General features: G+C 34.7%; 2 protein-coding genes across 6 annotated transcripts; both read right to left on the bottom strand.

Annotated features, from left to right (window-relative positions):
• Positions 1–296: 296 nt before the first annotated feature.
• LOC149080091 (alpha-mannosidase 2x-like) lies at positions 297–142,117 on the bottom strand. Of its 3 annotated transcripts, XM_089239075.1 has the most exons (23): positions 141,825–142,117; positions 133,446–133,679; positions 130,050–130,197; positions 126,565–126,736; positions 118,578–118,705; positions 104,871–105,044; positions 99,932–100,118; positions 96,299–96,476; positions 90,874–91,076; positions 89,896–90,081; positions 86,964–87,075; positions 79,397–79,470; positions 69,726–69,888; positions 66,804–66,934; positions 59,558–59,654; positions 52,147–52,269; positions 46,418–46,529; positions 36,737–36,873; positions 22,298–22,439; positions 16,888–17,021; positions 13,547–13,876; positions 11,971–12,119; positions 297–1,232 (listed from the first exon to the last, which is right to left on the bottom strand). In XM_089239075.1, the coding sequence occupies exons 1-23, from the start codon at positions 141,987–141,989 to the stop codon at positions 1,175–1,177; spliced, it is 3,537 nt and encodes a 1,178-aa protein (XP_089095201.1). In that variant the 5' UTR covers positions 141,990–142,117; the 3' UTR covers positions 297–1,174. The 3 variants fall into 3 exon arrangements, with proteins under 3 accessions (XP_089095201.1, XP_089095202.1, XP_089095203.1); XM_089239076.1 differs by having other exon boundaries at positions 297–12,119; XM_089239077.1 differs by lacking the exons at positions 297–1,232; positions 11,971–12,119; positions 13,547–13,876; positions 16,888–17,021 and adding an exon at positions 17,036–20,383.
• A 14,186-nt stretch (positions 142,118–156,303) lies between these two features.
• Positions 156,304–200,478, bottom strand: LOC149080090 (acidic amino acid decarboxylase GADL1-like). Of its 3 annotated transcripts, none has more exons than XM_089239071.1 (14): positions 200,317–200,478; positions 172,062–172,195; positions 170,672–170,765; positions 170,411–170,501; positions 167,438–167,544; positions 167,158–167,273; positions 166,708–166,842; positions 166,478–166,594; positions 163,416–163,480; positions 162,107–162,185; positions 159,892–160,091; positions 159,502–159,556; positions 158,657–158,746; positions 156,304–158,545 (listed from the first exon to the last, which is right to left on the bottom strand). In XM_089239071.1, exons 1-14 carry the CDS (start codon positions 200,339–200,341, stop codon positions 158,363–158,365), a joined length of 1,491 nt encoding a protein of 496 aa, XP_089095197.1. In that variant the 5' UTR covers positions 200,342–200,478; the 3' UTR covers positions 156,304–158,362. The 3 variants fall into 3 exon arrangements, with proteins under 3 accessions (XP_089095197.1, XP_089095198.1, XP_089095199.1); XM_089239072.1 differs by lacking the exon at positions 200,317–200,478 and adding an exon at positions 188,077–188,242; XM_089239073.1 differs by lacking the exon at positions 200,317–200,478 and adding an exon at positions 183,837–183,957.
• Between the last annotated feature and the right edge of the window lie 15,356 nt (positions 200,479–215,834).

Here is a 215,834-nt window from a genome sequence, read left to right as displayed (position 1 = left end):
TGGGACTATTTAATTCTGTTTTAGTTGGATGTTGCATTTCAGAAGTGAGTGGATCAAGATATTTGTATATATGATTAGTGGTGCAGCTGTCTATCTATCAAGTTATCAATGAGAGAATGATGAAATGTATTCTTGGAATGTAATGGGTCTGTATGTATGTCGAGAAAACAGACTAAAGGATAGAGTGATAATTCAAGATATACGGAAGACTGGATGTTGTGAAGATATTTATTATTTGAGATGTTAATTTTTTAAGGAAGGAAAAAACTCATCTCTGCCTCTACCGGGAGAGATGAGTTTTTTCCTTCCTTAAAAAATTAACATTTCAAATAATAAATATCTTCACAACATCCAGTCTTCCGTATATCTTGTATTAACAAGTGGAGAGCGACATTCATGTCATAGAGTGATAATTAACTGAACTAGCAATCATAGAGCCTAATTTGAATCTTACTGAGCACCTCTGGGAAGAATTAGATTGCATGTCACGTCACAAATACCCAATGCAGTACAGACCTCATTAAAGAAATTTATTGCCAACATGTTCCAAAACCTAGTGGAAAGACAGATGAGCTGGAAAGGATCAATGTACAAATGGGACCCTGACAACCCAGCAATGCTGAGCAATTTTTGAAGAAATTAGTAAACATAGAGGTTAGACTCTTCTTAGTAGAGGTTAGACAACTACTTGGAAGGAAGTTGCTAATTAGTGTAACCTTATGTGTATGGTTAAACGAAAAACAAGGAATTTCTTTCTACACTGTAATTTTTCCTTTCACTTCTCTGCTAGTGTAAATTCTAAAATGATGTAGGAATGTATATTCTCACAGATAATAATTAGTGATAATGATGGCATTGTGTGTGATACTGTAGGCTCTACTTTTGGCTACTTTTTCATTTTGGTGTATCCCCATTTCCCCTGAATATTGTCATTGCATTCAACCATCATTTAAGAGATATGACTCTCTGGGAAAACATGATGATGTCTGGATACTTTTGACCATATTGTATATAATCTAAAGTTATTATAGATGCAGTTATGTATCAAGTGGTATCCACATCTTCATAAGTTAATCTCAAAAAATTATGATAAGAATTCATAGTATAATGAGTAAATTATTAACTTTGCATACTTACCAAAATTTTGTAAGGATAACGTCATGGAATGTGTACCTTATTTTGAGATAATAAAACCAAAGAGTTCGTAGAGGATCATGTTAATTATTAAGACACTGAAAAAGATCAAAAGATAAACGGGTATGTGTCTTCTATTTGCTAGTGAATAGAAAAAAAATTACTGAGAATGAGCTTCCTGAAATGTTCTTTAAAAAACTAAAATGTCTCCTGCAAAGTATAAGTTTGGGGATGTGTCTTTATTTTTAGCAATGATACGATTAATGTTTGTTAAAATATAATAAAAAAGCTGCTTTGACTAGATTTCATTATATGAGCAATGTTTCTGCAAACAGAAAATTGATCAACTGATTATTTTATAGCACACAATAAATGTCCATATATTTTTCACATATCTTACTGCTTGAAGTGGCATCATATTTTTAAAGATAAGTTAGTTTTTGTTTTTTAAAGTTTGAACAATACCAATCAATCAAAATATATAATGTATGAAGTAAAAAATAGCTACCATATTATAATCCATCTACTTTCAACTTTGGTGATGAACCATTAAAAAAATATAGGTGATAAATTTAATCCTTTTGAAGTACACTGCTACTCCCAACACATACACAATTACAAATACATATAAACTAACCACCAGGATCAGTTGACTAGAATAAACCTGATGATTTTTATCCGGAGTTATTGTTTTAAAAGTCTAATGATATAACAATATCAAAATTAAAACAAAACAAAAAAAAATCTGACAGGTGACTAGAAATCAAAAATACGTAATTACATCTTGTGAAAATTGTAACACCAAGAAAGAATTAAAATAATCAAATCAAATTTTAATGTACATTATATATTTTGAACAGACTATCGGATTTCTTTTTCACACATGCGTTTCAGTTAGAAAGTTTTTAAATAAAGCTATAACAAGTAGCAATATAAAAAAAATCAATAAGAGTTATGCATGCAAGAATATCATCCCAGCCTTTGTAGCATAAGGCATGTTGCTTTCTTTATGTGATTTCCTCAGTTTTCATTCAATTATGAATCTAATATTGATATCATGCCGCTGTATTATTATGAAACCATATCATTTGATTTGACATCTTCCTCAAAATTCAGCTGCTATTTCTGTAGTTCATGCAAAATGCATGGCTAACAACAACACAAAGACAAAAATGCTTAAGAACTTATTCCATTTACCAATTTCTTAACTCTTGGGGACAGTCACGAAAGGGAGCATGCTTTCTTGTGCTGCCCAGTTTCCACGATAATCATACATACATCCAGTCATAGTGTAATAACTATTTATTTGAAAGTTGTTCAGAGGCTAAAGTATGAGCCTCTGTTCAAAGAATTTTGGCAACCAGCAATCATTACACAGCTTACTCACTATGCCACAATGCAAGAATATTTTGATTTGTGAAAAACAGGTATCGGGACCTTCAAAATTGTTTCCAGCCTTTGATGACACCAAAAACTTGAAAACTCATACAAAAATTAAGAACAGATAAAATTCCTGTTGAAGAAAATTGCTGCTATGACTTCTAAATGGTCAAAAATAAGGTTAAAAGTTACTGTTTTTCTTTCACAATATAAAAGCTACTTTTTAGTAACCCTTGTGACTTCCTTTTTTTAACCAGAATGGTGTCATCTAGCATGCTATTCCTGATTTGTCATACATGAAAACAAGTTTAAAGGGAAAAAAATAGAGAAGCAACAACCTCAATTGAACCTGACGAGATATTATAAAGTGTCCACTCATATCATATAGTCCAAAAACTAATTCCTTAACTTCCTAATCTTAGAGGAAATTTCCAATTATAAAAAGTGTTTTAAATGTTGTTAGACATCATCCTAGAAGTTGTTTAAGCAAAAAAAAATTATTTCTTAAAACTAAACCACCCTTGGAGGCCTATAGGTTATGGTTAGTAAAAATATTTTTGTGCACACACGAAAAAAAACATAATTTTAGATAAAAATAGACATTTATGAAACATTGAATTTTAGGCACATTCCTAGTCAGAAAATACATTCCAGCCAAGCTTAAAGGGATTGTATAAAAAATTCTATTAACCTATATGATTTTATTGAGATTTCATTCAATGACAGTTATAAAGTTTTATGGCACTACTGATAAATAAATTAAAATTATTTTTTTAAGAAATAATTTTGCCTATGATCCCCTAGATTGCTTCAGGAAGAAAAAAAAAAGCTTCAACTTTAACAAACCAGTTTTTTAGCCAGCCAACTTAAACTCTGCCAGTTTTTTGTTATAAAGAAGTATAGACTTCTTTTTGTTTGTTCAACATGTCAGTGAATGAAAAATATTTTACTGAATATGATTTTAAAACCAAAGGACAGTATAAAAGAAAATTAAATTTTGTAACTATTTGAAAATATATTTTTTTCACTCACATGGTTTGTAGAATGAGTGAGTGACAACATTTATTTTTTGCAATAGGAATTTAAGACTAATAGTCAATGAATCAGCTATTGAACAAATATAAGAGTGTATAGGCCTAAGATAACATTTTGTTAAATAATAGAAATTTTTGCCAACACAATTAAGAAGCAACAAATGAAATGTAAATGTTATTCGCCTTTATTATTGGTTTTTTTTTATTGCGTTAATATCAGGCAAATATTATTCCTCCTCTGAAAATTCTCATGCTTTATCATATTCTTGTTGTGAGCAAAATAACATTATAATCTAAGTAATCAAATATGACTGATGAAATTGATTGACATGCACATGACCTCTTCTTATAGCCTGTGCAGCAATTTTTTTTAGACAACATATATCAAATCAAAACTAGCACATATCACTATGATTTTTGATAAATTTTTTTGAGCTGATTAGATTGCAAATTCCATCTTACTATATCAATAGCAACTGGAATTTAATTTAAGGCACAGAATGAAAATTTACAATTACTTCTGAAGTGTATAAAATTCAAGTTACTATATACGCTCCATACAAGAAAAAAAAAGGTTTAATTTTACATTAATTCAGTGAGATATTTTTCTTCTGCTGGCAATCAATGCCATTGTTTCACTAATGTTACACTAATTAGATAATGAACATATTGTTATTATTACAGTTTTTTAGGATAAGAGACACACAACATTAAATGAAATTTTTCTGTCCCTAGGAAAAAACATATTTTTAATAAAATTATATCATACCATTAAATACATACATCCCATTAAATACTTTTTTTAAGGCACTCTGATTAAAAAGAAATTTTACAGCTATTTCCTGCTTTTAGATTTCCCAAACATTGACATCTGACCATCAAAATGTTACATCAGAGCATACTGCAGTTTCATAAAATAACAGAAGCACATTCAATGTAACATTATATTCTCAGTGATAATTTGGAATAAGGCTTGCAGCACAAGAACATGCATCTCACACACACCTTGCTAGACTTAATCTATTGAAACTCTGACATTATTATATTCTTTTGGAGTAAAATAGAAATAAATCGTGAATGGTGACAGGACTGGGGTTTCGTTCAGCCCAGGAAAAGACCATGGAAAAATCAATCCAGGAAAAACCTCATGAAAAATTCTTAATCCTTTTTCTACTCTTACCATAAGAGTTATTATATAGATCCAGTTTACCTACTCTTAGATGGTTCTATTGAACTGCAAAGTATATATTGGCTTTGATTTTGCATGCTGTGGTTTTTATATACATAAAAAGTACCAGAACTTTGACTTACTTCAGTCATGATACAAGAAGTTTATGAATAATCCATATTGCTTTGAGACATGATGAAGAGACAAAGTTATTGAGAAAGTTTATAGGTATTATTATGAAAATGAATATTCTTATTAGGATTTTGATCAATTTGCACTTCCTAACTGATGAAAAAAACATATTCTATTAATTTTGAACTATAAACAGCCACATAACGGTAGCTCTTCATGATGTGGCAATTTTCACAAATATTACAGTTAAAATAACCCAAGTATGTTTTCAAATATTCATTTGCTAATTTTTTCAAATAAAAAAAATATTTTGCTTACAGGACATCCTTTTATGATCATGAATAATGATGGCTATAAAAAATTACGTGATTTTATAATTATAAAATGCAGTGAAATTTTTTCAGTGCTAGTGCTATAGATATGTAAGGAACTTTGATGTTTTTGAGCCATAAAATTGTACATATATATGGAGATAGACTGATGAACTTTGGTCATCTCAAAAGCAGTATTTTTTAAAACTAAAATACTAAAAGAGAGAGAGTAGGAACTTATTTTAATGAAACTACAAAACTTTGAAAAAACTGGAATTTTATACTGTCAACAAGGAATTTTGTTTTAACATAAGATAATGTTTACTGATTATTGCTACCTCTGTCTGTTCTTCACCTCCATTTAATCATTATTGTTGCACTACAATCATTTTAGGCAATCAAGGGCTAATTAGACTAGTTCCAAAATTTTACAGTCAACACTGAACAGCTCTTTCTTTCATGCCTTTTACTGATAGGTGGTGTGCTAATAGTGTTTTATAGACATTTTATGGTAGCTACAGTGCTTGTGCTGTCACCTTGGCACCATCTCTCCACCACAAGAAACAGCATAACCTCTGGTCATTAAAGATCCTGAAAATGACTGAGCTGGTTTCAAACTCACAAAACTGCAGAATGCTTTTTGGTATATTAGAAAGATGTCTGACCAACCAGTAGGTTGTGTGCCTAATTCTTATCAAAACATATAATTAATAATGATTAAATTTATAGTTTTTAGAAGGTGCAATGGACTATTTGAAATGTGTGATCAATAATTCATAACTTTACCAGCAACCTTTTAAAAATGTTTCCAAAATTTACAAAAAAAAAAAAAAATCACAGAAATAAGTGTAGTCCAAGTTCGATATTTTATTGTGAAATCAAACAGGAAGAGTGAGTGAAAACCATGAAATAAGATTTACTATATTATGGTGATTATAATAACAATGTAAAGTAATATTATTACTTTGCATATACTCGTGTAATGCCAGATCATAATAGCGCATTAGTAGAACGGTTGCTCTTCACGCCGGGTGACAAGTAGATTTTGCCAGTTCAGACCAACTTGGTGAATATAAAAGAGGAACCACTATTATATACAACAAACATACTTCTTTTAGAGGGTATATGATCACAGCAGAAGTATGTGAAAGTGTATATATATCAATGGAGTCACAGTAACATGATCATTTGACAGAATCGCTTCATGCAAAAAGAGCACAAGTTAATTTTTCTGAAAAATCTACTTTTCAGCACTTTACATTTCAGAATAGACTTTTACATGTTTTATGCTAGAAGAGCAGCATTCTTTAAAGTCAAGTAAAAGTACCTAAGTAATACTTAGGAGTATGAAAACTGCCAGATTATGTCACTCTCAATAGAAATTAGTTTAATATATTTCTCACACAAGCTAAGATTCCACTAGTGCTCTCACCCTTACATTTGAAAATAAAAAATGTGAATGAAGATGATTTAGTGTTTGCATTAAGTCAAATTCACTTAGATAAAAAAACTATCAACTTGGTGTGTTTAAGGTAGTTGTAACTTTAGTCACTTGTAATGTTTAATGAAAAGGGTCATTATATCATTACCTAGACAGAATGATTCATAGATTGACCAGAAGTGACATGGCATAGTGCCAGTCTCTATTGTGCATATTATATGGAGTGCAAAGATGGTCACTGAATGGCAAAAAAGGAAAAAATTGAATTTGGCCAATGTAAAATGTAGAAGGAAACAGTATGATTTTTGCAGGTGTAATTGATAGGTATGAAAATGTAACGATCACTTCTTTTGGAAAAAACTGTTGCAGAATGTCAACATGTGTTTGTCAAAACATTTGCAGGGCTCCCACTCCAAAAATTAAGCAGCAGGAGAAAGTTAGAATGAAAAGTAGGACGTGGGGAAAGTACTCTTTTTTTATCTCTCCCCACTATATACATTGCATTATTTTTTGGAGTCTGTCAACTCTCTTCGACAATGCACAGCAAATTATGAAGGCATGTAAAATTTTAAGATTGACGTTCTTTTGAGACCACTTTCAAAGCACTGTGAAAAATGTGTAAATTACAAGATCCGATGTAAATAAGTCAAGGTTAACTGGTTTTACTGCATTGTTTTACTACTTTTTTTTAAAGGGATTTTTTTATATTTTACTGTTCAATGCCAGTGTCATCATTTTTGACAAATGAAGCACTTTCATTTCTAGCTCTTTACTGAGCAATACAAATATTGTTTATGCCTCTTCATGCAGAAGAAAATTGAATGCTATTGAGTAGCATCAGAATCACCAAGCCTAGAATGGGCCTATTTATCCATGTGCTTGGTTATGCAAACTGTTGTTTCACCTATACACACAAAATGTAGAACATAATTTTGAATGATGAATGCTAGTTACTGTACAAGACCATGAAGTAGTAAATACAAAATTATTTTTCCATCCAGACATAAGTTTATAATGGCTAGTCCACTTGTTGAATACTCAAACTAAGCAAAAGAAAAATTAATAAACTAAATGGTCCACATACACCCCCAAATAATCTGAAAAATGATACAATTTTTGTTTTAGCAGAAATAATTAATTTCAATCTACTACATTTGTATTATTTGGCAATATAGCTATGATTCCTTCTTCGATTAAAATCAATTACACAAATTTTGTTGATAGGATTTGCTAAAAAAGTATGAAAAATAGGACAAAACCTAAAAAGTAGGAAATTTTACGAAAAAGTAAGACGAGTGGGAGCCCTGCATTTGTAATGATAACATTCCATAAGGAACTGCATGGTATGAGCATATGGAACACAGTACATTAAAAAGGCCTTTATTCATTTCTGCTAAAAAAAGTAGTTAGATAACATGAAGTAAAAAAAATGCAAACACTGTCTGGGAAAATTTATCAAGCGGCACAGTTTTAAGAAATATTTCAAAGCCAATCTTCCTGTGTAACATTTCCAACATAGCAATCACCTAGCTAAAATTTTATTGACTGACTTAATGAGCATTTAGAAACAACAGCAAATCTGGCCTGCAAAATTGAATAATTTGAAACCAATTGAAATTTTGCGGAATACTTTGAGACCAACACCCCTCCCCCCCCCCGCATTCCAGATTAGGGGTGTGTGTAATTCTATGACACAAAATAGCAGCTGAAAAATGATATATTATACATCCAGAGGTTTGCTTGATCCATACTAAGTCAACTTGCAGCTGTTATCAAACTGATGAGAACATGGATGCATTTGTTTCTTCAGGTTTTGAGAAATTACATCATTAAGTTCATTCACATCTGACTTAATTTTTTGTCCAGGGAGTATATTTCACATTCTTTTTTGTTCTTTCTATTAAGGGGCAAGGGACGTTCAAATGAAAATTTCTTATTACTATATATTTCTTCTAAAATGCTTTAATAACATTTCAGAATCAACATAATAACAATTTCAGGTATCTTAGTTTAAAAAAAATGTGTTTTCAACAAGCTTGGTACTTTATTTAGACATCAAACTGGAAGTCAGTTTTTGTCCCCTGCATCTCAAGTTTCACTGAAAAGCATCAATTCTTTTTATTTTGCTCTGTAGGCATATATCAATGATATGTAGTATCAATTTTACTGTGTGATTTTATTTTCGTGATAATTTTAGGAAAAAAGTTGAAAATGATGAAAACTTAGCCACAAAAACAAGTTTATATTTTTTTATTCTTTAATGGTTTCTCATAATACAAAATGCATACTACAAATCATCGATATATGCCTAAAGAGCAAAATAAAAAAAATGATGCTTTTCAGTGAAATTTGAGATGCGGGGATAAAACAATCACCAAAAAATGACTGTTCCAGTTTGGTGCCTTTTGGTGTAAATAAGGCGCCAAGCTTGTAAGGTGTAAATAAGGCGCCAAGCTTGTAAGATGTTAATAAGTCGCCAAGCTTGTTGAAACACAAATTTTTTGAACACTAAGAGACCTTAAATTGTTATTATATTGATACTGGAATGTCATTAAAGTCTTTTTAGCAAGAAAAATACAGTAATAAGAAATTTTCATTTAAGCATCCCTTGTCCCCTTAAATGAACAATATGTTTTATCAGGTTATGCTCAAACTGATTTTTAATTGCTATTTAAATTTAAAAATGAACAAAATTCTTTAAACAAAAAAACTGATGCAAACAGGGCTGAACTAGTAAACACGAGTTGCACTACCCTGTGTTATTGCGATTTTGGTATTGTAACAAGAAATATATATACAATATGAATTAGACCATGTATTTTTTCAGATCAAAATAAAAACATTAAAATTTATCAATAACACCCAAAATGGCAAAACATTAAATATTTCCCCAAAAGACTGTAATTAAATAATAGACATTGTTTTTTTTTTGAAGAACATTAAACATTTTCTGCACAATGTAAACATACTTTATCTATACATCTTACCCAACTTTTTAAGGAGGAATGTGAAAAAAATATCAGTACACAAATACTGTTTTTATATTCATACTACAATGAAAAATCAATATCAATAAACTTAACAACAGATAAAATATTTTGTATCATTATGATTGCCAACATAGCACCACATACTTGAAGAGAAAATACACAACAACTATTTCCAAACAAATAAGCATATATATGAAAATTTTGTTATTGTGAGTGCATTATGTACAATATGAAATTGCTACACAAAAAAGACATAATTTTACCACAATAAAATCTCTGGTAGTCATGTAGTTTTCTAATACCACAAATTAGATTGAACGAAAAAAATAGGCACTACATAATTGCAGTTAAACATTAATATGAAACCCTTAAAAAACTTACAAAATACTAACTTAATTGTATAAATAAAAAAAAACAACTGGCTGTTCGTCAGATTTTAAATACAAATAACTACACACATAATGTATATGAAAAGAGAATAATATTCACTTTAAAGAATTGTTTTACAATATATGATTTCACACATACACAATTCATGTATACTAAAGTGTCAAAAAGACTGGCACAAATAATTTCACGGAAACATAATTGCCACGTCACCTATGCTAGGTTGACATGGTTATTGGTTGTCTTCACAAGTGCCTATAACAATGGTTCTCAACCCGTTACCACCTGAAGGTGCCTTGACACCGGCCAGGGGTTTCTTTGATACCTATGAATGATTAACACACTGCTAAGTAACAATAGTAAAAACTATGTTAAAGTTAATTGAATACTGTTTTAATAATAAATGCTAACATTTGAGAGTGTCTCTCTGCCTACAGCATGTGATAACCATCTGTGGAACCTTTTTGAGCTGTTTCTGCCATGGAAATGTCAACTTAGTTTGCGAGCAGTTCTGTGAATTCGAGAACAGCTTCCAACTGAATTCAGGTAAAGCTTATGAGATAAGGAAAAGTTTTGAATTTTCAACTATGGTCATTTCAAAGGTGTAACTAAAGTTCTAGAAAAACATCAAAATTTCAACAAATGTGTGTTCATTAAAAAAAAACTCTCTACAGGATACACACACGAGTCTACTGGCTAGGATCTTATCACTCAATAAGCTTGCAATGCTGCTCCAAATTATGTCAAATTCCAACACTGGAGTCTTAACAAACATCAATATAAAATGTTCCCTTGTTGAATATGCAAAACAGTCTTTACATGTCATCAAAGTTCAATGGCAACCATTGTTAGACGCATGATGATTAGAAATTAATAGTATTTTCCTACAAGTCATGTTTCAATTAAATCAAGCAAATGAAAGAACCCATGAGCAGAGAGAATTGTATCAAATCAATGGATTCTAAAAATGCAGGCTTAGTAATGGTATGGGGTGAATTCAATGTGACCTTTGCTAACCTAAAAACATCTGTGGCTGGTAAAGGCTATGTTAACGTCATTTGGTACAAATTAAACTCATTAATGTCCTACACTCATTAATGAATATCCTGTATTCATTCTTTGGGATTTCACTTCGGTCAAAGAAACAATGTGCCACTATAAAGGTCTTATGTCCCCAATCATATATATAGCTTGAGAAACACACTTCTGAGTTTTAAGGTCATGAGGTCATGGCTTAGTAACTGAATTTAATAGACTTCAATGCATGGACATTAAGACATCCAATAACACTCTAAGTAACAGAAAAATATCCAAAACTTCAGAATACAATAGAGGTATGAATGAAACCACACAATTCATGAAGAAAACCATATAAAATACTTCTGTAAGCTCATGCAGTTCATGCCCTGTTGTACTTCTGCAGTTTTGTATATTTGTGGGGAAGGGCGAGAGGTTTCTAAGTATTAGGCTAGTGTGCCAGTATTTCTGTGTACTATACTTGAAAGCAAAACATAGTAGACAGTAAATTATTGAATTTTAGTAAAGCAAAAATTTTTCGTCTAGCGTTTCATTAATACATAACAATCAAAAGAAAGTTCACCTTTTGTAATACGTATATGGCCCGATAATTTTAAAAGTAATAATTGATGATAGGATCCTTCAAGTTGTAATAGTTTTCAGCATTGGATTACATTGTTTTATCTAATTTCTTAGGTATCAGAACTCTCACACACTCGTTCAAGTTTTTAATAATGAAATTAAACATTGCTTAGATTGCTACATTCTTGGGGACTACATTTTTGAAATCTCAGACAAAATTATTAATTTTTCTTACATCAATAATGCCGAGTTAAAAAAAAATATACACATTTTTCAGATAAATACACAATGACTGACAGGCACATTATTTTGAGAGAAAAAAGTGGTGCTATGTTGGGGACTAGCCATCACAGATATTTTTCAACATAAAATCTAGTAACCAATCAAACGTCACCTTGTACTCAACCTAATTGTCACTATTTCCATAGATGGTAGTTGTATACGAGCATTCCTGGAAAATTTTTTACCAGTGTACATAAGTGACAAGGATGCTTCTTCAACTGATGATCCAAATAGTTTTGGAAACAAAGTATCAATAGAAACCTGAAATAGGCATTAAAATATTAAGGTAAAGTAAACAACACTTTTGAAAAAAAAATATATAATGAAACCTCCATAGATATTGGAGGTGTTGCCACAAGAGAGGTATACCTTCATTTAGAAGACACCAACAAATAAGGCAAATACACAAAAATAATGGGTATCAAAAAAATCACTTAATACACGATAAATTGAGGACTCTTTATTTTCGTGTATTTGCCTTATTCGTTGGTGTCTTCTTAATATTCTTGGGAAAAGTTGATCAACTCTTCTAGGTATACCTTTGTTTGGTGTGGCCAACTTTCATTAATTTTTTCCGACAACAATCAATATAGACTTAATACGTTTTACTCATCTCCATTCCGAGATGACTTCTGTGGGTGGTTGGCTGCCATTTTTTTTTCCCACATAAGCATTTAGAAAAAAAAATCATTTCCCATATCTGATCTGTAATCTGTATTTTTTCAGAGAGAAGTGACTCAAAGTTTCTATCACTGGTGGAACAGCTGAAGAAGTAAGAGATTTCAATGATAACCAAAATGAAGAATGTAAGACAGTTTCGTACAAGAAACTTTGCAGAAATTTTTTTTGCACAAGTTCCTTCTGCAAATGTTTTAATGCATAGGAATGGTCGATAAACTGAAAAGTCTATTCTGAAAATTGATGGCTTTAACTTTTTTCTTCGTATTCATTTAGTAGGGAAATTCAGCTAAAAAAAATTACACAAGAAACTTCAAAACAATAAGCAACCAAAAAAAATCATGATTTCCTGAGATGAAATTTATTGTGCATACATTAATTATTAAAATTTTAAAATTAGATTGTACAAAAAAAAATCCCTATCATTATTGGTGGCTTATTAAAAAAAAAGGTTGTTTGAGCTTGAAATGCCCCGTTAAAATTTTTATCTTTTTCTTCAGTCTACCATACAGGGGAAGTTTTAGGCTGTGTGACACATGCGGTCATAACTGGCAACACTACAAGAGGGGTGCCAAATCAAAATAAGGAAAAAATTATAAATGCAGAAAAATTCCAAAAAAAAAAAACTGTTTTGTCTAAAATTCAGACTGAATGTATTGGGGATGAATTAATTTTTTCAGCGAAAACTAACTTTTGATGCATAAGCATGACATACAAATCTGGGAGTTTTCTAGGTCATTTTACTGGTTCCAGCTTATACACCAGAGGGTCACCAAGAAGATGACTTGCACTGGTGAAAATTTTCTCGAGTCACCCCTGCTACCTTCAAAAGGAGATCATACGCAAGAACAGCCACATTTCCACAGAACCCCAAGTGGCCTCTCTAATGTATTCTTATTGTGTGGAAATTGATCAGTCAACAATATATAAAATTTAAAACATCACAATAGCCAAACATGCCTTTTTCCTCACAGAGATATTTAAAATCATAAATATGCTTAAAAACTCACTGTTCCATTTTTCAAGGAGCAGTTAACATCCCATACTTTGAATCTGCAGTCAAAACCAAGTCTATGAAGAAATAAGGATGTGCTATTTGATGGAATACTTGTAGAGCTTCCCACAGAAAATGATGAGACTAGTGTTCGAAGATTCAAGAGATGTATATCACATGGAAGTTCTGTACCAACAGGTGAGTGCTTTTGCTGGAAAGGTGTAGGCAATTTACTAACTTCAACATCAACTTGAGGGTCCATGTAAACTAAAGTGAATAATGGATGTAGCAGTGACAGCGAAGCATGATGAGAAAGAAGTGATGGATAATTTGATGTATAGCCCTCCTGTGTAAAGAAAATTATATGAAGTAAACAAAAATCAATTTTTTTTGCTCATGTGGAAATTAAATTTTGATTTTTAAACTTAAATCAAATACTCATAAAATTGATTATACAGAGTAATTTGCTATCACATGTATAAACTTCTGGAAGGAGTAGGTGAAATCAAAGATGAATTGGAACCACATAGCAATGCAGAATCGAAAATGTATTCATCACAAGATTGTGTACAGAAAACACAAGAAAAGAAAAAATGAAAAAACAAAACATAAGTCAAGAAAGTTATTTTATTCACCAAAATGTAACAACGCAATATTAAGAGGTCACAAGCGGTGTTTGAAGTATCTGCAACCAGCTGCAACACACAAGCCTGACAAATTTAAAAACACCTCGGCAGTGCATGCACTCACAGACATTTTGAAATACACCAGGTGTCTCTCAGACGGCCACAGCAGCTATAGAGATGTGTGCAACAAGATCTCCCGCAATGTCCATAGATATCCTGTATAACAGACTCAGGGCTCCCACTCAAAAAATTGGAAAAGTAGGAAAAAGCAGGACTAAAAACTAGAACGGGGAGAGTAACCCCTCAGACAGCATAATAAAAAAATCCCTAAATTTTTTTTTATTTAAAAAAAAAAAAAAAATTTTTAATTATTTTTTCCCCTTCATAGCACTATTTCAGTATCCTATAAGACTAACTTAAGCCAAAGCAGAATGAAAGAAAACACTTTGTTATGAAAATAATTATTATTAATTTGGCCAAAAATTAATAATTTTTAGCCACAGCAGTGTACTAGCAACCACAGATAAATCTTTTGTCTCTCCTCACAATATATATTCTTTTTTTGAAGTCTTCCAAAGTGCAGTCTATCAACTCTCTTAAACAATGCACAAATGCACAGAAAATTATGAAAACATGTAAGTTCTTTAAGAATGATGCTCCTTCGAGACCAATTTCAAAAGCACAGTGCAAAATGTGTAAATTACGAGATCCGATGTGAATAAGTCAAGGTGAACCGGATGGTTTTACCAAATTTTGTCCATCCTTTTTAAAGGGATTTGTTTGCATTTGTTTACTGTTCAATACCATTGTATTCTTTTTGACAAATGAAGCACTTTCATTTCTCACACTTTGCTTAGCATTGTAAATATTGTTTATGCCTCTGCATGCCCTAAAAATACAGAAAACAATTGAATGTTACAAACCTAGAATAGGCCTATGTATCCAACTTCTTTGTAACACAAAGTGTGCACCATAATTTTGAATATGATGAATGTTAGTTACTGTCCAGGACCACGAAGTAGTAAATACAAAATTATTTTTTTCATCCAGACAGAAGTTTTTAATGACTACTCTACTTGTTTAACTCTCAAATTAACCAAATTAAAAATTAATAAACCAAAAATAGTCCACATACATCCCCCAAACACAAATAACCTTAAAAACGATACAATTTCTGCTTTGGCAGAATCATTAATTGCAATCCACGACATTTGTAATATTTGGCAATATATCAATGATTCCCTGCTCAATTAAAATCAATTACCTGAATTTTATTGATAGGATTTGGTAAAAAACTAGGAAAAATAGGCCAAAAACTAGAAAGTAGGACATTTTACCAAAACGTAGGAAAGTAGGACGAGTGGGAGCCCTGCAGACTTTATAAGTGATTGCAGAAAAAATATCCAAGGAGGAAACATTCGGCAACTGTGCTGGCCAATCTACTGTTGCCCATACGTTTTACCAGTTCCCTAACAATGCCCTCTATCATGTGACTAATGAATTTCTGAGCCTGCATAGCTTTGTTGTTCTGATTCATCTTTGAATCACCTACTCCTCCCTAAAGATTGTACACACAGAAGCAAATCACCCTGTAAATATAATTTGATTATCTCTATAAATATATATATAAATATAAATCATTACTTTTACAAAAAAATTCAAACAATGGTATTGCATTGAATTTGAGAGTGTGGCTACTATTAGAGTGCATAAAAACACCTTGTACACATTCCTCTTCAGAATTTCTAATGAACTGGAATGCAGAAAATATCACCTGTTATTTCTATAGATCTGAAAGTGCAGTATTTATTGGCAATTTAATTACTGGAAAATTTATAGTTAATATAACCCTCTATGGTCTCGTATATATGAATATACATGGCAAATACATGGTCAAATAGTGAACTCATTATGTCTATTTTTTTGTTTTGGTATTTTAGAATCTTCCAGTGTCATTTCAGCTGAAAATACACAGCTATATGAATATAATACTTTTTTTTTAATCTAGAAAGAGTTGATTCCTTGTTGGTGTGATTTTTTGAGCTGCTGAAATATCACCTGTTCAGAGATTTATAAAACTTATCAAAACTAGGGGGTTGAAAATAAAAAAAAATAATAAAAAAAATTCAAGGTAAAAACTATTCAACTTCGCTAAGCACAATGTTATTGGTTTACAAATAATGCATTAAAATTAAGGCAAACTGCACATTTTCATTGCAATCAACCATTTCAGTTAATTAAAAATTCCACTCAAATTAGTTAAATTGCTGAGCTGATGTATTGTTTCAATTAAAAATATGCTAAAAGCACCCATTTACATCCGTATTTTCTAAAAATTTTTTTCACTACATTTTTATGGGGGTGAACCATAAAGAGGGTTAAGACTGTCTACATCACACACATTGTAAAACATGCTTTAATTTTCAAATAAAAATGGAAATTGTTATGATGGTAACAATATAAACATGGAAAAAAAAAATGAAGATAGAATGCTAGATCCTCTAGACCAGGGATGCACAACTTTTTGGTTCATGGGGCATAATGTGGCAAACCAAGAGGTTTCAACCAGCCAAGACAGATGTTCCTAAAAAAGCATGAATCCACACAATACAACAAGCACACCAGTTAGTGTTGTACTAACTGGTGCGCAAGAGGTAGCCATGTTGCATATCTGGCCTGCACACTGAAGGAGATGTATGTTTATCAGAGCAAGAGATTTAGAAAACTCAACTGTTAATATTTTGGAGAAACGCTCTAAAAGAACCCTCAGATGGATAGGTGTTCTTTTATTGTCTGTGACACCTTGTTGCAAACCCCTATTGTCATCCTGATTGAGTCGTCTGTCTAAAAATATGTCCAGTATACCTTCAAATAGATAAAAAAAATATTTATCAAATCAAAAAATTTGAAAAAACTATCACAAATGTTGTGAACATAGAGACAGACCTACACATACTGAAAATAATATACACAGAACTTTTATCATTAATAATCACAATCCAGGAATTCAAATATCAGAAGCATAACAAAGAAAACTATCTTACTTAACTTATAAAAGCAATTTAAGCCCCGTTTTTTCCTTACAGGGAAAAAAAGGAGACAGATCCGTCAAAAGAGGCCCATCTTTCTTGTGGAATAATGGTGAGTGACTCTGACCTCCTCTCCTATAATCCTTTGTGGCGCAAAAACTACTGTTAGCTCCTTTGTCAGCCATCTTGTGCCAACCACTTCCGTTTAACCCACGTGACCAGTGACGACTTCCGAAAAGATGGGGATACCAGAATAAACTAAGCGGGTCATAGCAAAAAGCCCTGTTAATGGTAACTTCCCAGGAAATTTTATTTCCCATGTAAACGGGGCTTTAATCTAATCTTATAATTAAACCAAACTACAGCCAATCTTAGATGAAATTTGCTGTTTCATTTTTTTGCAAGTGTTTATCAACTGTATCTTGCACAGTGGACATACAATACTAAACAGTCAATGCTTGTTATAACGGCCCTGATCTTTCCAGGGAAAGCAGACAAAATATTGGAGGGGCCATTATCGAAAGTTTGACACAAAAGTTAGCTTCTTAAACCTTTAATGATCAGGGACAAGATATCTCGGCTCAACACATATGGAATAAATTGATTCTATAGCTCTGTTTTCTTTACTACTTTTCCCATGAAGCTTTATTATAACACAAAGAATGAATGTTTTTTTACCTTATCTTTTGCTACTCCTTTCAGTAATCCTCTGCGCATACAGTGTATCTTTCTACAGAATATATATTAGCAGAGAAAAAGAATATATAGGGAAGGTGAAGGATGGGGTTGATCAAGAAAGAAATCTACTGTATACATTTTCCCCTTCTATTTCTAACATGTGACCAAGGAAACCAGTTTTTGAGATTTATCACTGACACTTCAAACACAGATTGTCCAAATTTGTTGCCAAAAGCCTGTATGTGAAGAGGTTAAGAAAATTCCATCTTTAAGAAAAATAAAAAAATACATTATTCATTTTGTTATAATGTAAATCAGAGAATACCAAACTTTTCATTCTATCACCCCTTCTTCAACATTTTTTTTTCATATCAAACCTCCCCCAACTCAACCAATCCATAGGACCCTTTGTTATACCTATAGCTGCTACTGCTTTCCTAGACCATTCCATAGACTTCCCAGAGACAATATTACCCAGTTTCGACCCACTGATATAAACAGTCACAACGAAATTTTTTTTTTAATAACGTGATCCTCACGTATTCCCAAGGGATCAAATGTATCAAATTGTTGGCTCGTAGGTTGGGTATATTAAATTTATTTACAGGAAAGAAATAGAAATTTGCATCATTGAGGTAAATCGTGTCTACAAAGCAACACACCAAACGGATGACATTGCAACTACTTCTTAGTTCAAACAACTCTCGAACTCTACTCGCTACAAGAGCGGATCTCTAGTGCTACCTACATTTATGTAGGCGTCTGCCTTGAACGGCTCTCCCTCGGGTTTTGTGATACCATCTCGGTATGAAACCAGGAACAATTTGGTGCATAATACAATTATGAAAATACTATGCATAAACAATAATCAAATATCTGACAAACACATTTCAATAATAGAATGCAATAAACCGATAGGAAGATTCACACGTATTCACACAAAATAAAACAAAACAAAAAGAAAATTTTGTTCATTCTTCACGAGAATGATGATTCATAGACTGGTTAATCTATGACTTTTTCGGAGGACATCCTCTCTGATGCATAGGCATCACTAGTGTCTCTGCAATGTTGATGCAAGGTCGAAATGCTGATGTATGATAGACTCCAAACGGTACTTCAGGTTGGGATAGATTAGCCACCTCATATGTACATGGGGATCTTTTGACTTTTGGAGCTTCGGTAATGAGCATCTATTGCTTTTATCTTTTTCTTTCATCTTGCAGAACTCTACGTGCTTCCAGAAGATGAATTCATCCTTGAAGGTCATCTCACAGTACTGACAGATGATCAACCAGATGCGAATCGGCTGCCACAACTCTGGTAATGACAGTGACAAAGTTTTTTCCTCGGCATAAGCCTCGTTCGTGTGGGTCATGATGTGCTTTATCATCTGCAATTTCCAATGACATGTGGACTGCCAGATTCCGCAAGCGTAGGCAGCCTGCGAGCAACTGGCGGACATGACCATGCTGCTGCTTGAAGATTGTGAATTTGTGGATATGGAATGGCTCCTTGAGTGTTGTTCATCAACGTGTCTCTGAAGCTGACTCTTCTGGGCAAACACGACTTTGCAGATGTGGCATCTGAATGAGTTTCTGGCATCGAGTGGAGGATTCCTTTCCTACTGACTGGTGTCGAGTGTTTAAGCATGTGACTCACCTGATGCTGCTTATCTGAGACCATCTTGTTGCAGACGTTGCATTCAAAGAACATTTTCCCATCTTCATTTTACTTGAAAGACTCCTGGTCAACCGTGGCAAAGTACCTCGTCTGAGTTCCGAGACTTCCTTTGATCTGTGCGTCTTCATGTAGTCAACAAAGGTGAGCATCATTGACAAGAGGGTGTAATGCTCATCGCAATCAAAGTTCTGGACGAACTCTTTTGATGACCGCCTGCCACTTTTCCTCTTTGCAGCATTGGCACGTCTCTCTTCATCGGTGCTCTAGTCGAAGAGATTCATCCGCGAGCTGCACATGACCCTTCAAGACTTCCTGTCCTTCGCAAGATTTGGTGCAAACTTGTTCTGGAGTAAGTCCATGTTCAACAGAGGTTTAGGGCTGGACTCTTGTTTCTTTGCATCATCTTTCTTGGGTATACCTGCCCTTTCCATCATGGTCTTTTTGCGTCCCCTTACTCTTTGGTTTCGGACATCCGTGAGTCCTGCTAGGACAAACTTGTGACCCTTCTTGGTTTTTGATGGAGACATTCAATATGGAGACATAGTTGTGTGTGAACTATTACCAGTATTGATATGATGTTGAACGAATGAAGTAGGCTTTCCTTTTGGTTTGAAAACATCCCGATGTTTGCTTAGCAGGGTGATAAGTTGACACTATTGTTCGTGAGGCAGATCTCTTCTCTTATCAGCACGAAATTGATATGAATACATGAGGTCCACTGGCTTCGATACTAAGCTCAACTAAATGAACCGAGCACGACCAGGCTCTGTTGCACCAGCGATATAAGCTCTGTACCCCAGAGGGAGCAGTCGTGCTGGAAAGACTCCAGCTGGTAGTCTGGCCAGGTAGGAGAAAAATAAGAAGAAAAAGAGAGAGAAAAAAATCATAAAAAAGAGAATAAAATGATAATTATAAGAAAAAGAAATAAATGATAGAAAGAAAATTATAATAAAAAAAACCAAATAATAATAAAATAATAAGTATAAATAAAACTAATAAGAAAATATTAATGTTGGGCAAGCTGTGAGCTCTTGGACTTTTTTTCTCATGCAACTAGTGGGCTTTTAGTCTTTTTTCCCTTTTCACCATTGTGGCATAAACTCATCATGGGCTCTCTGCCTCTTTTGATGTTCATACCATGTGGGCACCATGCCTCTTTTCCCCACTAACTCAGAGACAACTGAGAAAACTTGGTTTTCTTGTTTGAAAACATGGTTATTTGCACAAAAGAACATTTAAAACATGTAAATATTTAAATCTATGTGTGTGTGGGTGGAAATATAATGCAAATTGTGACTGACATAAATGATTATGAACTGACACATATGTACTGATATTGTACTGATACATAATAATAGAGCTTGGAGAACACTCAAAACAGGCAGGTATTAAAAACGTCAAAAACTTACTGTCAATGATGTCAAATAGTTTTTGTTAACCTGATAGATGTTAAATAACAAAACACTTACTTTTATGTAGATTCAAGGGTTTTATATTGGGAATTATAATTACTGAGGAAAAATACATATTTTGATATTTTCAATTTTCTGATCTGCCTGAAATTTTATTCCATATAAAAATTCTCACGCAGCCTGTGTTAATACACTAATTAAACTCATCAATTTTCCCGTAAAAATTTCTTAGCTCAGTGTGTATAAATTCACAGAGTTTTAAAGAGTATTTTCAACCAAAGCAGAGCTGATGGGACTTGATACCCAAAGCATATTTTTTTGCATGTTTGAATACAGCTTCGATTGGAAAACCATTGCATTATAAATGCTAGTAAATACGCCATATCATAGTGCAAAAGTAAGAATAACTAAGTTTGACTAAGGATAAGTTACAGGAGTTTCTTAAGCATCATATACATGATAGCATTGTCAAATTAAATGGCATTTTAGTCCTACAATTTAGTATTTTGATCTCTAGATATACTTCAATGTTATGCACAATAAGACCATCGTTTTAAGAATCTCAGTGATTATCTAGATAATTTAATAACAACAGAAATCAACATAACATATATGATATAATACATAATCTGTTATAACACTTATCTGTTCTAAAAAGAGTACAGCAGATGGTTTATATCAACGCACTCATATATAAGCAGTTGAAGAAATTTTGGAATGTCAAGAATCATCTTGAATCAGAGAATGTCAAATCATTCCATAGTTTCCCTTCAGTGTTTATGCTACGCTTTATTCAAATTGTATATATTATATAAAAGCCATATATATTTCATGCAAAATAATTCTGTATAAATTATTTTACAATCACATTAAATATTTATTCTTTGTATAACATAGTCACTTTAAATATTACATACAATTAATGTGTGTATTTCCAATGGGAATTTTTATATTGAAAAGCAATATTTGAGGTTTTTGACGTGACGGTTTAAACCGTCAAAAACCTGCCAACCTTGACAGCAACATCAAGTTTTCTATCCTCAGGCACTTGCACCTATTCTCGTTTGAATGAGGCAAGAGAGGGCTTTCTGATAAAATAATTACTACTACGAGAGATTTTAAATAACTCAAGTCTTTTGAAGTTCTACATGGTCAAAATATTAGTTCTACAGAATATGGCCTCTGAAATTCACAACCTCAAAGCAATGTTAAGATAGGTATTTATGGCAGGAAAAATTAAAAAAAAAAATTGTACAAAAAAAAATTGAAAATAGACATTTATGGCATTTGGCCTGTATTTTCAGGCTCTAATGATAAAAAAAACAGAAAAAAAAGGTACCAGATGCCAAGCTAGCAACACCAAGAGAATGTCCAGTAAGAAGAGAAAAACGTATTTCATTGTCTTCAAAGTAAGCCATGGTAGTCACAGGATATACATTTGCTTGAATGGGAAGTTTTTCAAATGTGTGCCTTTTGATCATCTAAAAATACACCAACTCATATTAAAATGATTAAATGGACAATGTATATAGTATAATATAATTAATAACTGTATATAGAGATTCACAAATCAACTACTATCATAAAAAAATATTTAATTTAAAGAATTTCCTCCAAAAAATTTTGCTTATGTGTGTGATGTTCTTTTCTTATACTTAAAAAAAATTTATGTAGAATGTGAGAGGAATTTTCAAACTGCTTGTAGATCTTGTGAAGTTTTTGTTACTTACAACAGGAAGATAATATTCACAATATACAGTAATTTAAGTAATTTTCTTCATATAATGCATGGATTATACATCAGAAAAAAAACCAAACTTTTCTTTGCACAGGTAATAGGCTGCTGCATTTTTTTCTGCCCCCTTTTTTTCTGAGAAGTTTAAAGAAAAAAAATATTTTTCAAAGTAAAGAGAAGTTTTATGGTAGCTTATGTGACCAACAACCATTTCTACACAGTTAGTCCTTTGTCTTTTTACTTTCTTTTGTCGTATTTGCTTAGTCCTCTGTCAGGAATAATATGAATTTTAAAACCATTTGGTGCTACTTATTTTTTAGACAAGCACAAAACAACTTGACAAAAATGACTCAAAACATTCAAACTTATTTAAATTTTGTACTAGAAACTCTGAATCAAGATCAAGAAATAAATTTCTTGCTCCGATCATTTCACCACTCACAGAATCAAATATTCAGTCAAGAATTCGTCTTCTTTTGCTAAACTTATCTGTGATATTCAACCTGCCAATCAGAACATGATCTTGTTTGATGTTGTGTCATGTTCACAAATATTCCTGCACCTGGTTCAATACAGTGTCTAAAAAGCATCTGAAGCTTTCCATTTCTCTCAGACGGAGGTTGATGAAATTTGTCACCTCACTTTTACTTGCGTATCCCAAACAACTTTCTCTTTCTGCAATAAGTTCTTTTCACAGAAGGTCTAGCAATGGATAATCCTCTCGCCAATATTGAGCGACATCGATATGGATGAGTTTGAGGTCAAGTTACGAGACATTGTTCTGTTCTGTTTCTACAAAAGATATGTGGACGACTTTTTTGCTCCTTGGGAGTGGTCAAGAGAGAAATTGGATGAACTGTTGCAAGTCATCAATGAAATAGATTCCACATTCAATTTACAGCTGAATATGAAAACAACAAAACTCTTCTGTTTCTAGATGTCTTGGTGACCAAAAATGAAGAAAATTTTCAAACATCGGTGTACAGAAAACCATTTTTCGTTTCATTATCTCCACATCAATACTGTCACCCATACAAACAAAAAAGTTTAGCTTTTTGATCGTATGTACATACAGTTTTTGAAATCTGCTCCAACAGCGACTCATTAAATCAAGAACTCAGCTTCATTCTTGCTATTGCCATAAATAGGGGTTTTAACACAGAAATGGTCAATAACATCACCAGAAAAACAATGAGACCAAAAACCGAGTCCACTCTCAATTAACAATACAGATTTTTTTGGTAAAGATACAGCTGCCATACCTTTCAATCAATTTCTCTCTATGAAACTCAAAGACTTCGTCGTTCTCAAATGCAGGTCATCGACTAGCCACAAAGGAATTTTCACCTTAGCCCCCCCCCCCCCCACCGAAAGACTCCATCACACCAACTAAACAATGGGGCATTTATTATATTCCATGAACAGATTGTCCCCAAGGCTACATCGGTCAAACCAAATGCTCTCTGAAATGTAGATTAAGTGAACATAAGAGGTACGTTAAAAATCAAGAGGTCCATAAGTCCACAATAGCTCTAGACGCTGGTGTGAAGATCACAAATTCAATTTTCCAGAGGCTAAGGCAGGGTTGGTAGAAAAAACCAAAAAAACTGGGTTTTTTTGGTTTTTTCTACCAACCCTGCCTTAGCCTCTGGAAAATTGAATTAAACCAGTTTTTCTGTTTTAAATAGTATTAACATTAAAAACAATAAAATTTCTGAAAAATCATTCAAACTTCTAATAATTAAAATAAAATGTTTATTAATGTAATTAACACTATTCCCATATTAATTAATCAATAAATATTTCTTACATTTTAACAAAAACCAACTTTTGCAATTTAATTATATTTTGCTTAACTCAATGGATTACTGTGTGTTTGAAAATTCTTTTAATGTTATTATTTATCATAGAATATAAAGATGTTTTCTACAGTTACTTTTAGTATGCTTAATTAGAAAGCTATTTTGCAAAACTATAATAAAAATTAGGTGAATATAATGTATTTAATGAAGCATAAATAATGCAGATTAATTAGCAAAGATTTACGATACACAGGGTGATCATAACTAAGGTTCTGATTTCAAAACACTGTAAAAAAAAGAATGATTGTAAGAATGACTTGAATATTGACATGAATATTCCTGAAGAAATGGAATTTTATTAAGAGGAAAAAAACACTTTAAAATGTAAAATTAATGACATAATCGAACATGTGGGAAATTTGCTTGCAGAATGGAAACGATAGCCAGTCATGGCAAAATGATAACTTAATTATAGTATTGCATGATTTCATAATTAATGGAAACATCACAAAAAAGTAATAAACAAATAACTATAACTTACACAAGAAATGATAAATATGTTATCCACCGTGATCTGGCTATGAGGTGAAAGCACAAAAATTCTTGTTGACAACAGATCAGAGTATGCCATGGTCATGATGTGGATGAGCTTGCAATTCACCTTTATTAAACCAAATGTGCCCCCACATTAATATTCCTGAGGAACTTCTAACATATAGGGGATGCGCTGAAGCTTGCAATTCCCCAAAGTTTGCAATCCGACCACCGTTCATAATATTTTGAGGTCCCCCCCCCTCCCAGCCAGAAGTTACAAGGGTTAAGGTGTGAACTGATGGCCGGCCAGGTGTCGTGCCATCCTGTTATTGTCAAAATGGGTCTTCAGCAGCTGCTTTGCTGGTATTGCAATGTGCATCTTGATAGAAGTTGTTCTATCCACACACTGATGCTGTGGAAGTGCCGAAATAATGTGGTTGCACAAAATAGATTATACTGCTGGCCAAGTACAGCATCATCTACTTGCACATTTTGTACTTTTTTTCTTTTGCGAAAGAAATTCCCATTGCTTCAGGAGTATCCATGTAAATTTTCAAGTCATTCTAACCAGTACTTGTAGTTTTGGAATCAAAACTTTAATTATAATCGCTATATCCATAAGCTTTAATCCATGTATATAGCTGATTATTTTTCATAAATCTGTTACTACTATACAGTAGAACCTTGATTAACCATGCTTAACAGTGAAAGTATAAAAAAAAACTATTGAATATTAAGACTGGGAGATATACAGTAGGAGATGTGCTACTTCTTTTGGGAAAGAAAATTAAAATGTCTGTGAAGTAATGTAACTACTAGTACACTAGTATTTGTCCTTTAAGGACAGCTGGTGTCTTTATTGGATTATAGGACCACCTGCCCCTAGCATGATGGTATCACTACTGTTGCTGCTTCTTTGTGAAGGGAAAAAGAAACCATGTGAGATAATATACCACTACATTTAGATGTATGATGCAATCCTTATTCATGAGTTCACTTAAGATGGAGCATCAGAATGTAGCCAAAGGTTAGAAAATGTGGTAAGAATGAGAAATTTTGGCTTCTGTATATAACTTTAAATAACTAAGATACTTCATATGAAAAAAAAAATATATATATTCAGGCCACTTTTATGAGACTTTTTGAAAAAAAACACACTTATACCATCTAAAGATATACCATCAAAATGTATCCCAAGAATATAAAATGTAGTAAAAATGAAAAATTTTGGCTAATATAAATTTTGACAACCAATATGATATTTTTCAAGGAAAAAATGATATTTAGAAAACTTTTATTTGATTTTTTTTTTAAAAACCACTTGGTTTAAACCTTAACCCTGGGCTAAGGTGATCCAAAACGTTTGATCACCATTTCTTTCAGACTTCTTTAGGGTACTTAAATAAAGGCTTTTCAAGAACAACTAGTTAATGACACAAAATCAACGTCCTCTATTCCATTGCCGTACCACATTTTCATATTGAAAAACATTTGAAGAATATTCAAAGGCACCAAGCTGAACATATGCCGTCACTAACAACAGAAGGCAATGACTATGACGTCAAAACTGATAATAAAAATACTGAAGTGAAGGAAGCAAACATATGTTGGTGTGTTATAAAACATCATTTGTCATCATCACCATGCTGTGAATATTTTCTATAGTTTTGGGCAAAGTGATTATTTTGATTAACAGAGAAGGGTTTTGTTAGTTTCTTTGCAAAATAGAGGAAGGGCAGAACTGAGTGCAGATATTGTGTTGGATTGAGTGGTCAAGTCAGAAATCAATTATTGCAAATCATTATATTGGATGGAAAATCTATATAAAATGACTGATTTATCATCGTTGAAGATATAGATAGGAAATTTGGTCAGTAGTTTTACTTCATGATGTGGAGATTCACTAAGAAGGAATTTTTCAGAATTTGATCCCTAAGGGGGTCATAAAGAGGGTTAAAAGTTCCTATAGAAATCATCACCGACCCAGAACTGCTGAAACTATATGTAATTTGGTCAGTAGTTTTATTTTATGCTTTAGAAACTTTTTTTCAGGGTGTCTACCAAATGAAAAATTCAGAGACTTTTTGGTGACTTTTCTGTGACCTTTTCTCATTCGAAAAATTGAACCATGCTGGACTGATTTCTTATATCAGTGGTTCCTGAACTATGAGTAGCGACTGTTGTGATCTGGCAACACTCCTGACTGATTTGCATATCAACAATGAGCGTAAGCGGCTAGTGCCATGCCCACTTTAAAGCATATATATTGTCGAAAGTCTAATGTGATCACTACTGCTACTATTTTTGCTTAACTATGTAGCCTAACTATACATTTGTTATCGTTCTCATTTAATGATTTAATGTTAATCATACAATAAATTATAGTCAGTTACCAGCATGGTCATGCTGTTTCGATCTTTCCCCCACTACAGCAACCACCTGGGAAGGGGGGTTAATGAAATAGGGGTCTTAATGAAAGGGGGAACACGAGTGAATTTACAAAATAAAAACATCTGATAAGAAATAAATTATTTTAATCCTGCAAAACTTTCCACAGAGCATAATGAAGATATCAATGCATATAACACATATATTTTGATCAACTGTACAAATCTTTGATGTAGGAGTAGGGGGGAGCTGCAACTCTTTCATGCTCTAATATGTCTCCGTCCGTGGGAAGCACTGTCTCACAGCATTTTTTTTTCTCTTCGTTCTCGTGAGTTTTATTTACAGTGTTGTTTATTTTGGGTCATATTCTGCTGTTTCTTTTATTTTATTGCTCTCAATTTTTTTAATTTTCGTTGTGTATTTTCGATCGACTTAAATTTATTTTTCTCCTTCGCATTTCATTTTTATTGTATTTTCGCCAGGTTTGTGTTTTCTCACTTCTTTTATATAAATTTGTAGGTTTTTTTTGGACGTTAGGGTTAGCAAACCCCAGGTACTCTCAATAACTTTGTTTTTCCTTCCACTTGGGCCTATTGTTGTAGTGTTAGTGATTTCAGATAGTTAGAGTTAGCTAATTCTAATAAGTATAAATTGTACTTTGTAGCTTAATACTTTTTTTAGAGTGTGTTGTATTCTTTATATACATATATATTTTCTTCTTCGTGATTAGTGCTGAGCATTCTATTTTACATATTTTTTTCGTACAATCTCTTACGTATATTTCGCATAGTAATGTATTTTACATTACTTTAATTTCCTGTTAACATTTCTCATTTTCCTATTTTTAATTATTATTTTTATCTAGCTTTAGCAATAGTGTTAGTATGCCTCGATCTCGACTAGTGTTGTGTAGAGCTTGCGACGGGAGGTTTCCCTGGTCTAGGGGTATAGTAGCTGATAGTTTCAATTGTAAAGGGTGCTTGGATAGGGCAAGGTTGGAACTCAAGGTTAAAGCTTTACGGGAAAAAGTTAGGGTACTAGAGGTTCCGGTTATAACGGAGCCACTGGTTGTCGAGCTACCTGTTGATGAAGAAGCAATCTCCACGAACAACGACAGTTTAGAGGGCGAATGGGTGGTCGTGGATGAGGCAGAGGAGGATAGTGATAGGGGTTTAATCATTGACGATTCCATGGTTAGGGAACTTGGCAACAGAGTGTGTAGGGATTTTCGGGGTTTCGAGCGCTGTTGTCTTCCTGGAGGGAAGATTTGCAACGTTCGAGCCGTTTTTCATCGCCGAAAGTTGCCCTTGCAGGTGATTCTGTGGGTGGGAACAAATCAGGTAGGACCGAATATTAGTGAGTCTCTGTCAGAGTACTGGGATTTACTATTATCCACTAGGGAGGGGGGTTCAGATGTGACAGTGATTCCAGTGCTACCAAGGGGTAGTAGGGTGTATAGGAATAGGATCCACCAATTCAATATAGGCCTGAAGGACATTTGCTCCTCACTTGGGGTAACGTTCTTAGAGCTTCCCGTATTTACCGATAGGTGGCTTCGTTCAGATGGAATCCATCTAAATAAGAGGGGGGTTTGGGAGGTTTAAGATAGTCTTAGGTCAGGTTTTTTACTCCCAGACCACGTAGTCGGGAATGCAGGTTAGTTAATGATAATCACAACAGTACTGAAGGGGAATTACCCAACTCTGACTTGGATGGCTTCTCGATTGACACTAAATCACCGGGCAAATTAAAATGTGTGCTAATAAATGCCAGGAGCTTGGGTAATAAGAAAGATTTTTTAGGAACTATGATAGTTGTGGAGGGCCTGGATCTCATAGCCATTACAGAATCTTGGGCAAACGATGGGGATGAATCTTTCTTACACATCTCAGGATACGATACTTTTTTGAGAAATAGATCTGATAGGAAAGGGGGTGGAGTATTGATATACGTGAAATCATGTATGAAGACTAGAGAGTGTAACGTGAAGAGAAGTGATATTGAAACTATATGAGTTGAGCTTGAAAACAGAAGACATCATAAACTTATTGTTGGGGTTTGTTACAATCCACCGAATAGAGATCCAAACTACATCACCAAATTTCATTATGAAATCTTCTACATGTGTAAGCGTAAGAGGATTATCATACTTGGGGATTTCAATTACCCAGGTATTGATTGGGAGAACCGTTCATCTAGAGATCAGTATGAAAGAGACTTTCTTATGTTGGTGCTTGAAAATTTTTTGTATCAGCATGTATCAGAAGTCACTAGGGGTACTGCTATTTTGGATTTAGTTCTTACTAGTTCTGAGGATCTTGTTGAACATGTTTCTGTGGGGGAAGAGTTTTCTTCCAGTGCTCATCGTATAGTCAGATTTCACTGTAACTTTTCCTTGGTAAGGTTGATAACAAAAGACTGGTTCCTTGTTTAACTAACTTTGATGTTTTGAGAGGAAGGTTAGTGAAAGTTTTCAAAGACCGGTTGGAATCAGTAGGGGTGGTAAGTCAATGGGATGAATTTAGTACGAAGCTGTCCTCTGTTTATCACGACGTCTCATACCCTTTGTTCAAAAAAAGCGTGTTTGTACACCGTACCCTCTATGGTTCACAGATAGCGTGTGTAACATTTACCTTGAAAAGAAAAGAGCATTCAGAGAGTAATTCCTAACCTATTTAATTGTTAAAGAATTAATAAATTTACTTTTGTTAAAAACTAGAAATTTCTTTGAAATCATTTGTCTCTCTCCTTTGTGTATCGATTGCACCGATTTCGCCAGACCAGAATCATGGGTAGTTAGGCTGGGATGTCGCACACGACGTCATACCCTTTGTTCAAAAAAAGCGTATTTGTACATCGCACCCTCCAAGGTTCATGGTGCGCAACCATTATAACCAAGATAGCATGCGTAACCTTTATCTTGAAAAGAAAAGAGCATTCAGAGAGTATAAAAGTGGATGAGGTGACCTATCATTGTTTACTGATAAAAGAAGAGTGTTGAAGAAAGCGATAAGGGGTAGTAAAAAGGAAGTTGAATCTAGGTTGGCAGAGAACATTGGCTCTGACAGAAAATAATTTTTTCGATACGTCAATAATGGATGCAAGGGTACAGTTGGCCTCCTCTTAATAGGAAGGTCTAGGTTAGAGAGCAATGTAGACATGTGTAGTGCTTTCAACGACTTTTCGTCAGTTTTTAATAACATAGATAATAATATTCAATATTCAGGGTGTTGCTTGGGGTAATAAAATCCTGAACGATATTCATGTGGAAGACGTGGAGGTCCTGAATCTTCTAAAAAATGTATGTGCAAGCAAGGCACCAGGACCAGATGATATCTATCCCAGGGTCCTGAGGGAATGTGTAATGAATTGTGGGGGCCAGTCGCACAGATATATAGGAGCAGTGTTGCTGAGGGTATCGTCCAAAGGGATTGAAAACTTGCTAATGTTGTTCCGATATTTAAGAAGGGTAGTAGAGAAGCTGTGTCCAATTATCGTCCAGTGAGTTTGACGAGCTCTATTTTGAAAATTATCATCAAAAGGCAGTTTGTGAAGTGGATAGACGAGAATAATGTATTGTCGGATAATCAGCATAGGTTCAGGAAGGGGAAGTCATGTGTAACTAACCTTTTTTGTTTCTATGATCACGTGACTAAGGCTTTGGGTAAGAGCAAAAATGTAGATGTTGTTTACCTTGATTTCCAGAAGGCATTCGATCGGGTCCAACATGGTAAACTCTTGAAGCGTTTACACAAGATTGGAATTGCAGGCAACTTGCTGAATTGTATAGAATAGTGGTTAAGAGGTAGGTCGCAACAAGTTATGGGGAATTCTCTGGTTGGACAGGCGTCACAAGTGGAGTTCCTCAAGGAAGTGTCCTTCGGTCCATACTTTTTTCACTTTTTATCGATAAACTTGATCAGGGTATCGATGGGATTACTAGCAAATTCGCAGATGATGTGAAGTTATTGGGGGTAATCGGGAATCAAAGCGATAGGGAGTTGCTCCAGACCAACTTAAACAGGATTGCAGCATAGGCAAATGAATGTGAGCATGACGTTTAGCGTTGATAAGTGCATGGTCGCTCATTTTGGTTCGAACAACCCACGGTTCTCTTACGAGTTGAATGGTGTCTCTATCGCAGATGCAACTAGGGTCACCGATTTGGGAATTCTCATTGACGAGCGGCTTAGGTTTTCTGAACATTGTTCAGCGGTGGTCAAAAAAGCGAATAGAATGCTTGGTCTCATTTTCAGAAAGGTCTCTTCGCGTTCTCCTAAAGTCATTCTTCCACTTTTTTGAGGCTTAGTTTGTCCTGGACTGGAGTATGCTGTAAGGTTTTGGAGACCATACTTACAGAGGGACATAGACTTGGTTGAAGGGGTGCAGAGAAGAGCTACGCGTGTCCTTATTGGCACACGGGGCTTGAGTTATGAAGAGAGACTTCATTTTTTGAATATGTTTACATTGGATGAACGCAGGCGTCGAGGAGATATGATCAAAGTGTTCAAAATTTTCAATGGGATGGATAGGGTGGACCATGAAATTTTAGTACACTGCCAATCGACTGCTTTTACAAGGGGACACCAGTATCGATTGGTGAGGGACAATGCAAGGTTATGGTGTCGCAGGGAATTTTTCTCTAATAGGGTTGTTAATAAATGAAATAGCTTACCCGCGGAGGTAGTAAATTGTAACACAATTGACATGTTTAAAAAGTAATACGATAATCATGTTGGGGTAAATTGAGAAGCTATCCATACTTAGAATAAAACAACCATAAGTATTCTTTATGGGCATTGTATAATTTTTATCTCGTGTATATATTGTTTATAATTTTTATTAATTGCATTTTTAATTGGGTTGCTGTATTTTTGAAATATATGGCATCCATATTTTTATGGGCATCTTTTTCTCAGCCACCTCGCTGGGCATTTTGCCTGTTGTGGCATTGTATTTGAATTTGTATAAACAGCAAGCAAATTTCTCTATCAGAGTCAAACCTTGTTACTGGGAAAATAAAAGGGACTGAGGAAATTATTTCACTTAGACAAAATATCTTGTCATCAGATAAAATTTTACTTAAAAGTTTACTTTTAATGAAACAAAACACACATTTTATGCAAAGCGGTAAAATGTGTTAAGCTACTCCATTTAATGATGTTCAACTTTGTTTATTTGCAATTTGTTCATTTTTGCAGCCCAATGGTCATTTTTGTGCTCACAATTGTTCATTTAGATGAGATCTAGTAAAGCCAATTGCAAATGAGAAGTAGAAACCAGTCCTCAGTGGCATAGAAACAAGGGGTGCTGTGCATGCTCAAGCACCCATAGTAATTTGTGACATGGGTCTCAGCACCCCCAGAATTTATTCAGAAATTGAAATTTCCTTTATATAAAGCTCAAGATGAGCACTCACAGGTCCGAAACACTTCTGATGCCCCTGCCAGTCCAGTTGAACTGAACATATTTATATATATAATAACCACCTCAGCTGTCAGATGGTCATTATATAATGCATATTAATCAATAAAATAGATCTGGTGGCAACGAGCTAGTACACAGTGTGATTTGTCACTTCTCTGGCCCTCTTTCTTTGAAGAAAAGAAATTACCACTTCTTAACTTTTTTTTTTTTTTTTTTAATTTTTTGTGATTGAGTTAGTTAACTAATTTCAATTTTTTTATACACATATATGCTTTGGTTCCATATCTGAAATCATGTCTGATGAAGTTGTGTGCTTTTGTTGTGAAAAGATTTAGTATTAGTTCCCAGTGACACAATGTATTACACAGATTGTAAAAATTCATTCCACTATCAATGTGCGGGATTTTCTGAAAAATCCTTAGAAAAAGTACTTTGGAAAAAAATTGAACTGGAAATGCATAGCGTGTCAACCAACACGGGAAAGTCACGAAGTCCCGGAAAAGTCACTGAATCAGAAAAAGGTCACGAAAGTTCCGAAAAAGTCACAAAATTTGAGTGAGAGTCACAGATTTTTTTCGATTTTTTCTCTAAAATCTAGGCTTGGGAGAAGCTGTGCCATTCAATATTTCTTTTCTTCTCTCTCAGGTTTTATTCATTCTTTTTTTTTTTTTGCCCCAGAGAGATGGATAGGTGAGTAGCAACAGAAAAGAACAATGCCAATATGTAGCCACCCAACATTGGGGCATATGGCACACCATTATATGAGTGGGGCAAAAAAACTATTTAGATGAACAAAAAATAACTTTTCTTTCTTTGCTTGTCCTGACCTTCCAACATCTGTAATATTCCCCCTAAAGCAGTGTTCTCAGGATCACGTGATAATTCCTAGGGGGGGGGGGGAGACTGTAGTAGACCATGGCAGTAGGGAGAGTCCTCTTGGAAATAATATTGGTTTTCGTAGAAAGGACGTGATCTTCCTCACACATCATGGAGCAGGGCTGTTGGATCTTTGGCAGGTCCGCAAGCAAGAGTTTTCACTGAGGGGGCTCTGTAGTAAATTTATAGCATGAAAAAACAATGATGGTGATTGTCCCGGGAATTAGGGCTGCAGCCCTGTCAGCCCTATCCTTGTGGGGGACAGGTGAAAGAGCACCAATTTTTGCTCCACGAAAGAATTTTTTTTAAAATTATCATCCATTTTTTTATTTTGATCGTGTCGATCTTTACCGACTAGCTATAGGGAATAACGAAATCGTACAATATATGCATGCCAAGACGTTTCTTTTCTTTCTAGGTTCCAAGCAGATACCCAAGTAGCTGATTCTCCCTCAGAGGAAATGGACTTTTTTCAAATTTCTCATTTAAGGTCCAGTGACATTGCCACGATAACTGAAAATCCAGAAATAAATTTTTCCGAGGAAATCGCAGACCTGCTGACAGTACAAGCTGAATCGATAATATCGATTACAGAAAACAACCCACCAGCCATTATCGATTCTACAACATCGAATCCTATTGACCCAGAGACTGCTACTGACCAATCACAGGGCACGACGGAAAAGCTGTCACTTCGAATAGCCACCAATGGCAACTGGTTCCACATTGACAACCAACTCTCTCGCCTCTGCTTGCATCATTTCCAAGCGGAACTTCAAGGGCGAGAGACAGAAATTTCTTTCCAGACCAGAGCTGATCTCGACACTGCGAGAGAATGGCTGAAAGAGGAAAAGCCAATCCAAGAGCCAAAAACCAAGAAAAATACCTTTTTCGCCGTGCTCCTGAGGGGCCTGGACAAGAGAACTCCCAGCGCTTACATACATACATCAAGCCCTAGAAAAACTGAGGTTTTCAATCAAAAAAATTGAAATCTTCAGGAAAGCAAGCTCACTTGACACCAAAACCTGGAGAATCACTCTTCCTAATAGTGACTTAAATTTCAGAATTTTCAAGCTGGACCAAATCCATCATCTAAAGATTTATGTCGAGAAATTTGTATGAAACTTTCACGCCTTTCAATGCCGTCGCTGTCTTAGATTCGCGCACTTTGCTCATTTCTGCATCAAATGTACGGACCACCATGAGCCCGGAGAATGTAGTAAGGTGCGCGGAAAGGACACTCTGACTTGCATACTGTTTGCATACCACATCCAGTGAACTACAAAAAATGTCCAGAATAGATCAAAATTTTCAAAGGGAACTTAAAAAGATTTCCGGCTCTCAAGAGAAAAAGACTAGCAACATCCAGTCTCAAGTTTACGTTCCCAAATCGACTTCTTCTCAAACATCTTTCCTACCAAAATCTGTCACACTAAAATACAAAAAGTTTCTCGAGAAAAAAATCTAGCTCCCAGCCGGCTCTGCCAACGGTCTCACCAGCCACATCAAAAGCGGCAACCTCGATGGCAAGTGCTCCGACACCAAGCAAGCAACCCCTCGATAAAAGTTAAACTTCGCAGAGACGGCCTAGAAACTGAGTGATTATCTGAGAAAGCGATCACCGATCTCCATTCCATCATTTCTCTCATGGCAGGACATTTAATGGACGGTGTTTCTCTTGAAATTTAACGTGATTTTGTGTATCACGCTGAAAAGCTATGTGAAAGATGGACTTGATTTCTACTAGGCCTGGCCTAGTACTCTAACGTCTACTTTTCTTTTCTTGATTTTCCAGGTATCTCTTTAGAAAAAACGAAAAATCATTCTTCAAAAAAACTTTAAAACTCTTTAAAAAAAAGTATTTTATTTTATTTTAATTAACATTTTGACTATTTTCTAACTTTAACTCTACCGTCTAGGAACTATTTTTCCAAGATTTTCATTATAGGTCATCCTACGCTGTAGAGACAGAATCAGCCAATCCCAGGGCTTCACAGAGATGGACTAATAACAGAGGGCTAGTCTTTTCCTGCTTTCTTCACATGCGATATCGCTTCTTCATAACGGTACTAACCCTCGTGGGGTTGTGACGGCATTTTCCAGCTCATCTCCTCTCTTAGTTATAAAATTTTCTTAACTCTGAGACGACATCAGTTATTCAAAATTTCACATATTTACCGGCCTCCTTTTAACGAGCGAAAAATTTACAAATTTGTTTAAAATATTGCGGATTTTCCCGACTTTGTCTGGCTTTTGAGAATTTTATTCTGTCATTAGCCTGCCTGGCCTTCTGTAAGCCGTTGTAATAGTCCTGAGGGCAGATCTCGGCAAAAATTCTTGCATTCCGCCGTTACGTAATTCTTGAAAATGTTCACCACCCGTGTGAACCAAATGTCTAAAGACAAAAACTATACATCACATCGGCTAAAAAACCTGAAAACTTTTTATTTTTATTTTCAATTCAAAACACCAATTTTATTTATAATTGTGATGAATTTTCTAAAAACAGATATTCAGTATTAGGCCAAAACATTAACCGAATATTCGGTATTCAGCCAAATCAATATTTGTCCCATCAAAAATTTTAAAGTATAGTATTTTTTTTTACAGAAATAGTTATAAACAAATACTCAACCCCTTATCTATTCATTCTATTTCTTTCTATGAGACATAGATGACTATAACCTTCATAATTATTTTAGAGCTTAAAATTTAACATGTGTTTCTATGAATAAATCCAATTAACCCCGATTTCTTCTCATTTAACAAATAAAACTGTTAGTTTTGCAAGATTTATTTGATTGGGAGTGTGACTGTATTTTTTCTCTAAATGCGCAAACATCACAATTTGTATGAACAATGCTTCTTGAAAGCACTGATTAATTTAATTAATAATTTAAATGCAGTTTGATTAATTCTTTTGTGATTGAAAGTGAGTGCAGTGAAAAAAAGGGTAAAATATCTAAAGTGATCAGTGGGTAAATAGACAGATAGAAAGAGATGAAGAGAAGCATACCTGTAAACCATTGAGATCCGTAAAAAAATCTTGATTCTTATTTGTAATATTGGTTGCAAAACGCATAAGCAATTCTTTATTCATATCCTTCGCCATATCTACCACATTATATATGTCAATGCCAATGCCATCCAAACCTTTAAAAATGAATTTTCAAATGAGTTGGATGTTTTTAATATAAGAGAGCAATTGCTTAAATAATTTATTGCTAAATTTTAAGTCATCATAAACAACTGATTCATGGTATTAAGGATACGCATTACTCATAAGTAGAACCCGGATTATATGCATTTGCATATTTTGGCCTTTTTTTAGCAATAATGCATATAAATGCATAAAATCAAAGTATTTTCAGTATAAGTGCATATTTTTGAAGGTTTGTTTCATGGGCGGAAATATAGGGGGGCGTGGGGCCCCCCCCCCCAGCGTCAAAGGTGGAGTCGACTGATCTAATGTATATATGTATATATGAATTGACATCATCATCGTGCCCTCCCAGACTTCCAAGTTTATCTCCGTCTATGGTTTGTTTAAAAGCTCACTAAATTTTTTTTTATAATTTTTCAAATAAATATTATTCATAATATTTTCATAACATAGACTTTTCTACTCGCAGGTGAAAAATTTAGTGAATTAATACACATTTATAAAGTATTTTATGAATATTGACCATTTTATTTTAAGGCTATTTATAGAGATATGTGAAAGTGTTAAATTTGTATAGAAATAGTGGTGAAATTCTTTTGTTACTGGTATTTTCGTTACTGAGCAGCTAAAACAAACTGAAAAGTAAAAAATGCCTGAATAAAAATATGTAGAAGTTATTTGCATATATGCGGTATATATATATATATATAAAAGGGGATATTTTTTTTGTAAATGAAATACATATGCATGAAAAAAAGAAAGAAAATATGCATTTTAAAAACACATTTTTTTTTGTGGATGGTGATTTTATTAATGCATATTTTCTTATTTTTTGCACATATTTTGGACTTTTCGACTTCTTCAAGATTTCTAGTGCATATTCTGGGGTGTTTAATGCATATTTCGGAATTTTCAGTGCTTATTTTTGCATTTTTAAGTATATATTTGCATATTTTTAGAGCATATTTGCATATTTTTAGAGCATATTTGCATATTTTTAGAGCATATTTGCATATTTTACCACTTTTTTAGTGCATATAATCCGGGCTCTACTCATATTTTCATAACATTTTTATTTTTTCAGCAGGTGGGATTTAGTGAATTGATAGAGATGTTTGTATATATTACAGTACTGTATTTTCCAAATATCAACAATTTTACAAAACTTGAAAAAAAAGCAACCAATAATAATAGTTACATTCGCTTGTATGCAATGATACGTTTATTGGTTGCATTTTTCAAGTTTTATAAAAGTACTTTTATCAAGCTTTTATAGTGCAAACCTTGCCTAAGGCTATTCCTAGAGATATGTCAAAAAGTGTTAAATTTTTTCAGAAAAATTGTCAAAATTGTTTTGTCACTAACCAGCTACAGCATAGAAGAAATTAAAAATGTGTAAATAAAAATATGTAGAGTTATTTGCATATGCAGTATATACTATACATATGTAGGTATATATTTTTTAAATGAATGTGCACTAAGAAATAGAAAATATTCATTTTTAAAAACATATATCCTTTTTTGCCTGATTTTTTTAATGTATATTTTCTCAGTTTTGATACATATCCTGGAATTTTTTTAAAAAGTTTCCAGATATGCTTTTTATACACATTTTGGGTGTTTTTTGCATTTTTTGCGGTTTTCATTGCATATTTTGGCATTTTTAATTGCATATTTTGGCATTTTTAATATCATATTCTGGCATTTTTAGTGCATATTTCAACATTTTTAGTGCATATTTTGACAGTTTTAAGTGCATATTTCAACATTTTTTAGTGCATATTTTGACAATTTTAAGTGCATATTTTTAGAGCATATTTTGCCACTTTTTTAGTGCATATAATCCGGGCTCTACTCATAAGATAACAAATGAATAAATACGAAATACACTGAATAAAATGACTTCGTGATAATCTATATGAAATTTGCTGTCATCATACTATGTGTGTGAATATATCTTTACAAAACTATTATTATAAGAATGACAAAAAATGTACATTAGTTGCTTTACTCCTATTTATGCACATAGGGTCTGACAGAGCATTCCATCAACTCCTTAACGATCAGGGATGAGATAGCTGTGTCCTGTGTAAATGGAAGAAATACATTTGGACTCTCCCTTCCTTCAAGACTTAATTGGTAACCCTGTAAAACAAAATTGCCTTTTTTTTTTGTTTTCTTTTACTTGAGCATTATCTTTCTATCTTTTCTCCCTTGTTATGGCCTGAATATTAAAAAAAAACTATAGTACAAGAAACATAGGGAAAGGGGTACCCAGAATATAAACAAAGGGAAGAATATAGAAACAATCGAAACCTCTGCTCTCCTCTCATCATTTTTCCTTCATTTCCTATGTGTAAGCAATGATACTTGTTTTCAAGATTGATCTCTGCTAGTTCAACTGTGTGTGGTCCGAATTTGTAGCCAAAAGCCTATATTTAAAGGGGTCAGACAAGCAGAAATCTTTTAAGTAAACAAAAAAAAAATGTTTTGATTCTATGTACTGCATTGTTTGATTTTTCATTCCAGTGCTCCTGCCAGCAAACGAGAACTTCTCCTGTAACTGAGAAATGATTGGTAGCAGAGACAAAGTGTTTTCAAGCTGTTGCCCAGTGTTCAAGCTGCGGTTTCTGCTTTTACTTCGCTTCAGATGCCAAATTAACTTGGGGGGGGGGGGTATCCTATCTTTAAAAATTCTTCATAGGAATATTTAGTAGGTACATGTATGGTTATGTAGTAGTAGTAGTAGCATTTATATTCTACAGAAATTTTAAGAAAAATAGAACAATAAAACCTGTTTTAACCAACATAACTGGAACTGAGAGTCAGAAGTTTGAAGGTCAAACAGCTCTCATACAATTTTTTTCACTATTACATTAATCACTTCTAATTTGTAAAACAGGTGGCAGCAACAACATAAGGTAAAAGCTACATATGAACATGAAAGCTAGTGGCTCGATACCTCCTATATAGTGACTTTGATGAGCTCCTTCTTGAAAATTTTGGAAATTATTATCAAAAGGCAATTGAAGTGGATAGATGAAAATAATGTGATGTCGGAAAACCAGCATAGGTTCAGGAAGGGGGAAGTCATGTGTAATCAACCTCCTTTACTTTTATGATCATGTGATTAAGGCTTTGGGAAGAGACGAAAATGTTGATGTTTATTTTGATTTCTAGAAGCCATTCATAATAAACTCTTGAAGTACTTACATGAGATTGGGAGAAACTGGTTGAATTGGGTAGATTCGTAGTTGCAAGATAGGTCACAGCAGATTGTGAGGAACAGCGAATTTTCTGATTGGACAGGTGTTAAAAGTGGAGTCCCTCAAGGAAGTGTCATCCTTCGTTTCATTCCTTTCTCACTTTTTATAGATAAGCTCGATCAGGGTATCGATGGGATTGTGAGAAAATTTGTAGATGATGTGAAGCTTATGGGGGAGGGTAGTCAAGAATCAAAGCAAAAAGGAGAGGCTCCAGACAAACTTTAATATGATTGCGACATGGGATTCTTCCACTTTTCCAGAGCATAGTTTGCCCTGGATTGGAGTGCCCCGTTATGTTTCGGAGTCCATACTTACATAGGGACATTGAGTTGGATGGTGGGGGGGGGGGGGGCAGAGAAGAGCCCTGCATACTCTTGACTATTGACTGCACACGAGAATTAAGCTATGAAGAGACACTTGATTTTTTGAAAATGCTTACATTGGAAGAGTGCAGGTGTCAGGGGGAATATGAAGTGTTTACAATTTTCAACAGGATGGATAAAATGAACCATGAGTTATTAATACATTGTTAATCAACTGCTTTGACAAGGGAACACTAGTATTAATTGGTAAGGGACAATTCTGGGTTGTGGTGTCACAGCAAGTTTTTCTCTAATAGGGTTGTAAATAAATAGAATAGTTCACCTCCGGGGGTCGTGAATTCTAACACAATTGACATGTTTAAAAATAAATATCATAAACATATTGGGATAAATTGAGAAGCTATCCATACTTAGATGCGACAACCATAATTTTTTATGGGCAGTATGTATATTTATATTTTATCACAATTATTAATTTTTTATTGCTCTTACTGGGTTGATGCAGTTTTGATACATATTCTACAACCATATTTTTATGAGCATTTTTTTCAGCCACCTCAGGAATTTTATCTGTTGTGGCATTTGTATTTGTCTAAGATTTTACATTAAGAAGCAGAGGCGCAAAAGTCATATGTTTTTTTTTTGGCTCATGCTCATCTCCATAGATTCAGGCTTTGTAAGTGCCATACACATTTTTTTTCCTCTGAAAAGAAAGTGGAACCATTAATTTTAAGTGTTTTATATTTAATTATCTGAATAGTTGGTTTAGTTACACCTGGTATCCAACTTCATTTTTAACTGACAGGTTTGTTAAAGTGTTTATTGCATTTTCAAAGGGTTTCCTCAAGTCATACATCAGACTGATTTATGAACATGGAGGGTTCTAATTCTAATTCAACTAAAATGGATGTAGATGAAAGTTGAAACAAGTTTTGAAACTTTACAATATGTTCATAAGACAGGATTGGATAAGTTTAATACTATCACTGAATCAAAAGGCAGAAGATGAGAATTTCTCTAAAACTAAATCATGTGACAACAGCAATTTCATAACAAAAAAAGTTAAAAATTCTATGTAACATTGAATGCATGTAACATTGATGCATTTTACTTAAAAAAAGCACTGTCACTGAGACTGAAAACACTGATACATCATGTGAAATATGTACAAAGTATTCTCTTGAAGTTAGATATTCTTTGTCTCCAAGAGGCATTTGATGAATGTAAAGAAACTTTCAAAAGTATTTTAAATTGGTAATGAAGGTATATTGTCCATTTTTATACCTAAGTACATTTCTGCAGCAAACATTTATTTAGCAGATAGATCACAGCTGTGATCAATAATTTCTGAAAAATTCCTAAGATTTCATCTTCTTTTTTAATTATCAAAGATTATAACTGCACTAATTTTACTGGAGTTCATCCCAAACTGACACTAAAGATCGAGAGTATGTATATATAGTATGTTTATTATCTTTATAGCTTCAATAAAACCTGGTACGTTTGATCTAGTCCAACTTGCTACTCAAGCAACTAATCAACTAAAATATATTAGCTTCACAAATTTGACAGACAAACACCAACACAAATTGGTGTTTCAATTATTTTCCATCGTTTCATTATTTCTTTCAGTTTGTTCATTTTGGCAATATATACCAGGGTCCATACAAAATTTTCAAAACAAAAAGTAAGGAATTTTTAAGGAGTTTTTCAGGTGTCAGGGGCTGAACCCCCCCCCCACTTGCCCGTAAAAAAATTGCATTACCAGACTAAAAATAAAAGAATTCCCCCACCGTATGAGGATTGATTTTCTTTTAAATGTCCTTTTTTTAAAATTTCTAGGCCAATGATTCTAAGATTTCAACTTTCAGAATTAAAAGTATGATGCGTAAGAATTTACTGAACAGCTGCTGAAAAGGAAGAGGCATACCATGATCGCATGCATGAGTAATAAGCTACTGTTTGAGAACACAAATTTGAACAGTAACACAGCATTATGATGAGGATTAGGGATTGAGAAGTTCAGTAGGAAAGAAGAGAGTGTGAGTTGCGGTAGTAGTATGGAAGTGATTCAAATAAGACGAAAGTGAAGTACTGAGTTTTCAATCAATTTCATTTTTATCTGGAGCTCATTGCTTTAGCTGCGGCTATTCCTGCGAGATAAAGATATCAGATTTAAACCAAATGAGAGTTAAATCACTGTAAACTGTTTAAGAAAATATGCTAATAAGCTGCAAAATAACTAACTTCATTTTTCATTCAAATCCTTACATACATTGTTTTTTTTTACGGAGCCACAAAATGTATTTTGAAATCATGACAACTTCACATAATATGCATTTGTGAATAAGTCAAAAAATTTTTATTAAAAATTAAATATCATAGAAAAGTTTATGAATATAGCTATACTGGGGGAAGGGGGCACAGCCCTCCTGCACCCTTCAGCAGCCAATCCCCTTTTCTCTTCACATCATATCTTGTTTATTTTGCCCTACTTTGTCAGAGTGCTATGAAAAGTGGCACGTGAAAGTATCAGCTTACTGACAAATTTTGTAATCTTAAAGCAACAAAAAACCAATGAGATGCATCAAGCAAACCCCACCCAAAATGAGTCAACTTCCGATGGGGTTCTCCAGACTGGAGCCCTGTTACGCCCCCCGATGATCAAGAAAAATTTCTATTAATATTCATTTTGCCAAGGAATAAAATCCAAGTGCCACCAACCAAAGAGCGAGAATCCAATAATTTAATTTGTATTCATTTATATGAAATCCAGGACCCAATTTGCAGATTTTTAGTGAGGCCCCAGACTGGATTTATCCTGGAATTCTGCTATTGCAAATTTCACAATGTTAAACAAAAAAAAAAAAGATTCATCCAGGACCCACTCGAAATGATTGGATTGTTAATGACCCGCCAACACACACAACCAGATCTGCCAACCTCATGAACAAAAAGATCCTACTCTATCCATAAAAAGCATAACACGATCCATTTTCTTATTCATGAAAAAAAGGTGGGTTAAAAAATAAAAAGCTATATAACTCATGAAAGCATAAAGGGTTGGGGTGGCATGCAAATTTTGGAAAAATGTTGATCCATCAAATGGATGCTAAAGGATTGAGGCACCACTCAGTATACTGCATAATACAGACAGAGGCGGGTTGAGACATTGTTTTACCGCATAAGTCGTACCAGTAAAACTACTGGGAAAACTCCCAATGGTGTTCCAATTTTTCTCACCGCTGGGCGTGGGAGAATATTCGGCTACTGGTTCCACGGATTGATGTCAATCACTGGAACTGACCAGTTTGCGACACAGGCAGAAAACTTCAATATTAGCGATTTGGTAAAAAATCATATTTTTTATCAGAAGCAAAAGCGTATAATCATATTAATTTGCTAAAATTGTTCTAAACATGATTAAAATCGGTTGGCAGGTATGCACAACCATTCGATGTTCTAATCCCCTCCCCCCTGCTTTCATGTTTCCTATTAGGGGCCATTCAAGTATTACGTCAGCATCGATGGGGAGGGGTTTCTGATTTGCTGACTTTTTATGATGGGGAGGAGGGAGGAGGTTTTGGATAATGCCTATGTCATCAACCACCCTTTATGAAAATATGAAATTTTTTTACTGGTATCTTACTCGGTGCGCCAAAAACGAGAAAAACCTTTTGATAGTTTGTGGGCACTTTAAGTAACATGCCTCTACGTGCTCCCTATCTTACATGGGGGGCATTACGTTTCTGATTCCACCAATATGCGTTAGGATTCAGAGGGGCAGAGCTGATGACGAAGTTTTGCTGACAAGGGGGGAGGGGTTCAAAAATGGCTAAAAATTTGCTTATGTAATACTTCCTCTATACTTGGGAGAAGCTTCCTCTTATTTTCCTGGGCAATGCTATTCATCATCATGGGGCAATGCCTATTCTAAGAAGGATTATCCCTTCAGAGAAAAAAATAAGGACTTTTTCAGGAGTGGGTGTAAAAAGTGAAGAGTAGGGCCCTTTCAGAGGGAAATGAAAAGTTAGGACTTTTTACGGAGTTTGTGAGGATGTACGAACCCAGTATATTCGTGCTCAAGAACTTCTCGCATATAGCATCAAACATGTGTCTTCTCTCTGAAGCATAATGCTGTAGGCTTACTCTTGAAATAATCAAATGACAGAAATTAATCGAAGCACCAATTTGTGGAAAATCCCTCATCATCTAGCTCCTTTCAGCAAGTAATTTAAATTATGGCGAGATTACAGTATGAAAGTGTGATAAAAGATCTTTTATAGCTTGAAAAACAACCAATAAGTCTATTTGTTACATTTGCTTGAATGTACCAATGCACATGTTGATTAAATTTTTCACATTTGATAAAAGAACTTTTACAATGTAATCTCGACCTTAATGCTCATTATATCGCAGACATTTTTACAAATTTTCTCCACATTGAAGTTGCCCTATACAAGGTGCATAGCTAATTCTTTGACTCACAAATTGCTGACGAATCGTTGATCCTAGAGGCATACTTTCAATTAGAAAAAGTATCCAAATATTGTGTGGACCTCAGATGAGTAATTCATATTGCAAAGGGTTGTATAGTCAATAAAATAAAAAAATTAAATTTTATATTGACACCCTATGCTCAAAAACTCAATTAGAAAGTTGTTGCCCTGTCTCTCCTGAGGCCACCAAAAGAAATTCTACATTTCTAAGTGCAATATTTGCTGAGATATTTGAATTCAAAAAAGAGAGAAACATTGGGGGTAAAACAGCACAAACTAATATAAAATGCTTTCCCCCATTTTTTTTTAAATATCTCAGCGAATATTGGAGTTAGAAATGTGGAATTTCTTTTGCTGGTCTCAGGAGAGACAGAGCAACAATTTTCTAATTTGGCATTTGAGCACAGGGAGTACATATAAAAAGTTTTATTTTATTTTAATGACTATAAAACCCCTTTGCAATATGAATGACGCATCTGAAGCTCTCGTGTTATTTGGATACTTTTTCTAATTGGAAGTATTCCTCTAGGATCAATGGTTTGCCAGTAATTTGTGGGTCGAGGAGTTAGCTGTGCTCCCTGTATATGACAACTAATGTGAAATTTATTAACTTAAAAACAGTTTTGAAAAAAAAATCTGGCAACCAAATTATAAGAAAAAAATTAACATTGTTTGTGCATGCATGCTTACAAAATAATCTTCTAAAAATGCTCATTTCTCATCAAATATTCAATTGTTTCATCTCAAATTTCATTATAATTTGTTTTCTATGAATTCTCAAATTTCTTGTAAGTTTTGTAAAATGTGATTGGAACTCAGCATGTCATAAGCGAAAATCATGCGATGAAATTGGAGTTTTTAGAATGCGATGTGAATTTGAGTGTTATTTTCAGGAAAATGCATATGGATATTGCGCAAAGCTAATATAAAACATTTTGTGAAAATTTCAAATCATTTGCAGCTATTTATGATACTGGGTTGATCAAAAATATCTTCTTATTTAATTTCTTGTTGGTCCTCTAAATGCACTGGTAACTGAATCTTCACTGGAAAGTGTGAGTATAAATATTAGGTTTACATGGCCGAAATTTCAAAACAGTTCATCAAGTATTTTCCTAGAAATTCTTGAAAATGTCAAACTCCAACGTGAACACTGACTTATGACTATGTAGTGTATATATCTATTATTTCAAGCTTTTTTTAAATTTAAAAAAAAAATGTGTTCTTCAAACAATTTTTTCTCAGTGACATCTTATTTCTTGATTTAGAGCAAAACTGCTCCCTCCTGTCATAGGGAATTCCTATCAATATAACTAACTTTTGATGCAATGAAAAAACACAGCTTTAAGAGATATGGTAGAATACACATTTGAACTCAATCTTGTAAATAATATAAATGATTTTGCACATAAAAAATGCATAGCTTAAAAAAATGGGAGTATAAACCTGCTGAATTCTTCAGGCGAAAATGATGCTCTATTTCTGGAAGAAACACTACTACTTCTGACATGAGTGGACCCTCTAGAACCCTTATTTGTGGGTTTTCAATTTTCACTTCCTAAAAGAATAAATATACACAAAGAATCAAGAATTTTTATTGAATCAAATAATGATACAAAATCTATAAACAGTATATATTTTTAAATCCCATCAAAAACATTTCATGTAAAAAATGTAGCCAACTCTTTATATTTTTTACCTGTAAAAAATTGTGATATTTGATGTAGAACCAAGTTTAATGCTGTTTGATAATCATTCATACTATCATAGTTAACAATGTCATTTATATAATTAAATAATTAATCTCCCTTTAACCATATTTCTGTCAGGCATATAATATCTATACATTGTGGCAACGACCTCAAGAATACCAGAAAATTATCAAAACTGGACTTTAAACTTTATATATTCAAGATAAGCATATTTATGTTCTTGTTGCTTTTTAGAGAATACTTAAAAAATTATTTACATCACATATTCCCTCCAGAAGAGGTTGATGTTGGTACAAGTTTATTATATCATTTTCATTGTTCATCACTCTTCCTCATCCCTTATTCTTATAATTCTAGTCATCAAGTCTTCAGAAGAAAACTGTTTCATCTTCTGTCCAAGCATATTTGAAGTCGCTGCCCTTTCTAAATTCTCTGGCGAGAAAAAACAAGTGTTTGCTCTCCTGTGAAAGATGTTCATTTATATATATTCTATTGGATGCAAAGTTGGGGTTTATTGTATCAGCTGTCAATTCTTGAGACTTCGCTTTTTGTATCCACGGTTCTTTTGAGTGTTCACTTGCAAATCTTACTATTATAGGTTTGGTTTTATTTGCATTTCTTGTGGGTACTCTATGCAAGTTCTCTATTTCTGTGTTTTATTGTATCACTATTTCTTGCTTTATTGCATTTACAATTTCTATGACATTCTCTGAAAGCATCTCTGGAACTCCATTTATTTCAATTTTGTTTTTCCTGCTCTTGTTTTCTATTTTCTATGTCATTTATTCTAATTTTGAACCCCTTCACTTCTTTTTCAGGCTTAAATTTTCCGATTTAATTTCCTTATCAATAGATTCAATGTATGATTCCATTTCACATATCTTTTTCCAGAGATCTTCAACAAACGATGAATTAAAAGTTATTGCCTTTGCAGACGTGCCAACTTTTGAAATCCAGAAATCCGGAGATTCTCCCCCCCCCCCCGACACTCGTAGAATCGATCAAAAAAAAATTCATTAAAAATTTTCGAAAAAATAGAAATTTTTTTAATCAATTAAGAAAAAGAGTTACATTCCCCCCCCCCACCCCCTCCCAAGGCAGGTTCTGGATTGCCCCTGAGCAGAATATAATTCCATGTCTTTCTTTCAATGCAGAATAGAGAAATCACATCTACATACTGTTCATAATGTATAACATAAGTGTTTCCTTTCGTGGATGCTATCAGTGATTGATAATCTTGGGTATATGAACTCTTAAAAGTTTTATATATTTAGCTTTATATAGCTTAAAGTTTTATATTTTCTTTCTGAAGATGTTTAATCGGAAGAAACAATTAAAAAAAATTCAAATTACAAAGCTGCCGATGAAAAAAACGTGTTTACCGAACGGCTGTTAATGGAATACAATAATGATTATACAGGAATTTCGGCAACCAAGGTCATGCCCCTGATAAATGGTTGCCGATAAACGCTACGAAAACGAAGTCGCGTCTTTGCCAGTTGCTTAAATGCGGTCACAGAGACTTTTTTAAGGCTGTTCGATGGAAATGACTACGGCTGTCCTCTTTAGGTGTTTTCCCTAACGACGACGGTAATCATTGACGCCCTGACAACGTGAAAGCTCACGTAAAATCTAATTTTCTGCCAAAATCCGGAGAAATTTTAACAAATCCGGAGAGCGGGAGGAAGCATGAAAAATCCGGAGTCTCCCGCCTAAATTGGGAGAGTTGACAGGTCTGCCTTTGCTACGTTAACTGTTTTACTGTTCAGCTCCTCTTGTATTGTATGTTTTTTGACACAAAATAAAGTGTTCCGGACTCTGCCACGAAGCTGGGCTGGAAGAGATCTTGGCAACAGGATAAGTCCAGTGGCAAAATTCTGCCGTTCATTCATTGAGCTCCTCTTGTTTTGTCAGTTTTCTGATTGCCACAGTAAAATCATTTCTCATCTCCTGTCAAAGCTTCTCAATGATTTTTTCCAGTTTATCAAGTTTCTCGTCAAAGCCTGCTTTCATTTTTTTGATTTCCTCTGCATTTTCACACTTGGAGCACAAATAAGCATCTTTTTTTACTTTAGCCATTCTATCTAAAAGCATGCTCACTTGTTCCTACACAAACAGGGTGTAGCATCACTGCAAATTTTTTGCATTGAAAAACTTCACCCCTGTCCACAATGGCACCTTTATAATTTTCACATTCCATATTCACCCCCAATTTTTTTATTTTCTGAATTGTTTCAGTTTTTGTCTCACAGATGCCACTACGATTGTTCTCTTGATGTGCAAATTTGATACACGTGCTTTTTAAGTTTACATTATATATTTTAATAAATTCACGTAAATTTTATCATTTTCAGGTACTTGGTACTTACATTTTTCAGAATATGATCCCTATCAGGCAATATTTTGTTAAGATTTGTCTAATAAACAAAAAAATTAGAGAGCTCTCGTACGTACGTGTTTGTAAACAAAGGCGGTGTTGCCATTCATTTGATACATTTTGATACATATTTAGTATTCAATTAAATGGGCCAGAGCTGTCCTCAGGGATGTGTGATGGATGCAGCCACACTGTGCCCTGTGCTTGAAGGAGTCCCGCATATATGATAATATGAATGGAAAAAAATGAGTTCATTTTTTTATACTAATTAAAACAGGGTAGCTGTGTTTCTACCACAGAAATGATAATAAATAATAATACAACAATAATAAATACAGACCAAATAATGCAACATACAAGTGAGAATCATTCGTAAGTTGGAGCACTGCAATTATTTTCTTTGATGATGCAAGTAGTGGTTTTTTGAGAAAACTTTATCATCCTATGAAAATTTGCTCACAAATTTTTCCACAAGTTAATTATTCATCCTAATTAGACAGATATTACCTATCCAATGTAGTGATGATTAAGAACCTGCTATCATCAAAAGCAACGACAAATTTTAAGGTGCAACATTTTCAAAAAAATTGAAATGAATTAAAAAAAAATAGTGACAATAATAAGAAATATGGTGACAGAAAATGAAAGGAAAAAAATAATTGGGTCTGAAATCTTTGAATGACGAAATGATTGGTTAGTTTTCAATTATGTACAGACTCTTAAAGGCAATGGCTTCCACCAGTTATAATAAAGAATAAAATTTATTCCAAAAGGAAAAGACTGAGAAACTCTTCCCAGTATGTTAGTGTTGCAACATGCTATTGTTGCATTAAAAAGAAAGGATAAAATACTCTCACCACAGAGGCTTGAATTTCCCTACTTAAGAATTGCTTATAAACTCTATTCAGGTGTAGTTTGCTACTTCATAGGAGCAAAACCAGCTGCCTGGCAGTTGAGTGGTTAGGGAACTAGCTTCTCACTGTGCAGGTCTGGGTTCGAATCCCGGTTCGGGCATGGATGTCTACTAACACTAACAAATTCCCTGGATGGATCATGCTGATCCCTTGGGAATACGTGAAGATCACGTTATTATTATTATATCAGGGGTTGATAACCAAATCAACTGGTAAGCTATTTAATGACTTTTTTACATATAAAAATTTAACTATAATGTATGAAGAGTAATCCCGCTATTTCATGTTCTTATACACTCATGTCCATAAATTAAGGATAACGCCAGCTCCGGCAAATAAAGGTTCAGAAACAAAACAAATGTTACTTATTCATAAAGCCCATTTATTAAACAAAAGATAAAGAACAAAAACGATGGTGTATGTATGATACCATTCATAAAAACGACGATTTTTGCTCCCTGGACAATTGTAAAAAATATCTCCTTTACAAAAACTTACTATTACATGGTTGGTATGATGGTTAATACATTGTATGTCTCCCATGCGATGAAATACAGTCCGTACAACGCCTAGGCATGCTGAGTATCAAATAATCGATCTGATCTTGGGGAAGATCACTCCACTCAGCAAGCAATGCTCTCCGAAGTTCCGGTACACATGTAGGAGGTCGTTGACGGGCTGCAACTCGTCGACCAAGCATGTCCCACACATGCTCTATCGGATTAAAGTCAGGTGAGAATGCTGGCCATTCCATACGGGTTATATCCTCAGATTCAAGGCATTCGTTTACAATGTTTGCTCAGTGAGGACGGGCGTTGTCAGCCATAAACACAAATTCTGCACCCATGGCACCCCTAAACAAACGTACATGTTGTTCCAGAATGATGTCCCTATAAATTTGGGCTTTCATGGTTCCAGTTTGAACATGCAGATCTGTTCTGGAACCCAGTATAGTTCCACCCCAAACGAGTAATGCTGCACCACTGTAACAGTGTCGTTCAATGATGTTGTCTTGATGGTAATGGGTACCTGGCGTTCTCCATGTGAAAGTCTGACGTGAATCAGACTGCAAGCTAAACCTGGACTCGTCGGAAAACATCACACAAGCCCACTGTGACGATGCCCACATTGCATGTTCTCTACTCCAGGCTAATCGCTGCCGACAGCGAGTTGCCATGAGCGTAACACATCTGACAGGCCTGCGAGCATATAGACCAATATCTCCCAAACGTCTGTACATGGTTTGCCTTGAAACTGTGGTACCCGTGGCTGCAGATAGCTGATGAGACAGGTCGGATGCTGTGCTCCGTCTGCTTCTTTTGGTAGTTACTGCCAAATACTGGTCTTCATTCGGCGTTGTAACTCGGGGGGCGACCTGTACTGTAACATCTACTGACATTTCCGTTATCTTGGAATCGTTGCCAAAGCCTAGAGATGACACTTTGGGCAATTCCAAGTTCCTCGGATACTTCCATCTGAGTATGCCCACATTCCAGGCGGCCGATAATTCTACCACGTAAAAAATCATCCATATGCATCCTCTGTGTCATAACTATTCGCTTATGGCACTGAGCGCCTGACAGAACTCTTGTGAACAATTTTACTTCTTTGCCACCATTCCTTATATACCCCTCTCTTACACTCTCGTCATTGTAACGTACTATCGGCAACATCTGGTGGCTTCCTGAAATTTGCATATCATTCTTGCAGATGTGTGTGATAATTCTACAGGTGAAATTTTTACTTCAGATTTCGATTTCCGTGAGATTCTGGATTATCCTTAATTTATGGACATGAGTGTATATTACTGCCAAGTCTACCAAAAAAATATTTTTCATTTTGTCTTTTACAAAATTGTAATCATTTGAGTACAATCACAAATATCTTACAATATGTATGATATTGATGATTGTATATGAATGTTTATGATTGATGAATGTTTCATGATGATTTTATTTCAAATATTTTCATAGAATAATTGTATAAATAAAGATTTCACAATGAATTGAAATTAAGTAACTATCTACTGGTACATGATCTATGCATTGTCAAACGCTGCCTTATACTACATCATTTTGAACAATAAAAATTAAAAATGGAAGAAACAAACAATATTATTAAGTTAAGGTAAGTTATATAGCATGCAGTGTTTTTGAAAGTCTTGAATCATACCTGAGCTTCCGCGTCAGGAAGAAATATGTAAGCACCACTTTTATCTTTTCCTTTACTGCGAGTTCCATATTTAAGAAACTGAATCTTCATATCAACAGAAAATTCTTCATTTACATTAACTTGCTGAAATATTTAAGAAAATATGATCATCATTTAATGGATTGAAATGTATTACAAAATGTATGAAATTCATTTAACTAGGATGAACTCATAACTTATTGAGCTTATCAGTTTTTTCACAAGAAAAAAAAAGTATCATGAAAAACCTCTACTTAGAAAAGTTAGTTTTCTTTCGTCAATTACAATCATACTAAACCTTACTGAATTTTTTTCATGATGAATGCAATTAAAAAAACAATTGTGTATTTGAATGGAAACACCCAACTTATATAAAAGAAAAGTATTATACCTGAAAACAATGTTATGGTAAAATGTTGACTTGAGATAATTTACCACTGACATGACATACCATAAATACCAGAACTCTGCGGCCGTATTTATACTGTTGCCAAGATCTTTTCTAGTTTGGCCTTATGGCAGAGTCTTGAGTACTCCTATGTTTATTGAATATCAACAGTCCCCCTCCCCTTTCCTATCAGATCTATTTCTCAAAAAAGTATGTCCTGAGATGTGTAAGAAAGATTTATCCCCCGATCGTTTGCCCAAGATTCTGTAATGGCTATAAGATCCAGGCCCTCCACAACCATCATACTTTCTAAAAAACCGTTCTTATTACCCAAGCTCCTGGTATTAATTAGCACACATTTTAATATGTCCTGTGATTTAGTGCCAATCGAGAAACCATGAAAGTCAGAGGTGGGTAATTCCCCATCAATACTGTTGCTATTATCATTAATTAACCCACATTCCCATCTATGTGGTCTGGGAGTAAAAAACCCAACATAAGCCTATCATAAACCTCCCAGACCCCCTCCTATTCAGATGAATCCCATCTCAACAAAGCCATGTATCGGTAAATGCAGGAAGCTCCAAGAACATAACCCCAAGTGAGGAGCAAATGTCCTTCAGGCCCAAGTTGAAATGGTGGATCCTACTCCTACCCCTTGGCAGTACTGGAATCACTGCCACATATGAACCCTCCTCCCGAGCAGATAATAGTAAGTCCCGGTACTCTCACAGAGCCCCACTAATATCGGCTCCTACCTGATTCGTTCCCACCCATAGGATTACTCGCCCAGGGAGCTTTTGACGATGAAAAATGTCTTGAACATTGCTAATCTTCCCCTAACACTAATCTTCCTTCTTTATTTATTTATTCATATCTCAACAGACAAGGATAATAATACTTAAAAAAATAGGAGAAAGAAAAATGTTAACAGGAAATAAAAATAACGTAAAATACATTACAATGCAAAATATATTTAAAAGATTGTACGAAAAAATTAAGTACAATAAAATGCTCAACACTGAATCACGAAGAAAATACACAGTAAAACCTCGTTAAGTTGTCACCCTGATAAGTCGTCACTCCGGTTAAGTCATAATTTTTCTTCAGACCCTTCCAGCTCTCAAAGACCACAATGTTATTAAATCCTCGTTTACTCGTCGCAAATTTCAGTTAAGTCGTCACTATGAAAAAGTTTGAGAAAGAGGAACAGACTACTTTTATTTCTCCCATTAAAAAAAAGAGCTTGTTAACAGCATTGCCATATGCTTAAAAGTCACCATAAAATCCTATATACCCAAACGAAACAGTTTAAGTAACGAAAGTTACACTGGGGAAGTTCATTTGCCGATAAGGTTTTTGGAATGTTGGGGACTGTTCAAGCTAGATCTCATTTCTGCCTGGGCTCCATTGGAGAAACTGGACAAACAGCGAGACACCCAAGCTCTGTCGCAAGAAGCAACGTAAGCTATTCGCCCCCCCCCCCAATTTATTGATATGTGAAAGATTACATATAGTGCAGGGAAATACAAAAATTATGCAAATCGAAGAATCAAATTAATCAAGTTAAAGTCAAAGTGCAATGGGAACGGATAATAAATAATCATAGAAAGCATGGACTCTACTAATTTAGGGCTTGAAATTTAAACAAAATGTCTTTGTTGAAAAAAATTAGACATTCTTTCCCAAGCTGAGGTCTTCTGTTTACTTTTCCCTGCCCAGGGACCTTCCACCAAGTCAAAAGTGTTCGAGATTACTTTGTAGTTGCATCATGAACTACTGATGAAAAATTCAAACACTAAAATTAAATTTGATGTATATGTGTAAAAATAATGTGCAATAGAGAGTTCTGTTATGAAGAAAAGCTACCTATTCTAACAGTTGCTCTGTTAGTCTAAATTAAAAATTACTAGTATAAATCAAAGTGTACAGTACATTTCACCACAATAATTTAAGTAATAAGAGATAAGAAAGATAAAAAATTGCTATTATTTTTTATTTCGTAATCTATAAATTTTATTAATATATTGTTATTTTGATTCACACTTTAATAAATGTCATATTACTTTAAATTTACACGATTTTCATAACATTGCACATTAAAACTGACGGAACTCTGCTTAAGCAGTCATAATTTTTTGATAACTTGAGGTGACAACTTATCGAGGTTTTACTGTATATGTACATAAAGAATACAACACACCCCAAAAAAAGCATTAAGCTACAAAGTGTACTTATTAGTATTAGCTAATTATCTCTATTTAAGGAACAAAAAATTACAGAGTGTACATGGGAAAAAGTATACAGTGTTCGCTAACACTAACATCCAAAAAACCCACAAATTTATATGAAAGAAGCGGAAAAAACACCAATCTAGAAAAATAAAGAAAACACTGCAGAGTATGACCCAAAAAAAAAAACACCAAATAAAACTCACAAGAACAAAGAAAAGCACAAGAAAGACACAAAATGGCACACCGACGTGACTTCAGTAATCTATCGGCAATGGTTCCGTATAAAACGACTGCTATTGGTCGGTGAGAAGAGCATGATAAAAGTAACTGCACATCATTTGAAAACTTTTTGTAACTGAAAGTATGTGTCGAAAGTCAACGGTTACAGATATATCCGCTGTGCAAACAATTTGGGACAGTCTGTATAATGAATAGTCCAATACCATGAGGTAGTAAACACAAAATGATTTTTTTTTTATCCAGATAAAAGTTTTTAACTACTCAAACATTGATACAAAATGAGTTTTTGAACCCTCAAAGTAAGCAAAAGAAAAATTAATAAACCACACATGACCCCACCTACACCCCCAAATAACCAAAAAAAAAAAAAAAAACAATTTCTGCTTACTAAATTTGTATTACTTGGCAATATTTCGATATGATCCCCTTTTCATTAAAAGAGAGTTACACAAATTTTGTTGACAAGATTTGGTAAAAAAGTAGAAAAAAGTAAGACAAAACCGAAAAATTGGACAAAAGGGGGAGGGGAATTTTTACGAAAGTAGAAAAAGTTAGAAACTGTCTACTATATACAGGGCTCAGCATGACTCATGGCCTCAAAACTAGTGAAAATAGTGACCAAAATGTTTCAAAAAGTGACCAAATAGTGACCTAAATATTTTTAAAAAGTGGCCATATAATGACCTAAATAGTTGTAAAAAGTGTCCAAATTTTGACAATCTGCAATCGTACGAACAGTTTTCACTAAACTTTGCATTTCAATAGAACTCTTACAAATTGAGTATTTTTACATTATAAGAAATAATTAAATCAACTAACCATTTTACTAAACAGGAGTTTTGAATACCTTAGCAAATTTATTAACAGCAAGAGAGAGTATTACATTACGCCAATTGTAGGCACCAGTTGTAATGCCTTTCCTCATGCTGCTTTCCACAACTCATCTCAAAATTAATTTAAACAGTAGAAAGTTTTCACGTTTAAAGAAACAAAACAAAGAAATAACACAAAGTTTGAAGGAGAGGATTTTTTTCCATCCACACACTAGTGGATTTTTTATTCATGTTATGCTAAGAATGGCAGCACACAAAATACAATTTTCTTTTACCTAGTACAAATTTTATTTACAAAGTCTGTATAATCTGTTCAGATGTGTTTTTCACCTCGTCTGAGTCATTACAAGTGCAATTAAAAACAGCAAGTGCAACAAATAATTTAAGTCGTATATTCACTGTTTGCTGTAGAAAATGGTGCAGCCTGAATTTTGCTAGCACATGTTCGGGATTCACTATTATTTGTTCTTCTCATGTATCGGCTGAGGGATATTTTCAATTCTATATCCCAAATTGATAATACGTTCAACAATGACATTAGAATCTTGTGATGAATTCTTCAGACATAATCTACAAAAAATATTTCATGATTTGAAGTGTTTCAATTTAGACTATCGCTACTAAACAATCTTTAGAAAATGTGTCGTTTTCAAGACAAAGTGGTAGAAATACTTCGCTGCTTAACCATCTTTCAAAAATGCAGCGTTTTCAAGACAAAGTAGTAGAAATACATTGATTTTGTTAAGCAAAGTTTATTGTATCTATGTTAAGCATTCCAAAAGTAACAAAGCTTGAAATTCTCAGCACAACAGATGTTTTCAATACTTATTAGCCATCTCCTGTTCAACATCAAGAATATTTTCTTAAGAGCTACATGAATGACAACAATCCCATTTTTTTTTTCTTATTGACCTATATACAAATCTACTCTATAATATAAAATCACAAACTCAAAAAGAGCCTGTTTCTAAGCAACTGAAACTAGTGACGATTTTATGTAATGGAAGTCAGTGACGTTTTTGTGTTAAGAAAATCTGTTACATTTTTGTGCTACGGAAATCTGTTACATTTTTGTGCTACGTAAATCTGTTACGTTTTTGTGTTACAGAAATTGGTTACAATTTCGGGTCAAGTTTTCATTTAACTCTTGTTGATTCATTTAACTCTCTTGATGTTTGATAAAACTTACATCCACTTGTAAGAACGTAAAACTTAGTCATAATCCAAGTTTACAAATCAAACAAATAAGCATACGTTAAAAAAACCTCATGACATTTTGTTGACTCACGTCACGCTGTTTTCCTCTAATTTCTCAAAAACCCTAGACATTTTTTCTTTCAGTGTTTTCAGACGAACTTGCCCACTTTCGATGTCTACAAAGTTTTTTCTCTTTATCCCCACTTCTATCATTTTCTCTGCAGTGTTCAGCATAATTTTTGATGATGACAACTGAATTTCCAACTCCCTTTCTTCTGCTTTTAGTCTTTGATTCTCACCTGGTCGTGAAACTTTCTTATCAAAAGTTTTTGGTGCTGAAGTCTGTCTTGGTACTTTTGATGCGAGCAGTGCCGTCTTAACGCATGGGCCCAACTGGGCACGGCCCGGGGGCCTCAAGAGAAGAGGGGCCTCACAAAAATGAGACCCGGTTGAAATTTTCTAGGATTTACAAGGAAGGGCCTCCGAAAAACTACTTGGCCCAGGGGCCCATGATACTCTTAAGACGGCCCTGGATGCGAGCTGTGAACAGCTTTCAGAAGGATTGGCATCGAGATCAATATCTTTAGCATTTTGAGAATGACTCCACTCCTTACTTCTGAATCAATGCTGAATTATCTCTTTCATTAATTCTGGAATTATTTCCTTTATTAATTCTGGAATTTTCTTCAAATTTTTCTTTCATTAATTCTGGAAGTCTTTCTTTCATTAATTCTGGAAGTCTTTCTTTTATTAATTCTGGAAGTCTTTCTTTCATTAATTCTGGAAGTCTTTCTTTCATTAATTCTGGAAGTCTTTCTTTCATTAATTCTGGAAGTCTTTCTTTCATCAATGTTGAATTATCTTTCATTAAAACTAGAATTTTTCTTTCATTAACTCTGGAATTCTTTCTTTCATCAGTGTTGAATTATCTCTTTCATTTATTTTGGATTTTTCTTTCATTAATTCTGGAATAGTCTTTTGTTAATGCTAAAATTAGCACTTTCATTAATTTTGGAATTTTCTTAATGCTGGAATTATCTTCCATTAATACTGAAATTATCTCTTCCATTAATACTGAAATTATCTCTTCCATTAATACTGAAATTATCTCTTCCATTAATACTGAAATTATCTTTCATTGATTTTGGAATTATCTCACCAATGCTGAAATTATTTTTTTCATTTATTGTTGTAAACTCCTATTTATGCCATAAGAAAATAATGGGGGATTGTGTGTGTTTTCACTGACTCACGTGATCTTCCGACGAATGATGTTGCGGATGACGTTCTCAGCACTGCCAAGGCGAAGACCGCTGATGCCATACTACCTCCAGCTCGATGGTGCAAACAGTGCGTCCGTATTCCAAGATTCCGAAAACCCGCGTCGTCTCCAATTGGTTAAAAAACCCAAACTTTTTTTAGCTTGAAATTCAGTTTTTTAATCAATCGGAGACGACACTGGTTTTCGGAATCTGAAATACGGGCACACCATGTTCACACCCAAATGCAGGAAACCTTGGCAGAACCGGCATCTTGATGAATTCTACAAAAAAAAATTGGAACATACACAAAGGTTTTCTATAAGTTACAATAGCAACGCCGAGGTTGATGTCACAGCAAATGACTCAAATGACGTCATCGAAAGCGAAAGTTGAAGAGGGAAATTTCAGAGAACCCCGATTGGCGCAGAAGCACCAAATTTTCTCGGAAAATCAACGTTATGGCACAGTATGTAGCAAGAAATTGCTAATGGCGCAATTGGCGCAGCAATCCCATCCCAGCTTATAGCTTCTGCTGCCCCTCTCCCCCGGACCATTAAATCATCCATGGAGGAGGGGTGATATTGGCCATATGGTAGGGTGGGAAACTAACCTACAGCTGTTTGGAAATAGTGGAGGTGTAGACACTGTTTTGGGAGAGGCGAGGCAAAGGCATTGTGGTTGAATGTTCTGACCCCCCCAATGCCCCCCTTCCACCTTGTCAGGAAAAAAAAACATGGTGGGGACTGAAGTGAAAAAGAAGAACTTCTTTGCTCACAAGCAAAGAAAAATAGGGAGAAATTCACCATGAACACAATTTTGGAAAACAGCCACCTGCCAAAGACAAAAATTTCCCGCTGAACTGTTTTCAAACCAGCCCAATTTGGCAGGAAAACCGCCAATCTGGCAACTCTGATAGGGGATGTTGCTTTAGCTGTATGAAGAGAGGAAGAAAATAGGTGACCTTGAACCTATAACCTTCTTCCTAGAATAAAAGAGAAACATAGCTACACCAGAAATACGTGAGAGACAGAGGTCGCGTTTTCTTTTCGCTAAAAAAGTGGGAAAAGTGACCTGGGCTCGAAAATTACGTAAAAAAAGTGACCCGTGCCGAGCCCTGCTGTATATTAACATAATGAGATTTTCTAAATTTAATTATTTATAAAACAACACACACAGGAATTATAAAAAGAGCTTATATTTTATATATATAAGAGCTACTTCTCAACAAGAAAGACATACCCTGAGTAAGCCATCATAACCTGAGAAAGTTGCAGTGATAGAATTTGACTTGACACTAAACTCATCAGGTGGCTTCACAAGCTGAACTATAAAACCACTAGATAAAAATAGCAAAAAAAACAAAATCTTACTTGATAATAAAATAATATGTACAGAAGTGCCTCACCATCTGACACCATTCTGTCACCAAACTTATGTCTAATAAGGGTAAATTAATATAGGTAAATATACAATATTATTCAATTTAAGTTTTTTACCATATTGTATAATAGATTAAATTACAGAATGCATTACTGTTATATGCATACATATGATTTGTTGTACAAATACATATGATTTGTTGGGCCTTAGATGTTGGAAAGGATTTCTCTTCATATTTCCTACCTCTTCTCCTCATTACTTTTACAGCAATGATTCTCAAACTGTGTGTCGCTGTGAGCTGTCGAAATTTATATGTGCTGGTTTGGTGCTTCAAAGACTATTGTTCTTTTTCTTAGTTTGACTATTGTGGGGAGCAGCGGATAGACATTGACCAGAGCAAGGGAGCCATTTGTGACAAAGGTTTGAGAACCACTGCTCTACACGGATGAGAAACTATCAGGAGGTACTATGAGAAGGTAACCCGTCTCAACACATCTATTTTTGATCCCTCGTAAATCTGAAACTGGATTTGTGAATGCAGCTTAGGTGATTGCATTTATACAGTAACTTGTAGAGTTGTTTTAGCTTCATTTCACAATGAGCAAAGCAACAAGTTTTTTTCAAGTTTGCAGTTCTAATGGACTGGAATGTGAATGTAGTTCATTCAAACTAAGTAGAAAATATTGGGTGGGCAGTTCTTGGCTCAGCCGTTGTGTGGTCATAGTGACAGACTCACATTGCAAGAACCCGGGTTCAAACTCCACTGGCGACACAGTGGATCGGCTTAAGTTGGTTTTCTGTGGTTTCAACTTCAAAGTTAAAAAGTCTCACCAGAGAGCAACAGACCTACTATAAATATTCAATAATTATACTTCACTCATACTTTGAAAAATAGATGGCAGCACTAACAATTCATGCACAACACTAAGATAGACAATTGTACAGTTAGGTACACATGCACACTTCCTGCACAAATCATTTGGTAGTAAATTGCCCATGGCAATAGACTGGAATTGTGTTCAATTCGAAAGAAAGAGTTTAGCTCAATGCAAAATGAAAGAACAGATGCCAAAGATCAAGGGAGCATGGCATACAAATATCAAAGAGCACAGAGGTGTTGCAAGAGATAAGAAAATTAACCCCTTTTAGCAACAAATTTGGATGATATATAGTTGAAGTACCACTCTGATATATCTTAGAAACTACTACTTCTTCACTGCACACTAACTCTGGTTTTATCACCATACAGCAATTTAGTACCGTTTGAGTTGGGTTGGAAATGTAGTTCAGTAGGGAAGGAAATCTGTATTTATGTCCTTTTTCTCCCCAAGATGGAATTCTGACTTGATGACAGCTTTCATGGTGGTAGACGTAGCGAGCATCTAACCACGGCGCCACTCAGGTGCTCTATCGCAGAAATTGTATCTTTGTTAACATTTAGAAAATGAAGAAAACAAGATTATTGGAGCAGGTGCTTCATTCTCCATTCCTTGCAACTACCCTTCCCTATTTATTTAATATACAAAACTTTTTTTTTACTCATCAATCCGAGCAAGAGAGTCATGACAGCAAGAGTCTTTTATTGTCATGCTGACAGTAAAGGAAAAAAAAAATCCTGCTCATAGGGCAGGGTTCTTAAAAATTTTGACTGAACGATTTCCCTGGTCAGCAAGTAACTGAATATTTTCTAAAACATTAAATTGATACAGTATTATCCCTACCAAAAATTGCACATTATACAATACCTATTTTAAAAAAAAACATATCCAGATTTACATTTGATTAGGACAACAAATGTTATCTCTTCTATCCAAAAAAAATGAATGATAGTATGATTGAATGTGCAACTGTTTAATTTTGAGATTAAATTTTTTTGATTACTACTTTAGCCAGCACGCCAGGAAACAAGAGTTACAGATTCCGAGTGATTCTTAAATATCCAGACTCTTCAATTTATGAAATAAGTGTAAATGTTTGATTTTTAAAGATCTGGTAAAGTTGATTTTTCAATCTGGTAAAGTATGTTCAAAATGTAAAAAAAATTAATTTGCTTGAAAAATTTGCTTATTTTATATTATTTAATATTAATACATTAAATGTATTCAGTGAATTTGGTGAATGTGGCCAGCTTGTGAACCATGTTTGTTTCTCTGCATCTTAGGGTCCTATCTGTTTTATTAACTTCATTCAGATAGGTCAAGCTTCATTTTTATTTTTATTTTTCTACTGCAATCTTGATTTCATATATTCATTCTCATAGATATACTATATCTTCCAAATTAGAAACACTTACACAATTTGATGAGATAAACTGAGATACACATAGAACATGTGCAAGATTAGATTGAGCAGTGAGATTTTTGAGCATGCAAAAAATGCTGTGAAATATTCTAATGGAAAATTTTTTAGTCGATTAGACAAAGAAAGAAAACAAATAAAACTGAAGACTAATGAAATTCCAAGAACGCTGAGGAAATGGACGGAATAGCTTGCAAATGATATAGATTTCATGAAATCTAGAAAACACCAACCTGCTCCATAGCTTGTGATAGTTAAATAGGTACAACGGATGCTTAGGGGAGTTATTTTGCTGACCCTGTGAGGTGGAAAAAAAAAGGTAAAAGATGATAACATTAACTATAATGACAAATCTAGCCTTACTAGTGAAGAAAACAAATTAAGTGAAATTAATTACCTCAATGTATCTCGTATCAGCATGATTTCTGAATGTGTGATTTTTATCAAATTTCTGGTGAAGTATAATCAAAATGTAAAAAAAATTAATTCATTTAAAAAAACTCACTTATTTTATATTACTTGATACGAATATATTGAATGTATTCAGTGATCCTCGATAAAGCTCACTTTTCCACCAACATGCTCCACCATTTAAAAATCTGGTTCCAAATTTACAAAAATAAGCAAGAGTGAATGAAAAAACAGCTTGAAGAAATAATCAAGTGTTTAGAAATTTCCCTGACTTTTAATGACTTTCCTGTCTGATCCCTGACCACAAATATTTTCCCTGACTTTTCAGGTTGTAGGAACCCTATGGGACTATCAACAAAACATTAAGATGATGGCAGAAACTTTTAATTACCCATTTCATTCATGCCTAAAAGCAATGCCATGCAATCTTTATTCTTCTTGAACCCATTAATCCTTTTTTTAACAACAGCCGTATTTGGCATAACTCTGTAAACCAGAGCTTTTTTGTTACAATTTAAAAATGTCCTTTGGATTGTACTCTAACAATTGGGTCTAAAATATTCTGAAGTCATTCGTCATACACTGTACTGTCAAGGGAAACATGGTTCTCATTGCAGTGTCTCAAACATTCAATTGTTAATGGGATCAAAACTTTAGTTTTTCATATGCACTTTGATAAAAACAATTTGCACTCATAAAAAATATATTGCATGAAAAAAAAATTCACTATATTTAAATTTCTTGAACATGAAAAAAAATATTTAAACATGAAAAAAAATGATGAATCCAAGAAAAAATATTATCACTTGTATTGATTACTTCCCACTATAAAACGGGTACTTTTTTTGCACTTGAAAACGGATATTCTACTAAGTATTCATTTCATAGTGGAATACTAAATCCAATAGAGCTTTTGCAATGATTAATTATTGTTATTACAAATTGTTAATTAATTATGACATAACAAAAGTAAAATTGTTAATTAACTATTATACTAAAAGCAATGGAGTTTTTGCAACAATTAATTATTGTTAATCATGACGACAAACAGTGAAATAATTAATTGATTACACTAAATCCAAGTTTTTGCAATGTTTAATTATCATTATCACTAATTGTTCATTAATTTTTGACCTGATGTAAGTGAAATTGTTAATTAATTAACAATTTCATTTTTATTTTGCCATGCTAGCTCGCAGATCACGCAGGGACATTGGGCTCTTGTCAATATAAAGATTATCACTATAAAAGAACTGTGACTGCTCCTTACAGAGACTACCCCATATACCCCCATCTTGCCACGTTCATGATTGGGAGACAACCCGACTAAACTCCTCCAACTAGTAGGCTGATAGTACGTTTTACAGAACAAAAAAGAATTGATATTTAAAAGTGAAATATGCAATCAGTTAATTATTAATGAATTATGGTTATTAATTAACAAGTTTCAGGAACAAATAATTTCTTGATGGTTAATTGATTCCATAAAAACTGGCTTTTACTGCTCAAAGTAAATTAATGCATTATAGTTGTTAATTATTAAATAATTGTGTGTGTATATATATATATATATATATATATATAACTAGCAGTGGTATATTATATATATTATATAATTGTTAAATAATCATAACTAGCAGATACGTAAACTGGTTAAGTGCAAAGTTATTGAATTTCATGTCCAAAATATTCAAATTGAATTGCACATATATTTCCCATTATTTACATAGTGCGATCTCCCAAACTGGTAAAATCATGTGCTATAACACATCACATACCCAAAATTTCAGAAAGGAATGTATATTAATTCATGGGATGCTTTTACTTGGTAAGGATACAGGTTTTTCAATCCTGTTGGAATCCCAGGAAACCATTCAAATATGAGCATAAAACCATTCAAATTAAGCTTGGTCCACATAACTGAAATTGGATCTTCTCTTTGTACAAGCTGCCATTATTTTGCCATATTACTTGAATTTTATAAACATTTATTTTTAATGTTTGACAACTGAGCTAGAAAAATTGTGCACACTTTTGTAATTTTAGATTGTTTTTAAAACATTTTTATAGCATTCTAATTTTATAAATTGTCACACTCAATCATCGTTCTACTTTTCAGGACATATCAGGTAATTTTCTGTTAAAACGGCTGCAGTTTCAACAGTTGAATATTAGTGAGCAAAAGTGCTAAGTATGGTAACCCATGACAATGCATCACGTTTCTAGGCTATGATGTTATAGATGGGTTAGCAGAAAAAAAAAAAAGAACATTGCTTATAAGAGAGTTTTGATTGTTATTTAACAGAACAAGCTATATATATTACAAAGTTATGGTTTGCTAAATTCTTTGAATTAGTTTCATAGAGTAAAAAAAAAGTAATAAAAAATGGAGATATTATATAGCCGTGATGAGGATAACTTTCATTAAGCTTAGCTGTGAACCGGGCGTCCATCTTTGTTGATATCTGGAAGCATGGTTGGCTTTGACCAACAAAAACTTTTACAACCTGAGGTAAAGCATTATAATTGATCAAGTAATTTACTCTGAATGGTAAAAGCCCCTTCTTAATGAATAAATTTACTATCATGAACTTATTACTCCCCAACACTTATTAATTAATAATCATAGTTCATTAATAATAAACTAATCATATATTATGTTGTTCCTTAAGAACAACTTTTATACGTGTGTACTATCAGCTACTTGTCTGAGATGCTTAGGGGGCCATCCCCCAACAACGAACATGATGAGACAGGGGTAAGGAGGCTTCACACCCCTGGAACATGACCACAGAGAGCGGTCACAACTCTCACTATAGTGATTATCTTGAAAGTGATTCACATAAGGGATAGCTGTTCCAGTGCGACAGCGTGAGCAATGAGCCATCATGGAGAATAAAATAAAAATAGTTAATTAAAAAAACAAATTCATAAATTAATTAATAAAAATTAACCATTTCTCTTTAATTTTGTCATGACAGCTCGTTGCTCATGCTGTCGTGTGGGGGGGGGGACGACGACGATCTATTGAGTGAATCAATTTCAAGATAATCACTACAGTAAGAGCAGTGGCTGCTCCATTTCATGGGGTGATTGTTACAACTAAATTGGTGAGTTTCAGATAAGTACAAAAATTGAAGTGCTCAGCATATGCTTCAATATGTTTGTTCATATATGTTAAACTAAGCAATTTACAACCTCTCCTCTGAGAGCAATGTTATTTTTGTGATTTCGATAGATAATGAAGGATATAAACTTTTTTAAATGTTAAAATATGTTTTTTTTCCAAACATCTACAAATTGTGTTACATATCTAATTGTGTAGCATTCACTCCAATGATTTGTAACTGAATCTGGTTTCTTTTTCGTTCATAGGCATGAATATTAAATATAACTGCTTTTTATTTTTACTCAATCTCTATTCAAGAGGTGCATGCGTAAAGTACAGGAGTTTGTGGAGAAAAATAACCTAGACAAAGCTGTTGCAGGCCGTGTCTGCAAGTTGTTCAATGATAATGTCTTGCCCCATTTCAGGTAAATCTTGAGGTGGCAGAAACCTCTTTGGACAGCTTTTTTGTGCGACATGGGTCCACTAACTCAGAAGCTGGTCCTAGTGCCAAAGACCAAGAAGGGAAGTGACCACAAATAATGCCTTGATACCTTAGGTCCTTATGGAGGGGGATTCCCCTTTCCAAACAATAATACCTGTACCACTCTCTCCCCATTTCGCCGTCTTCCATAGGCCAAGAAGAGTCTTCAGAAAGGTATGAAAATGTAAATGCCATGTTAAATGTTCATTTATTCTTTACATTAATTTTTTATATTCATTTTGTTAAATTCTTATTGTTTTTAGTATTAAACACTATATTTATATTCTTTATAAAATGTGTTTTTGGTATTATTTTAGTGTCTAGAACGAACTAATTGGATTTACATTTATTCATATGAAAATAATTGCCTCGTGATTGTCAGTTTTGGATTTCACCGGTTGTTTTTGCACAGATTATCGGCAAAAACAGAGGTATCACCATACAGGTAAAGAGAGGAATAATTCAGGATAGAATCACAATTAGCTGAGCGCAGAAAAGAAACAGGAAATGTAAGTAAAGTACAGAATTATAGACCAATTGCAGCTGCAGCTTGAAAGTAGTGTGTTCTTAGAGCAACTGTGGGCATTTTGTGGCCAATAGATTTAAAGGTACTAATATGTCTGCTGAAGCAATGCAGATTTCTAACAAGAATATATCTTTGATTAGTGAAGGGATGGGAAAGACACACACAAATCACTTATATGATAAAAAAACAAATGAGCCATCTCTCTCTCCAATAACTAATGATGGTGCAAATATGGGGCTCATGGCTTCACAAAGCAATTATATGATAATTACAGACTTACTCAATCAAAGGAGCAGATTCTATATTGAAAAATGTCAGAGCCGACCGATAAGCAGCTGCATCATCATCAAGTATGAGTTTTATATGGTAAGTTGCAAAACCTAATGGAGGCACTTCACTTAGGAACCATAACTGTAATGTACAAAAAGTAAAATAAATAGTAATGAAAAAAAAAAGTCCTCAATCCTATATTTCAAAAAGAAATACATTTAGTTTTTATACCTTCATCTATTTCTTCTTAAATTTTCTTCATTCATTTCAGTCAGTTAAGAATTTATTTGGAATTTTTAGCTTTATTAATTTTATAGACTGCATATAGATAAATATGAAATATAATTTTGAATCATTTGTCATACTAATATCATTTGATGTACCCAAGGCAGTAGCTCTGAAACATAAGTTGACAGCATGCTTTATGTATCAAAATGGTTTCTCTAGTGCCCCAAATCAGAACATAGGTCAACCTAACGATTACAATGTGGATAAAAAACAATAATTTGAATTTAAATAAATTTATACACAACAAAAGTAATAAGTACACGTTTTAATTAACTATTCATCCCATTGAATTGAATTAGTAAATCTACTTAGAGACGTTGTAACAATGTTCTGAGTAGCTAATAATGGTGTCCCAGGATGCAGCTGTGAACTCTATTTGGGAACTACTGACTCAATTGGACTGTGACTCGCAGGACAGGTCTACAACAATACAATTATTCAATAATTACACTTCACTCATAGTTAGGAAAGTTTATGACAGATGAAAGCACTACACACAATAAACATTACACAGAAACAAACTTCACGTCAGGTTCACTACATATACGCACACATTCCAACATGTACCAATTCGTTAGAAGTTCTGCAGAGGAATATGGATGAGGTGCATGTCAGGTTCAGTAGTAATAGTGTTAAGTTGAATCTCACAATAAAAAAATCAATGACGAAGGGAAATAAAAACTACAAATTTCCTGATGTGTTTTGATTCATAGGTGCCATTTTCAGATCATATATATATAACTACACCATCATATTGATCAGAGAGCTTACTCAAGTTGATTACGAAATCTTAATTCCTGGTTGCTCAACAGAAATTACTATGTTTGTACAAGTTGGATGCTATGGTCAGAATGAATTATATATAAATGTCCTCTGAAGACAGCACCCATAGGGTGGCAAAACACATTAGAAAATTTGTCGTTTTTCCATATTATTTGTTTTTATAGTATCTTCATTGTGTTAGCATTGGGTGAAGGATAACTACTTCTTCACAAAGTTGAATCTGAATAGATATGCTTGAGCTTGGATAATATCCAAAAATATTGAACTGAAGGTTGGTGTGTCAACCTTTTAGCTGCCAGGAAAATAATAATATGAAGTTACTTTAATCAACTCAACAACTGGTCATACTCAATTGGCACAAGCAACAGGATGACTTTTTTGCTTACCTACAACAATTTTCTCAAACAACTCCAATATCACCAAGTTTACCCAAAAACTACTTTGTTTCATATTTTATGTGATTGTTAGCATTTGAGTGCAACTGCAAATGCATTTACAATTTATGTTTTTATAAATGTTCATTGTGAGGATTTCGAAAGAACAATTCAATAAAAATAGCCGTGATCATTAAGGATTTACAATCAATAGGTTATAATGTATGGAAGAGTAGATAACTTTGCATAATACTAAAAAAATCACCAACGAAATTGGTTATTTTAAACAACGAGTTTTTTAGTATTTCCTGGTATTTGCCTCATTTTGATTTTTTGAGAATAGGTTGCATGTATGTATGTATGTATACACACAACTTGTCATTAATCATGCATATTTGAATTTAATTTGTATATGAAACATGCTTTTTCTGCTCAACACTAAATTTTAAAAAAGATGTTGAGATTTTCATGTATAAGTCTGGAAACATTCATCACCCTTTTGTAGTACAAGATTTTTTTTAACTCTTTTATTTTTCACTTTTGCATAAAAAAATTTCTATTCTTTTTCAATTTCAGTCTAACTTTTTCATTTTCACGTATCTTGCCAATATTTTTTATTCTACTCATTACAATCATATTCATCAAACAATCATATCTGAAAGACCATATTAAATTACTTCATGAAAAAAAAACTATTCCAATTTTAATAAAGACATTCCTAATTGAAGGAAAGACAATTTTTTCTAGATATTATGCTGAGGTGAACTCTGGAAGAAAGGCCAACTTGTCTTTGCCGAAAATCTTACCCAGTCCTCTTGCAAACCGGGCAAGCACACTATCCATATATATCACTAAAGATGTTTCCAATCCTTCCTTATTTATGCACTGTGGCTTAAGGTGGTGAAATAGAGATGTAGTAGCCCTCCTTAACTTTAGCAAATGGTTCCCATGTGGCCATTTGCTGAAGTTAAGGGGGGGGGGGACGTCCCCTTAGTCTTTCCTTCATCTGTTGTTTATAATTTTTATTAATTGCATTTTTAATTGGGTTGATGTATTTTTGAAATATATGACATCCATATTTTTATGGGCATCTTTTTTTCAGCCACCTCGTTGGGCATTTTGCCTGTTGTGGCGTTGTATTTGTATTTGAGAAACATCATATCCCTCTCACAGTCCTAACTGTTGGCAATTCAGCCAAGTACAAAAATGCTAGCTCTATATCACAAGATTTTTTTCATTACTTACCAACAGAACTTCTGAAGCAGAAAAAAGGAAGCTTCCAAAGGTTTGCAAGGATGCTAACCAAAAATTTTAATTCATTTTAAGAGAGATTTTTTATCCTCAGTGAAATATAGATTTTTTTTAGCTGATTTGCAATATTTTTTCAAGAAGTATCACAGTAAACTCATCAAATTGTAAACAAAATCTATCACTAAACATATCAAGTTATTAAATGTACTATTTTTTTAAATGACAGATCCGTATACCTCAAATTCATCCACCATGACATCATTTCTTTGGAATACTGGATCGATTTGACATAGAATTTGTCTTCCGCTACTGTCAACAACTTCAACAGATGGTTCATTTATGCGAAAGCGGACAATTTCTTTTCTTGTGTGACCGAGAGAATTATATAAAACAATATGCCTGAAAATTAAAGACAAAAAGATACGAGGGCTGACAAAAAATACTCAATACTTGATTACAAAAACGAGTGTGTTTTAGATAATATATGGGAGATTAGTATATTTATCATATAGGCCTACAGTGTGTTTCAGCTAGACATGTCAAACTTCAGGGAGAGATAGGCTGTCGGAGTGACATAGATAGATATCAAGCATGTTTAACAGCTCATGAATGCTACTTTGAACAACTTCTGCGGCAATGACACTGATGCAATATACAGCACATCGAATACCCAAAATGCCAGAAATGTTGATGCATCCTGTGAGATCCTTTTTCACATGACAGAATTTTTTTTCTGCTCCCCATATTATTTTTTTATTTCCCACCATCTACCATAATCATGTCATCCAGTGACCTTTGAAAGAGAGAGAGAGAGTATTAGTACAACTTAAATACATAGTAAGTACCGTGAGTGTCAACTATCGGTGTATAACGTAGAGGCTATATCAAAGAAAAAGATTTCTTAGGATCTACAGTAATGATGAAAGTAACACAAAAATATTTTCTAAGCTTCAAAACGGGTTTAGATCATCATTATCTGTATTGACTGAATAAGCCCCTTTTTATATAGCCTATGATTTATCTGATAGTATTGACAAAAACCTGCTGATATCCTATACTTGGATTTTTCTAAAGCATTTGTCTATAATAAACTTTTACTCAAACTCCAAAACCTTGGCCTATTTACTGAACCACTCAATGAGTGAAAGCCTTCCTTACTAGCCACAGTAAGTTTGTGTCTGTTTCGAGGTTCAAAACCCTTCATTCCTCCAGGTTAAGTCCGGCATGCCTCAGGGTTCGTTCCTCTCACCATTATTATTTCTAATTTATATACCTAACTCCATCAATTGTGACATCACGCTCTTCGCAGCGTGTGTCATTTATCAAACAGTACACAACAGATCCGACCAAGAATCTCTTCAACACAACCTAAAAACTATATACGAATGGTGTTCTTCCTGGGAATTTGCCTCTAAACACCTCAAAAACTGTCTTTATGAAACTTACAAACAAAAAAATTTTCTCTTGAATTCCCTTAATCAATAATCATGAAGGTTTCACATTACAAATACCTGGACATAATAATTTAATTTCTGCAGACCTTCCTTAGAACCTCCATGTGGATTACATCTTTTAAAAATGTCTCAAAAAAACTTTGTTGAAACCTAAAAAATTCCACTCATCTTCTTTGACATCTGTTTCAAAATTTATGTCCTTCCAGTCCTCTTCTATGCTTGTGAAATATGGGACCTCCATACGCTCTCCAATATAGACAAGCTACTCGTTCACTGCGCACCAACTTTGGTCGTATATCACCAAATACCAATTTACTACTGATTGAGTTGGGTCAATAATGAAGGCTCCATCTATTGGTAGTCATCTCAGGCTCAGTAAGGAAAGAACTTGTTACCTATGTTTTCCCTTTGGGATCGAGCCTGCAGACCTGACAGTAGGCGAGCATCCTACCACTGCACCACTTAGGCCCAATATAGAAAAAATACAACTCGTTTAAAATAAATACACCCACTTCATTTTAAACTGCCGGTTTTCCTTTATCTCCATTACTGAGCTCAAGCGTCAACTCTATTTCGTACCGCTTACCTCTCATAGACATGTTGCTTGATTAATACTACTTTTAAAATTCTTTCATGGCCTTTTTAATATAAAAATTTCTGACATACTAATCGAATCTTCATACTTTTGCTGATAGACTTGACCATTTCTAAAAATAGAAACCCTTCTTTGTATACACCAACTGTTTCGAAAATTTTAGTTTCTTTCTTCGAACAATAACTGATTGGAACAACCTCTCATAAAACATTACTCATTATACCAGATCTGATTTTATTAAAAACATGAACACCTTTGTCAAATTTCATCACCACATTTTCTTGTATAGACATCGGCCAAACAATATTGAATTAATAAATAAAACAGGATGAAAATTCCATTACAAAATCATTTCATTTCTATTCATTCTTCACAACTTTACTTTCGAACAGGTTTTATTTTTAGAAATGTGAAATGTCTTATTGATATTTCATTCCATATTCACTTTCATCTCCTTCTAAAAGAGGTGATGAGAAGAAATGCTACAAATCTGCAAATGCAGGTAATACATCAGTGCAGACTATATACCAAATATCTCAGCGTTTTCTTTCCTGCAGACCAGTGTTTGCATCTATATGCGTGATTTACTATCACAATTCAATTTCACTCCTTTAAATTTTAGATAATTGTCTCTTCCTTTTTTCTTCAATAAAACTATTTCTGTTTTTCATTTAAAAAACCTAACTTTTTACAAAACTACCCCTTAAAAATTTGGAGTGGCCAAGTGTACTCTTCAAAATTATTTTTTCGATATGCCACTATATAGTAGACTATCTGCCAGAAATTATGATGCTTTCATAGCTACCTCCATCCAAAGCCAGTGTATTTATGGCAAGTAGCCTGGGTCCAGGAACCCATGTGAATTCGGATAGAGTAATGTCACCATTTCTGTGATCACAAATACATTTTGCTGATAATGTTTACTTCATACTAATAACTTTTTGTGCTACTTTATATACAAGAGAAATGAAAGAGTAGCACGTAAAAGAAAATAATTTTTTTTCTTACTAATAAGACATTTGTGAAATGCAATTAGATTACAGATGTTCAAAGTTACAACCATGAGCTGCACCATGCTGGAAATTGTTGATGTATGGAGTCCCATAAAATTTTGGAAATGTAAAAACACTATTTAAGCAACTATGAACCTCTCTGATAATTATACAAAGTACAGATGACTGAGTACAAAGTAAAGATAATTTCAGAAAGTGAGATTGGTGGTTCGATTCCCCACAGAGGAATGTGACTTTTCTTTTCAAAATTACCTTCAGTTTTTGTATCAAGTCATCTCTACTTCGTAACACTATCTATTGTTTGAAGATGGTGTTTTGTGCTCCTGCATTGCTATATGATTTTGATTTATCTTTGTGAAGCTTATTCATGTCAGAAGTTTGAACATACTTCACTGAAACACCCTGTGTACGTAAACCATTTTTTTGGCATAACTTTTATATTGATTTAGACCAAAGTTTTAGAGCAACTGTTGTGTGAAAAGAACAAAGAATTCTTTAATCCAATCTGGGAAACACATTTTTTACATCTATTTTGATTCTGTATCACACAATTATGAATGACATAAAGCTATTTAACCCTTTAAGCAGTACAGCAGAAATTACTAAACTCCCTTCAGAATCCCATATCCCATGTAAAATACTGGACGATCCAACTAATCTGCATAATAAATCGCCCCTCCTGACACATCACTATGAGTCTGCACCTACCCTGTTCAGTGAGCTTTTTTCTTTTCGGGGTTCTATCAGTACCTCCTAGATATAGAAGGCCTCTGCAGTATGCTTGTGACGTCAGTAAGTAGTCCATTTTCCCTCAGAATATTCAGGGAAAACAAATTCCCTGCTCGTGCCAGTATCATTGTTGTGAAAAAAAGAAATGATCGGCTCAGAATTGGTAATTTCTATGCCCCACATCCAATCACTATGTGGTATTTAGGAGCCAACCAGGAAGATTCTACGCCCAAATAAGAAGAAATGAAATAGGATGCTGTGTTTCAAAATGTGGCAAACTTGCTAGGTAGTCTGAATAACATTTATGGCAAACAGTGCAGAGGCCTTCTATCTCTAGGAGGTGCTGGTTCTATGCATGGCTGTCTTACCATCATGGGTCCTCAAGGAAAGTGATGTTCTGGGGCTCTATACTTAGATGGAAGTAACCACAACAGCTTACATATTTACACTTGAAAATCCTAGTACCAGATGTCACCATGAAGGGCTCCTATGGACACGAGGATCCCAAGCCATGCCCACATGGGTTTAGATCAGTGATTCCCAACATGGGCATTAACACCCCCAAGGGGGAGTTAGAAAGTTCCAGGGGGCGGTAGAAGCTATGGGTATAACATAGGATCCTATGGGTTAGATTGCGTTGGGGAGCGATGGGAGAAAGAGTTTTTGAAGGGGGCCACATGGGATAAAAAAAAGGTTGGGAAACTGTGGTTTAGATCATAGTTTCCCAAATTTTTCATTCCATTGCCCCCCCTTCTTCAGAAATTTTTTTTCTCATTGCCCCCCCCCCTCCTCAATTCAAATGAACCAATAGGTTCATACGTTAAATCCCTAGTTTCTATCGTCCCCAAACCAGTGTTTCCCAAAGTGGCCAATATCACTCTAAATCAATAAAAATATCATATCTAAATGGAGCAGGGCTGCTTCATAGACAACTCTGTTGGAATGCTGGAAATAGCCAGTTTTTTCCCAGCATATTTCACTTGAAAACTTTATTTATTCACATCTCCCTGTGGTATCTTTTCATTTGATTTTCACTTGTGCCCCCCTCCAGGACTGCAAGGGGGGTCATATGGGGGGGGGCATTGCTCTATTGCACTGAGATTCAGGCTTAGGGCTGGCTAGTCCCAGCAAAGCACATGAAGCCACTGGTTTGTAAAAGTGGAAAGATGTATTACAGCACTATCTTGTTGAAATATACAGATTTATTCCCCTTTAATCATTTCACAAAATGTCAGCAGATTATGCTCAAGAGATTCCTGATAATTTTCAGACACCTAGCAAAGACAATGAGGTCTGTATGTTGCAGCAAAATGCTCTGTAAACCATTTCAGACTTTTGTAACTGTTTTCCCTCCATAAACATGTTTATTCACTAGACGAGTTTGACCTTTTGTTTTTATGGGTCTTTTTGGCATTTCAGTTCAGCCACTTTTTTTTCATAGCAACATGGTCACAGGCTAGATGGGTGCTACAAAACCCTTGGTCGAATCGGCAGTGTCCCTGGTAACTTGCAGTGTCCCTGGTAACTTTTGGCCCCACATTAGTTCGAGCAAGTGTGAGTGAAGGTGCTTCTCCTAGATGGTGAAGTGGACTTGTCCAAGGCTAGAGTGCTGACTGGTCTTCCCTTCCTAGCCAGCCAGTGGTGATTGTGTATTGATAGACAAAAGCTGGGGGGGGGGGGACAAGAGAAATTGAGATGGTGGAAATTGATTACTGGGTAGGATGGTAAGTCAATTCATCAAAAATCCTGTATGTCATTAAGGGCAAGAAAGAGGGGTGTGCACCCATGCATAGCAACATGGTCAATATCTTTGATGCAAGAATAAGTTGGTGAAACATAATTTTGTGATCAAGATAATTTTTTATCTTATGCATAGACATTTTTTTGACAAAATGTCATTCTTACAGTTTACCTCACTGTAGTTTTAATGGTTGTACGTGCCTTCCACTTTGTGATTTTGGCTCAGAATCTATATTACTGGTTAGTAAAGGGTATATACTTCATTTGGACTATTATAAAGCAATTAAAATTTTGTGGTGAAATAATGGAGTTTAATTACCCTTATAAGTGCTAGGCATAACATAGGGAAATAAAGTTTTTTATCGCTCACCTGGTTTTTTTTTTTTCCCAGCCTATTTCCTCCATGGTACAGCAATAACCCATGTTAAAAATTGGAATAAATTGGAAAGAAATCCTTAGGGCACACACCAGAGTTTAAACTAGATAAAAAATTCCTTTAGGAAAAAAAGTGAAAATGGGAAAAAATAGGTTTAGCAAAATGCTACAATGCTAATGATCGATGTCTACTCGTTTCGTAGCCCCTGTACGCATTTTTGCGAAAGTAGTTACTACTTCTTTCATATTCTAAGATTTTCTTTTGCATTTTGCAAAAAATGCGACAGTAGCTTCAACCCTGGCACACACACACGTATTAATCCAAACGCAATTGAACGAATGGTACACTGATACTACTGAATTTTTTTTTTAAATCATGAAAATACAAACTTAAAATTCACAGGAAAAATAAATTTCGCAGGGTTTGAAGTTGCTAGGCCAAGGCTGTGCATAAATGAAATATTTTAATGTTAAAAAGTGTAGAGAATAATTGAGGCCAACATAAGCATCATATAAATGAGAAAGTATTATAAATTAGAGTCGTATAAACAGGATTCCACTTTAAAAAGTGATTTCCCAAATTCTCAGGAATTCTCTGTAAATACAACTTCCTGTTCCGGATTCCTAAAGGCTCCAAAATGTCGGGAATTTAGAAACCCTACAATGAACCTTCTATGAACGAAGGAGGGGTTAACCATTCATCCTGGTGGCAGCATCAGCAGTTGTGAGCTTGGCCTGAGTCAGGTCCGGCCATCCATGTGCAGTTCCGTTCAGTGCACACGAGCTCCAAGGAAAGATTGAGAGATTCATTGCATTTGTAGTCTAGTGGTCTAGGGTGTTCACCCAGAAAGTGAAAGTGTAATATTACCGGTAGGCCCTGGCAGAAATGGTCCTTGTTCTAGTCACTTCAAGGTGATAATTAATGTCTTACATTTTAATTTGTTTCTGAGATCGATCTGTGAGATCATGTGTCGCTGATTGACCACCATGTTTACGGTTTTTGTGTTGCCAGATGCCAAATATCATAGCTGTACAATATTATTCTAAATTCATGTGAATATGCAAATTTATTTGTCAAAAATGTGATGTTGATTCTAGCGCTGCCAAATCTTGATATGGAATGGTTTCGGTGATGATGTCGATGGGAAATTTTTCCCTTATATGCCGGTAATGTGCATTGAACAGACACGTCAAATGTAGCACGTTGGTTGCTGCTTGTTGCACTTCATTTCACCAGTGTTGTTTTCACCCCACCTCATTCCAGAAGCCATGAGTTGATATTTTAGCTGGGTACTTCAGCACCGTCCGACCCATTGATCGTGCTCTTCATCTTCTAGTCAAAAGTCTCTCTGCCTGTGTTGAAGTGTCTATGAGATGTCTGCTCTTGTCTATGATGATATATTCATCTGGTTCGTCGTGCTGTAGCCACTTCGTATTCGGATGCGTGATGCTGTTTCTATGGAGCTTTATTTCAGAAAGTTCACCTGGAGATCAGATGGATCAATCAAGAAGTGAACTGTTTGTTCTTGTGATAGTGACATCCTGAAGCGTGTAATCGATGGACCGATTGGTGAGAACCTTTTTAATCTGTGATATATTAATGTTAAAACTCTAAAGAAAATTTATTGAGGCATGATGTGTGTTCTTAAATTGTTTATGTTGTAAATTGTAAAGATTAATGCTGCAATAAAAGTCTTAAGTAAATGAAATAGTTTGTCATATCATTGTTGTCATCTGTCTGGCGAAAAAATATTGGGAAAAATGAAAATGGAGTCATTACAAAACGGCATGGCTTCCTTGCAAAGGCAGTTGAAAATACTCTCTCTTTCCAAAAATTCATCTTCGCAACAGCCAGTTGTTAAAACCTTCATATTGATGATTCCCCTCCTCAATTAAAATCAATTACACAAATTTTGTTGATAGGATTTGGTAAAAAAAGTATGAAAAGTAGGACAAAACTAGAAAGTAGGACATTTTACCAAAAAGTAGGACAATTGGGAGCCTTGCAAATGTTTCCAATGTGTCACATTTAACAACTTTCTGAAGGGTACCTGAAGTTCAGGCCACCCAATTTTGTTAACCCCAACCCCAGCCTTTTATTTTCAGCTTCCACAATCTACAAACTCCTGTCTTGGTTTTTTAATGACTCTGACATTTTGATTTCATGATGAAATAAGTTCTTTCACTTTTATATCACATACCTGATGAATAATCTTGATTGTCTGATCACAAAAGATCATTAATTTGCATAAAGTGATGCTTGTGTCTAAACTTTTTAAACACCTTATTGTCAATTTTTATGAGCTTGGTGTACTAAATCATAATTTTTCAATCTGATATGTATGACATTTATAATTATATTTATTCTTGTGGTTTTTTCCATTGAAATTCAAAATATTTTTCTTTTTATGATCAGTAGTTTCCTAGAAAATAAAATTTTCATACTGTGCCTAAATTTTTGGAACAGTCTGTACACACTGTGTAGAGGGGACAGATACAAAGAGCTTGATCTTAATGAAAAGTATTTAATCATGTGTAATTTTATTTGAAGCCTCTATTTGATATTTTTTAGCTGTTGATTTTCCTACCATTTGTTTATGTTAATAGCTTCATTTTGATTGTTTATTCTAAAATAATAATTTTGAACTTCTTAAAAATACTTTAAACACAATAACACTCCTAAATCTTGATACAATGCTCATCTACATTTAAATTACTTCATATTGTAGGGAAAGAACTTGAATGAATTAAAACATTAACTTTCACACACTATTTCAAGAAACATGAACTCAAATTATGTATAGACAACATATAGAGCATATTGTATAATCTACCAATCAGAATTTACAACTTTGTTACAAGGTTTGTGTGTGTGAGAGCATGCTCTACATATCTATATTCCTTGAGAACAGCAAGTTTTCAATTTTGATAGATTTTAATGCATTGGTATGTAAAAAATGCTAAACTGTTTTCATGGAATGTTAGCTGGTGCAGATTTAGTTAAAAATTTTTAACTTTCACATGAAAAGTCTCGAACACTGTAAACACATGTGGTACGATATGTAATTTAATTTGTATTTGTGGGATTATTAGTCCCTATTTTTTTTATGATAAAATATGCACTATTCCACAGGATACATTGATATGTGTTGTGGAAGTTTTCCAACATCACTTGTATGTACCTTTTAGTACATACAAGTACAAATTGGACATTACCTTTGATGCACAATACAAATACAAATATAATGCCACAACAGGCAAAATGCCCAACGAGGTGGCTGAGAACTCGTTGTCTGTACTGTCTATACTATGCATTTTATGTATTAGCTATGGGTGCACTTTTGTTTTATAGCCACTTAAAAGTCACTAGCACTCACCACGTTTCAGTTTTGATTTGGGTCATTCCATATCAAATCACCCAGCCATGACACCCATGGTCACAGATTTTGATAATTTTTTTTTATTTGTTGCTTTTACCATCTTTACTTTTCCGAGGATCAATTTTTAAGCTGCATTGTTTGAGAAAATAAATCATAACTTTTCAACATTTTTGAAAATTGAAAAAGTTATGATTTATTTTCTCAAACAATGCCACTTAAAAATCGAGCATCAGAAAAGTCATCTTCGTCTCACACACACATTTTTTGATAAATTTTAACATTTTTTTTCTCAAAATGTTTTAGACAGATGCAAATAATATTTCACATCGTTAGTAAGGATGGTAAAAGCAACAAATAAAAAAATCATCAAAATCTGTGACGATGGTTTTCATTTTGGTATTTTGCTGTGTGATTTGAAATGGAATGACCCATCTGAAATTGGTGTATATGTTACAGTAAATGTGATCACTTGGTTAGTATGCATAATAACTGGCTATTTTGGTTGGTTTTTATGCACAATAACCAGTTGTTATGTATAATAACAGAATTTATCACATTTACCGTGACACATACAAGATGTGCAACCTTGTATATAAATACCAAAATGACAACAACTTTTACCTTATTTCACTCATGGGAGAGAGCTTTATAGGTATTTTCACTGGAACAGAGTTATGTTCCAGCCGATATTCATCCTAGAAACAGAAAACATAATTTTCAGTAACTAATAATTTGCAGCAACTTAAAAATTTATCAAAAAGTATTATGATGAGAGTATGCAAATGAAATACTGAAAATTGTAATGCTTTTATGTATAAAATACAAACTGTTTTCATCTTATTAAAAAGAGACTCTTGTAACATTCCGAAATTATATTTTAGGATTTACACAATGTGTTTATAAGGCAAATTGCACTCTAGTTTGACATATTAATTTTAATATTGCAACCTGACAGAAGCAGGGGATCTGTCCATCCTAAAATCCAAAATTTAGGTGCAGAAAATGAATCCTTCAAAATTCAGAATCTGAAACAACAGACTTCTCACAAATACAAATTAATAAATCCATACATGTGAAATTTATTTTGAACAAAATTAACCAGATTTTTTCGCTTTTTCCGAAATTAAGGATAATTTTCACAAAAACAGAACCCTATAAAAGTCTGGACAGACCTCTGAAAAGGTTAAGGAATTGCAAATAATTGTACAGAGGAAAATGGAAAAATTTTAGAACTCTTTGTTTGTCATTGGATAGTAAATGGCTGATAATGATGAATTAATCATTTCACTAGTTCCCAAGTTCCATAGTTAGAGAACTTGAGAACAGAGTGTGTCAGGATTTTCGGGGTTTTGAGCGCTGTTGTCTTCCTGGGGGGAAGATTGGCAACGTGCAAGACGTTTTTCATCCCCAAAAGTTGCCCTTGAGGGTGATTCTGTGTGTGGGAACGCATCAGGTAGGAGCAAATATTAGTGAGTCTGTCAGAGCACCAGGATTTACTATTACCCGTTAGGGAGGGGGGGTTCAGATGTGGCAGTGATTCCAGTGCTGCCAAGGGGTAGTAGGGGGGGTATAGGAGCAGGATCCACCAATTCAATGTAGGCCTGAAGGACATTTGCTCCTCACTTGGAGTCATGTTCTTGAAGCTTCCCGCATTTACCGATAGGTGGCTTCGTTCGGATGGGATCCATCTAAATAAGAGGGGGGGGGGGTTTGGGAGATTTACGATAGTCTTAGGTTAGGTTTTTTACTCCCAGACCACGTAGTTGGGAATGCGGGTTAGGTAGTGATAATCATAACAGTACTGACGGGGAATTACCCACCTCTGACTTGGATGACTTCTTGATTGACACTAAATCAAAGGGCAAATTAAAGTGTGTGCTAATTAATACAGAGCATAGGTAATAAGAAAGATTTTTCAGAAACTATGATGGTTGTGGAAGGCCTGGATCTTAGCCATTACTGAATCTTGGGCAAACGATGGGGATAAATCTTTCTTACACATCTCAGGATACGATACTTTTTTGAGAAATACAACCTCTGACAATAAAGTTCGGTGAATGAAGTCAGAACGGCCGATCTGGCAACAATGGCGAAGCAAAACGCTGCACATGCGTGACGGCAGGTGTTGACCATCTGCCGCCACCGTTGTTCAGTTGAACGTTGTTTGTGTTCCGTGAAAGACTTGTTTTACAAAGTGCTTGTTTAGTGCGTGGTTCTTAACTGAGAAAAGGAAAATGAACGAACAAAAGATCAATTTAAAGTTTTGTTTTAAGCTTGGCAAGACACCGAAAGAAACTCACGAGATGCTGGTACGTGTTTATGAAGATCAAGCACTGCCCACATGAAGTGTGTGTACGAGTGGTTCGCCTGTTTTAGAGAAGGCCGGAAAAGTGTTTCTGACAACCCCTGTAGCGGAAGACCGGCGACCTCCGTCAGTGACGAAAACATTGAGAAAGTGACAAAAATGAAAACGAAAGATCGTCCATTAACTGTGCGCATGATAGCTGATGAACTGCAGATTAACCGTGAATCCGTGCGACAAATTGTTACCCAGAATTTAGGGATGCGAAAGGCGTGTTGTCGTCTTGTGCCACATCACTTGACTGACGATCAGAAGCAGGCACGTTTACAGGCCTCACAGGATTTTGTTGAAACGGCGGATGCAACACCAAATTTCTTGAACTGTATTGTCACTGAGGATGAGTCCTGGTGTCTCAGGTACGACCCTGAAACGAAAACGGCAAAGCATGGAATGCCGTTCTCGTGCATCACCTCGTCGGAAAAAGGTCAGAGCAGAAAAATCACGCATCAAAACGATGCTAATCACCTTTTTTGATAGTCAAAGCATTATCCACAAGGAATTTCTACCTGAGGGAACGACGATGAATCCTGCAAGGTACATTGAAATTTTGACCCATTTCATGAAACGTCTACGCAGGGTACGACCTCAGTACGCACAACAAGGTTCATGGTTTCTTGTTCATGACAATGTTCGCCCTCACACAGCCAATATCGTCAAACAGTTCCTGGCAAAAAAGGGGGTGGTGCAAATTGAACATCCACCATACTCGCCAGATCTCAATCCTCCAGGCTTCTTCCTATTCCTACGACTCAAACTCGCTTTGAAAGGAAAGAGATTTGACGATATTCCTGACATCCAACGAAACGTGATGAGGCTTTTGAACTCCATCCCAAAAGAAGACTTCTTGCAAAGTTTCCAGGACATGTATAGGAGATCTCAGCAGTGCATAGTAATGGGAGGTGACTATTTCGAAGGACAGTAAGGTAACTTTCATTAACATTTCATCTACATTAATGTTACAGGACTATTCACCAAACTTTATTGTCAGAGGTTGTAGATCGGATAGGAGAAAGGGTGGAGTGTTGATATACGTGAAATCGTGTATGAAGACTAGAGAGTGTAACGTGAAGAGAAGTGATATTGAAACTATATGGGTTGAGCTTGAAAACAGAAGACATCATAAACTTATTGTTGGGGTTTGTTACAATCCACCGAATAGAGATCCAAACTACATCACCAAATTTCATTATGAAATCTTCTACATGTGTAAGCGTAAGAGGATTATCATACTTGGGGATTTCAATTACCCAGGTATTGATTGGGAGAACCGTTCATCTAGAGATCAGTATGAAAGAGACTTTCTTATGTTGGTGTTTGAAAATTTTTTGTATCAGCATGTATCAGAAGTCACTAGGGGTACTGCTATTTTGGATTTAGTTCTTACTAGTTCTGAGGATCTTGTTGAACATGTTTCTGTGGGGGAAGAGTTTTCTTCCAGTGCTCATCGTATAGTCAGATTTCACTGTAACTTTTTCTTGGGTAAGGTTGATAACAAAAGACTGGTTCCTTGTTTTCAGAGAACTAACTTTGATGTTTTGAGAGGAAGGTGAGCGGAAGTTTTCAAAGACCGGTTGGAATCAGTAGGGGTGGTAAGTCAATGGGAAGAATTTAGTACGAAACTGTCCTCTGTTTTGCACGTGTAACAATAGTTGGGAACCTTTGGGGAATTTGCCAAACCTGCCTCTATCTCTTATTTTTGAAACATGTTTATATAGTTGTAATGGTATAATCTTTAATAGAATTGTTATGTTATCTTACCTTTTTATAACCGTGCACGGTTGATTCAATTAGTCTGTGATATTTTCATTGTTCATAGTCTGGTAAAATGTGCAATCTTGATCACATCGCCATTTTAATTTATTGTTGTTGCCATTTTTATTTTTGTAAAAGTTCCTATAAAAAATCTATTGTCATTTATTTATGTAAATTAGACGTTGTATTTTCCTATTGGATGTGCTCTGATGTGTATTTTTCTGAGATGGTCGGTCCCAGGATTTGGATCGTTTCGTATTTCCTTTTATAGGTATAAATTCCCGAGCCACTTCTCATTAGCTCGCATTTGTTCTCGCCTTTCAACTCAAAATACATCACTTTAGGTGAAGGTGGTCGCCTTTGGGTGAGTCATCTGAAGAATGAAATAGTTTGTCTCTCTGGTGCTATTACATCGCCGGCTGGTTCCGGACCCATCATGCCACATCTCTAGTCAATCGTTGTCGTCCGGGTTCCTGTCATCGTTCATCCGTCCGTCTTATGGTTCCTCATTGCTTCCGATCGTCATCTCGGCCGTTCAGTTGGCAGCTCTTCCCGCTACGTGAGCCTTCGCCTCTGGTTGTGACCTTCCAACAAGGTTGATGAATGGTTCCGCATCGATCATTGCTTCCGATCATCATCTCGGCCGTTGTGTTTGCAGCTCTTCCCGCCACGTGAGCCTTCGCTTCAGATCGTGACCTTCCTCCAAGGTCGATGACGTCACGGCACGTGTGATCCGATAAAGATCGCCTAACTCCTGCAGTCGGACTAGATTGGTGAGACAACGGACTAGCATTGGTGTACGGTATGAAAATTGAGAAATAATTCTGTTATTCCTAACCTATTTAATTGTTAAAGAATTAATAAATATACTTTTGTTAAAAACTAGAAATTTCTTTGAAATCATTTGTCTCTCTCCTTTGTGTATCGATTGCACCGACTTCGCCAGACCAGAATCATGGGTAGTTATGCTGGGATGTCGCACACGACCTCATACCCTTTGTTCGAAAAAAGCGTATTTGTACATCGCACCCTCCAAGGTTCACGGTGCGTAACCATTATAACCAAGATAGCATGCGTAACCTTTATCTTGAAAAGAAAAGAGCATTCAGAGAGTATAAAAGTGGATGAGGTGACCTATCATTGTTTACTGATAAAAGAAGAGTGTTGAAGAAAGCGATAAGGGGTAGTAAAAAGGAAGTTGAATCTAGGTTGGCAAAGAACATTGGCTCTGACAGAAAATAATTTTTTCGATACGTCAATAATGGATGCAAGGGTACAGTTGGCCTCCTCTTAATAGGAAGGTCTAGGTTAGAGAGCAATGTAGACATGTGTAGTGCTTTCAACGACTTTTCGTCAGTTTTTAATAACATAGATAATAATATTCAATATTCAGGGTGTTGCTTGGGGTAATAAAATCCTGAACGATATTCATGTGGAAAACGTGGAGGTCCTGAATCTTCTAAAAAATGTATGTGCAAGCAAGGCACCAGGACCAGATGATATCTATCCCAGGGTCCTGAGGGAATGTGCTAATGAATTGTGGGGGCCAGTCGCACAGATATATAGGAGCAGTGTTGCTGAGGGTATCGTCCCAAGGGATTGGAAACTTGCTAATGTTGTTCCGATATTTAAGAAGGATAGTAGAGAAGCTGTGTCCGTTTATCGTCCAGTGAGTTTGACGCGCTCCCTCTCGAAAATTTTGGAAATTATCATCAAAAGGCGGTTTGTGAAGTGGATAGACAAGAATAATGTATTGTTAGATAGAATCGTGGTAAGAGATAGGTCTCAATGTGTTATGGTGAACAGGGAATTCTCTGGTTGGACAGGCGTCACAAGTGGAGTTCCTCAAGGATGTGTCCTTAGCCGTATACTTTTTTCACTTTTTGTCGATAAACTTGATCAGGGTATCGATGGGATTGCTAGCAAATTCGCAGATGACGTAAAGCTAATTGGGGTAATTGGGAATCAAAGCGATAGGGAGTTGATGCCGACCAACTTAAACAGGATTGCAGCATGGGCAAATGAATGTGAGCATGACGTTTAGCGTTGATAAGTGCATGGTCGCTCATTTTGCTTTGAATAACCCACGGTTCTCTTACGAGTTGAATGATGTCACTATACCGGATGCAACTAGGGTCACTGATTTGGGAATTCTCATTGACGAGCGGCTTAGGTTTTCTGAACATTGTTCAATGGTGGTCAAAAAAGCGAATAGAATGCTTAGTCTCATTTTCAAAAAGGTCTTTTCGCGTTCTCCTAAAGTAATTCTTCCGCTTTTTCGAGTCTTAGTTCGTCCGGGACTGGAGTATGCTGTAAGGTTTTGGAGACCATACCTACAGAGGGACATTGACTTGGTTGAAGGGATGCAGAAAAGAGCTATGCGTGCCCTTATTGGCACACAGGGCTGTTGGCACACAGTTATGAAGAGAGACTTCATTTTTCGAATATGTTTACATTGGATGAACGCAGGTGTCGAGGAGATATGATCGAAGTATTCAAAATTTTCAACGGGATGGATAAGATGGACCATGAACTTTTAGTACACAGACTGCTTTTACAAAGGGACACCAGTATTGATTGGTAAGGGACAATGCCAGGTTATGGTGTCGCAGGGAATTTTTCTCTAATAGGGTTGTTAGTAAATGGAATAGCTTACCCCCGGAGGTAGTTAACTGTAACACAATTGACACGTTTAAAAAGAAATACGATAAACATGTTGGGTAAATCGAGAAGCTATCCATACTTAGAATAAGACAACCATAAATACATTATGGGCATTGTATAGTATTTTATAGTATTTTATCATGTGTATATGTATATATTGTTTATAATTTTTGTGATTGTGTTTTTAATTGGGTTGCTGTATTTTTGAAATATATGACATCCATATTTGTTATGGGCATCTTTTTCTCAGCCACCTCGTTGGGCATTTTGCCTGTTGTGCCATTGTATTTGTATTATTTTTCTTTTCTGCACTATTGTTATCTATATATGAATTAAGACAGTCGTACTTTCTTCACCTGCAGCTCCCTTGTCCAATTCATGATTCATGTGACGCTACCCCAGAATAGTTTGGTAGATATTTTACATTATAAAAGAACCACTTCGAAGCCTAAATAAGCACACACAAATCAATATCTTCAGCTTGCCTTGATGCCCATGACAAAGGTTGGTGACATCCCTAGGAGCCAAGACATAAGCTTTGAGAAACACCGAATTAAAGCAATGGTTTGTAACTTTTATGTGCCTGGGGACTCATGCGTAATTTTTTTTCATTGGACTGAACACAATACATAAAACATACATTCTAAACAACCGAGAAAAACACAAAATGACATACACAACGATGACACAGACACTCTATGATGCCAAGGGACAAAAAATCCTTCTAGTGGGTCAATATGAATTTATCCATTGAATTTCAATGAACAGTGAGTGCAAATGCCCAAATTAATGGTCTAAAATGGTACTTCATTAATTACAACATAGTGGTTATCATTGTTGCATAGCAACTGATTAGTAATTCTTAGGCACCAAAACATATTTTAGAAATATTTTATGCACATATTACTTTAAATATTTGAGCAAAGTAGAGTTTTATCATTATATAAATTTGCTACGCTCAAGCAAAATGACAGTGAAAACTTATTAGTATTTCATTGCTGGAAGTTTGTAGAATATGGGTGATATTGGATATTTTCAGTTTTGGAACTTTTCACTATCAGCAATTTTTTCCTATAATAATTTTCACAAAATATTGCACTAGTATATCTATATTCATCAAATGGAATAACATTTTGGACTCGTATAAAGAAGTTAATCATAAAAACAGAAACCAGAATGCTAATTACTTCAATTTTTTCCCAACATATCTTTTGATGTTGAAGTTAGAAAATCAATGATTTACATTGAATGCTATTATATTGGACAACAGAAAAATTTCAAAAAAACTTGAATTGAAAAAACTTTATCAAAAGGTTCACTTTGAATTTGGAAAAACACACCAGATACAAAGTTCTGAAATTTGAAAAAAAAACAAGTCAAAACTTGTCATTAGATGAAAAATCAACTCACAGCATATAAAACTTTCAACAGAGAATAGTTTGATTTATCCACTTGAGGAACCATTAGAAATGAAGCAGTTTGACTGATGATACTCTGTAACTTGGTTAATGCATTAAATATTCTGTGGAGGTAAATGAAAACATTCATCAGCAGCACACACTGAGTAATTTCATGCACTGAAAATCATAGTTGCAACTCTAAATACAGAAGTTGAACAGACAACTGTATTCAAAACAATTATTTGTCATTACAAGTCCCAAAAAAATGTTAAAATGAAAAGTTATAAAAAGTTTCATTTCAGCTTTTCTCTTTTATATTTAGTTTTAGTCTAATAGCTACAAGTTTTTAAAGATTTAAAAATCTTTTCCCTCATGTGATACATGAATATGCTACTAGACATGGGGAAAAAAATTGTACCAAAGGAAGAAATAATACACACAAAATTTTTTTTACAACAAATTTTTAGTTTCAAAATAGATATATGGATGTAAATACACTGGTGAAATAAATTAAGAGAATTTGCATATTTTATCGAATTTTAATGAAAAGAACTGAATTGAATGTAAAACCACTCCTTCTAGACAAAAATGCAAATTTTGTACATCAAATACATAAGCGTATACGTGTGTGTAGGCGGAGCCAGTAGAGAAACAGGCTTTATAAGCACCCGTAAGTTAAGATGCACTTCGTTCGCTAGCACACCTCGGCAAATTTCTTGGTGTTATTTTGCAGCAATCGGTTAATTTCAAATTGTAACAGTAAAAATGAGTAACCACCAAGGTTTAGATGATAGAATGAGGTGGCGAATTGTGGGGAAGCTAGAAGCAGGCCAATCTCAAGTCAAGATTTGTAGAGAGTTCAATTTAACGCCCAGCGGCGTGTGTAACTTATGGAAACAGTTCCAGGATACCGGATCCATCGAGAGAAAGCCTGGGCAAGGTCGTCCAATAGCCACGACGGCCAGAGAAGATCGCCATTTGTTGATTATAGCGAGGCGTAACAGGAGTGCTACAGCTTCTCAGCTCTCTCGTGACTTGTATGCAGCCACAGGAACACGTGTATCAAGGGTGACTGTTTCCAAAACACTTCATGAGAGAGGGTTGTTTGCAAGAAGACCTGCTGTATGCGTCCCGCTCACTTCTACGGAAACGAGAATCCGTTTATCATGGTGCAGAAAGCATAGAGATTGGAGTATGGATCAATGGGCGACCGTTCTCTTCACTGATGAGTCCCGGTTCAGCCTAAGCACCGATTCTCGCCGTACGTTCATATGGAGAGAACCAGGGATCCGCTACCTACCCTCCAATGTCTGCAAAATCTACCATTATGGTGGAGGAGGTTTAATGGTCTGGGCAGCCATCATGTTGGATGGCCGCACACCTCTCCATGTCTTTGAAAGAGGCACTGTGACTGGTGTGAGGTATAGGGATGAGGTCTTAGAACCATATGCTTGCCTTTTCAGGGGTGCAGTTGGCCCTGAGTTCATTTTAATGGACGATAACGCGAGGCCACATAAAGCTCTTCTGCTCGACGATTTTCTAGAGAGTGAGGATATTCGCTGGATGGATTGGCCAGCCAGATCTCCAGACCTTAACCCTATAGAGCATGTCTGGGACGCTCTGGGGAGGGCAATTGCAACTCGCAACCCCCCTCCGGGAACCATCCAGGGAATGAAAACAAAGTTGCTGAACGAGTGGGACCAATTGCAACAGGAAATGATAAACTGCCTTATTTAAAGTATGTAATCACGCTGCGAGACCTGTATATCTGTAAGAGGGGACCATACCCCCTATTAACCCATTTTTTTGTTTATTCTGCAACCGCTGTTTCATACCTTCCGACTCCAACGAGTGTTACGCACGATCATGCGTGTGTATTACAGTTATTGAATGGTTATTTGTTTTGTATTGTATCAATGTATGTACATATCAAATTTCATTAAAATCTGTACAATAGTTCTAGAGATAATCGACCAAGTCTGCAAATTCTCTTAATTTCTTACACCAGTGTATATCAAAAATTAATATTTCTTGGTTAAATCATTAGTTTTTTAGTGCTTTGAAATATGGTTAATGATCACATCAACCATAGAAATGAACATAAAAATTTTAAAAAAACGGACAGTATCTTATATAGCAGTGATATTGCTCTCTCGCGAGGGATTAATGCAAATTTTTAACAGCAAATTTTCTTTTGAGAACTTATGCCGATACAATACTTGTATATGCTAATTAATTAAAAAATATATTTTTTCATTTTATGAAAGCAGTTGGTATTTTTTTTCCTCTGAAGGTGCATAATTCTTTAGTCAATTCAGAAAACATAAAAACTTTATTCAGTTTATAACTTATGCTATAAGTTTATTTTTCTACAACCATTAATTTTCAAAAAAATATATACAGTAAAACCTTGATAAGTCGTCACCTCATATTATTGAAAAATTATGACGTCTTAAGCGGAGTGACCACTTAAGCGAAGTGCAGTTAGTTTCAATGAGCAATGTGAAAATCATATAAATTTAAAATATGAGGGTTTAATAACATTGTGGTCTATGCAAGCTGGACAAGCATGAAGAAAAACGACGAATTAACAGGAGTGACGACTTAACGAGGTTTTGCTGTCTGTAATTTCTATTTTTAATTCAGTTTTCATGGTGAAAAATGCATGAATTTATTTTTTTAAACTTCCCAGCTTGATATCTGAAGTATAATGATATTTACTTAAAATATATCCTATACTATAACAATCTGTGATTTAAATGCAAGAACACTTTGCAGAGGCATTTTTAGGGGGGAAAGCATCACAACAGACAATGAGATCTGACACGGTTTTTTTTTTTTTCCAAATCAAGTATTTAAAAGGTGAATCAACAATTGACATAAGGTTTTAATTTTTCATGAAAATATATATATACACACACATGAATAAAAGAGAAGCATACCTTTTTGAATAATCTATCATGACGTGATCTTTAGATGTACCTGTGATGCCATCATGATGCTGAAAAAGTCCCAAGGCTCTTCTACAGTATACAAGATCAGTCATAAAATTTTCAACAAATGGTGGAGCACCTGAACCAGTTTTTTCTATTTCAGCCCACATAAAAGAGAAAAGTATTTCAGCACCTCTGAAAAGAGAAAAGTATTTCAGCACCTCTCAAAAGAAAAAATAGATAACAAGGCAAAAAAGTCACAATCATGCAAATCTGAAGCAAGGAATAAAACAATATATATTAATTATATTTTTTTGAATTTATATCATATCTGTTGTAATTGACAACAATGTTGAATCTCTCGATAATGGAAAGACTCGCTTGGGACAGAAAATTTTGTCCACTAATCGGGAGTGTCCGCGTTAATAGATAAGATAGTAAAATACACTGTGATGCCCCTTTGATGTTATTAAAAAGAGTGCCTGTTATGGGAGGATCCACCATATTATTGTATGGTACCCGTCATTAATAAAATCAGCTATTTTATAACATGAAATAGCCAAAAAATTCAAATCAATGAAAATCACATTATAAAATTTCCATTTAATAAACTTGAAGCCACTGAAAAATATTGCTACTGCAGGGAGTCCCCCATCGAGGGGTTAGTACACCCTCTTGATGAGTATAAAAACAAGCCTGCTGTTCGGAATCGGCAATAAATTGCAGGTCCCGGTCTAACCTTGTGTGCAGTAAATGGCAGTGGTGCGACAAAAATGATCAAATCTTTAAAAAAAACAAACCATTTTTTAAATGAATTTTATCTATTAAGAAACCGTGTGAAACTTGAAAAGAAATTCACACACACAACCTTGTGAATTATTCATTCTCATTTTTGGCATCTGGGATTAGTTTGCAGATTTTTTCATTGATTCAGTTTGGAAAACACTGAGGAAGTCAAGAAGGTCTCAATTATAGTAAAAATCTCACCTGAGGTAAGCTTCAAGTGATCTATCCATATTTTTGTAGAATGGCCTAGAGGTGAAAAATCCACTCCAATAATGATCATCCCTGTCAGCATAGGTGAAAAAATCTCCAGAAAGAGAAGGAAAGTTTAAAGGCATGTTTCTAGAATCTACACCAGTTTCTTTGCGAACCGCATTGAAGTAATCATCTAGAGTTCCAAACTGAATCTGTAATGAAAAATAACTTAAACTGTTTAAATATGGCAGGAAACAAAGAAATACTATGAATATGGTTATGCAACATATTGGAATAGGCTTTTTTGATACAAATTAGAATAATTTTTCTTTCGTTATTTCTTTATACATTATAAAAGGGTAAAAGAGTTTCAGACAAATTCTATTATTATCAGGACACTATCTTTTCTTCGATGGTCAGAACAATTCTACTTGAAAACCTTTTTGTTCATAACTTGCATTTTTACTATAACCTTGAATAAACTGAGACACCAAAATTGCTTGGACAATAAAACTTTTATATTTCCTGTGTAATGTCATATTTAGAATCTTCAACACATACACTATCTGATCATAAATATTCGAACATATTTCAATGTGTAAAATTAATAGCCCCAACAGCAGCCCCTATACAAGAAAAATCAATGTTATTTGGGTCCAGTTCTTGTGATCACAGCTGTCACTCTCTTGGAAAAACTATCCACCAATTTTTGGAATGTCACTAACAATAGCATGTCATTCCTGCAGGAGAGCTAATGCTAGTTCTAGCAAGAGTTTAGTCATGGTGGTTTCGCTCGCAGCTGAAATTAAAGCTCATCCTCAAAGGTGTACAATAGGATTTAGACTAGGTCATTAAGCAAGCCAAGTATTTGAAAAAGCTAATTGCTGTTTCTGCTTATTAGAGGCTTACCAAGACTATTAAATGTCATTTTTGGTAGGTATAGTGATAAGAGATAACTCAGTCTAAAGCAGGTTTCCAAAGTTGGCACTCTTGTAGTGATAAAACATACTGGGGGGGGGGGGGGGAATAGGTGTAGATATGATATAGGATCCTATGGATTCACATAAGAAAGAAGGATAAGGAACTTCTTTATCTGAAAAGGACAGTGGTGGGAATGAAGTTGAAAAAACTATGATCTAGCACAGATGCCATTGACGTGCTATGTGTCAAATACTCGGAATTTCGGAAAAGAACGCATAAAAATATTGGTCACCCGTTCTTCGGGACGTGTTTTTTCTTAGTTCTAAAAGAAAAAGTAGAGAGAAAAACCTCCCAAACTTTTTTCTTCTTCTTTTTACTATGTATCATGGAATTGCGTGACCTCGAAAAAGTGGTTTTTCTACTTTGTACACTGTACTGTATTGATATACACGCGGGTTGTTGATGAATAAGATGAAGGGTATCTAGTTGCTTCCCTGAATGAGAGGCCATGTAATTGTCAAATTTTGGAGAATTTGGCAGCTATCTGCCGGCATTCCAAGATAGCGTCTATACGACATAAATTTGCCTTGTTACTACAATATTGTAAATGCACATTTTTTTTAAAAATCGTAAAGGATTGGAATGTTTGTTTAAATTGTAAAACCTTCCTGAGATCGTGGAAAAAAAAAATGAATCTGTAAAAACTCGACCTTGAATATCCAGTTTTGTCATAGTCACCGTTTCGCATCGCGAAAATCCCGGGTGTGTAAGCAGAATTGGCTTTTGGAGGGGCACAAGGATCTAATTCTTCACAGAAAGTTTGGGTCACTAAGACTGAAAAATAATTTTAAATTAACAGATACAGTATAAAATAAATTATTTTATTCCAATATTTTAATTCTCTTTATAGAGAATATTTAATTTTTGACCTTCGGGGGGGGGGGGTGGGAAGGGAATAGGCCCCTTATAATCTACCTCAAAATTTTGCTTTTGGTGAAAATCAAGAGTTTGGAACCCTTGATTGTGCAATGGTAAAAATGTGATTTTCTATTAGGTTTTCAAAGGGTTAGGGTTTTAAATTTTGAGTTGGCTATTCCTTTGAAAAAACTTCTGGTTGCCATGGTGATCTCACAGACCTAAAAAACAAATATGTATACATAAAACTTCAAATGCACGCATTACCTGTTTAGAGGATAGATACAGGGCAGCAACTGGGAGGGTGGAGGGACAAGCAGGTCTGGTGTCCCGGGCTCTGGACTAGAGGGGGCACCAAATTCACCCTTTATAACTGCTTCTTCTACATTACATGGGTGTGCCAAAATGTGTGCTTGCCCCGTTTGAGAAAGTATCTAGTTGTGGCACTAGATAGATGGCACCACCTACTGAACACAAAACACGCCAAATGCTGGGCACACAAACACATAAGCAAACTGTTAAGTTTCTCCAACACAAATCTGAAATAGCTCCCATATTCAGATGTGAAAATATGTGGCAGTTAAATGGCGACAGATCAGAGTGGTGAAGCATCAGGAAGGGAAAATAAAATCATTTTACTAGGAAAACCAAAGTATGAATAGGGAATCCGAAGATAAGTGTCTGGAGAGAGAATCAAATTTGCTTTAAATTTGATCAGAACATATTGAAAGTGCTCAGATTTTTTTAACGAAATGTAAAATCAATCAGAAGGGAATTTATAGATTGATTTATTAGTAAATATATAAATGTGTGCTTCCAACTGTTAATTAAAGTGGATCCTGCTTATAACGTTTTTCAAAAAACCATCATAAAAATGTTGTAAATAGGAAAACACTTTAAACAGGAAATCTTAATGAGGATTACTTATTGTTAGGACCACGAAAATAAGTTGTAGTAAGTGGAAAAACATTCTAAATGGGAGAAACATTACAAGCAGGATCAACTGTATATTTGTTTTAGGTTTATTACGTGTGCAGAATTCCATACATTAAATTCTCAGTGCTAATAAGCTTCTTTGCAAGCTTTTCCTACTAGTAGACAATGAAAGTAAATGAACTTTTGGATAGAACATGTTTTTAGAAATGAATTATACTTGATTCACAGATACCTTCTTCTCCTACCCAGAACGTGGTCCACCGCTCAGTCTCAACGAAAAAATAAAAGCAGGTAATCAAAGACCTGGGGCATGTTGAAAGAAAATTCATAGAGATACCAGTGAATTATGGGGGGGGGGGGGGGGAGGGAGGCATAATTTTTTTTCAAAATAAAGTTTTTTTGAGAGGGACCCACTTTCACTCAAAAAGGACCCAGATTTTTCGAATGACCCAGGTAAATTAGAGTATAGCAGCATCTCTGAACTAGTGAGTTATATATTAATAAACAGGGTTCAATATACAGCAGCCAGCATTATGTTAGAACAGTTACTTGCATCAGGGCTTGACTAATAAAAAAAAAATTTAGGTGACAGCTGAATTTCTAATCAGCCAAGCATATTTTGTTCAGAGAAACACCATCTTAAATAGACTTTCTGAGACTTAGTAACCGTTTTACATTTTAGTGGACACACTGATGTAAATTTTGTGTTGCCCTCAGACTCCAATTTAGCAATCACACATTGAAAATTTTAAGTGCTTATTTTTCAACTTTTTTGTTTCTCATGGAGACTGGTGACCTAGGATTTGTCAAGCCCTGACTTATATATACTGTGGTTAATACAGGGTGATCAGCGAATAAGCCCTTATTTCAAAATTAAATATCTCTACAACAAAGATCAATAGAATTATGCGGTAAATGGTACGTTTATTAGCAAAACTGTAAGAATGTTGTACAGAAATTTTTAAAATTTAGGTTTTTTTGAAATTTTTTAAAATTAAAAAAAAAAAAAACAAAACTGGAGATTTTGGGGTTCCGAAAATCCTCATTTGTGTGAAGAGAAACTACTTCATTCGCCTAAAGTTACCGCATGGGCTGCGGTATGCGCCAGAGGCATTCTTCGTGCGAGAAACGATTACTACTGAAAATCCTCATTTGTGTGAAGAGAAACCACTTCATTCGCCTAAAGTTACTGCATGGGCTGCGGTATGCGCCAGAGGCATTCTTCGTGCGAGAAACGATTACTACTGAATGTTACGTTACAATTTCGGAACAATTTGTCAGCACACATGGCGCATACCGCAGCCCATGCAGTAACTTTAGGCGAATGCAGTGGTTTCTCTTCACACAAATGAGGATTTTCGAAACCCCAAAATCTCCAGTTTTGTTTTTTTTTTTTAATTTTAAAAAATTAAAAAAAAAACTAAATTTTCGAAATTTCTGTACAACATTCTTACAGTTTTGCTAATAAATGTACCGTTTACAGTATAATTCTATTGGTCTTTGTTGTAGAGATATTTAACTTTGAAATAAGGGCTTATTCGCTGATCACCCTGTATTTGCAATATGAATTGAAGAAATGGGAATGGATAATGTTGATGGGATTGAACATAAACTAAGAGAGGGTTTCGCATTCTACATTAAGTGGAAAGGGAAACATTAATCACTTAGCAATTCAAATTATGAGATAAATTCCTTGTTATGAATAATATGTGTGAAAGAAAGCTTACTTTATTAAAATTTTTCATTATTTATAGGCAAGTATAAAAATTATTATTGTGCTGGGGGCGGCACAAAAATGTTACCAGAGTATACTAAAGATAACTTAAGATAATATAGTTATCTTAAAGTATCTCTTTGGGGACACAAAAAAGGTTTTTATATGAAAGCTTATTCTACACTGCATGTGCTATGCGTGTAGTCCTTTCGTGATTTCCTGAAATTCTGCTTAATGTGTACAGGATGTCACAATATAATTTATTACTTGACAAGCAATGTACATTAGACAAATTTTAAGATTATGAGTATCTGATTGGCATTGGTACATAAAAGATCCTCACACCACTTCTCTGGAATCTCACGTGGTGAAAAGCTGTAAATATGCAGTCACAACCATGTATGCATACAATTTGTATGTGGTTGGAAAAAGGAGAAAAGCAAAAGTCAGGAGTATTTATTTACAGCTGCTTCCCCCCTCCCCAAGGCTCAGAGTACTCACTGTGTAGATACACCTTAAGAGAAGGGACAGAGGATCGAAGTGAAATAAGAAAACAATCAACATGTCAGTTTTTAGGGTAGAAAAAAAACTTTATCAAAATGCTCTTTATGAAGTAAAATTGTCAGAAAAAATAACTCACATCACAATACGCAAATCAAAAAAGTGGCTAAATTTTTAGGTTTATTGTATTACATTAAACTTCTAAAATTTGAAGCAGAATCACTGAATGTGTAACCACCTTGAATTGTAGGAAAATTATTTAGCAATGTTTAGCTAAGCAATTATTTATATCTTCTGCAATTGAAGAGCATTTAGAATATTACATATCAAGTGCAAGAAATATGAAATATGTATCAAAATATCATGCTTTTATGAGAACACTTTTTTTTTTCAAATTGAAATTATCAAATACTAACAAAATTATTTCAAAAACATAATCATTTTTACCTCAGCATTCCAATCTTGCTTATTGTTTATGTAGTCAAATAATTTCTGGTAATTCTTGAATTGTTGGTCCCATTCTGTGATTTTATCATAACGAAAATCATCACCTAATTGTACCATTAGTATATTAGTTCGGAACAATTCTGACTTTTTACGGTATTGATCTAACAGAACAAAAGACCTAGAAGGATTTAAAGAAATATATTTTCCATGGAATCAAAAATTAATGAATTGCCATAAATATAATTTTAAAAAATTGCTATATATATACACACAAATGCATGAGCTGAGCGATTTTGTTCCTATATCCACTTGAGACCCAACGTCCATTGTATTGGACATTTTTCTTTTGAATGAAAAAAAAATAAGTTGCGTTTTCAGGTCTTTGAATGTCATTTTAAATCACCATAGACAGGCGTTGCCACCTGTGCAGCTGAACGTTGAATTTTCCGGCTGGATTTTCAGATATCATCATTTGAAAATGGCTCATGACAGAAGGAGGACTGTTGAAAGTATGTAAGCAATGTAATTGCAGTTTTACTAAGTGAATTCAAAAACAATTGCATCCAATAGTAAAATTAAAATGTTTGTTTGATAAAATTATGTTATTTTATTTTTTACCAACATATTTTTGAGACAATAGCCAGGTTTTTATCTGTGTCCATCATAATGGACAATGAGTCTTAATCAGTTGATTATAACGTGGATTTTTTTTCAGTTTCATGAAGTAAAACCATTTTTCTTGGTGTATAACGTCATGCTATATGTATAAAAAATTATTAGAAAAATCTTTATTTATTTAATCAAAAATTGTTGTGGATGGCACTTCAGAAGTGAGTTCAACATTGTTATGATATTTTTGACTCAGACAACTATTTCGATTTCAATTTTATTACAGAAAAAATTAAAAAAATAAATAAAAAGCGCACTTAATTTTATTTATTTTTTAATCATCATGCACGTATATTATATATTCATATACATCATATTCATTCTAAATCTCCTTCTAATTACTATTTTATTTCTTTTGCATGGCATAGTTTTGATGGTCTTAAAGATTGCAGCTGGGATAATGGTGATTCTGCAACTGACAGACAGAACTGGACAAAACAAGACCAAGTCTCTCTATTTTGGGATGGTAATTTTCTAAAGGAAATACACAAATACACAAACATAAGGTTCCATCAAGACACAGCAAACGTTTCAAACATATTACTTAATTATATGAACTTATATTTAAATATGCTACCCACCATCTTGATGTCATGCTTAGGTTAGCCAAGAGTTCGAATGCATTGGGAAAAATCTGAATGTGTTCCTATTATTACTAACGCCATAACTAGATTTTTTTTCCGAGTTAGATACCGCCTAAAAGTACTTGATGATACTCAAGTTACAAATGAACAGAAACAGAAAAACAAACTTTTCCCCCAAAATCAGGCCAACAAATGTACAGAGTTAAAAAAAAGTTGTGTCTTACATTACCTCGTAGCAAAAATGTTGCTGTTGACAAGCAGATGATACCCTTGACAGGCACATGCGCAGTCAAACAATTTGTACCAGGTAAGACAAATCCAGAGGGGCTAAAAATTTTGTTTTGGCAGCACCGAGTGAATTGGTATTAAATTTTGAAGTATATCAAGAAAAATATACGTTAATGTACGTTAATCAATGACAAGTGAAAGTGCAAAGAGCCTTTCTGTTGGAGGTGCAGCAGTGTAGCGACTCATGGAGACAGTGGAAAAAGGAACACATCTGTTTTTTGATAGATATTTTACTTCTACTGCGTTAATAGATGAGTTATACAGAAAATAGAAATTGCATGCACAGGAACGATCATGAAGGCTAGAGTTCCAAGAGCAGTTAATTTGACTGATGACAAAATTATGTTCCAAATGGGATGAAGTAATTCAGCCATATGCATCCACCAGGAGGAGGAAATCTGCATCATGAAATGGTACGACAAGAAAGCTGTGTGTGTTGCTGTGTTCCTCCAAACTCATTGTAGAGCCAAAGATAAATGAAGAATGGCAGGTACATCGAAAGCCCTCCTCTAGTATTTGTAAAAGAATACAACAACAACATGGGTGGAATTGATTTGATTGATCAAATGATCCGTTATTACTGAATAAATGCACACGCTAAAAAATTAACCCTAAAAACATCATGCATTTCCTCTCGATATTGGTTTAGCAAATGCATGAATTTTAATGAGGAAGGACAAGAAGGCTAATGAGTCGTAAATTCATGCATTTTTTAGATTTTAATTGCGGAGAACCTTTTACGGCAACCTAAATTGACAGATGCCAGTGATGAAGAAATGACCAATTACACTGCCAAACACTCGTAAACGGAAAAACAATACGAGTATTGAGTCCAACACAAGTACAAAAAAAGGACTTAAACATCTTCAAAAAATGATGAAAATTAATAATTTTGTACGATGTAATTACAAAGGATGCACAAAAAAAAAAGTAATGTGCATCAAATGCAACCTATATTTCTGTTTGACTGTGCAGAATAATTGTTTTATGCAGCCCCACTCAGTTTTTGCTAAATACTTCTATCTTCAGGTATATATTCATCTACATTTCACATGTATGCAAATTGATTATTTTGCGTTGATCTAGTAAAATTTTCGTTCTTTCTTCTATTTTGATACTTGAGTGTGACTAAAACTATGTTTTAAGAATTTATGTGAAATATATAAAGTAAATAACATTAATTTTGTATTTTTCACATTAATTGAAATTGTTTTTCATGTCATTCCTTTAATATCAATAGTGCATATTTTTCAAGAACTGAGGCCAATTGTCCATTGTAATGGACATGCCGAAAAGTGAAGTTTTCTTGAATTTTTTTTAAAATGACTATGTATAATATTTTGTATTACCATAAAGTAGGTCGATTCCAAATTTCATAAAAATCGGTTGATAAACATGGGTCTCAAGAGGTTATAGAGGAAAAGGGAGGGGGGGGGGAGTTGGCTTATTTTCAGGTAATTTTTTAAGGAGAAAAATTCAACCTGATTATTTTGAACAACCCTTATAGCACCCCCAAAAATAAAAATAAAAATATGCATATAAAAATTTCCATAGAAAGAAATCTACCCATCCTATGTACCTGCATACCTAACCAATCCTGTATACAGTTCTTGTATACCTACTTTGAAAAATGTTCACCATGAAGATTTTTGTGAACTAGAAAACCTTTAATTAGAAAATCTATATGTATAAAAAAAATTCAGCGTTTTTTGTATGAGACAATATTCCAAAATCAGAGTAGCACCAGAAGGCATTTCAACAAAATCTGTGATAAAAGTTTTTTTTTATCTGATTGTTGTTGTCTCGTGACCTCTGCACTAAATCTTTTAAATTTTGCTCTTAATTTCCTATGCACTGGAGCTGCTGAGTCATCTTTTAAACTGAAAATACTCAGATTCGTGAAAAAATCAAATAAGCCCCATTCTTGGGGGGGGGGGGGGAATAGTAATGTGTCTTGAGAAAGAAATTAGAAAAATTTCAATGCTTTTAATTATCTGGAACCTCAAATTTTCAAGACACTCTACTGTATATCATACATCAATAATACAAAATACATAAACTGGAAAAGATGTACTGAAAGAGGGATAAATACTTTTCTGCTACATTTCTATCTGTTATGGCAGTGGGGGGTATTCTCCATGGGCAATTGACTTTGTTCCCAGGCAATCTTTTGAAATCAAATTGACAACATATTTTTGGATCAGGTCCACAGGTATGAGGAATATCATAACTATAAAAAGGCATAGTGTGACACAAGATGTCCATTGTATGATTGTGGTCTGAAAGTAAAAACTATCATATTAAACATATAAAGACAAAATAAAAATTCTCAGAAAGTTCAATGCAAGATTCATAATAAATTATACATTGTGATTATGAAAATACTTTATGAGAGAGAAAAAGGCTTTTATCTGTACGAATAAAATACATACAATGACATAAAAGAAACAACACAACACAATCTACACACAAATTGAATACAAGGGTATGATCTCCCAAGGGATCTATATCCCTTCAGGGCAGATCCATGAAAATACACCAAAATTTTTTCTCATGGCAACACATTGATATATATACACACATATGTGTGTACATGTGCACACACATGATTGGTTTGCCCCCATGGTTTATTATTAATACTGTAATTATAATAAAAAATTATTAAAAAATAATTAGGGTAGAAGAAAAATGATTTAAGAAAAATCAAATCAATTTGATTTAAATCAGATTTTTTTAAATTTAAATTAAATCATTGCTCACTAATTAAAACAAATCTTGCTAATCATTAAGAATGCATATTTTTTCACCTAATTTCTCAAATTTAATTTAGCACTAACTCTTAACAATCAAAATATATGAACACCAAAAATCTGTGTTTAGATAACATATGCAGGGTATCCTGTAATTGAGGACACCCTGTCACAGTCTTTATCTTATCAACTGTCTGTCGTAAAGGTATGATTCCAATTTAAAAAATGATCAACAGGTGTTCAAAAATTACCCTGTACCAGTTTTGAGAGACAAAATATTGTGTCACAAAATAAAAAATCTAAATTTTTAAACGATCCCCCTGTGCTGTTACTTCCAATTAGAAAGTTGTTGCCCTGCCTCTCTTGATGAAAAAAAAAAATTAATGTTTATATAAAAAAAGTGCAATATTCACATAGATATTCAGATTCGAAAAACAGAGGAAATGTTTTTGGGAAAGAACATCATTAAATGCGGGTTTTCAGGTTTTTCTACATTTACAGCTGCTCTTTTTCAAATTGCCTCCATTTTTCGAATATGAATATCTCAGTGAATATTGCACTTAGAAACATGGATTTTATTTGTTGACATCAGGAGAGACAGGGCAAAAACTTTCTAATTGGAAGTTGGAGTGTGGGGACCATCTAAAAATTTAGATTTTTTTATTTTGTGACACCTTTTTTCACTCTCAAAACTGGTACAGGGTAATTTTTGAATGCTGTTGAGTATTTTTGAAATTGGAATTGTACCTCTAATGATGGACGGTTGATGACATAAAGGCTGTGCTAACACTTACAGGACACCCTGTATATGCAACAAAGTTCATTGAACCTGAATTAAGTTCATGGGCTAACATTTCCTTTGTGAAGAAAAGTGCTTTTATTCAGAAAAGGATATCCCCCTTTTAAAATGAATGCCTGGTGGCGAATCAGTATCACATATGGTGCAGGGTTCTTCGATTCACTCAGTGCAAAACTAGAAGGTCCTTCACAGAATGACTAATTGAAAAACACATTCTGTTGACAAGATTGTTTATCGCACAATCGGTGGATGAATTTATTATGATTTGTTTTGGAGATCATTTTTCTGCGGCGATCGAGGTGTTTTCTTTTGAAACTAAATCTAGATCTCTGCGTGGTTATCCAGGCTTTCGTACTTTGTATGAATAGCGGAGAGTGACATCATTTCTCTCTATACCTCTCAACATCTTTTCACTCTGTAAACAAGTGTTTCACCGAACTGGAATACAGAGCCCAAAAGTTTTCCGTAATAGACTCTACCTCATTTGAATTATGACTTATAATAATAATTTCTTAATAAGATGATTTTCTTCTAATGTGTCATTAATTGGAACTTATCAGGTGAAGATATTTTTCACAATAAAAAATGGCAAATAGAAAAAAAAAGTTGATAACTTCTACACTCTATTAATATAAACAATAGTGCATTAAAATAAGCCTTGTTTATGCACATTTTATTAATTTGAAGACCTGCAGCAAATATCCTATACAGAAAAGCAAGGGGTTTCAACTTGCCCGGGCTCTGGACTAGAGGGGGCACCAAATTCACCCTTTATAACTGCTTCTTCTACATTACATGGGTGTGCCAAAATGTGTGCTTGCCCCGTTTGAGAAAGTATCTAGTTGTGGCACTAGATAGATGGCACCACCTACTGAACACAAAACACGCCAAATGCTGGGCACACAAACACATAAGCAAACTGTTAAGTTTCTCCAACACAAATCTGAAATAGCTCCCATATTCAGATGTGAAAATATGTGGCAGTTAAATGGCGACAGATCAGAGTGGTGAAGCATCAGGAAGGGAAAATAAAATCATTTTACTAGGAAAACCAAAGTATGAATAGGGAATCCGAAGATAAGTGTCTGGAGAGAGAATCAAATTTGCTTTAAATTTGATCAGAACATATTGAAAGTGCTCAGATTTTTTTAACGAAATGTAAAATCAATCAGAAGGGAATTTATAGATTGATTTATTAGTAAATATATAAATGTGTGCTTCCAACTGTTAATTAAAGTGGATCCTGCTTATAACGTTTTTCAAAAAACCATCATAAAAATGTTGTAAATAGGAAAACACTTTAAACAGGAAATCTTAATGAGGATTACTTATTGTTAGGACCACGAAAATAAGTTGTAGTAAGTGGAAAAACATTCTAAATGGGAGAAACATTACAAGCAGGATCAACTGTATATTTGTTTTAGGTTTATTACGTGTGCAGAATTCCATACATTAAATTCTCAGTGCTAATAAGCTTCTTTGCAAGCTTTTCCTACTAGTAGACAATGAAAGTAAATGAACTTTTGGATAGAACATGTTTTTAGAAATGAATTATACTTGATTCACAGATACCTTCTTCTCCTACCCAGAACATGGTCCACCGCTCAGTCTCAACGAAAAAATAAAAGCAGGTAATCAAAGACCTGGGGCATATTGAAAGAAAATTCATAGAGATACCAGTGAATTATGGGGGGGGGGGAGGCATAATTTTTTTTCAAAATAAAGTTTTTTTGAGAGGGACCCACTTTCACTCAAAAAGGACCCAGATTTTTCGAATGACCCAGGTAAATTAGAGTATAGCAGCATCTCTGAACTAGTGAGTTATATATTAATAAACAGGGTTCAATATACAGCAGCCAGCATTATGTTAGAACAGTTACTTGCATCAGGGCTTGACTAATAAAAAAAAAATTTAGGTGACAGCTGAATTTCTAATCAGCCAAGCATATTTTGTTCAGAGAAACACCATCTTAAATAGACTTTCTGAGACTTAGTAACCGTTTTACATTTTAGTGGACACACTGATGTAAATTTTGTGTTGCCCTCAGACTCCAATTCTGCAGCAAATATCCTATACAGAAAAGCAAGGGGTTTCAACTTTGGAATTGCTGTTTGCATTAACTCCCCAAAAGAGAGCAAGACAGGTTTTTATAGGCTTGTGCTATGAATGTCTAACCCCATACTCAGTGACCTTCTAATGTATGGATCCAAATCAAACAATTGAAGGGTTTCATTAACATACGTATGCATTCAATACATTTTTCAATTTAGTCTTTCATTAAAATAATACAAAGCCCCCGCAAAAAGATTGAGCCTGGCCCCTTAACTCATCAAGATGGCCTAGCCCTCAGTGAGAAAAAGTGAAGTGTCAGCCTTTCAGTTATGATAAAAAAACACTAGACTATTATGTAATTAATGTTTTTTTCTTTAAAATGCTGGGAGTGGCATTCTTTGAGTCATCTGTATTCTCCTCTAAAAATAAATATCATTTTTGTCATATAAGAAAAACTGTTTGAAGTTTTTTTTTTCTGTGAGCTGACATCTTGTCTGGCCTGAAATGGGGAAACTACAGTATTTACCTGACTATAAGACGACTTTGCATATAAGATAACCACTAGTTTAAGGAGAATATGTGGTATGTAGTAGACATAAAAAATATAAGCATTTTCTCTCTCATAAGACAGCTCCCCCACCTTAACTGACCAAAATTTGGGAAAAAACCGTTTTTATATGCAGGTAAATATGGTATATTTGATTGTATGGTGGCATCATTGGGTCAGGTGAATTTTGACAAATGCACAAAATATATAAGAATCATTTTCATCATATCAGCTACAGTCAATTCACAATAAGTGGAAACTCTGATAGCTTGAATACCGTTTAAGCCAAAGTTTTCACTCGGCCCCAGAACTTTTTCTGTATTTTAGTGTTATAATTTTCATCTCAGCTAGAAGTCAAAGTTTTAAGGGAATGGGAGAAATTTAAAAGATTTATGAATAGAATTTAGCATTTAACAATAGTTTAGCAGTTTCATTCATCTGCTTGCAAAAAATGTATGATTTTCCCCCGAAAGAAGGGGGGGGGGGAGAGACAGTCAAAAATCACTGCATTTTTTGACAGAAATAATATTGTTCACACTTTATTTATAATTTGTTTCATTTATATATGTATAATGTATGCCTCAGTTTCCATAATACAGTACGTATGTCTGGTTTATTTTTACATATTTTCATTCAATAATTAAATATGATTAAATTAGAATAAATTATCTTTTCGAATTTCTTCATCTCCAGTAGTTTGACATGTGTGTTTTACTTATACCATATTCATAAATAGCGCTGTTATTTTAATAAATATTTCCTTTACATTTTCTGAAATCTGAATTTCCAATAAGTCAAACTAACAATAATTCAGTTTTTCGTCGGCTGCTGCACATTCGACTTATCGAGATTTGACTATATTAAGAAAAATGATCAACTCACCCCATGGCTGCCTCCACAAAAATTCCAAACTTTTTCGCTGAGCAAGATATTTTTTGATAGAATAGTGCACTCTTTGCACAACCATGTTGTCAAGTCCCATTCGCCTCAATAAATAAGCCATAGATGGAGACAGTCCAAATGGATCAATTGCCCAACCATTTTTTGGCCTGTAATCTGGAAGAAGAAAAAAAAAAGTAATTAACGTTTATGGTGAAAACTTCTGTAAATTACATCACACCATTTTATATTTTAAATGAGATTATTTATACAGAATAATAAAAAATAAAGACCAGATACTTGATCATTTGATTAATTTTATTGCACCATTATCATTTTGTGTACGTGAGAGCTAATTAGACTGGGACATACAAACTCTTCCTCCCATGAGGGTGTTTTGCAGGGTAGTACACTAATCAATCAGTGTGGTAATTTTTTGTTGTACACGTGTGTTCATATAGTCTAGACAATTTTTCTTCAGCAAATGAAATTAGTTCTGCTGTGTGTCCAGATTCTGACAAGGATTGAACACATCTCAAACTCATAAAAAAACCTGTGAATTTCACCAAAAACCTTTCAATTCAAGTGTTGATTTTGTCTGTGAACCAAAATGTTATTAACCCTTTCACAGGCTTTTGGCAAAAAATTTGGATGACATGCAGTTGAATTATCAAAGATAAATCTCAAAAACTGACATCATCGTTTACACATGGGAAACTAACTGTTACTCGCAGCTTCGCTAGCGCAGATTCGGTAATCTGAAAATTGTTCTGCAATGATTTCCCCCACATAAAAACTTTGAACCCCTTACGACTACCTTGGGAGTTGATTTTTCAGAAATACAGTCTTACAAGGAAAGGGTTGGAAGGTGTCATCCTCAAAAAGCTTCGAAAAAATTACCATTAATTTTACTCATTTAAATATGCACAAAAAAATTGTAAATATTAATATTTTGAATGCCAATACAGGTCAAGAATGAAATTTAAAATCCTGAAATCCCATAACCCTAGAGTCTTAGAATGACGTCATTCAAACAACATATGATTAGGTAAAGCATAGATAGAGAAAGGAAGAAAAAAGAGAAATATAGTGGAACCTCGTTCATACGTTGCTCGGTATACGGTTATACGACTTTCACGTTTATACAACATTTGGCTTCTGCCGCAATATGTTCCTATACACTTTAATGTTAAAATAATTCATTTATTTGCCACAAAACCTCAATTACTCGACTCAATTACTTTGACTTGCACACAGAATCTTTTGAAAAAAACGTTCATAGAATGCTCACAATTTTTGTATGCAGTGAAAATGCATTGCTGCAACAGTTCTTCTTGCATATTGCCACTGCAATAGCCATAAATTTTAGGATGATTGCTGACATATACAGAAATAGCCACTGAGCTAGCTGATAAATAAGTGATGACAATAAGTTCTTTTGATCGTTTCCTGTGGAATTTTCTTTCATTGTGGTGCTTTGCTTGCTAGCTGTGTCAAATCCGCTGTTCATAATGTCGACCAAACGAAAAGTGTTTTTTTAAAAAAAATAACTGGAAATTTTGGAAGAATTCACCACAAATTTTAAATTCATGACAAAAGTTGACCTTGCAAAACAGTTGAATATCTCTGTGGCAACTTTGAAAATGATTATAAAGCAGAGAAACAAAATCAGAGACCAAGCTGCTGGTTGCAAATCATCTACTGCCAAAAAAATGAGAGTCCAAGATAAGAAATTTTCCCAAGTCGTTGCTGCAATTTTTTACCCAATGTCGTACTGTAAAATTTGAAACGTGTGATTTAATTATTTTTTCCTCAAGTGTTATTGTTTTTATAAGAGTTGGAGATGAAATTAAACATATCGTATTTTATAATATTTTGTAAGCCTGTGTGCGTATTGTGTGGCGGAGGGGGGGGGGGAAAGGAGGAAAAAGCCATTTTCTTTAAAAAGTCCCAGTTGCATATTAATAGAACGTTTTGGTTCGGTCTCTTGAACGTCGTATAAACGAGGTTCCATTGTTACTGGAGAGAGTTTCTACAGGGGAAAAAGCTGGAAAAGAAGTTCTTCACAGATATCGCCAAGAAGCTCAAGAGGCAATAAGTAACCAACTGTTGTAATTTTTAATAACTTTTTGCAGCTTTAATAATTGAACTCTGCCACTATTTTTTTTGTTTTTATGTGTTTCTGGGTGAGATGAATATACTTTAATTTTTTCATAAATTTTTGTTGGGCATGACACCTTCCGACCCTTTCTTTGTTAGTGAGCCTCTATATTACAACATATAATTTCGACCAAATTTCATACGTATAGCGGTTTGAGATCAGCAGGGCTCCCACTCAAAAAATGAGAAAAAGTAGGAAAACGCAGGGCTAACAAGTAGGACGGGGGAGGGTAACCCCCTTAGACAACATGATCATAGCATAATGAAAAAAAAATCCCAAAAAAAAAAAATTTAATTTTGAACTAACTTTTTTTTTCATAGCACTATTTCAGTATCCTATAAAATTTACTCAAGCCAAAGGAAAATGACAAATGACTTGCTTACAAAACCAAGTTTTGGCCAAAACAGAGTACTAGAAACTAAAACTACACAGATAATTCTTTTCTGTCTCTCCTCATATATATTACATTCTTTTTTTGGAGTCTTCCAAAATGCAGTGTCAACTCTCTTAGAAAATGCACAGCAAGTTTTGAAAACGTACGTTTTTTAAGAATGCTCTTTCCAGACCACTTTCAGTGGCAAAAGAGCAGTGCAAAATGTGTAAACTACAAGATCCGATGTAAATAAGGCAAGGTGGACCAGACAGTTTTACTGCGTTCTCCATCCTTTTTTAAAGGGATTGGTTCACATTTTACTGTTCAATGCCAGTGTAATCATTTTTGACAAATACAAATACAAATACAAATACAAATACAACGCCACAACAGGCAAATTGCCCAACGAGGTGGCTGACTTAAGAACATCATGGATCCCCGAGCCCCTACCTACTACTGCTACACCCCACATGCAACCCCCCCCCCGCGGAACCCCCCAACGAATCGGTACATGCGGGAATGTGCGTGTACGTGTAGTGCAACCTGACGTAAAGTTTGTTTCTGTGTAATGCTTGTTATGTGTAGTGCTGTCATCTGCCCCCAGTTTTACTAACTATGAGTGAAGTGTTATGGTTGAATGATTTACCGTTGTAGGACTGTTGCTCTCTGTGGCGAGACTTTTTAACGGGGAGATCGGCTCGCATTTGCGCCTTGAAGTTGGGAACCACAGAAAACCAACTTCAGCCGACCACCACTGTGGGGTTCGAACCCGGATCCTCGCATCACGAGTCCGGCACTATAACCACTCGACCACCACAGCGGCTCGTTGCCGAGCATTGTAAATATTGTTTATGCCTCTTCACATGCCTTAAAAATACAGAAGACAACTGAATGCTATTGGGAGCATCAGAATCACCAAACCTAGAATAGGCCTATGTATCCAACTGCTTTGAAATGCAAACTGTTGTTTCACCTATTTTCACCATAATTTTGAATGATGAATGTTAGTTACTGTTCAAGATCATGAAGTAATAAATACAAAATTATTTTTTCCATCCAGACAGAAGTTTTAATGACTACTATACTTGTTGAACCCTCAAACTAAGCAAATGAAAAATTAATCAACCAAATGGTCCACATACAGCCCCCAAATAACCTTAAAAACGATACAATTTCTGCTTTGGTAGAATCATTAATTACATTCTCCAACATTTGTAATATTTGTCAATATATTGATGATTCCCTGCTCAATTAAAATTAATTTCCCAAATTTTGTCGATAGGATTTGGTGGAAAAGTAGGACAAAAGTAGGACATTTTACCAAAAAGTAGGAAAAGTAGGACGAGTGGGAGCCCTGGATCAGTGATGATTGCCACATATTAGCCTTTGAATATCTCCCACCATCCTTAAGACACCTTTAGAGGCTAAATTTTGAAAAATCCCTCCTTAGCAAGTCTACATTACAAAATAAAACTACTGACTAAATTTCATATTTATAGCTTCAGCAGTTTTAGCTCAGCGATAATTGCCTCATATAAGCTTTGAAACCCATTATGATATCCTCAGGTCGCATTTCGTAAAACCCTTTCTTACTGAATCTATACATCATAAAATGAAAATATACTGGCCAAATTTAATATTTATATTTTCAATGGTATCAGCTTGCATGATTTCTCTATATAACTCTTGAACCTCCTTACGATCCCCTTTAGGGGTCAAATTTTGAAAAACTTTTGCAAGTGAGTCTTTACATCATTATATGAAACTACTGACCAAATTTATAATTTATAGTTCCAGCACGTTCAGCTCGGCAATGATAAATCAGTCAGTCAGGACATGTTATTTTATACATATAGATGAAGGAAAAAAGATGGAGAGTTTTTGTTCTTTCTCCCTCTCTTAGCTACCCTTTCCCTATGTATGTTATACTATATTCCTTTCAATCTTCAAACTGCGATGAGGGAGAAAAGATAAAAAGATAATACTGAAGTAAAGAAAAAGAAACAAAGAAAATTTTATTTTTCAGGGTTACCAATAAAAGTCCTGAAGGGGGAGAGAGCTCTTGAATGCATTTCTTCTATTTACACAGGGACAAGTTATCTAGTCCCTGATCATTAAGGGGTTAAACTTGTTCAATTAGTATTATCTGATCATTTATAAAATCTATTAGCATTTTGGCTTGCTAAAAATTTTACACAATTTTTTGAAGTGGGAAATGACTCAATAGTCCATAGACTGGATCAAAGGTGCTGTGTTAGAGGAAAGAAACTTAATGGTTATAAAGCTTAACTCTTTGAGTGTGTCCTTTTAAACCAGGGAGTTGAAAAAGTGTATAACTAACAAAGCTCTCAGAAACACATTGTTTTCCTTATGACAAATAGGCAATTAATTTGATAGGGTAGCAAATTTAGAGTATTGACATTGCACCAAGACTCTTTTTTTCTATCAAAATGAGTACTAAGATGTTTACAGGTCATGAAGATCTGTAAATATTTCCTGATGAACATTAGAAAAAGAATTCATAACTTATCATGGCAATAAACTTTTATCTCAAGAAATTTTCTTTTTAACCCATTAACGCCGGTTTGTAAGAAAATTTGCCATTCAAAATTTTAATTTTTTTCTTACCCAATAAATAGTGGGAGTGGTTCCCACTCAGTGTTTTTTTCTTTCAAAAAATCAGTCGTCTTTAATGGGTTAATAATGATGGTCACCAAAAACTGATCAAATCATTTACATTTTTCTATGTCAATCAGATTTCTCATAACTGAGAGTTTAGAGAGTCTAAATTATAGATTTTCTAATAGTTTAGACTTGAAAATCAAGCATTTTTTCTGTTATAAGTCCTATAAACTTCATAATAAGAAAGGGCTGTTCCGATCAATTGGGTTAGTTAATTGATCAATAGTTAATCCCAGCTAAACATTTTAGTTGAATTAATCTACTCGATCAATCTGATTAAAATTCAATTAAAATTTGAGTAAAAAGTTATTAATTTGACTTAATTTATTTAATGAAACCGATTAAATGCCCTAAATTATTCTACTAATATATAGCACTTTCAATAAGTGGTCATATTTAGAAACATTTGAATCAATATTTTGATCAAATTTTTCGGCATTGGGAAATACAAGTCCATTCAATGAAAAATTATGATCATTTCAGTTTCAAATTGATTTTGAGGGGAGTTTTAGAATGCAAGACCAAAATTTATTGTCTGTACTATTAATCAGTAGTTGTTCATATTCTTGGAATTATCAATCCCTCTCCTCACAAGCACCATTTGGGAGAAGTGACTAACCTAAAATAATCGATTTTAAAAAAAAACACAAGATCCAAATGAAAAAATTCCAGGTTTTAACAAAATATGTTCAGAATATGAGTATTAAATTGCTTCAAGTAGCAGCCTTAATTTCTTAGTCTGTTGCCTATTCCTATACTTGTTTACATCTAGCGAATAGGTGTGTGAAATGAATAAATTAATTTTTATAGCAATAATTAATATTTTATAGTTATGAAAAATATTTAATTAAAATTTTATTAATTGATCGAAAATTTCCCATTAACCTGTTAGAAATTTTAATCGATTCCTATACAGGGTTTATACAAAATTTTAAAAATGAAAAGTAAGGAGTTTTTAAGGAGTCATGGGGGCCGTCTACCTTCCCCCCCCCCCCGAAAAAAAAAATTGCACCACTAGACTAAAAACAAAAGAAGCTGGCATGCAGATTGATTTTCATTTAAATCTCTTTTTTTTTTTAAATTTACATTTTAATGGTTCCAAGATTTCAACTTTCAGAATTAAAAGTATGATGAGTAGGAATTTCAGCTGCTGAAAAGGAAGAGATATGTTGTGACTGTATGCGTGAGTAACAAGCGACTGTTTGAGAACACAAATTTGAATGGTAACAGAGCATGATGATAAGGATTAGGTATCGAGAAGTGTAGTAAGAAAGAAGAGAGTGAGAGTTGCGGTAGTAGTATTAAAATGATATAAAGAAATCGGAAGTGTTGTACTGAGTTTGCAATAAATTTTGTTTTTATCTTGCTTCAGCCATGGCCACTTCTGAAAGAGAGATAACGGATTTTAACCAAATAAGAGTTGAATCACTGTAAACTGTTTAAGAAAATATGCTCATAAGCTAAAAAATAACTAACTTCATTTTTCATTCAAATCCTTTCATATACATTGTTTTTTTGTTTTTTTTAAAAAAGGCACAAAATGTATTTTTAAGAAAACTCATCCAGTTTTTTCTTCTACAAGTTATGACAGCTTCACGTGATCTGCATTTGTGAATGAGTCAAAATTTTTTTATTAAAAATTAAATATCAGGGAAAAATTTATGAATATAGCTATACTGGGGGGGGGGAAGCAAAGCCTTCCTGCACCCTTCGGCATAAGCAAAAAAACTCCCAGCGGTGTTTAACTTTTTCTCACTGCTGGGCATGGGGAATTTTCGGCTACTGGTTCCACAGAGAGCGGAGTTATATCGATCAACGGACCATTTATTTCTAACACTGACCAGTTTGTGACATAGGCAGGAACATGCCAATATTAGCAATTCAGTAAAAAATCATATTTTTAGAAGCAAAAGCATATAATCATATTAATTTGCTAAAATCATACTAAATATGACGAAATCGTAACGGTTGGCACGTATGCACAACCATTGGATGTTCCAATCCCATCCCCTTTCACATTTCCTATTATAAATGAGGGTTTTTTTTCTCTTTTCTCCCTCATTATATTCGGGGAAAGCTTCCTCTTATTTTTCTAGACAATGCTATTCATCACCATGGAGAATGCCTATTCTAAGAAAGATCATCCCTTCAGAGAAAAAAATTTAGACTTTCAGAATTGGCTGCAAAAAGTAAGTAGTTATAAAGGCCCTTTCAGAGGGAAATGAAAAGTTAGGACTTTTTAAGGAGTTTGTAAGGATGTATGAACCCTGTTCCCAGCCCTAATTATGTTATTTGTACATGATCGAAATAAATTGGGAGCGTGAGCCCATTCCCTATCGGGTGACTTATATGTACTAACATATATAATTAAGCAATTATTAATTATCAACATACAGCAACAGCCAGGGAATGAAGCGCACACACGTTTCTTAGTAGCTCTGATTTTTTTGTTTTTGATTTTTTTTTTTCTTTTCGTTTAAGTACTTGTTTGGTTCTGAAGCTATTGTTGATTTTTCGATTTAACTAGGCCATGAATACGTATTTTAAACTTCATTAATATTAAACTACAAAAAAGGGAAATGTAATTATGAGAAACAAGGAGAGTTAAATTATAAGCAATATTTATTTTATTTTATTTTTTTAATTTGTGTATGGTGATGTACAGCAATTGAAATCGACGAAACTGCACTGATTTGACGACGATATGGATATATACTGCAAGATTTGTAAAGGACAAATTTTCGACCTCGTGGAAGTTTTCAGGTGCTGTGAGTGTGAAAATCTATACCACCCGATGTGTGTTGGTGTCTCTGAAGCGAACTTCAGAAAAAGGAAGGACAAACAAAGCTGGAATTGTGAATCATGCAAAGAGTCATCGGGAAATCAAGAACAAAAAATCATGGAGATGATCAGATCCGAGATGAAAAAAATGACATCCGAGATCACAATGAAACTAACATCCGAATGTAAAGAACTTAAAGCTGAGATTTCCGAGCTAAAAAAATCATTGGAATTTAAATCATTGGGATTTGAAAACCGAATTGGAGGAGATGAAAGATGAGCTGAAGGAAATAAAAAATGTCAACTACAGACTGCAAAAGGAAAATCAATCGTTGACACAAAAAGTTGAGAATGCTTACACAATGCTGGATGACATGGAATTACGATCGAAGTCATCGAACATCGAAATACAGGGAATGCCAGAAGACAAGGGGGAGAACCTCCAAAATTTAGTTACTAAAATCGGGTCCCTACTAGAGGTATATCACTGTGAAGAAATCGTTAAGATGCATCGTGTAAATTCGGTCAACAAGAATAAAGCTCGTCCTGTCATTGTGAAATTTCGTGACTCTTCGATCAGAGATAAATGGATTCAAGCCGCGAAAATTCGTAAGGGTTTGTTGGCTGGTGAACTAGACGATAAGTACCCTTCGACTACGCTGTTTGTGAACGAACATCTTACAAAAAACTTAAAGAATCTGTTTTATGAAGTGAGACAATTTAAAAAAGCCAATTCATACAACTACGCTTGGATTAGGAATGGGAAAATACTATTGCGAAAAGGTGACGGTGATAGAGTACATCACATTAGAAATATCAAAGATCTGGACAAAATAAACATTAAAAGCAGTGAATCATCAAGTGAATGAATACGAGGTAGGTCCGACGTCACCTTATCTTGACTCAATTGATATTATAAATTTTCAAATGAAAGTAAAATTAATATTATACATGTAAATGCCAGAAGTATGCGTGAAAATTTCAATCAATTGATGATATATTTAAAAAAAATAAATTACTCATTCGACTATATCTTATTAAGTGAAATTTGGATAAAAAATGATTTATATCAAATACCCGGGTATTATATTATTTGTGAGACAAGAAATAAGAATAAATCCGGAGGAGTAATAGCATACATAAAAAATGCTCATGCTGTACAAAAAATTGATTTGCATATGACTACAGCAGAAATAACTTGTTCATATGATTCTAATCTCGAGTTGTGTATAATACTGATTTATAGAGCACATGATTTCCAACCAATGCAATTCGTAATTGAATTTGAATCCATTATTAGCAATATAAAATATCAAAATGTAATTTGTATGGGAGATTTCAATATTGATATCTTAAAAATAAACTATGAAACGGAGGAATTAACAGGCATGATGGCGAAAAATGGATTTTTGTCTTATACTAATACGCCTACCCGATCAACATCGCACATTGATCATATATATATAAGAAATGCAAAATTAAACTGGCAGTATGAAACTGCAATAGCCAAAATTCACATAACTGATCACTGGCCATTACTTTTAAATGGTTATAAATGCTGAAAAAACAAAAATTACAAAATCTGAAACTCATGAGCAGAACAACATTGATAGGGTTGATTATTTAAACTTTGAGACCTGCATAAAAAATTATAAAGTGAATGAAAATGTTTTCTCGGAGAAAAATGTGAATATATTATACGAAATATTTATTGATATCATCTACAAACACCGTTGTTTCTGGATGAAAAGTATTAAAAATAATAAAAATGGAAAGAAAAATGAATGGATAACGGTTGAACTAAAAAAAATGATTGATATTAAAGAGAAATTATATAAAAAATTCAAGCGAAACGCACATAATCAAGAAGCCAGGTTAGAATACAAAAATTATGAAAAAATGCTGAAAAAAAAGATTAGATGTACCAAAGAGGAATATTTTGACAATAAATTTAATGCTTGTGGAAATGATACAAAAAAGCAATGGAAAATCATTAACAACCTAATAAATAAAAATGAGAAAATAATAAAGATACCCACTGATGAAGATCTCGGTATTGTGGTAGAAAAAATGAATGACAATTTTATTAATGTAGTCAGCAATGAATCAAATGAGACAGATACTGATAACGATCACTGTCCAATTCAAATGTCTTATAACCAAATTAATTCTATGGTTTTTACTTTAGTAGAAGAAAAATACGTTAAATATATAGTTATGAAATCAAATAATAACAAAGCAATTGGATACGATGGCATTAATGCTAGAATGCTAAAAATAGTCTGTAAACATCATCTGCGGTTCATAACACATATAATCAATACTTCAATTACTGAAGGTACTTTTATTGAAAAACTTAAATATGCCATTGTTAGACCTATTCACAAAACTGGAAATATTAATAATTATAATAATTATCGCCCAATATCGATACTTCCAATTATGTCTAAAGTCATAGAACGGGTTATGAAAATGAAAATTGTGGATTTCTCCAACTCTAACTCTTACTTTGCAAAAAACCAATTTGGATTTCTTGAAAATAAAAACACAGAAATGGCAATTCTAAAACTCACTGAATACAGTTACAAGAATGTTAATAACAATAAAAAAACCCTTGCTGTTTTTTTGGATTTACGTAAAGCATTTGACAGCGTTGACCATAAAATACTTCTGGACAAAATTAATAAGGCTGGTATAAGAGGAAAAATACATGACTGGTTTAAAAGCTACTTAATGAACAGAAAACAGGCAATTAAAATTAAAAATGAAATAGGATCTTTTAAGCAAATAGTAAGCGGTGTCCCACAGGGATCGGTACTCGGAGCGATACTCTTTTTGATTTATGAAAATGATATAAAACACCTACAAATGAATGGAAATATTATTAGTTATGCAGATGACACAGTGCTCTTCATTTCCGATAATGATAACCTAAACCTTAAATATAAAGCTGAAAATTATATGACAATAATTTCACAATGGCTAAAATATAATAAATTGACCCTTAATTTAAATAAAACTAAATTTATGCATTTTCAATTATATAATAACAGAAATATAGAACCAATAACAATACAATATCATGTAGGTCATTGCTCACGCAATGAGTGTCGCTGTACTGAAAAAATTAAGGAGTCCGATGAAATAAACTATCTAGGAATCGTTTTTAATAAAAACCTTAAATGGAAGACTCAAGAGGTGACAGTAAGCAATAAACTAAAATACATCAATACCAGGATTTACTGCTTGAAAAATATTATATCCCCTAAATTTCTTCGTACTATTTACTTTGCATGGATTTTACCAGTCATACAATATGGTATATCGGTATGGGGCGGTGATTATGACTCAAATATAAATATAATAAGAAACACTCTGAGAAAAGTTGTGAATAATATATCTGAAAAAATAAATATAATCCAAGACTGTCACAATGATTATAGATTTAACATCAATAAACTCTATCTTTACAAAATATTATTCTTTATTCAGAAAAATCCCGATTGGTTCAGAATTAAACACCAGCAGAGACAAACAAGACAACATGGAATTCAATACGCCATAATTAAACCAAACAAAACCATAATACAAAAACAATTCATATACATAGCACCTAAAGAATATAATAGATTGAATAATGAAATAAAAGCGGAAAAATCACTACACAAATTCAAAAAACTACTCATAAACAAAATCAACACAATTGAATAATAATCCCATATACATGCATCTTTTTTTCTCTCTTTACAAATGTAATGCGAGGACAATATTATATCATAATTATATACACCATTGGTCTGTTGTCAACCCCAATATATACTACACTATCAATATGCCCTGGACGGATTATGTAATCCCTTGGGCTAATATATAAATGGTAATATATATGTTTTTTTTTTTTTATATTGTGTCTGTATTATATGTTGTAATATGTGTGTGTAATAAATTTCAAATTTCAAGAATTCGATAAATAGTGGTCGTAAATTGTGTTGTGTTTTGATAAAAAAACATAATTCGAGTAACCCAGTGATTAACCGCACGAAGGAAAGTTTGAAGTATATAAATATTTTAATTTAGAAATGACACTTAACACACCAGACATCAAGATAGACTATAATGTATCTCCTTAACACTTTAAATTCATTATGCTATCAGCAAAATCGCAGGTAACCGTTATCTAATGTATCTATTACAATTCAACAGTGCTACCAATTACATAACTGGACATTACGGGTTAAGGGAACAATAGATTTGTGTACTCATCCCGGTCCTCATCTGGGATGCGGTAGTTGATATCTTCGACCAGCTCAATCACTCGCAGAATATGGATAAGTTCAGTCTTACTTAGACGTACCGGTGTTACTACTCTGCACTACGACACTTGGATTCCTCTTGTCCCTGGACATAGTCATTCTTGGCTTATAATCCCGCAACTCTCTACCTGAGTCTCCTAGACTCTTTACTATTCCAAAACCACTTCCATCAAACCAACACTCCCCACTTCTCTATTCTATCTCTCCCTGTCTATCATCGGGTCTCCTGATTTTACATCTTCGGCTCCTCCTTAGAACCCCGGATTCGTTCCGTCTTGTAATTTTTCTTTCCATACTACATTTTAATTTGAGACCTCAACCAAGGGCAATTTCATTGCACTTTCGCATGACCATTCCTGAGAATATCTGTGCTATTCATCTGCCCTAACAACTTTTGACACTTCCTAAATAATTAGAATGCAGACGTGCTCCTGTCACCTTCATATTAATACCTAAGGCCACCCCCATGTTACTTGCAGAGCACAGGTGCTCTAATGGGCAATGCCGCTTTGTATTTAGATTTATTCTCTTAATCCATTTCTAAGCGAGCAATATCCTTACTATTCATTAATTCTAAAATTTCATTATTCTCGCTCTCCATAACTTCTCCACACCTACGCCTCAAGAATTGAATCTCATTCCATGACAGCTCCTATTCATGTATTTTAGAAAAACACCTTTCTCCTGTCACTAAGCCCTGGGCCTGTCCCATGCATTGCCAGGTGACGATTATACACCCGTGTGAAAGTCGCACCACAGTTTGCTTAAGGGTAATCTATACATGACGATTCGATCTCTTTCTAATATTCTCACTCTTCCATACCCTCTTTCTTTTCAAGTTGCGTTCAAATTGCATCTTCTTTTCATTGGAGGTCCAGAACCTAATGACATCCACTATTCATGTATTTTCCCTCAGACATTTCTATTTCATAGCTTCATACTTTGCCAGATGAATTGAGCTTCATCGGCAGTTGGCCTAAAGCACCTTCTTTTCATACATAATCTTTTATCACTCGTGGCCATCCTGCACGTGTCCTTTACAAATACCAAATGCCAAATCTCAAGTAATATAATACCTGTTACCTAGTCACCTTTCAAATAATCTTTCAATACAAAATAATCCTTAAACAATTAACCATTTAAATAAATTAACTTTACCTAATTAACTTTTATAATCAAATAATTACAAATAATTATAAGTGGAGTGAACCCGCTCATAGGAGCTTGTACACAGAACATTGTATTATAGAAATTCTAGATAGCTGTACATATAAAGTTGAAATCTAAGCCGGGCATTAAACTAAAATAGCCTGGTTAAATGGCTCTGGGGAGAAAATATGTTTCAACTACGATGTGTATGCAAAATACTTGCACCCATAAAGCAACACAAAACTACTCACCAAGGTTATGTTCAAGCCATTGATGACCTTCTACTAGCTGATCAATCATAGCATAATAATGAGCAGTGGCTTCATCATTCATAACCCAACCACCAGTAACTATTTCAAGCTGACCGTCAGTCAGAAATCTAAAATATGGATGGACAGAATATGAAGTCACTTTTCACTACAGAAAGATTAGATTTGATATTTGCTGCTTAAACTGTCATTTTCAACAATAGCATGCCGAAATTTTATCCCATCAATCACTATCATTTTCTAGCATTTTTGTTCTGAAATTTGTCAACAAAAATTGATGAAACACAAATCATGAAGAAATTTGCAGTAGTACTTACAAGATTGGTTATAATTATAAAATTTCAATTTTTCAGATTTGTGTTGATATATAAAAAATGAAATAGCAGAAACTGGCAGCATACATAAGAGTTAATATTTAGTAAACAAAAAGCCAAATTAAATTGGCAGGTAAATTTAGTTGCTGACCCAAGATGCATCTCAACACTTTGTGAGAAAATAAAAACTATTTTATAGCGAACTTGTCTCAAAAATCTTAAAACAATGGTTTTTTTATGGTTATCATACTTACACAATAAGCCATTATTATCCTTCACCTAAGTAGTTTCATAAATCCTTTGTGGTTGTTAGAAGTGGCAAAAAGTCATATTACAGCTGTATGTAAATAATTAACTGGTGCTATCATCACATATAAGGTGTGAATTTACAGGGTGCTATAAGTGTCTTTAATTATACTACAGTCGAATCCTGTTATAACGAACGGCAAGAGACCAGAGGAATCACTTCGTTAAAACAAAATTTCATTATAAAGGAATTTCAGGTTACCTAGCATTGTTCCTATATAAACTTATTTGGGAGATTAGAAAAGTGTTCGTTAAAACGAGATTTTTGCTATAACGGTATTCGACTGTATTATAAATTTTGTGAAACATCTTCTAACATCATTATACCACCATGACGAGAATCATCAGAGTTTGAATGTAGAACAACAATTAGAGCTAAACACATGGGACAGGCCATTTATGAAATTATTAAGGCATTTAACATTCCTTGATCTACAGTATCAAGAGAGTACCATTACTTTCCACTATGAACAGCACAGTGGCTGGCCACATCTTAATGGCTGTGACCAGCAACATCTGACTGGACTCATCTGTACTAACAGAGACAAATGACATCCACATTCAATGAGGGCCAGACTGAAGACGTGTCTATGTGATCAGTGTAGCTAAACTTCGCATTGATGAGGCATGGCAGCAGAAGACAGACTAGTGCTTTTATTAATAGCATTCCATCAGAAAGTGCTTCTCTCTTGGACTCATGAACAGAATGATTGAACCCTATATAACTAGGAAAACAAAGCTTGGTTCAATGAGTAACAATTCCAGCTGGTACGAGCTGATGGTAGGGGGGGGGGTGCGAGTCTGGCACAGTCTCTATAGGCCCATTAATCTTTGAACAGTGGTGTGGGAGGGAGGGGGAAATTTCCATCTATGCCAATAATGTAAACTTTTTAGTGAAGGGGTATCTGGTTATGAATGGTGGTTGGTTAAATATGAGTCTCCACGATTTTCCAAGTTTGATTCTCCCATCTTTTTGAGAAAAGTCTCCATAGCAATCAGCAGAATAACAAAGTACACGCTCAGTTCCATATCCAGTCATCGGCAATTTGAAGATAGACAGCGCTACATACTTGTGAGAATGATGGCGCAGAGTGGACAAGGAGAGTGAATGATAATGCGGTGGATGAAAGACGATATAAAGATAATGTCTACAACTCTATGTAAATAATATAGTTATGATTAAATCTCACATACTGAACACAAAACATGTACAATTCTGGACACAAATGCACACTGTTAGGTAGCTCTGACATAGCTCACCTATTTGGGTATGAAATATGTAGCAGTAAATTACCTTAACAATGATAGACAGGTGTTGTAGACTATCAAGGAAGGAAAAGAAAATTAGTTCAGCTGATGTCGAGATAGTAATGAAAGTTAAGATGTTTGTATGGGTTTGAATTGGGATAAATAAAACACTATGCATAAATATATGATGATGGCTGTGTAAGGACTTGCTTCAAGTTTAAATGAATCAGAAGATATTTGAATTGAGAAACCGATCAGGGGATTAATTTATCACTGTGTGTATTGTGTTTAACTAAAATAATACTTTTTTTAGTTTTATTACATTCATATGTTAATTTCTCAGTGCTAGTGGGTCTCTTTGCAAGCCTGATAATGGCATTGTTTTTAAGAACCATCATGAAGCATTTATTTTTTAAAAATTTCATTCAGAGCTGCAACCAGGGGCCGCTCGTGAAGGAGGCGTAAAGGCGTGCACCCCCTTTGAAAATTTCAAGTCATTAATTTAATTCCTTAAATCGAATTGATACCAACTTAATACCATTGAATTTCTTCATTTTTCAAAAGAATTTGATCAATTAGAAAAGAAATATTTCCGGAAGGCACTGATTAAAAAAAAGTGTTTCATAAAGTACGGGTCATATGGTCAAGGTTCGGTGGAGCCTTCCATCGAGAGAGCTCTGTATTATTCTTTCCTCTTTAAGCGCTTTCTGTCCTGCGCTGATACGAGATACCCTTAGTACTGCCAAATATGAGGGAAGGGAGAAAGGTGATAGTTAGCACAAGTTATTATGCTCGTTTTAGCCGAGCTAAAAAACGTGCCAGGGGTACTGATGCCACATCTATATTCTATCTTTTAAATCTGTTGTATTCTTTATATCTTTTAAATTAGAATATATTTGAGTATGAAAAATAATATATATGTTTATAACTTTATCATTAAACTATACTACATCTTTTAAATTAGAATATAATATTGAAAGAAGAGTATGAATTTTCACAATTTGCAAAAAAACCATTGTTGATGTCAATTGCTGAACTTAAATGAGGATTTTCAACATTGTTAAAATATCAATTAGGTTCACTGCGCAAATTATTTGCATTAAGGTTGCATTGATAGAGCATTATTATTTTTATACTGCATAGATATACAGATAATGTGAAAAGCAATTCGATAAACAAAAATAAAAGTTTTGAAAGCAGTGCAATACTTTCCTAATTGCAAATACTTGACTACCTATTTTCACCGATAGATGGCAGTAAATATTTCGAAATCTGCACTCCCAGAATATTTGATCATGAGCCACCACTGGCTGCAACTAAGGGGATATAAATGGATCCGGTGTCCACCAAACACTGACCCAGGCATTGGGGGGAAAGGGGCTGTGAATTCAATCTTTGTTTTCCTTTAAAAACTTGTTTAGTATTATGACGAGGGCACTAAAATAGATGCCTGTCCCAGCTGACAAAGTGTCTAGTTGCTGCACTGACTTTAGCATGTTTTAGCTACAATGCCTTGGGCAAGTGAATGTTTTAATTAGAGTTGCTCTGAAAAAATTAAATAATTAAATTTCCTCTCATAACACTACAACATCTGCCTATAATTATAAATCAGACTAGATTTAATATTGAAAAACTATATAAATATAAATAACGAAGTCTAATGTTTATTTATAAAAATCCTACTTGGTTTGAAATCAGGCAATGCCCAACAAACACACATCAAGGTTTTCAATATAATATTATAAAACCTAAAAAAACATTAACCCAAAAGCAATTTATATATTTGGCTCCATTATATTTTAATAACCTGCTTAGTGAAATAAAACATGAAAATTAATTAAGAGCTTCCAAAAAACTAATTATTAATTATATTAATCTTTTACTACAATAAGAAGGTACTTCTCAGCCCCCAGTATATAGTGTTGTCACACCAAGACCTCTGTAATATTTGTGTGTCTGTATATTTTGTTTTTACTTATTATATGAAAGTGTTTGCCACCACAGAAATATTTGTACACTCTGGACGGATCAAGTGATCCTTTGAGTAGAATATAGTATGTATACACACATATTGATTTTTCTTCTTTTTTTTTCAATAAACTATTTTATTATTAAAAAAAGTCGTAGATATTCAACAATCAGAGTAATTAAACCATTAAAATTTGTTAAACTGGTAAATTAAACTCTTTTTCAGAGGAAATATGGATTGCTTTTGTTTTAGAAATCAAATATAAGTTTGATTCAAAAATATCTGTGGATGAATTTGTTTTTTTCCTTTATGAGCAGGACCCACTTCCACCCAAAAAAGACCCAGCTTCTACCTCTACCTGGGCTCTGAGAGCCATGTAAATTAGAATAGAGTGATATCACTGAGCATGGTTTGGGTTTTTTGGGAATCATTGTGTTCAGCTACTTTCCCACCATTTAACATTCCCTGAACTTCATGTATCCTGGAAACAATGAAATTTTCCAAGATGAAAAGGCACTATGTCACTGTAGAACAGTTATTTTAGATTTATTTGGGGGCATTTTAGAAAAATTCAAATGAATGATTTGAGCAACTAAATATCTAAATATGAGTATCTAAAATATTACTGATATGATGAAAAGATCAATTCATGCTGAAGATTCTGTACCTGCAACACATAGCCGTATGTGTCGCGATTCACTTGGCACATATCAATTCGTTGATTGTTTTAGATGGCAGGTGCTTGGCTTGGGCCTTATGAAAAAGATCTGGATTTCTGAATTAATTCTGGGTGCTCAACGCTATGCTACTAAATACTGGAAGTGTTTGAGCACTCGCAGCATTCCCAGCTTTGACGCCAATATTTGTATCTTGAAATAAAATTAGAGATTTCTCTAAACAGATTAGTTTTTCCTTATCAAGTTAAGAGTTTTGTTACATGCTTTATTATAGAAAGCATTTCTATATTATGCAGCCCTGCCGACCTTCAGAAGGTAAAAATCCTGTAACTTTCTTATGAAAACCTTATAATTTACTTGAAAATTGGACAAACATACTTTTGCATGCACAATTTTATGGCCATAATAAGAACCAACATAAGTAATAATACATAAAGTGACAATATTACCCATATTTTAAGGGTCATTTCCAAATTTTTCATCATCACTTGCTGTCTGACTATTTTAGAGGAAGGTCTGTTTTTTCAATGATGCTTTCTTGAATGATACTTACTGGACATTTTCATTATGTCAAATGTTTTTTCCATAAAATCATTCTAATTTTTTTTTACAGATTTATAGAAGCCCTCAATTTCCTTCACCTCGACAATTAAAAATTTTGCTCAGAACTAGCAATGTCCTGTGCTATCCTGTAGATAGATCCTGATTTTAAGTACTTTTCGCTAAGAAATATGGCCGACATAGTAATATCTATTAAATTATCCACCAGTTCTATGATCAAACATGTATAAAAAAACACTTTTAATATTAACATATTTTTTCATGTAAATGGGGATGCAGGGGGGGGGGGTCGCTCTTAAAGAAAATAAATTATAGCAGCAAAAAACAGCAAGCTAAATGTTTCTTTTCTTCATTTTTTTTTATGCCATTAATTGAAACCTGACAATATGAATTCATAACCCAGAAACCCAGTAAATGTTGCAGAATTGGCATTGTTGGGTTAAATCCAGAAAGTTGGCATATCTGATTATACAATACAATGTCACATCATTATAGTTCCTCGTTATAGCATGAATGCAAGAAATAGTGACTCGTCAATAAAAGCTTTATACTGTAGGTCAAGTTATCAGGCATAATAATGATCAAATGAAAGTCGTGTAAAAAGAAAAAAGTTAAGGCATAAAACAAGATGTCTCCTTAAAAGCAGGACATATGGCCACATGACAAGACGCAGCTGGGCTCTTCAAGCAACATTAATTACTTTTGATTTCTGGTATTCCTGTATCACAGCAAAACATAATATCGCTGTATGTTGTGTTCAATCATTATAAATTATGTTCCTCTTATCACTGAAATGTGCTAAACATTTATAAAATATTTTCAATCCTCTTCGTTTAGCTATAATCTATTAGAGTCATAACAAAGAAGTTTTTAATCTGCCAAATTTGTCTATGCCAAATTTGTTTTTGAATCAATTATCAGAACTATATGAGTGCATATTGGCAGTCCATTTATATAAGCAAAAAGTCCTAGAAATTTCAATATATTGTAATGTGGCAAATACATTAGTACTCCGATGTTCATGAAGAAAGGAATTACTCAAGGATCTACTTTAGGGACACTTCTTTTTACTATATTTATCAATGATTTCTGTAACCTTAATTTATTTGCTTAAATTATAACATTCCCTGATGATACTGCATTACTTTATTCAGCAATAGATCATCAATCTTTAATGAATACCATAAATCATGACTTAAAAGTTTGCAACAGGTTTTTTGCAAATAATCTAGAAATTAATGTATTGAAAACAAAATTCATGAGTTTTTCTTTGCATGACAATACAGATATTAGATACAATATTGTTTTCATAGCCCAAACTGCCCATATAACTTTTCATGCATAATGCTCATCTTTAGAATAAGTATCTTCATTAAAGTATCTTGGTGTACATATAGATAAAAACCTAAAATGGAAAACACATATAAAATATACAATGAAAACTTTGATACACCCTATACAAATTCTTACCTTAAGCAATATGTATATTGACCTTTCCTATTGTCATTTTATTATGCCATTATTCATTCAAATCTATTATATGGCCTGACTGTATGGGGAAGCAATTACATAAGCACTTTACGCCCCAAATACCAAAAAGTAATTAGAGCACTTACTAACGATTATTCCACTCCCTCATACAAACTTTTTTCTCTACCTAAATATACCCCTACTGCTTCGTTATCTATATTTTCACAGATCGATAATCTTTCTAAATAAAAATCAACTCAATACACCTTTCAATACTTTAAGAACATCCAGTAGATTTAGCAATACATTATCTATACCACTTAATCATAAAACAGTAAAGAGAAATCATTTTATGTTTTTTGTTCCAAAATTTTACAACAATCTGCCATCTGACATTCTCGACTGCACTTCATTATTTGTATTAAAAAACGTCTCAAACAATATTTGCTCTCTATAAACGATATTGAAAGCCATTTTTAATATGCAATATATTTTGCCCTATCTCAATTGAGCTCTCGAAAAAAAAAAAGGAAACACTACCCTATCTCTCAAAAATTTCTGAATCGCACCTTCTGTTCGTTGCCATTATTTATTTTAATACTAATTATTTGCTTCATTTATAATTTATTTATATGAATAGAACAAATCACTCATCTTAATTTAAATCAATGTAATATTTTTTGCCTGCATATATATGTCTCATTCATAGATGATTTTGTATTGCGATTTTTCTTTGTTTTGTTTATTTATTTATTTTTAATTATGATTAGTTTATTATTATTATCTACTATTCGTGTTTGAAAAATAACTCAATAATGATAGTGTCCACCAGCATGGATCGACAATGGTCCCTTGGATGAATTTTCTTCGTTTTGCGTAATGTAAGTTTGTTGATGTGATGAATAAAATTGAATTGAAAAATTGAAAATTTACTGCAAGTGAAAATTTGTCACTTCTGAATTTGTAAAATTCAATGAAGCACTTTAAGTGATCATAAAAAATTTAACAATATTTTTTTGCAATTATTTTTACTTCAATGGATACTTTATTTCATTCGTAAAAAAAAGAGAAATGGGGGAAAATTACAATGAATGAGTAAAAATTAATTACATAGTTTTCATTTCATGCAAGTTTGTACAATGTCCAATTGACATGGCGAAGAATTGTCGAAATGACAAATTGACATAGGCCTCATGGAACGACTATGCTATTATGGGAAGCTGTGAAGACTGCATGGCCGAACATATCATCGAGGGAGTTTGGCTGATAAATGGCACATTCGACATTGAGTTGCTGTACTTTGTTAAGCTTAAGAGTCTCTTGTGGGAATTCTGGCCATATTCCAATACTTTTGATACTTCGGAGAGTGCATATTCATAATATGTGTGTATGTTTTTTTCAACATAATGAAAAGTATAACTTACTTTTTAACAAGAAGTTTGGCATTCTCAGGAATATGTTCCCACCATAAAGAAAAAAAAGATATTTCAGCCCAAATAAACTTCCTTCTTTTGTCGTCTTTCAGTTTTATGACCATGTTATTTAGTATGTGCTGAGTTTGGTCTTTGAAATATTTTTCAAAAGTTTTTATCCATCCTGCAATTAAAAAAAATCAAATGTTAAAAAAAAAAATGTATAAAATACAAAACGGCCATCGTTGGCTTTAATTACTACTTGACATTTCTTTAATTCTAATAATTGGCATATGAAAGGTAAAGTGGGAATGATGTTTCAGTAGTGTGATACAAGAGTGAGTGAATGGGTGTGAGACACAGGACATTTCTGCAAAAGCAAAATTATGTGTGCATGTGCTTTGCCCAGTATGATAGAACATGTGCCAATATCATAAGAATAGATTGTACATATATTTGAGTTACTTTGAAACTGTCATTTCTATACTAGTTTTCAACTTTTTTAAATCATAAGATAGAAAGAACCAGAAAAGTCTTCTAATGTATTTGTCTCTACTTGTGATTCTAAAAGTCTGCAGCTGAAGACTTGGTTTAAAGATAGAAAACAAAGTTTTCATGAAGAATTCGGCCATGCCCATGAAACTTCATGCTTCAGCAGTTTGGTGATATTACAATGATAGTGCCTGATTCTAATCTTATTGAGATTGTGCTGCCTTGGTAAAAAAATAAGCTATGCAAATACAAGCCAGCACTACTGACTTTACAGCTGCAACTAGGGAAACCATGGTTGAGGTTTGATCCAGATGCATGCTAAAGACTTATTGATTCATAAAATCGATGCATAAAATCTATGTCCAAACCCAAAGATGGCCACAATACTATTTGTACAATACATCTAATATCAGACATTCTGATTGAAGTACATGTACATATAATTTTGTGTTTGCAGAGATGTCCTTTTTTGTACCCATAATGTTTAACCCCTTCGCTTACAAGCTATGGGCAAGAAATTTAGATGCTCTATTTGACAAAAAGGTGATAAATATGGTAACCTAACTGCACATTAGAAAAAGGAAAAGAACGAGAGGGAAAATAAGTGGAAGTAAAGGAAGAAAAAAAAAAAAGAAAGGAAAACAGTATAATAGATAAGAATAAATGTGATAAGAGAGTTGATACGAAGTAGATTTCTCTTTTCATCCTCACCCTACTTATTATAATTTGCTCTTATATGCATATAGTAGAAGGATACATCACATGCAGGGAAAAAAATTACTAACAGTATATAAATAAGAAAAGGTAAAAGAACAACTTTGTTTTGTAGGGTTACAACAAAGTTTCGAGGTGGTAAAGAGGAAAGAAAACAGAACTTGTTTGAATTTATTCCATTAATGTTTGGAAGCAATATTATGTCCTTGATCATAAAGTAGTTAACATTAAATTATATACACTGCTCAAAACAATTAGGGGAGCACTTGGTTTTAACAAAATTACGCAAAGATGTATACCGATAAGTAACATAAAATGAATCATCCATAATTTAAAGCCTAGCAGGAAACGGAAGAAGAAAACTTCATATGGAAATCAAAGTTCATGACATCAAAAACCAGAAAAAGGAGATAAGGGCAGAAATCGGGATGTTGCAGAAACGTCTGTTTTACTGCCGTAACTGTGAAATTCAATTGCGCAGTATTTTTTTTTGAGACAAGGTGACTTGAGGATGTCTCAACAATGTGATTTACCGGAATCCATGGCATGGCGTGTTGTAGGCAGACTGGAATCCGGGCAAACACAACGTAGTGTCGCGGACGCTGTTGGAGTCGCCAGAAGTGTTGTTGCAAGGCTATGGAATCGATTCTAAGAAACAGGAAATGTTAGACGTCGACCAGAGCAAGGTCGCCACGTGCCACTACAGCAACTGATGACCGGTATATACGGTTAACAGCCCGTCGAAACAGAACAGAGAATGCTATGCAGCTGCAAAGACGGTTGCTCTTGACAACAGGACGAAGGGTGTCCAGCCAAACAGTACGTAATCGGCTTCATGAGGGAGGGCTCTATGCACGTAGGCCAATGGTCTGCATTCCGTTGACCCCACGCCACCGTGCGGCCCGAAGAAGATGGGCTGCTGAACATCGAGATTGGGAGCAACATGATTGGAGCCAAGTGCTGTTTACAGACGAGTCCCGATTCAGTCTGGAGTGTGACACTCGACATGTGCTGGTATGGAGGGACAGGGGCACTCGAAATAACCCCGCATTCGTTCGTGAAAGGTCAAAATACAGATGAGCTGATTGGATGGTATGGGGTGGAATCAACATAGGCGGACGTACGGACCTGCATATCATTCGGAATGGCACTTTGACGGCCCGAAGGTATGCAGACGAGATACTGCGACCTCATGTCATCCCTTACGCTGGAGCCATTGGAGATTCCTTTGTTTTCCACGGTGATAATGCCCGACCGCATAGAGCTCGTCTGGTGGAGAACATGCTTGAAGCTGAAACAATACAGCGTATGGAATGGCCAGCGTGCTCTCCTGACCTGGACGACGCATTGCTGCGCGACCAAGGCCGCCTGTTACTGTCCGAGACTTGCAGATTGCACTTCTTGAGGAGTGGAACAGTATTCCCCAAAGTCTGATCGATAACCTCATAGCATCCATGGCAAACAGGTGTGCAGCAGTCTTAGCTGTTCGAGGAGACCACACGCCCTATTAAAACTCATGCATCATGTCTAAACAGTACTTTTTTTTATCGTTTACATGTAACCAAATTGTTGCCCTAAATCATCTTTTCATGTTTTTTCCATATTTTCAAAGAATTAAAGCTTAATTCCAAATTTTTTTACGTCTTTTTTCTGTATTGCGCATTGATACGTGTGTACCATCCATTGTATGCCAATACGTGGCTGTCTCGCACGGTTTTCTTCACTTTTTTGCTTGCTCCCCTAATTGTTTTGAGCAGTGTATATATGCTCTAGGTTTATATCCATAACTAAGGAAGGCATATAAGACTTATTTGAACAAGTTGATGTTCATTTGCATAAACATATTGATGTAAAGTTCTGTGTCAATTTGGGTGTTTTAATTTTTTTTTAACCAAAAAGGAAAAAAATATTTTGACACTTTGATAGGCATTCAATCCCTATTATGGACATTTTTCACCACCCATATGCTATAAAAAACATCTTAGAAGATGGAAATGTGCATTGCAGAAATATTGTAAAATTGAGCATTTAATAATGTGAGCTTGTAAGTTTCTGGCATGTTCTAATTTTTTTAACAAATGTATTTCAAAAATTTGGTTGAAAAAGCTGTGTTTATACACATTTTTTTAGTCCTATGACTTACAAGTGCCATATCACTCATTAAATCATGAAAATGATTAATGTGTGAAAGCACACACTCACACAAAGCCACTTGATTCTTGAATCATAAGTGTATAAGAACTTTTGAATCACTTAAGAAAAATTATATAATAAATATGGTGAAGCACTACCAGGATCATTATGAGAATGAGGAACAACAAAAATTTTCAGCTTCTTGTTAGAGCTCCATTGATTTTCATCATATTCAATGTTCCAACCTTGTTTCCATACACCACCATCTTGATTTTCAAAATCTAATTTTTCATAGATGTCAAGAACCTACAAAAGAATTTATTCTATTTAAAAACAAAGGTCTAAAACTTTTTCATTAAACTTAGTTTATCCACAGAAAAATATCCTTCCCCCACTAATTATTAACATTTTCTATAGGCATTACTCAAATCTAAAAAAAACTTAAATATATATATATATATATACTTTTTTCACTGGAAAATTGTAAACAGTAGATTTTCATTCCATTAAGATAGAATTCCATATTCTTCACACAACATTCATACTAGTGCTCCAGATTCTGCTTTTTGAAAAATTCAACTTACTCACATGCTTAGGCCTAAAGCATTATTTGGGTTGGCAGCTTTTATGTGTCACGTCATTTGAGGTTTTCTGCATGTTTCGAAATTCACTTAAATTACCCAAAAAAAAAAAAAAAAAAAAAAAATAGAGTGCTGAATAAGTTCTGAGAAAGAAAATTTCTTTTGATCAAAGCTGACTTTCTGACTGATCACATTCATTGATACATACAGGTGCCATAATTGTTTCCATTCCCAGAAGCCTGGAAACCGCAGTGGACACAAATACATTGGGGGGGGGGGGAGAGAGAAAGAAAATGGCTGATGTAATAAAAGAAGCCAAAATGGAATTTGGGTATAGAAAGAACATTGAATTCCCATGTTGAGAAAAAATTCTCTGCAGATCTCCTTCGTTCTCTGTCTGGATTAAAGAGGTTCTAATGTACTATGTTTTTTGAGAGTAAGTATATAAATTCCATGGTTGGTGAGTTTTTGTCATAGGTGGAAAAAACCGCAATAAACAATAAAAACCATCCCAGCAAAAATGTTTTTGTCAATTTTCACTAAGTGGCAAAAATTGATTTTTGATTGAAATTGATTTTGAGAAACATTATTGTGCATGTGATTAATTTTCTAAAAGCAAATAAGATAGTTTTCAACACAAACTTTAATATAAGAATTAATAAATTTTTGGGTTGGTGAGTTTTTGCCAAGTATCGAAAATTGATACTTCCCACATTTATTTATATCTAGTATTATATATTTAAAAAAAAATTCAATATGAAAAAATTGTTCGAAACACATGAACACTGGTTTAAGAATTATATTAGTACGATATATATGCTTATTAATTTTATTAATTAAAGAATAAGTGTAAATTATGTTTTACAAAAGCATTTAAAATATCTAATACCCTACTGTTTATGCAATTGTGTTTACAATGAAAGTAAAAAATTTGGTCCGAAGTATAAACCAATTCTTTCTAAAATAGACAATTAAGTACAATGAAACCTCACTACAACAATACTCGATACAACAATAAATCCCTCTACAACAATATTTTTTTTATTGATCCACAGAGTAACATTATATCAAGATTCACCTGTATCAGGGTTGGCAAGTTTTTGCCATAGGTGGAAAAAACCACTGTAAAAACTGTCCTGGCAAAAATGTATCCTTTTCCCATCTATGCATGTGAGACATTGTTATGGATTTATTTTTATATTTATTATACAAATGACATGGTTTTGAACTGAAACTTTGGTTTAATAATCAATAATTTTTAAAGAAAAGTTTTTGCCATAGCTGGAAAAAACTAGAGTAAAAAAACGGCCTGACAAAAATAGGTTTTTGCTCAGCATAAAACAAATTGATACTTCACCACATTATAATTTATGTCTAATATCATTTAAGAAAAAAATTGATGCAAAAGAATTATATACTGTTATAACCACCCTGATCGTTCCGGATGACGGGTGGTCATTGTATCACAAGGAAAAACAGGATAGTCATTTGAAAACATTACTGACTTTTCCTACAGGTTGGAATGATTGCTATAACATGGGGCCATTGTAACAAGCATTTTGACTGTATCTCCATTTATTTGTAAATGTATTTTCCATCAGATTACTTCACAATACCACATTATAAAGTTGATTTTTGTAATGATTTCAAGTCTGTTACATATAATACACATTTAATACAATATTGAGTCAAATGGCTTTTTTTTTCATGAAACCATTTTTGCTCTGGTTTTCGCCACTGTCCCAGCAAAAGGTATTTTTGTCAGCAAAATGACCAACCAAGGCAGATTGGTAGGCTTGGTTTGAAAATTGGTATGTCTTCCAGGCAGGTAGGAGGCCTCAGCAGGGCCAGATTTCTGCAAGGGCAACATAGGCATTCATTTGACCAGGACCCCCATGTTTTAGGGACCCCTAAATTTATAATTGAATATATTTTACTCAAATTTTTATAAATTTTATTTGGTAAAACTTTGGAAAATATAATAGTTTTCCCTAAATCACATCATACTATTTCCAAAGTGCCCATTATTACCAAACTCTATTAAATATAAATTTTAAAACTATACCAATCAGTTACAGACTTTACACAGCATGTACAATGCACCTATTGCAATATTAACTCCATGACAAAAATATGTTTCAATGTGCCACATTCTTTTGTTTGATTCCTCAATTTCACATCCTTTAATAGTAAAATGATTTATGAAATGATGACAAGAAAGTCAGCATGTTAGATCAACATAAAATCCTCAAATCTCCAAGAAGATTCTTTATATTTGCAATACAAAACTTAATGCATCTGATCTTGCAAACACTTTTTCAGATGAACTGCCACAATTTTCACCCTTGGTTCAGGTTCTGGTGACACAATACTGCAAATTTTAAATAACGCTAGGGGTTTAGAAGAGACATTTCCAAATGTTAAGATAGCATTGAATCATTGACATCACTACCAATATATCAAACTGTTCTAGAGAAAGATCAATCTTCTTATTAAAAAAAATAAAATCATCAGTTTACTCAAGTTTTTCATAAGAACAACTGTCATCTCTTTAGCTTCATTGTTTATTGAAGCTGAGATAACTCAAAAATTAGATTTTGATGACCTTATAAATGATTATTATAATGATTATTAAAAAAAAATTTATTGTAAGATATTTTGTGGAGAATTTTACATTACGTTTCTCATTTAAAATATCCTTTTTCTGATATGTTTACAAACAATGTGTACTGTATCCGCTGATGTACCGAACCTCTTTGACCACGGTCGGGGGGGGGGGGGTTCCAGATATCTTTTTTGACCAGGACCCCATCAAGTCAAAGTCGGGCCTTGGGCCTAAGAACATTATTTTGTCCAAGATGCTATTGAGATGACCCTGTCTCAGTTCATGACTAAAGAGCAAACATAAGTCCACAACTGAGAGTACAAACAATTGATAGATTTTACCAGAATACAATATATCTCTGTACTTACATTTTCATCAACTTCAGCAGGGTTGGAAAGACATAACAAGCAGTCATTTGGAACAAACGGAAGATAGGTGCGATTGCTTTTTATGGAAATCAACTGAATGCTTGAATTCTTTTTTGATCTAGAAATTTTTACCCAATCCTTAAATGTATTTTGGACTTGACCTAACATAGCTTTGTTCCTCTGAATTTCTTCTTCTAGTTTTTCTAATCTTTGTTGCAAAACTGTAAATTCATCCTGAAAGAGATTAAAGGAGTATAAGCCTAAAAAAAATTTTGACTCATTGTTAAAATATAGTTAAATCTCTATAAAACTGGACTTTTTGCTTATAAAAAGAAAATAATGGCTGTGATCTACTGAAGGTCGAGAATCACTGCCCATGATGATATATATACAGGGTGGTAACTATCGACAGCCCAATAATGTTTTTTACATATGATTCCTTGTGAAAAATTAATATAGAAAAGTCTTTTCCATTTTTGGATCAGACGCATTTTAAGTGAGTTATAAGCTTTTGAAATTTTGTGACATGTCATTTTTCTAACAGTCAGTTATGTGCCAAACTCTGAACGAAAGTGCATTTCCACCAGCAGCGGGTTGTCACTTCTTGAAAATTAACTTAAATATTCTGATCCGAATATTTAAGTTAATCCTTCCTTCATGATTGGCGTTTTTTCTCTCCATGTAGTGTGATATTATAACCTTGGTATTACGTATAACTTACATATTAGCTTCGTCCCCCTATGTTGGCAAATTTATCACCAGATTTGTAAAGTGTTAGCCGAATGAGATGTTTGAATTGTTTTTTATCCACCACACACGGATCTATTTTGCTAAAATGTGGCAATTTGTTTACCTTCACTATCAAGTCAAATTTTTTGAGGGAAAGTGCATACAGTGCGTATGTGTTTACTGTGTGTATGCATAATTGTAATTTTACGTTGTCGTTTTAATCAGACTACATGTTGATCAATAAAATAGCAATATTTCTTTGGATTTTTTTGAACTTTCATCGAAACTGTTACATGTAAAAGGCTTCAACGGAGGATGTAAAAATTATAGCCTGAGGAATGTGTGACTGGTGGAAACAGTAAAATAATAACAAAGATTCAATCGGAAACTTTTAATCAAACTTATTGTTATGAATTGACATATTCAAAATAATTTTTGGTTTCAGATTTTTTCTATTGATTACACTACTCAACACTGATTTTGTTCTCAACGATATTTCGTGATTTTAGGGTGCTTTTGGGGCACTGAATCAGACATTGGTTTTATCAGATCGGCTTGTTTTTGGGATGAAGTGAAACTTGAATTTCAATGGTAATACCATAAGCCAGGTACGGATCTATGGGGGAGGGGGATCGATGTGATCACACCCCCCCCCAAGCAAAATACGATAATTCATGAAATTTTTGAAACTTTTATGAGATATTGCATTTTTTTCAAAAAATTTGGGATGGAGAAAAACAGGATGTATGGTCACCATATTCACAGTGTATAACTCATTTTATTTATTTACTTATTATTATTATTTTGTAAAATCACCCCTCCCAACAATGAGCTCTGGATCCACTCATGCCACAAGCAGCATAAAAATCACATTGAAACTGTGTGAAATGTAAATCATTAATAGACATATCAATACATAAAGAACACTGATGTCTGGTAATGATATGTTGAATAAAATAGGGAAGTAAATAGAAAGTCGAAAGAAAAATTTCTACACAAAAATTAGTGGCTGCACACTATATTGAAATATTGATATTATGCATTATCTCAAAAACAAGAGCAGATTCAGCAAAACCAACACCAGTTTTTAAATCAGCAGCCCTAATATACCCATTAAATATACCCCTCAATATACCATTAAAATTTCTTTTGGGAATTTTTTTTTTGGCCTAAAATTTGACTATTTTAATCTACTCACAAACGTTTACATTTATGGTAGCTATTAGAGCCAGTGTATTATTCAAAAAAATAATTTTTAAGAATAACTTCATCCCTCTCAAAAATTTTTAAGGGTAGTTTAGCATACAATATTCTTATACGCTGAATATTATCAAATTAGAAATTATACCCAAAAAAAAAAATAAATAAAATACACTCGGTACTTTCTGATGAACAAGACAAAATGACTAACACTTATGTATAACCTCTGTTAAAGCTGGCGTTGTGAGATGCAAAGAACATATTCTGATTGACTTGTAACAAAAATTTTTTTCTCTTTCTTGAAAAGTGTGAGGGAAAAAAACTTGTTTTTATACCTCTTTCGTTTTCTGGATTTCTGTGTGGGGGTTAATATATTTTTAGCATTTCCAAAAACGCCAAGTTACATTTTTTGTGTACGACTGGTGAATTTGGCAGGATTTTGAAGTGACGTCATCAATTTTTAAAGCGTTATAACTCATTAAATTATGGGTCGGATCAAAAAACTGATAACACTTTTCCATATTAATTTTTCACAAGGAATCACATGTAATTATTGGGTGGTTAATAGTTACCACCCTGTATATTGTTACGAAAATTATTGGTAGTGCAATTCGCTAAAAACCCCTCGAAATACCGCCAAGTTAGAGTGATGCCAGACCGGAAATATAAAGATAAACACTCAAATCATGTGGAAAGATCTAGAAGGTCTTTGTTGACCTCCACATGGTGGTGCCATCAGACTGGTACTACAGTAGAATTTTTGGAAAATTTGATGTGTTTATAAAAACTAGGTCGGTTCGTAGAAATGGATTCTGAAGGAGACACGTTATCTGTCGAATACATTTCCGCTGCTTGTGAATAAGTGTAAATAGCTGTTCTCAGTGAAATAAATCTGTGACGTCCTGCTAATTGTTTCACCCTCTGATTATTTCAAGGACTTATGAGAAATTATCCGAAAGAATTTGGTGTCGGAATTGGGATAATTCAAGGACTTGAATGGCAAAGACAAGAGGAATGGCGATGGATGAGATGTGAGAACAGCTGCACCAACTGATGTCAGTGATGAGACAGATGAAATTGGGCATTGTGGGAGAGATGAACAAATCTACGGCCGCTGTCAACACCTCTATCCCTGCCGTAAATGACAGGATAGAGGTCACGAGTGCAGCCATCAACACATCCATTCAGGGTTTAAGCTAGATAAAAAATTCCTTTAGTAAGAAAGCGAAAATGGGGGGGGGAGAGCTTTAGCAAAATGCTGCAATGCTAATGATTGATGGTTGGATGTCCATTCGTTTTTACCTTCTGTATGCATTTTAGCAAAAGTGGCTACTAGTTCTTTTGCATTCTAAGAATTTCTTTTGTATTTTGCAAAAAATGCAATCGCAGCCTAAACCCTGCATCCATTGCTGCTGTCAATGATGATGTCACCGCCTCTATCGCTGAAGTAAAGGATGATGTCACCACCGTCAGCACCTCCATCGCTGAAGTCAGAGAAGATGTCGCTGCCGTGAAGCGAAACATCGCTAGAGTAAAGAACTACATCGCCACTGCCTTTGCTAGAGTGAAAGAGCTTCCCCCAGGAAATGAACGCGGTTGATGAGAAGCTCTCAAAGAGGGTACAAGAGCTGGAAAGAAGATTTTGAGAGCGTACGGGAACCTGAAAGACAAGTCATGTGTGTGCTGGAAAAGCCCTGAAAAAAGCCACCTGCGGAGACCATGCTCAGTCGCAGTTGATGGTACAGCAAATACAAAATGTGAAGTGTACCACGTTTCACAGCTGGATGGTGGAGACCATGGACAGTCGCAGTTGATGGTACAGCAAATACAAAATGTGAAGTGTACCACGTTTCACAGCTGGATGGTGGAGACCATGGACTCTACATGAGAGGCAAAATTGATGGACTCCTATGTGGAACGGTAATCGACACTGGAGCCATCATCAGGACAGACTTGGCTCAAAAATTTTAGCAAAAACAACTTCTCTATGTACCACCATCATTGACGCTGCAGACAGTCATGGGAGAGAAAATGATGCATGGAAAACTGGAAATCTGGGTAAAACTCGCCACGGTCGCCTACTGACACACTGTCTTCGTGGCTGATATAAAGGACCCGTGTATCATTGGGCTGGACTTCCTGAGGAAACATGGATTTTCCTTAGATATGAGAAATGACCAGCTCCACACGCAGAAGGAACACATTGCCCTACTTGGATGTGGTCATGATGAATTTCCTCCACGGAAAGTGATGGCCATTCCAGAAGCAGAAAAGTTCATACCTGATAGCATGAAGAAGATCCAGCCTCATAAAGAAAAAGTGCATGGAAATGCCAACACCCTGCTGAGAGAACCGTGTCCACAGAACCGTCGTGATTGCATCAAGGCTGGAAAAAAATACGGGGCAGTGAACCAGACAGTGAGACAGATAACATCTCAAGTCCAAAGTGACGATCCTAGAAGCAACGACAACACCCGGAAAGCCCAGCTAGAAGATCCTGACACACGACCAATAATGGACTTATAGAAATCCGCCAGGAATAATCCAATGTAGCAAGGAGTCACCTCTTCCAGTCTGATGACCAAAAGATACTGGGTGCTATGGGACTACCTGGAAATGAGAGGTGCCGTGTTGCACCACAAATGGGAGTCAGAGGCTTTAAAGACGTTCAGATGGCAATTCATCCTACCCAGAGGCCATGTGAAAGAGGTCTTGAATGAGTTGCACAGGAGCCTGACCGATGGACATTTTGGCATAACCAAGACTCTTCAGAAGGTCTGTGAACGATTCTACTGGAACAAGCCCAGGACTGATGTGGAGAAATGGTGCAAGAGTTATTATGACATTATTTTACAATATTATTTTATTCTGTGTAAGTGGTGAGGTGGTATGCGGCCCACAGATGGCATGAAGGTAAATTATTGCATTGCGATGCCTGCGCCACTTGAAAAGGTCCTCTGAAATGCACATGGGCCTGCCTTCAGCTCTACAACATTGGTGCGCCATTTGAGAGAATCACCCCGAATGTCCTTGAACCATTACCCAGAACTAACTATGTCCACAAGTACAAACTTGTGGTGATGGACTATTTTACTAAGCGGCCAGAAGCGTATTCCGTTCCTGATCAAGAAGCAGTGACACTGGCTGAATGCTGAAGTTTTAGTGTGAAATCGTGTGTCTTGATTTGGAGTCCCCATGATGATCCATTCTGACCAAGGAATGAACTTCAACAGTTTTCGGCGGCATGTGCAAGCTTCCGGGAATGCAAAAGATACAAAGTACGCTGCTTCATCCGGAATCTGACGTGATGGTTGAGAGATTCAACAGAGCCATCCTGAACCACCTCTCGCTCTTCGCATCCCAGAAAAAACAAGATTGGGACTCAAAGTTACCGCTTTTCCTGCTGGCCTATCGAACTGCTGTCCACGAGAGCACCAGATTTTCACAAGCACAAATGCTCATGGGACAAGATCTTCAGCTGCCAGGTGACCTGCTGTTTGGGCAACCACCGGAAGAATACATTGAGGGACTCCAGGATATGCATCGAATTGCCAGAGACAGGATCAACATTGGCTCCAAAAAGATGAAGAACCTCTACAATGTAAAGGCCACGTCTCACGACTTCAAGGAGAAAGACCTTGTCTGGCTCTGGAACCTGAAGCGCCGAAAATTACTTTGCCTGAAACTCCAGACATCTCGGGAAGGACCCTATAGTTGTGAAGAAATTGAACGATGTGGTAATTCGGGTTCAACGAACTCCATCATCAAAATTCAAGGTGGTCCACCTCAACAAACTGGTTCCTTACCACAGTGAGTGACAAGGTGCAACCCGCCAACTTAAAGATTGAATTGTCGAGACAAACAATTTTAAAGGAGGGGGCAGTGTTACGAAAATCATCAGTAGTGCAATTTGTTAAAAAAACCCTCAAAATACCGCTGAGTTGGAGCAATGCCAAACCAGAAATGTAAAGATAAACCCTCAAATCATGTGGAAAGATCTAGAAGGTCTTCGTGGACTTCCATAAAGTGGTGTGCCAGACTGGTACTACGGTAGAATTTCTGGAAAATTTGATGTGTCTATAAAAACGAGGTCGGTTTGTAGAAATGGATTTTGAAGGAGACGCTATCTATCGAAAGCATTTTCGCTGCTTGTGAGTAAGTGTAAATAGCTTTTTTTTTAAACATCCTGCAAATTGTTTCACCATCTGATTATTTCAAGGACTTGTGAGAAATTATGCGGATGAATATTATTTCAAAGGTTCTGCCACGATGACGAAGTAGTGAAACACTGCTCCAGTCATATGGTTTTCAGGCCATGCTAAAAATATTACAACCAAAGTGAAACCTTGATATAATGATACTCTGAAGTCCAAGAAAGAATATAGTTGTAGAAGGATTATTGTTCTATAAAGAGGCAACATTATGATTATGTTCCACCAAAATTTTCCTGTTGTTGATGTCTTTTCTGAATGTATGTTGTTAGTGTACACCAAGAAAATACATTTTCAAGTATTTGTTGGCTACGAAAAATTGTAATTAATCAGTTGGAAAATAGAATTTAATTATATGCATTACCTCTGTAAGAAGGTTTACCACATAGCTCTGTGTTTTAAACAGAAAGTAGCAATATCAACAACTCCATCAACACTTTCGGCAACCAGGTGGTGCAAAAATTGATATTATCAGATGCCCTCTGAAGAACGAAAACAAGTGACAAATTTACAATAAAATTCAAGATGATTGTGAGCGAAATACAGATAATGTTGTAATCGTGGTTCCAAAATCTTTTTAAAAATATTGTTATGGAGGGATTTATGGCAGTAAAGGATATTGTTACATTGAGAGGAGTTTAATATTAGACTATATAGGCAATTCCAGATAAAACTCTGCAAGTGAGGTTGTAGCGAGTTTGGCGATTTTTTTTGTTCCAATAGATTGGCTTTTCAAAATTTTCGTTGATGACAAGAATGTTTCTCAAGTCAACGTGCTAGCCTTATTTATTTTTTATCACTATTTTAAATTCATATCATTACCAGTGTCGTAGGTCTCGTTATCATGAATTTTTCAATTTCCATTATGGATTTTTTGTCACCAATAGTTTCTTACCCAAAATGTGCTGCTAAAATGGTTTCAAACAGTGACTGGCATAAAAAATTCAGTTGATAGTGTGTTTGCTGGCACAGGCGGTCCTAATTCAAACATAATGGTTTGACGAATCCCATGGCCAACACTTATTTTCAATGGTTCCAGAATTTCTCCTCACAATTTTTTTTTTACATTTGTCAAAGGTTGGCGGACAACTTGAAATTTTACGATGTCTATGATGTTTGGCAAGAAAAAATTCTGTGCTACCAAGGGAGCCAAAACCATGGCAAAATTAGAAATCACCAATTTGGAACAGCCTTGTTTACAGAATCTTAGCCATAATTCAAAGTAAGATTTGAAAAAATAGCATCACAGAGGGATTTGTTGTCGTACCGAGTATCGTTGTAGCGAGGTTTCACTGTACCATTTTATGCTCCAAAAGTCTTATTATATGAAACTTTTTTCACCAAATACTCCCGATAACACTGGATAACAATGAAATTGAGTCCAACATGAAAATGTACGATTCTGAATGATTTTGACCTGCTGAACACAAATATCACCATAAAAATTATTATTGGTTCTTGTTTTTGAGATATTACCCTGCTAACAGTTAGAAAGTCCTTTACAAGAGTAATTGTTTGGTGAAAAGTGGTAAAGATCATAGATTAATGTTATCAGGAAAAATAGTCAACCTCAATGCTGGCTGACTGCTGTTGGACAATTGTAAGAAATGCTCCTCATGTACAATGCCATATTGGTGAAGTTTTTATACACTTCTGTAGTTTTTCTGTATATTTATTTTGTTTTCTATATACAGTATATACTTGCTAATCCAGCATACCCTGGACTGATGTGTGCTGGATTATAGAAATTGCAGGATTAAAGGAAGTTAGTTGAAAAAGCCCATTTAAATAAAATAAACTTCTGCGCAGACATGCTTTCCTTCTCTGCGGGACTTGCACACTCACGGATTATCAAGTCTACTGTACTTATGTTGTATTTCAATGTATTGTGTTATAAAATGTATGATTTTAGAGAAAACCGTAGCAAATCCAGCTTTTTTTATGACCAAATTCATATTCAGCATACCAATTACATAAGAAATTACTATTTTTGTTATGGACATAGAAACTTTGTCAAAATCTGTTGGTCAGTGTAATCCACTGAAGAAAAAAATGGATTATACTTTACTGTTTATAAAACTACATAACAGAAATCACATAGATATGAAACTAAAGGTTTTTTTAAATTTGAAAGAGCAAAAAAAAAAAAAAAAGAAATCGATGAAGGTTTTAAACGTTTTCAAGATTAAAAGCTGCAGCATAATCATGTTTGCGAATGTGTTTTATTGCAGATTTTTACCTTCGCAACATCAGCTTGAGAGGTCCCTTTGGATGGGATTCTTGTATACAAATGTCTCATAACAAAATAACCTACAGCTAAAATGATAGCAATCCGAATAGCTCCTTGAATGACAGCAGAGCGACGGAATTGAAAGACTGAGGTTCCGAGTGTGAAACGAATCATTTTTTATGAGAAACAATCGAAACGGACACGAACACGAGACAGAACATGGCATTACACTTCTTGATAATAAGCTGCTCTAGAACTTCCAATTATATGAATTAGGAAATCTTCGTGCATCGTACAGTACACGTTTCTTACGCAAATACGTAAAAATAACATAAATCAGCTGTCAGTAAACAATAGTTTTTATCTTGCATGTATATCCTCTGACCATATTCACTGAAAGATTTTGGTAATCATACGTCCCGGATTTCCCGGGACATTCTCGTATTTTTTCGCTAAATGACCGTCCCAACTTTTTGCAAAAATGTCCTGGCTTTTTCCGTTTTTTCAACTGAAAAACCAGGTAAACAATACTTACTTAAAGTGATCATACGCCCTGTATTTCCAGGAAATACCCACGCTTTTCGTTTTTTGGCTATTCCCACATTTTTTCGCAAAAATATTCCGGGGTTCTTCCCGTTTTTTAATGAGGCTTTTCGAATAGACGTCATAATCATCATCAGCATCACTCTGAGGGACAAATACTAGAACCCCTATATACCCAGGCCGACGCATTCGCCATTTTGGTCATCTGTAGCGCTGCTCAATGTTAAGGCGCGTATACACTAACGATCCGATCTTGCAACGCACGATCCCCTGCAGCGGTTCTAATCCGCTCGTGGGTATACAAACTTCCTTTGTGTTCCTTTCTTTTCTTTGTGTTCGTAGAAAAAACCGATTCCAGGTGGGTCCAGTGAAAACAGCTCAAGAATCGTTCACAACACCGTACAAATTACTGAACAACCAGTTGCGAATGTTTTCATTGCATGATCCGCGCCTTAATTTTAATGTAGGATCCTGAGGACCTCTTCCTTTTTTAAAATTATTATTAGAGTGTTTCTAAATAATTTTTGTCAATTTTTTCGAAATTGCTGCAAAAATTCCGTAACTTTCGGCTCCAGAATGTTAAAATTCGGATAAAAACAGGATTTCCAGAGTTATATCACATTCATTGAAATTTATCATTTTTCCCTTAAATCTAATTTTTCATTCGCATTTGTCCCCCCCCCCCCATTTTCAGCGTGGGGGAATTATGTTAGGTTGCCATGCCAAGTCTCCGACGCGATCCTTTTTTTTTAATCTGTTTGACGGTCATTTCCGAAGCGACGATTATGTTCAGCAACTCTGTAGGACCTCAGCGATGACCAAAATGGCTGACGGTTCCGCTCGTATATGAAGACTAGCGGCTAAAAATCCGACATTCCCTGGTGAACTAGGCCAATCACAGAGGAGCGGGAGTGAGTTACTCTCGAACCGGTCGTTACTTCGTGTAAAATACTTCGGCAACTGTTCGGAACTCACAATGCGCAAGCGCGTTCTCCGTAATTTTGTAAAATTTTGCGCTCTTTTCTCATTTTTTTCTGGCTCTCATCTTTATTTTTTTCCATCAATATTTTCTATATAGTTCTCTTTTTTCATCAATTTCCTGCATTAAATACATTTTCCTGTTACTATTTTTTCCACATTACGTATATTTTTTTTATTTTTCCTGCATTACGTATATTTTGATTGTTTTTCCTACATTAAAAGTACATTTTCCTGTAATTTTTCCTACATTGTGTATTTTCCTGTAATTACTTTTCTTACATTACATGTACCTTTCTGTTCTTATTTTTCCTGCATATTAAGTACATTTTCTTGTAATTATATTTTCTACAGTAAGTATACTTTCCTGCAAAGAAGGATAAAAAATCTGAAAATCCTCTCCTTGAGAAAATTCTACCTATGCTTTCCTGTAATTAACTATATGTTTAATTGCTGTCAACCCCTTTTAAATATGAATCAATAGAATTAAAGAAATCTTTCGGATGAAATAAAATAGAATTTACAATGTCTAAGTCTCTTCGCGCATGTCGTTTCCATGATTTATTCAATGTGGAAAAAAAAAAATAAAGCTGTCTGAATTCATTAACATTTGAGCACTTTCAAAGTGGTTTACTACAATTTCTGCTTGTATCGTTGAACTTTTGTGACAAGCTTATGACTTTTGAATTTAGAAAACTAATATCATTTCCACAACCCTTAAAGTTTTTCTTGACTTGGTACTATGGATACAACACATCCTCAGACCGATATTTTGGGATTAGCTCATGATTAGTGGTAAGTTATTAAAAGTTGTTTTAGCCCCACTGTTTGGGATGGTCAGCTTAAGTTGGTTTTTCAATTTTAAGGTGCAAATCTAAGCCAAACTCCCATTTAACCCTTTAAGTGGTTTTTGAAAGTTTCCTGATCATCATTTGAAATTGCAAAACCTTGCCATTATGTGTGTGGCTTTCTATGAAGAGAACCCTTTTTGTATTATTTATATATTGAGCATATATTTCTCTTTTTTTTCTCGCTTCTTCTTCTTATCTAACCTAGAACAATAACTAACTCTGCCCACTAACAGTTGATTGGTTGGAGGGGAATGGAAAACATTTTATTGTAAAAACAGTTTCACTGCATTTTAATAGGAGACAAAATATTTCGGGGTGACAGAAATAAAGCAGATCAGGTTTGACAAGATATCTCAGGATTAAGGTCTCTTTGGGCAGAGCAACACAGTCTATAATATTAAAAATTTAATTCATGATCATGTTTATTTTTAATATTGTAGAATCGTGTCTGCAATGTCTTATTGATGGCCTTATCCTCTCGGCTGTTAGAATAATTGTTTATTCTACAGTTTATATCTGTTTATCTACTGTATATATATGTTTATCTATTGTATATATATGTTTATCTTCAATGTTATAGAATGTCTGATCTCATATTGACTTTGATGGTCTGATCCTCTCTGCTATATCAGGAAATTGCTTATTCTATAATGTATAAAAATTCAAAACACCACGTACATCTGCACAGTATTACAGAATGCTATGAAAAATAGCATTTTCAATCTATGGAAATACAAGCAGCAATTAAAAAAAAAAATTTTAATTTCAAAATATATAAAATCATGTTTATTTCTAATTGCCTTTGGGACTATGACATAGTGTGTGCAACTTTGTTTATTTATGTTAAACGTCATTCAATAACATATGACTTAATAAAAAATTTTATGTTCAAAAATTTTTTCCCTCTCACTGTGTATAATTTGTACATTTCTATTATTCTCACAACCGTTCAAATATTACGTAAGCACCAATAGGGAAAAATAGGGTTTTATATTTGCTTTTAATAGCAAGGAAGGAAGGGATTGGAATGAAGATTATCTAAGCATTTGGATGAGAACATATTGGCATGGCTTTCTTCAAATCGGGTTTGAAGAAAATTGAATATATCAGTTTATTGAGGATATATAACTACAGTACCTTGGCTAACAATTTTTTTTTTCATAGTTTTTCTGCCTTGGCTAACGGATGTGATTAATGAACATTTTCTTTGATACAAATGCGAGCAATGACATAAATCAGCTGCATCATGAGATGAATTTAAGCTAATCATTGTCAGAATGTCACTTGAGCATTGATTTACTCACATCCCCTTTTGTGTAATCTGTTCTCCAGATGTACCAAAACACAAATGGATGGGGGACACCTACACACTCGACTGTGTTAACACTGGCTTAAGCAGAATAAAGCTGGTGTTTGTGTGCATAGTTTAAAATAAAAAGATCTATATCTTATACTCCTATAAATTCTCATTTATAGCTCTCAAAGCTATTCATTTTAGCGTTTGGTCAGTTTTTATCGTCTTTATAACATTCCTTGGTATTTTAAAAAACAAACTTGGTATTTTAAATTTTGAGCCATACCTGGAATAAATCAAACAATATTCCATAGAAATTTATGGGAAATTGTGTTTCAACAATCACAACGACTCACCGCTGTGGTGGTCGAGTGGTTGTAGTGACGGACTCGCGATGCGAGGATCCGGGTTCGAACCCCACAGTGGTGGTCGGCTGAAGTTGGTTTTCTGTGGTTCCCAACTTCAAGGCGCAAATGCGAGCCGATCTCCCCGTTAAAAAGTCTCGCCACAGAGAGCAACAGTCCTACAACGATAAATCATTCAATCATAACACTTCACTCATAGTTAGAAAAACTGATGGCAGTACTACACATAACAAGCATTACAGAGAAACAAAAAACTTCACGTCAGGTTTCACTACACGTACACGCACATTCCCGCATGTACCGATTCGTTGGGGGTTCCGCGGGGGGGGGGGGTGCATGTGTGGTGTAGCAGTAATAGGTAGGGCCTCCAAAAAATGGCTCGGGGATCCATGATGTTCTTAAGTCAGCCACCTCGTTGGGCAATTTGCCTGTTGTGGCGTTGTATTTGTAACAAACAAAAGTGATTCTGGAGCGAATTTCTTCATACTTTAGTACTGTATCCTCATTCAGAGCTGCAACTAGATACTTTGTCACCCAGGGCAAGCTGGAATTTTGGTGCCCCTTGCATGTAGAGGAAGCAGTTAAAGAGTGAATTTGGCGCCCCTTCTGGTTCAGCACCCAGGGCACCAGACCCACCTGTCTTCCCCCCCCAGTTGCAGCCCTGTCCTCATTTCTAACCAAATCTAATACAGTATCTCATATTACTAAAGACATAATTATCAAAAATTTCCTGTCAATTGAGCATTCATCACACTGATATAGATTTTTAATAGATCATTTTTCATCCTTTTAATCAAAGCATTGATATGCGATGTGGAAAATGATGCATCAGTACTTGGACCAGATTTTGACCACATTTGACATTTTAATGAAATGAAACTCACAGGGCACTTAGATATGCTACACATATTAGTAAACAGCTCAGCAAACCATGCATTGAAGATTATTGTTTAGATCAGTGGTTCTCAAACTGGGGCCTTATGGCCCCCTTGCAGTCCTGGGATATTCTAGGGGGGCCACGGCAGAAAATCAAAAGAAAGGTGATACATGACAGGTGGTGAAGGAAGTCATAGAGAGCTGTGAAGAGAAAAGCTTTAAAAGTGAAACATAGTTGAAAAATATTACTACTTTCAGAATCCATCAGATTCGTCCATAGAAGGGGTCGTCTTAACCCTTGGGTCTATGTGGGCATGACCCGGATCTTCATGTCTATAACGGAGGGGGGGGGGACTGCACTATATGGGATCTGCTACTATGATTTTCATATGTAAGATGTTACTTAAAGCTAAGTATGGAGGGCCGCCAGAACAATGGTTGATGTGTTGGTAGGGTCGATTTATCGTGCATGTTCGTTGAATCGTCCCGTATTTTACAATATAAACAATATAATTTGGCTCCTGGGAGAGATGATAATCCACCATTTGAATCCGTGCCTAGCCAGGATTCCAGAGATTGATCTGATTTATTAAAATTTCATTCATAATAAAAAATAGAAAGTATCTCACTCTTGGATGAGGGTAGGGGGGGGGGGTCCTGGATAGGACAGGGGGCCACGAGAAAAAAGTGTGATCCATGGGGTGCCATGAGCTGAAAAAGGTTAAGAAACACTGGTTTAGATGAAAGGGGTTTTGAAACCAACTTGATCGATGCTCTTCTGGGCATTCAAAATGTACATGCACTATTAAGGAATCAAAAAGTTATTTTTCTAGTTTTGCTGGCAAAAGATGTTAGTAAAATATTATAAAGCACAATGGCAATTGATGGTTGTTTTGTTGATTGGTAGAGGTGCTCACCTCAGCAGTGCAATGTCCTGAAATCTCGATCTATTCTACTAGGTTGCTTCAGATCAACAAGAGAAGTAAAGAGGGCCCGGGGGGGGGGGGCTTACACAGGACCTACCTTTAAAAGGGCGGGGGGGGATACAGGGTAAAATATTTCCTCTCATCACAAGCTTTCAAAAAACATTTTAAATTTACAGAAATTAATGAAAACAGTAGAGATATTTTTATACGATATTTCATTAAACTTATTTGAATTTAAATTTTTAAATTCAATTTTTATCTCTTGGAGGTCACTTGGGGTCACCCATTATATAATATATCATTATATACCCTCCTCCCCCCCCCCCGCGTATCTCTCGAGAATGGGGAGGGCAGCCGAAGCCCCCTTGGTTAATAACGGTACTAATCTAGAAGGTTTTGGTCCAGTTTACTTGATTTTGCTGACAAGTGGGGTTGGGGAGGGGTAAAAACCCATAAAATTTTGCTTAAGTAATACTTGAACGATCTATAGTTACGGCCCAACCACTTCCTTCTGGAACTATTTAAACTTTTATCCGGCTCGGAAGGTTTCAATCTGTTGTTTACACTTCTCTTACAGTGTTTACGCCGCTAAATTTACGGTTCGAGATTAACTCATTCCCGCTCCTCTGTGATTGGTCGAGTTCACCAGGGAATGTCGGATTTTTAGCCGCTAGTATATGAAGGCGTCTTAACCATGAAGGAAAGAATAACAGGAGGTGACGCGACCAGCGCCTCCCGTGAGAAAGCTTGGGATATCTGGGTTGCCAGATGAAGCCAGTGATCGCTCTATTAAAGGGACCAAGTAAGCCCAAACAAACCGTGGCTTCCCATCCTTTCCTATGAGAAACATCCCCGTTTTTAAAAATCATTTAAAAATTTACTATTCACTTTAGGAACTCGATTTTTTTTTCTCAAATTCTTTGGATATATTTATACAATTGAACGAGAGCTTTCACAATTTTAGTTGTTATTTGTTTTCGAATATTAGCTTCAACAACATGGAACCTTTTACAAAAATAACCAAAATTTACCCATATCTTGTACCACAAAAGTTCTTCTCGGCATTTTAATTTTAAAAAAAATTATGCCAAAGTATGTAACACCTCAGTGCTGAGAGAAAAACAATGTTTAAAGGCACTTGAACAAGCGGTGTTTGAAAAAATCTGACTTTTTTTGCGAAAAACATTATATATGCAAAACATTAGCATATATAATGCCTTTCAGCTGTTTATATTCAACTATAGTAGAAATATTTCTCCATTCCAGGCAAAAACTCGAACATAGACACAATTTTAGATTTCAAATTCAATTCGAAACTTTTTTGTCAAATTTTCGTACACATACCACTTTAAAAGCAAAGTAATTGGTACAAAATGAAGAGAAAAAAAAAGCAGCCGAGATTATTTTCTCAAGTACTATAGGCCAGAGAAATGACTTATCGCGGCTCGTAAAAAAAGTTTTTTATTTTTTAATATTTTTTTCTCAATACATCTACATAGCGGAAAGTTCGGATGGGCGGCATATATTTCCAGTAATCCGTATTCAAGAATATGAGAGTGGAACGGAAGAAGGGTGGCGAAATTTGTACAGCCTACAGGCAGCAAAACCATAAATACACAGTGACGGAGGACGCTCGAGCACTTCCAGTACTTTGAGGTACGGGGGCGGCAAAATGCTGTTTGCCCCGGACGGCTGAATCATGTTTGCCCCGGGTGGCAAAAATCCTAGCTACGGCCCTGTCAGAAGGTGCTCGAGCACCTCAGAATTGATTCAGAAATCAAAATTCCTCATGTAAAGCTTAAGACGAGCGCCCACGGGCCTGAAACACTTTCGAAATGTCCCGGATCTATCATAATGATGAACGAAACAAAAAAGCAAGATAAACAGTTAAAAGAAAAAAAATTATGAAAATTGCATTTTATTGCAGCTTCATATTATTTTAATTAATCATATTCCCATAGACATTAATGTGAGGCATGAAATTTTTAAAATAAATTGAAGCACTGAACTAAAAACTTATGACGAGTCGAGAGTGAAAAGTGATCTTCCCCTTTCAAAAATAAATTAAAAATATAACAACCCCTTATATAAGGATAAGATTTTATTTTCCCCCTTTATTGGATCATGTAGATTACCTGAAGACGCATTAAATGGTCATGGTGTATAAATTTATTTAGTTATTAATATTTTAAGAGAATTCGATCTGGCAAAACACATGTTAAGTATAGGGAAAAGAGCGGTTTGTTTGGGCTTACTTGTCCGCCCATAGGGTTGCCACAACGGCTTCAATTTTCGTTCCTGATGTCACCTCCTGTTATTCTTTCCTCCATGCGTCTTAACAAACACTACCTCAGCGGTTCTCAACCTTTTTTGATTCGCGGAGCCCTTCCTGGTTAAGGTCAGGTTACATTTGAGGTGACCATACGTCCCGTATTTCCCGGGACAGTCCCGGTATTTTCAGTTTTTTTGGCCGTCCCGACTTTTTAGCAAAAATGTCCCGGTTTTTCCCGTATTTCCTACGAAGCCTACTTGAATGTTTATTCTTAATTGAAGTCAAAGATTGACATTATTTTTCAACTCATAAATTATTTTATGATAATTACAACTATAAATAAGAATATTAATCTCCCACATTTGTCTTGGTGAACGTTTTTTTCGTGAAATACATTTTAATCTACTGCAATTTGTAGTAATGCATTATTTCCCGCCATTGTGATTTTTACGTAATTTCAACAATATTTGGCAACTTTGTTTCGTTTTGGCGTCATTTTTGGCAGTAATTGGCGATGTCCCGTATTTTCCCGTATTTGTAATCCCGATTTCCCGTATTTCTCTCGAGGAAATATGGTCAGTCTAGGTTATATATACTGTATATCTATATATATGAGAAGATATTTTGTTTATAAAATGAATACATACGCACGAAGAAATAGAAAAGATGCATTTTAAAAACAAGTCTGCGTGTGTGTGTGTGTGTGTTTTTTGCATGGTTATTTTTTTAATGCATATTTTCTCATTTTTTGTACAAATTTTGGAATTTTCGATTTTTCAAGATTTTTAGTGTATATTCTGGGGTGTTTAATGCATATGCTGGGTATTTTCTGTGCATATTTTGGCATTTTAAGTGCACATTTTGGTATTTTATGTGCACATTTTGGTATTTTAAGTGCACATTTTGGTATTTTATGTGCACATTTTGGTATTTTAAGTGCACTATTTGTATTTTAAGTGCTTTTTTTGAATTATTAAGTGCTTATTTTTGCATTTTTAAGTGCTTATTTTTGAATTATTAAGTGCTTATTTTTGCATTTTTAAGTGCATATTTGCATATTTTTAGAGCATATTTTGCCACTTTTTTAGTGCATATAATCCGAGCTTTAATGATAAGCTTTTATCGTTTTTCCAAGAAGTGAAAGACTTCGCCTAACAAAAGGGAGGGGATCAGAACGACTTAACACTCCTTCTATATAAAGGACAAAAACTTGCACTTGGCCAAAAATTCTTTCCGTTTTAGCAGGTTTTGTATCTACAAATAGACTAAATATGCCTCCCGTTTTCGCATTTGACAGTTTTCGTCTTAAAGTGGTTTCCTATGATTGAAAAAGCATTAATTATTCACAAGACTATACATTATTTGTTCCGTTTAAGACGTGTTTCCGTCTCATACAGTGTTCGTCTTAGACAGATTTCACTGTATTTAATGTTATTGTTATTCACTTATAAATTTATTGTTAAATAGGATTATATATATATGATTTTCTCTGAAACAAATATTTAGCGAATGAAAAAAATACGAAAAATCGGTTATAAACGTTGACAAGACGCAGTCATATGCAACTGTGATAATATATTTTATCATTAGTCTATGATTACAGTTAGTTCAGTAGTGTTCTCTTTAAGCATATTTATTTATTCAGAGGAATGATGGAATATAGGCCATGTGAGCAGCTGCGTTACTTTATAATGGTGGAAACTGATCGGATTTCGTAGAGAAGAGAAGTAAGAAAAAATCGGCAACAAGAGCTATCAGGTTGCAAATTTTTATATATAAGTCAAATTATAAATTGGTCGTGTAATCAAAAATCTGCTATTTACTTTCTATGAATAGATTATTAAAAAATTGGTAGAGACTGTGTCAACAGCCGCAAGTTTATACGTGAATACGTATTTTAGACCTAATTACAGTGCAATGTGACATATTTAGTCTGGTAATTAATATAATAAACCTGAAGAAAGAGTCTTCACATTCATTTGGTTTTGTGGGATTTGTCTCAACGAGATCTATGTTCGTGATCTATGTACATCCTGAGATATAGATAGAAAACCATTTCGTTGCGGAAAAGGGCAGCAAACCTAGTGTACAGATCAGAAGAGGTATTAACACCAGAGAGTGCGCGCGGTATCATTGGATTTCTTTTTTGCGATATCTATCAGACGATACCATTGGCTTTGATTTGCGTTGCGTACTTCCTGAGATATAAGCGTTCAAAGCATTTCGTTACGTAACTTTTGGTGACGCATCAGGTGTATCATTGATTGTTTAAATATTGATGCACCAAGACGTATTCACGTCAAAAAGTAAAATTTTCACCTGTGATAGACTCTGGAAAGTAACGTTATTTCTATTGTACGATAGTGCTTACAGGCATAGGCGTACGCAGAATTTTCTCGAGGGGGGTTTTCAGATTATTTTTCCTTCTGAGGGGGTTTTACTTTTTTTTCCTGCAAAATAACACTATAATCTTGGCTCAAGGGATGGGGTTAGAACCCAAAAAGTACGCCAATGCTCACAGGTGCTGAACACTTGAGCTGCACTCCCTAATAAACTTTATGATTGGGGTGACCCCAGCCAATGATTCATGTAAATATAATGGAATGCCTACCCTCTCTCCCACTGCGTACAACATTGGATCTCTATTTAAATACAGAAATTATAGTCACCACTTCTCACCAAACTCCCAATGTTTTGTTCTTGTCAGTGCCTTTGCGAGTGCTAATTATCATCACCAGAACAGTATCACCGAGTATATGATATTTCCGGTATTTCTTCGAGTTTCGATATTTATGGTTCTGTCTGAAGAGTAACGTTGAATAGGGCCCCAACAAGATATTTGCCTCCCCCGTGTAATGTTGAAGGAGCGGTAAGAGGGTGAATTCGGTGCCCCCTCTGGCCCAGCGCCCGGAGCATCGGATCCAGCTGCTTAGCCTTAGTTGCGGCTTGACTTTGTGAGCGTGTGAAAACCCGTATTTTGTGAATATGCTATACAGGTGTTCTGTTAATGGACCGACAAACTCAAAGGATTGTTAGTAAGCATCAAGAGGGGGAAAAAAAAAAGCAATATAAATTGGTGTCGCAAACCACGTTGAGAGGGTGAAAATCGCGAAAAACGCAAATCGATGTTACATATCCAAGGAGATTGATTGGACGCGCGGGACCCGTTGCTTGGTCTCCACGTTCGCCAGATCTCAATCCGTGTGACTTTTTCCTATGGGGTAACCTTAAATCACTCGTTTATGCGATGCCTGTGGACACACCGGAGGATCTCATAGCGCGGATTGTCGTCGCTGAGGCAGACATCAAAAGTATGCCTGGTATCTTCGAGCGCGTCCGGGAATCGTTTTTACGTCGTTGTAGTTTGTGCAATGACGTCAGCGGCCACCACTTCCAACAACACTTGTAGTAATTAATCAAATAAATCTTTTCGTAGTTATTATTGTACTTTTTGTCGTTCCAGCGTGACGTTGAAACCTGCATGCGTTTTTCGCCATTTTCACCCTCTCAACGTGCTTTGCAACACTATGTTCCATTGCAATTTTTGTACCTCTTGATGTCTACTAACAACCCTCTGAGTTTGTCGGTCCATTAACAGAACACCCTGTATATACTATACATTCATATAGCACTAGAGACGGGTGATTTGTAATTTCTTTTGTGTTGGGATGACGTACAAAACGCCGATTGTCTTTGAAATGCATCTCGTGGATGACGTACAAAACGCCGATTGTCTTTGAAATGCATCTCGTGGAATCGCCATTGCCACTATTGATATAAATGAAGTTTGAGGTACACTAATTATTTTCGAAAATGTAATTAACCCCCTCACCGGCATTAACGAGATATCTCACCTTCTTAAAAGCTTTTTTATTTTAGCAATGGCCAACCCAAATATTTGGCAAAGCTGATTTCTCAACGGAATACATTTTCCTATCCCTCTTACTTCTCGCCAGTTGAAAATCGAAAGTAATCCTACTTAATAAAGAAAACGTTATGGTATTTTAAAGGGAATTTAGTATTTCTGTTATGCCACCAGTTAAAGGGTTGGTCGGCTGAAGTTGGTTTGCTGTAGTTCCCAACTTCGAGGCGCAAATGCGAGCCGATCTCTTCATTAAAAAGTCTCGCCACAGAGAGCAACAGGCCTACAACGATAAATTATTCAATCATTACACTTCACTCATAGTTAGGAAAACTGGTGGCAGATGGCAGCACTACACATAACAAGCATTACACAGAGACAAACTTCACGTCAGGTTTCACTACACGTACATTCCCGCATGTACCAATTCGTTAGAGGTTCCGCAGAGGAATATGGACTAGGTGCATGTGTGGTTTAGTAGTAGTAGTTAAAGGGTTCAGGCACAGTGGTGTCATGGGTGCATCACCGATAAAAGTAGCTCTGGTCATTCTTGCTGCAAGGGGCATTTCAGAGGCACCGGTTGTTTGGTACCAGGGTTCTCGCAAATCTCCAAAAATTTACGCGCCCGGTCGGGCATGTGACTAAGGCCGGGATTACACTATAAAAGTTTGATAAAATCCCTTTTATACAACTTGAAACATGCTACCAATAAGATCATCGGTTGCATTTTCTAGAATGTAACCAATAATCTTATTGGTGGCATTTTTCAAGTTTTGTGCAAGTACTTTTATAAAACCTTTATAGTGTAATCCCGGCCTTAGAATAATGTATGCCCGAATCAGTGTTTCACATGCAGTGCCGTCTTAACGCATGGGCCTAAAGAGAAGAGGGGCCTCATAAAAACAAGATCTGGTGGAAATTTTCCAGAGTAAGCATATAAATTTATCTTGCAGGGCTTCAGAAAAATCACTCGTTCACTCGGTCCGGGGGCCCATGATGCTCTTATGCAAAACAACCGTGTTATTAGACGCTCTTGGAATTATGAAAACAACTGACGAAGTTAAAATTAAATTCAAGACGTTTTTGAGCGAAATATAAAAAAATATCGTTGTAAAACGGTTTCAAAAAATATCGTTATAGAGGAATTTATCGTAGTAGAGGATATCGTTGTATCGAGAGGAGTTTAACATTTGACTATAGGCAATCCCAAACAAAATTTGAAAAAAATATCGTTTTAGACGGATTTATCATTATATCGAGTATCGTTTTAGTGAGGTTTCACTTATATGTATTATTCGTTGCATATTATAAGAATGCACATGCTGTATCTCATTTTTTTGAGAGTTTTTATTTATTTTTCAATGAATTATATATACGTACTTAATTATAATGAATTTACGCAATATATAACGAATTTTTTCTTGCGTATAGTTTTGATGTTTACAGTATGTTTTAGTTTTTAAATATTAGGTACAGATCTATGAAGTGAACTTGACGTAGATCTATATATACTTTGTAGAAATGAAAAAAAAAAAAAAAACGAATATTCAGTACTCCACCTGTTTAGTCCTTTTGCAAAATATTCGGTTCTGATAAATATATCTCATGCAAAATCAATACAGGGTGACTCAAACCTCAACGTACAAACTTTTAGGGGAGGTAGAAAACACAAAACAGAATCACACAGGAATGTATGACCGAAAACCCCAACTTGATCAGCTGGAGGATAAACGAAGATGCAGAAATGGCAAGCCAATAATGAGTGGAAAAAATCTTTATTTAGCGATACTTTACACGAGGACAGTACGTGTACACGTTAAATTTCACGACAAATGCTCAAAGTTTTTACCATCCACAGTTATGCACGCTTCACAACGGCGACGCATTGATTGTCGAACCCTTTTAAAAATACCTGACTGTTCGCGGATATTCTTACGACGAGGTTGGTGTCAGAGTCAATGGGCGTCTCGTAGACCATGGCTTCCAGGGTCCCCCGCAAGAAGAAATCCAGGTTAAATATCGCTAAATAAAGAATTTTTCCACCCATTATTGGCTTGTCATTTCTGTATCTTCGTTTGTCCTCCAGCTGATCAGGTTGGGGATTCCGGTCGTATATTCCTATGTGATTCTGTTTTGTTTTTATTTTCTACCTCCCCTAAAAGTTTGTACGTTGATTTTTGAATCACCCTGTATATTTATAATAAAATTTGATAAATAATAGAAGTTATAAATGGCTTAAAATTTAAATTTAAAACATTAAATTTATTATCCATTTTCTTTACTGCATGGTAATCTAAATATTTCAGTAGCCACACATGTAAAAATATACAAAACCAAATGATACTGCTGTAGTGAGGACACTGACATTGTGTGTATACGCCGTGCTTACAGATTTGTTTTCAAACCTGTGGGAGTTTCATATGATTTTCGTTTTCTTTGATATCAAAAGTGCATTGTAAAACAATATCGATAAAAGAGATATGAAAGTAACAATAGAAAATAAAAAATAAAGATCACATTTAATATTAACAATTTTTATTTCTACTGAAACATTTACACCAAAATATTTATAATACAAAGAAAGTTAAATATTTCAATCCAACAATAATGAGTGCAAACAATTTTTAGACTTTAAACATTTCTCTATCGATCAATAGCACTGAAATCTTTTATTACGAATACAGAAGCGTAAAATTGAAATTTACATATTAGCATTAAACTGTTAAAAATTGTAATTTTTCTGATTGAAAGATCTCTTAATACATTAATAATAAGCACATATTTTTTATTAAATTCATTAATTTTTGGTTTTGCAACAACGTCTATGAGTTCAATGCAACATTCTTAGAATTATACATGAAATACATTATCTATCATACAATTCAAGCATTACAAGCATGCATTGTGGATAGGTTTTTCACGAAGAACGAAAACACTTTCTTAAAACATGCGACATTTACAGTATGCTGAAAACTGTACGATAGCTTTATTTCTATTGAGAGGATACAGATAGCTTTATGTTACCAAGTATTTCATGGTACATTTATTGTTCAGATTTGAGCAAAACTGCAGTTGAAAATGATGTTTGATGGTATAAGGTCATTATAAGTCATGCAGCTCTATAATTGGAGTTGAAGCATGGAAAAAAAAAACAGTCAAAAGAATGAAAAAAAGAGAAAGAAAGCTGCTATAAAAAAAACTCACAAGATTAAATTAAACTCCATAGGTGTAAAAGAGTATGTAGACCATACACTTTAAATTTTATATAAAAAACGTCTTGATGCAAATTAATTATTAAAAGAAGGATGTGACTCATCATTAATTTCCTTTTATATAGGCTCCGAAATTATTTGGTATATTTTTCCAATAATGACGGGAGAAAATTAGCCACACAAATTCATGTTTTTTGTTTTAAAGTTTTAAAAACTCTAAAAAGTTCATGTATAGTATTTTGATGTAATTTTTTTTACATTAACAGCATAGAAAATTTCTTTTCAAGGTCTACAGTGAAATTATACATTTTCTATGAGGAATTTAGATAATTAGTAATTAGATATTTGCTAACCTAATCACCAATTGGAAATGTGTGAACACTATTTTTCTTTGGTGACACCACGGTCAGTAATTTAATAAAAACCATTGAAAGCTTACATTTCAAAGCGTACACCTACAACATCGAAAATGCAAAAATATACACAATGGAAGAGCTGGATTTTTGCTATTTGTGCTTTGTGTCCTATAATAAGACACAAAGTCACAATATATATAACGTATAATATTCATAAGACATGACACTAAGTTAATACTTGCACACTACACATAGTATCTCATACATGTTTAACAATATGAGAGTGGAAAAACTATCCATCCAACGACTAAAGGTTGGTCAGTTGATATATAAGAAAAGACTGCGAAATGGGGTAAAATCTATGATTTCAGTTCTATTGTTATTTCGTTCATACTTTTCGAAGGGAAAGTAAAACATCAAAGACTCGGTAAATGTACATTAATGCTAAAACACATATAATATAGAACATGTACACGCTTTTTACCATATTCAATAAACAATCAATAAGACAAAAATATGTTAAGTCACTAACACATTTTTATAATCTACACAAATAGAGATAATAGAGATACTCTCAACTATCATACATTAACGGATTCCCAAGAAAAACTATGGATGACAGATTTTTTTTCACTTCAACTTTTTAAATAAGAATCTCTTTCATGACATACTACGTGGGTATTACACCTGGAAACGGGACAACTACTAGTATTTTTTCCCTGAAAAATACGGACATGGAAAAACCTCTACTAGCTACTGAGAAAAAATGGTCATACAGCTTCTCCTGTTATAATACAATAAATAACATGAAACGAAAAGGGGAGCAGCAGAACACAAATAACTTGAATAAAGTTCATCTAGCCTTTGTTTTCTCGGGAGACTTCTCATATGGTATCATTTATAAAAGAAAAGAAGCTCTTATACAAAACCATATTTGGTTGAAGGGAATCCCTGCCTATAGATATTAATTCGACACACTCGTTGGCCAACCCAACAATACAATGAAGATTTCTTAAAGATCTTCTCCGTGTCTCTGGACTTCACTGACTACAAGATCCATGTATTCAGTATTCATTGTCGGGATGCAGTGCACTATTACTCTCAAGAAATTGACGAAATTTTTCGATTTCAAAGGCTGATAACTAATCATCATTGATCCTTCTTTTACAGCTCTTCCCTTAATTTGTGGAGCCACCTATAATAGAAAAATATTAATGTAATCAACTTGAAAATCAAGCATAATGATTATACATTTTCTATATATTTATACCAGGTAAAAATTACAAAAAAAAAAAAAAAATCATACTTTAGCCATTTTCTCCCAGAAATCGGGCTCGTTTTCTTTTCCTCGGAGGCTTGGTGGCACGTACCAAAAGCAAACGTTAGTGCACTCAAACTAAAAAAAGAGTTCAATTGTTATTATAATGGTAAATAATCAAGATTCCAAACATCTTGCGAGTGAAATCACAAACACAAAAAATAAAAATGAACTCGTGATGAATTTCTATTAGATTAGGTTTATAAAGATTGATAATACGTTATTTTAAATTATTTTTTAAAGTTATATTTATTATTGTATTTTCAAACATATAAGAACCCAATACTGTGTGTGTAAGTATTTCCATCTAGAAGACCATTAGTCTCATAAACTTCTAGTTAGTTTTAGCTAGTTCCGACATCTGCATGTAAGAACACTATCACATACAGTATAGTTTCCGAATAACTTTCTTAAACCCTACCAGTTTTATAACATTATGAATTACTTATACTGATACACTTATATTTTTTGGGGTTCAATTATGCATCATTTTAAAAAATAATTTGAACAGCTTTAAATAAAATTATCACCCACTCAAATAATATAATGAGTTTTTTAAAATGACTGTATTGAAAAACTTCATTGAAATGACCACCTAACTTATATGCCGAATTTGCCAACAATTCTATTACGTGAATCTAAATAGTTTTGAAATCTAAAAAAAAAATCATAACGAGTGATGAATTTAGTTGACGATGACGATTATAAATGATTTTAATCTCCAAAAAATGATTGATGGTATGATGTCAATTCTTGTATTGATTATTTGAAAAATGAACAAGTTTACAAAGATATCGTGAATACGAATATCTTTTCCAAAATTTCGCTCTTACCTCTGGCAAGACGGGAATAAATCCTTCAGTATTGCGAATTTTATTAGACAAGTACCTGAAAGAAAAATTAATATATATATATATATATATATATATATGCTGAATTCAGAAAACCTACTGTGACCTCGTACGCGTTGAATAGGTTTTAATCGGGCTTTCTCAGCCTATACCTGTTTGTCAATTCGTTACTATAATGAAGAGTTTTGTTGACTTAACGAACTAGAATTGTTCGAAGTCATTGTTTAGTGTGAAACCATGACTATATTTTTCATAAAAGGAAGCGTGCAAAAGATGCGCCCAACATATTTTATCACCATAAGGTTTTTCCTCTTTTCACAAAATTGTGAGAATTCTTGACACTATCTGTCGATTTTGAATTCAAATACTTACTTGGCCATAGAGAATGCAGTATCTACTTGTTTTTCCAAACCAAGGGTTCCTCTTGCTTTCCATGCAATCCATAACTTTAGGCAATCAACTTTTCTACTACATTGAATACTTTCGTCGCCAAGGTCGTATGCTGTGTCATAATAAGTATCAGGCTGAAACAAATATTCAGCAGCAAGGGAATTGCATTTGTAGAGAATGCCCTGTTTAAGAACAATTGAATTAAAATGTTAAATTTCGTTGGTGAACATTTTTCACATAAACATTTTCCATTGTTGAACTTGGCGCTATGAATCGTGAGGCGTAGAAAACATTTTAGAAAATCATTGCATGCCTCACGGAGACGACAAATTGCAGGGGTTGGACAAAATAATATGACACCTGTGAAATGAAACAAAATCTTTATTAATAGGCTGTTGGCCCTCCTTTTGCATTAATTACAGCTTGTATCCGTCGTGGGATGGACAAATACAAGTCATGCACCACAGTCACGGGGATACGTAGCCACTCCTCCTGCAAAAAGGTCACTAATTCAGAACGTGTCTTTGGAGGTGGAAACCTACTGCGCAGTTTTGCCTCCAAAATACCCCACAAAGGTTCAGTTATATTAAGATCAGGGGACTGAGCGGGATACACGAAGTGTTGCAGTTCATCATCGTGTTCATCAAGCTAGTCTCCGACAATTCCAGCTGTGTGAACGGGAGAATTATCTTCTTGGAACACAGGTCGAGAATCAGGGAACAAATATTGCACCATTGGATGAAGATGGTCGGCCAGAATTCTGACATAAACCGAAGCATTAACATTAACCCGCCCATCCAGGACAACAAGTGGGCCGAGATCACGGTGAGACATCGTGCCCCACAGCATCACTGATCCCTCTCCATGCTTAACAGTAGAAAGAAGACAGTCAACATCATAAGCTTGTGCTGGCGTTCTCCAAACGTAAACACGTCCGTTAATCCGGAATAATGTGAACGACGATTCGTCTGACCAGATGACATTGTGTCACCAATGATTTTGGAATAGTCGCTCTACCTTGTATGTTTGCTGCATGCAGTTCACGACGGATAGCTTTTGTCGATACACCTTCCTGTAGATGTGTGTTCATCTCAGATGTTATCTGGGATGCTGTTATCTTGTGATTTCTGGCCACAATCCGCTTCAAACCCTTCTGGGTCTATCAGCCATCTTCGACTTTCGGCCACTGTTATGCTTGGTAGATGATGTCTTTTCCCTGTTTGTTATAGGCTGTCATTACCATCGACACAGTACTTCTCCCGACACCAACAAGGGTGGCCGTTTTCACTACTGTGGCCCCGGCAAGACGGGCTCCAACAGTCATGCCTCTTTCGAAATCTGTGAGGTCAGCCATATAACGAAGTTTTAACGCTCCAATATACATCGCATCAGAACGCTATCACTGATACGACTAGACTGATGTGTGCACATTATCGCCCACTAAGTGGAACTCTTCCACACTAGAGGGCGGGCACATACGACAGGTTCCCTCGAGTGTTGTTTTTTGCACAGATGTCACATTATTTTGTCCAACCCCAGTATGTTACTTTTAAATTCCCGTGTCATCTAAGAATAAGATAAAGGAACAAAAACACCATGTATTTGTTGGTGAATATTTTTTACGATATTTTTATGCTCTTAAGCTTTAAATTCTTGAATTAAATTACATTCATACGATGAATAGATTCCAAGAAGTGACACCTTATCGTGATCTAACTACGTGTGCCGTCTCAACACATCGGTCCATCCGAGGCCAAGAAATACAATACTACAAGTTCAATGGAAGGCTATGTAAATACTAGAGAAAGAGCTCGTAGAGTCGAGAAAAAGCATAGCGAATTAAATCTTATTTATTCTCTTAATAACACAAAAATTCGAGATTTTGCCCTCCGCATTTTGATTAATTAGTAAGAGCAATTAAATACGTCCAATCCAGAATTTCAACTCATTATTTTTAAGCTCATTAAGGATAACGTCTTCGTGGCAATCTTTCCTCATGCACTTTTAAGTTTTTTAATTCGTGAAAAGCTATGCTACGTACATAATACTACAATTTTTTCATCCGTTTATTGTTGGCTACTTATGGTTTACGTAGAATTTCACTCTTTTCAGTTTTAATTTAATTTTTCCATAACCCAAAAACGTAAAGATTTGAATCTTATCTAAATAATCTCTGGTTTTTTTTCAATCTTTTTACCTTGTGTTTAGTCAGGAAGACGGTACACTGGAAAGGTACGCCAGACATCTTATGCAAGTCTATGGCAATAGAGTCAACTCTATAAAAAGATTTCAAACATATAACATGTAAGTATAAATATATATAAAAAGTACGATATTTTTTGTTTCAGGATAATTTAAACAAACTATATCAATTAAGAGAGAGAGAGAATTTAAAAAGATACACATATTTCATTTGTTCAAATAATTTTTAAAGCTTTGAAAATCACAATATGCTCATACATTATCAGAGTCCGTGAAGAGAAATAAAGTTGTTGACCCTCTGCTATGATAAATAGGGTCAGTAGAGTGTTGAAGAGAGTTGTGCAAAAAAAATAGCATTCAGCCATGAAAACATCAAGGAATTTCAAGATGGTTCTGCATGCAACGTCAGCATGATGAAAATTCATCGTCAGCGCTAAACCATTGGCTTTTATGGTTGAGCAGATACTAAAAAGTGAACCCTACCGTTGCCCACCGGTTAAACAAAGGCCACGCTATATAGTGTGAAACCTGGCCCAATAGTCATTCGCAAATAGAAAAAAAGCAACAGCGGCATAGGCTGGCTACACACTGGGAAAGCTTGGACCAATCTTTCTTGGCGAATATTTGCTTCCAGAACACTCTCTATGTTGTGACTGCTGGAGTTCTTCGACCAATGTGTGTCCATCGGGGATTGGAAGTTCGGGAAGGAAAGCGACTCTTTTGACTTCGGGTGGAGGCAGGAAAATCCTAGTCGTTCTCTGCCTTCCAATACCTTCGAGCCCCCAACATTTGACGATCATTGCAAATGGTGGAGTGACCCCATTACTTGTTCATGACCAACCTTGAAATATATTGGGGCAGCCTTGACACGAATGAGGCCCTGACTTTACAATATTGTAAATCTCGACAAGAGGGGAGGCATATAGACGTAGCGACGAATCACGATGCAACACTGCATGGTAGTCCGATGGACGAGTGTCGGTTTATATAATGTTGACAGAACACTACTTCTATGAAACTTTGGGAACGTATCAATAAAGAGATAGGAATGAAATTGAGAGCAATAAAACTGTTCCGACACTTGCCACTAGAAGGTATTTTCTATGCAAATTTTGGTGCACGTGATAATTTTTGTGAAATTTATGCAAACATGGCAAAACTATTAAATATTCACAGCAGTTTACTGGTCTACTACATACTCGTAATGTAAACCAAGCATTTTACCAAATCTATACAGAATATTATTCGTATTCTACAATAAGTCCTAAAGTTATATAAATGTTGATGTCGAATATCATACTCACAGCTCCACGCCATCCATTATTCGTCTTTGAGTCTTTGAAAATATAGCTACACCACCCCACGCACCCTAAAATAGGTGAAAGGTGCAAATACAACGTCTACTCACAGTTGAAAGTTTAAGACAATGAATACATATGCAGTATTATATACAGGGTGATTCAGAAAAGATGGGAAAAGCTTTAAGAGGTGATAGTACACACCAATACAAACAACTGTCATCAATGAATGCATGGTCTAACATGAAGTGCAAACGCGCTAGCGCGTTTCGAAACGGCCGCTCCGCAAACGTTAAAACGGCATTCCTGTTGAAATTGATGGGGCGAAAAAAAAACACCATGAATGCAAATGTAACCCCGGGGAAGAAGAAGAAACCGTATGCAAATCTGCGTCACAGTGAATAAAAGGCGCGGAAACTAGCCCTGTGAAGTTATTCCAGCCGGCAACTGTTCTAACAGTTGTAACGTACGGGATAATGGCGCGCTTTAGTAATACTGAGTCCGCGCCTTTTATTCACTGTGACGCAGATTTGCATACGGTTTCTTCTTCTTCCCCAGGGTTACATTTGCATGCATGGTGTTCTTTCTCTCCCGATAAATTTCAATAGGAATGCCGTTTTAACGTTTGCTGAGCGGCCGTTTCTAAACGCGCTAGCGCGTTTGCGTTTCATGTTAGATCATGCATTCCTTGATAACAATTGTTTATATTGGTGTATCACCTCTTAAAGAGAGTTTTTCCCATCTTTTCTGAATCACCACGTATAGTTGTGTGTAAAATAACAAAAAAATAACCGCATTTCCCATTCAATCAGTACTCTATACAGAGGCGGATTAAGGTTGGTTGAAGCCCCGGGCGTAGAAGAAAATATTGGGCTCCTTAAATTAGAAAAAATGTGTAAAGTTGGGGTTTTGCCTAGCTCTTCAGAAGTCTGGGTGCAGGGCACGCTCCCGGTGCGCCCGCCGTTAAGTCCACCTCCTCCTCTATACATATTTTATTTTTAATAAAATATATATATAGGTATATATACTTTATTGACATAAAACTTTCAATCTATATGATATAAAATAAGATGTCCTGACTGACTGATTCATCATCGCCGAGCCAAAATCGCTGAAGCTATAAATATCAAATTTGGTCAATTGTTTTGTTTCATGTCGTAAAGACTAAGTGAAAAGGGATTTTTCGAAATTCGACCACTAAGGTGGGTCATAAGAGGGTTCAAGGTAACGTAGAGAAATTACGCCGATCCGAAACGTTGAAATTCATGAAATTTTGTTAGAAGTTTTGTTTCATGACGTAAAGACCAACTAAGAAGGAGATTTTCGAAATTCGAACCCTAAGGGGGTGGTAGGGGTATTCAAAGGTAAGATAGAAATCACGTCGAGCCGAAACCGCTGAAATTCATGAAATTTTGTCAGAAGTTTTATTTCATGACCAACTAAGAAGGGTTTTTTTTTTAAATTCGTCCCTCAAGGGATAGGGGGGGGGGGGAAGGGTCATAAGGGTGTTCAAAGTAACATAGAGAAATCACGACGAGCCGAAACCGCGCTATATTTATGAAATTTGGTCAGAAGTTTTGTTTCATGACGTAAAGACTAAGTAAGAAGCGTTTTTTTTTCGATATTCTACCCCTAGGGATCATGGGGCTCGAAGGTGACAGAAATTACGCCGAGCACAAACCGCTGAAGCTATATTCACGAATAGCTTTATATTCACGAATAGCTTTAAGCTTTATATTCACGAATAGCTTTAAGCTTTATATTCACGAATAGCTTTAAGCTTTATATTCACGAATAGCTTTAAGCTTTATATTCACGAATAGCTTTAAGCTTTATATTCACGAATAGCTTTAAGCTTTATATTCACGAATAGCTTTAAGCTTTATATTCACGAATAGCTTTAAGCTTTATATTCACGAATAGCTTTAAGCTTTATATTCACGAATAGCTTTAAGCTTTATATTCACGAATAGCTTTAAGCTTTATATTCACGAATAGCTTTAAGCTTTATATTCACGAATAGCTTTAAGCTTTATATTCACGAATAGCTTTAAGCTTTATATTCACGAATAGCTTTAAGCTTTATATTCACGAATAGCTTTATATTCACGAATAGCTTTAAGCTTTATATTCACGAATAGCTTTAAGCTTTATATTCACGAATAGCTTTATATTCACGAATAGCTTTATATTCACGAATAGCTTTATATTCACGAATAGCTTTATATTCACGAATAGCTTTATATTCACGAATAGCTTTATATTCATTAATAGCTTATAATAGCTTTATATTCATTAATAGCTTATAATAGCTTTATATTCATTAATAGCTTCAGCGGTTTTCATAAAACTGTTAAGCTATAAATATGAAACTTTTTAATTATTTTTGTATTGTAATGTCGGGACTGAGAAAGTATTTTTCAAAATTCAACCTTCTGGGGGGGGGGGGAGGGGTTCATAGGTTATATGGACCAATCATCAATGAGCTGAAATCGCTGAAGAAATAAATCTGAAATTCAATCAGTATAATATTTTTTATAATGTAGATACCCACTAAGACGTGATTTCTGGAAATTCATACCCCAAATGGGTCATGAGGAGTTCAAATGTTATATGGGACAATCATCGCCGAGTAATTTTCAGATTAGCAAATTCACGCGAGCGAAGCTGCGGATAACAGCTAGTTACAAATAAATTAATTCATCAAAATTTTTCCCGAATCAAACGAAACATCTCTCAATGTATTTTATATTTTCTATCCTCTATAGAAATATGCGCGTAAGTACATTTAGACCAGTAAGAGCAGTAGATTTAGCACATTCAATTTTAGTATTATATTCTGATCAGTTAAAAATTACCTGGGGTTTTCACTTGTTGGGAATGTAAGTTAAGAAATTTTTTAAGCTACAACTTATCGAATCATAATCAATATTTCAGAGAAAACTCTTTCAAATTTCATAAATCTAAATGCAAATAGCAAATTTATAAAATGTTTACCACTCCATTAATTATTCTCTTACTACAAATAAAATAAATGTATCAGAAAGACCAGCAAAAAAATTACTTACGTCAACATGAAGCCACATATTATGCTTCTTACAGACTTCTGCGAGAGGTTTCAAAGGATCATAAGCACCAAGAACAGTAGTTCCAGTTGTTGCGCAGACAAAGAATGGCACCTTGCCCTGAATATATAAATATATATTTTTCAAAAATTGATTTACAAATTTTTCAAAGGATCCATGATTGAAAATTTCTTTCGTTTTTTTTTAATTTTTGAGAATTTTCCAACACTAACCTCACTTCTTGCCTTAGAAGCAGCTTTGTCTAGTTCTTCTGGAAGCATTCGGCCCTGGGTATCAGTTGGTACCGAAACAACACTGTCTGTACCGAGGCCCAAAAAGAGCGAGCCTTTCTTTACAGAGTAATGCGCCTAAAATAATAGACAAATGAAGATATTTCGATTGGCGCAAATTTACTTGAATTTTTTCAAACTTTTATTCAGAATAATAAAGTTTCAAAAGTTTCGGAGTTGATAGAGAAGGTTGGTTAAAATTGAATACACGTAGGAAGTTCTATCATGCCATCAAGCCTCATAAGAAAACAACAGTGCGGTGCGGTGTGAAAATAGGAATATAGTTTATTATGATGATATGGAAAATGGTTCATGCATTTAACAAAAACTAAATATGACCTATGTTTTGAGCCAACAAATAATTATCATGCCGCTGTCCACGCTTATATTTACCTCTTCCGAAATGAAAGAAACCAATGGAGGAAGATCTCGGATTCCTTTTGTCTTCACAGTAGGGCTTACCTTGAAACGCCCAAGGGACAGTCCATACATATTTCCCATTGAACCTCCTAGATGATGTATTTGGAGTATTTAATCATAAAGACAGATACCATATGATATCTAATATTTTGTAATACAGCTATTGATAAATTAATTGAAAATATATTGTATTAAATAAACTAATTATTTTTTAGTATCGTGAGAAAATCATAAGCAAGAGAATATAGTGTACCTGGTGAGAAGATGCCTTCTCCATCTTCCCATCCGACAAGCTTAATCATCTCTTCAAGAATAGTTTTCTCAAGTAGTACGAAAACGGGAGCCACTTCGTAAGTTGTTCTGAAAATCCGAACGAAAATTATAATACAGTAATAAAGGGGAAAAAGATCATCATATTGTTAACATGACAAGACACATGATTGTGATGATTCTATTTGTGAAACATTTCCTCCTCTCGTGCTGGGCTGGACTGCCCTCGCGGCGTCCGATCACCGGATAATAGCGAATATTCTTCGGGATGGGACGCGTGAGTTGTTTAGCTTAGCTTGTGAAACATTTCACCTTAACTATCGTTTACGAAATTATGTTTAGATAATTATATATATGCAAATATGATCCAAATTTACTTTGCTATAAACTATCTGTGGAAAATGGCATACAAAAATAAAAAATGCTCTGTCCGAGTACGTTAAAAATTCTATTAGCGTTTATTTATTTATTTGCGCATCTCAACAGACTGAGCCCAATTACAGAGATGGAAAACCACCACGGACATAAAAATACCAAAAATACAATAAAGTAATGAAAATATAAAAGAAAAGTAAAATAAATTCATTAAATTTACACGTTAAGAACTAAATCCATCAAAAAAACACATAATACAAAATATATACACGTAATAGAAACACAAACTGATAATTCGATAGAAGGAAGACAAAGCCACGTCTAAACAAAATAAAAATAAGAAACCGAAAATAGAGGAATTGCACAAAAATACAATATACAAAGATAAGTAAACAGAAGGAAATTAATATGAAAAACAAATGAGAACAAGAGAAAAAAAGATGCCAAAGCACTCTTAAGCCAGGTTTTCCTAGGACTAGAATTTCAGCGCCGGGTGCAGCGTAAAAACGCTGATTGGTTAAAAACCTGAAATTCATGTTTTTTGACCAATCGTCGTTTTCACACTGTACGCACCACAGAAAACATGCTCCAGCGAAAACCCGGCTCTAGAGATAAAGAGAAACATTAATGAGAAATATGTCATAAGCACCTAGTGGAATGAGGAATCTTTATTAAAAATATCTGGGAATTCACCCGTATTATAATTTTTTCATGCTCGCAAAATGAGTGAAGTATCCAAAATGTTCGTGCGTGCACGAGGTGAATGAAAAACATTGCGGGAACTATAAGCCCGTTACTCGCGAGATGACACGGAGATGTTAATTAGGCTCGTCACACAAATAAGAGTCATCAATTCTGCAGTGAAAAACTTTTTGTAGAAATGATAGTTCTCGCATTGTACGTCTGCTATCAAGAGATGTCATCTTGAAAAAAGAGAAGATCAGAAGTACGTGCATCTAGAACGTACACACCAAAAGCCTTCCGGAATAATGACTGCAAAAACTTTTTCTGTACTCGTTCAATACGTACGCCCAACGTTGTAGGAGTATGGCCCCATATTACTAAGCTATACTCATGCATTACTGGCCGGAACCTGGTCCGGCCGGCAAAGAACGGAGAGTCCCACCGGGCCGTACTAAAGTCCCAATAGCTGGCACCTGGGCCGGTCAGCAATGTGGAGACACTGTTTTGCAATTATTTTAAATTTTTTGCTATTGTGAATTTTTTGTTAATTGGAATTTTTTTTTAGTTGCTATTGTGAATTTTTTTTCGCTATTTTTAATCTTTCCTCCAATTTCTATCGTGAATTTTTTTTAATGCTTTATTGTCGTATAATGCGCATTTGCAATTTATACATGCGTAATAAAGCACCCAACACCGCCTAGCCACTCATCCGGGGAAATTGCCAAGATTGACAACTACTACTTCACCAAACACCAACTCTGGCCATATCGCTATAAATTGCCATTATTGAGATGGGCTGGAAGCGATGTCTATCGGTGGTCACCTCGAGTTCGTTAGGGAAAATATCTTTTCGATATCCTCCCTTGGGTTCGAACCCGGGACCCTGACAACAACCTCCACGATGGTAGACGAGCATCTTACCGCCATGCCACTCGGGCACCCAAGATTGACAACTGTCGATGGAGCCTGGGCGGTGCACGGTATGAAATGTGAAATGTGAGCCATACTCAAGTGAGGGTAAGACATGCGAAATACAGTCGTACAATCGCTGGAACAGAGGTTGGTCCAGACGAACAGACGTTAGATTCATCGAATGAATTGAAGATGCGTTGACGACGACGTAATTCACTCTTTGTGCATTATGATTGAACTTTTGGTTTCAGAAACAGTATGCTGCATTAGGTTATTGATAGGACATTTCTAAATCCAGAGTCGATCGAACTCTATTTCAGCCAACTGCTGTTCGTCTACTTCCGTTTTCGCAATGTCACCAAAACGGAAAAGATTGTGCTTGACTTTGGATGGAAAATTTTTTTTTTTGAAAGAAATTGATGTGTGCGAACTTTCACAAAGACAGAAATTTCCAAAAAGTACAGGATTCAAAAAATTGCATTGAGTCCTCTAATGAAAGATCGGCAAAAGATCGTTTCTACGGCAAGTGATTCTAGTGGCTTCCCACCACCCTGAAATCATTTCAGAGAAGCGAGATTCGTGTGTTATGTTATTCTTCATTGATTCCATGGAATCTTATATTTACCAAAATGTTGCGATGAAGCAAACAAAAATGAGTTATCTTTATGGAAATCATCTATAAAAGTGAATGGCCAACTCATTTTTTATTTCCCGCATTTTTACATCGCCTTTCCCATTTACGAGCCTTCGATTTTACGAACTAATTATCAAGTCCGTACGGGTTCGTAAAAACTAGCGTCGACTGTAAATCGTTGGGTTACTTTCGCGTATAGCACCACTGATATCTTCCGAAAATAATAATGACAAAAGAAATGACTATTTTGATTCATGCAAAGAATCAAACAGCATTTTAAAATGAATCTTACATATAGGTATAGAATTATATTATGGTATGGACGTAAATGATGTTTCTCATTGAACTCACTGGTTAGTGTTAAGTGCTTCTGTAAGCCAAGCCCCTGCCAATCCGAAGCCATCAACGCCTTGGTAGAGTCGGCTCACAAACATAGGGTGACCTGAGAAGAAAATTAAAAAATATATAGAATGTATATATTCACACACACACCAGACACACACACACACACACACATTTGATTGGCAGTGCTGTATAAAGGTCGCATTTAACCTCTTTTTTGAAGTAAATGCAATATATATATGGTCTATCATATAATGTGTGCTGACTTACATGTTTTTACGCTGAACTTCAGAACATCAACGCAAAACTGATATAAATCTTCTGGGCTTGCTGCCCCATCTTCAATTTTCAACTTGAATATTTCCTGAAAATTTCAAAAATTATGGATAAGGCTTAACAGGTGAATCTGTCTCAACCTACTTTGTGTGTGTTTAGATTTTTTTCAAGTATTTTTCACCTATAGTTTTGTAAGTAACAAGCATTCTCTTGGGAATTAAAAGGTCTAATGAGTATCATAATATTTGAAAAAAAATTAATTTTTAATATAAATTTAATTCAAGGAAACAGTTATTTTCCGGATATTATGCTGAGGTGAGCTCGGAAAGAAAAGTCACCACGTCTCCGCCGGGACTCGAACCCAGGCCCTCTTGCATACCGGGCAAGCATGCTACCATCTACACCACTGGAGACACATGAATCTACCTTCCAAATTTCACGCACTGTGTCGTGAGGCGCTGAAGTAGAGGCAGTAGTAGCCTCTCTTAACTTCAGGAAATGGCCCCCGGGTGGGACGGTTTAGAGAGATATAGATGGCTTTTTTCTCAGCCAGAGATCTAAACCGTCCCACCCGGGGGCCATTTCCTGAAGTTAAGAGAGGCTACTAATGCCTCTACTTCAGCGCCTCACGACACAGTGCGTGAAATTTGGAAGGTAGATTCATGTGTCTCCAGTGGTGTAGATGGTAGCATGCTTGCCCGGTATGCAAGAGGGCCTGGGTTCGAGTCCCGGCGGAGACGTGATGACTTTTCTTTCCGAGCTCACCTCAGCATAATATCCGGAAAATAACTGTTTCCTTGATATCTCTGGCTGAGAAAAAAGCCATCTATATCTCTATAAATTTAATTGTTATCATTTATTTCAAAATTAATTTTCCAAAAACTTCATGCTGATTTTAATTGAAAATCATTTTTATTTTATACTAAACCATGAGTAATTACATTTTCTGAGAAAAAAATACATCATTCACGATCGAATAAACATCAGTAATGATGAAGATTCGACATTATTTCAGAGCTTATGCGGCTATCTGTACGCACAGTAAATCCCAAAAAAAATCTTGTACCTGTCAGAAATTTTCTTGAAGTTCTTGGAAGTTTATACAGAATTAGTTATTCCCGAATCTTCAGAAGCGTCATTCGTGAAATAAAATAACTTTTTATGAGTATAGGTGGCTTTCGGAAAGTTCTGCTCATTGCTTTCAAGGATCCACTCATCCAACGATGAAAAAATGTGAAAATTTTCTATGTTTTCAATTTTGAATGGAAAAGTGATTCATCGCGATTCACTCAAATTCATTTTTATAATACTAATGATATACATGTTTGTATGTTTGAAGGAAAGAAGTCGTAAGATTTTATGCAAAACGCTAACGTCAACTTACTTCAAGTTCTTTAGGGTGCTTGAAGTCAGTAACTTTGTGCTTTCTTCGTAATGTTTCCGGATCAGCAATAATATCCGAATCCAAAATCATGCGAGTAATTTTATGGAGGAAAGGTATACCCTCCATCTCGCTTTCTGCAATTGAAACAGATGACTTTATATTATATTCTGTTTTAATATTTTCTCAATAATGAATGAAAATTGAAAGAACAGTATTCAGTCTTCAACGGCTTGATCAATCAAAAAAATCTATTTAAAACACAATAAAGTAATTAAATTGATATTTGAGTTAATTTCCTTTCTATTTTTCAGGTTATATAGCCTGAAAATTATAACCTGAGAAATGGAAAGTTTATGCTTTCATATATATATGGTAATTTTGACATTTTTGGTGAAATATTTCTGTGCTCTTGATTTATTCAAGAAACAACACAAAAAGTCAAATTTAATTAATTAATAAAGCCACGCAACTAACGGAAGTATTTTTTCTATGAAAGTATAACGTTAGTATTGACAGGAAAAGAGAATTTTACGTTACATCGATGTAAAAAAAGTTTTACGACAGCTCATTTCTTCTTAAGTGGGATCAGTTCAAGCTTGTTATGCTTGAAAAAACTCTAATGCAGCAGAATTAGCTTCAACAGTCATTCCGATACACAGTTGTGACGGATAGCATGAAGTGTAAATGAATGTGATCAGACTTTTCGAGAACTTTGAAAGCCTTCGTAAGCTTTCTTCATTCCGTTCAAACACCATTCCCAAATGGCAAATGTTGTTTTCTGAAACGCTGTTGCCGATTTTCAACCTCTCCATATCACCCGCTGACCTTTCGTTACTTTAGAAGCACTTGGCAGTTTTATTTGAAATTTTCTGGCAAAGTCTGATCATGGAACTACATCAATCATTCTCAGGGAGAGTGAGTAAGAATATATATATATATACACTGCTGAATAGAGCAGAAGAGGTAGGCAATACCCACGACTTTTCACCGAGAGGAATCCGTCAGTTTTTATGAGTCTAAGTAGGGTATCCAGGAAGGCTGTTGTGAATAGCGGGGAAAATGTCCGCATGAAATTTCCGCGTTTATTGAATTCTAGCGGGTTTTGTGTGAGCATTCCGAGCTCTGCAAATGAAGACGCAATACTCAATTTATAATTCAACAAACTTCTACCGCTGCAGCTCATAGATCAGTAGCTTTGAAAGCACCCATAGAAAGCCCTCTCTGATATAAACTCGCCAGTTATTACCTGATAACAATTAACTCGTTCGGGCTATCGGTTTTTTAAATTTATGACTATGGCTACATGCGGTAGCACAATGAAAAGTCATGGCAATTCCCTAAAAAAATCCACTATTTATTTTTAAAAACTTAATTGCTGCGATCGAACCCAGGACCCACAAAATTTCAGGGCCCCGAAATTGTGGCTGCCTTTTTTGACATGGGCGCCTCTCTCCTCTTCATGCCTTTGTCTTATAGAGAACACTGCAGGGTGATTCAAATTGCTTGTATAAACTAAAGCAAAACGCTTTTTTCCCCTTATTTATGGTTTTTTTAAACCAACTTTTCACCGATTTTTGAATTTAAAAATATCTCGGCGAATATTGCACTTAGAAACGTGGAACTGGCCTCAGGAGATACAGAGCAATAGCTTTCTAATTGGGTTTTTTAGCACACGGGGACTGCATAAAAAGTTGATACTTTCATTTTTTTAATATGTATGGTCCCACAAAAAATTACGTCCTTTAAAGAAACCGCGTGTTATTTGAAAACTTTTAGTAATTAGAAGTACGCTTCTAAAGTCAACGGTTATAGAGTTAGTCCTACGGACAAACAATTTGAATCACCCTGTATATAAGGGACCCCAAAAATTCATATTTGCCCTGGGCGCGTACTTATGAGAAACAGATCCTAATCGTACCTTATAAAAAAACCGTTATGTGGATACTTACTTATACGAAGGTTTTTAAGAGCTGGCTGATAAGAAGATCAATTAAAGAAAGAAAGAAAATTCAACAGCCTTTACTGGGAATCGAACCCGTGTCCTTTCACTTGCCGGGTGAGTGCACTGAACTACAAAGGCAATGAACACCAATCTTTCTTTAGAGCTCGTGTGCGCTGAACGGAGCCGTACATGGACGGTCGGGCCTAACTCAGGCCAAAGCTTACAATTGCTGACACTGCCTAAGGAAAGATTGAGATTCGTTGCCTTTGTAGTTTAGTGATCTAGCTAGGGCACTCACTCTGGAAGTAAGAAAGCATGGGTTCGATTTCCAGCAAGGGCAGTTGAATTTTCTTTCCTAAATTCATCTTCGCATCAGCCAGGTGTTAAAAACGTTCGTATGAATAGCGGAGAGTGGCATCACACACACGCACGCACCTTTGCATGAATACTTATATCTCATATACTTTTTTTCAGGAGATAGTAGAAAAAAAATGAAAGCATAACAAGAGAGAGAGAGATTTTTTTTTCTCCCTTTTTTCATTGCAGTTAACTATAAAAATTTTGTACATGTTTTTTTTTTTCAACATTGTCTCATATTTTCCAACACTGTTTTAAGATTTTGAACTTATCTTTAACTTCATCTCACCTGGCACACATTAACCGAATATATAAGATACCTTGTACTCGTAAAAAAAAAGATGACAATTTTCTGAATAGACAAAGTTATTAAATACTTATTCAGCACACAAGATGCTACTTTATTTTATGGCCTATGAGCAGGGTCAAATGCCATACAAATGATATCGGAAGGTTTTATTTTTGCGTTGGTTTTTGCTCTTTTCTTATTCTTCTGCAAAAAAAAATCTTTCCACTTCTTGCTGCATACGGGTTGAAAATTGCTGTTGCTTGAATATATTTTATGTCATATATTTTTCCCGTTTTGCGATAATATCAGCTAGGAAATTTGCTTTTGAGAATTTAGATTTTCGCTTAAAAACATGTCTATAGTCTATTCACTTATACACTTTTCAAATAACTGCAATCTCAAATAAAAATGCAAGGCCACAACTGGCAAAATGCCCAACGAGGTGGCTGAGAAAAGATGCCAAAACAAATGTGGATATCACATATTTCTAAAATACAGTAACCCAATTAAAAATGCAATTATAAAAACTAAAAACTATATATACAATGATAAAATATTATAGAATGCCCATATAAAATATATTTATGGTTGTCTTATATTCTAAGAACGAATAGCTTCTCAACAGACACTTTATGAACTTCTCGATGAATGATTGGTGAGGTCCATCTCGAAATGTTTTTGTAAAAAGAGATCAAGAACTTTAATAGCAGATAGATAGTTTTCAATAACAGTTTAATTATATAATACGTATCAGTTGCAAACCAGTTAAAATAAATATTTTTGACTAAAAATTAGAAGTTAATGGATTAATTCCTATATTTGAGGATTGCAAACACTTGGTGAAACTTTGAATTGTTTGAATCAACAATATACGACGCATTCATTTTTGCTGGTGTAGTGTTTTTTTATGATCAACTTATATCGTTTTCAGACGAATTATACTCTATAACTTCCATACTTGAAAGTGGCTCCAGTAAATAAGGAAAAAATATGACTTTGCTTTCAGTATAATTGGATAAAAATATTCAGGTAATTATATTCTGTCAAATCTTTTTAACTGAAATCTCATATATATATATATATATATATAATAGGACAAAATATAAATCCCTCACTAAAAACAACACGTTGATAGAAACCAATTAATTTCTCTATTTTCAAAAGAAGATTATAAGAAATATAATCGTACAATTTTGAATGTTATACCAGATAAATTTAATAGAATTTAAAATAAAATTCAAGCTTCTTCACGCGTTTCTGTTTTTAACATTAGCAAGGATAATATTTCTATGATTTCTTTTGGTTTGTTTTCTTTAGATTATTGCTTTTTGCTGGCCCAAATCCCGTAAAATGTCAGATGCAGGCCATGTTTTAAGCTCTTAAAAAAATAAGCGCGAATATATTTTCTTTTAAAACTGAATTTTTGTATAAAGGCTTTTCTTACTATATTTTGAAAATGATTCTGTAACGTCATTTCCTATTTAAAAATAGAATTTCAAATCCACATTTTTTATAATATTTTGTTAAACTTATTCGCAGAGCTTTATAGTTCAAACAGATGAATTAAATAAATGGAAATTAGTTTTTAAAAAAAACAAGAAAGAGAGGAAACATATATGATTCTACGTAGGATGATTCATCTGTTGTTTTGAAAGGTGAAAAGTGATACCACCCACACACAATATGCACAGAATTTGTAACGCACTGGAAGTTTCCATTGATCTAGGATCTATTTAACCGGGTAGGTACTCCTAAAAGATTAGTCATCCCTCTATAAATAGATAAGCTCACAACGATGACGTGATAATTTAGGAAGTTTAAATAGTATTTAATAATTTACATACACCCATGCGACAAATTTCAATGACGCATTCATAGGCGAAGAATTAACTGATGTTATTTAGAGCAGAAACGTTTTTTTTACATCGGAGTTCCATACGACTCTGGTAATGTCAGGTCATTATGTTGATTGATGAATCTCCTATGATTTTATGCATTAATAAAAATGATTTTTATGACATTTGAAACAAATATAGGAGAAATTTGCAATCCTGTTTTTTTGTATCCCTTTTTCTCAGTAATATTTTCTTGTATTCAAATGCCTGAGCTATTCAGGCAGGGTAATAAAAGAATGGGGGTTCTTATCATTTTGTGTTCCACTGGCCCTTTGCGCCAATAAGGCGAAGCCGCGGCAACCTAGAGTAATCTAATAAACCCACTATAATGAGCTAATAAAGAATTATTTCAAATAACTCAACAGGCACACATCAATATCAACAGCTCGCCGTGACGCACCTGACATGGGTGGGTGACATTCCTAGAAGCCACTGCACACACTTTGGGAACTACTTCTATACTCCAAAATACTAGACTAATGTTCAGTGAGCTTCCCTCTTGTGGGGTTCTATGCAGAGCTGTTTCACACCATCATGGACCCCAAGAAAAATTATATTCTATATTCTTATCCGAGGATGTTACTCTCCGCTATTCATATGAAGGTTTTTAACAACTGGGGCTGAAGCGAAGATGAATTTAGGAAAGAGAAAATTCAACTGCCCTTGCGGGGAATCGAACACACGTCCTCTCACTTCCTGGGTGTGCGCTCTAGACCACTAGACTACAAAGTGAACGAATATCGCAATCTTTTCTTAGAGTTCGTGTGCAATGAACGGGACCGTACATGGACGGTCGATACTTAGTTGGAAGAAACAGCTAACGTATTTTACTTACTTTCTCTCAAAAATCATAATACCAGATCTCATCATGTAAGATGAGAAGAAATGTGTTCAAGCCCTCTATGAACACATAGCCTCCGGATCTTTCCTGGATGGGCCAAGCATCAAAATGGCCCGATTCTATTGGGAGTTTTGCTGGAGATTCTGAAAGTAGTTACTCTTTTCCTTCACCATATTTCTTTTAAAAGCGTTACTTTTCCCAGTTGAATATTTTTTTTTTCACAGCTCTCTGTGCCTCGCCATTAACATCTTGTCACAGATCCTTTCCACTTGATTTTGCCGCATTGTCCCCTTAGAATATCCCAGGACCGCAATGGTTAACATATAGTCCCAGGTTGAGGAAAACTGCTCTATATTTAATAGGTTTCCAACTGGTGATGAGCTTTACTGGGGTTCTGCAGCATCAAAAGGTGTAGAAATTCCACAGAGGAATTTGTATGAGGTGCATGTACGGTTAAGTAGTAGTATCTAAAGGTGTGAAATTTTTTATCCGTGGTGCAATAAAAATACTTATCTATATTTTAGAAATATATTAAAGCTTTTTTGGATTCCATGGAACAGTCTAGTTAACAATTAAAAGATTCGCGCAAACTAGAATGTTGGAGGCTTCTGCTCTAGATTACCCTAGTTGTGTTTTGATATTGGAGTTTAGATGTTCAATTAGTTGTAGTTCTGTCGCAATTGATAGCAAAATTTAATGTATATGTACTGTTAAAACTTTCAACCATACAAAAAAGCTAATTGTCTCAACTTAGATACATATCAAATCGTAGCAGTATGAATGATATTTAGCGAGATATGGACAACTAAATCTCGATAATTCCTTTATTATATCTAAGCCAACATATATCTCTAGCAGACTTGACCATACACAAAAAATAAATCCCATCTCTGCTTCTAACGATCGTTTTAAATTTAGTTTCTTTCCGCATACCATGGTTAACTGGATCATACTCCCCTCCGCTGTCATTGATTCACCCACGCCCATTGTATTTTTGAAAAATGTAAAACAATACCTCTGTCACCATCAAACGCACTCTCATGTATAGGCCTCGGCCAACATTATTGTGTGTGTGTGTGTACAAATGTATAAATAAATATTTAGTGAGATCATCTACAATAGAAAATCTGATGAAATACAGGCTAACTTGGTTAATTTCAAGTCCAAAGTCACTGGAAAAAAGTTCGAATCATCCAATTAATCTATCCTGAATCTGTAAAATGAATACAAATTGCAACTTAATCTCATCACTATTCATATAGGATAATAATTATCAATTATTAAAATTTTATCATTAGTTACGAAACTGTTTCCCAAATTTGAATAATTTATAATTATATAATCATTGATCTTAGCTGCTGCATCATTTCGCTGTTCTAAAATTAGGAACATGGCAAAATTTCTTGACCATGTTCAAAACCTGATTTACAGAAACAGTTCACGATCATCCGTTATGAAACTGTTTTCCAAATTTTGTTTATCATGCAAATACTGGAAGGAAATATTACTTTCATTAACGTATTACAAGTTTTTTACTTCGATACTTTCCATACTTTTAACGACGATGAAAAGATTCAGATTTTGAATGGTACACATTGATCACATTGATCTATTAGGTTGAAAAACATAATCGGTATCAAGTGGTACACATTCTCGATGTGTGCACTCCAGCTAAACAATGTTAAAATGGGCACTAAATTATCAAAGAAAAAGGAGAGAAAAACTTGAATTCTTAAACTTTTATCTGCCTTTGAAGATTTGTTTTTCAACAACTTGATCGAGAAAAGCAGTCTTACTTGTACAATTTTTTGAAACAAAAATTTGCTCACATATATATACAAAAATCATAATTTTTTTCCTCCAACTTCGAATTATTCAAAACATTAAAAAAAAAATTCGAATTAAACAAGAAATTTGAATATTAAATTAGATAGAAAACTCAAGGGAAGTTCAAAAAGTTCAAATTATCCCAAATTCGAATTAACCAAGTTGTACTGTAGTAAAGGAAGATATGTAGTTGGCTCTCCCTGGTAACTAAAATTATTTGTTCTTCAAAACTTTCATATACATTCGCAGAACTTTTCATCGTTGTTCGCAAAATATGCCATGTTTAGAAACGCAATTGATATTACAATATACAGTACTTCTCTATAGACTTATAGACTTTAGCACACTGATACTAAACCGCACATGCATCTCGTAAACATTCTTCTGAGGAATTTAAAAACGTAACATTAGTGCTTATCACTGATTAACTGCAAATATTGTAATTTATATCCGTCATTATTGTTGAAATAGGAGATTTGAAACTATACTCTTCTTTTTCCTATAAGCGATTTTGAATTCTGAACTTGAAATTCTGCAGCATTTCATTGTTGCTAAATTTAAATGCGACTTCGGTGAATGTTTTGCACCTGTAGATTTTGAATAAAAACAAGAATAATAACAAAATAATCAAAATATTAATTATGCATGTTAATGCATTTTTTAAAAAAAATTCTTTTAATTATAAATTTAATATATTGAAAGTTTTATTCGAAACTTGGATATTAAACAGAACTCATTAGAGCAGAACCGTTCTAGTAATTGAAATTATTTTGAGATTTTATTGCAAGTAAAAAGAATAGAAAATAGTGATGGAATACAATATGTTGGTCTAGAACAGTAGGGATATAAGTGCAATTTTTAAAAAATCCGAGTTAAGCATAGGAGAGTAAAGCTAAAACTCACTTTTGTTCAGAGCACAAAAGGTATGCGTGTTACTCAAACGGAGCTGAATTCTAGTGATGTTGTAAAGATGCTCCCAACGCCAGTTTTAAATTGTTCTAGAGCTTACTATGCTGGACAGTTATGGACTTACAATTTTTGTGTTCATAATATTAAAGATGGAAATGCAGTTATGTTTATGTGAAATGAGAATCAAGATACACATGAGGGTGCAAAAAAACTGCTTCCTGCTTGCTCAAATTCATTTCGTCCTTGTCAAGTCATAGATCATGTCACTCATTTGACGGCATTTAGCGACAATGCTGGGGGGCAAAACAAGAGTAATTTTATTATCGAATTCTGACTTCATGTTATCCGTAACACCAATATACAAACTAGGTCACAAATTCCTGATTTCCGGACACTTATTCATGGAGTGTAACCAGAATTTTATGTTAACAGAGATTGCAGAGATGAAAAGTAACCGAAAGGTGTCTCCGGTAGGTTCCAAAACATTGGGAAACTCTCGTAACCAAGACTAATAACAAGTTCATGGTGGTGAGGATGAATCAGGAAGACTTCACACTCCACATTTTCTTGATCATTTTCTCCAAGGCATAGTGACTGGTATACGGAAGATGCAATGGATTCACTTCAAAAAGAGCGAACCATTGACCCTTTTCTACAAAGAAAACTTGGGTGACATTGCAGAGTTTTTTACAATGAACTTACGTCAAGCTGGACGACATGTACTCAGGTTTCTCAAGCTGAAAGTCAATGAAGTACAACCGAAGATTAAATGCATGAAATTCAAAAACCTGCAGACCTTCTATCATTCGGGCCATCAGTGCACCATGACTTCTACAATTCTCTTCGGTACCAACTTCTAGAAGACCAACGATAACAAACTTGTACCCAAGAGCATGTGTCAGAAAAAAAAACTGAGGATGACGTAGAGCTGGATGAACATGACCGTGTATCTGAATCTGATTGAAAGACATGCTGTCACATTCTCCATCTCTGTGTAAAGACTAACTTTATCACGAAATTGTTGTTATTTAGTTTGTATTATGTAAATTGCAATTAAATTTTTATCATTTACTTTACACTCTTATTTAATCTGCAAAACAGTTTGGAACACAAGGGGTATAAGTGCAACATCTCATTACCAAATGGTTATTTCTGTTACCATAAATTTAAAAATTCTTTAAATCTGCTCTGTAAACTACTTCATATGACCAAAACTCAATGTGTAAGCGCAAAACCGATATTGCAGAGTTTGCATTGTCACTTAACTTCAAACCCATTTTTCTCAGAATTAGGTATATGTCACATCCTTTGTATTTTAGACCCCCTCAAATCAGAAGTAAGTATAAAAAAGGCGTAGAATATTAATACATTATTACAAAATTGACTGAGGAATGCTTTATAGATAAGAATTGATTTTTTTCATGATTTATTTAACTTTGATTTAAATGAATCTTGAAGATATACTTGTTTTGCCAGGAACAAAAGAAATATCGCGCTGTACCATACACGTGCTGTACTAAAAGCACACATCGTTCACACATATTTATAAAGTGTTACGAGTCAAAAATTCTTGTTTTGAGGAAATCGCGAAAAACGATGAAGTGGGCTAAAACAAAACAATTACAAGAATAACACATGTGTGCTCTGGCGGACGAATTTCGTACACTTTTGATGTTAGATAGAGGACTGTTTATCCAATTCTGTCATGGTGATAACTCAAAAATACAGGTTTTAACTTGTGCCACTTTAGAAATGCATGTGCGACATATGTATTCATATTTTCATAGTGACTTCTTTACATTTGAATAGGCTATACATATATATGTATACTACAAAAATCTCTGTACCATTTCAATTATAGCATATACTGTACATTAAAATTTTGAATGAACTTGATTCAAATATATATAAATATCATTGTATAGCATTGATTTAATGCTATACAATGTAAATTTAAAAATTAATTTGTTATTTTTTTGAAGCATCAAATGTTGCAACTCAGATCTCTCTATCTTCAGAAATAAGATCAAATTCTAAAATATCTTGGTTATGCACATTTTCGTTCGATTTCCCGTATCAGCAATTTGTTAGAAACTTTACAGGATTATAAACTTTGTGTGGAAATAATATTTTTTATATCTTAGACGTCAACGGGTTTATCGTGGTGCACTCTTTTTGTCTTCTCTCAATTACAAATGGAATGTGATCACCCGTGTTTTAACAGAATTCTTGTTCAAATGTAAGTCATATAGGGGTTCCTTCCGATATTTAATCCAAAACGCAAACTTTTTTTAATATCAAATGATGCTTGTAAATAACAGCTTTTTGATGTGATCATGCTTACTCTTATTTTAAATATGATCATCTGCCGCGGACATCACTTAAAAAAATCCCGATTCTGATTTTTAGCAGAATTTTAGCAAAAATTTCTTTTGCTCTATCATTATCCTTTTGTTCATAGATTGGGTGATGATGGAACTATGTACGGTTACAACAGTGTACGTGATGTGCTTATATGAATTTTAACTTTCATTAGTAGTAACATGTTTTCTCAACGCCAGTACTGTTTATTAACAGTAAAATGACTAAGTATTCAATTAACCCTTCAACGACTGACGGTACTTTAAAGTACCACTTTCTTGTTAACCCCGCAACATTTCTCACATACGTTGCTGGGCGTTGATATTTTGAAGTGGAAAGGCTGTATAACTAGCTACTTTACGATTACCAGATGATGGCACAAGTGTGAGAAACTAGGTTTTTAAATATGTTAACAAATAAAATTCAGTTAGATGTTTCGCTTTTACAGGAAGGTGTTTTATAGGTGTTTACTTTTACAGGAAACACCTCACACAACCCCCAAAGTGTTCCCTATAGCAAATGTATGAACAAATTATGATTTCCTTTGCGTGATAAAATGAATAAACATTCATACAACTGTGCTATTCAACATATCTCGTCAGTGTTCAAGCAAAAGTCACCAAGTCCACAAACATTTTCTGACAGACTACTGCAGTTGATTAAAATTCCCAATTAATAATTTCAGGGTATAAACAGTTATGAACCACGAAAACAATTAAGCATCAGCAAATATACTGTAGGAGAAATCTTTTAAATAATTGTTACTATTTTTTATATCGCCTCAGAAGTTTGAATTGGCAAAATTTTAAAACTGGACTTGATAACTTCTGCTTGAATTCCGACGATATATTTTTTATTTTCATTGTAAGCGTATAAGTGCTGACGGCAATTTACTGTGCTAGATTAATTAATTCGTTGTGTACTAAACAATTTTTAAAGAAAATTGTTTTGTTTTTAGGCTTTAATTAGAACTACTGTGACTTACTAAAAATTTACATGATAATTATTTCATTTTTTCATAATGTGGTAGATAAAGGGTGAACTCGAATGTTTGCTTGGTAGTTTTTATGGATTTCCTACACGTTAAAACACTTTCGAAAGGAATAGCAATGAATTCGGAAAGTAAAAAAGGACTGGCATGTGTGTGTGTGTGTGTGTGATTTGTTTCAACGTTTTCGTGAGAAAATAAAACGTGACTAATATCTACTCAAAATAAGAAATCTGACGGAATTTTATGATGATTCATCGTATTTATGGGGTGAGATCGGCAGAAACTCGATTATAATGTATTAAACTCTTTTACTTGGGAAATGGTGATTCTCGACGCGTATAGGAAAAGCTCATGCGGACTTACCTTGCGATAGGTTGCCGCCAACTTTGAATAGCAAACTTTTTATCGACGAAACACGTGGATTCGGTGAGAAGGGCGTAAGTTGGGGATCAAGTGGTTCCCTTCAGAGAAGTTCGCTAAAGACACTGAGAGGAGGCAAGAACTTCTATTCGCCACTAAGCAACGCAACAGCTCATGACGACATGACCACGTCATCGGTCGATCGAAACCAACGTCAAACCTCCAAGCCATTCGGAATAGGGAGCACCCTGATCAGTGAGGGAGGTGAAATTTTTGTGGGAGGAGATATTGGAGTAAAAAAAAAATAATAATACTTCGAAGAAATAGTACATCAGGTATGGCAGACTTAATACTGATGTCAAGCATGTAACTAATGACCCCGTGACCATTTCCAAGAAGAGGAGGTACAACAGTAAAAAAGGTATATTTTACTTAACAAAAAAAAATATTTATTTCATAACTTTTTTTTTCTATATTCAATTCATTTTACCGCTCTTGGCATAATATATCACTTCCTTCAAGCCTACTTCTTAGCTTTACTAATGCACTTTTCCGGTAAAGGAGTCAGAACAGAAATTAATCTCCAATATGGGAGCTGGAAGGAAAAAAGCGAAATGTGTGGAGGAAGGTGTCGAAGACATTTCATAAATTTCTGTATTCAAAAAATAGCTCATATGAGTTTGAATTCTTGAAATATCTCCAGCCGTTGAGCTCCGCAATATTTGGTAGACAATTCGAAATTCCAGTCTAAATGACATCAATCAATTTAATGGGTATGACAACGCCTTCATCACAAATATCTCTTCGAATTTCCTACTTACTCATTCGAGATATAGCACGATAGCAAGCAATGAGTTAAGCATGAAGATTCACTGTGAGTGTTATTGGTTATTGGTAACTGCTGGAAAAAGCATTTGAAGGGGCCTTTTATAAATTTTATATTGCCGAGTTAATGGTTATTTAAGCTTCTCACTCAATCTCTCAATTTTGCGATTTTTTTTTTTTTTTTTTTGGTATTTATGATTGAGGAAAATCATTCCGTACACGGTAAAAATAATTGGACTCGAGTGTGCAAAATCTCGATAAATTCCTGATATTTTCAGGTATACGGATTCATTGGGTTATGAATGATATCCGACATTTCATTTTTTTTCACATTATGGCAATTTTATGCGTTCTTATGAGTTGATTAAACATAAATTTATAGATTGAAGCTTCTTGCTAAATGTTACTCTGACGCATTTATACATGCCAGAACCCTGATTAAAACACATTCATACCTGTTAATTAGGAGATTTATACTCTAATTGCATCGGTACATGGCATCATGTAATACTTATACATGATTAAAAAGAACACATCAAAATGAAAACTGATAAAAAATTCTACTAGATAAAAACTGACTCCTTTTTTTCTAATAACTCAGAAATTTCTGCGTAAGAATCTTCGGAATCATCGGATCTATTATGCATATACAGAACGGACGGAGTCTTCGAATAGCAATCATGAATATTTGCATGTTTTATATTGTTCTCCTGAACTAATCTAATTTTTCCGGGGTTTTTTTCTCTTTTTTTACTATTTCATTTCTTTACGTAAAAAGTAATTTTTTCTTTTTTATTGAGGACATGGTTTCATAGTAAATATCGCAAAGACCTGTCAGTGGGTGTAAGAGTAAAAAATGATTTATCTACACATTTCTAATTTTCATAAATACAGTATCAGAGTTTTTATTATATTTTTGAAAGTTTCGATTTCATAACAAACAAGATTCTTATTACCATCTCTCCCTTTAAAATTTGCATACAGTAGTTTCTAGATTGATATGATAGTATTCTTGGTTAAGGCATAAGGTTTCTTCGGTAAAGCCTTACCCGATACAGGTTCAAGTCCTAGCTGCAACAGTAGATCTCATATATTTAATGGTATATATATTCCCGGTGCGGCTAGGATCACCAATTTGGGAGTTCTCATTGACCAGCGACTCAAGTTTTCTGAACATTGTTTTGCAGCGCGTTAAAGAAAGAAAAAGGTCTGACCGTCCACGTATGGTCCCATTAAGCGCACACGAGCTCTAAAGAAATATTGGTGTTCATTGCCTTTGTAGTCTAGTGCGCTCACCAGGCAAGTGAGAGGACGTAGGTTCAATTCCCCGTAGAGGCAGTTGAATTTTCTTTCTTTCCTGAATTCATATTCGCATCAGCCAGCTGTTGCTGTTGAAAACCTTCATTTGGAGACCATTCCTACAGAGGGACGTACATAGGATGGTCGGGGGGGGGGGGCTCAGAGAAGAGCTACGCGTGCTCTTGTTGGCACACAAGGCTTGAGCTACGAAGAAAGACTTGATTTCTTGAATATGTTTATGTTGGAGGAACGCAGGTGTTGGAGGGGCATATGATCGAGGTGTTTAACATTTTCAATGAGAGGATAGGATAGACCACGAATTATTATAATACACCGTCGATCGAATGCGTCGACAAGGAGGCACCAGTATCGATTAGTAAGCGGCAACTCCAAATTGTGGTGTCGCAGGGAATTTTTTTCTAATAGGATTGTGAATAAATGGAATAGCTTACCCCCAGTGAGCCGTGAATTCTACCACAATAGACACGTTTAAAAATAAATACGATATTCACGTTGGAATAAATCGAGAAGCTATCCATACTTAGATAAGACAACCATTGTTTTTTACTGGTAGCGTGTATTATATTTTATCATAATTATTTATATTAGCTCTTTTATGGATTGCTGGCTGTATACTTTGGATACCATATACCCTCTGTATACTTTGGCAGCCATATTTTTTACGCTCATATTTTTTTTAGCTACCTCGTTGGGGTTTTTGCCTGTTGCGGTCTTTGTATTTGTTGTGTTGAGGTTTCGCAGTACTTTTTTTTAATCACATAGTTTTATTGTTGTTTTGATTTTGATATAACAAACTACAAAATACTCTGTATACCAATTCAAGTGAAAAATTTTCATAATATTTTATTTTTCGATATCATTATTTTCTTCACGTGGTGTCCACTCTTATCGTTGTCCAACTGCTGATTTGAAAACCGTCAAGTCTTAGTTGCAACTTCTACTCACAAAAAGATTCAAATTCATACATAATCTTAGAAGCCATTGAAGTAAAAATATTATTATCTTTGAAAAATTTACAAAATTTTACATGTTAAATATAAAAAAAAATAATTTTCAAAATTAATTTAATCAAAACGCATCATTGTTATGAAACATTGTACATAGTACATTTTAAGCGTATTCCTCACCAGAAAATGAAACATTCCGACCAAGCTCTACGGGACCAAATAAAACTTTATATTATAATAACCAATAAGAATTTCTTGAGATTTAATTAAATGACATAGCATTAATAGTCGTTAGGGGGGTGCTGCTTCTGATGAATAAATTAGTCAGATTTTTTTTTATCTGTAGTTATTTTGTATGACTCTTACTTAATTACCTATATAAGTCGGTCAGTTTTCGTCGTAAATGAATATTTTTTTTAAGTTTAGTTTTAGTATAGCCGAGATTACACTATAAAAGTTTTATAAAAGTTCTTTCACAAAACTTGAAAAAAACAACCAATAAGCAAATTGGTTACATTCGAACAAATGTTACCAATAGATTTATTGGTTGCATTTTTCAAGTTTTATAAAAGGATTTTTATCAAATTTTTAATGTAATCCCGGTCAAAAAAAGTGCTTCAACTTTAGTTACCTATAGCTTGGTCACAGTTTTAAAACACAGGGACTGTATAAAATGTTAACTTTTATAACTTTGTAAGAAATGACAATATTTTAAACATTTGTTTCAATTGAAAGTTACGTCTGAGACTAACGGTTTAGGAAATAGCTATTGGACAATGGACATCAATGGTCATCCTGAATGTGGTCCTACGATTATGTCTCGAGAGAAAATAATGGAGATATAAATGCATGGAAAATTCGTGCCCGGGTTAATAAACAAAATAATTTTTACATGAACGTCTTTAGCGTTGGTGGTGATCTAGCTATCTTTACTCTTATATCCCCACAAAAATGCTCCAAAAGCCTTTGTATATACAAATACAAATACAAATACAAATACAACGCCACAACAGGCAAATTGCCCAACGAGGTGGCTGACTTAAGAACATCATGGATCCCCGAGCCCCTACCTACTACTGCTACACCACACATGCACCCACACAGCACAATGTATATGATTATAAAAAGTGCTAAATGAAATTAAAACTTACGTTCGTGATGTGGAAACTTACAATCGATGATTTCATTGAAATTATGAACGTTTAGACAAGGTAAATTTCGTGTTTAGCAACAATTTTGTATATTTTCACGTGAAAACAGATAAATCGGTTCGTCGACTCTTTCCAACCACCCCAAAACAGGTTCAGTCATCAAAACAAAATCGTAAAGGGTCGGTTTACGATTAAGAAGACTATTGCGAAATCAACCATAATAACAAAATGCAAATGTTAATACTTGAGGCAAAATAAATTGGAACATAAATACAGACGACATTTTTTTTAAATCCCTTATACAAGCACAAATGAGATGTAAACTTAGAGGAACCACTGGCACTGGTTATTATTCTTTTCAAGTACTACGGATCACGGAAAGCTACATAAAACAAACATTTAATTCGAAGTGAAAATTTCTTACCTAAAAATGAAAGTCTTTGTTCGCGATATAATTGCACAAACATCGTCAAAATAAAAAAAAATTCAACGCTACGAATGTTCGCGAAAAAAAAAAATAATAATATTTCCACACAATAATGAAACTCAATTATATATATTGTTCATGTTGTGTACAATTGTGAGTGAAATTGCAAGGACGTCCGAGAAATAGTTTTTGATATTTTAGTATTTTTGTGAATTGCAGTAAGAAATTATTGGGACAGAAATATAAGACATTTTCACATTTCTACCATTTTACAGCAGTGTAGCGCTGCGTCACTTTATGCAATTCATTTTTTTACGTCACTGGATAACAAACTAATAAAAATATTCCCTCTTTACAAATATTCCCTCATCAGTAGAAAAAATTCCACGGGGTACAGTGCTGCAAAAAAGTGAAATTTTGCTATTGCGTGGCACTAGTGTTTCTAAAACGTATATAGCAAGTAAAATTGGATGTTCTTGATGTGCCGTCACAAATTTTTTAAACCGTGGAATATGTGATTTTGTAGAAAAACGATCTGGGCGCACTCCATGCTTGTCTGCCCCATCAAAGCGTATTGTTTGTGCTCTAGCATTAAAGAGCAAAATGTCATCCAGAAATATAAAATCTGCCTTACAGCTTCAGTGCTCACAGCGAATAATTTCTAGAGTTTTAAGTTCTACAAGTAACATCAAATTCATGAAAATCAAGAAAAAAAACCTCCATTAACTTTGAAACACAAACAGGATCATTTGACTCTCGCGAAACATACCATGCCTTGGACTCATCGGTGGTATTCTGCTCTGTTCTCTGATGAAAAAAAAATCAATCTTGATGGTCCAGATGGTTTCCATTCATATTGGTATGTTTTGCGGTCTGCAACGCCGCAATTAATGAGCCGTCAAATGGGTGGTGGTTCGGTGATGGTTTGGGGAGCTTTTCTGCCCAATGAAAGACTGATGTAGTTTTTCTACCCTCAAGGATGAATTCAAAAATCTACGTAGAACTTTTGCAGGAGCAAGTTGGTATATATAAAGTTCTTTTTTTGTGGCGAGTATCGCATATTCCAACAAGATAATGCGCCAAATTCATGTGTCGGGTCACACAAAGCAATTTTTAAGCAAGAAAATATCAGTAATCTTTCTTGACCAGCTCGTTCCCTTGACCTCAACCCCATGGAAAACTTGTGGGGAATCCTTTGCAGATCAGTATACGCAGGTAGGAGGCAATTTTCTTCTATCGAACATCTAAAAGCCGCCATATCACAGGCTTGGAATGATGTCTCTCGTGTTTTTATATGTAATTTGTTTGAATTTTATTTTACATTTCCCTCAAAAATCCGTAGGTGTCTTATAATTCTGTCCATACTACATTTTTTGTTTTACCATAAAATAACGTAAAAATATTTTTTTAAATTCCCAATATTTGGTATAGTTATTTTTTGCTGTCATAAAACAGCTTGAAATTTTTGATATTTTTTACTTTGTTCCTTCTTGTGATTTTACTAAAATATAAGAGTGTCTTATAATTACGTCTTGCACTGTAGGATTATCAGACAATAGCACAGCTTGTGTTTATATATGGTACTGAAAGAAGCTGGTCAAATATTTCCAAGATTGAAGAATCTCAAGCAAATAATATTCCTCTCCTTCAATGCTTTTGTTTTTATCATATTGGAAGTCCCAACATATGCATCAATTAAATAAATTGATGAGAAAAAGCTTAAAATTTCCGGAAAAACTTCCACACAAACCCACCTACGTTTTCATGCATTCGAATTTTCAAGCCATATAATCAGGACCGTCTTAAGAGCGTCATGGGCCTTCGGGCGAATTGATTTTTCTGAGGCCCTACCAGGAAAATTCTCTGAAATTCCATTTTTGTGAGGCCCCTCTTCTCTTGGGGCCTCGGGCCGTGCCCGGGTGGGCCCATGCGTTAAGACGGCAGTGCATATAATGCCCTCATCTTTTTAAATCCAAGTTTACAGTTTATATAAATTCTTATCGCATTAACTTTTATAATGTGGCAATATGTAAAAAATATTTTTCTTCGAGTTTATTTAGCATTGAAGCGGCAGTTTATTCTATTGATATAATATATGAAATTCACAAATCAATTGAATCGACATTGTTTTTTTTTTGTTTGGCCGCATTATGGGTCACACCTGGGAAAGGAAGAGGGGTCTCTTGCTTCGGGTGTCGGACCAGAAGGGACCTTTTAACCGCTCCTCAAACATAACACTGGGGTGCCGAAATGCGTGCTTGTCCTAGCTGACTAAGTTTCAAGTTACGGCCCTGGAAGTAGCCGCTTCAGTGGTGTTATAATGTTGTGGTGAAGTATATATTTGTTGTACTACACAGTGACGTTTGGTGAATGGAGAGGCAACTGGCGTAGTGCATATGGATTTTGCCATTTGCGAATTAATCATACAGAAACACTTCAATCTGTTGGAGAAACAGAATCTTTCGAACAACACAATTTTTATTTTTATTCATTTCAAACATTTGTTATGTGTTCATTGCTTTTGCTCTGCTTTTTCTCGTGTAAGGCATCAATTGTCCCCATCTCGGCAAATTTTTTGTCAACTTATTTAATTTACCAAACCAAATGCTATTACTTCACGAATATATCTATTGAATTCCATGTTTGAAACAGTGGTTCTTATTTCAGACCATTTTTAATAAAGCGTTACTTTAATGATAATCACCGAGTTTATTTAGCATAAAGGGAGTGAGCAAAATTGTAATTGGGATATTTTCGATGCACTACCGATCCGATTTGACTGTTAGGATCCACTGTTGTAAGTTATTGCAGTGAATCGATATATCGATATTCTGCGGACCAAGCAAAATATCATTGTAGGGGGATTATCGTTATATATCGAGAGGCTTCCATTACCACCAAGTGCCACCAAATTTATACTATTGTTGGTATTTTTTCGCACAATCGGCGTTGTTGTTATCACCAATAAATGCGCTTTTGAGTATTTATTCACCGCAACAAATTCTAATTGATTAGTAGATAAATAATATTAGTGAGATGTATTGCCCTTGTATAAATAGTAGTTCACCGCATCGCCCTTATGCGTCTTTCACAGAAAACAGAAAAACAAACAACTTCATCAACACTTTCGGTGATCATGTGGTGACAAATACCAATGTTATTAACGCCATCAGAAGAACGAAATATGTGGCGACTTTAAAAATATATTTAACGATATTTTGAGCGAAATGTGAAAAAATATCGTTATAGCGGTTTCAAAATCTCCTCAAAAAATATCGTTATAGAGAGGTTTATCGTAGTAAAAGATATCGTTGTATTGAGAGGAGTTTAACATTAGACTATAGGCGATTCCAAACAAGATTTCAAAAATATCGTTGTAGAAGAATTCATCGTTATATCGATTATCGTTGTAGCGTTAAGTGGTCTCATTGTATTTACCGGTTTCAATCTACAAAGTGATGAAATACTGGAATTTATAATTTTATATACATGCTCATCCCAGGGCCAGCTGGCCAAATGCGGTCCTCTTAGTCATCTGATGTGGCCTGTGACCTGAAACTTAATTCTGTTAAAATGAAATAGGTGGCACTTTTTCAGATCATTTAAGTGACCCGCAGCATGGCCGGAACTAGGGGGGGCCACTACCCCGGTTGACAGTGTTATATGGGAACAAAGAACACCATTGTAGAATTATAGAATATTAAAGTTGTAGGTGTGGCAAAATAATGTTTGTGCTGGGCGGCTGAAGCATGTTTGCCCCGGGGGGCAAAAATCATAGTTACGGCCCTGACCCGCGCTCGGCACAGTTCCAGAACACTCAGTTCTGGAAAAACTAGACGAAAATCTTTTCAACAAACTTTATTTATGAAAGATTATTAAACATGTTCATGGGAAAATATTCCCCCCCCCCCATACTTTATAGTCGTTTTTTTTTTTAATTTATAAATGGAGGAAAAAAAAAGCGTGTTCTTTCACGGCGTGTGTTTTTTTTTTCTTTTGCTGCTACTGGGTTGCTGAGTGGCTATTTCCGTCAGACAAGGATTTCACGTGTACAATCGAAAGACCATCACTCACTCTAGTCCCCCATATACTGTATGATGTGCTGGCAGCGGCAACAGCTTTTTTCCCGTTCGTGAAATAACCTGCACCGAGACGAATCCAATACAGTAATTCGATCTGCGGCTGTAAAATAGAACCGAAATACCGGACCGAACGGGAAATGCGTATGCTTCCATCTTTTCTTTTATTTCCCGACTTTACTTCGTAACAATGTTCTAAATGCAATAAAGGGTATATAGGGGTGGGCTGTTCTTTTTCTCGCAGAGAAGTGAATTTATCTTTTGAGTGGTGGTATAGTATTATCTTCTACTATCTACAAACGGAAACGAAGGGGAAAAATGACATGGTCTTTCAATCGGAAATTCGTGCGCATTCGTTGATAGAAGCTGATGTCAGATGATTTCGACGAGGAGAACTGTTGTTTTCCAGAGCACACCTTTCTCAATTTATACGTCAATTTTTTTTGTATTATTGAATCTTCTGCTACAGGTAGATAAATGAATAAACATAATCGGCGTATTCACCATAATTATGACGAAAACTTTGTGAGAAGTAATCTACGCACGGTAAATTGTATGCATTTCTCTTTCCTTTTTAAAAGGATAAATTTTCAGACATAGTTCGTACATAATGCTTCTTGAATTTTTTTTTAATACTCGGGCAAAGTTTTAGACATTAAGTTTTCACTGCAACAAATACAGTAGATCCCACTTATAACATTTTTCAAAAAACCGTCATTAAAAAAACCTTTGTAAGTGGGAAAACACTTTAAACGGGAAATCTTAATGAAAATTACTTAGAGTTGAGACCACGAAAATGAGTCGTACTAAGCAGGAAAATGTTATGAGCGGGAACTTTATAAACGAGATCGACTATAGAAGTCTTTTGCAATAGATCAATCTAAATTCGAATACGAGTGCGTACTAAGCTTAGCAGTCCAATAAATCACATCCTACTTACTATCTTTTAGCGCAGAGATTCTTATACTGTGATCATACCCTTCATAAGCGTACGCAGGATTTTCTCGGGGGGGGGGGGGGGTTCATTATTCTTTTCCTTCTAAGGTTACGTTTTTTCCTGCAAAACAACACTGTAATCTCGGCTCGGGGGGGGGGTTGGGGGGGGGGTTCCTGTGCATATGCCAATGAGGCTCCTAGAGGGTACACAAACTAAAGTTTCGCTTTCAATGTTCTAAGCCAGCGGTCCACAGTCCGTCAACCACCAGATCATGACCATTATTTTGGTTGAATTACCAGCGCATTTTTCTGAATTTTTTCCTTTGAAAATCCTCACCATAAAAAATTTATGAAATCATAATTTTGAAGATATTTGCAGTTGTACTTAAAAGATTAGTTGTAATTCCATAAACCCCAAAATGTTAAGTAATTTTTGGATAGATTTGATGATAATATATATATATGGGAGGTAGAAAAGTAGAAAGTTCACACCCTGCATAGGAGTCGATCTTTGGTAAGCGAAAGAGCCATCAAGTAAAGTATCTACCCAGTTAAATTTGATTGTGATTCCTGTTCTAAGTAATACTATTAATTTCAATATTGAATCCTAGGCCTAATGCTTTTTTCGAGAAGGATACTCACCAGCCTAACAACCAAAACAACGAGATCTCTGCGGTCCAAGACAATTACTTCTAACTGGCAGGTAAAAATTTTATCGTAGGATCTCTCGTCACCATTTCAACCCTCATACATCATTACTTACGGGAAACGAAATCTGGTAATTACTCGGATGTATAAGAGTTAAAGGGAAGGGCGGAAGCCATTAAAATAAATTTATTTCTTTGTTACTAATTGGAAACTAAAGACAGGACGTCGGAACAATAATCTATAAATTCTATTGCAAATCTCTGACAATTTTTGGTGAACGTAAAGAGCCGACCGCAAGAGGATTTGTTCCATAAGACCTTGTCAAAGTTCCATTTTCTCACTATAGTTTTTCTTTTTCTTTTTTTTACATTTGTGTTTTGTTTTTTTTTCGTCTGCGCTCCCCCTTCGACAAGGATTTGAAAAGCGAAAAGCCGTGTGTCATCTAGACGTTAATTGTCGCAGGAGGGCAAGAGTTCGAAACCTTTCAGGAAAAGTGGAGGAAAGCCCGTCTGTATAGAAATGTGCGATGGGAATGGGGAGCAGATTCAATGGAAACTGCAGGCAAGGAATGATGGTGGTTCCAGTCCGCTGACATTTGAATTTGAGTGGCATTTGAAGGTTGTTAGATTCCGGGACCTGTGTTTCACGTCAGAAACTTCGCTGACATAGAACGTGCTAAGGCGCGGAAAGCCTTGTCGCGTCAAGTGCTATAGCAGCGAATGGTGGGATCTGAAACCGAGGTTTCTCGGGAGAATGTGTGAACATTCTAAAGAAAGTACAACGCTGGTGACTCTGCATTTTTTAATGGGTCATAGTCTGTCAGAATAACAAATATCTACATTCCCTATTGGTCAGTTTCTTCGTTGTGATTTATCTTCTACACGGCACATTCGGGATGTATACCTTGAATCATGTTTGGAAACTTTTTTGCAGTTCGGGAAATAGAAAATAGAATGCGTCAGTAAGAAAACACGTATCAGAATTCTTCAATTGAAATTTATTATGTCATAAATATTTCGTCACGCATTGTAATCATATGCATAGAATGTAACTCACAGGTATAAAGTTTGACGATATAAATTTCATTTATTTTTTCTTAAAGTGTTCTTGGCAGTATATTTAGAAAAAAATTGAAAAAAATGAATAAGTAAATAATTAATATTTTCTTTAGTTTAAAGTCACCTAACCTACTGCAGTTGGGAAATTGTAATCTTATATATTTTCATCAGTAAAAAATACATATAAATCGTAGTCTGCTGCAATAACAGCATTATTACTGCAGAATAGATAACGCTGTCAAAATGTTTATACTAAAATGAATTCTATTTTTTTTATACAGGATGCATAGGTAACAGGGCGTATGACATTTTACTGGTGAACCGTTGGTCCTGGACATGGCCGGATTAACCATTAAGCAAAATAAGCACGTGGGGGGGGGGGGTCGAATATCTCAGCAAATATTGTACTTGTAAACTTGGAATTTTTTTGCTGGCCTCTGGAGAGACAGTGCAGCAACGTTATAATTGGAAGTTAGAGGACGGGAGGCCATATAAAAATTTAGATTTTTTTATTTTGTTACACACTGTATTTTCACTCTCAAAACTGGTACAGGGTAACATTTGAACATCTTTTGCGCATTTTTTAAACGGAAATCATCTCTACCACGGATGGTTGAGGAGATAAAGGCCACATTAACTCTTAAAGGACACCTTGTATGCAGCTACACTACCATACAATTTGCACACTCACTCTCTTTAAAATTTTAACCAGATCAAATTGTCATGAGGTCTTCCCGACACTCGGGACTTCCCAGCTGTGGGATCATAGGCTATGGGCAAAATGATTATTTTGAACCTCCCAAACTACTTGCTTATCAAAATATTTGCATACTTATATATATACTAGAAAATTGTAAACAAATCTAATTATCACGGGGGAGGAGTATGCGTTAAGGTAAAAAATAGGGGAGGGGCACCAAAATCACTTTAGTGCTTAGGGACTTCGTATAGGTTACTCCGGCCCTGATCCTGGAGGAATGCTTTCAATTAGAAAAAATATCCAAATAACGTGTAGTACACAGATATGTCATTCATGTTGCAAGGGGTGTTTTGTATAGTTATTAAAATAAAAATGTTAGCTTTTTATACGGACACCCTGTGTTCAAGAACCAAATTACAAAGTTGCTGCCCTGTCTCTCCTGAGTCCAACAAAAGAAATTCTATATTTCTAAGTGAAATATTCACTGAGATATTCGAATTCGAAAAACGGAGGAAAGTTGGGGGGGAAAAAGCATTAAATGCGGGAAAATTGTTTTACCTATATGCGCCCTGTATATCTATATAATATACAGTATAATGACATGTCCTGACTGACTGATTCACTGATTCATCATCGCCGAGCCGAAACCACTGGAGTTATGAATATGAAATTCGGTCGGAGTTTTATTTTAAGAAGTAAAGACCCACCAAGAAAGGGTTTTTCGAAATTCGACCCTTAAGGGGGGTCATTGGGGGGGGGGGTTCAAAGGTTATACAGAGAAATCATGCCGAGCCGAAACCACTGGAGCAATATTTAAGAAATTTGGTCAGTAGTTTTATTTTATGATGTAAAGACCGACTCAGAAGGAGTCTTACAAAATTTGACCCCTGGGGCGGGGGTCATAAGAGGGTTCAATGGTTACATAGAGAAATCATGACGAGTGAAAATCGCTGAAAATATAAATTTGAAATTTGGTCACTATCTTCATTTTATTATGCAAAGACTCGCTAAGAAGGGATTTTTCAAAATTCACTCCCTAAAGGGGTCTCAGGGAAGAATTTTCGGATTACCAAATCCACGCGAGCGAAGCCCCGGGTAACAGCTAGTGATTACATATAGCGTTGAGGTTAGAAAAAGCACTCTTTTGTTCCGTTGTTGTCAGAATATTTTAAAAATGAAGTATTGTATTAAGTAATCTATTAATGAATCAGCTTTTTTTTTTCACGTGAGAATAGCTCTGTCACGTCTATTTTTAACTATTTCGTCACTTATCACTATTAGTGCAAATAGTAAAACTCTCAATGAGATAAAAACAAAACAGGAAAAGGGCGGTCTAAGCAAGAAATTGTAGTTGTTTTAACAAGAGATAAAAATGTTTACTTATCATTAGACGATAAAAACAAAAAGTTTATTTACGAAGGACTCTTTATTCCTTCATGTTATATAACTTAAACAACTGTTTGAAAATAAATATTTAACTTTTTTTTACAAACCTACAGCGAAAAGCTAGTCTTACATCTCAGAAAATGTTTCTGAAATTGTCATTTTGATCAAAATTAAGTTCATATTTCTTAATGAAGAGCGTCACTACATTGAATCGGTCTCTCTCACATCACATATTTAGAAGATATATGTTGAAGAAACGCAACGTTTTATTTTCTGAAAATTTATCAATAAATCAAGTTCTGAATAAAATGAACGCAGTGCGTCTTATAAGGAAATGCCCGTAGCATGAAAATTAAGATGCATGGATATTGGATTTCTTGGCCACATAAAATAAATAACTGGCTCCTTTCTGAAATTAAAAATTTTGAAGTTTAATCCAAATCAGCTTTTCGAAGTATCGTGTGTGATGGTCACAGCAGTATTTATATATCAATAGAGAATTACTGTAATTTCCGGAAGAAGCGTCATGCGTTTGCATGTTTGAAAGCTCTATTTTTAGGCAAGTGGCACTTATGCGCATTTTTAATTTTTTTTTTAAGTCTTAGCAATAAAAGGTATATACTTGAGACTTGTTTAGGGTAACAATTTAAATGTCCTCATGTAACTTTAAAAAACATACAATTTTTTAAAAATCAAGAACTTTTACCGTATCGAGAGGAAATATTCGCTACCAAACTCACCGACTTCAGATTTTATCAAAGAAATATTTCACAAGCGCTTGCGTGCGATGCGGCATTTCTGTTCCGTTTCAGATGTTGTTAGGCAATTTTTCGCTAGTGATGGACTTAAGACAATGGGGGGTTTCTTCCAGAAATCCCGGTAATTGAATATTTATTGCAGATGGTTGTTTAAAAAGGTACTATTTGAAGGTCAAGAAATACTTTATTTTGATCAAAGTAGAGTATTTGCAGTACATAAAATACCTGATGAAATATTACCCACTAATTAAAAAAAGAAACCGAATTTCCAATAATGCGAAACTTCATTTCGAGTTAGGCGAATTTACAACAGTATGAAAAGTAGGTATATTTCGTAGGTATACTTAATCGTAAATTATGCTTTAAAGGCTCTGCTAAAATAATCGGCAATTAACCTCAGTTATAAACAAAAAAGCATCTGCTAGAAATAACATAAGTATGAAAAATATAAATATGTAATATAATATAATATGACATGACATGACATGACATAATATAATATAATATATAATATAACAAGTGTAACAAAATATAAGTTATAATAAAAAGTATCTGCTTCAAATTACAAGCAAACATTCGACTTGGAACGCACGAAAAAAACTCCGAAGCTTTGTATGAGTCGAAGCGATTGTATGACAGTACTGTAGGCTGTATTCGTCTTGTAGGCAAAATTATTTTTATTCTACATAAAATGCAGCATAATGTAACCTGTTGATTTATTTTTGGGTGATTATTAGTTATGAGGGATATAAAGATCTCCATTACTTCAACTCATTATCTACCACTTCATGAAAAGTAGAATAAGAAGGAAAGTTTTTTTTAATGTGTGTGTGTGTGTGTGTGAATATAAATAAAAATAAAAATATAATGATAATAGTATAAATAATTATCATATAAATTATTTGGTAGATTATGTTAATTCTAATTACAGACAAAAAATAAATTGTTTTTCAGACATTTAGTCAGTACATAACAAATTATCTAACCTGGTACTTTAAAGTACCGCCAGTAGATAAAGGGTTGAATGGTAAAGTTTACTTCGTGATATAATAAAGTTCTTCATGATATCCGACTTTACTTTTCGGAAATAAACCAATCACATAACTCAAAGTAGTATACATTTATGCAAATGTAGTAGGATAGAATTTTAACCTTTTATAAAAATACAAACACAAAGGCAATAAGTAAATTACCCACCGAGGTGGCTGAAAAAGATGCCCATAAAAAATATGGATGCCAATATAACCAAACTACAACAACCTAATATAAAAGCATAAATCACGAAAGAAAAAAAAACTAATAATTAATATTTAGAAGACACCAACGAATAAGGCAAATACACAAATTTATATATATTTTGTGTATTATTTTGTGTATTTGCCTTATTCGTTGGTGTCTTCTAAATATTCTTGGGCAAAGTGGATCAACTCTTCTAATAATTAATACATTTCCCATAAAAAAATATATGGTTGTGTCTTACTAAGATTCTATTTTGAAGTATGTAATTAAACTAATGAATATCAGCTGAGGTTAAGCCTCATACCATATTAATGTCTGCTATTCAAGTAACAAACCATCAAGGATTTTAAATTAATATTGAACTTAATTAATTAGTGTTTGTGAGAAATACTCAACTAAGTTTATAAATATTAAAATTTAAACACAGAGAAACAAAAATTTATATTTGTTCAAGTTTGGTTTCATCATTTTTAAACAAAGGTGGATATTAAAGCAGAAATCCGATCGAAGATAAAAGAAATCCTATTCTTTTGCCATAAAATAAAAATAAATGATAAATCCTGAAAATAAAGTAAGTCCGAATCCATTTGTTTGTTTTAAAAACAAACATATAATAGTACAGCGAGTAGCACCTCCTTATGAAGGGATGTCAGCATATCGGCTTCTCCTTCAGATAAGGTCAAAGATCTACTTGACTCTACTCGACTAGCTGCCGAATTCAACACGCGCTATGTTTATTATCGTTAAGGAGGTATTGATAGGCAAGCGCACATATTTTACTGCATAAGTGATACAGCAAATTCATTGCGATTCCGCTGAAGAAACCCTTTTATCTTTTTTTTTTTATTTTTCAACAAAAAAAACCCATGAATTTTCTCATGGCATTTTTTTGTTGAGAAAAAAAATTGATGCTATCATAGTAGAAGAATTTTTTTTGTAACGAAATGAGAATCAGCAATATATCGAACTATAAAGTAAAATCAAATAATAAATAATAATATCGTCTTGCCTGGATGCATCAAAAAGTTGCCCATTTTAGAATCTTGTCAACTGTCAATGCAGAAGTCTAGACAAAAATCAAAGATGAATATTTTATGAACTAATAAAAAGCGTTTGAGAAAATATTTTGGAGCTCGAACTGCCTTGTCTTGAATCAGCAGCAATTTTAATTCCCAAAGTTTGGAACCCGAGGCTTTATCCCCATTTTTGTGTACATGACCCAGACCGGAGTCCGTTTCCTGATTTTACTCCACCCTCGTCCCTTTTTTCTCACACCCTTGTCTCTTTACATTCTCATACAGACAACACACAAAAAAAGGGAAAAGAAGGCCTTCGATTGGTGCGGCCACGGCCCGCAATCGCCCCACTTGGAAAAGCCATGGGAACAAAGAAAAAAAAAATGCGGTAAACATTGATTTCGCGGACTATGGAACTTTTGGCAATTTATTGAAGTGGTCTCATGTTCATCAGATTAGATAAAAGAAAATGAATTCAAAAGAAACTCAATAAGCTATTCTCAAGAGCGTCACCTCTACAACGGCTAGACGCACCCATGTCTGTGACGCATCAGCATCTTACCTGTTCATTTGAATAGTACCTAGAAGTACATCCTCTATTACATGTTCATTCTCTCCTAATTATGAAAAATTCTCTATATTTGTATTCATTTAAATGCCTCTATAATTACTTGACAATGTAGGCATCTAGAGCTTGTTATGTTTTATATTTTCGAATGAAAAACTCATGATTATGGCTAGGCAACTTTCATATAACTGTGACCATCTACCATCTACTCTTGTCTCTCTCTCTCTCTCGCTCTGCTGACTCCTGCCTTTCTCTAGTTTTCACCAGCAATGATTTGATATAATAAAATTTACATATCGTTCACACAGATAATATAATAGTCATTTTAATCGGCTATCTTCGTTGTATCCTGTGGCAACATAAGCAAAACATATGGAATACTTATGTACGGGGTGATTATAAAAAAACTATCCCGACATATGGGCCCCTAACTATCATACCATTCACAGAAACTGAATGAAATTTTGGCATAAGGTATTTTGAGGTATGCGCTCAAGAGTGATATGGAAAACAACAGTGTCACTCTAACAGTTACGGTTACAGTGAGAAAATTTCGAAAATATGAAATGGCAACACCAAGTTTTTTGTATTGGAATGCGATCTCCATACTGAAAAACACTAAATAGCGTTGGAATGGCACCTGTAGCACGGAGCTAGGCAAGGAAAAAGTAAAAAGGACTTTGCCGTGCACCAGAGCATTAATGTTCATTTCATTCATCACACCATTTCTTCGGCTGAGATCCCAGCCTGATTAGTCCTCCACAAGGAAATTTTGTGAAACACAATAAAATGCTTTATTTTATGCTGCTTCTCTGTCCTTATTGGTTGTCCTCACTTTTAGCCTATCTACCGCCGGTGATTTTCATGCTACAGTTGCCGTTCGAACGCTATTTAGGGTTTTTCACAATGGAGATCACATTCCAATACAAAAAAACTTGGTGTTGCCATTTGATATTTTCGAAATTTTCTCACTGTAACCGTAACTGTTAGAGTGACACTGTTGTTTTCCATATCATTCTTGAGCGCATACATCAAAATACCTTATGCCAAAATTTCATTCAGTTTCTGTGAATGATATGATAGTTAGGGGCCCATATGTCGGGATAGTTTTTTTATAATCACCCTGTATATATATATATATTACTAATCATAACTGTTTGAACCCCTCCCAAACTGCAGTGTTCCTTTCTAATAACTATTTTTTTTCCTTTTTGTGCTCTTCCAAAAATGATTTTTTGTCATTAGTTCTTTTACTATTTGTGTCATACTGTATTTGTTATTGTTGCCACCTATTGCAGAGGCTTTTTGCCTAAATCAATAAAGATTATTATTATTATTATTAATGGTAAAAGTATAAAAAAAATTATTGAATATTAAGACTGGGTGATGATATACAGTATGAGATGTGCTACTTCTTATGGGAAAGAAAATGTATGTGAGGTAATGTAGCTACTAGTACACTGGTCTTTGTCCTTTAAGGACAGCTGGTGTCTTTATTGGATTATAGGACCACCTGCCCCTAGCATGATGGTATCACTACTGTTGCTGCTTCTTTGTGAAGGGGAAAAGAAACCATGTGAGATAATATACCACTACATTTAGATGTATGATGCAATCCTTATTCATGAATTTGCTAAAGATAGAGCATCAAAATGTAGCCAAAAGTTAGAAAATGTGGTAAGAATGAGAAAAATTTTGGCTTCTGTATATAACTTTAAATAACTGAGATACTTCATATGAAAAAAATATATATATTCAGGACACTTTTATGAGACTTTTTGAAAAAAAACCACTTATACCATTTAAAGATATACCATCAAAATGTCCCCAAGAATATAAAATGTGGTAGGAATTAAAAATTTTGGCTAATAATGAACCAATATGATATTTTTCAAGAAAAAAAATTATATTTAGGCCTTTTTTTGAGTTGATTTTTGAAAAAAACTATTTTAACCAAATGAATATTAGTGATATTCACCTTAAATAAAAGATTAGATCCATATTACTATAAGTTAGTGGTCCATCATATTGTTCCAGATATTTTACTGGTCTTTAGATTCAGAAACATTGAGAAATGTTTCTATAGATGGAATGAGTAGGTTTAAATAGAATTATTAGGTTTACTGTATTTGTAGTTGTTAAAAAATATGAAAATTGTGTGAAATTTTTAATATACTTATCAGGTAGTGCGTCAAAAAATTGTTGTTTTAAAAGTTAAATTATAGGAAAAAATTTTTCAAAATATTTTGTCTGACTGTTCATTTTATCCAAATGAGTGCTAGTTGAAGAAAAATCTGCTGTTAGCATTCATAAATACAAAACTTGGTAACATAACTGAAAAGATCTTGCATATTTGATAAAGCTATTGTGTGATAAATATTGTTTGGTTTCTGAAAATAAGATTATGCACCATGTTTAAGAAGGCTTATTATTAGGCTTATAATTATAGTAAATGTGACTTTTGAGTCATTTTTAATTGACCTACCTTGATTGTTTTATCTAGTGTTTATAGTATAAAACATATGTACAATATTTGTACAATATATGTACAATATTGTTTTCCATATCATTCTTGAGCGCATACATCAAAATACCTTATGCCAAAATTTCATTCAGTTTCTGTGAATGGTATGATAGTTAGGGGCCCATATGTCGGGATAGTTTTTTTATAATCACCCTGTATATTCATTTAGGTGCTGTGCTATTCGGTCCTTAAAGCTCGTACCAAAGTTCACTTTTCACAGATTTCATTTTCTAGTTTCATTCATCTCACTTCTCAATAGAGAATTCAAAAACATCAATTAGCTTTTTTTGGGGGGCGGGGACTTGCCATTTTACGCAAAATGAGCATTTTCTGAGAGAGAAGTGAAAAAATGTATAATGTGCAATGCCATTTTTTAATAGAGTTTGCTTAAGATTTCACCACAAATCTTTTGGGTGTGCATTTAGCCAAAGCTAAAAAAAATAAAATAAAACAATAGTAATAATAAAGTACACACCTCTCATTATATATCCGGGGTCTTTTTTCTTCAAAGAAAAACCAGATTAGCAAGAGTGTAGCAAAAGAACATTGGAATACTTAGTACCATATGTTTTCATGACATCAACAAATCTGTATAACTCTAGAACCATTATACAGTATTTTTTTTTCACAAGTTCAATTACAAGTTTTCTGTTCGACAACCAAAGGAGGCAGAGTAGGTGATTCCGCGGAACTAACAGGACTTCGATGGATGATACCTTTACACAGCCATCTCCAACCTGTTGCTCGCTAGCACCATAGTACTCCTCGAAGTACCAAAAGAGTGCTCAATGCTTGTGTCCGATTTCGTACTTGATCAACGCTTCAATTAAACACCTAAAAATTTCATTCAAGGATTACAATTATGTAGATTTCAGCGTCTAAGTATATCAAAGTTGCCGTAAGGAGTGCTCTTTGTTTGATAATGGGTATAGGCAGTGCTCGCTACACAAAAAAGGTTGAAGTCCCCTGCCTCTACAGTTTAAATCTCATTTTGTTTGACAATTCCTTCGTTAGTTGCATAAGTTGACATTAAGCATTAAAAGATGAAACTATTGAGCCAGTTCATCAATCGTAAAACCACTCCTAGCCACACAAACATACAAAAACCGGTCGGCAAAATCAGTTAAAATTACCTTAGCCACACCGCAAAAACTGGTTTTTGAGTGGCTCAGAGCGGCATAGCGATGTCGGTGTGGATCCGGCTTAAAGAGTGAGTGATAACTCTAAGGTGCCAGAAAAAACTGATGGACCATTCTATAAAACTCTAGATCCTCCACAGACACACAAAAAACTGCATAGATAGTATGATGATGCATTCCACAAGCTTGCAAATTTATTTTGTTGGCTATTCCCCCTGTAGAGCTGCCTATATACAGCGTGTTACATTTCAAGGTTCTGTGCTTTTCTGATCCTCAGGGTGTTTCATGGCATCCCAAATATGCTCGATATACATAGTTATAATCTGGTGATTTATTTGGTTAAACCATGGACCAAAATATTTCAGGGGATTGTTCTTTCTGTAAACATGATTGGGAAACTAAATTTTGTGTAGCGAAGTGTTGCTTTATTGGAAGAGGCTTGTCAGAATGCATATAAGGTGTGCAACTCGTCAAAAAGGTGTGAAAATCCCACTTGTTAAGCCATGGTATTCACTTCCCAATCATCATGCTATACAGAGTATCACGCTTAAGTGAGGTGTAAAGCTCTCATGTTATGTCACATAGCAAAGTTGTGTCGCATTCAGCAAAGGTATTCCAGTTGAGAGAGAACCTGCTATCATAACCTATACCATAAAGCGGCCACCTTCAATTTGTTGCTTCGCGAAACATAAAAAAATTATCACATATTTTTCTAGTAGAAGACACTAAAATTATTTTCACAAAAACGTTAAAATAACGTCTTTGAAATTGAAATAAATATCAAATCACAATGTAAAAGTGACATATTGTACGTATAAACTGATATATATTTTATTAAAAGATTGATAGAAAGTGGACTTCTTTCTCCTCGAACGAATTTGTGCCTTTGTTGCATTACACTTATCTTCGTTTCGACATTTACGATTTGACGGCCACTACTAGATATTTAGCCAGTCGGGGTAAGCATGTATTTTGGCTCCCCTAAGTAATGTTGTCATTGAAATATGTGCTGTGTTTTCTTGGTTTAGTTGCGCAATTCTTGTCTAATGGACAAAATATACATCCCGTAAATACCGCATAAACCTTGAAAAATATGAATCCTTGCAAATCTGAAATCCTCCAAAAATATGAAGCACATTAAAAACGTTCTACGACCCATAATTTTCGAGGAAAAACATGCATTGTGTCATGTCCAATTTAAGAAAAAAAGATCAAGAACGTCGGAAGTGTTTCAGACTTGCGGGTACCCGGCACAAGCTTTGTATAGGATGTTTCTTGATTCCTAAATTAATTCTGAGGGTGCTTGTTATCGTTTCGGACATCACCTCGGCTCCAACGCATAAGCGGATACAGGCTCCTCGAACGAGAGGGCGAATCATCGAGGGTGTGTATAGTGAACGAGAGGAGCGAATGTCTGCCTCCGCCCTTCCACTTATGTTAATAATATATATTTTTTTTTGAAACGGGGGGGGGGTCGATCGTCTTCTTTGCCCTCCCCCGGTATCCACATATGCTCCAATGCCACTGAAGAAAAGAATTCTTGGAAATATGCGAAAATTTGGACAGTGAATGTGTGTGTGACATGTTTAAATTACAGTGTTCACAATAGTTTACAGAGTTCATCAAGGTACCTTTTTCAAAAGAACTTCTTTCTTTGTCTATGACCAACAATGTCAAGAGCTTGACAATCAGAAATTAAGCAAGTATTGTGAATGTGCGTCAGTGGTGCAACTTTGTTAAGGCTCTGATAGATAGCATGTCATGCGTATTTCGTTGGAAAAGACTCTTGATTCTTATATTTTTATACAAGCAATCTAAAACGTTTATTTCGATGCGATTTGCAATTTTTCAGTTAAAATAAAAGATCGGGATTAGCTAAAGCTCTATCAACTGTTTTGCTGTATATCTATGGGTAACTCTGAAACTGAAACATAAACCCCCAAATTTGGTAATTAGTTTTATGATGGTCAATTGGAAATCTATAATCATCTATAAAGATGCTGTTTATGGAATGATAGATATAGAGGGTGGAAAATAAATATTCAGCTGGAATTCACTCGCAAAAACACTTAATCAAACGACCATCATTTATTTTTCTACGCTGCAATTTCAGATTAAAATTAGATGCGCTATTGTTGACTGGAATAGTTACGCATACGGTACCATGTATACGTATTTCTTCCTTTTTATGGTTTCATGATCGAGAAAAATTTCAAGGACTCTCATCATCTGACAAAAAAAAATTCTAGACTTATCACGCTAGTAAATAATATGTTAATTCTCATACAGCTGTTTGTTAATACGCCGGATGATTGCAACTCTTCACCTACCACCAGATAAGTTCTACAAGGATTTCTAGGCCAAAACTGCAAAAGTAAACGTCATCAGCCTTGTACCTAAGAAAAACCTTTACTTTAGATAAGAGAATAAATTATTGATAGGAGTTAGCTTTAGTAAATGGATCATTGCCATTCACGAAGACACATACTTCAAGGACGATATTTTTATCGTATTTTTTTCTAAAGGAATAACAAACAAACCCATATTTTGAAACGCATTAATTGGAAAAAATCTATACCCGGTTAGCATCATCAAAGTTATATTTTTTTAATAAAAATTTACCAATGAAATATTTTAACCGATCTTATTTTGAGTGTGAGAAGAAAGAGAAGCATTCAGGCTGGCATTAACAAAAACCCTGTTCCGCGAAAAAATTGTATTACTGGCATAAGAGGGAGGGCGGAGGTGGACATTCGCCTCCTCCGTTCGAGGAGCCTATATATATAGCCATAAAAAATATCCGTTATCACACAAAATGGTTATAATCAGTGGCAGTGGATTTTATTCCATTGATAATTATTAGGGCAGGGATTATATGCACTAAAAATGTGGCGAAATATGCTTATACGCAAATATGCTCTAAAAATAGGAAAATATGCACTTAAAAATAGGAAAATATGCACTTGAAAATAACAAAATATGCATTAAAAACTCCAAAGTATGCACTAAAATATGAGAAAACATAAGTTGAAAAATCAGCATGCAAAAAAAAAGCAGATGTATATGTTTTTAAAATGCACGTTTTCTGTTTCGTAGTGAATTATTCATTCACAAAAAGATTCCATGTATACCAGGACGTGACAAATCGAAAAAAAATATATTCAGGTGCCAGCCAAATTTCTCAGGAGTTAAGCATGGCATTTACTCAAGAAAAACAATCCTAAATAATGTTTTATTTTATCTTGCCCATGTTAAAAGATGTAGCGTAATGGAGTTTCCGACTCCAATTCAACAACCGCATTTAAAAACTTTTCGGTGCCAATACCGATTTTCTAGTCCCCATGGCGACTTGGCGACTGGGAATTTGTTCAGCCCTGATGTATACAGTGAAACCTCGTTACAACGATAAATCTCCCTACAATGATATTTTCTCAAGTCTCGTTTGGAAATGTCTATAGACCTACTAATGTTAACTGCTGCATTTAGATATAACGATAATTCCTCTACAACGATCTTGATCTACAGAGCCAGCCTATAGTTGTATCGAGGTTTCACTGTATACATGGTGTCCTGTAAACGCTAATGCGGTGATGCGGCGTTTATCTCTTCTGTCCTCGAACTTCCAATTAGAAAGTTGTTGCCCTGTCTTCTCTAAGTGCAACAAAAGAGATTCTATGTTTTTAACTGCTATATTCGCTGACATATTCGAATTCAAAAATCGGATAAAAGTTGTGAAAGGACAGCACAAATGAGGGAAAGGAGCGTTGTGTCCGTTAGTTTTTGCTGTTCTTTCATAACTTTTCTCCGGCTTTTGAATTCGAATACCTCAACGAATATTGCACTTCTTCTGTTCGACTCAAGAGATACAGTGCAAGAACTTTATAATTGGAAGTTAGAGGACAAGGGGACCATATAAAAATTATATATTTTTTTATTTTGTGACACATTGTATTTTCACTCTCAAAACTGGTTCCGGGTAATTTTTGAACGCATAGGAATCATACCTCTACGACGGACTTTTGATGAGATAAAGGCAGTTCTAGCACTTACAGGACACCCTGTATATAAGCCTACTTCCTTTTTACATCGGGATAGATATAATTTACTGTTGATATTCGTTCTAAATTTCATTAAAATTAACTAATTAAAAAAGTTTTTAAAGTATTTTCATTGCGTAATACGTCATGAAAACTATGAAAACGGCCACATTCCGAAAAATTTATCACGCTTTTGGGACACGCCATTTTAAAATCATTCCAAATGCTTCAAAACAATGGACTAAGCGCGCACTTTTCTCCCATATTTGTCCACATTTGTTAAAATGACTGTATTTACAGTGTATGAGATTCTCGGTCACACACACACAAACACAGAAATAATAATATATTTTAAAGCATAAAAATTATTTACACAATGATTTTTTTTTAAAAACGGTTTTTCTTCTATGGTTTTTATTTTGTTTTATTTTTTTATTTTTGAATTGAAAGATTCTTTATGTAAGCATGACGCCTGATAAAGTCCAAGTATCGTCGGCAGCAACATCTTGTGTACAAGCAAAAGATGTTTATAGGTAAACATTTTCGAAAAGATAATGCGGGAGGCCGAAATTGAGTGCTTTTCAATGATGACATGATACGTTCATGTGATGCACATATAAGGGCACTAATCGTTTTTTTCGTGTTGCATGGACTCTGGATAGAGAATGGCCAGAAACGTGTACTTCAATTTATCGTCAATGAATACTCGACTGATAAAAACAAAGAAAGTGAAAAGAAAGGAAATCTCATTTCAATCGCAGGCTGTCCAATGCATATGTATATGTATGATAGATTTCTTCGTAGTGGCGTGACGACAAAAAGAGTGGCCCTTGAACCTCCTGTAATCGAGACTACTCATATTTTCGGGTTAACTGCATAGAAACACTGAACGTTTTCCTCCGTTTTGCAATACACTTGTCCTCTTATTCAAGTGTATATCTGTATACATATACATTTTAACCCGTTGTCTATTTCCTTCGAGTGAACCTGCATCTTAATCACGAACAATCAGCTGAAAATAAACAGCTTCTATTACATCTAGCAAATGCAACTGTATTTTTATTCTATACTACTACACATTTTTCCACTTCTACACATATAATGAAATAATTTTTATTCTTATGTCTAACCTTGTTGTTTCGCTTAAGTTAGTCAAAATAAAAATACGTACGATAAAAAAACAGCAAAAGTTTATTTTAAAGTTCATCTTTGTGTGGTGTCAGTCCCGTCATTTCATATTTTTCCGGGGAGAGGGGGGGCAAAGAACATATGCTCAATATATGTATATATATATATATATTTCACCTTGTTTGCCCATTTCTAATGTATTTTTTAAAGTCCCCCCCTCAAAAAAAATGACGGGCCTGTGTGTTGGGATCGATATTTCCATCTATATATGGTGATAACAATTTCTTCTCCGAAAAAATAAATTCATCCCGTTCAATTTTTATCTGACCACAACAAATTTATGCGTGTGATGATGGTATTAATTTAAAGCGGGCTTTAATTTTAAATTTAAGTTTTTTTTTAGTTTTAATCAAATACATGTTGATACATTAAGGAAAATCCTTTGACTTTTTTTACGCTTTATCATCAGGAAAACGAAAACTGAAAGTTAAGTGTTTAACAATGTTTCTTTTCCGTCTACTCGAGAGTACACAAATAATGTTTTGTTCACTGATTAATTTTAAATTTCAAATCAAAGTACTTTTAAATTAAATTAATATAGCAACTGTTTTACTTAGGGCCAGGAAGAAAATTATTTTATCTACAAACACTTTGTTCTAGATTCTCTTATAATTGAAGTAATTTGAAAAGCTGAACCATCTTAGACCTGTCAAGGTCCACGGCATATCAAAAACTCGTAGACTTGCATTATTATCTTTTTTTGCGTGTTTTATCGTCGAATATCATTTCTGTCTACCTGGAGTATCTTTATAGCTGCGTTCAACACGCCTTATCTATTCAATCTATTCAATACAAAAACACTGAAGCACTGGCGGTGGAATCTTATCGAAATAGGTTCAGTATTCTCGTCAACGGATCGTTATTGACTTAACAAATGGTCGTTAGGAAGTCGGGAAGAATCCATCCCGTGGAATGATAGCATTTTCCTGTAAGAGCTCGTTGATGCAATTAGATTCAGGGGCCACGTGGACTTTGTTGGGTGTCTGCATTGTCATCGGTAGGGGAGGAAAATACCCCTAAATGAAAAAAAAGTAATTGCTAGTGTTTTAGTCAGAACTCAAAAGTTAAAAAAAATTGAGGAAGAGGAAAATAGCTGAATTCATATAACCATACAAAAAACATGTGTAATAGAGAGAAGCAATTGTGTTATAATTTCATGCATAAAAATATTTCATTTCAAAATTACTACTTCTAATTGAGGGGGTGTAAAAGCACGAGGGGTATAAGTGCAGTATTAAGTATACGTGTTTTATACCCCTTGTGCTTTAGATCCTCGAATTGATTCACTGATGACTGGTCAATAGATATGATCAAAACACGTTGATGCTTTCATCTTAAGTATCAGTTGAAAATGAATTGGAAATTTAATTTACATTCCAATCATTTTTTTCTGTTGGGATATCGATCAATTTTACCTAAAGGATAAATTTTAGTTGTCACGAATTAAATTAAAAATAAATAACAACAAAGAAATGATATCAAGTTATTTCAGTTCAAAGTAAACAATACGTACAACTTATTGCCTTAGCGACACTCCAAAACCACTTTTAATGACTTTGCCCAAAAAAAACGATGAAATAACGAGTGATTATTCTGACACTGGACAACAATGAAATTGCGTCCGACATGAAAATATACAATTCCAAATGGTTTTGACCTGCTGAACATGAATAACCACGAAAAAGTTTTATTGGCACTTGCTGTGGTAATTTTAAATGTTAAAAATTGCTTTACGAGAGAGGTATCACTGGACAACAACGAAACTGTGCCGACATGAAAACATACAATTTCAAATGATTTTGAACTGCTGAACGCAAATAAACATGAAAAAGTGTTATTCCTCTTGTTTTTGAGATATTACTCTGTTAACAGTTAAAAAGTACTTTACGAGCGTCGGGGCCTGTTCCGCATGAGTTTCGGCCCTCTGCAAATATGAACTTCCGGGACCCCTTATACGTAGTCTTCTTCGGGGCAGAGGCATACGAAGGGGAAGGGGGCATGTTGGCTGTGGCTAAAATATAAAAGGCAGTGAATTTTAGGACACTGAAAATTTGTGGGCCCTGGACACGCGTGAGACATTTGCTCATACGAGAAACAGACCCTGACGAGCGTTATTGTATGGTGAAAAAGTGGTAAGGACCATAGAACAACGTTACCAGGGAAAATGATCAACTTCGATGTTGGCTGACTACTATTGGACAATTGTAAAAGATGCACCTTATGTCCATCTAGTACAAGCGCAATGCAAAACGAAGTACGTGTCAGACCGATAAATGAACTATTGTGTTGTAATAAATTTGCTTTTCTGTGTATTTCTGTTGTGTTTTTATGCACAGTCGGCCCACATTATTCACGGATTTCGTATTCAAGGTCTTTTTCTCAGTTTTCTGGAAAACGTCGTTGCGCTGCTGGAATTCTCGTACTGGAACAAAATATAAATTGAATGTGTTATATATATAAATGAACGTTTTAAAAACCTCTCTTATAAAGGTTTTTCTAGTGGTTCTGTTAAATGTCTGTAAACAACTATACATACTTCTAATGTTTCTGAAAGTGAAAAACTTGAGAGAAAAATTCGAAATATTAACAATGATTAGCTTCATTTCCGGGGTCCCCGTTATTACACCATCAATGAATCTGCAATCTGATATATCCAGAAAAAGGAACTTCACATTCGATCGGCCGTTGCTGTAACTACATATGCACTACATAGCCCTGGATCCACACGTCTCTCACGTAGTAAGTGCTGTTTTTTTATGGGTGGAATAAAAAAGTTATGTAAGTTATATATTACAAACCTTGCATACTATAGCCGTCATTATTGAATCATCTGCAAATCCGTGAAAGAATAAGTCGCATCTCCGAAAAATATCAGAAGTCGAATATTTTGTACGTTTTTGACGTGTAGAAAAATTAGTAAAGGAATCCTTGTGGCCATACTTAAACAAATTAACTGAAATACAGAAGAAACGATTAACAGACGTTAAAATATTTTTTCAGAAAACATCACCGAGAATCACAGGACGTCCCCTTCTACTTCTGCCACACAAAGCAGAAAAGAACCAGATGCCTAAAAAACCAAAAAAGAAAAATGGTTTGTGTTATTTGCGGATTTTCCAGACTCGTGGTCCTCCCGAAACGTAACACCCGCGAATACTGAAGGACGACTGTATATTAATGTCGTGCCTCTATATTTGGTGAAGTTACTATATATTTTTGTTGTTTTCTCTGTATATTTAGCTTATACTTATGTTTCATTTCAATGTATTATATTGTTATTATATGTGTATTAAATGTGCAAATTCAGAGAAAATCGTAGCCAATCTAGCTTTTTTATGTTCAGATCCGTATTCAGTACACCGAATTCCATGTTTCGGACGCAGAAACTTTGTCAAAATTTGTTGTTTAGTGTAACTAATGATTTAACAATCTATTACAAGCACAAATACAAAAGCCACAATAGGCAAACTGCCCAACGAGATGGATGAAAAAATTATGCCCGTAAAAAATATGAACGTTAGTATTTTAGAAATACAGCAACCCTATATAAAATTTATATCAAATTTCACGTATAAATATGAATCACTATGATACATTTTCTCATCAAACTTATGTACACATTATAAATGGAAATGAAATGACACTTCATTCGTTTTTAAAATATTGTGTGTGTGTGTGTGTGTGTGTGTGTGTGTGTGTGTGTGTTGTGCTGAGAGCTTAATTATATTATATTTTGGTTTTCCTCTCAAAGCAGGGTTCATGATCTTTTTTTATTTTATTTTCAGAACTATATCTGCATTAGGTGTTATCAAGAGTCTCAAAGGTCTTGTAACTTCAACCCCAGCATCTTTTGTAAAGGAGGTCGATGTTGCAGTTATTCTTGATTTTCCGCCGAGGAGAAATGGAATCACTCTTTCAGACGATAAAAGAGCCAACCCCCATCAACTTGTAAGGACGCTGCTCCGGAAGTAATTACTTGAGTTTCACTTCCGGCTTTCTTTTGTACGGCTCACCGTTACAAAGACATCCATCCTCAGTTGAATTCGTAGATGGATTCAAAATCCATAATTGGAACGTCCGTCAAGACCAAGTGTATTTATGCGAAGAAAATGAGATATGAATTCGCGTTTCCAGAGCTCCAGTTTGGTCTCATATGGTTAGAAGTCTAACCATATACTTTCAGTTTTACCTTTACAGTCAACTATGCGTTCTCAGAAGAGATACTTGCATCAATCTCATTCGGCCTTTGATCTGATTACTTCATTTTCTGATGCAAGTTTTGATTTACACGCAATTATTTTCTTTGAGAAAAAACTGATTTTCCAAACTTCAGTGTGAATATGTTTTACTGTTTCTCTCGGAATATAAGAACAGATTTCTATATTTTTTTTAATTCACTAAAAGATTTTTTCCTAATTTGGTTTCAGTTATATCTGTGTTCCTCATTTATACACTATCTACCAATAAGCATTTGGACACCTGTGATAGAAAAGAAAAACTAACTTTATTCAAAATCAATAGTTGGTAGAGCCTCCACGAGAGGCAATTACAGCGTGAACCCTCCGGGGCATACTTTCCACAAGTCCTTGTGTGACGGCTAGTGGTATTTTCTTCCACTCGGCTTGGAGAAGACATGTCAGTTCCTTCACCGATTTTGGACGGGTAGGGCACCCCTTAATTCGGCGATCCAACTCGTTCCAGAGGTTCTCGATAGGGTTCAGGTCTGGGCTCTGGGCAGGCCAGTCTATTCGATGAACCCCATTGGCACCATACCAAGCCTTGGTTAACCTCGCTGTATGACAGCTGGCATTGTCGTCCTGGAAGTAACAGGGGTCGACCCCGTAAAACTGCCACAACGTAGGAAGCACATTGTCATCCAAAATAGTGCAGTAGGCATCGGCGTTGAGCTTACCATGAATGGGGACCAAGGGTCCCAGTCCATACCAGGAGAAACACCCCCAGACCATAATTCAACCTCCGCCGAACTTGACTGTTGGCACAATGCATTCTGGCAGCAGAGTTGCCAGGTCCTTAAAAAATTTCCAGCCAAAATCCTCTTCAAAAGTAGCCAAAAAATAGCCCAATATATTTGAACTTGTGCTGTCATCTATGAAGCAACATGCGAGCTACAGTTTGACGATATTCTAGTCTGCAAAGGTGTGGTTTATAGCTTTTCTTGTTATAGTCCAACTCCCCCCCCCCCCATTTTCCGTAAAAATATGGGGGTTTTTTTCACCGAATAAATTGATTTCTTTGAAAAGTTGCGAAAGTCAGGGCCATGGCCCCCACAAGGGGTGGGCTGACAAGGCTCCAGCCCTGGGGACCGGGACGGTTTTCACCATTTTTTTTTTTGCTTTTTCACGCTATAAATTCACCATAAAGGGGCCCGTGAAAGTGGGTTCGGGGGGGGGGGGGCCGCAAAAGATCTCAGCCTAGGGGCCCTGCTCTAGGATGTGGGGGCCATAGTCAGGGCTACACATTGTCTCTCCTGGAAAAACGGCCCAGAGATGCCTGGAGTGGAGGACGTCTTAAAAGCATCATGGGACCCCGGGCAAATTGATTTTGCTCAGCCCTCTATCCAGACTGCAAATGCCTACTTCCCAATTCCCATGCTTAATCTCGCAAATCTTAACCATATCTCATGATCCCCCGCCACTCTTCATTCAAAGCCTCCGTGACAGCCCGGGTTGGCCAATGCGTCAAGACGACACTGCCTCAAATTGTGCATAGGTACCTACGAAATTCGGTACAATGATTTTAAAAATTAGGTATGGGCTTTAAATCCCAGACCAGATTTTTCACGGTCTAGTAAACAAAAAATTTAAGAAGAGGGTTCTCTTCTTGTCTACTTTTCTGGGTTCGTTTTAAGAGCATCCTGGCCGCGAGAGCCAAGTGATTTTTCTGATTCCCTACATGGAAAATCCCCGAAAAATACAACCACCTCTCGTTTTTCTTAGGCCCCTCTTCTCTTGAGGCCCCCGGGCCATGCCCTGGTGGGCCCATGCATTAAGACAGAACTGGTTCCTGGGCTTGAGCCCTGTCAGCTCCACGCTTG

The sequence above is a fragment of the Pholcus phalangioides genome, unplaced genomic scaffold (genome assembly GCF_987345545.1).
Source record: "Pholcus phalangioides strain wild (caught in Gottingen) unplaced genomic scaffold, Ppha-v1.0 ptg000011l_1, whole genome shotgun sequence".
NCBI lineage: Eukaryota > Metazoa > Arthropoda > Arachnida > Araneae > Pholcidae > Pholcus > Pholcus phalangioides.
Note: the sequence above shows the minus strand (reverse complement) of the source record. Positions and strands in the feature narration are given on the sequence as shown.

Excerpts from the sequence above, each read along its gene's own strand:
- LOC149080091 (XM_089239075.1), bottom strand. The coding sequence starts at position 141,989 with ATGATTCGTTTCACACTCGGAACCTCAGTCTTTCAATTCCGTCGCTCT. Across the intron at positions 66,935-69,725 it reads TCATGGTGGATGAATTTGAG|TTATGGTTCCTAAGTGAAGT; the intron begins GTATACGGATCT and ends TGTACATTACAG. Across the intron at positions 12,120-13,546 it reads GCTCCTTGAAAAATGGAACA|GTTTCTATTGATACTTTGTT; the intron begins GTGAGTTTTTAA and ends TGCCTATTTCAG.
- LOC149080090 (XM_089239071.1), bottom strand. The coding sequence starts at position 200,341 with ATGGGCAACTTTTTGATGCATCCAG. Across the intron at positions 158,747-159,501 it reads TTATTCCCGTCTTGCCAGAG|TTTGAGTGCACTAACGTTTG; the intron begins GTAAGAGCGAAA and ends CTCTTTTTTTAG. Across the intron at positions 158,546-158,656 it reads TCTGGGAGAAAATGGCTAAA|GTGGCTCCACAAATTAAGGG; the intron begins GTATGATTTTTT and ends TTTCTATTATAG.